Below are 279,245 nucleotides of genomic sequence, written 5' to 3'. Positions count from 1 at the left end.
AACCTAGGAATCCCTGGGAGAAGACCAGAACAAAACGTTGGATGGGAGGCTGATGGAAAATTCCAGAAGTGTCCAGACTTTTTCCACAGGAAAAGGCACCAGCCCTCGGAGAGTAAGGGACAGGTGCCATGTGTGGTAGGGAGCGCTTTGTCATGGGCAGTGCTCAGGAGAAGATGCTAGAGAACCGCAGAGGTGTTCTTTGCTGCAGCGGAGCCCATAAGCTGCACACTGCAAGCTTCAGACAGTGGCTGAAGTGCCTGAATCACACCAAAGGCCTGGATTCTGTCTCCTCTGCCTTCCAGGGTGTTGGCTTCCTCCTGAGTCTGGCCCCCCGGTGCTCATAGGATTTATGCCGGCGGCCAAGAGAGAAGAAGGGCTGAGTGCCCTCATGTCACCTGGCGCTGCCCCAAGAGCTTGGAGGCCCGGAGGCCCGGGGGCTGAGACCAGTACGGGACTCTGTGAGGATCACCTGTGAGACGGGACCCTGTCCCAAGACGTGAGGCTGGGTGGCTTCTCGGGTCCCTTCATCTGAAGGGTCCTGTGACCCTAAGTATGGATCACTCGCCTAGGAGCACTCACCTAGTGCCCAGTGGTCCAAGACACAAGTGAGACACCAGTCTGGCTGTATCCTGGATGCCCGCTTAGGCCAAGGCTTGCGTCTGGTAGCTGCTTCAAGGTGGACAGACTGGGAGGTAGCCTCACTGGCTCCTGGGGGCTCTGCTGGGTTGATTTCCATGTTCCCTGTGCTTCCCACGTTCGCAGCACACACTCGCCTTCTATGGGAGCTGAACTAGCTCCCTGCCAAGGTCCGGTTATCACTTGGATTGTTGCTCTTTCAATTTTCTTCTACTGCACTAGGGTCCTTTCAGGGAGCTGGGAGATGGGCTGTTTTCCTGGCATGGATGGTTCTATAACCCTGAGTGTTCACCGATGAGAGCAGTTCCAACGCTATGGAGAGCACTTATTCACCTGCGCTTATCACAGGTGATGACTGCAACTGTGAATCATTTCCAAGGAAGCAAGAGCTGGGGGAAGGCCACAGACGGGCCTCTTCACGGGCTTCTCGGTTTGTCCTCACATTTACTTTTGAAGTAATGGCTACCATGGAGGTGGACCGCACCTCTCCCCAGGCCTGTGGGCTCCTGGCTCTCTCCCCTGTATAGGGCAAGACCTGAGCACACTGCGATTCACAACCCTCACCCATCTCTTTGTTCTCTGTTCACCTAGGAAATTATGGACCCTCTCTCCTCGGAGGTGTTATAAAGTGGGGTGTGTGTATGTGTGTTCCTCAGAGGTGTTGTAAAGCCAAGTTTGTGTGTGTGTGTTCCTTGGAGGTGTTGCAAAGCTGTGCATGTGTGTGCACACTCCTCAGAGGTGTTGTAAAGCCGGGTGTGTATATGCGTGTGCACCCGTGTGTGAAGGAGCTCTGCTGGCAAGACCTGAGATCTGGGGGGGGGGGGGGTGTCCTGGGATCAGGCCACATCGTACTGGGGAGACTGGAGCCAGCCCCTCTGCTGGAGCAGGCCCCAGGGCGGATGGAGCTGCCGCAGTGGACTCACATGGTTCCTGCATCTGCAAATGGAGGCCGTATACATTTAAATGTGACGAGAAACCATCTGAAAAGCCACTATTTTGAATTGATTTATTTAAATTTTTACAGAAACCTGATTAGAGTTAAGTATGTAATTATAAGTCCAGTAACAATTCTACAAAAACGCACATACAATGCCAGAACTCCTTGAAAGTAATATCGTATTCTCATTTTGCATAAAACATGCATTAATATCAACTGCCACATGTTGGCCAAAATCAGTCTCTACAAGAAGAGACGGTCCAATACAGTCAATAAGAAAACTAGTTGTGAACAACAGGTTTAAAAAAAAAAGAGGTTTTCTGGTTAACGTGAGAGGAACAGTACCTTTCCTAAAACAAGCCCTTCAGCACTGGGGGTTTGCTTGTGCTGCACAGGGATGCTGAGACTTGGTCCTGACCTGTCATAAGAAGGAAGGAACTTTCTGGTGGTTAAATCATATGCCTGAGATGATAGAGCCTTTCAGGCCATAATGGTATACAACTAGTATCACCTTGCAGAGAGGGGTTCAAAAATCCTCAGGCTTGGAACAGAGAGCTCCCAAGCTGGGGGTGGCGGCCCTCTTGGAGATGCCCGGAGCTCTGGCCCTGGCCACTTCAGCCTTCCACAAGGCCAGCTCAGAGCACACACGCCTCTCCTGTGGCCGCAAGATCTTCCCGCTCCACACATCACTCTTCCTGGGGATCTGGAATAAGGAGGTCTGAGGCAGAAAAACATGAACTGTACTATTTCTTGAAGGCCTTTGCCTTCTGTAGGCCGAGTTCACCATACTGAGGGATCGGTGGGTACTTATGACTGCTGGACACACGAAAAATATTAATATACACTTGTGGCCCCAAAGCCTCAAATGCTTATAGTCACACACCTCAAAGTGTGTTGTCTACCATCAGGAAAGACCATGCTCCTCCAGAGGGAGAGAGCAGCTGAGGGCTCTTGTTTTTTGAAAGGTGTTTTCCACACAGACTGAGGGGCTTTAAAGACACTTCAAACCAACTGAAAGGACATCCCCTCAAATATGGGCTTTTGTACAATACCCCATGAGGTTCTTCAAAAGATCTCACACTTATTAGGGACTCAGCTGCGGACTGACATTAGGGACTATTCTTTACTTAAAGCTCATTATCTGCGCGGCCTGGGGCCTTGTCTGGGATCTCCTCCAGTCTGCCTCTCCCAAAACAGGGCACTCACTGGCCCAGCTCCTTACAAGTAGGCTAAGCCAGTATGTTTTTTCTTCAGCACAGATTTAAGGGGGAAATAATTTACTGGGCTTCTAGTAACATTTTCTTAACAGAACAATATCAAAATAGGTCTATTCTTAATATATGCTTATGAATATCCCTGATAATATAAAGAAACTCGGAGGACTTTGTAAACCACCAAGATTTCACAGGGTAGTACCCGGTCTATTTTCTAGGCAGCAGAGAGGGACTAGTCTTGATATAATGGCAGATTTTCTCCAGGAAGCCCTGTGAGCACTACAGTACTGAAATTCTAATATTCTAGTGTCAGTAGATTTGTGAATGACATTTCCACTTTAAATTTATTAGTAAAATTTGTAACAAAGGTAGGCTTCCTCAATCCTGCCATCAGCCAACCTTCTTGTCTGTGACACACATCTAGACCAAAAAGCTGCAGTCCTGGCTAACTCCGGAGGGTCAGCCTAGATGAAGCAAGCTCTGAGGTCCCTTCTAGGCCATGACCAAACCTCAGGAAACAGGGACAAGGGAGGGAAGCAGACCAGGCTTGAGGAAGCTTTGACCCAAGGCACCACGATCCGAGGGGTGAGGGGGCCTGTGGAGCTGACAGGAGGGCTTCTGCAACGCTCCTCAAAGCAAGTCCTGGAAGACAGAGGCTGTGGCAGAGTAGACACACTTGGGAGTTAAAAGAACAAATCATTAGGGGGGGTAAAAAAAGACAAGTTTACTTTTTCAAAACCAAATCAAACTTCTTGAAAGTTCTGAACAAATAACCCTGGCTAGACTGGGGTGGGGTAGGGGAGCTCAAGTCTGTGGAATGAGTTGCATTTAGCTGAGTCAGAAAGAAGAATGCTGGTTGTGAAATCAGCATAAACATTGTGGCTACTGTCGTTAAAAAGAGTGAAGGAAGCTCAAGGCTGGAGGAGGCGGCCTCTTTTATTCCTGGAACAGGAAGTGGGTCTTCCCCCGCCTGGATAGAAGGCGCCGCACTCCTCTCTAGCTGCAATAATACTGCATCCCGTCCACTCTTCTTCTCTTTTTTGACTGAAATTCTTCAAAGAACTGCTGGATGTCCTCTCTCTTAACCACCTGTGGATAGAAAGCAAAGATTAGGAAAGGCAGCCACATTACAGAACAGCTGTAACAGTCACAGTCAAGTCCAACAACATCGGTGATGAGGGTTATTTCAGTGCCTAGTTATCCTATCTCTGCTGCACAGACGCGCTCATCCAGGCTCAGACTGGCTGGGTCAGGGTCTCATAGTAGGCACACAGCACACTGGTGCCGAGTGTGGGGTCCACCACCACCTTTGGGTTCCTCATTGAAATGAGACAAAAGGGGGACTTCCATGTGGTCCAGTAGGTTAGGGATCTGTCTTGCAGTGCAGGGGATGTGGGTTCAATCCCTGGCCGAGGAACTAAGACTCCACATACTGTCCAGCACTAGGCCCGAACACCACAGCTAGAGAGCTTGTGCACAGCAAGGAAAGATCCTGCATAATGCAACTGAGATCCAATGCAGCCAAATACATAAATTTTTTTTTTAAAGGGAGAGATGAAAGCAGTACCCATCTAACAGGACCATTTGAAGAGCAGATGAGATGTAATGCCTGTGAAAGCCCTGCCTGGCAGAGTAGGCTCTCTATGAACACTGTCAGCTGAAAAGAGAAGTGACAGAACCAGCATGAACACTGAGGCCCCGAGGTCTCCTGAGGACACTGTGCTCCCTCGAGACACGGCTGTCCTGGGAATGTCCCTCAGTTCTGCACAAGCACCCCAGCAAACAAAGATGGCTTTTTTGACACTTGTGCTCTCTCCTCTATACTAAAGAAAAAAAAAAAAAAAGGAGGAGTCCAAAATTAAAGACATTTGCTATATAAACAGAAAAATAATTGGCAAAAACTATGGAAGCAGTACTTTCAAGTCAATGGAATATCCATGTTATACAATGAGAAATTTATCTTGAATTTTACTGGAAAAAGGATTAGAACATCACACAAAAGTGTTTATGATTATCAGCAAAATAGAACATTAAAACTAAGGAAATAAGGGGGAATATGGATTTAAAAAGTAAACCAGGATGACCCGGAAGGAGTTCCTGCTTACTCCAAGAGGGAGTTTGTGCCACAATTGACAGGTTTGTTGCTGTGGGTCTTGCTTTTTATTACTTATTTATTGACCAGGATCCTAGTTCCTCGACTGACCAGGGATGGACCAGGGATGGACCCGTGTCTCCTGCTTTCAGACCGCTGGACGCCAGGGAAGCCCTGATGAGATGTGTAATTACAAAGGCAGCACACTGTTACCAACATGATTTTTAATTTTGTAACATTCTTATTATCATGAGGAAATAAAGGTGGAGTATGGAGAGGGAAAGAGAAAAAGCAAGCACTGGAATGCAGGGACCAAGGAGGAGAAAGAGAAGGAAAAGAGAAGACAAATACTTGTGTGTAAAGTGAAAACTTCCTTCTCCTCTCCCCAGGAGTGAGAGTACAAACATCCCCAAGAGGCAAAGCCAACCTGAATAACTCACTGGGGTAAGATACTGACTAATCCTTGAAAGAAGTTCACATTTTGTCAGTATTCTCCCAGACTGGTAGCTGACGCCGGCCTCACAGGCACTGAGAATAAGCTGGAGGTCAACCAGCGGGAATGAGAAGCCCTCACAGACTCAGGATGGAGATGGCCAACACACACTGAGGTCACCGCGGCTCAGAGTGCTGAGCTGCTGGGCTTGGCAATGTCCACTTACAAACGCTAACAGGTAGGATGCTAGGGAGTTCCAACGTGAAGCCTCTGTCCCTCGCTTGGATCACAGATATTAAACACTGAAAGGCAAGGCAAGGAAACCATTTCTCTGGCAAGGATACAGTAGGAGGAGACTTAAGAGCCCACAAACTATAGACTGTGTCATTTTTAGTTTCCAGACCTCCTCAAATGGTCACAGCCAACAGAAACAGTAGAAATGTTAAAGAATATGTTAATCAAGTCACTAAGTTGTGTCCAACTCTTCTGCGACACCATGGACTGTGTACTGCCAGGCTCCTCTGTCCACGGGATTCTCCAGGCAAGAAAGAATACCAGAGTGGGTTGCCATTTCCTTCTCCAGAGGATCTTCCTGACCCAAGGATAGAACCTACATCTCCTATATTGGCAGGCCAGTTCTTTACTGCTGAGCCACTGGCGAAGCCCTAAAAATACTTGGGTCCAATAATAAAATCATTTTATTGGTTTGTCTCAGAAAATGTGTAGTTTCTAAATTTCTTTTTTAAGTCAGACACAAACATTAAATAAAGGGCAGGCCATTATTTGACAACATCTAGACCTTATTATGAAAAAGAAAAAAGAGGAAACAAACAAAAAATATACCATATTATGGACAAACACAACCAAAGCAGACAAGCTTTATGACAACTTAAGGTGTTTGTAAAGATCTAGTTAGTAATATTGAAAACAAACAATAAAGAATTTTTCTGTCTTTCAAATCATCACATAGGATTTAAAAATTACCTCAGACTCATTAAGAATGGCTCCAGTGATAACAAAGATCCGTATGTTGAAGACACGTGTGAATACTCTGGATAAAGTTGTTTCAAATGTGAAAAGCAAAAGACACCACACCTACTTTTTTCTTGTGTGTAATTTTAAGTGTGTGTGAAACAAAATCAATAATGAGCACAGCAACCACAGAAGGAGAAGCACAAGTGCACGCTCTGACACTGCTGACTGACACAGCTGGGAGACCTGGAACGGCCACTAACAGTGCAGAGCTTAAAACAGTTACACCCGTGGACGCTTGCAGTGCCGATGAGAGAAGGCGGAGGCCGCATTAAGCAGAGGACAGCCTCTGCAACAGAAATGAGAATAACTGACAGTTAAGAGCTGCTGGGAAACAAAAGGACATAAACAGTGACAACGAGGAACATTCTCTAAAAATGAGCAAACCATTTCAGAAGGTTCTTTACCCTCAGACTCCACAATTCATTCTGCCACAAGGCAGCAGTGCCAGCTATCCAGGCAGCTACAAGTCCTTCCCACAGTGATGAGAAAGCGCTCGGCCTGCAAAGACTTCTCCCAAGAAAGCAAGTCTCAGGGCATGTCCTAAGTGTCTGCCAGATCCAGGTCTGACTTCGTTAGTCTGTCTGGCGGTAGCAGAGCAGAACATTTACTGTCCAGAAGGACAGCTATAGGCCATGAAGAGAAAAGTTAAGTTTTATTTTGTATCTCCCTTTTGAAGACAGAAAAGTATTTTAGAAAAAAATTCCATCATAAACACATATGAGTAGTAAAGAGCTAGGAAGTATTTGAAAATTCATCTGGAGAACTATTTTACAAGATTAGACACTGTAGGGACTCCCCTACTGGTCCAGTGGTTAAGAATTCACCTTCCAATGCAGGGTATGTGGGTTTGATCCCTGGTCAAGGAACTAGATCCACATGCCCAGGTGGGCATCTAAACATGCCCAGGTGGGTGCTGAAACTAGACAAAAGTACAACTCAGACTGACAGAACCAAATCAATAAATAAATGAATTAAAAAAAAAAAAGATTACACATTATAGAGTTAGTGTCACTCTTCAAAGTTGTTAGGCTGTCCTAACCAGCAAGACAAATATTTTAGCCCCCAATTATCAAGTTGTTTTATTCTAAACTATAGAACCCCAAATCACAGAAAAGAGGTCTGGCTTAAATTTTTTTCCTGACTGGTCATTTTTGCTTCCTCCTCCAAGAAATCCTGCTGGATGATCAGGACTGGGAGAATCAGTACGGCCAATCCAATGGCCCCTCCTAAGCTACCACTGCTCTCTCAAGATCCTGGGTGACTATTCCATCCCTCATCTGGAGGCTTGGGCAGGACTCCTAACGTGGCTAGTCTGGTGGTGTTTCGCTACTATTCATCTCCCTTCCCTCTACCTGTACTACACTCTCAGTCAACTTTTTCATCAGAGAAAATGAAATATGGAAAATAGTATGAAGGCCCCTCAAAAACAGAAACAGAACCACCATATGATCCAGTTAATTACTTCTAGGTATATATCCAGGACAGTAAAGAATCTGCCTGCAATGCGGAAGACCTGGGTTTAATACCTGGGTTGGGAAGATGCCCTGGAGGAGGGCATGGCAACCCTCTCCGGTATTCTTGCCTGGAGAATCCCCAGGGACAGAGGAGCCTGGCCAGCTACAGTCCATGGGGTCTCAAAGAGTTGGACACGACTGAGCAACTCAGCACAGCACAGCACACAGGTATATATACAAAGAAAACAAAAACACTAATTCAAAAAGATACATGCACCCCAATGTTCAGAGCAGCATTACTTATAATAACCAAGATATGGAAGCAACTTAAGTGTCCATCAAGAGATGAACGGCTAAAAAAGATACTGTTTGTATATACACACAAACACACACACCAAGGGAATATAGCTAATATTTTATAATGATTTTAAAAGGAGTATAACCTATAAAAATATTGAATTATTATGCTGTACACTTGAAAGTAACATAAAACTGTAAATCAACTGCACTTCAAAAAAAAAAAAGAAACTTTATTCAAAACATACAGGGCTATGATTAAAATTCGTTAACTCTACTTACTGTGCCTTCATCAGCAAATCTCTTGAGATAGTCTTTAAGTTCAGTCTTCAAGTCATTGTATTCTAAATCAAAACAACAAAGCAAAGGACACAGACTTCAGACAATCCATTTGCATTTAGGAACAAAAGATTCCCTGACCATTAATATTTGAGTATTTTAATAGTTCATCTATTTTTTTTCAAGTGAAATCTGTATAGAAATTTGTTCTCAATTTCTCCCCAATTCCCTCACTTTGACATCTGGGAACCCTTTTTCATTAAATAAACCCGCGAGGAACAGATACTCCCACTCCCAAAAAGACTGTTGTTTAGTCACTATGGCTTATCCAACCCTTTGCAACCCCATGAACTACAGCATAGCAGGCTTCCCTGTCCTTCACTATCTTCTGAAGCTTGATCAAACTCATGTCCATTGAGTCAGTGATGCCATTCAACCATCTCATCCTCTGTTGCCCCCTCTCCTCTTGCCCTCAATCTTTCCCAGCATCAGGGTCTTTTCCAATGAGTTGGCTCTTTGCATCAGCTGGCCAAAGTACTGGAGCTTCAGCTTCAGCATCAGTCCTCCCAATGAATATTCAGGGTTGATTTCCTTTAGGATTGACTAGTTGATCTCCTCACAGTCCAAGGGATTCTCAAGTCTTCTCCAGCACGATGATTCGAAAGCATCAATTCTTTAGCACTCAGCCTGCTTTATGGTCTAACTCTCACATTCATACATGACTACTGGAAAAACCATAGCTTTGACTATATGGGCCTTTGTCAGCAAAGTAAAGTCTCCACTTTGAAATATGCTGTCTAGATCTGTCATAGCTTTTTTGCCAAGGAGCAAGCGTCTTTTAATTCTGTGGCCACAGACACTGTCTGCAGTGATTCTGGAGCCCAAGAAAATAAAATCTGTTGCTACAGCTGAGAATTTTTTAAAAGGTTTCCCATCTGTAATTCTAGTGCTAAAGTATCTTGGACTTGTCAAACATTAAGTTTTAAAATTCATCTCACTTAACAATTTGTATTATATACATGGAAACTTGAGGGTTATATCCCTCAAGTTATATACTCTATCCCCAAAAAGCTTTTAGTCTAATAACGGCAAAAGGAAATTAATCAAATAGTTACATGCGCAAGACAGAAATAACCATTGTCAAAAAAGGGGTACAAAAGTGGTGGCATCCGAGTAGAAACTGTCCAGGACAGAAATCACAAAAATAAGTTGGGCATGCTGGGGGAAAAAATGTAAAAGCCTACAATTAAGGGTTTGGGAATATTTTCCCCTCTAGTGGGTTTCCTGTGAACCACTGAAGCATCTCAACAACTGTCAAAAAGATGGCATGTAATGTTCAATGAAAATTGTTTCAATGAATGGAAAAAGAAATTGATTTCTTCTTATTCTATACTTACACATCTACCCTTAATCAAAACAGCATGTTATGGTTTCTCAAGCATGCAATTATTCTAGCATTTAACCCTGACTCAATGGAAATGGTAGCTAAATACTCAGCAATGTTACAATCAAGCAAGTATTAAGTGAGGGTGACTATACAATTCCAAATTTAAACCATTTTTAGTTGTTCTCCTTCTATATAATTTTTTAATGGTGAAGGAAACTTCATGAACTTTATGAATTTTCACAAACAATATTTACCACAAATAAGTTCCACTTGCTGGACTCTGTTCATGCTATTAAGGGTGTCCATTAGAGGGTCTCTCCTGTCAGTTGCCTGGTCAACCTTGCCTTTGTTTTCATAAGCCAGAACTGTGTCATACTCATCTGTCAGGAACAGGACATCTAGATCGCCATACATTTTCTTTAAAAAATAAAACCAGTTTCCCCATTAGAACTGTATGTCATTCTCAGAAAGTCGATCTCATGAGAATCACCAAAAATTTGTTTAAGTTTTCTAATATTCAGAAAAACCCCAGCCTTTCAGCAGAGTTGCTTGAAGGATTTATTCTTTCTGCCCAAATTTCTCTTAGAAATCTCCCAACTTCCAGTGGATACTGCATAATCTAAGAGATTTTTATTTAAAAACCAACTTACTGTAACTTTCAAGAAATTTGTGTTTCCAAGTAATTCTATGATATAGAAAAGCTATTTTCCACTGAAATGAAGATAAGTAAATAAGAAGTATTGCATCGTTCTTAATTGCTTCCATAAACATTCAGACTGCAAACACTAATTCATAAATTTGATTAACATTAAAAAAAAAAACTTACGTTCCCTATACTCTAATATCAATTTCATAAATAAACTTTCCAGGTGTTCTTATTTTAGGCATCTGTCCACAAAACACTTAATGTTGAACATGATCTGGTACTTACCATACAATCTTTGCAGGTACACAACTTGCTACGCCAGTTCAGGGGCCAATAGGTGGCAGTGTCTTTCTTTATAAACTGCTTAACTTTAAGCTCCTGAAGTCTGCAGCCAGACTGTGATTCTGTGTTGAGACGCTGATTCTGAAATGCTTTCTGAAATTAAGTTTTGAAGTGTGTATTTTAAACTATCATCGTTTTCAAAGTTTAGATTTTGTAAAAGGATTTCTTTTAGGCAAAAGGTACAACTGAAATCCAAAGCTACATAGCTTACAGAATTAATTTTGCTTAAGTTTTATTTTACAGCTCAGATTTCATTTTGTTACCTGGAGATCAGATTCAGAACTAGAACTGGTACACGGTTCGTTTGTCTGCTCTGCTTTAACTTCCTTCACAACAGCCTTTCCATGTTCTGGAACATCCTCTTCAAGGGCATTATCTTGATGAGCTCCATTTTCAGTTTTGATAACTTCTTGATCACCTACTCCATCAACATTCAGCACCAACCCATCATCTTCAGTAGTTACTTTGGTTACTGTAGGTTCAATGAAAACACACATACACACACATATCCACACCAGTGAGACAATGAAATCACTTAGTTTGATTAAAAAATACTTCAGAATCTGGAAAAGGAGAGAGTTAACCTTAATCTCTGGAATAATGAGAAAGGAAATAACACTTTTTTAGGTTGTGCCTGCCTATTCTAAAGTGTCAAATAACAGAAAATTTAAAAATATCCATCACTGGTGGGAAGGGTGGGTTCAAGAGGGAAGGGATATATGTGGCTCAGTGGTGGAGAATCTGCCAATGCACGAGATGCAGGAGATGCAGATTCAATCCCTGGGTCAGGAAGATGCCCTGGAGGAGGAACTGGCAACCCACTCCAATATTCTTGCCTGGAAAAGCCCATGAACAAAGCCTGGCAGGCTATAGTCTGTGGGGTCACGAAGAGTTGGACATGTCTGGGCAACTGAGTACGCATGCATGTGCAAGACATTGTAGAGCCTCTCAGAGCTGATTCACTTCACTGTACAGCAGAAATTAACACAACATTGTCAAGTAATTACACTCTAGTAAAAAACAAAATGTGAACCAAGAACAGAAAAAAAAAAAACCATCTGGAAAAAAGAGCTAAAAAAATATATCAATCACTACCTTAAACATTTTATATGTAAATGAGAAAGGAAAATACTATAGATGTTAAAGACCCAGGGACACCAAAGAAGCAAGAGGCAATAGGAAGAGATTTAGCTGCAAACACAGGAGAAGGGTAGTTTTGCAAAAACAACAGGTTTCTTTATGCAAGGAGGAAATTAGAAAGGACGCTTGCAGAGACAGAAATGACAGAGAGCAGAGAAATGACAAGGGAACTCACACTGGAGGATGGCTTTTCAGTTTATTAGGAAATGAGGCCATCTGCTGACAGGGAAGGAAATGAAGAAGGGGCAGAGGGGAAGGGTTAAGAAAATCCAGTGAATGAGAAAAAGATTCAGGTCCAGCCGAAAGTGAGACGTAATTGAAAAGGATATGAACAGGTTGATTTGTGCTGATGTATGGTAGAAACCAACACGGTAATTATAAAGTAATTATCCTTCAATTAAAAATAAATATATTTTTTTAAAAAACACACATACAAAGCATATGAACAGAAAGAGGACACACCAAGCATAAGAACTTGGAGACAAAACAAAAACATAGGATGCTGCTCGAGGTTTGTATGGTGAAGTGTTCGCTAAAGGTGAGAAGGGCAAGAAATTATGAGGCCAGAACAGATACTATGAATTACTACCATTTAAAAAATGAACACATATAACATTAAGAGTAAAATAAAGTATTTCAGTACTTTGGCCACCTCATGTGAAGAGTTGACTCACTGGAAAAGACTCTGATGCTGGCAGGGATTGGGGGCAGGAGGAGAAGGGGACAACCGAGGATGAGATGGCTGGATGGCATCACGACTCGATGGACCTGAGTCTGGGTGAACTCCGGGAGTTGGTGATGGACAGGGAGGCCTGGCGTGCTGCAATTCATGGGGTCGCAAAGAGTCGGACACGACTGAGCGACTGAACTGAACTGAAAATATTTCATACTTAAGAACATTCATTACTAATTAGTGGTTTGGGGTCAATTTCTTAAGTATAGTAAAAGCATTAGATGACAAACTGTCACCACCTCCTCCTCGACCAATAGCATGTTTTATATTTAAGAACAACTTGTTTGGGTTCTGTTATCTTCCAAAATCCCCTTAAAAACTGCTTTCTCCATTTTCTCCAGTTCTGGTCTCATCCATATTCTGCATCATGCCATTAAAGTACAAATTGGTTCTTGGCAGTCTCCCAATCTATCTATAAGCACCTTGTGGAGAAGGAACAGATCTTGTACTTTTTTCTACACCACAGAGTCTCTTAAAAATGGAACTCTGTCCAACGTTATGTGGCAGCCTGGATGGGAGGAGAGTTTGGGGAAGAATGGACACATGTATATGCATGGCTGAGTCCCTTTGCTGTTTACCTGAAACTATCACAGCATTGTTTGTTAGCCATTCCCCCCATAAAATAAAGTAAAAGTACACAGTGAAAAACATAGTAGCTAAAACTTAGATACTGAACAAATTGTACTGATTTGTATTGTGGCCCAGGTTGGAGGCATGCCAACTCCACAGAGACTCTTACCTGCCAGCTGTGCAGCATAAGCCCACAAGAAAGAACAGCGCTTCATACAAGCCTGGCACACCATCTCTTGGAAATCCCCACTCTCAGGAGGAATGGCGCCAAGATGCTGTGAACACAGAAAACCAAGTTATTTTCCTTGTGATCACCAAGTTGTCCAAAAAGTTCATTATTTTATAAAATATTGCAACAGTACATTGATCATATCTGTAGTATTTTTTAGAAGAGCAGTGATAATGTGAAATATAATTTAATTCCAAAAGACAAGATCTTTTTGGGACTTCCCTGGTGACCCAGTGGCTAAGACTCTGTGTTTCCAATGCCAAGGGCTTCAGTTCAGTCCCTGATTAGGAAACTAGATTCCATATGCCACAACTAAGATCAGACTCAGCCAAAAAAAAAAAAAAAAAAAAGACAAGATCTTTTCTTTTTTGTAAAGACAATGGGTTTAAAAGGTCAAAGCTCTCCTTACCCTTCCATGGAACCAGTCTTCACAGACTATACACTGGATCATCTCATCTGGAATCTAACATAGAAAAGCAATTTGTTTGTTAATGGTTACAGTGAATTCATGGGGTTCTCAAGACGAGAACACAGCCATTCCCTTCTCCAGGGAAGCCCGCTGTACTGAAGTCCATGGGGTTGCAAAGAGTCAGACATGACTTAGCGACTGAACTGACTGACAATGAACTCTGGAATTTCAAAGTAAATCTGGCACACATTAGAATCAGATATTAAATAATTCTCTACCAATTCTGTAAGGCCACTGCTGTTGCTGCTAAGTCACTTCAGTCGTGTCCAACTCTGTGCGACCCCACAGACAGCAGCCCACCAGGCTCCACCATCCCTGGGATTCTCCAGGCAAGAACACTGGAGTGGGTCACTAACCACATGCAAAAAGTCAAGGAGACAGGGAGAAACAGCAATTCAAAGGGTCAAAGAAGTTCTTTCCCCATGAACTGGGGTTATAAAAGGATTACACTGAGATAAGCACTTTGTGAGTAATTATCAAAACTTTCATATCAGTTACTTACTATCTGATTCCCACAAAACTTTATGAATAAGTAGTATATTTTCATTTCACACATAAACCCAGGGAGGTAATATGAATCGTAGCAAGTTGCACAGTGAATTACAGAATTTTGCCTTTGTCAAAAGAAAAGGAAACTAGAAATTAAAGCACACATTCACTCACTTATATGTGCACAGAAAAAGGTCTAAAAATATATACACCAAAAGTGTTAACAGTGGTTATGTCTGGGAGGTAAGAAGGTACAGGAATGAGGAAGAACAACAATTCTTTTAAAATTTTGCATACACCTCTAATTGAAGTTTTCAAGAGAATCCAGTTTGTGCACCCTATTTTCTTTCCCTGCAGGAATGCGAGAAGTTGAAGGTCATTTTCTGGAAATTATTCAGAGAAAAGGAGCAAACAGGCAAAGAGAGGGGAGAAGGAAAAAAGTTCTGGCCTTGATAAAGTCCTGTCCAGAATTTCTCATGATGTAAGAAAGAGAAAAATAGTTGGGCTCTGTACTACTTGTAGCTTCAGGTCAGAGTCATAAGAAGGGATAAATCTAGAATACTTTCACAATCCCCAAATCCCTGCTGAACAGCTAAAGGGCCAAATATGACAAGAGGCTGGGAAGTGAAGGCTGGAGATGACACAGTCCTGGTGCTGACCTCCAAATCTCTTACCTCATCTTCAGGATCAGGGTAAGGTCTCTTGCAAATGCAGTACAATCCAAAAAAGTTGTCATTGTACTTATTGCCAGAATTTATTTTTGCTTTGTCCTGAAAGATATTAATTTCAATATAAAACATGGCCTAACTTTATAATTTCATGCATCATGGAATTTATGCATTCAATAAATTTGTGCACTAAATATCTGTACCCCCTCCCTCCCCTGGAAGCTAGTCTTCAAAGTACAAAGGAAAAAATTTATTACTTTATAAGTAATACTTTCTCCAGGATACAAGGGAAAAATAAAATTTATTTTCTATACCTTCTTTGTACCAATCGGGGGAGAATGAATCATAAATATTAACTATCAACCTATGGAAGCTGACACTGGTCTAGAATTTCAAAATATTTCTTAATGCCCAGCTATGATAGTCAAAGCCCCCAAATTACTAGGAGCTGAAAAGTAGGCAAAGAAGTTATCTAAAAATAATCTTTGAAGGAGGGAAAGAGCATGACAACTTTAGCAATTAGGACTGAATACTGTAAAGTGACCTCCCTGGTGGCTCAGACGGTAAAGCATCTGCTTACAATGCGGGAGACCCAGGTTCAATCCCTGTGTGGGTAAGATCCTCTGGAGAAGGAAATGGCATCCCACTCCAGTATTCTTGCCTGGAAAATCCCATGGACGGAGAAGCCTACAGTCCATGGGGTCACAAAGAGTCGGATACGACTGAGCGACTTCACACACTGTAAAGTCCCTTATTTTCTGTTTCATTTTTGGTATTTCACTTAAGTTATTGTAGAAGATAGTCTTTATTATCCAAAAAGCAGTGAAAAACTTTTGCAAAAGCCCATGCTCATTATTGCCCAGTTTTATTTATTGTTTTAAAAGTCATACCCTTTTCTTTAAAAAGCCTTAGAGCATGAGCACAATCAACACAACTGAACCTGAATCACTTTAGAACACTACCCCCAAAACCTTTCATATTAATTACAATCTATAGGTAGGCTCTGAACAGGTTACTTAGCTTTCCAACAAATAAAAAACTGGGGTACAGTCTAACATTGATTTGCCCATTGGCAAAGAAGCATAGAACTTCCTTTTTGAAAATTCTTGGTTTTATCCCCTAGGACAAATACAAATCTTAGCTACTTTCTATGCATTTATCGTTTACTGTGGTTACTTACAGGAAACAATTTGCATTCCAAATTTTTAAACTTGCTGTTTCCACAATCACAACGAAAATTTCTGAAAGAAAGGAGGAAGAGCCAATTTTAATTTTTCTTCTAAGTCTAAAGACTACATTCATATCATAGCCTCTTCCCTTTCAATTAGCTTCTAGGATCTAAAAATTGGACTTGGTTGTTGTTCATGTATCCAATCCGCAATTTTCCCAAGCATATTACAATAAAAGATTTAATAATTCTATAAATTAACATGTGTGTGCTGTGTGCCCAGTCATGTCTGACTCTTTGTGATCCCACGGACCGTAGCCCACCAGGCTCCCCTGTCCATGGAATTCTCCAGATAAGAATACTGGAGTGGATTGCCATTTCCTTCTCCAAGAAATTAACATGCATAAAGACAAATATCTGTATCTCACACACACACATAAAACAGTGGAAGGATAGCAGGAGTAGTCTGAGTTTGCCTCATAATTATATTTTAAAAGGTCCCCTGGAAAAACTGTTCTTTCCGATTACATTATATAAAACAGTTGCATTAAATTTTACCAGGGCACAACTACTTTGAATGCAAAAACATGATTAAGAAAAAAAGTGCAACTGGAAAAGAATCTAAACATTTGAAAAGCATCCAGCATCAATCTCTGACCAGTTTACCTTTTCGTGTACAGCTCAAATAGTTTATGACTTCCATGACATTCGTAACTGCAAGCCAGGCAAATTCCTGCCGGTTCTTCTCCCTCTGGAGTGCAGGTACTGCAGGCATACAGTGCTTGTCTCTTTACTGAACCCTAAAGACAGCCCCAAAATGGAAAAAGACCGGAAACTGATGAAACACTGGCAGAGCAACCTAATGCCCACACTATGATCTGAGAAATAACTGAAATCAGATGATCTGGGGTCAAGATCTTCCTGTAAAAGCCACTGAGACTAATAAAAAAGCATATACAATAGAATACCAAAACACTGTTGCAGGTTTCATACACGTTTCATATAACTTTTTCTCAAAGTGATAGAAGTTAACATTTTTAGTCAGCTGTGAATAAACCGGTCTGCTTAACTATTTTAACACATGAAAATACAGGAGAATGTGTGTAAGCTTATGTAAGGAATAATCATACTTTAATTTTGGAAAATGCTTGTGATTCCACCAAAGAGAAAACCAGTGCATTAAATGAATCCCTTTGATTTTAAGATGTATGCTGACATATTTAGAGTTGAAGTGTCATGGTCTGAAATTTATTTTCAACTGGTTCAGGAAACAAAAACAAAGTATATTACAGTGAAGAAGTAAAAGATAAAACAAATGTGGTAAAATATTAAAAAGTGAATATATGTGAAGGTACACAGGTGTTCATAATATTATTTTTTCATTTTAACTGTAGACTTTAAACATTTCAAAATAAAAAGTCGAGAGAAAAGCAAATCCTGATAATGGCTGCCATCTTCTGAGAAGAAGGGAGTCCCAGGAAAGCTTCTGTGATGCTGGTAATGTTCTATTTCTTGATCTGTGTGGTATGTACCTGCAGGTGTTTTCAGTTTTGCTTTCCCAAGACTTATACATGGTTTCTGCACTTTTCCACATATTTTACAACAATACAAAAAAATTTTTTAAGGAAGTCTGTTTTAAAAATCTAACTACGTTTCAAAAATAACTTACAGGCTTTTTTAAAAAAGGCAAACAGAGAAAAAGTTGTTCCAGTGGCGACCAAAGGTTTTAAAATATCAGCCAACATTAAATACCTCTGAAGCCAGGTGTATTAAAAAAAAAAAAATCTAACCACTTTGCAGTGTAAACTCAACTGGTCATTGATAACAACTGGTATTGTGATCTCAAGCAACACCACGTAAAGACCCCATGTCTCTCTCCCCATCCTGCAATGTTCCACTCCACCTGCCTGGAAGATAACCTTCTTCCTATCAAGTACCATCTCTCATTAGTTTTCTTCTACCACCTTTCTCCATTTTTGAACCTAGAAACATAGAATGAGTCACCAAACACTACGTCACACCCCCTCCAGTCCTTGTTCCCACCATCTTCCGAATGCCATCTCTCCTCCCCTCCTTTCCTTTGCCAGTGCCACCAGCTGTTCGGGTTCCGGTCTATGCCCCTGGAGGGCCGACTGCAGAGAGACGTGGTACTTGCTTCCTCTCGCCAAAAAAAAAAACCAGCTAGCACCTGTCAAACTAAACTGCAGAGGAACCAGCTGTCCAGGAGTCCAGCCTACGCGGAGAGATTTTCAAACCCAGAGCTCTCTCCTTTAATTATTTGACTCTTCCGTTTAGTACCCAGCAAATACTCTGAGGATGGGAAAAGTATGGACAAAGATACTCAGGATGTGAAAGGTCACGGGGTTGGTTTGGTGAAAAGCGGCCGGGGCACAGAGAAGAGACGAGGAAGGAAGGAAAGAGCAGCTGCTCTGGGGCCAAAACCGTAGAAACGTCGGGGGCCTGACAGAGGAAAATCGAGAAAGGAGGGGCGTCCTGCTGGCCACAGGTTAGAAGGGGCTCAGAAGACTAAGTGTAAAAGGGCACCTGGGCCTGGGATGGGGAAGCCTACGACCAACAGCTGCGCTGGACCACCACAGGGGGCCGGCCGCGGCCGGCGGGAAGAGAGAGGGTAAGGCGGTGGGGAAAGGGAGGTTCAGCGGAGGCGAGGGCCGAGCCGCGCGCCCACCTGCGAGTAGGAGCACTTCTCCGAGTCACTGCCGCCCAGGACGGCGCAAGCCTCATTCTCCAGCTCCTCGTCCTCCTCCAGTACATCGACCAACGATACCACGGGCTCCAACTCCGACTGTCGCCCAGCTGGCTCCTCAGCTCCAGCCATCCTCAACTGTCACCAGGACCGCCGACCGGCCCCGGCGGAGGCGGGAAAAGCGTCCGCGAGGGGCGGGGCCGGAGGAGGCGGGGCCTCGGTGCCAGACACCAATCCCAAAGACAGGGAGCGAAGGAAGGGGGAGGAGCGACTTCCGACAAACGGAAGTCAGGCCTCTCCCTTCTCCGCGCCTGCGCCCGCGGCGGGCTGGTTTCCGTTTCCGGTGGCGACTCACTGTGGCGCGCTCCTGAAGCGTAGCGGTCGCTATGGAGCTGTTGGGCGAGTACGTCGGACTGGAAGGGCAGCGACAGCAGCTGCGGGTGCCTTGTGAGGCGCCGGGCGTCACCGACCCTTTCCAGAGCTTGTTGTCCGGTGTGGCTCAGATGAGGGAGCTGGTGACTGAGCTCTTCGGCTCTCAGGTACAGCCGGAAGCACAGGACCGGGGGACGGCGGCTCCCGACGAGGCCTTGGACGGTGAGCTTTGAGACGGTTCAGCGAGTGACAGGAGGGCGGGCAGGGGCGCCCGGAGAAATTTGGGCTGTACCTGGACTCGTTTAGCAGGACTGCTTTTGACGATTCTCTTTTCATTTATGTCACACAAAAAACGTACTGAACGCCTACGGCCCTGTGCCAGTCACTGGGCTGAACTCTGGAGAAAGAATGACGTGAATGCGACTCAGTTCCTGTTCTTGTGGAACTCTGTGGGAGGTTAGACAGACAAACATTCTTATTAAAGAGTAGAAGGAATGACCCTAGGCTTCTTTGTAACTATTGCAAACCTAGAGAACCCAAGAAGGCTTCAGAAAGAGCATGACTTCTAAGCTGGGCTTAGAAGGATGGAAAGGAATTTTCCCAGGCGTGAACTTACAAATATGTTTGGAAGACCGCCATCTATTACAGAATAGAAACAGGTTCTGAAGATTGGAATAGATTTCAGATGAACAAGGCTTCACTGTCAGGGACTCCTTTCATTTCCCAGTGTGGTAGGTGCAGTTTGAAAGCAGAAATGGAAATTTTAACTGTATTCTTAAGTCTTGTCTTGAATACCCTGAGCTGAAGAACCTAAGAACTAAATATTGGAATCAGGGCTTACTTCCCCTATTGTTGTTGTTGAGGTTCAGTCGCTCAGTTGTGTCCAACTCTGCAACTCCATGGACTGTAGCACACCAGGCTCCTCTGTCCTTCTCTGTCTCCCAGAGCTTGCTCAAATTCAGGTACATTTAAACTGCAGTGCCATCCAGCCATCTCATCCTTTGTCTCCCCCTTCTCCATCTGCCCTCAATCTTTCCTAGCATCAGTCTTTTCCAGTGAGTCAGCTCTTTGCCTCAGATGGCCAAATTATTGGAGCTTCAGCTTCAGCATCAGTCCACCCAATGAATATTCAGGGTTGATTTCCTTTAGGATTAACATTTCATCTCCTTGCCTTCCAAGGGACCCTCAAGAGTCTTCTCCAGTACCACAGTTCAAAAGCATCAATTCTTCAGCACTCAGCCTTCTTTATGGACCAACTCTCACATCTGTACATGACTACTGAAAAAACCATAGCTTTGACTATACAGACCTTTGTCGTCAGAGTGATGTCTCTGCTTTTAATACACTGTCTAGGTTTGTCATAGCTTTCCTTCCAAGGATCAAGTGTCTTTTAATTTCGTGGCTACAGTCACTGTCTGCAGTGATTTTGGAGCCCAAGAAAATAAAATCTGTCACTGCTTCCACTTTTTCCCCTTCTATTTGTCATGAAGTGATGGGACCGGGTGCCATCTTCTTTGTCTTTGAATGTTGAGTTTTAAGCCAGCTTCTTCACTCTCCTCTTTCAGCTTCATCAAGAGGTTCTTTAGTTGCTCTTCACTTTCTGCCATTAAGGTGGTATTATCTGTGTATCTGATGTTTTTGATACTTCTCCTGGCACTCTTGATTCCAGCTTGTGCTTCATCCAGCTTGGAATAAGCAGAGTGACAATATACAGCTTTGATGTACTCCTTTCCCAATTTTGAACAAGTTTGTTGTTTCCTGCCTGGTTCTAACTGTTGTTTCTTGACCTGCATACGGTTTGGGGATTGGAATAAAAACTGACCTTTTCCAGTCCTCTGGCCGCTGCTGAGTTTTCCAAATTTGCTGACATATCAAACAGCATCATCTTTTAAGATTCTAAATAGCTCAGCTGGAGTTCTATCACCTCCATTAGGTTTGTTCATAGTCCTAAGGTCCACTTGACTTCAGACTCCAGGATATCCAGCTCTAGGTGAGTGACCACACCATTGTGGTTATCCGTGTCATTAAGACTTCTTGTATAGTTCTTCTGTGTAGTCTTGCCACCTCTTAATTTCTTCTGCTTCTGTTAGGTCCTTACCATTTCTGTCCTTTTATCATGCCTGTCTTTGCATGAAATGTTCCCTTGGTGTCTCCAATTTTCTTGAAGAGATCTGTCTTTCCCATTCTATTATTTTCTGTTTCTTTGCATTGTTCATTAAGAAGGCCTTCTTATCTCTCCTTAATATTCTTTGGAACTCTGCATTCAGAAGGGTATATCTTTCTCTTTCTCCCTTGCTTTTCACCTCTCTTCTTTCCTCAGCTCTTTGTAAAGCCTCCTTGGACAACCAATTTACCTTCTTGCATTTCTTTTACTTTGGATTGGTTTTGGTCACTGCCTACTGCACAGTGTTACAAACCTCCATCCATAGTTCTTCAGGCACTCTGTCTGCAAATCTAATTCCCTGAATCTATTTGTCACCTCCACTGTATAATCATAAGGGATTTTATTTAGGTCATACTTGAATGGCCTAGTGATTTTCCCCTACTTTCTTCCATTTAAACATGAATTTTATAATAAGGAGTTCATGATATGAGCCACAGTCAGCTCCAGATCATGACTATGTGGAACTTCTCCATCTTAAGTTGCAAAGAACATAATCAGTCTGATTTCAGTATTGACCAGATAGTGATGTCCATGTGTAGAGGCGTCTCTTGGGTCATTGGAAAAAGGCGTTTGCTACGACCAGCGTGTTCTCTTGACAATACTCTTAACCTTTGCCCTGCTTCATTTTTGTACTCCAAGGCCAAACTTACCTGTTTCTCCAGGTATCTCTTGACTTCCTGCTTTTGCATTCCAGTCCCCTATGATGAAAAGGACATCATTTTTGGTATTAGTTCTAGAAGTTGTAGGTCTTCATACAACCAGTTAACTTTAGTTTCTTCAGCATCAGTGGTTGAGACATCGACTTGGATTACCGTGATGTTGACTGGTTTGCCTTGGAAACGAACCGAGATCATTCTTTCGTTTTTGAGATTGCACCCAAGTACTGTATTTCAGACTCTTTTGTTGACCATGAGGGCTACTTCATTTCTTTCCAAAGGATTCTTGACCACTGTAGTAGATACAATGGTTATCTGAATTAAATTCGCCCATTCCTGTCCATCTTAGTTCACTGATTCCTAAGATGTTGATGTTCACTCCTATCATTTCCTTCTTGACTGTGTCCAGTTTACCTTCCAAACATTCTTGGTTTCTATGCAATATTGTTCTTTACAACATCAGACTTTACTTTCACCACCAGACACATCCATGACTGAGCATCATTCCTGCTTTACCCCAGCTGCTTCATTTTTCTGGGGTTATTAGTAATTGCCCTCTGCTCTTCCCCAGTAGCATATTGGACACCTTCCAACCTGGGGGCTCATCTTCTAGCGTCATCTTTTTGCCTTTTCATGTTGTCCATGGGGTTCTCTAGGCAAGAATACTGGAGTGGATTGGCATTTCCTTCTCCAGTGGACCATGTTTTATCAGAATTCTTCACTATGACGCATCCATCTTGGGTGGCACTGCGCAGCATGGCTTGCAGCTTCATTGAATAACACAAGCCCCTTCACCATGACAAGGCTGTGATCATGAAGGTGTAACTCCTCTGTAGAGGAGCTTAAACTGTACTGTACTTTCCTTTTCTTTCCATCTTGTTTACATCTTGATAGTGCCAGATAATATGATAGAACCAACTCAGAATATTATGTGAATTTCAGACAGTAGATTGTTTCCATCAGCATGAAGTCCTGGTTCTTGGCTCCAAAAGATCCTCTCTAAACCGTTGAAAATACTATCATTGGAATAAGGACAGGTACAGATGGAGCCATTTAAAAAATGGCTTGCTGGAAAAATAACTTCTACTTTTTCTGCTAATAATGGGTCATTAATAGCTTCATATATAAGGACATGCTTTTGTATGTTTAATCAAGTCCCCAAGGAGTTTCAGTTTGAATTTTCTTTGTTGAAATGGTAGAGGGACTTCACTGGCGCTCCACTGATAAGACTATATGCTTCCACTGCGGGAAGCACAGGTTTGATCCCTGATTGGGGAACTAAGATCCCTCGTGCCCTGTGGTGCAGCCCAGAAAAAAAAAAATGATAGCAATTAAAATGATGAATTTCATCTTATATGAATCATATCAATTAACAAGTAAAAAAATTTTTAAATGTAAATATTACAAAAGTGATAGAATGCAATACTAAAATGACAAATGGTGATCATTTTTTCTGTATAGGAATACTGAGTCATGGTGTTATAAACCTGGTACTAACAGTGTTGTTGGTCAGTTATACTTCAGTTGAAAAAAAAAATCATCATAATGACCAAAAAAGACAATCCAGTTGCCAGGCGTGCGGAAAACTTGACCAAATAAGATACACAAATGGCCAGTAAGCACATGAAAAGATGCTGAACATCACTGGCTTTTAGAGAAAGGCAAATCAAAGCCACAATGACATAGCGTGTCATACCCACCAAGAAGGCTATAATTGTAAAGAACAGTAACATGTATTTTGACTAGGATGTGAAGAAATTGGAGCCCTCATACGTTGCTGGTGGAAACGTAAAATGGGGTGTCTTCTTTGGAAAACACTTCAGTAGTTCTCAGAAAAGTTAAGTGTAAAATTATCATTCGACCCAACAGTTCTAGTCCTAAAGTTCTACTCCAAGTTCTCCCAAGACAGCTGGAAACATGTTCCCATAAAAACAAATGCACATGTGTTCATAGCTGCATTATTGATAATAGCTAAAAAGTAGAAATAACACAAATATCCATCATCTTATGAGTGGATATGCAAAATGTGTATCCATATGGTAGAATATTCCTCAGCAACAAAAGGGAATGAAGTACTGTTAAATGCTATACAATGTAAATGAACTTTGAAAGCATAAGTGAAAGAAGGCAGACACAAAAGGCCATATATTTTGATTCATTTATATGAAATGTCCAGAACAGACAAAACTGAGGGGTAAGAAAATAGACTTTTGTTGTTGTTCAGTCGCTCAGTCATGTCCAACTCTTTGCGACTCCTTGGACCAAAGCACACCAGGCCTCCCTGTCCATCACCAACTCCTGGAGTTTTGTCAGACTCATGTCCATTGAGTCAATGATGCCATCCAACCATCTCATCCTCTGTTGTCCCCTTCTCCTCCTCCACTCGATCTTTCCCAGCATCAGGGTCTTTTCCAGTGAAGCAGCTCTTCACATCAGGTGGCCAGAGTATTGGAGCCTAGCATCAGTCCTTCCAGTGAATATTCAGGGTTGATTTCCTTTAGGATTGACTGGTTTCATATCCTTGCAGGCCAAGGGACTCTCAAGAGTCTTCTCCAACACCACAGTTGAAAAGCATCAATTCTTTGACACTCAGCCTTCTTTATAACTCTTATATCCATACATGACTACTGAAAAAACCATCGCTTTGACTATATAGACTTTTGTTGTCAAAGTGATGTCTCTGCTTTTTAATATGCTGTCTAGGTTTGTCATAGCTTTCCTTCCAAGGAACAAGCATCTTTTAATTTCATGGCTGAAGTCACCATCTGCAGTGATTTTGGAGCCCAAGAAATTAAAGTCTCACTTTCCATTGTTTCCTCATCTATTTGTCATGGAGTGATGGGACTGGATGCCATGATCTTCATTTTTTGAATGTTGAGTTTTAAGCCAGCTTTTTCACTCTCCTATTTCACTTTCATCAAGAGGCTCTTTAGTTCCTCTTCTCTTTCTGCTATAAGGGTGGTGTCATCTGCATATCTGAGGTCATTGATATTTCTCCTGGCAGTCTTGATTCCAGTTTATGCTTCATCCAGCCCAGCATTTCCCATGATACACTCTGCATATAAGTTAAATGAGGAAAGTAGATTAGTGGTCGCCACGGGCTAAGGGGAATGGGAAGTGAAAGTGAAAGTCACTCAGTTGTGTCTGACTCTTGGGGACCACATGGACTATACAGTCCATGGGATTCTCCAAGCCAGAATACTGGAGTGGGTACCCTTTCCCTTCTCCAGGGGATCTTCCCAACCCAGGGATCGAACCCAGGTCTCCCGCAATGCACGTGGATTCTTTACCAACAGAGCCACAAGGAAATCCCAGGAATACTGGAGTGGGTAGCCTAACCCTTCTTCAGCAGATCTTCCCGACCCAGGAAGGGGAAGTGACTGCTAATTGGTATGAGATTTCTTTCTTGGAAGATAAAATGTATTCTAGAGTTAGTGGTGATGGTTTTATAACCTAGTGACTATCTAAATCAATAATCTGTACACTTTGAAAATGAATTTTATGGTGTATGAATTATATCTCCCAAGAAAAATGATAGATGGGAAAGGTTTTAAGCATCATAATTCCTGCAGTCTTTTTAACTGTACATATTGCTGATTTGATATGTGCATTGTTTTATTAATCCCTGAAGTGAAATGGTCTAATTATCAACCATTTTAGCTATCTATATTTCTTTCAATGACTGAACATATTGTCATACAACAAATATTTGTTTTAAAAGGTGATGATGAAGATGATTCAGAAGATGAAAATAACACTGATAACAGAACTAATTCAGATGGACCATCTGCAAAACGGCAAAAACCATCTTAACTAGCTTTTATGAAATTTAAAAGACTGCTACCATATTTTATTGTACCACACACTGACATTTAAGGAACTTGTGCTCTAATTTGGAAAGCGTTTGTTTTTTGCCCTGGGACAGTTTTGTCAAAGAGGAAGCTTTTCTGTGTTCATCAAAGAAAGACATAAATGCATAGAAATGAATCCCTTTTCTTGGGTGAGAAGTCAGTTTCAGATCATGGAAATTAGACATTTAATAATGTGTGATATCCAGTAAGTTGGCAACTGAATTCTTACTTTATACTTTTTAAATACCCATTGGGTTAAATTGTGTGGTGTCCACATGTTTTAGCTTCTGCTTCTGTTATGAAAATACATGTCAAGGTTTATGGACAATAACATTTCAAGGAACTGACATGAGCAAGTGATGAAAATGAGGTGTTAAATTTAAAAATGGCAGGTGCTTCCTTGGTAGTCAAGTGGCTAAGACTCTGCATTCCCAATGCAGGGGGCCTAGGTTCCTTCCCTGGTCGGGGAACTAGATCCTGCACGCTGCAGCTAGAGTTTGCATGCCACAACTAAAGACCCAGCATGACGAAATGAAGACTGAAGATTCTGCACATGCCACAACTAAGACCTGGTGCGGCCAAATAAATTTATTAGTTAATTTAAATTTAAGAATGGCAATTCCATGTACGTAGAAGGAAAATGGGAATAGTGAGAAATATTGAAGGGAAGGAGAGCCCTTGAGAGAGACCCAAGAAAATCTTGAATCCACACCTGAACTCAATATACAGACTTCTGGAGATGATACCACTCAACAGATAGATGTTTTAACTTGTACCTTAAGAGAGTCAAATTGGGGTGTGCTTTTATGCTGGTGATATGCTGTTTATGTTAACACAGGTATAAGTCTTTAGGTAAGCAACCTGTGTTGACTGTAACTTAAGATATTTCATGTCATTCTGTAGTCAGACTTTGATTTTGCTTAACAAGGAACTATCAGATCCTTTAAATACATATATGTATATATTCCTAAAATGTGTATGTGTATGTATTCCTTTTCTGCTTGTCAGAGGGACTAAGATATTTTTCATTTACTATACATATAAATGTTTCCTGATTCATTTTGATGGCTAAACTACAGGGAATCAAATCAAGTAACAGGTAGCTATTGAAACACAGTCACAGAATTTTAGAGTTGGAAGTAATCTTATAGATTATATGATTTACTCAGAGATGAATTGAATCTTAGATATTTTCCTTGAGTTACAGAACTTACTGGCAGAGCTGGGTTATACACACAGCTTTTAAAAGATTACCATAGTACTTTCACAATTACACATTCTGAAATCTGTAGCTTACAAAGTACATGGTATTAAGGAAATTGAATTTACACACCTTTTTATATGTTTATAGTATTGTTTTAGTTGAAATATCAGGCTTCTACCAAGTACTCTTATGTAATTAAAACAATACCAACTAGAAGAAGTTATAAATGGTCAGAAATTACCTTGTTTGTTTAGGTTGTGATATGTCTCTGCTATTGGAACTTCAGGTCAGTTACTGATTTACAATAATCTTTTATCTTTATACATTCCTTAGAAAAACTTGGGACTTCCCTGGTGATCCAGTGGTTAAGACTCCAAGCTCCCAATGCATGGGGCCTGGTTTCAATCCCTGGTCAGGGAACTAGATCGCACACGCTGCAACTAAATATCCCGAGTGCTGCAACTAAGACCCGGCGCAGCCAAACTAAAAAAGAAAAAAAACCTTAACCTGTGAAATTACAATAGTTCATAGTTTTAAAGTAATACCTGAACTTTGCTTCTGAACATTTTATCTCCTTTGTTTAGTAAATATGTTTATAAAGAAGAAATACCAAGATATTCATGCTTGTGGTCTGTTGTTTGGAGGTCTGGGTTATAAGTCTGATGGATCTTTTTCTGATTCTAATACTGTCTTCATAAGTGAGCCACATGTATGACAAAAAAGGTTTTGAAGGTGTGAGGGACTAGTTTGAAGAACCAGTATAAGAGAAATGCCTTGCTGATTTTCTAATCTGCTGCCTTTAAAAGGTAATAACAATAGCCACAGACATACAGGACACAGTTAATGTCTGAAACAGCTTTAGTAAAAGTAAACAACTTTACTTTCATAAAAGAAAGTCAACCCCACAATCCTACCTAAAAATAAGCTTGATGCTAGGCTGAGATAATCTTTTAAAATATGAAACATGGGGTTCTAAATGTGAAATACATGGGCATATACAAATAGATGTGTGTTCTAAAAGTCAGTGCTTTTGTGTCACATTAAGAAATACTTCAATAAAGTTCTGTGACCAAGGACAAGAACTTTTACTCTTTTATAATAGGTTGCTGTTGCTTGGCTACAATATTAGTTAGGAAGTTTGAACAAACATTTCCTCCAGCAGAACTTTCTTGGCTTCTGGGATGTTAGGCCTCATACTATGTGTTTCTGTGGAGCCTAGCCCCCTGTATTGACTCCCTCATGTCATGAAGTGTACTTTATTAGAATTATTTCTTCAAGCTGCTCAATTTTTTAAAAACTTTGATTGAGAAGACTTGTATTTTTAAGAAAATAGAATTTATGTTTTCTTCCAAATGGGACAATCGGTTGGAGACATCTGCAGCTCTCAGTTTATTTTGTAGTACTTTTATCTAGATCCTATTTAGCCTGTTAAAGTTACACCTATTCCTCAATATAATTAATTCATTTTACAAACATAGTGTATCATTTTTTATGATGCACTAACATACTACAGTAAGTGATATGATAACGTATAAGATATGATAACATACTGCAGTAAGGCACATACACAAAACATCCTGAAAACATAGGCTTTTTAACTCACTTTCAACCACTATGTTGTGATAAAATGATTACAAGAAATTCCAGTTTGAACTTACCCTGGTGGGCAACGGAGCACCACCAAGTTAAAACTGTACTAGAGTTTGCAATTATGTAACTATGGTAGTTACAAATAAATTAACATGTTTGGGGAAATTATGATCATTTTGTGATTTCATCTTACATACTTAAGTATATAGTAAGATAAGCATGTAAAATTATTATAGAAATTGGAGGATATTTGTAAAATAACAAATGAGAAACAAGTTGGTTAGTTTTTGTGATAGAGTTGGGTTATTTTCTCACTACTTTGAACATAATTTCAAGTAGATTCAAGATTTTTAGTGTATAAAATAATATTAAAAAAAAAAACACACAAACTCACAAAAGTACTAAAAGAAAATGGACTGAGTTTTTTTTTAATAGTATCAGAATGAGTAAGGGTACCTAAGCAAGACTTTAAGAAATCCAAACACTGTGATAGAAAAGATTAATAAATATATTTATATGGTAATAAACATTTCTGAACAGTCTGTAAATGAGGTTAAAAGACAAAGGTAGGGTAAAGTATTTAGTGTTTTCAACAGAAATGACCAAGAACTAATATGCCTTTTATAGCTCTCATATGTACCAGTCAGAAAGACATAGAAATTTCACTTCAAATAAATGAAAATTAAAACCACAACGCAGTATCATTTTTTTGCCTTTCAGACCGAAAGGTCAAAAGTTTTGATGCAATATTGAGCTGAAAATGGTGTGAAATCTATAAGATGCTGGTGGTGAGAGTGTTAATTGGTATAAGCTCCTTATAAGTCAAGTTGACTCTGTCAGAATGTAAAGATGCATGCTCTTGGGCCCTATCAGCAATTTCACTGATAGAATTTATCCTGTGGGTAGTAGCATACATATACACAGGTATATTTACAAGATTATTGATTGCAGCATTATTCTTGGTAACAGGATTGGTGGTGGTGGTTTAGTCAGTAAGTCATGTCCATCTCTCGCAATGTCATGGACTGTAACCTGCCAGGCTCCTCTGTCCATGGGATTTTCCCAGACAAGAATACTGGAGTGGGTTGCCATTTTCTTCTCCAGAACAGCAGATTATAAACAATCTAAATGTTTATCAGCAGAAGACCCTAGTTAAACTAGAAGCATTTCAGTACAATAATTCTGTGCAGCCATTAAAAAAAGACCATGTGTTGTTAAGGATCCATCTCCAGGATATGATGCTAAATGAAAACTAGCAAGATAACAGACAGTGTGTAGAATGCTTCTAGTGGAGAGTACTGGCTAGATATACATACAGTATCTCTGGAAGGAGAGTCAGACTGCATCTGTGAAGAGAGAGTTGGGGTTGTGAGTGAGAGGGAGATTTTTCATTGTATCCTCTTGTTCTCTTTGCATTTTTTTTAAAGCATGTGCTGGGCTTCCTGGATGGCTCAGTGCTAAAGAATGTGCCTGCCAGTGCAGGAGACATGAGTTCGATCCCTGGTCCAGGAGGATCCCCCATACCTCGGAGCAATTAATCCCATGTGCCACAAGTATCGAACCTGTGCTCTAGAGCCCGAGAACCGCAACTACTGACGCCCATGCACCCTAGAGCCCCTGCTTTGCAAAAGAGAAGCCACTGCAGTGAGAAGCCTGAGCACCGCAACCAAAGAGGAGCCCCTGCTTGCGGCAACCAGAGAAAAGCGTGTGCAGCAGTGAAGACCCAGTGCAGCCAGATATTTTACAGAAAGAAAGCATGTGCTACATATTTTTCTACAAAAGCAGGGAAAAAATCACGCTTTTAAAAAAATCCAGTTTTTTATTATAATTTTTTTGGCTGTGCTGGATCTTCACTACCGCGTGGGGTTTCTGTAGTTGCAGTGATGGGGGAGGGAGTACTGTCTAGTGGTGGCACACAGGCTTCTCATTGTGGTGGTTTCTCTCGTTGCAGAGCGTGGGCTCTAGGCTAGGCGGGGTTCAGCAGTTTTGGCTCCCAGTCTTTGTTGCTTCATAGCATGTGGGCTCTTCCCAGATCAGGAATCAAACCTGTGTCTCCTGCATTGGCAGACAGATTCTTTACCACTGAGCCACCAGCGAAGCCCTCCATGTTTTTTTTTCTTTAATTGGAGGCTAATTACTTTACAACATTGTAATGATTTTTGCCATACGTTGACATGAATCAGCCATGGGTGTACATATGTCCCCCATCCTGAACCCCCCTCCCACTTCCCTTCCCATTCCATCCCTCAGGGTCATCCCAATACACCAGCCCTGAGTGCCCTGTCTCAGGCATCGAACCTAGACTGGAGATCTGTTTCACGTATGGTAATATACATGTTTCAATGCTATTCTCTCAAATCATCCCACCCTCGCCTTCTCCCACAGAGTCCAAAAGTCTGTTCTTTACATCTGTGTCTCTTGCTGTCTCGCATATAGGGTCATTGTTACCATCTTCCTAAAATCCATATATATGTGTTAATATACTGTATTGGTATTTTTCTTTCTGACTTCACTCTGTATAATAAACTCCAGTTTCATTAGAACTGATTCAAATGCATTCTTTTTAATAGCTGAGTAATATTCCATTGTGTTTATGTATCACAGCTTACTTATTCATTTCATCTGCTGATGGACATCTAGGTTGCTTCCATGTAAACAGTGCTGTGATGAACATTGGGGTACATGTGTCTCTTTCAATTCTGGTTTCCTTGGTGTGTATGCCAGACAGTGGGATTGCTGGGTCGTATGACCCCGTGCTTTTAAAATAAGGGCAGTTCAGCCATGTTAACAGTTAAAACATTGTCGTGTAAATAATTCAGGCCAGAAATTAAGCAATCCAAGCTTAAGAATGTCCACATTTCCCATCTGACTACTGTTATGTCAGAAGGGGAGTAGAATGCAGTTTCTAAAGAGGTTAGCAGAGCTGGGCTAAATATGAGATAGGGTAACTTTAATAAAAGAGGAAGTATTTCTAAAACTGATGGGCCTAGCTGTAACCCTCTATTGTTCAGTCGTGTCTGACTCTTTGCAACCCCATGGACTGTAGCACTCCAGGCCTCCCTGTCCCTCACCATCTCCTGGAGTTTGCCAGAGTTCATGTCCATTGCATTGGTGCATTTATACAGTCCATTACAACTATATAAAAAGCTGTAACCCTCTAGCGAGTGCATTATTCTCAAAGTATAAAAAGAATTTCCCAGCGTTACTGTAACTATTCCAGTTCTCAGGTGACCTTTGGGATCAGAATTGCTCTATTTAAAGACATGGCCCAGGAAACAGTGAATGCTAGACAGTAAGCCTCTATTTATATCTTTTAAAAAGTAGCAGCTCACATTGGAGCAGCACAAGGCTATTAGGTACAGTTTTAAATAGAAATTTACTTTCATGCCAAAATTCTGCTGGGAATAGAAGTAACTTCTCGAGGCACCATTACTAGTTTAAGTGAGTGCTTTAATTTAGGGCCAAGATATTGCCCCCTGATACCAGAGTTTAAATTTTGGCCTTGAAAAGAAATTATCCCCATGTGCTGAAACCTGAAAGAGCTTAATAACCACACTTACCTAGAACATGTGACACATTATGCTCTGCACTTTGTTTTGGTTTGGAAAGTGGTAGTCCCTCAGTAGTGTCCAACTCTTTGCGACACCGTAGATTGTAGCCTGCCAGGCTCCTCTGTCCATGGAATTCTCCAAGCAAGAATACTGGCATGGGAAGCCATTCCTTTCTCCAGGGGATCTTCCCGAGCCAGGGATCGAACCCCGGTCTCCTGCATTGCAGGCAGGTTCTTTACCATCTGAGCCACCAGGGAAACCCATGCACTCAATAACCTTAATCTTTTTTCTCTCCGGAGAGTGAAGTAGATTGTTTTGTAGCCTAGTGAGAGAGTTGTCGAGTGGCAGTAAAAATCATCCATGTAGTAATTACTAAGCACCTACTATGTGCCAGGCACTGTTCTGGGCATAGGCTACATGACATGAACAGACAAGTGCCTGCCCTTATGGAATTTAGATTCTGACAAAATGTGTAACATGTCATATGATGGGAAGTGCTCTGGAGAAAAGCGGGGGAGGCGGATGGTTGATTTTAAACAGAGTGGTCAGAGGCAGCCTCACTAAGCTGACAGTTGAACAGAGGTCTAAAGAACATGCTGGAGCTGGTCAGAGCTGAGCATTCAAGCAGAAAGTACACTGAGCCCAGAGGCCCTGAAACATGTATTTCTGGCTTGTTCTAGAATCAAGAAGACCAGTATGGGTGGCGTGGAGCAAGGGATGGAGGGGTAGTAGGAGATGAAGTCGGGGGCTACTTAGAACTTTGTGTGCCATGTTAAGGACTTTGACTTTTATTCTGAGAAGGGAAACTATAGAAGGATTTTTGAGAAGAGTAACATTTTTAAATGATCCCTCACCATGTGTTTAATAGTAGACTTCTAGGGGACTTGAGCAGATTTTGGTGGTTGGAGAGATCAGCAGCTTATCTTTCAATAGGTTAAATTGCAGGTGCCTGGTAAGATACCTTAGTAGGTATCAGGTAGGTGGTTAGCTATTCAAGACTGGAGCTCAGGAAAGAAATTTGGGTTTTAAAGCCATGAGCCTGGATGAGATGACAAGGGAGCAGAAAAGAACGTGGCGCCATCTCTTAGAAATTGAGTAGATGCCCTAAAAAGGAACCAGCAAAAGGCATAGGAAAAGCAGGTGAGGCAAAAAACTAATAGGAAATTATCTAGAATTGGGCTATTTAGCCACATGCGGCTGCTGAGTTAAAATGTAAAATTCAGTTCCTCAGTCACCCTGGCCGCATCTCAAGGGCTCGTTTCACGTGGCTTCTGGCTGTTGACAGGGACAGGACAGATAGAGGACGTTTTCATGATCACTAAAATTCTATTGAGCAGTACTGTTCCAGAAGCCAACAGAAGAAAATACTTCAAGGACAAGGGGGTGTGTCCAAAAGTAATTTGAGGGGGAGTTCCCTGGTGGTCCAGTGGTTAGGATTCCATGCTTTCAGTGCCAAGGGTGTAGGTTCAGTCTCTGGTTAGGGAACCAAGATTCCCCCAAGGAGTGGCAAGGCCAAAAAAAGGAATGTGAAGACTGAGACTTGATCGCTGGGTTTAGTTACATGTGAATGATGGGCACGCTGTTGACAAGAGAGCGACTTTGATAGTCAGAGACAGAAGCCTGACGGAAGTACATTCAGGATAGACTGGACAATAGGAGTCAGAAAATACAGACATCTCGTTCCCCACCGTGAGCTTGGGCTGGCAGCTGTCTGCAGTCTACCTGGCGTGGCCCTGTCTACACTGACATCCCTGCCACTGAGGGACCTGACATGCCCGTCCTGCTGCTCCCAGTGCTTAGTGCCCAGATCCATTCTAAACCACTACAGGAGCAGCTCAGGACTGGGGATGTTGCCACTGGGCTCACCTCCTGCTTCCTGTGTCCTCCTGCCTGGCGCTGGGCCTCGCCACACCTGTTTAACATGGTGAACAAACATACAGGTTTGATTATTTTCTGGGTGCTGTCACTTCAGAGCACTTTATCTGATGATTCCACTTCCCCAAAGAAAAGCTTTTTAATTATGAAAGCTTTGTTTGAAGTAGAATCAAATTCTAAGGGAATCACATTTTTCCCTTTAAAAGTAGTGTTTTGTTTTGTTTTTAATGACTGTATTTCTTTATTTTTGGCTGTGCAGGGTCTTCAGTTGCTGCATGGGCTTTTCTCTAGTTGCGGCAAACGGGCTACTCTCTAGTTGCAGTATGTGGGAGAGTTTACTAGAATTTGAAGTCTAAGAAAGTCTCCCTCCATAAAATAAGGAATTACTACTTTACAAGACAATAGCAAACTCACAAACCTTTCATTACATCATTTGTAAGACAAAAAGTGATGGAAATAATGTTCTTAAACGATTTCCAAACTTGCACTGCCTCAGGACAAATCAAATAAAGCAAGAAACTGTGCAATGACTTTTCTTAAATTATGTCCTTTATAAAGCAGCATAGTAGAATGATATAGCTGGAGATCTGAAGCCAGATATCCTGGGTTCAAATCCTGGCTCTTCCACTAGTGGTATGACCAACAGCAAGTTATTAATTCTGTGTGCCTCAGGCATCCTCGTTTTCCTCTTCTTTAAAGTGGTATTAGTACCAACACATAACTTGCATCATAGAACTCTCATGCAGCATGAATTGTATATCTCCGGAATCTGCCTACAGCCATGCATACTTTCAGTAAGTACTCAAAAGATGCAAGTGATTTGGTTACCTGTCCCTTGCAAAAACAGGTATTTCAAACTGTTACTTAATTTGAAGACTCAGTGTATCAGTGTCTTGTAGCAAAAAACATTTCAGTAACTAGACCTTTGGAAGTAGTAAAGGAGAGAAATGAGATTACTGGAGAAGAATCTGATTGTGCCTCTCCTGAGTTACAAGGACACCTGCTTTATCTTTCAAGTAAAAGCTTCCTATGGAATGCCCAGCCTTCCATTCTGGTCACACTTTACTTAAAGCTGCTTGAAGACTTTGATTTTCAGTAGCTCATACAAATTGAGAAAAACCTTTCTTCAGTTCTTTTCCATTTATTAGCATGGTTAGGCAGACAGTACCCAGTGCTGAAACATGTCATCTGTGAGAAGCCCTACAGCTCAGGGATTAGGAATAAAGGCATCAGATGCCGGGTTAGGCTCTGGCTTTGCTTCTTGGCTATGTGACCTTCAGCAAGTTACAGAACTTCAGCTCACTGTCCTTATCTGTAAAATCTGGATGATAATAACTTATCTCATAGGGCTGTTGGAGGACTACATGAGTTGACTCACATTAAAGCTCTTAAAATAGAGCCCAAGAGAAGCACCAAAAAATGTTATGATTCTTATTAAAAATCAGTGTAAAACATTTCTCTGGTATTGATGATGTAACTATAAAAATATATCTTGATCTCACCCAGAAAAAAAAGAAAAAAAAATCCTAAAATCTAGTTTTCCATTTTTCAGTTATTTGTATTGTTGCCAGACATGAGGTAGTGAGTACAGACGCAAAAGAGGCAGTACAGGGGTCACATCTTCATGCAGTTAACCTATTGCCTGAAGACTAGACTTTAGGCAGAAAAGAAAATCAGAGGGATGGTGACTTGAGAGCATCGCTTAGCACACATCTGACAGGGATTGGAATGTTTTCATTGAACACCTTGTTTCCATTTTCTGTGTGTTAGATTGCTCAGCTTTCAAACATTTAGTCTTTTCCCAAGTTGTTTTTTTTTTTTCAATTGCATTAATAATTCTAGCTAATAGCGCCCGCAGCATTACCAAAAGGAAGACATTTTGCTTCTCAAGACACCCATCGCCTCAATAACTTCATACCAATTTCTCACAAGCTGATAGCAAACGAGCATAGTGCCGTAGCTACAGTGGGATGAACTGGTGGTGTAGTTTGAAGAATTTTAAAGCAAGCCAAATAATTGTATAAAATTTAAATTTTATGACCATGTTTGGACCTTTTTGCATTAAGCACAATGGAAATGTTCATATTCATTTTTCCCCAAAGGAAAATTTCCTGAATTATCACTATGTTGCACAGTAAAATAAAAGTATGAGTCCAGGTACTTATTCAAGCTTCTAAGGAATGCAAACAACAGATAAAATTTTACTTCCAAAATCTGAAGTCATCCACATGATTTTGTACTGATTCTCAGTCTTTACCTAAAAAGTCATTATTCAGATAAAGTTAGCCCCCTAGCCACATTCTTTAAAAAGCTTCTGCCCCACCACAACTTCCTGAGATCTGTGAAGAAACTGCAGTCTTGTGATCAGGTTCCATATCATACTGGCAGTTTTGTACTTGTAAGGAAAAAATGATGTCAGATTTTATGTGTCAATCAGTTGTAGTCTGCTGATCTGATTAGAAGCCTTGACAAATGCTTGGTGGCGATTGCATATAACTGCCAAGCATATGGGGATAATACAGTAGCCCACCGTTTTGGGGTCAGCTCTTGTACAAGAGTAAAGGAATAAAAACATCTGTAAGTAAGGTATGAGAAAAACAATTGTCCAGAACCAAAAAGGCAGGGAGAGCAACCGAGTTTTCAAGGAGTGTGTCCACGAGGTTCCTTCAAGGGGCTCCTCTGGGTGCTGTTGAATGTGTTCCAAGGCCAGCCTGTTGTAAGTCTCATTGATTTCAAAAACGTAGTAAAATGCTGCTGCACTTGCTAATAGATAGAGTCCCACTCCGATCCATCCCATCCGCTGACGGAAATTCATCATTCTCCATGCTCTGTGCCTGCCAGTTAGAAACAAGTTAGGGTCTAGCAACGCTGTCATGGTAAGTATTCCAAATGTACTTAACTTTTTTCCCCCAATGAGCTCTAAAATACCCCATTTGAGGTTTTAAATAACTAAATTTACATCTATTAAGAAATGTAAACAACTTACAGGTCGTTTTATGTAATAGATATGATAAAGTTTAATTATATATTGAGCAGGCTTTTTATTGAAGCCCACATATAAATCACTATATCTGACTTAAACAGGTCCAGTACAACCCCCCTTAAACTATAATTAAATTCATTTCCTACGGAACATTTCACTGTTAACAGTTCAAATACTTCCTGATTTAACAGTATTGCTGCAGACATGAACGTTTGGTTCTTCAAGTTTAACCTATGTCGGAGCCCCCAAGTTAAGACAGTAACTCTTAACACTTACAGTGGTCCCGAAAATCTTCCTGTTCCCACGGCAAGCGTTAAAGAGTCACTCAGTTCTGAATAATCGGGTGGCTTTGGCATTTCAGAGAAAAAGCCACCATAAAAGAAATCCCCCGGGGTCACCGGCTGGGAGAATGGTGAGCACGGCCAGCCTGGAGCAAAGACTAAGTGTGATTAAGCACAGCGTGACTGCAGCCGGTCACGCGGCGGGCTGGCCCCCGTTGCTGCTGCCCGAGCCCCAGCCTGTGGCTGTGGCGGTCGGCCCAGCCGGGAGGCTTCCCCCGACACCTGGGCCTTCCCTGCAGCCGGCCCCGCCCCCTGTCGCGCAGCAGGCACCGCCGGCCGCGACGCGACCAGGGCTGCGCAGGCGGCGCCAGACCCGGGCCTCTCCGCCTTGCAGCACGGAGAGCCCAGTGCCGGGCAGCGGCCACCGGGCGAGGCTGCAGAGCTGGGCAGGTCCCGGGTCTCACCTCCTGTCCGGGTTGGCCCGCCTGCCCGCCGACCCGGATGCTGCCACACTCGGGGCTTCCGGCTCGGGCCGGAAGCGCGCATGCCCCGCCCCCGAAAGACCCGGCCCTCCCCCTGACGTCAGGCCGCGGCACCGCTTCCTCTAGAGCTCTCCAATCGGCTCCAGCTGTCTGGCTGGCTAAAGTTGAGGAGGTGCGGGTGGTGGCAAAGACCCTCTTCTGGTGGCCGGCCGTCCGAGCCTGGCCGCTTCAAGCCCTCCTCGAAGCTTCGCCCTGGTGCTTCTCTCGTGGCTCTGGTCCCCCAGCTGTTCCGCCCTGCGCGCCTCTGGTATCCCCCTTGGGTGTGCATCGAGTGGAGAAGAGGCCGCCCCTCGCGTTCCTCGGGCCTGGCGGTCCGGGAAGCGTCGCGAGCAGGCCCTGGTGCCTCGGCTACCGGCGATGGACTCACACAGACAGCTAGATCCGAGGCCCCGAGAGGCTCCGGTGACTGCTTGCCGCAGTGGGGCTGGCCGCAGGCGCGGGTGCGCGGGCCTTCTCCGGGCGCGAGTCTCGGGTCATTCATTGACATTTCAAACTGACCTGACTGCCTCGACCTCGCAGCCCGTCGGAAACTCGGACATTAACCAGACTTAACTCTAGTACCGCGGAGGAATACTGTGAATTGCGGTGGTGTCAATGGTGTGGGAAAAGTTGGAATTTAAATCTTGTTTGGGGCACCCTGGCGCTGAGGCTCTTAGGAGACTGGTGTAGGGGGATGGATGTGAACTCGCGGAAAGCGCCGTTGGTTGCCGGCATCGCCCAGACCTGTGATGTGGCAGCAATCTGCGAGCTGGTGTAGCCCCCTTAGGGGAGTACTGACTCCTCAGGAGGATGTCCCGGAGGGACGAGATCAGGAATGTAGCCTTAATAGGACTTACTGAGGAGACAAGTCATGCTCTGGTCCCTAAGGAGATACCCGGAGGTAGAGGTGCCTGTAGAGTGCTCATTAAGTCCCCTGACCCAGATAGTGAATTTTTAAGCAAAGCAAATGAACTCTTAGAGGGGGAGGGCGTGACATTGGGTAAGTTTACCAGAGCTCTTGCGTATGGAAACGACAGTTTGATCTAGACTAGGATGTGATTCTAGGACTACGGGCCCCTTTGTTGGCACAGGCAGTCCATAAGGCTCTTCAGCCTGCTCTGCAACACCTGAAATAGAAAAAACAAAGTTTTCTCAGGTAGTGATTCTCCAGAGCCAGAAGTGTTTGAATCCTGGCTGCTTCATACTACTCAAATGATGAGGATATGAAAGATGTAAGATGTCGAAAAAACAAGGCGATTGCTAGAGAGCTTCAGAGACCCAGCAGCCGGTATCATTTGACTCTTGCAGATAAACATTCCTTTTATCACAACTCCTATATGCCTGCAGGCTCTGGGAGTTGCAGGTCAAATACCTGACCACTTACCAGAAGGAGGGAGAAAATTGCTTAGGTACTAAGGCTGGAGCGTTTACTACAGAAACTGGTAGAGAGGAGACTTGGAGTGAGCCCGGAGTAGGTCCTTGCTGAAGCAGTCCACAGAACACCAGCGCAGGCAGGCTTCTTACAGTTACTGACCCTAATAAAGGATGAAGAGGCAGCTGAAGAGGAGGAGGAGGGTGCCCTCCTCCAGGCAGGACTTGAGGGACATTTCACCTGAATCTTGGGAAATCAGGAAGGGCTATCTGCAACTAGCAGAACCTGGAGGCAGAACAGTGTATGCTCAGTGATAGACATTAACCTATCTTGTCCTGCCAAGTTACTCATGTTTGTGCAGTTCTTAGTACAATCCTTTGTCATTTCTGTGCCCATGTAATGTCTCCTAAATGTCTCTCTAGTCATTGACTAGAAGGATGTAGTTCAGCACTGGTATTTATCTATTTATATTCACCCATGAATTTGTTTTTTAATCACTCACAGTGTACAGAAGTTTCATCACTATGCACGTGTGATACTCTGAGAGGACGTCCAGTCATGGCTCAGGTGCACACGCTGATCAGACCTCGTTCAGATGCCGGCTTGTGTGATAACAGGGGCCAGTGTAGCTGTCCCACGTGACGACGCGTCATAGGTAGTTTCTAAGTGTGCGTGTGTCTGTCAGTCGCTCAGTCACATCCGACTGCTTGCAACCCCATGGACTGTAGCCCACCAGGCTCCTCTGTCCATGGAATTCTCCAGGCAAGAACATTCCCTTCTTTCCGATCTAGGGATCGAACCCGGGTTTCCAGAGTTGCAGGCAGATTCTTTACGATCTGAGCCACCAACGAGGCCCAGTTAGGTATGTCTGGCCCTATATTAATCATGAAGATCATGAGCGGTGGTTTTTATTTTCTGTGTGAATAGGAATTTTATTGATTCTATGCCATCAAAACAAGAGGGAGAATTCAACGCTGCAGTTGGTAAGTTCGAAGCTGCCATCTCTAACCCCAGATTTCTCATGTGTGTCATCAAAGCATCCAGTTGTGAATGTCATATTAATAGGTTGCATTCAATTATAGTTGAATTCAGTTATAGATATGAATTTAGAAAATAAAGAAATGTGAATAAAATGACCTTTTAAACTATTTTGTTTATACCGAGTTTCCAAGAGCAATTTCACTTGAACAAAGTGTTTCAAAAGCATGAATCTGAAAGCCACTCAACTTGCACAGTCCTTTGGACACTTAGTCCCTTGGACACTTTCCTCCTGGTGCCCAGGGGTAGGGAGTAGTTTTCGAACTGAGAATGCTGGTGGGACCTTCTCCTGAGGCACAATGGAATGAAATGAGACTGCAAAAATGAGTGCAAGTAGCAGGTCCCAAGGTATCTATGTGTTGAATCTGGAGGGTGAAGGGAAAACAGGATCATTGCATACCTCTGGGTGGCAGACTAGACTAAATGGTCCATGTACTTCTTCACTTAATCCTTGTAAAAATCCTGCAAAATGGGGAAACAACTAGTTTCAGAATTCTGTCATCTGCCTTACTGCAAGACCTGCGTTGTTCCCACTGCCAAGAAAGAGAAGCAGTCCTAAGGGTGTCTGGACCCAGCCTCACAAGGGAAGTTGGGCAGATTGTTAACAACATTTAATAATTAGTATGTGCAGATGACACCACCTTTATGGCAGAAAGTGAAGAGGAACTAAAAAGCCTCTTGATGAAAGTGAAAGAGGAGAGCGAAAAAGTTGGCTTAAAGCTCAACATTCAGAAAACGAAGATCATGGCATCCGGTCCCATCACTTCATGGGAAATAGATGGGGAAACAGTGGAAACAGTGTCAGACTTTATTTTGGGGGCTCCAAAATCACTGCAGATGGTGATTGTAGCCGTGAAATTAAAAGACGCTTACTCCTTGGAAGAAAAGTTATGACCTACCTAGATAGCATATTCAAAAGCAGAGACATTACTTTGCCGACTAAGGTCCATCTAGTCAAGGCTATGGTTTTTCCTGTGGTCATGTATGGATGTGAGAGTTGGACTGTGAAGAAGACTGAGCGCCAAAGAATTGATGGTTTTGAACTGTGGTGTTGGAGAAGACTCTTGAGAGTCCCTTGGACTGCAAGGAGATCCAACCAGTCCATTCTGAAGATCAGCCCTGGGATTTCTTTGGAAGGAATGATGCTAAAGCTGAAACTCCAGTACTTTGGCCACCTCATGCAAAGAGTTGACTCATTGGAAAAGACTCTGATGCTGGGAGGGATTGGGGGCAGAAGGAGAAGGGGACGACCGAGGATGAGATGGCTGGATGGCATCACTGACTCATGGATGTGAGTCTGAGTGAACTCCGGGAGTTGGTGATGGACAGGGAGGCCTGGCGTGCTGCGATTCATGGGGTCGCAAAGAGTCGGACACGACTGAGTGACTGAACTGAACTGAACTGAACTGATGGACTACATCTTTCTTTTTTTAAAACAAACAAACTGAACAAACATATTTATTTGGCTGTGACTGGTCTTAGTTCAGCATGCAGGCAGCATGCAAAATCTCTGGTTGTGGCACTCAGGATCTTGTTTTTAGTTGTGGCATGTGGGATCTAGTTCCCTGACTAGGCGTTGAACCCAGGCCCTCAGCAGCGAGAGCACAGAGTCCAAACCGTTGACCACCAGGAAAGTCCCTAGACAACATCTTTCTTAAACACTACTGCCAACTGGATGCTGTAATGAGGAGTAAGAACCTGGAAAACCAGTGGGCAGCGGGGAGGGTGGACATGGGCTAGTGATTTGGTCTCAAAATAAGGAAGAATGAAAGTTGAAAATTGCTGAAAGATCATACTGAAAGTCTTTAATAAAAATACCCCCAAAGAACCAGTTTTGGGATATATACTTTTGGGTTTAGATACAAAGCCATGTTTCTGTTATGAATAAATATCATGTGTTCATTCTTCATAAATTCACATGTGTTCCCCCTACAGAAGGTTAAACACATATCAAACCATCTTGTTGTACTTCCTTAAATGTATGTAATTTTAACTTGTCAAGTACAAGTGTGTTTGTCACTTAGTTATGTCCAACTATTGTGACCCCATGGACTGTAGCCAGCCAGACTCCTTTGTCCATGGAATTCTCCAGTCAAAAACACTGAAGAGGGTAGCCATTCCCTTCTTCAAAATATCTTCCCAGTCCAGGTATCCAACCCGATTCTTTACTATCCGAGCCACCAAGGAAGCCCAAAAGTGAGGAAAAAGAAGCTAAACAGGAGATGACACATAGACTCTGGATAAAATCAGAGCTGTAACTCCGATCTTGTTTATATGCGTATAGTCATTTGTTCGCCACCTTAGGAAGTGGTATTAGCTGTGTTTTGCTGACAGACATTGTGAATGTGTGCACACATAGGTGTTAATAAATGTTGCACCCCTCCTGTATGTGAGGCATTGAGATGGAGGGGAGTGATTGTATAATTAAATTGAGGTTATAAGCCCAGCCGTGGAGATCTACCCAGTCAATAATAATAACTGACTTTGAACACTTGTGTGGACTAAGAACTGAACACCACTGAATGCATTTGGTCCTCCAGCAATACTGAAAGCAAAGCCTTTTGTTTTCCCAATTTACAGATGAAGGAGAGGCAAAGAGAAGTCAAGTAACTTGCCCAAGGTTTCCTAACTAATAAGTGGCAGTGTCAGGATTTATACTATTTCAAGTCCTTGATCTTAATCAACTGTGTGCTGCTTTGTTAAGTTTTGTGAAAAACATTTCATCACTTCCTCTCTTTTCTGGATGAGAGGATTGAGACTCAAAGATTCAGTGACCAGAGGATGGGGGAGGTACAAAGTCTGACTCCAGAGAGCTTTCCTTAAGGTGTTCTGACATAAACATTGCTGCTGCTGCTAAGTCGCTTCAGTCGTGTCCGACTCTGTGCGACCCCATAGACGGCAGCCCACCAGGCTCCCCCATCCCTGGGATTCTCCAGGCAAGAACACTGGAGTGGGTTGCCATTTCCTTCTCCAAGGCATGAAAGTGAAAAGTGAAAGCGAAGTCGCTCAGTTGTGTCCGACTCTTAGCGACCCCATGGACTGCAGCCCACCAGGACTATCTTGCTCGGTCAATGTTAGTATCAGGGATCAGTCACGTTGATGGCGTGTGTCTCTGATACGATGTAACGACAAGGGGGCTTCACGTCCTCAGAACCCATAATCCAGTCTAGTCTGAGCAAAATACTAGGTTAATTCACACTGAGGGATGTTCTACAAAAGACCTGACCAACACTCCTCAGAACTATCAACATCAGGAAAAACAAGAAAAGACTGGAAAACTGTCAAAGACCAGAGGAGAGTAAGGAGGCCTGGCAACTAAAGGTAGTGTGGTATTCTCGACAGGCGTTTGGAACAGACAGAGGATCTCAGTGGAAGAGTGAAATCTGAATATGCTCTAGAGTGTAGTGACTAGTAACATATCAAGGTTGGTTTCTTGGAGGTGACAAATTACCAGGGTAATGAAAGCCGTTAAAAGGAGAAACTACGTGCGTATACAGAGTCTCTGAACTGAGAAGGACAAATATTCTGATATTGCTTATATGCAGAATCTTAAAAAGATACAAGTGAACTTATTTACAAAACAGAAACAGACTCCAGACTTAGAGAACGAATATTATGGTTACCAGAGGGGAAGGGTGGCGGGGAGGGATAGTTCGGGAGTTTGGCTTTGACATAAACACACTGCTATATATAAAATGAATAGCCAACAAGAACCTACTGAATAACACAAGAGGAAAAAAATATCTATATCTAAAAGACATCAGCAGCTGTTCGGCTGCTCTAGAAATCAAAGAAACGTAAATAAAAATGATGAATGTCTAAATAAGAAACAAAAATTCTCTTTACTATCTTTGTAACTTTTCTGAAAGTATCAAACTATTTTGAAATAAGTTATTTGTTGAAATATATACATAGGTACTTACATATATACTCAAATAGATAACAGATGACCTGGGAATTAAGTCACTAGGGAGTGAGTAACTAGAGTGCGGGTCCTTCCCCAAAATGGTTATTCATCTACAAACCACCAGGTGGCGGTAAGGACTTAGGTTAGGCCTTGGCCAGACCAAAGGAGGGAATGGGATTATTTCTTAGGTAAGTGGCATCATGCCTGCCTCCTTCAAAGACTGGAAAATTTCTCAAGGCTTTATGTGGAAAAATATGCAAATGCTCAATCTGGAACTGTGACTTCCTCTCTAGGTCCATGACCCTTCTAGAAATATTTTTTTAAAAATTGAAGTATAATACTGGGGCTTCCCTGGTGGCTCAGCAGCAAAGAATCTGCCTGCAATGCAGGAGAGGCGAGTTCTATTCCTGGGTTGGGAAGATCCCCTGGAGAAGGAAATGGCAACCCACTCCAGTGCTCTTGCCTGGAGAATTCCATGGTCAGAGGAGCCTAATGGGCTCCAGTCCATGCAGTTGCAGAAAGAGATGGACAGGACTTAGCAACCAAGCAACAACAGCATAGTTGACTTACAATGTTAATTTCTGCTGTACAGCACAATGATCCAGTGATCTATACATATATACATTCTTTTTGTATATTCTTTTCCATATGGTTATCACAGAATTCTTTTCCTTTTGGCCACATCATTCGGCTTGTGGAATCACTCTTTGGAAGAAAAGCTATGATCAACTTAGCATATTAAAAAGCAGAGACATTGCTTTGCTGACAAAGGTCCGTCCAATCAAATCTATGTTTCTTCCAGTAGTCATGTATGGATGTGAGAGTTGTACTATGAAGAAAGCTGAGCGTCGAAGAATTGCTGCTTTTGAACTGTGGTGTTGGAGAAGACTCTTGAGAGTCCCTTGGACTGCAAGGAGATCCAACCACTTAGTCCTAAAGGAAATCAGTCCTGAATATTCATTGGAAGGACTGATGTTGAAGCTGAAACTCCAATCCTTTGGCCACCTGATGCAAAGAACGGACTCCTTGGAAAAGACCCTGATGCTGGGAAAGACTGGAGGCAGGAGGAGAAGGGGATAACAGAGGATTAGATGGTTGGATGGCAATACTGACTTGATGGACATGAGTTTGAGCAAGCTTCAGGAGGTAGTGAAGCACACAGGGAAGCCTGGTGTGCTACAGTCCATGGGGTCACAAAGAGTCAGACATGACTGAGTGGCTAAACTGACCAGGAACTGAACCTGGCCAGGGCCACCTTGGTGAAAGGGCCAAGTCTCCTGACCACTGGACCGCCAGGGAATTCTCTGTCACAGCTCACTGAATACAGTTCCCTGTGCCATACAGTAAGACCTTGTTGTTTATAGAATCTCCTATGTAGGCAAAGGGGCCCGGCCATGACAAATGGAACGATCCATCTGCACAAGTGAAAAACATCTTCAGTGGGACTTCCTGGTGGGGCAGTGGCTATGACTCTGAACTCCCAATGCAGGGAGCCCAGGTCAGGGAACTAGATCCCACAAGCTACAACTAAAGATACAGCATGCTACAAGGAAAATAAAAAATCCTGCATGCTGCAACTAAGAGCTGGCACAAGACAAATAAATAAATATTAAAAAAAGAAAAACATTCTTAACGATTCCTCTTCATTCCCAGTCAGAGCATTTCACAGATTGGAAAGTAGCTGGTTTCAGAGATCAATTTCTGAAAGTCTCTTAGAGAATGACACTTAGACCAGCAGTACTAATGTTTAGCTGTCATAGGCTCCCCACACACTTCCCTGCCTCTGCTACCTGCAAGCCGCACCCTGCTCTCAGAGGTCTTGGTTGTCTTATGTTCATGGTATGTGTTAGTTGCTCAGTTGTGTCTGACTCTTTGCAACCCCATGGACTGTGGCCTGCCAGCCTCCTCTGTCCATGGGAATTCTCCAGGCAAGAAGACTGGATTGGGTCGCTTGCCCTCCTCCAGGATACCTTCCTGACTCAGGGATCGAACCCATGTCTCCTGCGTTACAGGCAGATTCTTTACCTCTGAGCCACTGGGGAAGCCTAGTATGTTAAATAATTCAGTGTAAAATAGGGTAGTCAGGCTCTTAGTCACTGCCCAGAGAGGTGGTTTGGGAGTTGGAAGGCTGGGGTCTAAAATAGAATATTGCCAGTGAGCCAAGGGCAGCTCAGAGAAGGTGACTGGTTTGCTCAAGAACACACACTAGTTGGTGTCAGAGCCCAAACCTGAGCCCAAATCTGCACCTACTTCTCGTTTGTTCTATGGCCTGCAGTAAAAGCACTTAATTCCTCCTGAACTTCAGTTTACTTTCCTACAGAAGCTGTGATCCCTTGGTTTAGTTGCTAAATGGTATCTGACTCTTCCAACCCCATGGACCAAAGCCCACCAGGGTCCTCTATCCATGGGCTTTCCCTGGCAAGAATACTGGAGTGGGTTGCCATTTCCTTCTCCAGTTATATGATCCCTTATAACTCTAAAAAACTGTGTGACTCAAAAGACATTCTAATTATCTTTCTTTGAATATCCTTAATGTAAAAAGTAACTCTAAAGTCTTCATTTAGACTTAATTTAGACTTGAAATGCCTAATATTTGTCACTTAACCTATGTTCTCAAATATTATCAGGGTATCTTGATGAGTGTGCTAACTCGCTAACTAGATTCTATGTTTTCCCTGATATCAAGGTGCATTGTAGTCTCATATAGGCCCAACATGGTGTTTCGTACTTTGAAGGTTATAATTAATTTCTTAATTAATCATAGTGCTCTGATGTAATAATACATAATGATAAATTGTAATATATAATGATATATATAATGCTGTATAATAATTAATATGATGGCATATATAATATCATTTGTTAAACTCTTCCTATGTACCAGTCACAGGGCTTCCTTGGGGGCTCAGTAGTAAAGAATCCGATGGCCAATGCAGGAGACGCCGGTTCAATCCCTGGGTCAGGGAGATCTCCTGGAAAAGGAAATGGCAACCCACTCCAGAATTCTTGTCTGGGAAATCCCACGGACAGAGGAGCCTGGCGGGCTACATTGCATGGGGTCGCAGAGTCAGACGTGACTTACCAACTAACAGCAAGAGTAACATCAGTGTGTCAGGCTTTGTGCTAAATGCTTGACATTTGTTACCTCATTTAATTCTGACCACAACCGTTATTGGTATATTTCTATGCTTAATTTCAAAGAAGGAAGCAGACCTTTGGATAGGAAAAATGACTTGCCTGGAGTCAGACAACTGGAAGCTACCAAGATCTGTCTGTTCTAGAGCCAGGATCTTAACCCCTGTGCCAGAGGGCCTCAGAGCATCTTGGCTCTGAATGGAACTAGCACTACTTCAAGAGTGGATATGAGAACATGAATATAATTACTGGTAAAGCAGGTTCTGACCACATACCCTGAGGCCCTATCCATCACCACTCCCTGCTCCCTCCCTCTAAAATAAGTGGTAATAACGCAACCCAGCTTAGGCTGCAGCAGAGACAATAGTTAGCTACCAGCCAGCAACCATTAGCCCTTCCTCCTCTGTACCTAAATCCAAATTTGTTCTCCCACTTTACAGAACTGTGAACTTCAGGGGAAACCTAGCTTTTCCCTAGCCCCTGCAGGCAGCGGAGGTGGTAACCCTTGATTTAGTTTAAGATGATTCAGTCCTCTTTACCAAACTGCTCTTTTAAGGCATGGGCAAGTAATGCAATTCTATCCAGTGAAATTTGAGCTGCAGTTCTTACATCTTCATTTATGTAAGTGTGACTCTGGCCCCTGAGTACTTCAATTCAGATTCCAGCTTCACCATTTTCTAACTCGATGGGTTTGGGCAAGTTTACTAACGCTTTCCTGGACTTCAGGTTCTTCGACTGAAAATGGGAATAACTATGGCACTCACTGAGTCAGCGTCAAGACTCATAATGTTCCGTGCAGGGAACTGTACCTAATGCATAGTAAGGGCTCAGCAAGCAGCTATTGTATTTGTTCTCCTTTGTTGCACAACTAATTGCCCCCAGATTTAGAGGCTGAAAACGTTGACCGGTGGATGAAGAATCTGGCAGCGACTGGGAGGCTCTGGCTGCCTGGCAGAGGTGTTGGTCAGGGCTGTGGTCATAGCCTGGGAAATCTTCCAGGCTCACCCCTGCGGGCCTCATCACATAGCTGCCTGTGACACAGCAGCTGACGTCCACCATTTCCACAGAAGCAGGGGATTCAAAAGAGACAGCACCCAAGACGGAAGCCATAGTCTTTTTTTTATCTCCAAAGTGGCACCCTATCACTTCTGTCAAATTCTACTCATTAGAAGCAAGGTAGTAACTCTAGCCTATTTTCAAGGAGACGAGATGGCACAAAGGTGTGACTTCTAAGAGGTGAGACCACTGGGGGCCATTGCGGAGGCGATGACAGCTCCTGGTTGGTTTTTGTGCTTGTTTTAAAGAGTCTACACTTTTGTTACTTCTCCTTTGTACTTTCCCTTTAAATGATACAATTCCTCTATTAGATCCAGGTTTCAAAAAAAAAAAAAAGATCCTCCATGACAGTGCTTGTCTCCAATTTAACTCTTTCATGTATCAGAGTAATAAACAGATTTGTTCTTTGTCCCTTCTAAACGCTGCCATGGGTCCTCTTAGGTTTTACAACCAGCGTATGTTCAGCATTTTAGAGCTACAAGCATAATTGCCTCCTCAGTCTCTTTCTACTCCAAGCAGTAAATACCCAGCTGCTTCCCTGTCTCTGATTTCCTTCTGTTCTCACCTTCTTCCCTTTAGGGAGAAGCAATATCCTCCAGGGCCCCTAACACTCCCATCCTCCTGGGAGTGGAGAGGAGACTTTGCCCCGCCAGCTCTGGCTTCCCAGAAACTATTCTTTCAGTATGCAGCGAAAGCACTTTTCTTTTTTGTCACAAGCAACAGGTGGGATCTTGGTTCCTCAACCAGGGATGTAACCCACACCCCTTTGCAACGGAAGCTCAGAGTCTTAACCACTGGACCACCAGGAAAGTCTAAAAAAAGCTTTTAAAATGTGCATTCTTTTGTGGTTAGGGATAAATTGGTAGGTTGGGATTGACATATACACACTACCATATATAAAATAGATAACTAATAACAACCTACTGTATAGCACAGGGAACTCTACTCAGTACTGTGTGATGATGATTATGGGATAAGAATCTAAAAAGGAGTGGAGGACTTTCTTGGCCGCCCAGTGGTTAAGACTCCACGCTTCCGTTGGAGGAGGCACAGGTTGATCCCTGGTCAGGGAACTAAGATCAAGTAACATGCCCAGGGTTGTGGCCAAAAAAAAAAAAAAAGAGAGAGAGAGAGAGAGAAGTAATACTATTTTATAAAAAATAAAATAAAAAAAGAGGGGATCTGTGCATATGTATCGCTGATTCACTTTTTTGGACACCTGAAACTAACACAACATTGTAAATCAACTTTGCTCCAATAAAAGCTAATTTAAAAAATAGTAAAATGTGCATTCCTTTAATCTAATGTATTCTGTTTATAGAAATGTATCCTAAGATACTAAGAATGGCCACAAAGAATGGTTTTCCATTGCAATAATTTTTTTTTTTTTTTTACTGCAGTAGGTCTTAGTTGCAGCATGTGGGATCTAGTTCCCTGACCAGGGATCAAACCAGGGCCCCCTGCATTGGGAGCTCAGAGTCCTTAGCCCCTGGACCACCAGGGAAGCCCCCATTGCAATAATTTTTAATCATTGTGAATAAAATTGGAAACCAAATGCATCAATAAAAAGTGATGTGCATGTGTGCGAGCTCAGATGCTTCAGTCGTGTCTGATTCCTTGCAACCCCATGGACTGTAGCCTGCCAGGCTCCTCTGTCCACGGGGATTCTCCAGGCAAGAATACTGGAGTGGGTTGCCATGCCCTCCTCCAGGGGATCTTCCAGACCCAGGGATCGAACCCATGCCTCTTATGTCTCCTGCATTGGCAGGTGGGTTCTTTACTGTTTGCACCAAGTTGAGTACATTAAGCCATATGCCAAGGGCTATAGAATCTGCAGTGATTAAAACACAATTATACTGGGTGAAGCCATATGCAGTTGTTTTTGTAGTTCAAAACTGGTTAAATTTTGGTAATTCATATGGTTTAGCCAAATAGAAGAATATTTTTTGATATACAAATAGATTTACAGCCTACTGAGTGAAAAAAAGTTGAGTACCACAGTATTTATGGAACGATCTCATTTTTGTGTTGACAAACACACACAAATATATTTGTAAAGAAAAAATTCGGTAAAGCACACATCAAAATGTTAACAGTAGTTGTCTTTGGGTGGCAGAATTAATTATCCTTGTTCCAAAAATGAAGTTTCTGCTTTTTTCCAATCAATACTTCCTACTGGTGTAATGTTTACAGATTTGTAAATGAGTAAACTAGAACCTCAAAAAAGCATAAGATGCTAAACTCGAAGAGGCCAAACCCTACATTCTTATTTTTCATAGTAATAGGTAATGCATTAAGCACAGCAGAAGCTAAACAGCTTTTCCGCAAGGAGCGGATGTGCCAGGCTCAGTCGGCAGGAGCGGAGTGTTCCCGTGCAGGGATGGCCGAGCCTCGGATGCTCCAAGGACAGGCTTCTTCTCTAAGTGACTGCTCCCAGTTGGGGAAAGCAGAGAGACAGAAGAAGTGTGCATGTCCCCCAGGACTTCTGTACCGCGTTTGCTCTCTCTTCTTCCAGCCATAGCCCGGGTTTTGCTTGGGGATTCTCTCCGCCACAGCTTAGCCATAGCCTAGGGGTGGATGCGTGACCCAGGCTTGAGCTAACCAGCGAGTCACATTCTTGCAAGGTGAGCACGTGACCCAAGAGAAGCAGCGGAAAGATGAACTCCAGTTCCTCGGCGCCCTCTGCCGGCCTTTCTGTTGAATTTTTCTTTATTTTAAAAATTAAAAATTTAAATTGACATATAGTTGGTGGCGGGTCTTCCCTGGTAGCTCAGTTGGTAAAGAATTCGCCTGCAATGCAGGAGACCCCAGTTTGATTCCTGGGTTGAGCAGATCCCCTGGAGGAAAGCATGGCACGCCTGGAAAATCGCCATGGACAGAGGAACCTGGTGGACTACAGTCCATAGGGGCGCAAAGACGCGACTGAGCAACTAAGCACAGCACACAGCTGTCGGCTCAGTGGTCAAGAACTCGTTTGCCAACGCAAGTTCAATCCCTGGGTTGGGAAGATCCCCTGGAGAAGGGAATGAATGGCTACCCACTCCAGTATTCTTGCCTAGGAAATTGGAGCCTGGCGGGCTGCAGTCCATGCGGTTACAGAAGAATCGGACACTGAGCAAGTAAAACAACAACAGACAGTCAATTTACAATGCTGTGCCTGTTGAATTTTAAATTCAGTTATATCGCATTACTTTCTTCTCACTCACCCGTATTTTGTGATTTTTCCACTTTTATTCATTTTCTGTTCTTATTCCATGGTTGTATTACTTTTACTACCATGATCTATTCTAATTAATCATGTCAAAACTTAGTGGCTTGAAACAATAAAGATCACGTATTATCTTTCTCACTTTCCTTGGGTCAGGAACTCAGACAGGACTGAGCAAGTATGGCTTGTCTCTTTTACATGATGTCTGGGGCCGCAGCATCTGAAGTCTCATCACGCCCTTGTCTGGCCAATGACACTGAGGTCAGCTCAGGGACCCATGGGCAGGTGGTGGCTGGTATCTGCCAGAACACAGCATTTTGTCTGCCAGGCCTTTCCAGGTGCACTTCCTCGAAATGGGAATCAGAACCCCAGACAAGACCACATACAACCCTTGGTTGTTATGACTCTGAAGTCTCTCTATTTTTTTAAAATTATTTTTAAAAATATTTATTTTAATTGGAAGGTAATTACAATATTGTGATGGTTTTTGCCGTATATCAACATGAAGCCTCTGAATTTTCTTAAAGTACCCCCTCCGTTTTCTCCATGCCATGGCCTTGTTGAATCTCGAATGTTAGAAAGACACATAAGAAACACTTTTATATTCCCTAGACTATTTCAGCATGGCTTGTAGAGAGTCTAACAGGTGGCACTAGTCTTTGCTAGAAAGGCTGCAGATGTGACTCCAAGTCTAGTGGAGTTGCCTTAGGTCATCTCCAGATGTAGGACTGCAGCCTTTGACGTTTTTTTCCCGCAGCAACCCCTGTACTCTGAAATACAGACTTTTGATAGAGACATGTTTTCCTCCCAGACTTTTGAGTAACCCTATCCATGCAAAGTTATCTTTGGATCAAATAAGATCCAGGAGAAGGCAGGAACCCAAAATACTGAATTCTTTGCAGGGGCCATGGTGCCCAGGGGACGCCCTGCGACACTCCCTTAAGCTGACATGCAAAGCGCTTCTAAAGCAAAAAGGCTGCAGAATTCTCTGCTTGAATTATTGTTTCAGAATATTACTGAGGTAAGTATGATAAAAGGGGATTCACCTTTGGTGGGGAGCCTTGTACTTCCTTCCTATATGAGGATTTGCCCACTGCATTCCCTTAAAGCTCAATTAGTAAAGAATCCTCCTGCAATGCAGGAGACCCTGGTTTGATTCCTGGGTCAGGAAGATCCACTGGAGAAGGAATAGGCTACCCACTCCAGTATTCTTGGACTTCCCTTGTGGCTCAGTTGGTAAAGAATCCGCCTGCGACGCAGGAGACCTGAGTTCGATCCCTGGGTTGGGAAGATCCCTAGGTTGGGGTCCCTGGGTTGGGAAGATCCCCTGGAGAAGGGAAAGGCTACCCACTCCAGTATTCTGGCCTGGAGAATTCCATGGACTGTGTAGTCCATGGGGTCTCAAAGAGTCGGACACGACTGAGCAACTTTCACTTCACTTAGTTTCCTAGGACAGCTAGAACAATGTCCTAAAACAACAGAAACAGATTCTCTCACAGTCTGGAGGCGAAAAGTCAAAAGCAAGGAGTCTGTACTGCCAGCTCTCTGAAGGCTCCAGAGAAGGATCAGTTGCACGCCATTCGCTCTCTTTTTAAAAAAAAAAATAATTGCATTTATTTTTATTTTTGGTTGTGCTGGGTCTTTGGTGCTGTGCGGGCTTTCTCTGGTTTCGCAAAGTGAAGGCTGCTCTCTAGCTGTGGTGCGTGCGCTTCTCTTGCTGTGGAGCACAGGCTCAAGGGTGCGTGGGCTTCAGTAGTTGCTGTTCTCAGGCCGAGAGCACTGGCTCAGTAGGTGTGGCTTAGTTGGGCTTAGTTGCTCCACAGCTTGTGGGATCTTCCCAGACCAGGAATCAAACCCGTGTCTCCTGTGGATTCTTTACCACTGAGCCACCAGGGAAGCCCCATGCCTCTCTTTAGCTTCTGGTGGTGTCCAGCAATCTTCGGCGGTCCTTGCTTGTAGACACATCACCCAGTCTCCGCCTCTGTCATCACACGGCCTTCTCTCCATATATTCCTCAGTTTTCTTTTCTTATAAGAACGCCAGTCATTGGATTAGGGCCCACCCTAATCCAGTATGACCTTATTCTAACCAATTACATCTTCTTCTTGTTGTTCAGTCACTACGTCATGCCCAACTCTTTGCGACCCCATGGACTGCAGCATGCCAGGCTTCCCTGTCCTTCAGTATCTCCCTGAATTTGCTCAAACTCATGTCCATTGAGCTGATGATGCCTTCCAACCATCTCATCCTCTGTCGCCCCCTTTTCCTTTATATCTACAAAATCACTATTTCAAGTAAGATCACATTCTGTGGTTCCAGGTGAACAAGAATCCTTGGAAGACCTTATTCAGTCAGAGCCCTGACCCTGAGTCTGATTAGAATGCAAAAGAAATGGAACCCACCCACTTTTACAGAGTCTCAGAACACCTGATATGCACTTGTCCAGTCTTCCTGTCAGGCACACATGTGCCTGGGCAGGGCTTTGCCAGTGGACATCCCCACAGAGGATTTTGTATCTGGAGCTGGAGTTCTTTTGTAAAGAATCACAGGAAGAGAAATTCTTCTAGCTGGTCATGTGTATTTGTCAGCTTCTATAGGTAACAAATATTGGGCTTCCCAGGTGGCTCAGTGGTAAAGCATCCACCTGCCAATGCAGGAGATGCAGATTTGATCCCTGGGTCGGGAAGATCCCCTGGAGGAGGAAATGGCAGCCCACTCCAGTATTCTTGCCTGGGAAATTCCATGGACAGAGGAGCCTGGCGGGCTAGAGTCCATGGGATCAAAAAGAGTTGAACACGACTGAGCGAGTGAGCAAGCACAAAGGCACGGGTAACAAGTACCTGTGCTTAGTCCCTCAGAAGTGTCTGACCTTTTGTGACCCCGTGGACTGTAGCCCACCACCTCCTCTGTCCATGGGGAATCTCTAGGCAAGAATAACGGAGTAGGTTGCCATGCCCTCCTCCATGGGTAGGGGATCTTCCCAACCCAGGGATCGAACCCAGGTCTCCTGCATTGCAGGCAGATTCTTTGCTGTCTGAGCCACCAGGAAAGCCTCAACAAGTACCACCCCCACCCAGTTAATCTCAGTGGTTTCCAACAGCCCCAAACATGGGTTTCTCATTCATGGTTCTGTGGCTGGACTGTTGGTAGACTGTGCCTTGGCTGGTTTCTCCCGGGAGTCTACGGGCTGGGCTCCAAGATGTTTGCTGGGATCAGGAGTACTCCATGTTTTTCCAGAGCTTGGGCTGAAGGAACAGCAGCTCCCTAAAGTAAGCTCTTCTCTACAAGAAGGCAGCTCAGGAGCAGGGTAGACACACTGCTCAGAAGGGCACACAGTCAACTTTCCCAAATTCTATGCGTCAGTGCAGGTCGCACAACCAAGCCCCAAGTCAGCAGGGCAGGCAGGCATAGGGTGGAAGAGGGGTGAAGGAATTCTTCCTGGAAAAGAACAGAATTGGACTTCCCTGGCAGTACAGTGGATGAGAATCCACCTGCCAATGCAGGGGACATGGGTTCAGTTCCTGGTCTGGGAAGATTCCACGCGCTGCAGAGCAACTAAGCCTGTGTACCACAACTGCTGAGAGCTTCTCTGCTGGCTCAAACAGTAAAGAGTCTGCCTGCAATGCAGGAGACCGGGTTTCATCCCTGAGTAGGCAGGACCCCCTGGAGAAGGGAATGGCAACCCACTCCAGTATTTTTGCCTGGAGAATCCCATGGACAGAGGAGCCTGGCGGGCTACAGTCTGTGGGGTTGTAAAGAGTCGGACACGACCGAGCGACTAACACTTTGCTTTCACCACAACTACTGAGGCTGTGTGCTGCAGCTACGTAGCCTGCATGCTGAGCTTCTAAAATTCATGTGCCTGAAGGCTGTGCTCCATAACAATGAGAAGCCTGCGCACTGCAACCAAAGAGTAGCCCCCAGCTCTCTGCAACTAGAGACAGTCTGCATGAAGCAATGAAGACCCAGCACAACCAAGAAAAGAAAATAACAGAATCTACCACACCAGGGCAGCAACATGAGATGCTAGATGGCAGCAGTGTCCTTTCCGGTCTGGTTCTGGGCTGTGATCCTGCCAGCATTTCTGGACCAACTTCTAATTTTGGTTCTCAAGCCAGTTCTGTGAGCCTCTGGTCGGTTCCTCTTCACGTTCAATCAGTGGCGTCTGTGGCTTGTGGCTCAGGGTACTGGATGAACATCCAGTTAACTCCTCCCTGGCCTTAAACATGGCTTGGTGGTCACCAGCCTAGTGTTTCTCAGTCCCAAGCCCACTCATCTGCCCACTCTGGGGATGGAACTCTGAAAACCAAATTGCAGACCTTGCCAGCTGATTTTCTGCTGGGTCCAGCCCATCTAGAGAAAGGTTGGCAGGGAGGAAGAGAGGAGGGGTATCTTTCCTACTGCTTGAAGCCCTTGTCCGAGTTGTCTTGAAACTGCGGTTTGTCCCAGCCTCCAGATTTCTCCAACATCTCCGAGCCTGCTCCCTTGTGTCCTGTGCTGTGTTCCAGAAGTGGTGGGGCAGTGCCCCCTCCTGGGGGGTGTTTTCTGATGCAGTTTATTGGTGCTTGGATCATCTCTAATCATTGCTCCACGTTGCAAGCCTCCACTCAAGTTTGTCATGTCCCAACTAAGTACAGCCCTGGACCTTCTTCCAAGCCCTGCCTCTGGGTGGCCAGGCATGCCCTTGGGGCCTCCAGAGTCCAGGAGCATTTCAAGGAGGCATCAGCAGTGCGTAGTCATCAGGGACAGAACACAGTCCTGTGGCATTGCTGGGCGTTGTCCCTGCCGGGACCCTGATCGGTCCTGCGTGCAGACCACAGAGGCGTCTGTATCCAGAATCTCCCAGGAGAAGCTGGTGAGTTTCCAGCAAGGCCCCAGGGGATTCAACAGGGCTTCACATGCATCCCTTCCCACTTAATCCCTTTGCACAAAAGCCCTAGTCTTTCTCCCTTTCCTGATATAGCCTTGATGGGCCAATAAAACTGGACAGTAAATCATTATCCACTGAAAAACTAGTTTCCCTTGCCCTGGGGGCTGGAAGGACTCATTCTTCATCTACTACTGGAAAGGGAAGGGAAATATTCAGAAATATTTGCCCCGAGGGAATGTGCTTGGGGTAGGGGTGGGGGAGACTCCCTTCCTAGACTGTGTTGAATCCTTTCAAAGCAGGGAAGAAAAACAAAACTGTTAAATTTTCCTATTTAGAAAGTTCATATGCTGCCCCAGCTTTTAAACGAAAATAAACTTAAAAATACAAACAAAAAATCATGAACTTCAAATTAACATTAAATCAACGTGATGGATGATGCTTTACCAACACTAGATTACTGTGAGTCACTGGTGTGTGGTTTACTGGGAGAAAGCTGTTTTTTCAACTTGACTTTTTTTTTTGGATAATGGGCCATTATTTGAGTCACTGACATTTTCACTGTCGATTTTTTTTTTTTTGCTTTGAATAATAAACTCCTTTTTAACCACCTATCTATTATTTTAATGAGTCAATCGATTTAATTGTGCACTCTGCCAAATATAATCAGAAAATATTTTTTAAAGTATTTAACGAAATTCTTTTATTGTTTTTACTACATTTAACTGCTAATGCATATTGTTGCAAGTTGGGTGGGAAGAAGATGAGAGCTGCAAAGTCCATCATCTTGTAAGACCGCACAATTCTCTTGCCATCTTTGAACTCTGGTGAAGCATTTGTCTTCAATGATATAGCACACTGATTCATCTGCCATGAACATGACCTTAATCCAAATGGAAAAGCAGGTTTAATATGGTGAAGCAGCAGGTGGTTCTGGTGTGGCCATCTAGGCGATCTAAAAGTGAAAACAGAACATTCAAAACTTTTGGTAGAACTCATAAACCCCCAGGAATATGCCTGTGGACCCCAAGTTGAAAAGCACCACCCAGAATTCCATAGGGGAAAGAAAAGAGGGATTGCTCAGTGGCTGTGTGCATGAGCCTGGGAGATTCTCTCTGCTGACCAGCAGAAACAGGTTGGGAAGTGCCCAGTAGGTGGAATGATGTGGGGGTGAGTTTCCAGCCACACGTGCGGACACCTCTATACCTCTGAGGAGGAGGCAGCCTCCTCCAGAAAGCCCGCTGCAATCCTGGCCAGAGTAACGTTCCTTGTGGAAGTAAACAACATAAGATACACGATTGCCTTTCCACTGTCCTTCCTCGAAACTCGAGCTGTAAATTTCCCCAAGAAGGCTGAAATGAGTATGGTCTGAAAAAAAAAGAAGGAAAATAAACAGTAAATAATAAAGACTGCTTTGACTCTCCATGACCGATACTTTCCAGAATGACAGGCAAACACATATGTCAGATTTTCTGGTTCAGCTCCGGTTCGTTCTTCCTTCTATGAAGTGTCCTCCCAGGAATTCCCCGACGGTCCAGCGGTTATGATTCCGTGCATTCACTGCCAAGTTCCTCTGGTTGAGGAGCTAAGATCCCATAAGTCGTGCAGCCAAAAAAAAAATTGAAAAATACTTCTCCTTGATTAGAAAAGTCAGATTCATCATAAAAAATCTGGAAAACACAATAAAGTGGATAGGAATCAAACATTTCCGCAGCTCAGAGATAATCATCACCAACTTAAAAAATTTCTTTTTACTTGAAGTACAGTTGATTTACAACATTCGTTTCTGGTGTACAGTCAAGTGATTCAGTTATGCACATGTATATCTTCTTTTTTTGGATTCTTTTCCATTACAGTTTATTACAAGATATTGAATATATTTCCCTGTACTATACAGTAGATCCTGTTTATCTATTTTACATATAGTAGTTTGTATCTGCTAATCCCAAACTCCTAATTCATCCCTCCCCTGCCCTTTTCCCCTTTGGTAACTATAAGTTTGTTTTCTATGTCTGTGAGTCTGTTTCTGTTTATCAAATAAGTTCAGTTGTATAATTTTTAGAATTCACATACAAGAGTGATGTCATATGATATTTGCCTTTCTCTGTGTGACTTGCCTCAGGTCCATTCATGGTGCGATAAATGGTATTATTTCTTTTTTTTTTAATGGCTGAGTAATAGTCCGTTATAGGGCTTCCCAGGTGGCTCAGTGGTAAAGAATCCACCTGCCAAAGCAGGAGACACAGATCCGATCCCTGATTGGGAAGATCCCCTGGAGAAGGGAATGGCTACCCACTCCAGTATTCCTGTCTGGAGAATCTCATGGACAGAAGAGCCTGGCGGCTATAGTTCATGGGGTCACAAAGAGTCGGACACAACTGAGCATGCTTGCAGGCATGTATATATATATAATACATATCTCACATTTTCTTTTTATCTGTTCAGTTGTCAGTGGACATGTAGGTTGCTACCATTTCCATGTCTTGGCTATTGTAAATAGTACTGCAATGAACACCAGGGTGCGTGTATCTTTTAAAATTAAAGTGTTCTCCAGATATGGGCCCAGGAGTGGGATTGCTGGGTAATTTGGTAACTCGAATTTTAGTTTTCTGAGGAATCTCAATACTGTTTTCCACAGTGAAGGTGAAGTTGCTCAGTCGTGTCTGATTCTTTGCGACCCCGTGGACTGTGACCAACTAGGCTCCTCCGTCCATGGGATTCTCCAGGCAAGAATACTGGAGTGGATTGCCACTTCCTTCTCCAGGGGATCTTCCCGACTCAGGGATCGAACCCGGGTCTCCCGCACTGAAGGTAGACGCTTTAACCTCTGAGCCACCAGGGTGGGGTGTTTTCCACAGTGGCTGTACCCAATTACCTTCCCACCAACGTTATAAGAGGGTTCCCTTTTCTCCACACCCTCTCCAGCCTTTATCACTTATAGACTTTTTGATGATGGTCATTCTGACTGTTTGGAGGTGATACCACATTGCAGTTTTGATTTGCATTTCTCTAATAATTAGTGAATGTTGAGCATCTTTTCATGTGCCTGTTGGATGCCTTCTTCAGAGAAATGTCTACTTAAGTCTTCTGCCCATTTTCCCATTGGGTTGTTTGCTTTGTTGTTACCGAGCTGTTTGTATATTTTGGAAAGTAGGCCCTTGTCAGTCGCATCATTTGCAAATATTTTTTCCCCGTCTATAAGTTGTCTTTTCATTTTATTTATTGTTTCCTTTGTTGTGCAAAAGCTTGTGTGTTGAATTAGATTCCACTTGTCTATTTATTTCTTATTGACTTGGGAGACTGACCTAAGAGAACATTGCTACGACTTGTCTCAGAAAGTGTTTTGCCCATGTTTTCTTCTAGGAGTTTTATGGTATTATATTTAAGTCTTTAAGCCATTTTGAATTTTTGTGTGTGTATATGGTGTGAGGGAGTACTCTAACTTTACTGATTTATGTGTGGGATGTCCAGCTTTCCCAATACCGCTTGCTAATGTCACTGTCTCTCGTACATTGTATATCCTCGCCTCCTTTGTTGACGATTAATTGACCATCCATGTGCGGATACCACTAACTTTCCAAAGTATGTTCCTCCACTCCTTTGTGGTATGAATTTCCTTTCCTAGAATATAGTTATAAATCATACCATGAGTACCATTCGATAGAACGTCCTCCTACCCCCACCAAGCACTATTATGACATAAGCGTTTCTCCCATGATTCACTAGGAAAGCACTCACATTTGAAAATAGATTTTGGAGATTCTATCTTTGTCAGTTCATTACGTAAATGCCAAAAAATGTTTTCATTGAGAAATAATCATCATCGCACAAGAAGTTGAAAAACAGCACAGAGCGTCCCATGTACTCTTCACTAACTTTCTCTAAAGTTGATATCTTATGTAACTACCAGACGATATCAGGAAATATATTGACATTGGTACAAATCTACAGAACTTACTCAGATTTAACCAGTTTTTTTCACGTGCGTGTTATTACCTCAATTTTATTTGACAGAGAAAACCAAGACTCAGACTGGTTTAGCATCTTCCCGAGCTGCCCTGCTCCTGAAGCTGGCCTATAAACCTAGGTCTGTCTGACTGGAAGTCTGCATATTTCTCACTTATTCTGAGGAGTAGAGGGAGCATCATGAGACAGATAATTTTTAGCAGCTGAGGCACTGAAAACTTAAACGGCATCTCAGAATTGGTCTTAGTAACAAGGAGATCCAGGCTTGGTTCTACCACTAACTGTAAGATTTGGGGAAAACTAAATTTCTTAGGCTTCAGGGTTCTGGTCGTGAGCTGTTGTAAGATAGATACGATGCCCACAGAAGGACAAGTGTATCTCACACACACACAAACACACTCACACACACACAGTTATTTTAATCCCTAAACATCGTAGCCCTCCTAAAAATGTTCTGGATGGAAAAATTTTAATAGAAACTCCTGAGTCTGGAGTTAAGAGGTTTAAGTAAATTGATTATAGTACGGTTACATTTGATGTGAATTCGGATTGTGGAAATCTGAAATAATGGAAGAATATGAAGTAAAGCCTGATTCTATGTCCCATAGTAGAAATACAGAATCCCACCCAATTAAAATATTAGTATTAGCCAAGAATCCCTTCATTTCAAAACGGATGGGACTGGAGATTGTACACCATTCATGACTTGGCCACAGGGTGGCGCCACTTCAACGGGTAAGCAAACGCATGGTCTGGGTTACCAGCGTAGAGACCACCGCGGTGTGTGCGGGTGTAGTGTATTGGGACTTTGGGTTCAAGTGGTCTTAAAAGGGCTGAAGCTGAACAATACATTGATGTTGAAATCACTTTTGTGGAAAGGTTAGCTGAGATAGATTGCTATGAAGAAGGCCAGTCACTGTGTGTGTGCGTGCGTGCTAAATCGCTTCAGTCGTGTCCGACTCTCTGCGTCCCCAAGGACTCTAGCCGGCCAGGCTCCTCTGTCCATGGGATTCTCCAGGCAAGGATACTGGAGTGGGTAGCCGTTCCCTTCTCCGAGGGATCTTCCCGACCCAGAAACTGAACCCGCGTCTCTGTCTCCTGAATTGGCAGGGAGGTACCGCTAGCGCCACCTGGGAAGCCCCAGTTTATGGGCCAGCGTTCTGCACAATAATAGAAACGGTGCGGAGAGCAAAGGTCCAATGAGAGCACAAGGCTACAATGGTCGTAAAATTTGTTTTCTGAGAACCATGCCCCCAACTTTAGAATGACTTATGTGGGGAAATAATTCTTCGAGTGCTGAGTGTTAAGTGATGTGAGTCTTTAGCAACCCATCATTCTTAGGAAATGTGATAGATCAGATTCTAATACCTAAGTGTGGATCAGCTCAGCTAGAAGGGAAGTTGGAGCCTGTCCCAGAAAACCTAATTCCCTTCAAGATACAAGAGAAGAAGCAAGGAATTCCAGTGGTTGGGACCCTATGCTTCTACTGCAAGGGCCATGGGTTTGATTCCTGGTCAGGGAACTAAGATCTTGAAAGCCACAAAACCAGAAGAAAAACAAAAAGCCTAAAGACCACACGAGAAGAAACAGGTTTTCGCTCCATTTTGCGCTTATCCCCCTTCCCTCTGCCTGGTTCTGATTCCCACCCACCCATCCACCTCCATGACCGATCTTCTGTCAGTCTTTTCCTTACCTCAATAATGAGGAAACTGAGGCTCAGAGAGGTTAAGTAATTTCCTGAAGATCTCACAGCTGGCAATCAGTAGAGTTGGAATTGAACCTAAGTAAGCTGAGCACCAAGAATTGATGCTTTTGAACTGTGGTGTTGGAGAAGACTCTTGAGAGTCCCTTGAACTGCAACAAGATCCAACCAGTCCATTCTAAAGATCAGTTCTGGGTGTTCTTTGGAAGGAGTGATGCTAAAGCTGAAACTCCAGTACTTTGGCCACCTCATGTGAAGAGTTGACTCATTGGAAAAGACTCTGATGCTGGGAGGGATTGGGGGCAGGAGGAGAAGGGGACGACAGAGGATGAGATGGCTGGTTGGCATCACTGACTCGACGGACATGAGTCTGAATGAACTCCGGGAGTTGGTGATGGACAGGGAGGCCTGCCATGCTGCGATTCATAGGGTTGCAAAGAGTTGGACACGACTGAGCGACTGAACTGAACTGAACAGGTGATGCCAAAGCCTTTGTTCCTGTACCACATGGTGCCTCTACGCCGTGTTTGTGCGGTTACCTCCACCAGCAAAAATTCAGCAGGAATAAACAGGTTGTCTGTCTGTGACGGAGGTGGAGGGAAAGTATTTCTCAGTGAGATATCATTGCTCTTTCGTAATCTATTTCAATGTGCCACGCGTCCTTGGACGGAATGATTTTGACGACTGTTTAGGCGGAAGCGGTCACTCCTCTTCTCCAAACGTAATGCTACCATCTGTAGTTATCATAGCAATGGTATGTCTGTCAGCAAACCTCTAGGTCACTTGTGAGATTTTATTTTAGTGAAGTCAGCAGCCTTTTAGTTTCCTGGAGTCAAGGAGAGGTTGATGTAGGCGGGGCAGAAGGGGTAGAAGATTGTGACGCAGCAGCAAGGGCTGAAACTGCAAATGCTTCCCCACTCTTTGGGAAATTGTAATGTTATTTTTTTCCATCCATTCACCAAACACAGATGAGGAAAGAGAAAGCATGCGACCCTGGATAATTTACTCATTGCCTGATCACAAGCCAGCACATGCCTTATAAAAACAGCATCATTCTAAAACTGGGGTGGCTGTGTTCCTGATTGAACTGAAAGTAGAAATGCAATTGATTCTCGTAAGTATGATCATAGGGGGATGTACATAACACGTTTTTCTTCTCAAAATGCTTTTACATCTGTTATCTTAATTTATCTCTGCACAACATCCTTGCCTTGAACACACTTATTATAGCACTTATCACCCTGTAGTTAATGTTTAGTGTTTATGTCCATCTATCTTGCTGGTTTATGACCTTCTTCAGGGCACAGACCCTGCTGGATTTATGCATCTAAATAGCTTGAGCACTTGGCAAAGTATTAGTTAGGGCTTGTGCGTGCTCAGTCGCATCTGACTCTTTGTGACCCCATACACTGTAGCACGCCAGGCTCCTTTGTCCACGGAATTTTCCAGGCAAGAATACTGGAGTGAGTTGCCATTTCCTACTCCAGTGAATCTTCCCAACCCAGAGATCGAGAACCTGCATCTCCTGCATTGGCAGGCGCATTCTTTACCACTGAGCCATCTGGGAAGCCCTAGTTAGGGCTTGTTTCATTGCAAAAGATAGAAACACACTGGATGCAATTTAAGTTAAAGGGGGGCTTTGTTTCAAGGCGCCCCAGGGTAGGTGGACAAACACTGCTTGGCCTAACAGGAATCAGGCTCTCTGGCTATTCCTCATCTCTTGCCTCAGTAACACCTCCTCTTTGAAGAAGTACCTTTCACTCCTTCCTGGTTCCTTGGCTGAGAACCTGGCTGCCAGCATCTCCAGAGTGGTGGTGTAACTTGTCCAGTCCTGAACCAAGAGCCTTACCACCCTGTCCCAACCTCACCCGTCTCCAGAAGTCAAGACTCTCATTGGTCCAGCCTTGGCGACATATTCACTTCTAGCCCAATCAACCGCAGCCAGAGGGGTGTGGTCCAATCTAGGAAGGAGATGGTTGGCATGGTAAGGCGCTTGGTAGCGGCAGGAAGGAACAAGGCACAGTTTCCTGAAAAAAAAAAAAAAAAGTAACAGTCGGGGGCCTCATCTCGGTATACACCCGATGCTCTATACATGCTTACCGATCCGCCTGGCTCTAAACGTAGCGGAACGCTGGGCTTCTAGCTCCTCAAGCCTGCGGAGCTCTTTTTGGATGCCGGGCTTCCGGATGGCTCTTTCTCACCGCCATCCCCGTGGCCTCGCTAACTCCAGCTCCTGCTCTTTATCTAGATTCGGGTTCGCCGCTTCTTCATTAGATGGTCTTTCCTGACCCCGCCCAGAGTATCCTGCTCTTTCTTTAGAACACTCAACACCTTGCAGTGACTTGTTTAATTCCTGCCCTCCCCCCAACCCCCAAGATTGTAAGTCCCAGTGTTCCCAGAGGTCCCAATAGCTCCTGGCCCAATGGACAGCCCCGCAACTTGGAAGTGGGGGCAGCAGGGGCGTTCATGCCCTGTTGTTAAGCAAACCTCTGACCCATGGGAGGTGGGAGAAGTGAATACATTCTTGCCCTTTTACCTTCCATGGGCCATCCTGAGATGAAATGTGTGTAGCTTTTGAGAGGATGGCCCTGGAAGATTAAGTACCCTCACGTTGACAGTGTTTCCTCCTTACCCACCTCTCCTGTGAAGGGACAAGGATTTCCACTCTCTGGAATGTCACTCCCTTTTGAACTAGTAGCCAAAGCCTTCCCCTCAGGCTCTGCTTTCTGGGGAACTCAGGCTACATGGCTAGCTCTAGCTGGCATACATGCGAAAATTAAGTGTAGTGGCCTTTGGTTAGCACAGTGCTTAAACAAAGTTTCAGAAATCCCACCGGCTCCATCCCTAGGCCCTGCTTTTCTCCATTTTAGTTGTCGTTTTTTTTTCCTTTTGGCCACGCAGCACGGATCTTAGTCCCCCTACAAAGGGATGGATCCTGTGCCCCCTGCAGCGGGAGCTCAGTGTCCTAACCACTGGACTGCCAGGGAACTCCTTAGTTTTCTGCTTATTCAAGATTTCTCTGAATGGAGGCAAGGTTGCCGCCTGCAGCTCCTGCTCATTCTCATGCATAAGAGTGCTTCTCTTACCTCCTGGCTTCAGGCTGAGACCAGAGTTGACCCTCATGGTCTGGGATGGGCCCAGGTAGGGTCACGAGTTTTCCTCTGACCCAATCACTATGGTGGGTAAGGACCAAGATCTTTCTCTGGGTATCCTCTCCTTTTAAGTTTCCGGAGCAGGGATAACGTGGCAGAAGGGGCAAGATAAGTTCCGTAAAATACCGTATGGGCTGTGGCAGTGGAGAAGGGAGCACCACAGATGCGGATGGCAAGGAGTCTATGACCCACTCCCTCTCCCTCATCCAGTACACACCCAGGGGAGAAGGAGAAGAGATCTGAGTGATCAGGTCCCCAAGCAGTCAGGACGGGAGGCCAGAGCTGGGGTAGACAGGCTCACTTCTACAGCGGGCTCTCCCCAGGGCAGCCTCTGCTGTTGGGGCCCTTGAATATAGCTCAGGCCCCTGCCCCCAACCATAAGGTCCAAGCTGGCACTGGTGGTCTGTATTCTCCAAAGCAGCATCAGGGCCTGTCTGCCCTAAAACTCTCAGATTGGAGGCTTCCCAGGGACCCAGACATGCCTCCAACAAGGGCTGAGTTCACGCAGGGTTGTGGACCCCAGGTAGAAGCAGTCTGGAGGCTCCTCATTTACTACAAGCTTTCAGCCAGGTAAACCCTCCCCTTCCCCTTGGGGAGACACCATCCTAGAGAAGTCTCCTTCTAGAGGTCAGCCAGGACTTTCCAGACACCAGGCCAGAGGCTCCTTCTGGGCTGTCTGCTCAGTCATGGGGTCATCACCCTCCATCATGAGAGCCTTCTGGGCCTCAGTGCTGCATCTCTAGACACTGTTATTCCCACTGTGAATACAGTAGACACTGGGGCCCTGTGGAGTTGGTTCTCAGCCCCTGGTGCCTGCTGAGAAGTGTCAACACTCAGAGCGCTTACCACCCCAGGAACCGTCTAAGAACTTCATGATTATGGATTCATTTCACCCTTATGGGAAGACCCTGAGAACAATGTATATTGACCGTGACTGGAAACCAATTTGAAGAAAGAGATCAGCAAAAGACATTTTGGTGACCTTTAGGCCAATATGAACTGAGGGTTAGATGATGTAAAGAATTATTGTTACTTTTGTGAGATATGATAATAATGTTGTGATTTCTGTAGGAGAAAAAAGTCATTTTTTAGCATAACAAATCACTTAGAGGTAAAATTTGATGACGTCTATGCTTTACTTTAAAAATTCAATTAGATGACAATTAAGTGAAACAAATATGGCAAAATATTAAAGACTGTTAAATCTGGGATAGTGATTCAGTTCAGTTCAGTTCAGTTCAGTCGCTCAGTCGTGTCCAACTCTTTGCAACCCCGTGAATCGCAGCATGCCAGGCCTCCCTGTCCATCACCAGCTCCTGGAGTTCACTCAGACTCGCGTCCATCGAATCAGTGATGCCATCCAGCCATCTCATCCTCTGTCGTCCCCTTCTCCTCCTGCCCCCAATCCCTCCCAGCATCAGAGTCTTTTCCAATGAGTCAACTCTTCGCATGAGGTGGCCAAAGTACTGGAGTTTCAGCTTTAGCATCATTCCTTCCAAAGAAATCCCAGGGCTGATCTCCTTCAGAATGGACTGGTTGGATCTCCTTGCAGTCCAAGGGACTCTCAAGAGTCTTCTCCAACACCACAGTTCAAAAGCATCAATTCTTTGGCGCTCAGCCTTCTTCACAGTCCAACTCTCACAACCATACATGACCACAGGAAAAACCATAGCCTATAGTGGTATATGGGTGTTTATTATACTTATCTCTACTTTTCTGCACATTTGAACATTTTATAATAAAAAAAACTTGGTGGTACTTCCCTAATGGCCCAGTGGTTAAGAATCTGCCTTCCAATGCAGGGGATGTGGGTTGGATCCCTGGTCAGGGAACTAAGATCCCACATGCCGAAGGCGGGGCACGTGAATCAGCAAACCACAGTGAAAGATCCTGTTTGCTGCAACTAAAACCTGACGTAGACAAATAAATAAGTATTAAAACATTTTTTAAAATAGGAGGTAATTAGTAATCTCATTTTACAGATGAGAAAGCTGAGGCATGGAGAGGTCAGGTAGAGAGTGGCTGAGCTGGAATTAAGCCCCGCCTCACACACCGTGTTTCTCAACACAATGATGCATGCTCATGTTTGATAAATATTTGTTACAACAGTGGTCTTTAGGGTTTGGGCTGTTCCACCTCAGATGTGTTCCTGGAATGCATGTTCTACCTTGGGTCCCAGGTCACACATCCAGAGCTTTCCAAGTGGCCTCTGGATTGACTAGGCTCCTACCAAACTCCTAGCCTCCTAACAGTTTTCCACAGGGCAGCCAGAGGGACTTTTCTGAACTGTAGCCTGCTAGGCTCCTTTGTCCATGGAATTTTCCAGGCGAGAATACTGGAGTGGGTAGCTATTCCCTTCTCCATAGGATCTTCCCGACCTAGGGATTGAACCTAGGTCTCCTGCATTGCAGGTAGATTACTGTCTGAGCCACCAGGGAAGTCCCCCAATTTTTTGTTTTTTATTATGAAATGTTCAAATGTACAGAAAAGTAGAGATAAGAGTACAATGAGCACCTATATATCCATACTTCTCTGGATATACAATATCTATGTATCCATACTTCCATGGATATACGTACTTCTCTGGATATAGAATAATGCACACAATTTAAAATTCAAATAATGACAAGAAAAAAATTTGCAGAAAATACAGTAAAAAATGATTCTCCCTGGGAATTCCTTCATAGTCCAGTGGTTAGGACTCGGCACTTTTACTACAGGGAATCCCCAATCCCTGGTCGGGGAATTAATATCCCACAAGCCACACGGCACGGCCAAAAAAAAAGGTGATTCTCCCTGCCATTCAGCCACTGGGTTCCTGCATGGAGGCCTGCACTCTACCTAGTATCCTCTCAGAGCCGGTCTAAGTGTACAATAGAAGCAAATAGGAATGGTGGAGGAAAGGCAAGACCTTCTGCTCCATCCCCTACCCTACCTTCCTCTAACCAGGGGAGCTCTGTTTTATCTTCTTTATAGCTTGGCCTGTTCTATAAGATTTTATTTGAAGAAGGGGTTCCTAGTGCTAAAATAAGGTTGGAAGTCACTGGCTAAACTGACACAGCAGCCCTTCCCCTGCCTGGTCCTCCTTTACAGCCAGTGGGCCCCCTTCCCATCAACTCACATTCAGCCGCACTGAGGGACTCTCCCCCATTCATGCCCTGCGCTTTCTTCTCTACCGCTTTGCACATGGCATTGCCGGAATGACTTTGTCTCTGCTTGGTGAGTTCATCCTTTAAGATCCAGCTCAAATATCACCTCCTGCATTAGTCGTCTGTCACCTCAGTCCATGCTCGACTCTGTGCAACCCCATGGACTGTAGCCCTCCAGGCTCCTCTGTTCATGAGATTCTCCAGGCAAGAGTAGTGGAGTGGGTTGCCATGCCCTCCTCCAGGGCACCTTCCTGACCCAGGGATGGAACATGCCCCTCTTATGCCTCCTGCATTGGCAGGTGGAGTCTTTACCAACTGAGCCATGGGGGAAGTCCGGTCATCTATCACATTGTAACGAATCACCCTAAAACTTTGTAGCTTAAAACAATAAGTGTTTATTATCTCCCCTCCACTTGTGAGGGTCAGATCTGAGAGTGGCTTAGCTGGGTGATTCTGGCTCAGGGTCTCCCATGAGGTGGTAGTCAAGCTGTTGACAGGGCTGTGGTCTCCGCTGAGGGCCTGACTGCCTGCCACACTTGACTGGCTGTCGGCAGACAGCCATGGGTCCTGGGTCCTTTCCTCAGGGCTGCTCACGACCTGCCAGCCGGCTTCCTCTCGAGCGAGCGATCCAAGAGAGCAAGACAGAGGGGACCCAGCATGGAAGCCACGATCTTCCATAACCCGTGCTCAGAAGTTTCCTATCATCACCTCCACTTTATGCTATCAGTCTCACAGACCAACCCCAATGCCGTGTGGGAGGGAGCTACAGGGGGGTGTGGATATCAGGAAGCGAGGCTCACTGGGGGCTTCTCGGAGGCCGCCGGCCTCAGCTCTCCCATGTGGTCCTCGGGCGATTGGCACTTTGAATAGGCTTCTGTGAAGCTTGTGTTGTGGATGGTGGCACTAGTGGTAAAGAACCCGCCTGCTAATCCAGAACATGTGAGGGACGCGGGTTTGATCCCTGGCTCTAGAAGATCCCCTGGAGGAGGCCATGGCAACCCGCTCCACTATTTTTTGCCTGGAGAATCCTGTGGACAGAGAAGCCTGGAGGGCTCCAGTCCATGGGGTCACAAAGAGTTGGACACGACTGAGGTGACTTACCACGCACACACCAGTCTCACTCCCAGATGGCAAACTCTTGGGGGACAGTTACTAAACCGTATTTATCTTCCCCTTCCTTTTTAGGCCCACATATTCTCTAACATAGAGTACACATTCAAAAAATGTCAACTTAATCCTGAAGGCATGCATAGATGAATAAATGAATGACTTAGTAACTCTCTGGATGGTTAATTCAAAAGACTAGAGGGGATGGCATGAACATGTGATTAATTTCCCCCATTTTCTGCCACAAGATACCTAAGATGTTGGTTGCTTAGAGCTTGCTTTCTTTTCCTCTGGTTACTTCTCCTTCCCCAACACCTTATGGTTACAGCATCAGAGGGCTTGCTCAACATCTTGCTGTAACAATGGTTCGCCTCTCATAACAGCTGATTGGATCAGGGCCAAGCACCTGACCCAAGATGGGCCAATGGGCTCCAAGGAACTTGAAATGGGACTAAGAGAGGCCAAGCTTCAGTCTGGCTGCTTCCTTGCCAAAAGGGTCCTGGAAATCTGGAAACTGTTGGCAGTAGCAGTTCTTTGATCCGTGGACTGGGGAGCAGAGAAAGCCAGTCTGCCCCAATAGGAGAGTGAGAAGGACGAGAGAGGGGAAGGGTAGCCGAGTTTGCAAAAGCCCACAGTTCCTGCTTCCTGTCCAATCTGAACCTGGCTGCAGCTCCAGCTTGATCCCCATGAGACACACGTATAGATTTTAAAAATTTGTATATACTTTTAAAGGTTACTTTCTATTTGCAGGTATTATAAGATATTGACTGTAGTCCCTGTGTTACAAATACATCCTTAAGCCTATCTTACACCCAATACTCTCCCATCCCTAGATTGCTCTCCTCCACTTGTATTCTTATAATAAATGGGGCTCAAGCAATGGTGTGCTAGAGCTGGTTCACACTGGCTCCTGAAAGCTAATTGTACATCTTTCTCCATGGGAGCACCTGGGGAGCTTGGCATAGACCATAGCCACAATAGTCACACCATGGCAATCAGAAGATGCTACAAATAGAATTCTGCAGTAATAAAAACTGGTTATTAAATATTAACAAGCACATCACTGGGTTTAAGATAATTCCAGGGGGCTTCTGTAAGGTATAGCCCAAACAGTCTTTCTGACTAAAGCCTCTGCTGGACAAGCTCCGACTCAGGCTCTGTGGCCCAGTGCATCTCCAGTGCGAAGCCTCTTCTGGTGTTTGTGGCAAGCTGGTTCTCCGTGTGTTCCCAGAGCCTAGGAGACACTTTGAGACTATCCAGAACTCTGAGGGCTACGTGACACAGGCCAGGCATGAGACAGACACCCCACCTAGGCAATAATCGCCTATTGCCCTTGGAGTGAAGTCCAGGCTCCCCAGCAAGGCCGACTGTTCCTCTAAGCCGTGGCCCTTGCCCTCCTCGCATTTCATTCCTGCCCACTCCATCCCCACCCCTTCACCGCGCCCTGGCCTCCTCAGCTTTCTCAACCTCTAGCATAGAGTCTCTTGGAAAAGGAAATGGCAATCCACTCCAGTGTTCCTGCCTGGAGAATCCCAGGGACAGGGGAGCCTGGTGGGCTGTCTTCTCTGGGGTCGCACAGAGTCGGACACGACTAAAGCGACTCAGCAGCAGCAGCAGCAGCAGTAGCAGCGTAGAGTCTCTATCCTATGAGCTGTCAGCCAGCTGGAGAATATGATAAAGATCACAGACCTTCGCTTTGAAGGAAGCATGCATACAGACACAAAGATTTGCCTATAATTTCAGGGCTTCATGGACCAAACAGCTTCTTTCCCTTTTAAAAAATTTTATGTGGTTGTTTATTTAATTTTGGCTGTGCTGGGTCTTCGTTGCTGCACAGATTTTTTTCTGCTTTTGGACAGTGGTGTTCAGGCTTCTCTTGTTGCAGAACACAGACTCTAAGGTGCAAAGCTTCAGTAGTTGCAGCCCTTAAACTCTAGAGCGCAGGCTCCGTAGTTGTGGCGCACGGGCTTACGTGCTCCGTGCAATGTGGGGTCATCCCAGATCCAAGGATCTAACCCATGTCTCCTGCACTGGCAGGCAGATTCTTTACCACTGAGCCCCGAGGAAAGCCCCTTTCCTCTGAAGCCTTTCCTCACTCCTACACCCCACGTGCTCCAACTTATCCCAAACATAGCTCTATGTTAGCACCTTCAGCGCTCTTAAACTAACATTTATGTTTTAAAAAAATATTTACTTCTTTGCCTGTGCTGTGTCTTATCTGTGGCACACAGGATCTTTATCTTTATTGCAGTATGAGAACTCTTACTTGTGGCTTGTGGGATCTAGTTCCCTGGGCAGGGATCGAACCCCAGCCCCCCTCATCAGAAGTACCGAGTCTTAACCACTGGGCCAACCACCAGGGAAGTCCCACTTATATTTAACTTGGAGTCTGGTGCTTCACTGGCTGCTCCTCGGGGAAGCATCTGTCCCCGTCTTATTTAGAGTACATGAGTGACCGGGGGATGCCTGAGGTGTGCCCTGACACCGAGTTCTAATCATGAGATCAGGGTGTCGCTACGGACACAGCCCCCTGCCTAAGCACAATCGTGTGTCCTTTGAGGCTGGTGTCAAAACTGCTAAAGGGAGAAGATGCCAACAAGAGTCAGGCCAAGGCACCCGTGGAGGGTGGAAACCAGGTGTCTCTGTGGCTGGTGTATTCCCAGCAACCAGGGCTCTGGGGGCATGCCTTGGGCAAAGGAAGGGCACCTCAAGTGTGGTCCCACGGGGAGAGCCTGAACTCTGGGCCTCAGAGATCCGCGTTCAGATTCTAGCTCTGTCGCTCATGGCTTTTGGCCATGAGCAGGTCACTTTGTCTCTCTGAGCCTGTTTTCTCACCTGTCAAACCCTATTTGACTGAGTCACTGCTGAGATAAAAAGAGATGGTCTGTAGGTTGTGCCTGGGACACAGGAGTTGGTCAATAAAAGTTAGTGTCCTCCTTTCCTGTGTTTCTGTCACGTTGGTCATATGTAGTAGAAATCAACTCTTAACTAAAGCCAAACGAGGAATTTATTTGTAATTGTGGCAGAGACTGCTTCAGTTCAGTTCAGTTCAGGTCAGTCGCTCAGTCGTGTCCGACTCTTTGCGACCCCATGAATCGCAGCACGCCAGGCCTCCCTGTCCATCACCAACTCCTGGAGTTCACTCAGACTCATGTCCATCGAGTCCGTGATGCCATCCAACCGTCTCATCCTCTATTGTCCCCTTCTCCTCCTGCCCCCGATCCCTCCCAGCATCAGAGTCTTTTCCAGTGAGTCAACTCTTCGCATGAGGTGGCCAAAGTACTGGAGCTTCAGCTTTAGCATCATTCCTTCCAAAGAAATCCCAGGGCTGATCTCCTTCAGAATGGACTGGTTGGATCTCCTTGCAGTCCAGGAGACTGCTTACTGTTCCCCAATTTCTATTACCCCTTTCTCACATGGTGAAGTAATTTTTAGCTAGGAACATAGTTGCTTGGCTGAATACTGCATTTTCTCCCCCAACCTCCCTTGCAGATTGGCGTGACAAGGTGACAGTACTCTCTAGAGAATGCGATGTGACCGGAAGTAATTTGTACAATTTCTAGGTCATGTCCTTAAAGGGAAGACACATGCTCACCTCTTTCCTCATTTCTTCTGTCCTTCAGGGATGTGCTGGCAGGAGGCGGAGCAGCCATACTGACCTACGAGGTAGCAGCTGAGTGTTGAGGATGCAGAGAAAAAAGACAGAAAGAGCCTGGGTTGCTAATGAGTTATTGGAGAGAGGCAACGCGCCAGCTCAGACTTTTAAGGGCAAGAGAATTAAACTGTTATTTGTTCAGCCATCGTCAATCTTTGGATTTTGTTATAGCAGCCAAACCTATACTCTATCTAATACTCAGTGCTTTAGACTGTATATCCCTAAAATTTGTATGTTAAATGCTAACTCCAATATGGTAGCATTTGAAGGGGGGTGGCCTTTGGGAGGTGATTGGGTCATGAGGACAGAGCTTTCATGAATGGGATTAGCGTCCTTATAAAACAGACCTCAGAGAGCTCCCTGGCCCCTTCCATCATGTGAGAACACAGTGAGAAGACAGAAAGTAGTTTCTTGCTAGAGACAGAATTGGCCAGAAACTTGATCTTGGACTTCCCAACCTCCAAAACTGTGAGACAGAAACGTCTGTTGTTTGCAGGACACTCACGCTATGGTAATTTTGTCTTAGCAGCCAAATGGACTAAGATACTCAGTAAACCATAAGGAACTCATGGTATCCAAAAAAGAGCCGGACAAATGTTTACCTGGTTTTGACTTTAACTATTGTCAGTTTGACGGTTGTCTTTGTGACAGTTGTCTTTGCGACTACTCAGTTGACTCTTGTGTTACTTTGATACACACACATCGTTTTGTTTGTTTTTAGTATATCCTAACATTTGGCACAAGATAGTCCAGGCTCTTCTTGTAATTTCCATGCCTTAGCCTTGGACTTCTTCATTTGAACAATGAGTTTCAGTGGTTTAGTGCAGAATGGTGATTAGAAACCATGACCTGGGTGTTCTGTACGCTTATTGATACCAAGCTGACACTGCTTCTTGGCTTTCTGGCAGACCAAACTAGGCAATATACAGGTATATGAGTGTGTGTAGGCATGTATAGGTTAATACACACATCTAATGCCAACTCTTCCATCTATACATCCTTTTAAAAACCATGAATTTATACCAGCATTTCTAAATCCAATTCAACACTCAGCATTTAGTCTTTCCTTCTTTTATTTTCTTTTTAAATATGGAGTGCTTCCTGAACTGCCATATCATCCTCGCATAGGGGCCATGCTAATTTTCTCTCTATTGTCGCAATTTCAGTGTGTGTGCTGCTGAAGTGAGCACGCCCTCTTTTCCAATAGGACATTACTCTCGTCTCTGGTGGTAAGCAGCTGGATCCCATTATCTTCACTCTGTTTCCGTGTTTGCTTGCTCCCCTGTTGGTACCAATTCCTTGACCACTAGAACTCCCCGGCCCTGCTATGTTCTCAGCTTGGCCGAGGGAAATGGGGATAGACCAGATGCACATCTAAAAATATTATCAATCCCTTTGCTTTCCTCCCCCCACCCCCCTCCCCATCAAATAGCCTCCTTGTAACAATTTGGGCTCCGTTTAGCTTGCTTATAGGTACTTATTTCCCAGGTGGCACTAGTGGTAAAGAACCTACCTAACTAACGCAGGAGACATAAGATACTCGGATTCGATCCCTGGAGGAAGACCCCCTGGAGGAGGAAATGGCAACCCACTCCAGCATTCTTGCCTGGGGAATCCCATGGACAGGGGAGTCTGGCAAGCTATAGTCCATGGGGTCACAAAGAGTCTGACACAGCTGAAATAGTTTAGCTCACACACACACACACACACACACACACACACGCACACACATAGGTACAGAAGAAAGTAATCTCTAGGCCACAGGGAAGCTGAGATTGGATTTGCCTTCTGCATGAAGAAAGAAGGTGCTCATCAAAAGGATTGGACTGCAGGACGCCTTTGAAGGAGGACACTGGAAGCACAAAGCCTGGAAGCTTCTCTAGCCTGAGTCCTACTGGGCAGACGGGCGCTCAGGTAGCTGCTCTTCTAGAGCATCCAGCTATCCTCGAGTACCATCACCACCACGCAAACAGCATCCCTGCCAGTATCACGCTGGCAGCTTTGTGTGTGTTATTTCTTTTCAGTCCTCACAGTAATATTAGGGGGAGGCACCATAATGGTCCGTATTTTACAGATGAGGATAAGTCTTGGAAAAGCGAGGGAACCTGCCCAAGGTCACGTGACAAGCATCAGGGTCATTACTTGAGCCCTTGAAGTCCAGCTCCGCCAGCGCCACTGTCCTGCCCTGAGCCCTTGACCTCGCGCTTCAGTCTTCTCTTGACCTCCGCCTGTCGTTCTGACGCTGCCCATGCTCTGGCTAGTTCTAGCTTTGTCCAGGAAATTGAGTCCTGGGTGCACAAAAGCTGTCAGTGCCAAGCTTTTAAAAAAATACCACTGTGTGATATTTAACAAGTGCTTCCCCAAATATGTAACATACATGTGTGTGTGCTAAGCTGCTTTCATTGTGTCTCTTTGTGACCCCATGGACTGTAGCCTGCCAGGCCCCTCTGTCCATGGGGCTCTCCAGGCAAGAATACAGGAGTGGGTTGCCATGCCCACCTCCAAGGATCTTCCTGCATCAGTAGGTGGTTCTTTACCACTAGCACCACCTGGGAAGCCCGATGTAACCTGCCTGTGTAAGTCATAAAACAGTAATAAAAGAATCCCCATGCCCCAAACCTACTGCCAACTTAAACATACACTAACAAATGCTTTTTAATTAGGCTTAATCTTTTATATTTTTAGAGAGCCTTTGTGTTTTCAAAATGCAAAAGCTTTTTCAATTTAATCTCCTCACTGCAAAGCTGCATATCCCCTGTGGATTAGCCGGCTCCCTCCCTCTGTCATCTTTTCTCTGAGGGGTGAGTCCTTGGCTGCTGTGTGTTTTTCAATCACATTTCAGACAACAAGTCCTATAGGTCTTGTCCAACTTTACTTTCGGATACATCACAAATCTGGCCACCTCTAGCCTCCTTCCCTAATCCAAGCCACCGGCAAGGCTGAATCCTGGCAGTAGCCTCTTAGCTACTGTCTGTCAGGTAACCACAGTGAGCTTTAAAAAGAAAAAAGGAATCAGATTATGTCTCTTTCCTGCTTGGTCCCTGCCCCTGGGACATGTTTGCCTGCCGACTCAATCCTGAGTCCTTGCACTGACGTAGAGATAGGGTCAGAGCCACGGTCTTTGCCAAGGCTCACAAGGCTTACTTCCATGGGTTCCCCTTCACCCCCCGCCCCCAACTCTGATATCTGCACACATGACCCCCTGTTCCTTCTGTCTGGAATGCTTTTCCCCAGGTATGAGCATGGCTCCTTCCTTCCTCCTATAGGGCCGCTGCTCACTGGCATCTTTGCTTCCTTTGATCACTTTTTATTTTTGGCCGAACGGCATGGGGGATCTTAGTTCCCCGACCAGGGATTGAACCTGCACCCCCTGCACTGGAAGGGCAGAGTCTTAACCACTGGACCGCCAAGAAGCACCGCCTTTTATCACATTTTATAAGCATAAGATAAATTCACAGAAAATAAAACCTACCTAAGCACATACTTAAAAAAAAAATTAATAGGATGTACTATAACATAAAGGGGAAATTAAAGAAAATGAATGTTTAATCATTTAATATGTATTTTAACAAGTAGATCTTCTGGCAGCTCTCTGCACTTATACCTAGAGTTCTTATAAACGTGACAACCACAAAGATGCAATGTGTTGACTCAAATCCCACAGAGATGTGATTTCTTAAAACAGTGAACAATTCTTGGTGGAGTCCCAAGCAAGGCCAAAATGTAACCTTCTCTCTGTGTATTAGATACATAGTTCTTGAATTCCTGAAGATGCAGTGAGTGATAAATCTGTGTACAAAATACTTTCTGCTTATTTATAAAACCATTTTAGGTTCTAGGCTCATATAATTATAAGCAGAGTTTTCGGCTACATAGATGTCTCCTGGGACATTCCAGGGTTGCACAAAGGAAGCTGGTTTTCAATCTCTCATTCTTACATTTGTCTTGTGCACTGCAGGATGTCTGGCATGCCTTCTTGTTCTTCAGTTGCTAAGTCGTGTCTGACTCTGTGAACCCACTGACTGCAGCACTCCAGGCTTCCCTGTCTGTCACCAACTCCCAGAGTTTGCTCAGATTCACATCCATTGAGTCAGCGATGCCATCCAACCATCTCATCCTCTGTCCACCCCCGGCTCCTGTCCTCAATCTTTCCCTGCATCATGGTCTTTTCCAAGGAGTCCGTTCTTCACATCAGGTGGCCAAAGTATTGGAGCTTCAGCTTCAGCATCAGTCCTTCCAATGAATATTCAGGGTTGATTTCCTTTAGAACTCAGTGGTTTGATCTCCTTGCTATTGAAGGGATTCTCAAGCGTCTTCTCCAACATCACAGCTTGAAAGTATCAATTCTTTGGCACTCAGCCTTCTTTATGGTCCAACTCTCACATCCGTACATGACCACTGGAAAAACCATAGCTTTTACTATATAGAACTTTGTGGGCAAACTGATGTCTCTGCTTTCTAATACACTGTCTAGGTTTGTCATGCCTTTCCTTCCAAGGATCAAGTGTCTTAATTTTATGGCTGCAGTCACCGTCACCATGATTTTGGAGTCTAAGCAAAGAAAATATGTCGTTGCTTCCACTTTTCCTCCATTTGCCATGAAGTGATGGGACTGGATGTTATGACCTTAGTTTTTTTAATATTAATTTTATGTATTTATTTCTATTTTTGGATGTTCTGGGTCTTTGTTGCCAGGAGGGCTTCTCTCTAGTTGTGGCGAGTGGGGCGGCTACTTTCTAGCTGCGGTGCCTGGGCTTCTCACTGTGGCGGCTTCTCCTGTTGCAGAGCATGGGCTCTGTAGAGTGTGCGGCTGCAGTAGCTGCGGATTTCAGCTCTAGAGCACAGGCTCAGTAGTTGTGGTTCACGGGCTTTGTTGCTCTGAGACCTGTGGGATCTTCCTGGGTCAGGGATTGAACCTGTGTCTCCTGCATTGGCTGGTGAATTCTTTACTGCTGAGCCACCAGGGAAGCCCGATCTGATTTTTTTTTTTTTTAATGTTGAGTTTCAAGCCAACTTTTTCCACTCTCCTCGTTCACCCTCATCAAGAGGCTCTTCAGTTCCTCTTCACTTTCTGCCATTAGAGTGGTATCATCTGCATATCTGAGGTTGTTGATATTTCTCCCGGCAATCTTGATTCCAGCTTGTGCTTCATCCAGCTGGCATTTCACATGATGTACTCTGCATGTAAGTTAAGTAAGCAGGGTGACAATAGACAGCCTTGACATACTCCCTTCCCAATCTGAACCAGTCCATTATTCCATGTCCGGTTCTAACTGTTGCTTCTTGACCTGCATGCAGGTTTCTCAGGAGACAGGTAAGGTGGTCTGGTAGTCCCATCTCTTTAAGGATTTTCCAGTTTGTTATGATCCACACAGTCAAATGTTTTAGTGTAGTCAATGAGGCAGAAGTACACGTTTTTCTGGAACTCCCTGGCTCTCTGCGTGATCCAGTGAATTTTGGTGCGCCTGCACTGGCCAGCTAAACACCTGGTGTGCAAGCTGCCCGCTCCCCCGTTACTGTGACTGGCAGAAAAAGCCAGGGAAATTGTCAAAATGTCCACTAGGTGGCGCTATAATCCAGGGTGAGACCCATAGGTGGGCCCCCGCCCCCCGCCCCACCATTTTGATCTTTCCTCTCCTCAAGCACCACCCCCTTATCTTGAACTGTGGTCTCTGTTTTTGGTCTGTGTCTGAGGCTAGGGTAGGAGCTGCGGGAGGGCAGGGCTTGTGTTTTTCGACGCTGCATCCCCAATGCCCAGAGCAGCGGCTGGCACGTGGAGGGCACTCAGGGAGGGAGTGGGTACATGAGCGCTGCCCCAGACCACTCTAATTTCCATCTCTGGAATTCGACATTAAAGTGGGTGCACAATCGGCTCCGGAGAGAGGCTGGGCAAGCTGTCACACATCCACCAAGCGCAAGGCCTGGGTTTTGAAAAGCAGGCGCTCTCTGTCCACACGCAGAACTGCCAGGCTGTGCTGGTCACTCACTGAGCTGTGTCCGACTCTTTGCGACCTCATGGACTGCAGCGCCAGGCTCCCCTGTCCTTCACCATCTCCCGGAGCTTGCTCAGCTTCACGTCCATTGAATCAGTGATGTTATCTAACCATCTCATCTTCTGCTGCCCGCTTCTCCTCTTGCCCTCCTCCGGCTGTGTACCCCTCCTGATACACTCTGGGCAGGGCTGCGTGTGTGACAGCAGAAAGGAGTCTCGCTTAGGAGCCAGAGATCCAGGTTCAAGCTGTTGTTTGGCCACCCACTTGCTGTGTGACATTGAGCAGGCCACTTGGCCTCAGCCCCTTTATCTATCAAAGGAAGTGGTGGAACCAGTCAAAAAAGCTAATTTGATGCCAGGCCAGGTAAACAGACATATTATTGTCTGCCTCAAGGCAAGAGATTTCGACTCTGCCTTGAGGCAGCCAGGAGGACCCAGGTGGGCCCGGGAGAGCCTGGAGCAAATTCTAAGAACATCCAGCCAGGGTGTGATGACCATCCGCTCCTCTCCGAAGGGCAGTCAGAGCCCAGAGTCCTGTTGGGTGTCCCAGGGGTGCCTGGTACTCCTCACCAAGGGTCGGGAACTGGAGGGGAGGCTGATGTCCACACTGCAGTACTCAGGAGAGAGGGACTCCTCATAGTGACCTCTGTCTTAGGTTAAAGATGAAAACTTCTACAGAGGGAGTCAGAGGGAGTCTGAGGCTGGGTACTAAAGACAGAAGGGCTTTCTGGAAGTTGGGGTGTGGATGTAACATGAAAGACTCTTTGTGATCCCATGGACTATATAGGATTCATGGACTATACAGAATTCTCCAGGCCAGAATACTGGAGTGGGTAGCCTTTCCCTTCTCCAGGGGATCTTCCCAACCCAGGAATCGAACCAGGGTCTCCTGCATTGCAGGCAGATTCTTTACCAACTGAACTCTCAGGGAAGCCCAGATGGAACTTGGGCACTGTGAATGAGCAGAAGTCAGCAGGAAAGGGGTCCAGAGAGCTTCTGGCAGATTTTTAGAGTATTTTCATACCAACATGTTGGAGAGACGGTCCCTGACTTGTCTTTAAGCTTGGACACCCCCCTCCCGTGGCCCCTGACTGTCTGCTCTTAAGGCAAAACTGCTCCTGTCTCTTCTTTTCTCTTGCCACCGGGCCTTGAAAATCCACGAGAGGCTTTCCTCAAGGACAACGTGGAAGAAGCTGCTCTGATCTAGCCCATCAGCCCTTCTGGGGCCAGGCCTGCCTGGATATTTCTGGCTCTCCCAAAAGAAAACAAGCTCTTGCCCAATAATATAAGCAGGCAAAAATCTTTACCCAACAAAACAAACAAACCCAGTTCCTCTAGGCCATGCCCAGCCTTCCTAATATGGCATCTGGGATAGGACCCTTGGCATCTGATCAACATGGATAGTCCCACTCCCAGGAGAAAAAAAAAGGAACTATCCCCAGGTGCCAGATAAAAAGCCACATTCACACTGGGTTGGCTTCCAGGGTTGGATGGGCTCTTCACGGGTAGGGTTCAACATACCTGGATGAGATACAGGGGGCTGAGTTAAATTTGAATCTCAGCTACAGACACTTTTTTAGAAGTATGGACTGCCCTGGTGGTACAGATGATGAGGATTCACCTGCCAGCGCAGGGGACACAGGTTTGATCCGTGGTCTGGGAAGATCCCACATGCTGCAGAGCTGTTTAGCCCGTGTACCACGCCTACTGAGCCCAGCTCGGCAGCTACTAAAGCCTGCAAGCCTAGAGCCTGTGTTCCGCAACAAGAGAAGCCATCACAATGAGAAGCCGTCACGCCACCATGAAGAGTAGCCCCTGTCCGCCCCACCCAGAGAAAGCCCACACGCAGCAATGAAGACCCAGAGCCACCGAGAGTAAAATAATAATAATAAATAAAGTATAAGTACATCTCACAGGCCATTTGGGACATACTTATACCAAACACTTATCCATTGTTTGTCAGAGATTCAAATTTAATTGGCTTCCAGCATTTTTATTTGCTGGATCCGGCAACATTTTGGGGCTGCATGTAAATACAGTGAAGAAGAAAACTGGGGTCTGACTGGTGTCTTAAAAAACAAACAAAACACCAAAAACATTTTGTATTGGGTTATAGCCAATTAACAATGTCGCAATCGTTTCAGGTAAACAGCAACGGGACTCAGCCACACATAACACACGCTCAGCCGTGTCTGACTCTTTGCTACCCCATGGGCTATACAGTCCATGGAATTCTCCAGGCCAGAACACTGGAGCCTTTCCCTTCTTCAGGGGATCTTCCCAACCCAGGGATCAAATCCAGGTCTCCCACATTGCAGGCAGATTCTTTACCAGCTGAGCCACAAGGGAAGCCCATACATGTATCCATTCTCCCTCAAACTCTCTCCCATCCAGGCTGGCACACAACATTGAGCAGAGTTCATACAATAGGTTTTTGTTGGTTATCCATTTAAAATGTAACAGTGTGTCCATGATCTTCCCAAAGTCCTTAACTATCTCTTCCTGCCAGCAACCATGAGTTTGTAAGTCTGAGTCTCTTTCTGTTCTGTAAATAAGTTCATTTGTAATGGAAGAAGCCCCTGTCAAAGAAGGACTTCCTGCAGGTAACTGAGAGTTAGTACCTGATGTCATTTACATATGAAAACTCAGCCTCTTTGCACTAAAAATAGCTTTCACCATTTTAAAACCTACCCTGGAAGTTTGAAGTCAGTGTCAGCCTTTGGGAAATATGTTTGACTTTTATTACAGAAGGAGTTTGAACCCGTCATTGCCCTCTGAGGAGTCATTTCCAAGGACGAAATCATAAGTAAGCTGTAGGGACCCAGCACTATCTATAATAATTGTAACATGTTCATAGCAGTGCTGTACATAAGAGAATTGCCAAATCCTCCCAGAAAGATTGAAAACCAGAGAATAACTCAGGTCCAATACCCGGGGACCAGTTATGTGAGTTTCTTTGCGCCTAATTCTAGACAATTAGGCAGTCCTCAAAACCAATGCTTATTAAAGCTGTTACAACACAGAGGGTGCTTAAAATTTGATGGTGAGAGGGGCCAAAACAGAACACGAAGTTAAAATAAAATCTTGTTACTTGTCGAGAGAAAAGACACTGGAAGGAAATAATGCTAATTTATTAGGATTGTTTTATAGGATTTATAGGATTGCTAATTTGTTAGTGATTGTCAGGTAATTTTTTCTTCCATAGTTTCTTTTTCCTAAATGCCCTTTAAAGAGTGTATTCATTTTATCTCATTAAAAAAGACCCTGATGCTGGGGAAGGCAGGAGGAGAAGGGGATGACAGAGGATGAGATGGTTGAATGGCATCACCGACTCAGTGGACCTAAATTTGAGCAAGCTCCGGGAGATGGTGAAGGACAGGGAAGCCTGGCGTGCTGTAGTCCACGGGGTCACAAAGAGTTGGACAAGACTGAGCGGCTGAACAGCAACAACAGTTCATTTTATCATTAAAACAAAACAAAACTGAAAAGTCTTCCAGGATCCTCCCTGTCTTCCCAGATAGACAGGAAGAATCCAGAATCTACCCAAGGTCATCTCACAAAGGTCTGTGCTGTGATTCTCTTGTCTTTCCTCCCTACCTTCCAGTGAATCAGGAGTACTTAAGAAATGCCTCTCGGGCACAGCCTTGCAAACAGAGTAGTTGGAATATTGAGCTGAGAACACCTAAAGCCTGCCCTTGAGGGGCTTAACAGCCACACTGTTATGCAGCATCTGCTAATTAACCCCTAGAGTCGCCTCCTCCAGAATGCCTGCCAGGATACCCTCTTCCTATACTCTCTCAGGGCTTTACGTCCTCACCTGATTGCCCAGGTGAAGATCATGAGCTTCTTAAGGTCAAAGGCTGTGTCTCTTTCTGCTGACTCCCTGCTGCTGCTGCTGCTGCTGCTGCTAAGTCGCTTCAGTCGTGTCCCACTCTGTGTGACCCCATAGACGGCAGCCCACCAGGCTCCCCTGTAATTGGCCTCAAGATAGGTGTGAGTAGGGCTTCCCAGGTGGCGCTAGTGGTAAAGAACCTGCCTCAGATGTGAGTTCAATCCCTGGGCCAGGAAGATCCCCTGGAGGAGGGCATGGCAATCCACTCCAGTATTTTTGCCTGGAGAATCCCTTGGACAGAGGAGTCTGGTTGGTTACGGTCCACAGAGTCGCAAAGAGCTGGACACAACTGAAGCAACTTAGCAGCAGCATATGTGTGCTAAATGAATGTTTCCTGTATCCTACAAATGCACGGAGATGACTTGGAGCGTGCTTCACCCTTTTTGGTTTGTCATTTTTATTTTCTTAGCTGCTTGCCTCTTCCAGGCCTGGTCTAGCCTCCAGTTGCTACCTATCCAAATATGAGAAAGGTTAAGACTTCCTTTTGTTGTAAATGTTTTTATGGCCTCACACATCTGAACACTCAGTGCCTTTTCATTCATTTGCTTGAATGGATCCACCAGAAATCTCAGACAATTAGTTTATTGTTATATGACTCTATAAAAACAACTTTATACATGCTCAAATTTAGCGATTTTGGGGATAAAAACAGTGCTTGTTTAAGTATAAAAAAGAAAAGTGGAGAATTTATAAACTGTGTAACTGTTTAGAGCAGGGGTCAGCAAACCTTTTCTGGAAAAGGCCAGATGTAAACATTTTTGGCTTTGCTGGCCATGCGGTCTCTGTCACAATCACTCAACTCCATTGTTGCAAGAAGGCAGGCACGGACAAGACAGAGAAGAGTGGGTGTGCCGAGAAACCTTGGTGTGTGCGCGCTGAGATCTGAATTCTGTGTCATTTTCACATGTCATGAGTTCTTCTTTGGATTTCTCCCTCCCCTGCCCCCTACCAAACATTTAAAAATGAAAGAACCATTCTCAGCTCATGGGCTGTACAAAGACCAGTGGCGGGTTTACTGCATGGGCCTTGAGTTCAGCTCCAGCCTCATCAGTCACTTACGCTTATCTTTTTTTTTTTTTTCCTCTCCTTAAGTTATTTGTTTTTAATTGAAGGATAATTACAATATTGTATTGGTTTCTGCCATACATCAACATGGATCAGTCATAGGTATACATATGTTTCTTCCCTCTCACCTTCCACCCTGACCTTTAAAAAAAAATATTTTATTTGGTTGCATCTGGTCTTCACTGTGGCATGCAAACTCTTAGTTGAGGCATGTGGGATGTAGTTCCCTGATCAGGGATTGAACCTGGGCCCCCTGTACTGGGAGCTCAGAGTCTTAACCAGTGGACCACCAGGGAAGTCCCTACACTGACCTCAGGGCAATTTCTTAAACTTTCCACTGCTCACCTTCCTTGGGTGTAAAATGGGAGAAAATAAATGTGAACCTAGCCTAGGGCTGTGATGAGGATGGACTGTGATTCCGCCTGCGCACTGTAGGAGCCTATAAGCACATGCTTGGTAGCTATTGTTCTTTTAAACTGTGAAGAATACCTGATTTAAACTGTTAACTGTACCTGATTATAAAGAATGATGATAATATTGTGATTCATGTCTGTCCTGTATTTTGATATAGTGCTAAGTCCCCACATGCATCCAAATATTTGGAAGAAGACCCTTTCTCTGTCTCTCTCTCTTTCTCTCCCTGCCTCTCAGGAAGACTCTTATTTCTAGCGTTTCTTTATGTTGGTCTTAGAGGCAGATGATTTTAAAAGTATATTCTTCATTTCAGGACTTCCCTGGTGGTCCAGTGGTTAAGAATCCGCCTTGCAATGCAGAGGATGTAGGTTTGATCCCTTGTCAGGGAACTAAGGTCCCGTGTGCCGTGGGGCAGCTAAGCCCATGAGCCCCAGAACCACAACTCGAGAACCCATGCACCACAAAAGATCCTGCATGATGAAACGAAGATCCTACGTGCAGCAACTAAGATCGATGCAGCCAAGCACATACATCAATTAATACTTAAAAAATAAAAGTATACTCTCCGTGTCATCGCATAGTATCACCCACGTTAGGTGCCACTCATTTATCTTTTGGTCTCACTCTCTCTCCATGTTCCTCTCTCCCTCATCAAGAATTCTGATCCATTGGTCTGGGGTGGGGAACAGACAGAGGTATTTGTTTTTTAAAGCTCCTCAGTGATTCTAAGTGCAGTCAGGGACCCACTGGTCTGCCTTTTATTACAGTTTCTAATGTCTTGCTCCTCTCAGTGGCCTGGGGGCCAGCATCAGGGGCTAGACCTGCAGGGTCTCAGGCACCACCCTGGGCCCCCTGAACCAGAACACACACTTGAACAAGATTCCAGGGGATCGTCGGCTCAGTTACTAATAAGTTAAGAAGCACACAGCTCTTGTGTCGTGCGTGTATGCCTCCCTTTAAGTAACGGATGTATACTTGGAAGTGGTGTCTAAGGCTCGATGCTGTAGACGGATTTGTGTTCTAGATCCGAGGTGGGGCTGGGAAAACGTCAACTGCTGAGGCACATGGGTTTTGTGCTTGTTTATTTTTTTCCTTTTTAAATCTTGGTTTCTCGTAAAGCGAGGTCCCTTTGTCGTCCTCTGTCTGGCAGAGTGCAGGGGGCGGGACTGTGCCAGGAAAAGCAATTTAGGACCCAAGAGGCCACCAGGGGCCTCTTTCCCCATGACCCCAGAGGGTGGACGTCACCGGGGCTCATGGGGCTGTCAGGGGTGGGCTGTGGGTGGCATTTCTTAATATAGTTAGTCAATAGCTGTGTTTTCTAAGTGCCACAGAGGACTAAAAGAATGTCACTTAAATGTCTGGCGTGGAGGTTACTGATGACTTTGAGAGGGACATTTCCCAGGCCTTAGAAGGAGAACAGATGTCACAGAAGGGGCCGTCATGGAGACAGATCCCTGTGCTCAGGCCTGGTCACTGCTTTTTCACCACTTTGGCTCTGGGCATGAGTATAATGGTGTGAGCAGAGAGCTGGCATCACCCAAGGAGACTTTGACCTTGCAGTCCTTGGAACTTGGCCTTTCTCCTGTCAAAGGAAGAGCTGAACGCTGCTGGCTTTCTTCTCTTTCCTCGGTTTATTGGCCTGTACAAAGGGCACGTTGCTGCAGCCAGCCGTGTTGCAAAACTCGATAGTATAGCCTTGTTTTTCTGGGCATTTCCTTCCTTCTTTCCACCTGAGGTCTTGAGAAGAGGCTTCCTGTCCTAGACCTCCCTGCCTCTTCCCAGGGAAACAGGGAATGGGGGGAGAGCACAGCAGGAGGCGGCAGGTCGCACGCTGCCCTTACCCTGTGACCTTCGGCTAAGCATTTTGCCCATCCGAGTCCTCATTCAATATGAAAATGGGAAGAACACATCCCTTTTTGTAGGTGGCTATAGAAGTCTGTAAAGCAATGTATTGAAGAGTTTCTTTGGGGACTTCCCTGGTGGCTAAGAATCTGCCTTGCAGTGCAGGGGATGAGGGTTTGACCCCTGGTTAGGGAACTAAGATCCTACATGCCACGGAGCAACTACTGAGCTGGCAAGCCACAGCTTGCCGGGCTCTGCAATGAAAGATCCCACATGCCGCAAGGAACTAAGACTTGTTGCAGCCAAATAAATATATAATTTTTTTGAAACTTCTTTGAAAACCAGGTTCATGGTTTCAGTAGCTGTGCGTAGTCCAAATGATCATCTCTTGGATTGAATCATCTCTCTCCAACAAGACCTGCGATGTCAGCTTAAATCTCTTCCATGCCACTTTTCTTTTTCTGGGAATGACAGCTGACTTTAGAGTCTGATCAGTTCTGCAGTCTTCAAGGAAATCAGCTCAGGCAAGATTACTTACTGGTGTTAAAACTATTAGGAAGTCTATCAGCAAGGGAATGGACAGCACAACTGTGGCATATTCATCTGCTGAAACAAGACAATCATGGGGAAAAACCCTGATGCCCATAACAATGTGCGTGCATCTCACAGACAATGCTGAGTGAAAGAGCTCATACTATAAGGTGCTGATTATACGAAATACATCAAGATTGCCAGGAGAAATATCAATAACCTCGGACATGAGATATGCAGATGACACCACCCTTAGGGCAGAAAGTGAAGAAGAACTAAAGAGCCTCTTGATGAAAGTGAAAGAGGAGAGTGAAAAAGTTGGCTTAAAGCTCAACATTCAGAAAACTAAGATCATGGCATCTGGTCCCATCGCTTCATGGCAAATAGATGGGGAAACAGTGGAAACAGTGGCTGACTTTATTTTTCTGGACTCCAAAATCACTGCAGATGGTGATTGCAGCCATGAAATTAAAAGACACTTACTCCTTGGAAGGAAAGTTATGATCAACCTAGATGGCATATTAAAAAGCAGAGATATTACTTTGCAACAAAGGTCCATCTAGTCAATGCTATGGTTTTTCCAGTGGTCATGTATGGATGCAAGAGTTGGATAAAGAAAGCTGAGTGCAGAAGAATTGATGCTTTTGAGCTGTGATGTTGGTGAAGACTCTTGAGTGTCCCTTGGACAGCAAGGAGATCCAACCAGTCCATTCTAAAGGAGATCAGTCCTGGGTGTTCATTGGAAGGACTGATGTTGAAGCTGAAACTCCAATCCTTTGGCCACCTCATGCGAAGAGCTGAGTCATTGGAAAAGACCCTGATGCTGGGAAAGATTGAGGGCAGGAGGAGAAGGGGACGACAGAGGATGAGATGGTTGGATGGCATCACCGACTCAGTGGACATGGGTTTGGGTGGACTCTGGGAGTTGGTGAGGGACATGGAGGCCTGGCGTGCTGTGGTTCATGGGGTCGCAAAGAGTCGGACATGGCCGAGTGACTGAACTGATACGAAGTACAGAAGGGGCAAAACTTACCTGTATGAAGAAAGTCAGAAGGGTTTTCCTTTGCTTGGGGGCTATTATCTGAGAGGGGCGTGAATGGGAGCCTGCTGGGGAACTAGGAACATCCTCAGTCTTCCTTTGAGTTGTGATTATGTGAGTGGAAACATACATCAATGTCTTGGCACAGCAGGAACTTCATGCATTTTCTGATAAACATAACACTCTCTATTATGTAATTTAGTTGAAAGCTTTTAACAAGTCTTATCAAGACTTTAGATCTAACTTCTGGTTTCTGAGAAATGTAAGGACGGATGGACGAGCTAAATGGTACCTCGAGGAAGCAACTGGACAATTCCAGAAGGCTGGCCCTTCTGCAGGACAATCAGTGCAGTATCTTTCTCGAGGGTAGTTAGTTGAGGTCAGAAGAGCTCAAGAAACATCACGACCAATGGCCTTGGTCTGGATCCTGGTTTGGACAAACCAGTTGTAAAGGAAACTTTCAGAGGCGCATGCTGTGTGCTGGGTTTAGTTGTTCAGTCGTGTCTGACTCTTTGCCATCTCATGGATTGTAGCCCGTCAGTTTCCTCTGTCCGTGGGGATTCTCCAGGCAAGAATATTGGAGTGGGTTGCCATGACCTCCTCCAGGGGGTCTTCCCAACCCAGGGATTGAACCCAGGTCTCCTGGATTGCAAGTGGATTCTTTACCGTCTGAGCCACCTAGGAAGCCTGCTTTAGAGTATACAATTAATTAAAATATCAATATCTGTTGAAATTTTTTCTAAAAGAAAAATCTGTTAATTTTTTGATAGAGATTACAGTTTACCTTCTATGGAAATTGTAACAATTCAGCTCATACGCATAGAGGCACATCAGAGGCTCAGTCATGTCCAACTCTTTGTGACCTCATGAACATGCCAGGCCTCCCTGTCCATCACCAGCTCCCGGAGTCCACCCAAACCCATGTCCACTGAGTCAGCGATGCCATCCAACCATCTCATCCTCTGTCGTCCCCTTCTCCTCCTGCCCTCAATCTTTCCCAGCATCAGGGTCTTTTCCAATGACTCAGCTCTTCGCATCAAGTGGCCAAAGGATTGGAGTTTCAGCTTCAACATCAGTCCTTCCAATGAACACCCAGGACTGATCTCCTTTAGAATGGACTGGTTGGATCTCCTTGCAGTCCAAGGGACACTCAAGAGTCTTCTCCAACACCACAGTTCAAAAACATCAATTCTTTGGTGCTCAGCTTTCTTTATAGTCCAACTCTCACATCCATACATGACTACTGGAAAAACCATAGCCTTATGGCACCCCACTCCAGTACTCTTGCCTGGAAAATCCCATGGACGGAGGAGCCTGGTAGGCTGTAGTCCATGGGGTCGCTAAGAGTCAAACACGACTGAGCGACGTCACTTTCACTTTTCACTTTCATGCATTGGAGAAGGAAATGGCAACCCACTCCAGTCTTCTTGCCTGGAGAATCCCAGGGACGGGGAGCCTGGTGGGCTGCCGTCTATGGGGTTGCACAGAGTCGGACACGACTGAAGCGACTTAGTAGTGACTAGATGGACCTTTGTTGGCAAAGTAATGTCTCTGCTTCTTAATATGCTGTCTAGATGGATCAAGTTTTTTGATGTCCTTAAGGAATTTTTTTTCCTGGTTTTGTTTTTCATGTTTTAAAGTATGATAATGCTAATTTGGTTCTATTGGAAAATGTTATTTTCAAAAGATTTTTGTTTTGTTCAGTCACTTAGTCATGTGACTCTTTACCACCCCCATGGGACTGTAGCACACCAGGCTTCCCTGTCCTTCCCTATATCCTGGAGTTTGCTCCAACTCATGTTCATTGAGTCGTTGATGCCATCCAAGCATCTTATCCTATGTACTCCCCTGCCCTCAATCTTTCCCAGGATCAGAACTTTTCCAATGAGCAGGATGTTTACATCAGGTGGCCAAAGTATTGGGGCTTCAGCTTCAGTCCTTCCAATGAATATTCAGGGTTGATTTCCTTTAGGATGGACTGGTTTGATTTCGTTGCTGTCCAGGGGACTCTTAAGAATCTTCTCCAGCACCATAGTTCGAAAGATGTTTACTGGCAAAAAATTAGGATTCATTTTCAGGTTGGTTAAGGCAAGTCAACCCATAGGACTGCCTTGGAAATTTCCCTTTCTGTAAATAAACATTTCAACAAGGAAATGGACATTTACTGGACTTCTGTTTATGCCAGCACTTTATGCATTTTCTCATTTCATAATAGCCATGTGTTTTTCCTTTTTATAATTAGGTTTAGTGGAAAAGTAATATAAATTTTTAAAAAAGCAACATAAATTTGATGAAAAATATTTTAATCACTTAACAAATAGGCAATGAAACATGATTCCCCTCCCTGCAGGAAACTCTTCTTCCCAGTTCCTCTTCCAAAAGGCAGCAACTATTATTGGTTTCTTGTGTATCTTTTCAGAATTCACACAAGTATTTCTATGAATTGTGGTTCCTATATCAGTGGTGTATTATACCTGGGTGCTTTGACTCAATACATCTGAGACTCTTACATATTTGCTTTTATGAAGGCCACCGATGGTCTCCCTGTGGTCAGATCCAAGGCCACCTGTCAGCCCTCCCTTACCCCACGACTTCCAGGGCTGGTACTCTCCTGGGTTTCCTCCTACCTCCTCAGCTCTTTTGCTGGCTCCTTCACGCCTCCCTGACCTCCGAATGTCATACTACTGGCTGCATCCTTGAACTTTTCCCTGCCTACACTCACACCCTGGATGATCTCATCCGGGCTTGGTATCACCCCTATACTGACAACTCCCGATTTTATATCTCTAGCCCAAGTCATGCCCTGAACCCCAGGTTTCTTATCAGATTGCCTGCTTGAATCACCATCAGATGTTTGACCAATGACTCAAATGGAAACTGTCCAAAATGGAACTCCTGACTTAAGCCCCTACCTCGTCACCTCCTGCCATCTTCCCCATTTCAACTCCATTTTTTTTCCAGTTATTCAGACCCCAAACCTCAGACATCCATGAGCTCTTTCTTGCTCTCAAATCTCATATCCCACCCAAGAGAAAATCCCATTGACTCTTCCTTCAAGCAATATCTGACCAATTCTCACCATCTTCGCTGCTACCTGGGTCTGAGCCACCATCAGTCATTACCTAGATTATTGCAATAGCACCCTAACTGGTCCTTCTGTCCTGTAGCCTTGCTCCCCTGCCCAGTCTCTCCTCCATACAGCAGCAGAATAGTCCTGGTTAAGCAAATGAGGTCCTGTATTCCTCTGAGGAATGCTGTCTCTCTTACAGTGAAAGGTGACGTCTTTGCAGTGGTCCGGGAGCCCTATGTGATCTCTTGGTGGACTTGCCACCTGTTCCTCCTGGCTGCTGCTTCTGCTCCAGCCTGCCTCGCCTCCTGACTGCCCCTTGTCAACACCTTGTCTTAGACTATTTGCCGTTCCTCTGCTTGCGAGCTCTTACCTCAGATATTTGCATGGATTTACTTGCTCACCTTTGTCACCTTTTTGCTAAATGTGACCTTCCAGTGGGATTTACTGACTAGTGGCTTAAGATGGTGATCTGCCATTTCCCATCTTTCTTGTATGCTTTATTATTAATTTTTTGTAGCATGCATCACTTACTAACATAGTAGGTCATTTATAAGAATATAAGCTCCACAAGGACAGGCGGGAGTCAGGGGGAGGCATCCATCTGCCTCCCACTTTTGCCCTGTTTTCATCATTGCAGTATCCCTAATGCCTAGCATAGTTCCCCACACATAGTAGATGCTTGATGAATATTTACTGATTGAATGATGGGACAGATATCATTCTATTTGATTGCTTAAATGGCCCCAGGAGTCCACTATATGGATGATGTAATGACAGCACAGTGGTGGCTAATACTCACAAGGCATGTCTGATAAGGTCCTTTATGAATTCAGACTCATTTATACTTCTCACCAACCTTGTGAGCTAGGTTTGATAATCACTTCCACTTAATAGATGATGAAACTGAGGTTTAGACAGTTTTATCGTCTATTCCCCCAGTCCCACATGATGGGATAATACGTGATGATGCCCTTCTGGCTGTCTTGAATAGCACATTTAATTTCTGTGCCAGACTGTTGCAGAATGGGTTTACTTAACCAGTTTCCTACAAATGGACACCATCTTTTGGTTCTCAGAGAGGCAAGCAAAGCTCAGAGAGGTTAAGAAGCTTGCACAAGGTCATACAGCTAGAATTTAAGTCCATCAGTTGAATCCTGGGTTGGAACTCTCAATCACTACACTGTCTCACCTCCCAAAGTCACCTTCTCCCTGAGGAAAAGGATTGGGGTTAGGAGGGCAGTCCTACAGCATATTCAATAGCAAAGATATCACTTTGAAGACAAAAGTCTGTATAGCCAAAGTTATGTTTTTTCTAGGAGTCATGAAGGCTGGGCGCTAAAGAGTTGATGCTTTCGAACTGTGGTGCTGGAGAAGACTCTTGAGAGTCCCTTGGACAGCAAGGAGCTCCAACCAGTTAATTCTAAAGGAAATCGACCCTGAATATTCATTGGAAGGACTGAAGCTGAAACTCCAATACTTTGGCCACCTGATGTGAAGAGCTGACTCATTGGAGGAGACCCTGATGCTGGGAAAGATTGAGGGCGAGAGGAGAAGGGAGCAACAGAGGATAAGATGGTTGGATGGCATCACTAGTTGGAGCAAACTCAGGGAGATAGTGAAGGACAGGGGAGCCTGGCGTGCTGCCATCCATGCGGTCTCAAAGAGTCGGACATAATGGAACAACTGAACAGCAACAAGGGCGTTGGCCAGCTTCTGCCTCTTGGCAGTCTTCTCCCCAAGGCAGTCTCCTGCAGTTCCTCTCCCAGCTCTGAAATCCTCTCCCTGATGGCCCTAGGCCATGAACACACATTTAATCTCTCTTATTGGCTCGTCTGCCTCCCAAAGGGAACGTAGATGATTCTAGGCCTCCATTCTGGAGTGGGAGGGACACTTCAGAGAGGTCAGGGACCATCTGGAGGGCCTTACCTGATGTTCATTTAGTCACTTTTATTGAGCACATCTGCGTAGGGCACTGCTGGAGGCACTTTGGCTTCCTTTAGAATCCAGAAAGCACCAGCCAGTATTATCTACTGCTGGGTTACGGGAACAATGGTGAGCAGAGAAAAACACAGTCCCTGCCCTCAAGGGGCTCACATTAGTCAAGCACTCCACTCAAAGGGCTGAGAAGGTGATGGCACCCCACTCCAGTACTCTTGCCTGGAAAATCCCATGGACGGGGGAGCCTGGTAGGCTGCAATCCATGGGGTCACTCGGAGTTGTACACAACTGAGCAACTTCACTTTCACTTTTCACTTTCATGCATTGGAGAAGGAAATGGCAACCTACTCCACTGTTTTGCCTGGAGAATCCCAGGGACGGCGGAGCCTGGTGGGCAGCCGTCTACGGGGTCGCACAGAGTCGGACATGACTGAAGCGACTTAGCAGCAGCAGCAGCAGCCACTCAAAGGGGCAGCTGGATGGCTGAGATGCTAGGAAGGGACACCTGGGCTGAAAGCTGCTGGGTGAGTTAATAAGCAAAGAGAGGGAAGAACACTGCAGGAAAAACGACTGCATGACTAAAGGCTCCAGGGACTGCAGGGACCACAAGAGGCCAGGGTGGGAGGGGAAGGGTGAGAGGAAGGTGGTGGGAGATGAGGGTGGGAGGTCTTGACCATCTCAAGGAGTTTTGATTTTATCCCAAGCACAGTGGGAAGTCAGCTGGATGGGGTAGGGGGAGGGCAGTTAGGAGCCTGATTGGACTGATCAAATCTGCCTTGCAGTCTGAAGTCTCTCCTGGCTGAAGTGCAGCAAACAGACTGGCCGAACTGAGGGGACAGATACGTGGGCAAGGGTTTGGGGGAAGGGTTGACGGGCTCCATGGCACTGAAAGAAAGGAGCAAGGAGTGAATCTGAGGAATATTTGGTCTGAGGTCTTGCCCCTCCCTTGGGTCAGCCATACTCAAAGTCTGGTTGATTGAGCAGGGGTGGGGACAGCAGAAAGGCCCACTGCCTTGGTCAAGGCGGGACAGCTCTGAAGGATGGTTCCAACCCTAGAGCTCCCTGAGGGATGACCAAGATCTTAAAACAGAGGTATAAATGCATAATTTCCCATTCTTGTGGAGAGGAGGTTTGAGGCCAGGATCTGCCCAGGGTTCCAGAGACGTCTTACCAACGCATGGGAGGATCTTGATTTTCCCTGGGCAGGGGGCCTGGCCCTCCAAACACATTCCTCTCCTCTCACATCCCTCTCATCTCAAGAATGGTGGTGGGTCATGGGCGTGAGGGAACTCTTGACCTTGGAATGCTGGTTCAGGCTTTTCCACTTATCTGCTTTGTGACCTTGGCCAAATCCCTTTCCTTCTCTGGGTCCACTGCTTCATTGATAAGACAGGAAGTTGGAGTAATCAGTGACTCAGACTTTGAGGGTTTGTTGAAAGCTATGGTCATGATGCATGTGATTTCTGGCAGCTTCAGGGGTTCCTGAAGTGCTGGGGTGGGGCAAGGAGGGGACTTAATTGGACCTCAAGTTAAGAATCCTTACATATACACACTACTATATATAAAACAATCAAAAAGGACCTACTGTATAACACAGAGAATTCTCCTCAATATTCTGTAATAACCTATCTGGGGAAAGAATCTAAAAAAAAAAAGGTATATTGATAGTATAACCGAATCACTTTGCTGTACACCTGAAACTAACACAAACCTGTAAATCAATTATACTCTAATATAAAATAAAAATTAAATTAAAAAAAGAATCCTTGCTCATATGAAGCAGCCGAAGAGCCACAGATCAAAGGGTCAAGGTGTGGTACAGACCCACATACACAAACATTGCTCAGTCACAAGGAAGAATCCTACCATTTATGACAACACAGGTGAAGAGTTGACTCTGGCTTAGAGGGTAAAGCATCTTCCTGCAATGCAGGAGACCCGGGTTAGACCCCTGGGTCGGGAAGATCCCCTGGCGAAGGAAATGGCAACCCACTCCAGTATTCTTGCCTGGAAAATCCCATGGACGGAGGAGCCTGGTAGGCTACAGTCCATGGGGCTGCAAAGGGTTGGACACGACTGAGCGACTTCACTTTAACTTTAAGGGTTATTATGTAAGTGAAATAAGTCAGAGAAAGGCAAATACCATGTGATTTTACTTATATGCTGAATCTAAAACACAAATGAACAAAACTAGAAACAGACTCAGAGATAGAACAAACTGTGGTTGTGGGGTGGGGGTGAGGGGCAGGAATGGGCAAAATAGGTGAGGGAGATTAAGAGGGACAAACTTCTAGCTATAAAATAAATAAGTAACAGGGCTGTAATGAACAGCACAGGGAATATAGTAATAATACAGCTGATAATATTGTAATCACTTTGTGCGGTGACAGATGGTAACTAGAGTTATTGTGGTGATCATTCCATAAGGCATTGAGTCATTATGTTGTACACCTGAAGCTAATATAATACCGCAAGTCAATTATACTTCAATTAAAAAAAAACAAGCGTTCTTGATGAGACAGTAACAAGCTCCATTTCTGATGACCTGCTGGAAGGACCAGTCTAATACCCTGTCCTGATCCTCCCCACAATCTTTTAAGGCAAGCATTACATTTTCAACCCGGAGATCAGAGGCAAAACTTAAGTGACTTGTCCAAGCTGGGAGGAACTGAACTAGGACCCCCCCCCCAAGCCAGGTCTTTCCGAAGCCAGAGACTGTTCTTCCCAATATAGTGAGCAGCATTGTCCCTTCTGTCCCCACTCTGCGCAGACCCTCTCATAACACCACACGCTCTAGGCCTCAGAGCCGCTGCTCTTCTGAGGTGCTTTCAGGAGGCAGGGCTTACCTCCTAAGGTAACAGGGAGGACCTGAGGCCCAGAGAGGCTAAGTGGCCTGCAAGGTCACCCAGCCAGGGTGTAAGGGGAGGGGAGATGGGTGAAGGGTGGAGCTAGCTGAGAGTGGAGACAGAAGACCTCTGTGCTTCCTCCTGGAATCTGGTGTGGACAAGCTTCACCTAGTTGCAGCTGGGAAGGCCTGCAGGAAGAGGGATGGGGAAGCTGTAATTAGGGGAAGAAGGCAGGCCCTTAGGCTCCAGTCTGGTCACCCCTAACAACTTGGTTCTTCCAGTTCTCCCTGCCTCTATTCAAGCCACCCCCAATTCTCAGGCCTGTCAACCTCATCCTTATTTTCCAAGGTCAGCTTAAATGTCTTCCCTGAAAATTGGAGACCCTTTCCACTCCACCCCACCGTATTCATTTTTCCTGCGGTGGCCTCCACTTTGCCCAAACTCTTTGAAGGTAGGATGCTCCCCTAGGGCCCTACAGGGGAACCAAGGGTGCTAGCCACCCTGATGCTTGAGCTGCTAGTTTCTCCCCTCCTTGCTTCTCCATTGGAGGGAACCCAGAGTGTGTCTAGTGGTTAACCTCCTTAAGCCTGAGAAGGCCCCTGGGTGTTTATGTCCCCAACCCCAGGGGCCCCCATCCTGGGCCTGGGTCTGTCTCCTCCGGGGAAGACAGATGATCTCATCGAGTGTCTGCATCTGCCGCGCCAACCCCCGCCAGCCCCCCGCTTTTCTCGCGCCCTCTGCTGCAGTTGGGGCTGAATACTGCTCAGGGTACTGAGATGCTTTTGATGAATGAAATTCAAGTGGCTCGATCACTCCGAAAGGACAGGCAGAGAGTGCCCACACCGCGACTCCTCTCGTCCCTTTAAAAAGTAAAAGCACTTGGCAAGGATCGCCCTAAATCCAGCCCTGCTTCCCTCCATCCCCCAATCTTCACCGCTGAGCCTTTCACACAAACACGCACCAAAGAACCAGACCCGGGGGGAAAGGCGCGGCGCCTTTAAGAGGCGGCGGGCAGTGCTGCCCCCTGGCGGCCGACGCGCTCGCGCTTCCTCCGCCCCGGCGGGGTCCAGCGGGCCGGCTGGCCGGGTCAGCGCGGCGGTGGCGACGGCGGCGTGCCGCGCGCCGGGGCGAGGACCGGGACAAGGAGGAAGTGGCGGCGGCGGCGGCGGGTGAGGACGGCGGGGGGCGCGGGCGGCCGCGTGCGCCCTGCCGGGGTCCGAGCGCGTCGGGAAGCGCACGCGCTCGGCTCGGATCGGCCGAACGCGCCGCCGGGGGCTCGGACGGGAGGGCCCCCCGCGATCGTGAGCCAGAGGGAGGGTCGGGAGGAGGGACTTGGGGGCGGCGCGCAGCCCGAGCGCGGGGGCCGATCGTCGGTGGCCGCCGCTGGAGGGCGTGCGGCTCGGCTCCGAGCGCCGGGAGGGCGGCGCCGGCGAGGGAGGGCCTGCCTCCTCTCCTCCCCGGCCCGGCCCGGCGCTCGCGAACTTGCGCGCCCGGGGCCCCGCAGGCGGCGGGGGCGTGGGCGGCGGCGGCGCGGGCGGCCCCCGGCACGGTGGCAGCCAGTGGAATGCCGCGCTGAGCGCCGCTCCCTCCGCCCGGGCGCCCGCCCCGCCCCGGCCCGCCCCTCCCGGCAGGACTGCGCGCTCGGAGCTCCGTTCCGCGTCCCCGCCGCCGGGAGGAGGTGCCCGCACGCTCGCGGCGCGCGCCGGGCCGCCAGACTCGGCCTGTGGGCGATTTCCTCCGGACCCGAGCTCCCCGCCCGAAGAGGAAGATGCAGACCTTTCTGAAAGGGAAGAGAGTTGGCTACTGGCTGAGCGAGAAGAAAATAAAGAAGCTGAATTTCCAGGCCTTCGCCGAGCTGTGCAGGTAAGGAGGGACGGGGCTCCGGCCCCCCTACCCCCCGGGGACCCCCGGCCTGAGCCCCAGGTTCAGCCTCGGGGGGCGGGGGGCTGTTTCCGGAGGTTAGAGCGAAACGGGAAGAAACGGTGCGTGGGGACCCTGAGTCCGAGTAGCCAGGTGGCTGTGGTGGCCGCTGGCTGTGTTCGAGGGAAGCGGTGGGCAGTACGAGCGGTGTGGCATGGACCAGGGCTCTCAGGTGCACAGGGACCCCGGGTGGGGAGACCCCTGGCTCCCCCGGGCGTGATGGGAGCGCTGCTGAAGGTGGCAGAGGGACCAGGGAAATGGGGGGAATCCGCGCTGTCTGCCTGTGGCTGTAGGTTACTTTTGGACTGGAGTGGCCCTCTTCCTTCGTCCCCCTTCTCTTCGTGGAGGAGGGCACCCATGTTTGTGTGTTTGCGGACCACCTACTAGGTGCCCCGCCGGCGCAGCTCTCTTTGCAAGAGTCTGTCATTGCATGTCACTGGATTAAGCCTCTTTGAAGCGAGTAGCAATACTTGGCGTGTAGGTGATTTGCTGTCTCATTAGAGCCTCGCACCAGCCTTGAGAATTGGTTGGGTTGGTGATTCTGGGCCACGTGTCTGAGAGGGGGGAATCCATCCGCAGAGACGTCGGGTACCTGACCCGGGGTCCCACAGCCAGGGAGTGGCTGGTGCAGAATGTAAACGCTTGTGTAGAATGGCCTTCTTCCCTCGAGGTCCCCACCCCCCACCCCATGCAGTTCCTTAGTGGTGGAGACTCCAGGTGTTTTAATAAGATGGGATCACATTCTTAGTCCATTTCAGATGCATCCAGTCTTGGGTCGGCTTTGCCTCACCTTGTTCTCCTATGGTGGCTTTGCCTCTGAGAAGCCCGTAGTTAAATCCGGTTCTCAGTGAAAGCCTAAGAGAATCTGGCTTCCCAAGCCTTTTGCAAACCCCAGGTGGAAAACCTTTTGTTATGCCGTGTCTCCACTTGGCAGATTTGATTCTCAAAAATGGGCCCCCCTTGCATTTTTGTCCCTTTTGGGTCACCAAACATAATGATGAATTGAACAATTGAGTTTCCTTATCTCCTGGCATACGGAGTGAGTGGCTGGTCTGAGCTGGCCTGTGCAGGCTGGCACAGCACCTCTGTGCCCCTCTCATGCCTGTCCCCAGGGCCTGCTGCTCTTTGGCCTGTTCCAGCCCTGCAGGCGCTCTGCTCCCCGCAGCCAGAGGGGCACACCTTGTCTAAAACAGCTCCTGGTTGCGCATCCCTCGGTCTGGGTATGGAGTTGGCTGCCTTCTCTCCTGCTGGCTTCCCTGGGAGAAAGCACGCTTTTCATTTTCAGGAGGGCATGCCAAATGACCGGGGAATTCACAAGGAAACGGGGAGGAACTTGCAGCCAGAGCCTTGGAAGTGTGAGGACTTTGCAGCATTAGAAAGGGGCGCTTGAACACACACATGTGGACGATGTGCCCTAGACACTGAAGACATGTGCAGAAACCCCTTTGATGTGTTCTTGAAACCTGGTTTGGTGGTAGGTGCCCGAGCTCCCCCTGCAGTCATCTGAGACTTGGGAAATCCCCACTGATACCTTGCACCCTTTTTCCTGAGGTCTTTCTCTATTTGTGTCGTCCTGTGCCTGCAGCTGAAGCACGAGGCTTGTCATCTGGTTGGTATGTTTTGCTTGGTAATTAGGAGACTCTCGCAACACAGTTCCAACCGAGACTGAGACTCGTGGCTGGGTCCTCAGGCTGGACTTGCAGACTGCCTTTCCCTCCCCAGAGACCCTCCTGCCCTTAAACACTGGGGGGTTCAGGGCAAGCTGTGATGTCAGCCGTTCTGGGGAAGCTCCAGCATGGAGTGTTCATTTCTCTGAAAGAGTGATTGCGTTCAAAGTCTAGTTGCCTTCTTCTGGCCAAAATATTGACTTCAAAGAGAGGAAGGGAAATATCTGGGTCATTCGAGAACCTCAGGAAACCCACTTTGTGTTTTCATCAGGGGAGCTTTAGCTATTTTGTCGCTTAAGCTTAGGAAGGAATAGAAAACACCGAAAAGAATTTTTCTGTTTCTTCTCTCCTTTATTATGGATACTTTCAGGGTGGCGCCCCCTGGTGGCCACGTTTCTGTACTGGGTGCAAAGTACTCCCACCTAGAGTGGCCAGAGTCCTTTGCCCGCTGGTGGGTGTGATGTGAATGCTGGTGCAGTTTCAGTGGCCCAGAGGGGCTGTGGATGGACATTGTCACATGGGGTTCCCATTTGGATGGGTGATGAATCAACCTCGAGTTCCATAGTGAAAAAGTCCAGAGATGTTTGAAAATGGCTTGAGGCCCTGCTGCGAATGTTTGGGGCAGTATCAGCGCTGGAGAGGATGACTTGAACGCAGCGGGATGAGCTGTTTAGCCAAATGTCAGGCCTTGTAAAAAAAAAAAATCTTAGGACCGGAAGGGAGATCTTGTCTGCCCAGCCCCTTTGTTTCACAGGCACTAGATGGGCAGGCTCCATACTTCTGTTCCTTTTGTTCAGCTGCTAGAATGGGTGGACCCCCTCATCATCGTCACGGGAGTGCTGCCGTTTTGTCTCGGAGATTCTTCCTTGCGGTCCTCAGCTGTGGCCTCAGCAAGCGTCCTGTCTGCTCTCCAAGGAGCATCGCCCCCTGCAGGTGTTTGTGGACCGTGGACCGTTGGAGCAGGTTCCACCAGGACACCTTAGCAGGGGGGAGGGCCGCCCCTTCACAGCCTGGTCCTGCCTTGTTGGTTAATAAGTTCTTTGCCCACATTAGGCCAGGGCTCTCGGAGGCTCCAGAAGGAGGGAGCTGAGAGTTTCCTGTTAACAGCAAGTTGGCCTCTAGGGTAGCCCACACCTTCAGGGCCTACATTCCTTTATTTTAATTTCTTTTAATTTTAAAAATTCTAACTTTTTGACTGCGCAGCAAGACATGTGGGATGTCAGTTGCCAGACCGGGGATCGAACCTGCGCCCCCTGCAGTGGAAGCACTGTGTCTTAAGGAACATCCCTCTGGCTCCTTGACAGATGGGCCTTGACTTGGCTTGTTTCTTGCGGGATTGTTCGTTCCCGACTTTTGCCTGTGAGTCTCCCCCTCTCCACAGGGATGGCTCTGCTTGTGTCCCCTCGGCCTCCCACCTGCCGGCCCCTTCCCCTCACCCTGGAGCAGCCTCAAGGCTTCCTCGCACGCAGAAGCGACTTCAGAGGGGAAGCCGAGAAGTAAAGCTGTTAGTTGAAAATGTCGGGTGATTTTTTTTTTTTTTAAATGCTCTCGGTTCTCCACGGTGGCCCTTGCGGACGTGCTGGCTGACCTGGTTCGCTGTGTCCACGTTTTCTGTGTCAGCCCTGCAGCGCCTCGTCTCACCGTTCCTCTTTCCTGCAGCTGAACCTGTGGTACAGGCTGTGGTGGAAAGACACACAACGTCGCGAAGCATTTTGGTGTAAAATGTGTCCTCTGTCCATCTTTACCGTCACGTCAGCTGACCCGAACGCTTTCCTTCCTGGAACCTCATCTCACATCATCCTCCCAGCAGCCCAGGGTGGCAGAATGGGGAAACTGAGGCTCAGGCCATATGAAGGACCTGGATTCAAAGTGAAGGGCTTCCCTGAGCCCGGACCCCAGGCCTTTACACCTGAGGATGTGGCTGCCTTGTTTATTAATAAGTTCTTTGCCCAGGTTAGGCCGGGGGTTCTGGGAGGCTGCAGGAGGAGGGAGCTGGGAGTTTGCTGTTGACAAAAACCTGGCCTCTCGGGTGGCCCAAACCCTCAGGGCCTATATACCTTTATTTTTAATTTTTTTAATGTTTAAAATTTTTTGATTTCTGGCCATGCCACGAGGCATGTGGGATGTTAGTTCCCTAACCAGGGATCAAACCTACGCCCCCTGTGGTGGAAGCGCTGTGTCTTATCCATTGGACTGCCAGGGAAGTCCTCATTCCTTTCTTTAAATGAAGGACTCTAGGTTCGTTCTTTTTGCTGGGAGGATTTAGTGTGGTTCTGTACTGGGATTCTTTGGGGAGATTCATAGTGGGGAGGAAGGAGAATCGTTTCCAGGGTTAAGTGATGCTGGTCTGTGAGTGGGTTTTTTTTTTTCTCCCGTTTCTCTTAATGATTGGATCTGGCACCACTTTGAGGGCATGGGGGTGGGGGGAGGTACTGACTTAAGTATCCTTTGCAGCTGCACACTGGGACTGTCCATACTTAGCCTTTCAAATAAACACGTTCCACCAGCCTGCTGCGGGGGCGAAGTGGGCTTCCTGTGGGAGAAGATGGACCGCCAGGACCGCTGCTGTCTGTTGATGAGCCTGCCCGGGTGCCAGGCCTGCCTCGACAGCGGGCCACCCATGTGACCTGGGCTCGTGCCTCGGTGTCCTCATTTGTAAAGTGAGGCCGATGACAGTATTCGCTCAGGGTTTCTGGGGGACCCGGACTGTGCCTGGAACTCTGTGGGTGGTGGTTGCTGCTGTTACTTTTTAGTTGGTCCTTGGGGAGTGGGTGAGTGAGTGGGCATCTGCCCGCAAATGTCTGTCTATTCCTGGATCTTGGGCATTTGCAGATTGAGTGTTCCTGGTTGGGGCAGTTTTAGAGCAACCCTGAAGTCTGGGAGGGAGGCTGACTGCTCATCCTGCCTGGGTGTGGGTCTGGGGCAAGGCTGGGGGTGCGGGGTGGGGGAGCCTACCCTGCCTGCTGCCCTGCCAGCATCTCCCTACACACCCAGCCCTTGGGGATCTTACAGCCCCTTGGAAGACAGGGCTTCTGTCTTCACCTGTTTTATGGATGCGGAGCCTGAAGAAATTATGTTAACGCAAGGTGATACTTTTGTTTTTTCAAGTTTGGAGATTCAAGAGGAGTTTGTACTGGGTTTCCTGAAAATGCCAAGAGTCTCCATGCCAATCATGCTACTGTTATTATTAGCTCACATTTATTGTTTTATCTTTTTGAATATTTAATACATGCCTATGTTACAACCTAGAGGACTCAAAATACATAGTGAAAAGGACTCAAAATACACAATGAAGTGTCAGTCCATTTCCTTCTTGTTCTTGAGTTCCGGTCACTCAGGGACACGTGCTGTCGGCAGTCTCTCTCTCTCGAGGTGTTTTTTTTAACTTAAAAAAAAAATTGAATGATTTTTGAAATTCTGTGGTACTTTACAGTTTTCCAGAGTTTCACACATGTGATTTTGTATGTGTGTGACAGTCGCTAGGTCATGTCTGACTCTTGCGACCCTATGGACTGTAGCCAGCCAGGCTCCTCTGTCCATGGGGTTCTCCAGGCAAGAATACTGGAGTGGGTTGCCATGCCCTCCTCCAGGGGATCTTCCCGACCCAGGGCTAGAACCTGGGTCTTCTGCATTGCAGGCAGATTCTTTACCATCTGAGCCATCAGGGAAGCCCCACATGATCTTGTTTAATAATATAATAACCTTTTAAAAAAATCCCCTATTCCTATGTTGCCCTCCGCCCCCCCTCAACCCCAAGGGTTTTGTGCAAAACACAGGGCCTGCATGTATGGATCTCGCCCACACGTACTGTTCTGCTCTTGGCTCCTTTCATGAATCGCTGCGTCTTAGAGAAACTGCCCGGCACTGCTTCTCTGGGGACACTTCTGTATCGCTTACCTCCTTTCTTTAGGGCTGTGGGTTCCAGGTGTTAAAACAATGGACCCTATTTCTTGCCCTGTGCTTGGCGTCTGCTGGTGTAGATGGTAGGCAGGCGTGCTCCACCCCCTGGCCTAGGTGCTCATTGTCAGATAAGTGAGGGGGTACAGGCGTTTGACTCTTTCGGGGCAGGTTTGAAACCACTCACCAGGACAGGGTGCTGCTCACCAGTGAGAGCAAGCGGAAGGGCCTGTCACCCACTCCCTCCCCGGCACAGTGTGTGGACATTTTTGATCTCAGCCACACGCATGGGTGAGAAATGATACTGTTGGTTTGCGTTTCTCTTATGACGGGAGGACTGAGTTCCTATCAGCAGGGGTGGCCGTGCTTGCTCGGGCAGAGCTCTGCTCACTTGTGCATCAGGCTGGGGCCTCCCTCCCAACCCCTGGGCCCTCCTGCCTCCACTCCATGGGTTATTTCTCCTGGAGGTTTAGCAGGCTTGGGGCATTCAGCAAGAGTTGGCTGTTAAAGAGGGTTTGTTCCTCGTTGTGTTTTGAGTTCAGTTGGTAAGCCGGCTTTTAGTGGGAATATTCTGGTACCTTTTTTAGAAAGCCAGATTCATTTAGAAAGCACGTGGTCATCCAGGAGCTGAGCACCTACTCCTTGCCTGGCAGAGCCACTGTGTGGGTCTCAAACACCATCCCTCTGGGTGCGGGAATCCGGTCCACACGGCCGTTCCTGCTCTGCTGGCCGGCCTGGGTGTGTGTGGCCTTGCTGGGAGGGGAGCCCAGGCAGGGTGGGGCGGCTGGTCCCAGGTCCCACTGTGGGATGTGGGGGTGGGGGGCGGGGGTCGTCTCACTCCTAGACCAGAGCCCTCTCCCCACCGCCTGCTTTCAAACAACGCTTCCTCCAGGGCTGTGAATGAGGCCATTCCCACTGGGCTGTTTGAATTTCCCCTGCTGCTTTGTCTTGCCGGCTCCCAGCAGCCCTGAGAAGGCAGCTGCCCCTGAGGCCCAGGGCCTCTCCCTCCAGCAGGGCCCACCCATTGTGGTGGTGGGGCAGAGGATCGTGACAGCCCCTGGGGGTGCCTTGCACCTCCACCGCCCATCCTGAGGGCTCTGGGGTGGATCTGACGCTGGCTGTGGGGGTTTGAGAACCACTCCCGTGAAGGACCCTCCCACCCCACAACTCCTGCCCCTTCCCTCCCAGGCCCATGAGTGTGGGGTGCCCACCCTGTTAACCGGCCTTGGAGGTCCCTGCTGGCAGAACCCGCTGGGTCCACTCTGCACAGCCACCAGCTGTCCCGGGGGAGCAGTGGGACACACAGGCCAAAGTCCTCCCAAGGACAGCTTCTGAGAGATGCTTGGTTTTCTTTTCCCTTCACTTAGGATCTCCAACCCTTAGTGCCTCCTGACTGGCCTCATTATTTCTCTCCGCTCCTTGTCCCTCTCCTCCTTTGGCAGGTGGATTCCATAAAGGTCGAGACTTGGGCAGTTCTGTTCCCTGGTGAAGCCCCCCAATGCTTGCTTGTACCAGTGCGCACAGTAGGGGCTCAGAGAGGGCGTCTGTTAGTGGATGAGGGAACCAACCGGTGGGTTTTGAACCCTTTTCCAGGCCGCTGTGACTCAGCCAGAGTTGCTTGTGACTCTGGAGTGCCCTGGGCCAGGAAGGAAACCCCAGGGTGAAGGTGGTGGGTCCCAGGTCAAGTCATCGGCTTTATTCCTTCATTTTTTTTTTTCGTTTAATTTATCTTTTAATTGGAGAGTAATTGCTTTACAGAATTTTGTTTTCTGTCAAACCTCAAATGAATCAGTCATAGGTATACATATATCTCCTCCCTTTTGAACCTCCCTCCCATCTCCCGCCCCATCCCACCCCTCTAGGTTGATACAGAACTCCTGTTTGAGTTTCCTGAGCCATACAGCAAATTCCCGTTGGCTATCTATTTTACGTATGGTACTCCTTCATTAAAAAAAAAAAAAGTTTTATTTATTTACTTGGCTGTGCTGGGTCTTCTTTGCGGCATGGGCTTTCCTCTAGTTGTAGCGAGTGGGGTCTCCCCTCTATTTACGGGGTGCAGGAGGCCTCTTATTGCGTGGCGTCTCCTGTTGTGGAGTGTGGGCTCTAGGCCGCGAGGGCTTCAATACTTGCCGCCCGCGGGCTCAGGAGTTCAGGCTTTAGAGCACAGGCTCAATAATTGTGGTGCACGGGCTTAGCTGTTTTGCGGCATGTGAGATCTTCCTGGATCAGGGACCAAATCCGTCTCTTGCATTGGCAGGTGGATTCTTTACCACTGAGCCACCAGGCACACCTTATTCCCTCATTCTTTCATTCACTCAGCAAGTCCTGAGCCTCCACCCTGGCCCGCCCTGTGCTAGTGCTGGTCCCTGCCCTCCTGTGCCTAGAGGCTTGGTAAGGAGATGAAGGGAAACCAGTGCAGACACATTTGAAGTGCTGCAGGGTGGAGCTAGAGCCAGGAAGCCTGCAGATGGGGGAGCCGCGGCAGGAGCAGCTGCAGCCACTTCAGCCCTGTGTGGCTAGAGAAGGCCTCTCTGAGGAGGTGACGTTTAGTAAGAGCGAGTGCCCACTCCTCTGGGAGGTAAAGAGCTACAGGGCGGGTGGGGTCTGCTGCCTGGAGGTCACTTGCCTGGCCTGCCTCTGCTGTGGCCCTGGGTGCCCTGAGGACCAAGGGCAGCCATCTAGGTAAGGGCAGGTCGGTGGTGGTCAGAGGAGGCAGCAGTGTTTCCTCCAGTGGCCTTGTTCCCTGACAGTGTCAAAAGGGACCAGGTGGGTGGCCCTGGGACCTTCCTCCACCTGAGGCTGTGCTCTGGGGGCTGGACAGGAGCACAGATGCTCCCCTCTGGCCTGGTTCAGTCCAGCCTTTGTGTTTGGGAATGAGCTCTTCTGGGCCTTGAGGGTGGGCTGGGGTGAGGGATCATGGGGAACCCTTGGGGGTAGGCCCTAGGCCAGCCGAGCTTTCCTGAGGATCAGCTTAGGCCTTGGGTCCCCAGGGAGCAGGGGAAAGGATGCTTGTTCTCTTTCACACTCATTTACCTTCCTCTAGGGGTTTCCCTGATGGCTCAAGGGGTAAAGAATCTCCCTGCAGTGCAGGAGATGTAAGAGACATGGGTTCGATTCCAGAGTCAGGAAGATCCCCTGGAGGAGGGCATGGCAACTCACTCCAGTATTCCTGCCTGGAGAATTCCATGGACAGAGAAGCCCAGGGGGCTGCAGTCCATAGGGTCACATGGAGTCGGACGCAGAACTGAGGGACTGATCACAGCATCTTCCTCCAGGCCAGTGTTTGCTGACCTTGCCCAACAGAAGAAGCACTTGGGGCACCAGTGAAGAGCATATCCTTGAGTCCACCCGTCCCCTGCTTAAAAGCCTCCAGGGAAAGGGCCTGGGAGCCTTCTCTTAACAAGTGCCCTGACGATTCTTCTGGGAAGCAGACACTGTCACTTCCCGAAGGGTGTTACTAGGCCTCACCCCAGAGCCATCAGGCATGTTTGGCGCTGAGTTAAACAGGCTAGAGCAGCCTCTTTACTGTGGGGCTTCTCTGGGAAAGGGGCCTACAAGAGGGCGTCTGGGATGTAAAGGTTCTTGGGCTGGTTTGTCCTTAGAACGGCTGTGTGGGACTCATGTTCCCTGGAGCCCACCTGGGTAGCTCTGGTGTGGCACCTGCCATTCACTGCCTTGTCTGATCCTCATCATGTGGGAGGAGGAACGGGGTGGTGGCACCAGGCTGCCTGCCAGCGACCCTACCTGCTGATTGCTACCTTGTGGGCAGTGTTCTCTCCCCCCGATGCTGGGAAAGATTGAGGGCAGGAGGAGAAGGGGACCACAGGGGATGAGATGGTTGGATGGCATCATCGACTCAATGGACATGAGTTTGAGCAAGCTCCGGGAGTTGGTGATGGACAGGGAAGCCTGGCGAGCTGCAGTGCATGGGATCACAAAGAGTTGGACACGACTGAGCAACTGAACAGCAACAGCTCTCCCCTTTTAAAAATGTCTTGCCTCCGGCGCCTGTTTTGCACTGAAATTCCTTAGAGGCGGATCCCGGGGCTGGGGAGGAGCTGCTATGGTCTTTGCTCAGGAGACATTCCTGGGGACTCGCTCCTCCAGGTGCGTGCAGATTATCAGGCAGGGGGCCGGGAGCAGAGGTGGGTTGTGGGGTGGCGCAGCCCCTGGTCTGCAGAGCCCCTTGCTCTGCAGTGTTGTCTGCAAACCCACTGGCTCCTCATCAGCCTGCTCGGGTCTTGGAGCCTGAGACATGAAACCAGAACTGGGGGCTCATCCAGGATGCCCCGATGCTGCAGAAGGGCTGTGTTCAATGCCTCCTGCTCCCTCCAGTGACTCACACCCAATTTCCGAGCAGAGGTGAAGCCTGCCACAGGCCGGGCACTGTTGAAGATGGGGAATCTCCTCTCCAAGACGGGTAGTGTGTCTCCATACGCTGGATGAGAACACGGGGGCATGGGGAGAGGCGAGATGACTTGCCCGATCACCCGGCTGTGAGTGGCAGGGCTGGGACTCAGCCTCGGGGCCCACTGACTCCTGAAACCATGCTGTTTCCACCCTGCCAGTTGGCATTCATCTCATCCGGGTACCACTGGCTTGAAACCCAGTTTCAGAAGAAAATTGAGGCGTTCTTTTCTGAGCATCCTCTGAGTGTAATGGTTGGGCCCTAGGCGTGGCGGGTGGTGAGATGACTGTACAGTCAGAGCAACAAGACTTGCCCAGTTGGCTGTGGATGACTGGCGAGTCATTCCACCTCCCTGAGCCTCTGTGCTTCCCTCTGTAAAGGGGGGCATTAGTACACCGACCTCCAGGGCTACTGAGCATGGCGTGCTTCATACGTGCTGGGACGCGCCCTCCCCACTGGCCCCCCTACCCAACCAGGCCAGGGTCTGGGGCCTCTGACACGTGTCTGGCCAGAGCCCCCAGCCCAGGGCAGACAAGGTAGCCCTCTGCCCGCTCCTCCCTCCTTTTCTGATGTGGGGGTCCTCCAGCACCTGTGACCAGAACACAGCCTCTCAGCTGTCTGCTTCCTGGGAGGGGCTGGGAGTGGTAGGTGGGTGCTGAGTGGAGGCCGCCATGGGAGTTTTGCTTTCATTTCTACCTCAAACCCTTATCTATCCAACAGTCGAGGGCCGGGGTGTGGAAAACCCTGGGGCCCCTCCCTGGGGCACCCGTCCCAGTGTAGGTTGCTGGGTGTCCCCTTCCCAGAGGGTGAGTCTGGGTTGCCCTGGGTGTCTTCTCTTTGCAGAGCACCCCATTCATTCCTTTGTGCAGTCACACGGTATGTATTTATTGAGTGCCTGTTGAATGCTGGACACTCTTGGGCGCTAGGATCCATGCAGCAGTGAGCTTCCCAGGGCAGCCTGGGGCTGCGGAAGGCTCTTCCTTTCTGTGCACTGGGCTGGGTCTGAGGGAGGGAAGTGTGTGGGAGGGAGGGGCGTGCAGGTTGTGTGGGGCTCTCCTCCGTTCTCCCAGAGGGGATCGGGGACCCTTGGAGAGAACGGGGGCATGTTGGCACATGTCGGGGTATTTGTGAGTCCCCAGAGGCTGTTGGGTTGGCTCTGATCCTCCCGGGGCCCTGGGCATCTTTCTGAGGACCATTCAGTGCTGTGGGCCTCTTGGGTTCTCTCTGGATGGAGTTTCCTCTTTGCACTGCAGCCCGGGTTACGAAGGCCCAGAAAGATGCAGAGTGAGCCTTGAGTTTTAGACCCAGTAGATGGGGCAGCTTGGATTTGAACCTTGCCTTGCTGACACTAAAGCATATTTTCTTTAAGATTTTATCCTAAAAGTCCTAGCACTCAAGCCCGTTTCGAGGGCTTCTTGAACAGAAAAAGAATGCTGGCCATTTCATCAGAGATCTTTTCCTGCCTCCGCGTAGGCAGGTCTGGGCAGGGACACCAGGATCCTATCAGGAAAGAGTTCTGCTTCTTTCGAAATCAGCCCGCAAGCCCCCCACCCTCACCTTGACCTGCACGCAGGCATGTTGCGGCCTGTGCTCACGAGATTGTGGGTGCTCAGACCTTTGCTGCCTGACCCTCTGGGCATCAGAGCCCCTGCTGGTGAGAAATGTACTTATTTTTCTTATTTCTTTGGAGGTGCTGCTGTGGCTGCCCTGGTGGGGAGGGGACAGTGGGCTCCTTTGCGTGAGGCTGTGGACATCATGGCATTGTTTCCAGTGTTATGAGAATAGCTAAACCCTCAGAATAACAGTAGCTCCGTATCCTGGAGCTCCAGTCACCAACCTGATCCTGTACTTTAAGGCTGTCATTCCACATGTGGAAACAATCTCAGAGAGTAACTGACCTTCCCAGCATTTTATAGCTGATCCCTCCTAGGGGTGTGAGGTGAACAGTACTTCCTGTGAATCCAGAGCCCAGACTCTTGACCATTAGAGTTTATTTTCTTTGTAAGTACAGGCAGAGGATGAGATGATGGCTTTCCTTTTGTCTGAGTTCTTTTCTAATGACCTGTCCTTAGCACCCCTCAGTTTTTAACTTTTCTCCTTTTCATTTTCAGTTTCATTTGGATGCATGGCTTGCTGGGAATCAGGAAATTTAGGTGTCGGCTCGGGTGATGTTCATTCAGGCTGGGCCTCAACTGAAACACCTTTCAGCAGCACTGTCATCTGTCTGTGGATGTTGAGTTTGGGTCTCCCAGTATGTGATGTGCTCTGTCCAGACAGTGTCACTCAGATTCCCAGGATCCCCCCATTCCTGCCTCTCAAACTCCTTCCTTGAAATGCTTTGAGCCCATGTGGATGAGGCCCCATGGCCTTGTTATTTTCATTTCTCAGATTTGCTCAAACTCATGTCCATTGAGTCAATGATGCCATCCAACCAGCTCATCCTCTGTCACCCCCTTCTCCTCCTGCCCTCAATCTTTCCCAGCATCAGAGTCTTTTCCAATGAGTTGGCTCTTTGCATCAGGTGGCCAAAGTATTGGAGCTTCAGCTTCAGCATCAATCCTTCCAATGAGTATTCAGGATTGATTTTCTTTAGGATTGACTGGTTTGATCTCCTTGCTGTCCAAGGGACTCTGCAGAGTCTTCTCCAACACCACAGTTTGAAAGCATCAGTTCTTAGGTGCTCAGCCTTCTTTATGGTCCACCTCTCACATCCATTGCTTATGATGTTGACTTTGGCTTAGAGGGTAAAGCATCTGCCTGCAATGCAGGAGACCCAGGTTCAACCCCTGGGTCGGGAAGATCCCCTGGAGAAGGAAATGGTAACCCACTCCAGTATTCTTGCCTGGAAAATCCCATGGATGGAGGAGCCTGGTAGGCTACAGTCCATGGGGTCGCAAAGGGTCGGACACGACTGAGCGACTTCACTTCCCACATCCGTACATGACTACTGGAAAAACCATAGCTTTGACTAGACGGACCTTTGTCAGCAAATTGACTTATGCTTCTGTTTAAGTTGCCATGCGTGTCCCTTTCTGGGGTCGCCTTGGGGAACCTTGGTGCTCTTTTTTCACTGAAGCTCAAGAGTTTCAGAAGCACCTTGGAAAGATCCCCAAAGCCCTGGAAGGCTCTTGGGAACATTCTTGTTGGAGCCAATCCTTGGCTTCAGAAGTGGGAAATGCTTGTGAAGGAGCTTCAAGAACAGGCAGAGGTCCTGTCTCTGTGACTTTGGGCCAAACCACTTAATCTCTCGGAGCCTTTCATTTCTATACCCGAAATGGGAATTTTAGTACCAGCTTGCAGCGGAATAACAGATTGGGTGAGCTGAGGCAGCTTGAGTCCTTTTTAGCAAGCCTGGCCCCTGGTGGGCAAATGGTAAATACTGTTATTTGTGTTAGAGTCAGCCATTGAAAGTTGATGGACCTTATGTTTGAGCTTATGTGTGAGCGGCCCTCATATCTGGGAAGAAGATGGGCAAGCCGAGTTCCAGAAGCCTCTTAGGTGGGGCCGTGCTAGATTGCTTATGATGTCCCAGGGACAGTGTGTGTCTTGGTCAGTGATGGGATGTGAATGTTGACACAAATTTTTACTGCCTGGGTGGCCCCTCCCTGGTTTCATAAAGGAAATCAACCCTGACTATTCATTGGAAGAACTGATGCTGAAGCTGAAGCGCCAACACTTTGGCCACCTGATGCGAAGAGCTGACTCGTTGGAAAAGACCCTGATGCTGGGAAAGATTGAGGGCAGGAGGAGAAGGGGGTGACAGAGGATGAGCTGGTTGGATGGCATCATTGACTCAAGGGACATGAGTTTGAGCAAACTCTGGAAGATAGTGGAGGACAGGTTAGCCTGGTGTGCTGCAGTCCATGGGGTCGAAAAGAGTTGGACATGGCTTAGTGATTTAACAAACAACAGTTGGGCCTTGATTTCCTCCTTGATAGGAGTCAGCCTGATGCTTGTGCATAGGAGGGGCTCAGCACACAAGCTTCTCCTTTCTTGTTTGGGCCAGAGACCATCCCTGACAGAAGCAGGGAGGGCTGCTTTTCGCTCCCTGAGCTGTAGTCAGGCCGTCTGTGTCGCCCGGTGATGGAGAGAAACGCCTCCCTTGCTGCTGAGATGCAGTGGTTCACCATCGTAGAGTAGCAGTCTCCCCGCCCCTCGGAGCCAGAAGGGGCCCTTGCAGGTGAGGATTTGCAGCTCAGAGCGCCAGGCCATGCAGGTTCGAGCACACAGGGGGTCAGCCCAGCTGCTGGGCCCTTCACGAACTGGCTTCCTTTGGCCCCCAGGGAAGTGCAGATCCAATGCGAGGCCAGAGTATGTTCTGTTCTGTTCTGGGTCTTAGTTGGCGGATCTCTCCTTGACCAGGATGAATTCCTTTGTCCACAGGTCCAGGTAGTTGGTGTCCCCCTGCCGCCATCCCGGTGGTCTTTCCTCCAACCTTGCCAGGAATGCCAAAGGGGCGAGCTGTTTGAGATGCTCCACTGGGAAGGGTAGGGGGGTGGCCAGGTGGGACACAGATGGTTCTGAGGGGAGGGGGAAGGATGGGGACTCCCCTGGGGGTGAGCCTGGAGGACTGGCCAGGTGCCTGCACGTCTGTCTGCATTGGTGGAGGACACCACAGGGCACTCTTCTTTCTCCATCAGCCGACGGACGTGGAGAGTTATTGGGGTGAATTAATGATCTGAGCAGAAAAGCAACTCTCTGACTGATTCCTACGAGTCGCAGCAGTGTCTGGGTTTCAGTAAAAACCTCAGGGCCGACCAGGTTCAGTCATAAAGCGGCTCCTGTAAGTGTTAGCACCGTGCAGAGGTGGCCTCAGGTCCAGGTGGATCCGGGGGCTCTCATGGCGTCCTGCAGGACCTGGTCTCTCTCCTCCCCAGTCTCCCTCGTGTGGCTTCATTCTGAGGCCCAAGTGATGCAAGATGAGTCCTCACAGCTGACCTTTATTCTGAGTGCCGAGGTCCTCTGTGGTATCACCTTTGATCTACATTACACCCCTTGGGGGTGTGGGCTTGGAGTGCCCCTGTTGCCTAATAGAAGGAGTGGAGGCCCCGAGGGGTTAAGGAACTAGCTCAGGGTCACAGCTAGTGGGTGGTGGGGCTGGGGTGCGAACCTGGGCTGGGGGCTTGGGGGCCTCCCCTCCACCTCAGAAGGGTCAGCCTGGGGCACACCCTCATCCCTCAACCAGTTGTGGGGGCCGGGGATTGCCCGGTTCCTGACCCCATGGTTGGCATGTGGGCAGGGTGGACCCCACATAGGAAGCTGGGTACTTCCTTGAAGACAGCGGGCTGGCCACTGGGCAACCAGTGGAGGTGGAGGTGCTCCCTGGTTCTGGGCTCCAGGGCGGCTGGTGGGAGGGTAGGGGCTTTCTGCCTGCCCGAGAGTTTGCACTCAGACTCCAGGGTCAGGGCGCTGTTCCCAAGAGCGGGGTGACAAGTATCCCTGCAAGTGGGCCCCTGGCTTCCGCTTTCCCTTCATATAAACCTGAGCTTGATTTATCTCCACGGTCGGTTGGACCCAGGCAGATTCTGAGGGCCCTGGGCCCAGGGTCACACTGGGTCGTCCTGGAGGAAGGGCTTATGTAACCCTTCCTTGAGGGATGGAGTTCAGGGTGTGGGGCAGAGCTGCCTGGAGTCCAGGGCGAGGGCTGGTGTCTTCCCTGTTCCAACCGTCCCCATCGGGAGGAACTGTGGGGTTTTGACACCGAGTATTTGGGGTGAAACAGTCTTGTGTTATGTAAACATGTTGTCACCCTCTTGCCGCTTGGCCCTGTCCCACACTCACCGGGGAGCATTGAGCTGTCTTTCACCCGGGGAGCCTGCAGGACTTCGCCCCTGTGAATTAGTGGGTGGGTGGGGGGTCAGTCCTCCTGCTGAGGGGCGCGTCAGTGCAGGACAGGGCCCCCTGCCGGGCCCATCACGTCCCAGCAGGCCTGGCGGGAGGAGTTCCACTGGGAAGGAGAGGGGTTGACTGGTGACTGGTTGGTGGTCCCACACCCAGGCCCTTCAGTCCCGAGGGCCCCCAGTGAAGGGGCTGGGCCAGAGACTGGGAGAAGGCTCAGGTTCTGGGGGAGGGGATCTGGTGAGGGTCTGGTTTTGGTTCCACATGGTTCCTTTCTGGAAGGACCCTTGAAAAACCAGCAGCCACCCTGCTCAGAGCCCTTGTCCTACCCCCAGGCCCTCTTCTTGGCTGTTGCGAATTCTCGTGGGCCGGTGGTTCTTTCTCGGGGCGTAGCCTTTGGTGGCGGGTAGATAGTGGCGATGCGGGTGGGAACGCAGGGGAAAGAGGGCTGTCCTGGGCCCTCCCCTTTGCCCTGGCCACTGTGGGCTGCAGGCCTGGCCTGACTTTTGTCAGCAGGGCTTTCCGAGACTGTGCAAGGAGGGAGCGGGGTCAGGAAGCTCAGATCTCATTCATTTTCACTGTGAGCTGTTTGGCCTTCACCAGAGTCCCCTTCTGCGGGCCCCAGCTCAGAGGCCCTGGCGAGCGAATTTTTGACCCGAAGCGTCCAGTTTAGCTGGCGGGACTACCAGCCCGAGCTGACAGCTCGGCAGGTTTGTTACATGAGGCAGCGAGGAGGGGTCATTTCAGTTTATCAGCTGATAAAAACAGCACTTGAAAACAAGCTAAGCTCAAGAAGGTCGGTCGTCTGCATGAAATTCCGCAGTCTCTCTTGGGCAGGTTCGCATCTGATTTGTGAATACCACTAAAACACTCTTATTACGAAGGAATAACAAACCTGATCAAAATTTAAACCACATCAGGGAGCGTGCCGTGGAAAGCCAGTCTCCCTTAGGTCTCACCCCAGGCCCTCGAGGCAGCCATGTTGCCTTGTTCTCGCCTGTCCTCTGAGACGTGTGTTGTGTCTATACAAGCCTATGTTTATGCGTGCACACACACACACACGCACAGCCCTCTTTTTTGTTTCTGAAACAGAGATGATCCATTATCCATGCTTTCCTACGCTCAATGTGACTGGAGGGGGGAGGGGAGGAGAGCGATGATAGAGCTGAAGGATCGTCAGCAGTAGGAGACGGAGGGCAAGCCGCAGCTTCACTCACACCTGACGCTGATGGAACACGCTTGCATCTTAGAAGATCTGCCACTTGAAAGTTCATATGTAGGGGACTTATTGTACCCTCACGTTGGGGGTTAGGGCTTTGACATGAATTTTGTTGGGAACACAAGCACTGAGCCAGTAGCACCCCTCCTGGCAGGGGTTGTACAGGGGCACATCCACCTGTGCATGTATGTGGCCCTTAGTGCAGATGCTACTGGGGAAGGATGCTGACAGGTGTGCTGCGCCAAGCCCGCCAGCTGGCTTCTGAGCCCAGTCCCAGTGCCCCGGGCATGACTGACCTGGGCAGGTGATGACCTCCCTTTCCTCACCTGTAAAATGGGTGAGCATCTAATTGGGCAGTTTAGGGGATCAGAGGCAGTGACAGCTGAATTGATGGAGGTGGTCTTTGACACATAATGGGGGGTCTGATTATAAATAATCTCTTCTCCAAATAATTTTTTTTTCGGCTGGTAGATAAATAGCTGGAAATCATCTTTGACTTCAAAATTGGTCAAAGAAAAGGATGTCTGGTGTGGTTCCTTAAACTGGGAAGGACCTCTCTTGGATGATAAACTCCCGGCCCAGCACTCTTGCTGGGGGCACGTTGAGAGCAGGTGAGGGTCCTGTCGACGGCCTGGCCGAGTCTGGGTTTCCTCCTGTGTCTTTCTGCAGAGCCCTCCCATGTGCTTCTGGGAAGAGCCCCCCACCAGCCAGCCCCTCACTCATGCTGAGCCCCAGCTGAAGGAAATGAAAGCATGTCATCTTTTTTCTTGGAATTTTTGGTCCTCTGTAAAGACCGTGTAACATCATGAAAGCAAAATTTGAAGAGACAGATCATTCCTCTACTCCAAACCCAACCACCTCTAGTTCCTTTTTGTATCTAAAGTTGCAGAGTTTAAGACACTATATGGGTAGCATTTTGCTTTTTGCTTTCTGCAGGCAGCCTTATAGCTAAACAAATTCCATGTTGCTACAGTCTTTAGAGTGATCTTTAACAAAATTTTGTGAACTTTTATTATGACCATTTCCAACATGTGTAAAAGAATAATAAAATGACCCCCCCATACCAAGTATTAACCATAAGTTATGACTTCTCTTGTTTTATGTATTATTATTTAGGAGAAAAATCTCAGACGTATTTCTTATGTAAATAATTCAGTATGATCTTTAAAAGCTAAGGACTTACATAATCCATATGATTATATATTTATAGTTTCGTTTTCCTTTTCGTACATCAAATATCTTAAAAGATGATGAAAGTGTCAGCTCACCACCATCCACTCTACCCCACCCGTGCTGGAAAAAAAGATAGGGACTTAGAACATAATCCCGGTGATGCTATCACACCTGAAAGTAAAGTACGATAGAGGATGATCCTTTTTCATTGCTTCGTGATAGCTCTGTTGGGCGTCTATGCTGTGATATATTGAGCTGTAATCTTATGATTGACTATTTAGATTATTTCCAGTTTTCTTGCTGATGTAGATAATGCTGCGATGGATATCATTGTGAATATAATTGCCTTCCTACTTCGTATGTGTAGTTAAGATTTTTATCAATTCCATTACGTGTAAGAGTCTTATCAGTTATCATTGAATAACAGACCGTCCCCAGAGTAACCACTGTGAGCTCACTGTGCGGTGGGGTGGCGGTTTGGGCCAGGCTTCCCTTGTGTGTCTGCGGTCAGCAGCCGGTCAGTCAGGATCTCTGCTCCTGGAGCTTGACCGCTGGTCAGCCAGGGCGGTGGGGGTGACCTGGCCACGTGTGTCTGATCCCCTAGCAGGCTGCCTGGGTACGCTCTGGTGGGCAGGGGTCCAGGGCAGTGGGCGCATCTGAGGCCCCGGAGGCATGGTCTCTCTACCGTGGTCTGTTGACCAAAACAAGGCTCAAGGCCCACCCAGGTTCAAGGGGTGAGAAAGTGAACTTCATTTCACAGAAACAGGTTTACGTGACAGCCTCAAATAAAAAAAAAAAAAAAAAAAGAGGTGAAGTTCTCTCTTTTTTAAATTTTTTTTATTTGAGGCTGTCACGTAAACCTGTTTCTGTGAAATGGTTGCTTCTTAACTTTTGTTGGAGGTTGTGCAGACCTTTGAGGTCCTGATGAAAGTTGTAGAGCCACTGTGCGCTAATGTACATCCACCAAAATTCAGAGAAGGCCACAGGTTCTCCGAAGCAGAGGTCCTATGGATCCCAGGTGAGAGCTCCTTGGTCCACACCTGTGGCCTGGGTGTTCAGGAGAGACGGCATGTGAGCATCCTTTAGAACATGGTTTCTACAAGCTAATCCTCCAGGGAGCAATTCCGGGGTCACATGAATTTGGGGAGCAGTGAATTCCTGGAGATTTAAAATACACAAGAGTGTATGAAACATCCTAAGATGTCTTGCCAGAAAGAAACCTTTTGTCTTCGTTTGACTTAATTGCACTCGACATCAGAGAAGACATTTTAGGAGACACAACGTGGTCCAGTATCCACTCTGTGACTTATTAGCTGTGTGATCTTTGACAGAGAGCTTCATGGTGTGTGTGACCCTTGGTTTTCCAATCTGTGAAATGGGGACAGTGATATGAATGCCACTCCATTGGCCTGGTCAGGGCAGCAGAATCCTTGCAAAGGATGTAGATACCGGGAGGGGTCATGGACTGGGAACCTTTGTGCAGATGAGGGTATGATCTGGCCTTAGTGTCAACCAGGCAGGCCGTGGACCCTTGTTTAGGACCCAGGAGGTCCAAGCTGCGCTGTGCTAGGCGGGGTGAGGGGTGGCAGCTAGCTTGGGGGCCCTCAGGGTGCTCAGTCTGGAGTAGACTCTCTGAGGAATGAAAGTCTATCCTTCATTCACCCTTTATGAGTGCCCACTTTATGCCCAGCTCAAGCCAGGCATTCTGAGGCCTGGTCCTCTGGGAACACAACGTTCGTATAAGGAGGGGAGGCTGGTGTGACTTGCTGACCTGGGGAGCCCTGCAGGCAGGACTGCAGGGTGTGGGTTGGGGGCGTCTGGGCCCCTTTCGGAGACCTGGCCTCCCACCTGATGAGCTTCTTGTCTCAGCTGGAAGAAAACAAGGTTTGAACCTTGTTCAAAACAAGGTTCTTGAACGTTCCACCTGGGAGCACTCTCGGGATGTCCCAAGGGGAAATTGGAGTGAATCAGGCTGAGGCTCTTGCCACCCCACCCCGCCCCTGCACTGCTGGGGTCGGTCACTTCCGGAGTGCTTCCAGGCCACTTGCCTATTGTTGGCCTGCTTCTGTGTATCTTCACCAGGACAGCTCCTGTGGTCCCCCCGCCCCACCCCCAAGTCAAGAGTGTGTTCGCAAACATGCCGGGCCTCGTGGGAGACCACAAGTGTGCGAATCTGTCTGTGGCCAGGGTGGACAGGACCCCGTCCTTTGAGCTCTGGTCTATGAGGGGAGGTCTGTGTGGGTAACAGACATATCAACCAGTGAGTTAAAGGGGTCAGTCCGGGGGTGAACAGGAAACGAAGTGAGAGCAGTGATGTGAAGGGGTGCGGGGACTGTCCCCAGAGAGGTCAGAGAGGGCCTTTCTAAAAGAGAGATGACTCCTATGACGTGACTGATCAGAGACGAGTTATAATAGCTGCAGAGAGGCCGGAGCATCTCAGGCCGGGGGAGAATCAAGTACAAAGGCCCTGGGATGCCTCAGGGCAATGGGGAGGAGGGCTGGCCAGAGCTAGGTTTGTGAACGATAGGGAGGGAGGCGGGGGCCACATTCTTCAGGGCTGCCCAGGCCATGCATGGGGTGCAGTTTGACTTTTGTTTATGTGAGAGGGAAGGCACCCATCAAATCACCCCACAAAATAGTCCTTGAACCCCTTTAAAAGCTTCGGCAAGTGTTCCGAGCTCCAGGCCAAGGTGTTGAGGTTGTCTGTGCACGTCAACTTGAGGATGTTAAATGTCAGCTGCAAAGCATCGCTTGCAGGGGCCCTGGGGCTGTGCTCCGTCCTCAAGTGGGTGATGGCCTGCGTGTGTAACTGTGTCCTGGAGCAGGCTGTAGTTCTGGCTGGTTGGTCACAGGGACCCGTCTGTGTGGTTGGGGGCAGCCTGGGCTCCTCTCCCTCCAACTGAATAACAAAATATCCAGAGTCGGCTTTGGGAAGGAGGGACTTCGATTTCAAGCTGCTTCTCGCCCTGTCCAGCTCTGTGATTTGGGGCAAGTTGTTGAGCTTCTCTGAGCCTCAGTTTCTACATCTGTTGGATAAACAGAGCACTTTTTAACCTTCAAGACTGGTGTATCAGTTGAAGTAATGGGTATAAAGCCCCATCGTTCATGGCCGGGCACATTTATTTATTTATAAATATCAGCAATACCCCATCACAGGTCCTTAACAAATGGGAGGTGGATGGTGTTATTATTGTGGGGGTGGGGTTAACAGGTGGTGCTGTGGGTCTGGGTCAGAGCCCATACTCAGAGCTGGGAGCACCGGAGCTCAGTTGGGTGGGGGAGATGGGAACGTTGAAGGGTTAGACTAGTCACGTTCAAGTTTGGAATGGTGGTGGTGGTGGGGAACAGCTTTCTCCATCTTGGAAGACCCGGAAGGCTTGACCCTGCAGATGACCTTTGAGGGTCGGGGCAAGCTCAGTGGACAGATGAATGAGCTGGCATGTGGGAGGGTGTGATGCTGTAAGATCAAGGGTTCTCACACAGGGGCTCTGGACGTGTTGGGCTGGGGACAGAGAGGGCTGCAGGGAGCCCCTGGAAGCTGGGCTGAGCATCTGGAGAGCGCTGAGATGGGGTATGGGGAGGGAGCACCCTCATTCTCCTCTCTCTGAGTGGCAGGTATGTATGGCAGTATAGGTGTACAAGTTGGAACCTGGCGGTGCCCCCTTACACGCGGAGCCTGGCTGCCCCTCTGGGAGGTCACTGCACATCTCTGAGCTTCACTCGGGGTTGGTGAGAGCGCCCCTCTTGCAGGGCCAGCGGGGGGATGAGAGGTTCGTGAATGGTACTTAGCACACGGCAGGCTCTTGATGATGAAACGTGGCTTTTAAACGGAGTCCTTGAAGCCGAGCCTGTCTGACAGCCTCTTGTTGGTTTAGGGGAGGGGTGGTGTGCGGGGTGGAGGGACATCCCTCTCAGCCTCCTGAGCTGTGGGCACAGAGCTGATACAGCTCTGCTCCTTGTTTCCTTTCTTCCTTGTTCTCAAGCGGCTACAGGGCAGCTCCCTTCCTCTGTCTGCCTCAGTCCCTTGCCTAGCAGCCCCCCACCCCCCACCCCCACCCCACCAGCCAGTGGAGAGAGAAGGGACCACCCCCCCAGGCCCTCAGTCCTGAAACAAGGAGGCCCTCGCCAAGGTTAAGTGGCCTCTGCTCTAATGTGAGAGCTGGTGACCCCCAGAGCCACCCCTGGAGGGATGGAGGAAGGTCGTGGATGCTGGAGGGGGCGTCCTAGGAACCCAGTGCAGTCCAGTCTGTCTGGACCTTGGAATTTGGGGTGGGCTTGAGTTCAGACCAAGTGGCTCAGGACCCGGTGAGCCCCGCTGTGGCGGTTTGGGCTTGTCCTGAGGACTGTGAGAGCCGTAGTAGGCGTGTGAGCTGGGCAGGTAGAGGCCAGCTCGCCTGGAGGACATGCAGGGAAGTATCTTTTTTTTTTTTTTTTTTAATCTTCAGAGAATATAAATGTACTGAAACAGCCAGTATAGTCACAATTCAAATCAAGAGGCAAGCGAAAAGGTCTGGTCCTAGCCGTGCCCTTTCAGCCCTATCTTTTCTCTTGGAATTGTTACTAGTTTTTGTTTCCAGGATATTTCAGCAAATGCAAGCAAACACGTATGCATACCTATATCCATATTTACATTTGTGTACTTGAACTGTAAGGAGATCAAACCAGTCAATCCTAAAGGAAATCAACCCTGAGTATTCATCGGAAGGACTGATGCTGAAGCTGAAGCTCCAATATGTTGGCCACCTGATGTGAAGAGCCGACTATGAAAAGACCCCGGGAGAGATTGAGGGCAAAAGGAGAAGAGGGTGGCAGAGGATAAGATGGTTGGATGGCATCACCGACTCAGTGGACATGAGCTTGAGCAAACTCTGGGAGATAGTGAAGGACAGGGAAGCCTGGTGTGCTGTAGTCCATGGGGATGCAAAGAGTTGGACACGACTTAGCAACTGAAATTTGCTGTACATATTTATTTATTTGAAAGTCTTATTGTTTTGACCCAACCCATGTCTAGGCAGATCCAAATCCTTGTTCTCAGATTTCTGTAGCTCAGGGTTCCTCGGCCTTGGCATGGTTGTCATTTCAGGCTGGATCCTTCTGCTAGGGGCTTCCCTTCTGATCCCCTTCTGTTAGGGGCTGTCCAGTGCATCATGGGAGGTAGCGGTGTTCTTGGCCTCCACCCACTGGGTGCCACCCCCTTCCCCCTTGTGACAACCAAGGATGTTTCCAGGCATGGGCACATGTCCCCAGGGGCAAAATCGCTTCCAGTGAGAAGCACTGCTCGGCTGGCTTTGTGGCCCCCCAGCCACCAGGGGTGGGTCTGGCCTGCCCTGGTGGCCCCTCTGGGGGCTCCCTGTCCTCACACACACACAGTCGAGGCCCACGTGGCAGTGTGCTTGTGGGCACTTCACGTGGCTGGTTCTCTGGCCTGGGGGCCATGGCTCTCCTGTTCCCTTGATGGAGACCCTGAACCTGTCCTTTTATGCTTCTGAAGACCTCGATTTTCTCATCTTTGAAATGGGGCTGACACAGCCTTTTCCTTCCTTGGGTGCCGGTGCAGACTGGGGAGGCCAGAGTGTGATGCCCCTGCCCCCCTGCGCCAGGCTCATCCTGGGTGAGACCTCCATGTGACCTCAAGTCCCTCTCAGTTCCGGGCCTAGGTTCTCATGTATAAAATGGGAGGACCATCAGAGGCAGAGGGCCCAGGGCTAGAAGGCACCGCCTGAGGGGAGAGGGGAATAGTGGGGGTCAGCTTCGGTTGGAGCCTGCAGTGTTTTAAAACCCTGAGTCCCCGAGAGGGTCATGGGCTGAGGATGGGGAGGGCCGGGCTGCAGGCTGAGGCCACAGTGCACACAGGCCTGGCAACTATGCCAGGAGGGGCACACCGAGAAGCTCGGAGTGGCCACTTCTCCACCATAGCCTCCCAAGCCCAGCTAAGCCCCCAGGGGGCAAGAGTGTGGAGTTCGGACCCAGGCCAGCTGGGTTTGCATCCCTGCTCCTCTCCCACTAGCCGAATGGCTCGTGGGGCCTTTCTGAGGTCAGGGTCCACGTCTTTAGAGCCAGCAGTGCTGTTCTGAGGCTTCATGGGAGGCGGATATCCAGGCGGATATGCCTGGTCATCATTCAGTCCCCAGCACGCTATGGGTTACACTCCATCATCATGCCCGATTTACAGGTGGGGAAACTGAGGCACAGAGTACAGCTCCTGGCTGTAGGAGGCGTGCAAAGACTGAAGCCGTCCAGGTTATTATGAACTGGCTCTTCCTGGGATTTGAGTCTGAACATCAAAGATGAAAGACAGAGAAAGATGAAAGGAAAAGATGTGCCTCTGGCTTTCTTGGGAAAGGCCCTGAGCCAGCTGCGGAGGGGAGCCAGGCTAGTTCTGGGCTGGGTTTCCTGGGCTGGTGCTTCCCCTGGGCAGCTGCAGGCCCTTCTCGGGGAGCTGCCTGGCCCTGGTGCCCTGGTTGGCTTCGTTATTTTTTGCCTGCAGGGGCCTGCATGATCTGTGCCGGCGATAAAACATTCCTCGGTTGATGCTGTAATCACACTGCAAGGGACACTTGAAATTGCGTTCGCATTTGGGAAGCTAATTTTAAAGAGCGTTTTTCCTTCATAATTATATGCAATCAGCCAGCCAGTGTTGATGGGGGTTCTCTTTTTCCCTCAGCCAAGAGACCATCTGCGTTTCTCTTCCTGCCCTGCCTTCTATCATGCAGCCGCCTGCCTCCCTGGGAGGGGGACCCCCAGCCCTTGGCTGCCTGGAGACCCAAGTGAAACCTTTCTTTGGTGACTGATGGAAGAGAAGTGGAGGGTGCTGTGGGCTCTGGGTTGGGTAGCTGGATGGGTGGGAGTGTTTGCTTCCAAGAGTGAGGCCCAGGTTGTTGGAGAAGGTGAGAGAATATGATGCTTTGGTTTGGGTGTTGTAGGAGCCAGAATTCTTGTGGGTGCAAATGACAGGAAAACCCAGTTGCGACGAGCTTAAGCAAAGTGAAAATTTCTTGGACCAGGTGAACAAATGGCACAGAAACAGGCCCTCCAGGCCCCAGACGTGCCTCCCGCCCATCTCGCTCCTCACCGATGATCAGCCTCCATGATGTCTGCTGAGTTCTTTAGCTGCTCTAAATTCCTTCCTACCTCAGGACCTTTGCATATGCTATTCCTGCTGCCTCACAGGCTTCCTACCCACCACGTCTGGCTGCTCCTCGGTGTTTTGACCTCCGCATAGTCCCCCCTTCTCTGTCAGTCCCTCGAGCCTTCCTTTCAGAACGCGTCACACCTCGTTGTACTTAATTCTGTGGTTTGCTTGTTCAGCCACTCCTCTGTGCTGGAGCGCCTTGAAGACAGGAGCCATTTCTGTTGTCCTCACTGTGATGTGTCCACCATACTAGGGGCTCAAGAAACAGGCATGAAATAAACGAATGAGGAAAAGGCCACCTTGGATGGAAAGGGGGGTTCTTGAGAAAGCAAGCCATTGGGAGGAATTTAGTTTAAGAAAAATCTTGGCTAAGAAAAGGCTTCGTCTCCCTACCTCCTGCAGCTTAGACCCATTCTTCTCCATCCTGAGTTCTTACCCTGCAAATTAAGGTCATCCCTGGAGAATTGTCCAGCAGGTTAACATCCTGAGTCAGGGAAGTGGGCCGCGCCCCCCCCCCCCCCCCCAGCTCAAGCCACCCTGCCAGGGTTGGCACAGGGTGGGTTGTTAGCATGGACTTTAGTTCCAGGGGCACCCAGGTCAGGAGAAGACACTGTTTCCTGGCCCTTGCAGTCGGGGTTTGACTCCTCAGCACCTCTGCTGCCTTCCTCGTGGGCTGCCCTCGGAGAGGGGCCGTGTGAGGCAAGAGGCTTCGGCTGCTGTGGATGGTGGGCAAGGGGTGGGGTGTTCACACGAGGAGGCTGACAGCGAGGGCAGGTTGGGGGGAGGGCACGGAGCCAGCTGTGCTAGGAGCAGATGGGGTGGGTGAGGAGTGGGCACCTGCTGCAGAGGTCTTGAATGCTGGGGGGCAGGGATGAGTCACAGCCTAGATGTAGAGGGTCACAGGCCAGACCCCTGGGGACGGGCAGGGTCGGTGGGTCCGCGGCGGCCCTCAGGACCCAGGCCTGTGTCTGGGGTGGGGAGGCTACCCTTTGCTGACCCAGGAGCCTTCTTCCCCTATGGCTGGATGGGCTTCCTCTTTTCAGAGTTTCTCACTTCTGCCCGGGGCCCAGCTCCCCTTAGCCTCAGATTGGCCACTGCCGTGACATTCTGCGTGGGGCTGACTGAGGGATTTCTTGGGCTATTTGGGGCCTGTTGCTATGGCTGCCAGCTGCAGGGCCTGGCTGGGTGGGAGACCAGGCAGGAAGGAGGTGTGATGCATGCCTGCCGTCTGGGAGGAGGCTCTGGGGCTTCAGCTTTTGGTGCTGGGGTCCGCTAAGGCCCCAGGCTTGTCTTCTCCTCCCTGGGAGGCCCAGAGGACCAATTGCTTCTTTTCACTGGGGGTTAGAAATGCTTAAAGATGGGGAAGACCTCCTGAGATGTTAGCCTGTCCCCTCCCGCATGTACCCGTCTCCCTTCCGTGGCTCTGGCATCCAGCCTCGGCTTGAATCCCTCCCACCCCTGGGCAGTCACCACCTACCTACCTGCCTGGACAGCTTTCCTTGGGAGGCTGGCCGCCCCTTCAGCAGCTGAGCCTAAACCGGCTCCCTCCTGCTCGGGAAGCGTGGCTTTGAGCTGACCTTGTGGTCAGAAGGAGGCGTCAGCCCCTTGGAGAGGGGAATGCAGGCCTCCCCTTGCTCCTGGGGCCTCGGGAGACCCAGGCATGTCCAGTCCCCACTGCGCAGAGGTCTCAGGATGCCTGCAGCTACCCAGGAAGCCCCTTCTGGGCTGTTGACCCGCGGGCCTCTCAGGGGAGATGGCACCCCCTCCTCCAGCCTCTTGGGGGTCAGGGGTCTGAGGAGGGAGTATACCCCAGACTTGGGGCAGTGGCTGGGTGGTGGTGGGGGGCACAGGTGAGAGGCAGGTCCGTCCAGAACAATTCCTCCCCCTGGAAATCCCAGAAGCTTCACCCCCGACAGACCTGGCTGGACTCCACCCTCACAGGTCACTGGACGGGTATGGTCTTTGCTGACAGACCAGGCTTGAGATTGTGGTTCCGCTGTGGCTGATTTCTTATGGGTCTTTGGATGAGTTCCTTTTCTTTTTTCTTTTTAACACATAATGTATTTTTTTTTCATCTCTATAGTTGACAAATAAAATTGTAATATATTTTTTAAAAGGCGATATGACCTGAAAAAAAAACAAAAAACAAAACCCAGAGTAGAAATTGTGATGTATCTGAAGTCTCTGGTGTGGTGACTCGGCGTGTGTGCACACTGGAAGGATGGACCAGGCCTGCCCCTCACCTGTTTATTCGCTCCTCCTCTTCCTTTGCTGGGTGAGAGCAGCTAAGTTCTGCTCCGGGAGGTTTCAGTCATATAGTGGTTGTCAACTGCCATCACCGCATTATTCATTAGATCCTCAGTCTGTTTTCTTTGAACGGACACTTTGTCTCTTTACCAACCTCGCCCATTTGCCTCATCCTGCCAGCTCCTGGCAACCATTATTCTATTCTCTGTTTCTTTGAGTTTGATTCCCGCCTCCCCGCCCCCCCCCCCGCCCCCTGCCCCCCTTCCCCTGGCAAGATTCCACTTAGAAGTGATACTCTGCACTATTTGTCTCTCTGTCTGACTTTTTTCACCTAGCATGATGTTTTGGGTGAGTTTCTTGACCTTTTTCAATGTCCGCACTTGCAGAAACAGGACGGTCACAGCCCCTCGTGCAGCTTTGAAAGTTCTGCTCAGTGGCCGTCATTGGGCGTCTCTTAGGCACCTCCTGGCCCCCACCTCTTCCCCTGCCTCTCCCCCAACTCTCCCCCTTTTCCCCTGAGTGGGGAGTGAGGGGCTCAGGAATTACTCGTGTTGCCAGTCCTTTGTTTGGGTTGTATCCAACCCCTTGGAGCCTTCCCTGAAATTTGAGGGTCTCAGAGGCCCCAGATGAAGCCCCTACCTGTTTCTAGAGTTGGGTGCTCAGGGCATCTGAAGGGGCCAAGGAGCAGGGCCTGGTACCCCCGGGGCCTGTAAATAGGTGCTGGGGAGGCCCCTGCTGGCCCCAGTGTGCCTAGGTGCTAGGCTCCAGTTCCAGCTTCTGTCTGCCGAGTCTTTTCTCGGCAGCTTGAAGCTGTGGCCTTCAGTGGAGCCAGGTGGCCTCAGCGTTGGGGGTAGGAAAGCCTCGGTGATTTGAGCACTTCTCTTAGGCCTAGAGGTGGACCCCAAGGTCAGGAATGTCATCCCTTCCCCCAGTTTATACAGCTAAGACTTCCAGGCCTGGGGCTTGAGGTCTCTGACACCCAGGGCCTGGGCCTTCTTCTCATCAGGAACCCCTGTATCGATATTTGGTTATACCCAGTGCCCCCTTTAGAGTCCCATGGGCAGTGTAGGGGCTTAGCTCGTTTCCCCCTTGGTGACTGTCGAGGCCCCCAGTGAACCTCTGGACAAATGTCAGTTTGCCACAGCCCACACATGGACACTTTGAGGGGGTGTCTGGGATGCAGGGGATGGCAGAGCTGCAAGAGCCTTGATGTTGGGATAATGTCCGGACAGAATAATGTCCGGCTACCCTCAGGTGTCCTCAGAACCTGTGAATATGGTCCCTTATGTTGCAGAGGGACTTTGAGGTGGGAGAGAATCCTGGATTACCTGGGAGGGCCCGGTGTAATCTCATGGGTCCTTATAAGAGGAGGGTCAGAGGGAGATGTGACAGTGGAAACAGAGATCGGAATGATGTGGCCACAAGCCAAGGAATGCAGACAGCCTCTAGAACTGGAAACCGCAAAGGCGTGATTTCTCCCCAAGCTTCAGGAAGGAACATGGCTCAGCTGCTGACCCATTTTAGACGCCTGATCTCCAGAGCTGCAAGCGAACACACTTGGGTTGTTCTCAGCTCTACTTTGTTGTAATTTGTTACAACAGTCATGGGAAATGAGTGCAGTGTTCCAATGCACTGCCTTTTCCGGAACCTCCTGCTGGGAGGGACTGGGTCAAGGTCAGAGCCAGGCTTTGGCTCCCTACCCTTAGTCACAGACCCATGGGTCAGGTTGATATTTGACCCCCAGGGCCTGCTTTCCCACTCCCCATCCTGCAAGTAGATAGGGGTTGGGAAAATATTTGATTCAGGTGCTGTGGTTTAAGTTTTCAGGGATTGGGGGTGGGGCCAACCTCACCGTTGCTTTGATGTGATAGCAGCCTTGTGCTTGAGGCAGAGGGGCCCAGGGAACCCCAGTGTCCAGAGGCCCTGGGGTTGCCCTAGCTGGTGTTGGTGCTTTGCAGCCGCCCTCCTGGCTGCGCCTGGAGCTCAGCTCAAGCGGCAGTCTTCAGAAACCTTCCCCTGTCACTGCCATCTCCCAGAGGCTTGCTCTGTTCAAGGGCCCTGTGGCTCCCAGCATCTCTAGGCAGGGCTTGTGGCTTGCGGGGAGGGGGGGCCCCTCTGTTCCCAGGCCAGCCCAGAGCTGGGTGGAGAAGGTCAGCAAATGTTTAATGACAGGGAACTCTGCGCCCCTGTGCTTGGAGGCTCAGGACAGCACAGGGCACAGATACCTCCCCGTCCTCCCCCCCCCCCCCAACCCTCCCCCCACCTCCAGCCACAGAAGGTGGCTCAAAGAACCCTTCTCTTGGTCTTGGATTCCAGCCCTCAGGCCTGGAGGGAGCTTTCAGTGGTAAGGGAATACTAGCAGCAGGGGTAGATGGAGATACTTAATCTGCTGTGGAATGCAGCTTTTAAAAGAGTGTCGGCATCCCAGAAGCAGGTCTGGCTCAAGCTTGTGCAGTTATTTTGAGCGTGTGTGGTACCTTGAGGAGAGTTGCTGAAAACAATCCAGACCTTGGGCAGGCTTCTCCCTCCCAAAGTGAGTCCAAAGGACAGAAATATGACGCAGGGATTCTTGCCTCCCTTCCTGCTGAAGCTTACCTTGATCACTGGGCTGATGTTAAAATGACTTTGCATTCTTGGAAATAAGAAACTGCTCAGCAGAGAACCGACTGAGTCATTATTAGCCCCACGGCAAGTGACTGCCGGCCCAGAGCTGGGGGTGGCGGAAGGCGCTGGAACCAACCCTTCCTGATGCCCCTGTGGGTCTCCTGTTCCTGGTAACACCCTCCTGCCTGCAATTTAGGGCCCCTCCCTGATTATGAGAAGGAAAAATTATAGCACCTGCGTGCAAGGGGGTAGTCAAAGATCTGAAAAGAATTTCAAGTAGAGGATTTTTACACTGAAAAGTGAAGGTGTGTCAAGCGCCATTAAGGGAATTTCAACATTTGTTTTCAGATGAAAAGTCAGGGCTGTTCCCAATCTGAAGCAAAGATGGTTTGGAGGCAGCGGGGCACATTCTTGGGTTGTCTCCGCCCCTGCCTCAACTTCCTGACCCTGCAAATTGAGGAGTGGGCGATTAGAGCGTCTTGGCTCCATACTGTCATGTGTCTCTGTAGCTAAGCCCTTTGGGCCCGGGCCGTTCTGCTTTCTTCCTGGAGGTGAGGGAAAGTGAGTCACTAACCCTGCCTCTCGCCCATCTCCTGGGTTCACGAGGAAAAGCCACTTCTGGGGACCCCGTGGGCTTGTTCTAGGTCTGAAGGAGCATGCTGACTCATTCATGCCTCTGCGAGGACCCTCTGGCCTGCCTGCCTCCTCCAGGTGGGGCACCTCGTATTGGGGAAGGGCTTCAGTTACCAGAGTAGGTGACTGTCCAGTCTTGAGAACGGTTTTACACTCCCCCTTACCACTCCCCGCCCCCCCACCCCCACTGCCCCCCAAGTAAAAAGACGAATGCTAGCTTTCAGTTTATCTGATTCTTTCTTGGAGCTGTCCAAACAATTCCAGTGTTTGTCCTGGCTGTAAAATTCTCTTCGTATGTTGCCTTTGTATTGGGCCATTTCAGTTTCTGGCGCTGCTAAGAGAAGGGAAATCCAAATTATGAAACCATCGGTGAGTGAACCAGGCTGCAGCCGCGGAAGCAGACAGGCAGGGGTGCTCAGGGATGGAGTGGAGCCTGGTACCCTCATTCGGGAAGTACTTGCCAGCGCCTGCCGGGCGTGTCGGGGAGGGGTCAGTGGTGGGCAGGAGCGGCTGGAATAAAGCACAGACTCAGATTTCAGGGGCTCATGGCCCCAGACTGAGCACAGAGTGGCCTTAAGTGTCCATGGCCTTGTGGCCAAAAGGCCATCGTTTCTGCCCAGGGAAGGGGCCAGGAACAGCCTCTCAGCATATATGATGTTTGAGCTGCCCCTGATGGACGAGCAGGAGTTTGCCTAAGGATGGGAGTTTCACAGTGGGACCAGCTTGTGCAGACTCAGAGTTAGGTCAGGCCTGGGTGTTTTTACAGCACAGGGTCTCTCTTGGGAGAGTTTGATGAAAGGAGGGGCTTGCGCTACTCTCCCAACCCTTGTGTATGGTACCTCCAAATGCCTGTGCTAGGGATCTGGGGTGCAGATAGAGGATACAAGCCCTATTTCCTCAAGGAGCGTTTGTCTGTCGGGATAGGCCTGGTTAGGCTGCAGTAACAAGCCTCCGGAGAGGTTGGTGACAGCAGGTTTATTTATAACTCATTCAGAGTCCACTCTGGGCCCCGGTGACTCTCCAGGGCTGGGGGCCTCCCTGGGGTGTGGCCTCCCTGGGGGCGCTCAGCGCTGGTCCTCTGCCTCTCGGCATCTCTCATATTCTCAGCACCATGGCCAGATGGTTCTTCGTTTCAGGGGCTGTTCTGTACATTGTAGGGCCTCTGCCTTCTACATGCCAGGCACACTTGCACCAGGTGTGACAATCAAAAATGCCTTCAGGTGTTGCTAAATGTCCCCTGGAGGGCAAAATTGCCCTGGTTGAGAACTACTCCTAAGCTGAAAGTCTTCTTAATAAAAAGTCTTAAAAAAAAGTGTTTTTTTCCCCCCTGGTTCCCAGACTCTCTTCACAGCCACCCAGCCAGGTTTCTCTCCAAGAGTGCATCTGGGATGGCTTTGGGGGCCATCTGTGCCTCCATGCTCCCACAGTTTCTGAGCAATAGAAGGATAGGCTGGAGAGCCAACCACCAGCCATCAAATGGTTCTATTTGGGAGTGACATGGGTCACTTCGGTGCACATTTCCTTGGCCAGAGCAAGCCATGTAGCTATGCCTAGCCTGGTGAGTGTGTGTGTGTGTCCAAGGGAGGGAGTGCCCAGGAGAACTGTCGTACTGGTGGACACCATTAATATCCACCTTACTAGCTGTTAGCCTAGTAGGGGTCAGCGGCCCAGAGCCAGGCAGCCTCCATGTCAGTGCACCATGCTGGGGCGTGGGGGCTCCGAGGAGGGTGGGAGCCCAGGAGGGACCCTCAGGAGCTGACCTGGGTCGTGGGTTAGGTGGTGATGCTGGCGTGGCATTTGGGGCCGTGGGACCAGAGTGTGCCTCCACGCGCAGGTGAGAGAGGAGGCCCGGCCGCCCATTGGGGGAGCCCCGAGTCCTCAGGAGACATTTCGAGGACCCTGCCTTCTGCTGGCCAGGGAGAGATGGGGGTGTGGGGGGGTTTGCCTGCTGGCCTCGTAGTGCTAAAGGGCGTGTTATTCGGGGATCCTGAAATCTGGATAATTACCGAGCTGGCTGGGGTGCGAGTGATGCCTGGCTTTGCACTTACATAATTACACACTTCCCATCTCCAAGTGGTTTTTAGCTCTTTCTCCATGCCCACTGGGGGTGGTGGGGGAAGCCCCTGTTTCCGGGTTGATCCCCTCTGCTGTGAGATCGCTGCCGGGCGGCCTGGCCAGCCTCCCTCCGCAGCGGGGTTCTCCAGCCTCTGCCATGCCTGGGGGGTAGGCCGGTGGCTGTGGCCGCGCCTGTTGTGAGAAAGTGTTTTTTGATGAACCTGAGGGCTCCCCTGTTAGGCAAACTTCGCTCTTCTTCGGCCGCTGCTCTGTTCTCTCGGAGCTTCTGAAATTCTCCTAGCTATCACAGGACTTTTCTTTCCTTGTTGGGCAGAGGACACCTCTGATGGGGTGTCATCCCCTCTCCCTTGCTGATTTTTCTCCCTTGCTTGTGCTTCTCTTGCCTGCAGCCCTGGGTCTTATACCTGCCCTGGAAACGTCTGGAAGGATTTGAAATTCCCCAAGAGTATGCTCTCCTTGGATGTCTGGGAACGTAGGTCCCTTTTGCAAAGCAGATTCTCCCTTCATTGGATAGCCAGCTTTTGGGAAAGCAAGTTTATGAGTGGTGAGGTAGGCCTCTGTCCAAAACTTAATCCAGTGTTTACCAAGGAAATGACAGTTTTAGAGCTGGGATTTTCTTGAGGTACAGGTTTTAGGTAAAATTCTTTTACTATTTTTTATTGTTACTTTTTCCTATAAGTTTAGAAGTACTCATAGTATCTATGCTCCTTGTCGAAAACTTAGAAACTACCAGAAAATAAAAAGAAGCACACATCACTTTACCGCTGTGTGTGTGCACGCTAAGTCACTTCGGTCGTGTCTGACTTTTTGCGACCCTATGGACAGTAGTCCACCAGACTTCTCTGTCTGTGGGATTCTCGAAACAAGAATACTGGAGTGGGTTGCCATCCCCTCCTCCAGGGGATCTTTCCCACCCAGGGATCGCACCCGTGTTTCTTACATTTCCTGCTTTGGCAGGCTGGTTCTTTATAGCTAGCACCACCTTAACGTTGCAGTTCCCTCCATATCTGTTTCTCAGATACCCAAGTGGTTAAGTGGGCTTAGACGTCCAGTTAACTGGATGCTCTGATGCCTGGCAGGCCCTGGAGAGGGTGACACGGCAGCTCCCCTTTGAGCAGCACTGGGAAGCTTTTCTAGATAAATCCTGAGCTCCTCTATTCCGCTTCATCAACTGGTTGATTGACCCGTGTCTACATCAGGCATCTTTATGCCAGACCTTGGAATGCTGGCAACTGTTTTGTTTTTTCATTGAAAACGTGCTGTTCTCTAGTTTGGGGGCAAGCCTTAGAGGCGCATGGCACAAAACTCAAGCAGCATGAGGCTGCACAGTGAGAAGGAGGTCTCCTTCCCCTCACCTCTCAGACACCTTTGTGCTTGCTCTTGACCAGAGGCCGGGCCGCAGCTGTTTTCTGGTTGTTCTTTCAGATTCATTCTGCATGGACACAAGCATGCCAGGATGTTGTTCTGAACCCAAGTAACCATGTGCGGCCCACAGGGTTTGCATCTTGCTTTCTGATAGCAGTATCTTGGAGAGAATGCAGGCCTTCCAGGGCCCGGAGCACTTCCTCGTTCTTTTAAACTGCTGCGTGGTACTCCTTTGACCGCTTGCTATTTGATAGCGGCCCCTCTTAGGGGGTTTAGCTGCTGTGAGCTTTTGCTCTCTCGGGCCAGTGTGGCAGTTAACATTTGCAGCCCCAAATGCTTTGCTTGTCCAAGAGTGTCTGTGGGGTGAGGCCATGGGGTTTTCAGGAGAAGCAGTTTCCTCAGTTGGCGGCAGGCTTGCTTTGTCTTCCCTTCTCTAACTCCTGTCTCCCTCCCTCCTGCCCCGCCTCCTCCCACTTCTCCTTTGGTGTCACAATTTAATTTCTGAACTTTCTGGTTAGGACCAGATTTCAGGAGCCTGCTGCTTGGGAAACAGGGCTATTGATACCTTTGTGCTGCAGAAATTCCAGGTGCAGAAGCCTGACCCGGCAGGCTTAGACCTTGTTCTCCCGAGTGTGAGGCGTGCCACCACTGTAGGGACGTGGTTTTCCGCTCGCCTCCTTAGGCCCCCCTGTTACGCTGAGGCCCTGGGGCATGGAGACGAGACTTGCCCCCCTTGGTGCCTCTGAACCAGCTGTGCCGTGACCACACGGTGTGGGGAGACCGGCTGTTCTCCGGAGGCTGCTGGGTCTCAGCTTGCCGGTCAGAGTAATGGGCGATCGCTGTGGAAGGCGCTGAGAGTGCTCAGTGGGCCTTCCCTCCTCACACCGTGAGCGTGTCTGGTGTACGTGTGGCTGGGTGCATGTGGAAAGGGGAGCCGAGCCCCCTCTTTCTGCCAGAAGCGCCGTTTATCCTGTTTCTAACACTTTAAGCTGCAGAGAAACTGCGTCGGCTCCTGGGAGCTCGGCCCCGCTTGAGGCTTTCAGTCTGTCCTCAAGACCACTTTTTTTGTTGTGGTTTGTTTCTTTTATGTGTTCCATCCGTTTTCAAAATTGGAGTCCTGTTTGTTTCTTAGGGCGGGGGAGGAGGGTGGGCACCTTCTGGGCTGTGTGATGTGGACAGATTGGAAGTGACCGTAGCAGCTGGCTTCCTAAGGACGTGAGAGCCGCGTGCCGGGGTAATCTGGATGTGGAGAGAATCCCCTCAGAGGGAGAAGCCAGGCCGGGCCGGTGCCTGGAGAAACCCCGTCCACCTGGTGCAGGTTATGTGCACAGGAGCCCGTCTCCTCCAGGCTGTCCGTCTGTCTGTCTGGAGTCTCATCACCTGAGGCTTCTTTCTCCCTCAGCTGTTGGAGGTTTCCGTCCAGGCTGGGGGCAGGGGCTGAGCCAGGCGAGGAGACTCAGAGCCTAACCTGGCCAGTCACAGTCACGTGGCAAGTGACGGTGGCAAGTTACTGTTCCCGGTGCTTCCGGGAGGCCAGGACTGTCGGGGATGGAGGCGGGGATGCTGGGACTCAGAAAGGAACGGTGCAGGTTGCGAGCTGATGCCTGGAGGCGGCGCAGGTTCCGCGTGACACCATCCGACCCCCTCCCGTGGTCCCTGCTGCCGTGTCCAGCCCGACCCCTCATGAAATCAGGGAGACAGATGAGCTTCGGCTGCAGTTCCTTCCAGGACTGCAGAGCAGCTGGCAGTGGGGACCCTGAAAGCATCGGCCACTGTGGTTTTCAGCTGGGGTTGCTCGGGGCCCCGGGCCCCTGGAGGTGCTGTGGGTGGAGGGGTGGGCGGCAGGCGTGTCCCGCCGTGTGACTCGGTCACGCCTCTGCTGCATCTTACCATCTCACGTGGGGGCCTCCTCGTGCACTGCTGCTTGGTGCCTGGTGCTTGGAAGATGCTGGGCAATGCTTGTGGGAGCCGTTAAATGACAGATGCCAGGATTGGCAGGTGTCCCCTCCGCTGTGCTGTGTGAGGTGATGGGTCTGCTCACCGTGGCCCAGAGGTTTCCCCAGGGCTTTGTGCCTCCCTCAGGCAGTGAGCCCCTTGGTGACCCGAGCCATGGCTGTTTCATTTGCGTTATCCCCTGCAGGCCAGGCTGGGCACAGGAACCGACCTCATGTGCTAAAGTTCAGGGGGCATCTGGATGCTGGGCAGGTGCAGTTAGTGAACTTGACCCCAACCCTGCTCCAAGGAGGCAGTGTGGGCAAGGGAACCGCAGATCCTGACCTTACCTGGTCACAGCCTTCTCTGAGCATCACGGGGGTGTGCGGTGGTGGGGAGAGGGGCCCAGCCTCTCTTCTCAGGAAAGTGCACACAGGCCTGGCTGTTGTGGTGTCTGAGGTCCATGTGGGCTCCTCCCCCCCAGGTGACAACCCATTGCTGCTCCATAACCACAGACTGGGAGGGAAGGGTGCCCCAAGTTCACCCTGCATGCACGGGCGGGGAGAGGGCATTGCGAGTCAGGGAAGGCTTCCCGGGACGGTATCTGTCGGAACCGAGCCCGAAGGGCTGGGATGGAGAGTGAGGCCTGAGGCTTAGAGTAGCCAGCCGATCCTGTGTGCCCCGAACTGCTTGCAGTAAGGAATGTGGGTGGGCGAGTGAGCAGGGAGCCTTTGTGTGCTTCTGTGGGGATCTGGACCCCAACCCTGGCTCTGTGGGGTGGGGTGAGTCAGGGCACGCAGTCCTGGATTGTGAGGGAGACGTCAGGGGCAGGGCGACAAGGTCCAGGCCTGGGAGGATCCTGGTGAGGGCCGTGGTGGTTGAACCAGGGTCAGAGGGTGGGCGGGGTGTCAGGGGGCTGAGATGGCCAGTGGAGGATTAGCAGCCGGGCAGGACTGGAGGGCCTGGGAGCCGGGTCCTTGTGGGAGGGTGGGTGGGCTGGAGTGGGATGGGCTGAGGCAGACCTGGGGCTGCCCAGGTGGGAGTGGGGTTGGGTGGTTGGCTTAAGGCCATCGGTGGGCGGAGGGTCTTCTTCTGGTGGTTCAGGCTGGAGCTGTGCCCACGAGGCCCAGGCTCCGGGATTGGAGTGGGGGACGGCTGGCTGTGGGCCAGATGGGCAGACGCCAGCCAGCCTCCTCTGGGCACCCAGCCCTCTCTCTCAGCCAGAAGGTGGCTCCGAGGACTGGCTGGGGGCTCATAAGTGTCCCCCTTGAGAGCGAGGTCATCCCGGGAGGTGTGGCCGCCGCCCTGCCTCCAGCTGGCTGTGGTGGAGGTGCTGGAAGGGTACTTACTCCCTGCCGGAGTAACCTGTGTTTTCTTTGATTTTCTCCACAGGAAGCGAGGCATAGAAGTCGTGCAGGTGAGTACAGACCGTGCCCTCGCCGCTGTGCAGGTGGAAGGGCCTGCAGCACTTGCCTTTCCTGCTCTTGGAGGAGTCTGGGCGCTTGGCCTCTCTCCACCTGCTCTTGTTTTAACTTCTCTTTCTGTGGAATCAACATGATTGCTGCCCAGGGTGGACAGGAGTTGGGGCTGGCTGTTTGGAGGGGTTGAGGAATTGTCGGTGGGGGAGCAGTGGGACCCTGGGTTGGGGTGGGCAGCGTGAGGGGGCATAGCCCCACGTCCCGGTCCTGGGTGCTGTTGTGGCCTGTCTGTGCCATCCTCAGGGGAACCCCAGCCCCTGGGTGTCTGCCTCAGCTGTTAGCCCTCTGGGGATGAGCCTTCTCCTACCTGGACCATCCTTGTATCATGACCCAAGAGGTGTCATCTCCATAGACCTTTCTTCTCCCTGCCCCAGGGTGCATCCCCTCCCCCTTGTCAGTCCTCCTCTGCTCTCAGTGGCCGCATCTGATCTTCGAGATGTTCCCCTGGCCCCTGGGGCATGGACTGAGCCAGTAGGGGCTCCTGACCCCCCGTGTCGCCTCACTCTGGGTTGGACTTGGGTCACGAGCTCACTGGGGCGTCCCTGATGGCTCTGCGGTGAAGAACCTGCCTACAATGCAGGATTCGCAGGACATGCTGGTTTGATTCTTGGGTCAGGAAGATCTTCTGGAGGAGGAAATGGCAACCCACTGCAGTATTCTTGCCTGGAGAACCCCATGGACAGAGGAGCCTGGCGGGCTACAATCCCTGGCATTGCAAAGAGTTGGACATGACAGCACACACACATACACACACGTGAGATGAGCTCATTAGCTGAAGAAGGAACGATGGTTGGAGAGAGAAGCTCTCCTGGGGTGTGGAGCTTGCCCGGTGGGCCCCAAATGGATGACAAGCTCGGACAGCAGCAGTGATGCCAGGAGGCTGGGTCTGTCTGAGAGTGGGGAGGGGTAGGGACATGCCAGGGGTGCCTGCTGGCCAGCTCCGTTTGTCCTGACAGTTATGACTCATGGGGGGATGAGAAGGGGGCCATTTCTCTCTGAGGGGACATGAAGATGCCCTCAGACCCTTCATGAGGGGCAGGCTGTGATGTTTGCACCAGAGGTTCTGCCTGGCACCTAACAGGTACTTGGTGAGTCCTGAGGTATCCTGGTTGGGCTTCCTGTCCCTGCCCAGGGTGAGTCTGCCTGTGTGTGCAGCTTGGCTGGTGGCCCTTCTTCCACCTGGGGCTGCAGAGAGGGGAGCCCAGACTAGGGCTTCATCAGGGCTGATGGGAGCCTGCACACCCACTAGAATATCTGAGGAAGGCTTTTATACAGGCTGCTGAGAAGTTCTCAGAATCCGCCTTGTTAACTTCAGCCCCCATCCCCCTCCCCACACCTGGCAGATTCAGGGGGTGGTGCCCTCAAGCCGCTCTGCCCCTGGGACCCACAGGGTGTGGGTGGTGGGTGGGGTGGGGCTGGGCACCTCTGTCTGGCCGCTGTGGTGGCCGGCTGCTGAATTCTTCCTTCTGGCCTCCCTCTTCATAGCTTGTGGGTTGAACTTGTCACCCCAAGGCTGAGGTTTGTTTTGGAAGAGGAGGTAGTTTCTGAAAGCTTCTCAGCAGCTGTGTGTTTTTCATCCTGCCTCATCTTGGCTCTGCTGTTCCATGATCTGCGCCGAACGCTTCTGTGGACCTCAGTTTCTCCATCTATCGAAAGGGAGAGGTCCAAAGCATACTCAAAAGTAATGCTTTCAGTGCCATTTTTGATTGATTAGTAGTGTCTGCTGGAGGATTTTAAAGCCTGTGAATGGCTGAGGACAGGGGTGGATCGGTAATGCCTGCCTGGGGTCTAGCAGCGGGCAGAGCAGGTGCAGCTGTATTCATGTCCCTCTGGAGCCTGGTGTCTCCTGCTCCAGGACACTTTGGCTTAATTTCTTCTCTTAGTCATCTTTGATGGTTTCCTTGGAAGCCCCCGATCCTTTGTAGATGCTGTGTACTCACCACCAAAGCCTAGACCCGTAGTTGAAGCTATAGCTGGAGGTCACTGTGAAGGGCCAGGTACTTCCTGGAGGTTAGCTACAGCCTCCATCAGGGTCCACTCGGAAATTTCTCTCGGGAGCCGTTTTTAGAGGCAATGAATTCATGTGCTCATGAACAGTCGCTGCTTAAAAGGTGAAGAAGTAGGCTCTGTCCCCAGTCCCTGATCCCTGTTCATACCAGATCCCAGACTATAACCCAGTGTGATGCCACCTCTCCCATGGGAAGGGACAGGAGGGGGCAGGCGGAGGGAGCCCCTGGAGCTTCATGATGTGAGAGCCAACCCAGGGGTCAGTGTGTTTGCGTTGCATGGCTTCCCGGGAAGACCAAGACCTTTAATCCACTTAGTCTCTGGGTGGAACGGGAAACTGGAGCCATTGTTTTAGAATGTACCAGGCAGAAGAAGAGTTGTGAAATCTTTCTTGATGGGTCTGCTGTTCATTTGGGCGATGACTTGGGGGGAGGAAGTGGCGGCTGGGGACCAGCATGAAGGCAGGCTGGACGCTTTCCACGCCAGCATCTAAAAATAAAACCTACCACGACGCCTCTCTGTTCACCTCCTCCTGGCATCCCTGCATGTTTGGAGAACTTGAAATTTCAGGATACAGAGTAAAATCTCTTTGAAGAAATTGGAAACCAAGCCACTTGTTTTTTTTTTTTTTTTTTTTCCAAAATCAGCCAAGCCTCTGTGCAGCAGACCCCAGGCTGGTGGGCCCCTGGATGCTGGCGATGGGCGTTTGCCAGTCACTGGGTGGCAGTGATTGAAGAGGAAGGAGCAGAGTGAGCATGCCACAGCTGCCACTCAGTATTTCCTGCGTCAAGTGCTCTGAAGGGCATGGTCCCACTTTGTGCAGCCACTCAGTGATGTGAATGGTGTTTTCATGTCCATTTTAGAGATTAGGAAACTGAGGCTCAGAATTTTCCCCTCAAGGAACTGGATTGGTTAAGTTTGTGGAGTTGAATTTGAGTGCGGTTGATTTGTCTGTAAAGCCCATGGTTTTTCTGGACTTTCTGCAGGTCTCTCCTGCATGTCTATAGATTGCTCTGCTTACTACATGCTTTCATACCTGTTGTTACCTGGGCTTTGGCTCCTGTTAATATTTTTTTTTAAAAAAGTATGTTGGGACCTAGGTTCAGGAACCAAGACTGTAAAATGAGACCTGCAGTGTGTCCTGGTCACAAGAGTTGTTCTTCCTGCTGTTGAACAACAGTAGTAACACTGTGAGTGCTAACATTTATTGGGCACCACTGTCTACCAGGCAGTGATGCCATTTGCTAGAAGGAAGCATTTGTGTGTGACCTCTCCAAGGCAGGGGTGGGAACACACTGATGAAAGTTAGCTTTGCAGACCCTCAGCCTTCTCATCTGTTTGTTCCCACAGCTGACCTCATGGCTTTTGGTTCTTCCACATTCCAGCCAGCACTTTGTATCCTTTGTCTTTTCAATTTTAGACATTTTAGTACTTGTATTTCGGTATGACCTTGTGGTTTCCATTTTCATCTCCCTGAAAATTAATGACGCTCAATACTTCTTCATGTCCTTCTTGTCCATCCATGTATATCTTCTGTGAAGTGTCTATTCAAATCTTTTGCCCACTTGAAAGTTGGGTTTTTTTAAAAAATTAAATTTTAGGAACTTTCTGTATTCTAGGTACAAGTCCTTAGATGCAGAAAAAACGTTTGACAAAGTCCGGCGTCTATTCAGCATAAAATCCTAAGCAGTCTAGTGGAAGGAAACTTCCCTAGTCTGATAAAGGGCACTGTGCAAAAATTCTACAGCTCATATCATATGTAATGGTGAAAAAATAAACTTTTTTCCCTGGCTCGGGAATGGTGAAAAAACATCCCCCCCGCCTGCCCCCCCGGGTTGGGAAGAGCCCCTGGAGAAGGAAATGGCATTCTTGCCTGGAGAATGCCATGGACAGAGGAGCCTGGCAGGGTATAGTCCGTGGGATCACAGAGTCGGACACGACTGAGTGGCTGATGCTTTCACTCCTTATATCCAATATTATATTGCAGGTCCTAACTAGTGCAGCAAGGACAAGAAGAGAAACAAATGGCATCCAGATTGGAAAAAAAAAATTGAGTTTTGATAATAAATTACTGTAATTCTTGCCATATAATTCTGAAGGAATTCAGAGAATTTGCTATGGTAAATCTCTTTCCATCTATTTATTTGACTAGGTGTTTTCAGCACTATAAAATTTGAAAAATGGAGATAGAATTGATAATAAACTCTGCTTTATTCTGGCAGTAGGTAATAGTCATCTGTGGGTTTGTGAAATAATTTAAAAGCATTACCATTCATCTCTTCTAAGATTTATTTCTAATAAAGTTTAATTTTTATGATTATTACCTATATAGATTTATATTTCTGCTGTATTGATCAATTATGTGCTAATAGTAGTTGTAATAATAATTCAGTCCAGAAGAAAAATTTTGACACTTAGAGCTTTATGGTTACATGAAATTTAAAAATTGACATTTATATACATTTTTCTTTTTTGTCTCATAGTATGTTAGACTAATCAGTGAAAAAGGCCTTCAAACATGAAATACACTGAAAGTAGAAATGTCTCAGGGATGTGGATTGGAAATTGGAGTTTGAGGAGGCAGAAGGAGCCTTGCTATCTTTCCAAGTGTTTAAGAAGCGTCCAATTCTGTAATTTTAAGATGGATGATGGTGGATCTTGAATTGCTATGGTATTTAGAATTCCACTGGGTCCATTTGAAAGAGACATAGTAACAGTTTTATTTTGAAATGTTAATATTTACAATATGTTGGAAATTACATCCTCTACAAGTATTTAAACTTATGATGAGAAATTTAGATGTCAGCTTGAAAATGTACAAATAGATACAGAGTTTTAAACATTTATTTTGGGGGGTTTGGATTGAAGGCCCATGCTTTAGAGTGTTACCCCGTTTGCTTCCCAGAATCAGGCCCTGAGGTGGACACAGCCCCAGAGAGCAGGGTCAGCAGCCCGGCTCTCAGGCCATCAGCAGCCCTGCCCTACTTGGACCCTGGGGTCCGGGCCTCCGCTGAGACTCAGAAAGGCCTTGGCAGTGGGCTCGTCTGCAGGGTAACTGGCCTCCCCTGACTGGGTCTGTTAGGCCAAGAGATGCTTGATAATAATGATCGCCTGCTGTTACCTGCTCAGGAAGCCTGAGAAGCCCCAGGTGAGCCCGAGTCCAGCAGGGCTGGGAGGGCTGGGAGTCCCGTCCTGTAATCAGTGCTGGGACTCGGCTAGAGCACGGTGGGGAGAATGGGTCAAGAGGCCGGCCACCCCGTGTCCTCAGGGGGTGCCTGTCGTGATGGTGATGGTTGCAGGTCCCTATTTGTCTCAGTTTCCCCCTCTGTACTGTTGTAATGAGGGTGCTGGATATACAGACCCTGTTGACTTCTCCATTTCAGGTGTTGACAGGTGGCCTCACTGAGCCAATGAGCGTGAAGTGAAGTGAAGTGAAAGTTGCTCAGTCGTGTCCGACTCTTTGCGACCCCTTGGACTACACAGTCCATGGAATTCTCCAGGCCAGAATACTGGAGTGGGTAGCCTTTCCCTTCTCCAGGGGATCTTCCCAGCCCAGGGATTGAACCCAGGTCTCCTGCATTGCCGGCGAATTCTTTACCAGCTGAGACACAGGGGAAGCCCCAGTGAGCGTGAGGGTCCCTCATAGCCGGCAAATGCTGGATGGGAAGACTGCCCCTCTCCCCCACCCCTTGCAATAGGATTCAGCAAACCTTTCCCTGCTGGGTCCCAGGCTGTAGGTGCTGAGGACTCGCATAGGCCCAGGCCACATCTCTTCAGCTCTCTGAAGCCTACCGTTGGCATTCAGATCCAAAGAGGGTAGGGATCGTGGGCATGGATTGTGGGCACAGGCATGGAGGAGGGTCCTTACCCTACTTTTGTAAATCAGGAAGGCTTCCTGGAGGAAGGCAGGGTGAGCCTGGCTAGTGGCGATGAGCCTCATCCACCTGACAGAGCCTGGCTGAGAGGTAGGGTTAAGCTCACAGCCCCTTCTGCTCCCAAAACTTCTAGGTGTTGAGTGACCTAGGGCTGAGCACAGCACATTATCACGGCCTTTCAACTCAGTGAGCCTTTGTCGGGAGAAAACATGCCGCGACACTTGAGTCATCTGTGGCCTAGGGCTAAAACGTCAGCCTTGCAAGACGCCCTTCCAGGGAACATTTTTCACTCTGACCTGATCCACGGGGAAGGCTTGGGAGGGAAGCTGTTGAGTTTTCCGTCCCTGGACCCCATCTCCCTTTTCAAGGGCAACCTTGAATTTAGTGGAAGAAGTTCCGGTGGGAATGTCGTGCCTATGTGCTCCCACCCGCCTTCAGCCTCAGCATCCTCAGGAAAATGTATTTTGCATCCCACCGTCTGCCCCGCCAGGTTCCGAGCGCTGTCTTTCACCAGTTATTTTCAAAGTGCAGGGGGGAGCAGGAGATGGGTGTTAGCAGGAGAGGGGTTGGAGTCTTATTTTAAAATGCAAATGAGCAGGCTGTAAGTGTGAGAAGTACAGTTGCTGATTGTAGATTCATGGTCCTCCTTCCAAATTCCTTGAGAATTCAGACATTACGAAACCCCCCGTCTCTGGAGCAGCCGTTCTTTCTCAAGCAGGTTGAGGAAGTAAATATGTTTTCCCAGCTTGCAGGAGTGAAGGGCGGGCGGCAGGTTCTTCCTGGAGGTTTCTCCAGAGTTGTTGCTGCCTGAGATGTTGGAGCTCTTTGTGTGTTCCTTTCCCTTTTTCTGCACAAACCATTCAGGGCAGGAGGTTGGGCGGCAGAAGAAGCAGCAGAAAGGAAAGACTAAGAGAGATCGATGCCAAGATCAGGCCAGGTGCCCAGGGCACATGGAGGACTGGGCGCTGGGCATCTGAAGTTGAAGGGGTACCATGACAGTGGCCCCAAGCTCACGGGCAAGCCTGGAAGGTGGGAGGACTTGTCTGTGCCTTCGTGGGGGCCTGCGAGGACACGGGGCAGGGGGCTGTGGGCATGGAAAGAGGGGAGTGGGCAGGGGCTGGGGGAGGCCTTATAGGGAAGTTGAGGCTTCTGGATACAGGATAAACCAGGCGCAGGTGTGGGTGGGGAGGTGAGATATTTGAATGTCATTCTGGGCAGGGAGCACAACCTGTACAAGGAGCCTGGGGCTGAGAGAGGGGCTTGTTTGTCTGGCGGTGGAGTGGTTTGAAAGCACCGAGGCCTTGGCCACAAAGGAGATGGCAAGCAGTTAAGTCAGAGAGGGGTGGTAGGGCCAGAGGAAGGCCAGGTGAGCTGTTCATGGGCCGCTGGGTCAGGGAGCATCAGAGGGCTTCTCCATGGGAGAGTGATGGGGGAGGGTCCCTCTGGGAGGACATATGATGGAGGGGGGCAATTAGACATGGCCAGACTGGAGCAGAAGAGCTGGGTCTTCTGGTCAGAGGCTGGGGCCAGGCCTTATCGGGGGTGCTGGGGTCCGGCCAGAACGGACGCAGTAGTGGATGGCAGGGGAGACAGATGGCAGGGTGTGGTGCCTGGGTGGGTGTGTGTGGGGGGTGCCGGAGAGTGAGGGGTCAGTCCTTAGACTGGGGGGTGGGGGTGTGGGCCGTGCAGGAGGCGGAGCCGTGGGGAGGGGTTGCTGGTTCAGACAGTTGTGCTCAATGAAGGCGGCTCAGGTCAGCAGCGCCTCTCCCACGGAGAGCTGGGAGGGGTCACATGGCTGGGAGAGTGGTGAGCTTGCCTCCAAGGATTAGACTTGTGGAATTCTCCATTCAGCTTAAAAAAAAAAAAAAAAAAAGTATGTTATTTAGTTAATAGTTTCACATGATTTATGATTCACATGATGTAAAAATTGTTTTAAAAAGCATGGAGTTAAAGGTGTCCAGTGATTAATCCCTAGCTGGGTTCCCTTCGCCACCCACACTCTCTCCAGGGTGGCCCAGCTGGCTGACCTTGGCACCTCCTGGTTTTATTTCCTGGTAATTGGGGCCCAGGTAGGGTTGGACACCTGTGAACATCCTTACTTCCAGCTGCTCCCTCTCCTGGACTCTCTGGAGCCCCTGTAAGTGGCGTGGGGAATATCGGTTGCCTTGGTGTTTCTTGGAGTCCTGACATCCCGGGAGAGCCCAGGGCACCCAGCTGGCCAGCTCCTCATGGGCAGGGACTTCCTGAAGGCCACCTGAGTGTGACCTCGACCTCTGACAGCAGACCCCAGCACCTCTGGGGAGAGTGGCCATAGGGCTGGGAAGTTGGTTCTGCATAGCCATGTTTTCACATGGCTGTTTGGGTCCATTGTTGGGATATATATGGTGCTGGAGAGGACTCTTGAGAGTCCCTTGGACAGCAAGGAGATCAAACCAGTCAGTCCTAAAGGAAATCAACCCTGAATATTCATTGGAAGGACTGATGCTGAAGCTGAAGCTCCAGTACTCTGACCACCTGATGCGAAGAGCCAACTCATTGGAAAAGACCCTGATGCTGGGAAAGATTGAAGGTGGGAGAAGGGGATGACAGAGGATGAGACGGTTGGATGGCATCACTGACTCAATGGACATGAGTTTGAGTAAACTTCGGGAGTTGGTGAGGGACAGGGAGGCCTGGCTTGCTACAATCCATGGGGTTGCAAAGAGTTGTACATGACCTAGCAACTGAACAGACTGCAATTGTTCTTGGCTGAGCACAACCTTCCGTGGAGCCAAGAGGTCTGGGTCTGAGTTGCCATTAGTCTGTTCTCTGACTGTGTGTGATCTCAATTTCCTTATCTTTGGAATGGGATGACCCTTAGCACACAGGACCTAAGATGCCTAATAGAAGCTCAAGGATTATGGGCTTATTTTCCCTCATCCTTGAGGGAATGATGTGGTCTATGTGTGTGTGTGGTAGGGATATGGCTACAGGTGAAGCTGTGCTGCTTAGAAAAATATGTTGTCTTGTGCAAAAGGGTGGGATTTTTGTCCCCTCACCTAAGTTAACACTTTTGGGTTTTTAAGTTTTGTGGATTTTTAACTTAATTCCTTTTTAAAAGATAGATTTTGTTGTTAAAAATGTGAGACACAGATATTTGTATCATTTTCAAGACACTGAAAATTATTTTTATTCTCATTTTACTTAACATACATTTAATGAACGAAGTTAGACACATTTATCTGTAAGCATGATTATCAAAAGTGTTTTTTTTTTAAATATATAATCATGATACACGGGCCTGGGGAAGCATGTGTTGGGGTCTGAGCGTGTCAGATGTTTTTAGTAGCCATGAAACAGAGACCACATTTTGGAGGGCCGCGTGGGAAAATGTTCACAAGTCGATGTAAGTGCTGTCAACGTCTGCTGAATGGTTTCAGTTTTGCCAGTTTTATTTTTATTCTTGAGCTTTTCAGGCTTGCTGTTACAAATAGAAACCATCTCCAACATCAGAGCAGTCCTGTGTGGCTTCAGAGGGCTGTGAACCTCAGTTCTGGGGTGTTCTTTCCTGGCCTTTGACTCTCTGAGTCAACTTGCGTAAGTCCTTTAAATAGAAAGCACTCCAGTCAGGGAAGCTGGGCTCTGGGGGAGCCAGCCCCTCCACACTGCTCCACAAGTCAGGGCCCCGTTGGCTGGCTTTCTGATTTCTCTGGCCACTTTGGGGATGTAACAAGCACATAAAAGCAAAGAGACCCAAGGAGCAACATGGGGAAATAGGAAGGGGTTAAAAGGGTTAGAGAGAGCCAGAAGCTAAGATTCCGCTTTGAAAGTAGCTACCTGTATCTAGGTTGTTCTGGAGTGAAGTTGTCTATAGAGTGTTACTCAAAAGTGTGATCCACCAGCCATCGGCCATCGCCCGGGACTGGGTTAGAATGCCAGCCTGGAGCTGCTGAACCCGAATCAGCACCCCTCATTGAGCGGAATGCACATTATAGTTGCAGAAGCTCCAGTGCAAACAAGTGGCGCCCGTTTGAGTTGGGGAGGAGGCGCCTGCTGGGGCTGAGACTCTGTGAGATGGTGAGTTGACGTGAAGGTCCCAGGCGCACAACTGGCTCTGGGAGGAGTGGAGACGGGCGTTGTCTTCTGCTCAGTATCACAGACCACAGAGCATCCTTGCGTCTAAGAAGCTGGCATCTCCCTCTCCAGCCCCCTCCCCAATCTCATGCTTCCGTTTATGGGGTTAGACCCGTCCCCTGCTCCCCAGCAGACCTCCTTTCCCCAAGCTGGAGCTGCCTGTGGACCTGTCTTCCTGGGCCAGACCCTGCGTCTCTGAGAAGCGCAGCACCAGGCCCTATGTGTGCTCTGGGTTTGCTGCACTGAGCTGAGAACTTGCTATTAGGGAAGCTCACGTGACCTAGCAGAGTAGGGAGGGGAGTATAGGGCATCTCTGTGGACCTGTCGCTCAGCTTGGTGTCCATGACCTCCTGGCCAGTATCACTTCCTGGAGACCTTGTTCCCACTGGATGGTCTGAAGCCAGGCTCATCATTCTGTCAACTCATCCGTGAATGTGTCTCTGCAAAGTAAGGACCAGCCCTTATTCTTAACCTCTGGGCGGGCCATTCAGGGGTGGGTTGGGGTGCTGCCAGGTGATGGGTCTGGTCCCTGTACTGTGGCGGCTCCCTGGCCTCTGGGAGGCAAGTGGGGGCAGCGCTATCTTCCTCTGACCTCTGGGCCGAGGTTGACTGTTAGAAATCTGAGACGTGGGTTTTCCCTGGTGGTCCAGTGGTTAAGATTTTGCCTTCTAATGCAGGGGGTGCGGGTTCAGTCCCTGGTTGGGGAGCTTAGATTCCACATGCCTCGTGGCCCCCCAGAAAACAAAACAAAACAGAAGCAGTATTTTAACATGTTCAATAAAGACTTTAAAAATGGTCCATATTAAAAAAAAAATCTTAAAGTCTGGGATGTGTATGAATTGATTGGGTCCCAGGAATTGTTCAAATTGGTGCCTCCCTAGGAGTGTTCATTATAAGGGAGTGAGAAAGTGAAAAGAAAGTGAAAGTCGCTCAGTCGTGTCCAACTCTTTGCAACCTTATGGGGACTATAGCCCACCAGACTCCTCTGTCTGTGGAATTTCCCAGGCAAGAATACTGGAGTGGATTGCCATTTCCTTCTCCAGAGCATTTTCCCAAACCAGGGATTGAACCCACGTCTCCTGCATTGCAGGCGGATTCTTTACTGTCTGAGCCACCAGGGTGGGGGAGTTGTTCAAAGCAATGTGGACACAGCGTCACTGTGTTCCGGGAAGTTCTCTCAGCGCTTACGTTAACTAATTTAATCCCTACAACAATCCAGAGAAGGACTGTTATTAGCGCTATTATTAGCTTTATTTGATGGATAAACTTTATTTTTTTTGGTGTTCTGATTTTGGCTGTGCCGTGTAGCTTGCAGGATCTTAGTTGCATGACCAGGGATTGAACCTAGGCCGTGGCAGTGAAAGCGCAGAATCCTAACCACCGGACCACAAGGAAATTCCCAGCGGATCAACTTTTATTCTCCATACTTTACAGCTGAGGAAACCGAGTCCAGGAGAGCTCGCCCTGGCCTCGCAGCTGGCATGAGGCAGAGCTGAGCCCAGCTTACTGGCGCCCTGGTCCCTTTCTTAACCTCCACACCCCACTGCTGGTTGTGGATCTTTTCTGAAACCAGTGCCTCCTTGCAGCTCCTTTGCCCTGGTGTCTTGCTCTCTTCTGCTCTGATGTGTCTGATGCCCACATGCTCTTTCTCAAACAAGTCACATCTCGTCACAGTGTGGCTGCAGTGCCCAGGCTGCAGGGGAAGACCCTTCCTTGGAGGGGTCCATGGAGCCCTTGGCAGTTGGTTCCTACTCCAGGATTCCAAACTGGGCCGCAACCCTCAGGTCCATCCCAGCGCACCCTGTGCAGACCCTTAGCCTGCTCCTCTGTGTACCCTGTCCCGGCAGCCTGCCTTACCCCTCCTCCTGTTCAGTCTCTTGTAGACAGTCTTTCCTCTGTGTGACCAAGCTCACAGCTACTAGGTCCTCAAAGCCTTCATGGACCACCCTACCAGGCCTAGAGAGTCTCTCCCTCATCTCTGCCCACCTCTTCCCTGTGGTCCCAACCTCGTAGGCACAGAAGCTCCCATTTCATGGCGTAATTACATATCTGGCAGCTTTTCCTTTTCTCCAGAGGCTCCTTAATGCCGTGGACCATGTCTTCTGGGGGCTGTGCCAGCCTGGCACGCAGTCTGGCTTGCAGACACTACTTATCAAGGAATCTTTGGAAGCCAGTGGAAAATAATTCAGTAACATAGAAATATGTGAAATAGAAAAATTCCCTATCGTCTTATTCTCCAGAAACAAGCACTGCTAACTATTCCATTTTTTTCCCCTCCCTCCATATGCCTATACTAACTTGTTCGGTCTTCAAGTCGTGTCTGACTCTCTGCGACCCCGTGGACAGCAGCGTACCAGGCCTCCCCGTCCCCTATTATCTCCTGGAGTTTGCCCCCCACCTCCTTTTTTGCTCTTTTTGTTCTCTAACGCCTAATTAAAAGTCTTCTAATGCATTTGAAATTGGGATGTGAACATTTAATGTGCCTTTGAGTGGAGGAGGTAGTGTAATAACATATTTGTACACTGTGGAGGGCTCTTCACCTGGGCTTGATAGTGTGTGAAGGCTGAGGCCAGGTGAGAGGGCTTGGTTGTTGTTTTTTCTCTCTTTTTCCAGTAAGGCTGCTGTATTACGTGGCACCACTTTGAAAAGTCAGAAAGTATACGTAAGCCAGAGAATTCGCCCTTACACTCATGAAGCGCTAGTTTTTACTGGTTTGCCATTTTAACTATTCCCCAGAAAGAGAAAGCTGGGCTTCTCTCATTGCTTCCGTAGCCTGGGGGTGTTCCTGCCGTTTAGTGTTCTGTCCGCATCACACAGCTTAGTAAGACCGGATTAAGTCAAGGCTGAGGAATGGAGGAGGATCCATGTTGACGGTCAAGCCCACTGCTGTGAGGGTACACCGGGGCGGTTCTGAGGTTCCTGGTAGTGAGAGCAGGCAAGGAAATGAGATTGGCTGCCAAGGAGGAGGGGTCTCTGAGTCCCTGGGAGGGGAGTAGAAAGCCGTGCAGAGGACTGACCCTTCCTTCCTAAAATGTTGCAGAGCCTTGTCAGTGTCTCAAATAGGAAATTTTTCTCTTGCCCTGGACAGAAAGGGGAATTAAAGAGAAGCAGAAGTTTGGTGTCCTAAGTACATCCTCCATGAGTCCCTGGTGCAGGGTCATTGTCCTTTTTTGGGGGGCTCTCCTGGACCCCACTTCCCCACTCCCTCTGCCTGGCCAGTGCCCATTCTCCAGCACCCTGTCCACCTGCAGCTTCATTCTGGACCCATCAGGATTGGCATTCAGCTGCCAGTAGCAGGTTGAAAATAACAGTGGCTTAAAATATATTTATTTCAATCTTTTTGGCACCAGGGACCGGTTTCGTGGAAGACAATTTTTCCACAGACTGGGGGGGGGGGGCGCGGATGGTTCGGGGGTGATTCAAGCACATTCTATTTATTGTGCACTCTTTTACTAATCTGATGCTGCCACTCATCTGTCAGGAAGTACTGGTCCATGGCCCAGAGGTTGGGGACCCCGGGCTAAAATGGAATATTGGATACTATCCTATGGAAAAATCCTAACAAACTCTTTTGGCCAACTCAGTACCATGTTTATTTCTCTCTGTGTCAAAGAAGCTGGATGTAGGGACCTGGGGCTGGTGTGGGGGCTCCATAACGTTGCCCGGATCCCTGTTCCCTTTGTGCCACACCGTCCTCTGCTCTGACTTTTAGGCTCCAGATCACCTCCTTGCTGAAAACGGCTGCTGGGGCTTCTGCCTTTTCATTTACATTCCAGGCTGTAGGAAAGTGGTCAGGGAGTAGGGCATGCCGCCTCGTACCTCAGTCTGTTTCCCCTCGGTGACCTCCCCAGAAGTCCTGCGTTACACTGCTGCCTATATCGCCTGGGTCAGGAGTGTTCTAACAGGCACTCGATCCTGGCGGCCTTTTTGCTGGGCACGCTGTCACCTCGCATGAACTCGGAGAGGAGAGTGGGCCTGGATGTTGGGCTGCAGCTGGCTCTGCCAGCTTGCTCAGGCTCTGGAATTAGTTACCCTCAAACTGGACAAGTTACCCTCAAAGAGACATTGACCAAAAGGCAATACAGTAAGTCCCCTACATACGAATGAGTTCCATTCCGAGAGAGTCCAATACAGTTAACCTAGGTACCCAACTAACAGAATCGGCTATATAGTACCGTACTGGAGCAGGCTGATAATTCTTTTTGCACAAATAATACATAAAAAAACAAAAGCAAAGAAAACACTGTTAATCTTACAGTACACTAGTATAGTACAACAGCTGGCATACAGGGGCTGGCATCGAGTGAGCAGGCAAGAGGAGGTACTGGCAGGAGGAGGGAGAGGAGGTGGGAGACGGTGGAGGTGAAGGGTCATCAGCAATAGGAGCTGAGGGCCAGCTGCTGATTCACCCACGTCTGACATTGATGGAACGCATGCTCGTATCTCTGAAAGTTCGCAACTTGAAGGTTCATACGTAGGGGGCTTACTGTAGTACTGGAACCAGCCTCAGGGAGTTGTTGTAAGACTGAGCTAGTGCCGCCAGAGAACAGCACAGAGCCTGGTACACAGCCGTCCTCGGAAGCAGCTGTTCGTTATTATTTACTAGAACTGTCATCCTCGTCGTCCTTGGGGCCCATGGAAATTAATACGAGTCTGAATGTTGTGAAGGTGAGCGACTGGATTGGTAGATGAGCCAGAATAGAAGGATCTCTCTTGTTTGATTTGTTATCACAAGTAAAGAAAGAGACAGAAGCCAGAAATATCTACAGTGTAAGTTCCATTTGTCTGGTTTGCTTAGAGCAGGGCTGACGGGGATGTTTTTCCTGCTGGGGTCCTGTGGGGTCTCTGCTCGGGGTGCTGTCCTGGACACGGCAGCCCAAGGTGTCTTCTTGGTGCTGGGATGGGGTGTCCTCTGAGCTTGGAGCTGAGTTTGCCCTGGCTGGGAGCAGGCTGACTTACTTCCTCTCTCTAGATCTCCTTGCATTCAGCCATCGTCGGGTGAAGGCATCACCTCTGACCCCTGACCCACCCCCCCAACCCCACCAGCTTCCCCAATCCTGCGTGCTAGCTTCCCACTGGCTGGGGGAAGCCCCAGGAGGCACGTACACTGATGAGATTTCATGGCTGTCCCAAAGTTTGTCAACCCAGAGCTGCAGCTTGGCTCCCTTTCAGCCACCCCAACCTCGAGAAGGCCCCTGGGAACCCTGTGGTCCCTGCGCCTCTTTCCCAAGGTCTCTGATGGTCCTGTATGAGTGACAGGCAGGGGCCGCCCTTCCAGGGACCCAGTGGGTCTGGCTTTCCTATCCCCTTCCCCGCAGGCTGGTTTTCCAGACCGACGAGCTGCCTGAGTCTTGCTCTCTTTGAACGTTCTCAAGTGCCCTCAGAGCATACCCTATAAGGAGATTCCAGCTCACGCTGTGGCCCGGGAACTTGGCGTGGAGCGGGGCTCACTCACCACTTCCATGGAAGCCCCTTGGGAAGCGCTCAGCGGTCCAGTGGGAGTGGGAGGCTGGTGGCGTGGCCTTCATCAGGTGTCCCGGGGGGATCATTTAGGGCCACCAGCCTGGGCACTTGGGCAGCGATCAACCAGGGAGATTGCTCTGGAGCTCTGAGATGGTCATAGAATGATTCCCACAGTGCCCCGATGTCTCTGCGCTGGGCCTCTCTGAACCAGCCCGGGCTGCCGCAGCGATAGTCTGGGCCTTGCCTGCGTTCCCACTTGCCTGGCAAGAGCACCGAGGTTTAAGCGGGCGGCGGGTCTTTACCCTATGCTGCCCAGAGGGTGGGCCGCAGAGCTGGGACTGGATTCTAGGGAGCGCAGTGGCAAAGCCAGCACCTGCTCTGTTCCCCCTTGCCTCCCCTTGGACTGAGAACTCAGTGACGGGCCCCACCCCCTACTCCGACCAGCTCCTCCCCTCTGTAGCTGTGCAGCCCTAGGCAAGTGGCAAAACCTCTCTGAGGCTCAGCTGCCAGATGATGAATGTGATGAGACCAGAGTAGGTAGGAAGGCCTTGCTGCAGGAGAGCCGTGAGCACCCTGAGGCCAGGTCGGGCACTGGTAAGGACCTTCCCACAGCTCACCAGTTTTCTTGCTCCTGAGATTACTTGAGGGGTCTTTTGAAGCCCATCCCTTTGTCCGATGGGGCAGAAATTGGCCTGGACTCGGAGGCTCTCCCATTCCCGGGGGGTGGGTCTGCTGGGTCCCTGAGTGGGTAGGGTGTGGATTTCCTGGCATGGAAGTGGCCCTTGGCTCACTGCGTGCTCCCTGCCCCGGGCAGTATTTTTGCTGCAGGCCCTGCCAAGTGGAAATACGTTATTTACAGTGTTTTGACAGGAGCTCCAGAAGGCTGGATGAGAAAGGATGCCTCTGGGACTGAGCTAATGGCCTGGGAGTGTGGCCTGAGGGGAAGGCAGCCTGGCGCAAGAGGAGGGGGAGATGCGTGATGGGGGTGAGGGCACCCATTCCTTGAACTTGATAAATATGAGGTCCAGCCCTCCTCTAAGCCCAGGGCTTAATAAGATTATGTTTGAGTGAATATCCCAGGCTGCCCGTTCCCGGCCCCCACTGCAGTAAGGACAGGGGTGTCCCCAGGCCACCTCTGGGGCTCTGCTTTCTTCCTTTGCTGTCTGAAGTCTCAGTGCTATCATTTGTCTGATGAGGACGAGGACCCCTGATAGGGAGAAGATGAAACACGCTGAGGTGTGATGAGGCCATGCCGGTCTGTCCACAGCCCAGTCCAGGAACTTTCTATAACTAAGCCCTTCTGGACCTGTTTGCTGCCTCAAAAAACACGAGTCTGCCGTGGGACCTGGGCCACCTGCCAGGGCAGCACCTCCATCCCACGTGACTCTCTGATCCTCTAGAAGTGGCTTGAAAATGTCTTTCAAAACGGTCCAGGGCAAAAAAAAGAAAAATGGTCCAGAAGAGCCTCCTTTGTGGCTGGTAGAAGCAAAATGTATTTACCCGTGGCCCAGAGATAACCGGCAGGCACCTTCCTGAACATCCTTTGAGTTTTTTTTTCTCCCCGTGTAGAAATGGAATGTGTTTATACACTTTAAACAAAATTGTTTTCTGTTGACGTTTCCCCTTTTGTTAAACATTCTGCTTAGGCTTGCTTTCTTGATGGCTGCATAATATTCTGTCTGTCAGCGAAGTTTCTGAATTCTCCTGGTGGATGCTGGCCATGGTTCTGGTTTGTCACTATTGTAAATAGTGCTGTGGTGAACATCTGGTTCTGATATTGTTGGGGCAAGTCGGTGATTATTTCTTTGGGCTATATGAAAAAATAAATCTTATTTGTTGTTTTTTTACAGCTTATGGAAAGTAGTGTGTATGCCTGGGGGAGGAAAAAAAAGCCAAACATCCTCGGGAAGTATAGAAAGGGACTGTGTTTGGAGTGTGTCCTTCTGGATTTTTGGTTGCACTTAGGTTCTGCTTCTCTCTCATGCATCTCCTCTCTCCCCTCCTTTCATTTCTCACCCATCCATGCCTGGAGCAACCCCCCACCCCTGCCCTCCGCAGCTGGAGGTTGGGGTAGGACTGCAGCCCTGCTCACAGGCAGTTTGCCCTGTGCATGTTCCTGATCTGGGGAAACACACAGAGAGCGGGGCCCAGTGCAGAGGCGTTGGCCTCTGGGTGGGTGCCCTCCAGCACCGCCGGCTGCAGGCGGCTTCCCTGGGCCTGTCCGTCTACACCAGGGTCCTCCCGCCACCTCCGCCGCCCCTCTTGCTCGCAGGCGCTCTGCTCCTCTTTGAGTGTGCTTGCAGTTCTCTATCCAAGGGGAGGTTCAGACCACTTCTGAGAGCAGAGCTCCTGTCTCCCTAACCTCACCCCGCTCAGAGGCGGCGAGGATCCTGGTCAAGGGCACAGCCTTATCCTCGCATGTGCTGGTGGCCCCTTTAGCCGCAAGGCTGTGTGTGAGATATTTGGCCTCTGACTCCAGACTCCTCATGTGGAATGGGGTTTTCATGGTGCCTACCTCGGAGGTCGAGAAGATTCATTGAGCTGGAATCAGGGCATCTGCTGCACAGCCCGGCACTGAGTCTGTGTTTAGAAATCTGTGGCTGGTGGCCGTGTGTCAGGATTCACCCCTGTCCTTTGGTGGCCAGCGTGTTTTTGGGGAACTGAGGACTGGAAAGTTAGTTCCTGAACAAGAATATCAAACACCCACATGCATGTCAGGTTCACTTCAGGGTGGGCGAGTTGAGTGCAGCCCTGAGGCAAACCCTGCAGTGCTTCCCTGGTGGAAGGGGTCCAGCCTGGACTTTTCCGGTGTGGATATGGGTCAGTGTCCTAGGGAATCCTGGCTATGTGACTTTGAACCAGTTCCTTCTCGTCGCTGAGCCTGGGTCCCTGTCCTTCTTGGGCATTTACACTTTTATCTTGGTAGTTCTGTGACGTGGGATCGATTTACCCTTCTCCCCATTTTGCAGATGAGGAAACTGGAGGCTCAGTTATGTCACTTGCTTAAGGACATATCTAAGGTCACAGAGCTCGCAAGTATCACCCACTGGGGTCTCTGAACCCAGATCGACCTGAACTTTATGGGCCTGGGTTGCTCTAACCACACTCCCCACCCTCCCCAGTGCCCACTGGACCTCCCTGGTTTCCCTTTAAAAACCTATTGTGCCTTTCTTGAATTTTCCAAGGGTGCTACGAACCCAGCCCCAGTGTCTTGCAAGGGTTTTTGCAGCAAAGCAGTCCCCCTACTCCTGAGCTTGGTCCACCGTGCCCCATGCTGCTGCTCGCCGATTCTAGCCTGTCACCCCTTCCTGCTGAGAAGGCCCGCGCCTGCCCACCCTGCGTGGTGGTTCTGAGCTCATCTCTCCCACCCACGTTTGTTCCTGTTGTTCTAATCCTATAATGTTCGGTGACTTGGAGAGTCTGACCAGGTGGCACCCACGGGCATCCTCGCCTCGGGTGATGCCTGAAGTCAGGGTGGCTGGCACCAGAGGCCCCAGGCCTGGGCAGCGGGGACCCTGGGCCCATTCCCCTCAGGAGGCTGGGCTGGCTTAAGTTCCTCCTCTATGGAATGGGCTGCTGGCCCTGATGGGATCTCACTCTCCCTTCTGTGAATCTCTGACTCTTCAGAAAGCAGGGGGTAGAAAACCTCGCAGTCATCCTCTCCATTTCTGTCTCCTCACTTCTCAGCCTTTCATCTGGAAGTCAGCCTGCCGAGGTTGCCGCGCCTGCCTTGCAGAGGCGGAGAGCTGAGCCCTCCTGGGTGGTGCACGAGTGTGTGAATGAGAATGTGTTGATCTGTTTGAAGCAGGCCCCTTTGATGCTCTTTAAATAGGGCAGCTTTCTCAAGAATTCAGCCAGCTCCCCACATCAGGCCTCACTTGGGTGCAGCTGCTGTTGTGTGTAGCAAATGCACTTGCGGCTGCTTCTGTGTGCGCAGTGGTCTGGAGTCAGCCGCCCCAGGTTCCCAGCCTCTCTGACTGTGACCAGCTGGGTGACCTTTGGGCAAGTCACTGTGCTTCAGGCTTTGTGCCGACAGCAAGGCTCATCATCGTGATGGTGTCGGTCAGACTCACCCCTTTGGGAGGATCAGGTGCTATATAAACTGTAAAGCACCCTGTGAGGTGAGCGGACGTGCGGATGCACTTTTTCCAACAGCATCCAGCTTCGGAGGCTCAGGAAGCACTCCTGGCAAAGCCCAATTTTCAGCCTCGTGGCATCATGCTCAAAAAATGCTCGCACATGGTTTATTCAACTTTAAGAGGGGGCACATTCTGAAATGGGTTGTTTATTGTCCAACTTGAATTTTTAATTTCTCATAAACTCCCCACAAATTGCTGTAGTATGTCTATATTTATTGAATCTGTCAGAGTTGTTTATGGCTCTGAGGCCTGGGCTCCCGTGTTTGTGGGCCGTTGCCCTGACGACACCAGGGTCTGAAGCTCCGGAGGGGAGGCCCTGCCCCCAAGGTGGCGTGGAAGGTTCTGGAAGGGTGGGCGGTGTGAGGTGGAGCCATGGTTGCTGCACTTGGGTCAGGCGAGGTGGTCAAGATTGCGGGTTCCATGCCAACTTTACCTGCCCACCGCTGGCCGCCCCTTCCCCTGGGGGTGTGCTTCTCCAGCCTCTTAGCTGTGCCCCCTGGTCCTTGCTGCTCCGAGTGGGTCTGGGGACGGGCAGCGCCTGCCCTGGCGGGGCACCTGAGGGGAACAAATGCACACGCTCCCCAGACCTGCTGGGTTGCCGTCTACAGGGCAGCAAGACAGCAGGGGCCCCCTCACCTGTGCCCACCACAGTGTCATTGCATGACCTCCTTGGGGCACCCCCGGGGTTCCAGTCCTTAGGACAGAGCCCAGAGGCCTTAGCTTGGCAGTTCTTTGCCTCTACCACCACCCTAGCCTGAGATCTTTCCAACTCTATCTCCCCCACTCCCCTGTGCCCTGCTGCATCTCTCCCCCCGTACCCACCCCAGCACCCCTGTCCCTGGCTCTGCACACACCCATCTCCACTTGCCATGCCTACCCAGCCTTCTCTCTCTGGGGAATTACAGGCATCTTGGAACTGACAGCTCCTGAGACATCGCCTCCTTGAAGCTCTCTCTGCTTTCCCCAGACTGGGTCATGTCCAGCTTCTCCGGACCCGTTGTGATCCAAAGGGCAGAGCTGCCCCAGCCCCAAGGGCTGCTTGACCTGCTTGCCCGGCTCTCTCCCCTCATTCTGGGTGCTCTGACTGCGCCTTCTCCTGGGGGCTGGGCCTGCAGCCAGCACTCAGGAATGCCCTGCAGTCAGCCGCCTTCACGCGGCCGAGATGTGAGGCTGGACTTCTCCCAGGAGCCTGGGTGCTCTGTCCTGAGGAAGGGCCGTGGCATATCTTGAGTTTCTGAGGGCTCTTGGCCTTTAGTTGAGGCCTGATTGACATCTGGGGCTGAGGCCTGGGTGAGAACAGAAGGGTTCCTGCAGGAGGAAAGACAGAGGGACAGCTGACAGATGTCCCGACGCCCACGTGCAGATGGGGACTCAGGGGATGGCCTGTGTGCGTTCATTTGAGGATCTGCTCTCATTGAGTATCACTCAGCAGTGAACAGTCCCTGCCCTCTTGGAGCGTCCACGTCCAGAAGGCTGAGAGACTGGAAACAGATAAAACGTATGAAGTGCGTGAGATGGTGCAGAGCGACAGGGAGAGAGAGAAAGCAGGGTCAGGTGCTGGGGGTTGGTGTAGGATTTTGGAGCATGGCTTGCTTAAAGCTAAGCATGTGCCTGCCCTTTGACTCCCCCAGTTCCAGCCCAGATATCTCCCCAAGAGGAAGGACCACTGTGCCCATCAAAGGACAGGCATAGGCTGTTCAAAGCAGCAGCAGTCATAACAGCCTCAAAGTGGAAGCAGCCTCAGTGTCCACGCACTGGAGAGTGGGCATCACAGTCACGTGGTGGAATCCTGTGCAGTGATGACAAGGAACCAAAGGCCACCACGTGCAGAACACGGGGGTCCCACGGATGTGCAGCTCAGACCTGGTAGAGCACTGCTGGTAAATTCCTGAACCGGCAATACTCCTGGGGGTGGGAGGGGAGGGGTGGTAGGCAGACTAGTGACCTCTGGGGACAGGGACCGGTTGGGGACCTAACGGGGCTGCTGGGATCTTGCAAATGTTCTCTTCTCAGCCTTGACCTTGGTCATCCTTCTGTGAATATTCACCAGGCTGCTCGCTGTGATAACGCTTTTTTCCTTATCATATATTATACTTCAGTAAAAGGCTTATAAAAGCTTATAAAACATAAAAGGCAAAAAACAAATGATGGGAGACAGAGGCTGTGCTGTTTTCTGTAACATGCACCCTTGGGTTCTCTCTAGAACGTTGGTGAAGGAGCAGGGACATGGGTGTCCCTGTGGGGGTTCCCTTGGGAGAAGGGGCTCCTCTCACCACAGTCATTGTCTCCCAAAGTCCACAGTTCACACTGGGGTCCTCTCTTGATGTGGCGCATTCAGTGGGTTTTGACAAAGGTATAGTGACATACGGGGTTCCCAGGTGGCTCAGTGGGAAAGAGTCCTCCGGCCAGTGCAGGATATACAGAAGACTTGGGTTTGATCCCTGGGTTGGGAAGATCCCCTGGAGTAGGGAATGGCAACCCCACTCCAGTATTTTTGCCTGGGAGATATCATGGACAGAGGAGCCTGGCGGGCTACGGGCCATGGGGTCACAGCAAGAGCCGGACACGAGTGAAGCGACTAAACAGCAGTATCAACACAGTGGCGCGTATCCACCCTTACGGTGTTGCCAGAGTATCAGATGCTATATGCTGTCACGTCGCTTCACTGCCCTAAGAACGTCCTTTCTAGAACGTTGGTGAAGGAGCAGGGACGTGGGCGTCCCGCCGGGGTTCCCTTGGGAGAAGGGGCTCCTCTCACCACAGGTATTTATTTTAAAGTATTTAAGGAAAAAAAAAAAAATTCACACGGATACTGATGAGGCAGCGTTAACTAAATCAAGATCTCGGGCTGGGTCCTATATGTTTGTGGTTCAGTTGCTCAGTTGTGTCCGACTCTTCGCAGCCCCGTGAACTGCAGCACGCCAGGCTTCCCTGTTCTTCAGTGTCCCCTGGAGGTGATTCTGAAAGGCAGCCAGGTTGAGGCTTGAGGCTGGCTGTGATTCTCAAACTTGAATGTGGCCAGAATCCCCAAGAGAGTGTCTTCCACATACAGCTGGCCACATTCCAGAGTCTCTGAACCAGCAAGTCTGAGGGGCTGAGAATTTGCGTCTCTGATAAGCTTCCTGGTGATGCTGATGCTGCTGGTCTGAGGATCCCCATCTGGGAACCGCTGGTTTTAAGCAGTGGTGGCAAAGGATGTGATGAGGCCTCAGAAGCTCCGAGTCCTTTGGGGGCGTCTGTGCCCAAGGCCCTTTCCTAGACTGTGTGTCTGCTGCCAGAGTGGGAGACTCTGGGCATTTGCTCTGTGCCTGAGCTCACTTGCTCCTGCCATCAGCCCCGTGGAGATCCTGGGTTTGGGAGGAACGTGGTGATGCAGGCAGGCATTATGTTGAGTGCGGGGTGGGCCAGGGGAAGGGGTGGGTTGCTCGGTTACTTCTAGCTCTCTGGACTACTCTCAGGCAAGCCCTGGGGGTTTCTTTTTGTACTTCCACCAGGATAGATGGGACCCCCACCCAGAGTAAGGATACCCCAGATCAAGCCTCCCTGGGTGGGGGTATCAGCCAGTATCTGACACCAAGGCATAGACTTTGTACAGAGTCCAGGATCCCAGGATCCTGGTGGGAGAAGCAACCTGCCATAAATCTGCTTGGCATCTGTAATAAAAGACCTTCAGGAGAAACTCAGTCTGCTCTGCTTGGCCTTCTAGAAGCCCAGCAATAAAATCAATGTAAATATAACTAACATTTGGGAGTGGTTTATAAAGCACTTGAAAAAAATCCCTCATGTAAACCCCAAGTCAGTCTTACAAGCCGTGGAGGTGATTAATTATGCTGTCAGATGTGGAGACTTCAGACTCACAGAGCTGCTAACTGGCAGAGCTGGGGCCTGAACCCGTGGTGCTTTCTGCTCTCTCAGCCCTCCCCCACCTCCATATGAACCCCCAGGCATAGAGGAAGGCTCCTGCCCAGCAAGCTCCAGTGACCGAAAGGGTAAACTGAAGATACTAGTGGTCTCAGGAGAGGAGTGCACTAGAATTTCTCGTAACAGGCTTATTCCTGACAGTCCTCACTCAAAAAGTATAGAAACCACCACCCCACATGTGCGACAATGGCAGACACTGGCAGGTTACTCAGCTCTCAGATGGAAAGCTCTCAGATGGAAATTTTCCATTTCCCACGCTGAGGAATTCTGAGGCCCAGGGTGGTTTCTAAACTCGTTGGATTAGGGCTGGCAAGCAGGGATACAGCCCAGCAGTTTGAGTAGAACCCTCAAGAACCTCAAAGGAGCACCTACTTTTTTGAGGGTGGCGTTTCTGACCCCCATACTCAACAGGCTCCCTGTAGTCCTAGATGCAACTCTTATCTGTTTTTTATTTGAGGGGGCTTTTCTTTCAAGCAAGACATCGCAGGTCAGGGAAGGTTTGAAAACCACGGGTACAGGGAGCAGGGTGGGGGAGTTTGGAGGTTAGGGTGCAGCAGAGCCAGGGCGCTGGAACCGGTAGCCCTCTCCCCCAGGCCTCAGGCTTTCAGGTACTGTGTGTGCAGAGTGCTGTTGAGCGGTGAGGTGGAGCGGCACGGCCAGGACAGTGAGGCCCGGGGCATGGAGTCTGGCCGTTGTTGGCTTGATCCATCCATCCAGCATTCATTCATCTGTGTCCTGGGCCAGCGGGCACTGTGCCGGGCACTGGGATGTAGTTGACAGTTCTCGGGGAGCTTCCTGTCAGTGGGAAGACAGAACCTGGCTTTGGGAGACCCTGAATCTCTTTCAGCACCTCTCAGCACCATTGTCCAAGAGCCGAGCGTTTTAATCTCCTGTGCAGGTACTTTCGCAGGTCTCATGTCTGCTGACAGGTCACCATCACTTAACTTCATCCAAGACCATGGTGACACCACCTACTGGACGCTGCTGGTCATGGTGGCTCTGCAGCAGGGTCTGCTGTGGAGTCTGTCCCCACCTAACCCCATCTTCCAAGAATTACACTTGCCAAACCTCTCCAGGACTTTGATTTGCCATCTTTCTGAATGGGAGAGGGAATAAAAGGTGGAAGTGTTATCCATACGAGGAGGGGCATGGGAGCCAAGTAGGACCTCGCAGTATGAATGGAGTGAAAGCTTTCAGAGACCAGCTGCAGGAGATATCCCCCGGAGACCCCGACTCCTGGTGTCAGCCTTTGGTTCTCCTGTGGTGGACCTGGCTGCAGGGGCCACTTGGGAATCTTGGAGAACCGTCTGGAACGAGTGGTGCTCATGAGCGCAGGGCTCCGTGTGCAGGACAGGGACCTGGTGGATAACAGGGCAAGCTGCCGTGGAAGGACGTGCCATCCCACTGCACAGACATGGCCCAGATAGAGGGGGCCATATCCTGCGTGCTCGAGGCTTTTGGAAGACAAGGCGTTTATAAACGGCAGTTCAGTTTTGATTTTACATGCTGGCAGCAAAGATGGGAAACCTAGCATAACCACTGGGCTTTCTTTAAAATGTGCTTTGTGGGGGCCCCCAGTGCAGCCCAGCCCTCCTCGTATAAACTTGCATAAACTTGCAGATCAGCCAGAGCAGTTTGCTTCTATTTAAGGCAGTGAGAGGCTCTCCTCCAGTTCGGCTGTCTCCCTGGCTTCTGCTTTGCCCCAGGAAGGCTGGTCCTCACATGCTCCTTTGCACCCGGGGGAAGCTGAGTGGGGATGCACTTGTCTGCCCCCACCCCGAGCAGGCCTAGAATGTCTGGGGAGTATCTCTGTTTGGAGGCACATTTGTTGTATCTCGACTCCCCACCGTCCCTTCCAAACTTGCTTCCTCTCCTGTTTTCTTGGATTGTCACGAAGGCGCTGCCTCCTGTCTCCCACCCAGGCAGCCAGCCCAGGTCCCTCTGTCCCTCCATGTCCTACAGCTCGGCAGTTTCAGGCCCTGTTGATTTCTCCCTTTGCGTGTTTTCTCGCCCATCCCCACCTCCATCCTTCACTCGCGGGTCCCCTGTCGCCCCTCAGCCAGCACTGCCGCCCCTCTGACGGGCATCCCTGCCGCTTGGCCAAGCCCTTACCTGTGGAGTCATCACTCATCAAGCCCTGCCTGTGTCACACCCCTGGTCTCCTCGTCTTCGGGTGAAAGTCTAGCCCTCAAGAACCGCTTACCACGCTCTTCCCAGTGTTGCCTCTGCCACTCCCCAAGTCACACGTAGCAGACCCTTAACAGCCCCATCTCTGTGCCTGCACACACCTGTTGTGGCCTACCTCGGCACACCTGTTTACATCCTTCAGATGTAAGTCAGGTGTGACTTCTGTGCACCGCTCCCCCCCGTTTACTTCTGGGGATGGCTGCTGGCCTGGCCCAGAATCCCTGGTCTCTCTCTGGACCCTTAGCCGTCTAAGGTTGACCAACACCACCCCCCGCCCCGCCACCACCATACCCCTGAGGTCCTCAAGGAGACTCATCTTAGTACTTAGTGAAGAACTTGGCATGTGTGGGCATGGGGAGAGGCTTGATGAATGATTCTATTTGTTGATTTTACCCTAAGGTCACTTGGAAGCCACAGAAGTGGTTTCTTAGGACTTGTGAGGGGTCTGTGGACTCCATTTTTCTTTAGCATCTGGCAAGTTGCCTTCTTGGCACATTTTCACTCTCTGGCTTCCATGCAGGTGGCGTTGGTGATTAACCTAGGTCTGTCATGACAACATAGTTCCCTTTGCCCAAGACTTGCATCCCAAGCTTCTCTTGCAGCTAGAGGCACCCACGTCTTGCAGTTTTAACCAGTAAGATGTAAGGGGGGGGAAGTATTTTCTGTCTTACAAAATGGTAGCTGTTTGACCTTTGTTTCCCTTCTCCTGCCTCCCAGATTTTCTCTGGGAACAGGATACCTAGAGCTGTGGCAGCAAATTTGTGACCATGAGGTAAAAGGCATGAGGACAGATATGTCTGTCATAAGAAGCATGGCGGAATAAAAACCTGAAAAGAGCTTGGGTTCTTGCTGACGTCAAACTGTTGAAACCCTCTAGAGACCCACCTTCCTCTAAATTTTCTGTCTTTAGGATTCAAGCCATTTTAGTCAACATTTCTTAAAATCAAACGTACCTTCACTGTTTATTCTGAACTTGGCTGAACTGTATTTTGTTACCTAAGATCAAGTGCACCTTTGGGATAAGGAATGGCCATTGTTGAAACAAAACTTTGAGGGCTGAAGGCATGTGCCAAGGAGAAGGATACCAGTGCTGTTAGTGTTGAAAATTTGGATGCCTTGGGGGTTGACTGTTGGGACTTGTGTACATTTGGACATATGTTAAAAAAACAAACAAATTGTCCTCTGTGTATGATAAAACTTAAAGGCTCTTTAGGTTGTTAAGCAACAGATTTTCAACTTGAAAAGAGACTTAAGAAAATGTGAATGAATATTGGGTTGGCCAAAAATTTTGAGTTTTCTCATTACATCTTACAAAAAAACCTGAACAAACTTTTTGACCAACCCAGAGTTTATTAGCATTGGATGTCTCAAAAGATCCAGGTATGAGGGGGGTTAGGCCATCAAGGACTCAAATTTACGTCATCAGAAGTATTTCTTCACTTTTCAGGTTCTTTGTGTAGGTTCTTTCAAGACAGACTTTGTCAAGACGTGTGAGAAAGATTGCCAGCAACTCCATCCCATAAGCTCAACAACCTCATAGGAAGCAAGTATGACTTTCCTTTTGCCCTGAGTTCTGGCAGAGCTCCCAGGCCTGGCTGCTGTTTGCTGATTCTGATTAGTTGGACTTGAGTTACGTACCTATTATGTTCCTTACCTGGGGCTACCATAACAGATTAAAACAGAAATGTATTCTCAGTTCTGGAGACGAGGAGTTGGGAATCCCAACTGTCGGCAGGGCCATCCCTCTGGCCCCTCCTTGCCTCTTGTAGTGGCTAGGAGATCCCTGGCTGATGGCAGGATCCCTCCAATCTCTGCCTCCATCTCCATGTGCCCCTCCTGCCCCTGGGGGCCTGCGCCTTCGTATGGCATATTTCCTCCTCGTAGAAGAATGCCATCATGTCGGATTGGGGCCCACCCTAATGAGCTCATCTCAACCTGATGATGTCTGTAAAGACCCTGTAACAAATGAGGCCGCAGTCACAATATGGGGATTAGGACTCAGCCTGTTTTTTTAGGGGGCACAGTTCAACCTGTCACACCTGTTCTTGAATCAGACACTTGGGTCTGGATGAAGTGATGCTGTAAATTGGCCAGGCCTGAGTCCCATGCCCATCCTGACAGTGAGTTGGGGTCAATCCCCCGGAATTAGGTGGCATCAAAGTGGGAGAGAGAGGTTCTCCTGGGACTATGTGGAGGGTGGCTCACCAGCCGCCTGCTTCTTCTGAGGACCCAGACTTTTTCCTCCGTGTTTTCTTGCCCATTTCAGTACCTGTCTCTGCCCTTCCGTTTTCTGGCCTCAGGGAGGGGGTGGTTAGTTCAGTTGCGGGGAGGTTGGAGAGAGGAGGCAGAGGCGCCGTGCAGAGGCCACAGTGATCTCTCTACTCGCCATTCACCCTGGACCGAGGCTCACAGTGGACATCTCACGGCATCGGGTGGCTGGATACTGGGCGCTCTACACTGCTTGCCTGTCCATGCTTTGAGCTTTTTTCCTTGACAGGAGTTACTGACGTGGGGACCTGCCAGCAGTTGGACTTTGATGGCAATGAACCATCCGATTGCTGCTTTCATTTGCTTGAGGGTTTGTCAGCTCCCTTGAGAGGCCGAGTCATGGGGCAGAAGGTGGTTGGGATGTTCCGTCCACAGAGAAATGGAAAAGTACCGAACCTCTGACTCTGCCCCTTGCTTTCCGGGTGACCACTCACTTAGAGCTCCTTTGTTTTGTGCTCTTTCCCCCGCTCCCCCCCAGCCTGTCAGGCTTGTCCCTCCCAACCTGGCCCTTCCCCAAAGGTCCCAGAGCTGCAGAGCACCCAGGAGCCTCTGGGCACTAAATCGCGTCCAGCCGTTTCACCACTTCCTGTACGCTGGGCTTATCTGTTTTATGACAGGGACATGGTTCATGGTTTCCTTTTATCGAGGGCACCCAGTGGAGGACGCGTGGGGGAGGAAATTTTAGCCAGGAGGACCCAGCTCGGGTCCCGGTGCCCCCGCCCTGGGGCCCTGGGTTAGCATGATTCCTCCTCCACCAAATAGGAAAGGAATGAGCCGTGGTTTTGCTCGAAGATTGTGGCTTTCCTGTGAGCGACTTCCTGTGAGCAAGCCTATGCGTGTCTGGGACCCTGAGCAGAGCTCACAGAGAGGCGTTAGGTTGAGCTTATGGTCAGCCTGGGAGATGAGATCAAGACGACCTGAGAGTTAGGACCGTGAGTTGTGTTCAGACCAGACACAGGCAGAAAAGAGCCTGGTGGGGAGTGAGGGTCAGAGAGACTGTGTGTGCAGGCTGGGGCTTGGGGCTGGGTTCAAGGACCAGGAGGGGGTCCCGTCTAGCCAGAGTTGGGAGCTGCTGTGGGAGGCAGTGAGGGGGAAGTGTGGACAGGAAGCTGAAGGCAGTGTGGCTCTTTGTTTAGGGACCCTAGGGAGCTGTGGAAGGTTTTTGAATGGGCGAGGGGACCCTGGCAGTTCAGGCCCAAGGTGGACCGGGTTACCCCCAGCCTAGAGACTGGACTCAGAGTTTAGTTCCACAACAGTAAACAGTCTGAATTAGAGAGTTTAATGAACTGTAGTGAAAATATAATTTAATTTTAATTACGGGCTCTTGTTAATCAGTTCCCGGATTCGCCTGTAACCAGGGTCCCTAATTGGCCCTTAAGTGCTGTCATATGTTTCGAGAAGAGGCCCTGTCTCCCTTCCTCTGACCTTTCCCCCGCTCATGGTGACTGGTTGAAGAGCCTTGGCCAACAGGCAGCACAGCTTCTTCAAGCCTTGAGGTCTCTAGCAGTGTTCTTTGGGGTCATTAGAGGAGCTGAATTCAGAGGCTGCACTGAAATCTGCCCCCCCCCCCCCCCCCCCAACACACATACCCTGTTTCTTGGCTGGCCCAGGCCCGTAAGGAGCTGTGGGAGGTGGATGCTGGCTGCAAGGACAGAGGAGCCTGAGGGTTTGCCCAGAGATGTGCCAGGCCTCTCCTCTTACTTCTGAAAGGCGAGGCTTAGAGATTTGATCTGATCTTGAAACACCGTGCGTGCCGAGGCGAGGACCCAGTGCCTGGTGAATCATCGTCATCAGACCTGGGACTTCAGCTGCACTGTCATCTGGGGCTGAAAGGCCAGGTGGCCAGAGCTGTGAACTCAGGGTTCTTTATAGGACAACTTGCAGAGATGGGAGCCTTAACTGTGCCTTCCCCCACCTGCTGGCCTCCATAGCTGGACCAGTTCCAGCCCCAGAGCTCTAGAGCCTGCCCTGGCCATGGTCCTCAGGGCTGGACCCAGCTGGCACAGTGTGAATCTTCTTTCTTCCTCTTTTTTAAAAAAATACTTATTTAATTCTTGGCCATGCTGGGTCTTTGCTGCTCTGCAGGCTTTCTCGAGTTGTTGCAGTTGGGGGCTCCTCTCTGGTTGCCGTGTGCGGGCGTCTCGTTGCCGAGCACGGGCTCTAGGGTGCCCAGGTATCAGTGGTTGCAGCGTGCACACTTTAGAGCGCAGACTCCATAATTGTGGCGCATAGGCTTAGTGTCCCATGGCTCGTGGGATCTTCCCGAACCAGGGATTAAACCTGTGTCCCCAGCATTGCAAGGTGGATTCTTAGCCACTGAGCCACCAGGGAAGCCCAACCCGCCCCCCGCCCCCGCTTCCTTCTCAACCAGCCTGTGTGCCCCGGGCAGTCCTTCCAAATGGTGTGAGACCACACCCCTCTTCTCACTCCACAGTGCTGCCTCCCCCAACCCCTGCTTTTCTTCTTCCAGAATCTGTGACACACCCACCATGGAGTGGGGGGATGGGCGGCATCGATTCCCTGTCACATGTGTTGAACCCTAGGCCCTGGGTGGCAGCTTTCAGTCCTTTACCTGGAGGCCCCGTGGATCACCCACACCCTGGAGTTTCCACCTGCTGCCAGCTTTATGCCGCAGCTCGGCAGGTGGAAGGGGGAAGGTGGTTAATTAGCCCTGGCCCAGGCTTCAGGCTAAGTGTCATCGGGAGTAATTAACTGCCGGGCCTTTGTCCTCTCTGTGGCCTCTCTGCCTCCGTGTCTCTGCAGAGGGGGGTGGGCTGGTGGACTTGGCCTGCAAGCAATACACTTTGCCCACACAGGAATTTTTACGTTCTTCTCTTGGAATTTGTTGCCAGGATCTAAACCACTTGCCCAGCAGACCCCACGGCTCCCTATTGCCCCACGTGGCCACCTGGTTGGCTGTTTACGTGTCCTCTGTGGGGCATTTCGTCTGTGCTCCTCAATTTGGCCCCAGGCCTGTCTCCACGGAAACTGCCCTGTGGCCTCTGGCTCTGACCTTCTTGGGCGATGGGGCCAAAGAGGGGAGAGGCAGCAGGCTGGTCGTCCACAAGACGGATTCCAGAATGATGGAAGCAGAGGGCCCTGGGGGAGGGGAGAAGGTTCTCCGTGGGCTCAGCACTCAGGGTGGGGATGGTGTCTGTGCGCTGGGCTCTTAGTCACTGACTGTCTCAGGGGCAGAGTTGAGACCACAGGGCTGTAGGCAGGTGTGCGTGGGCTCTCGGGGGTGGGGGCTGTGCAGGGGATGCCCTGGGCCACTCCCTGCAGGATCCTAGGCCGGTGCCAGGCCTGCCCCGCCAGGTCAAGAAGAGATTGTGGTTTGCACCTGGCCCCCTGAGTCTTGATACGCTCCAGAAAGAGGCACCTGATTATAGCACCCCTGGCCTTAGGGCTTAAAGATCTTGGACATCCAGTTTGGTTTTAATCAGGGTACAGATAAGAAGTGGCCTCTCCCAGCCTGGGGTGCATGTTCCCCACTGGTGTGTCTTGTACTTTGCTCTTCCAAGTGGGTAGGGCTGGGTGGGTGGGGCTGCTGGCTAGGACCCAGGATGGCTTTTCCCCTGCTTGACAGGGCTGTGGGCAATTGCCTGGTGGTAGCAGCCCCAAAAGGAAGAATGGTCAGTGGGTTGAGCCCATGCATGTGTTCAGTGTTTCCTGCAGTGACCCCAGGGAGCACATGGGCTTTTGTGACCTCTACCCCGACTTGTGTTGTGCTTTCCTGCTGACCCTCCTTCCTTCCGAAGTCCACCTGGCCTGGGGACTTACCTGGTGGTCCAGTGGCTGAGACTGTGCTAGGGGGACCTAGGTTCAATCCCTGGTCAGGAAACTAGATCCCACATGCCGCAACTAAGATTCCACATGCTGTAGCTAAGACCTCAGGCTGTCAGTTCAGTCGCTGAGTATGTCCAACTTTTTGCGACCCCATGGACTGCAGCACACCAGGCCTCCCTGTCCATCACCAACTCCCGGAGTTTATTCAAACTCATGTCCATTGAGTCGGTGATGCCGTCCAACCATCTCATCCTCTGTTGTCCTGCCTTCAATCTTTCCCAGCAACAAAGTCTTTTCCAAGGAGGTAGTTCTTTGCACCCGGTGGCCAAAGTATTGGAGTTTCAGCTTCAGCATCAGTCCTTCCAATGAATATTCAGGACTGATTTCCTTTAGGATGGACTGGTTGGATCTCCATCATTTAGGATGGACTGGAGATCTCCTTCTCCAACACCACAGTTCAAAAGCGTCAATTCTTGGGTGCTCAGCTTTCTTTATAGTCCAACTCTCACATCCATACAAGGTGCAGTCAAATAAATGAATGTTAAGATAAATAAAATTAAGTCAGTTTAACCCCCAAAGTTCAAATCATTTCCTGGACCTATGGGAAATGCGCTGGGCATTTCTTGGGCAGCCTGCCTTGGAGGGGAGGTGCTTCCCAGCATGGTTGGAGCAGGGGACACCAGTATCTGCTCTCACCCCATCCAGAGAGTGTTCAGCTCGGGGTCTGGGGAGCTGGGTGGAGAGGTGGTGGGTCTGCAGAGCAGGGCCCCCTCCAGAGAACTTGCTGAGGGCAGAGGAGGAGGTTCTGGAAGAGAAGTGAAAATGCCCCCTTTCCTTTTACCCCCAGCTTTGTGGATGGCAGTGGGGCAGCCCGTCCAGTGATATTGAGGCCACACACCAGCCTGGGCACTGCCGACCTTTTGTTTGGTGGTGCCCCCCGCCCCACCCCCGCAGGAGCTGCACGTGAGAAGATGCCGTAGCCCGCTGATGGGGTTGGACACAGATCAGTGGTAGCCCAGGGAACTTACTATAGAGCTTGGGGCACATCTTCTGGGGCTCAGTTCAGAGAAGAGTTGAGCAAGAAATAGGTCACAGGTACCAGGCATCATAGTTGCCAAACTTCTTATTTTCTGGCAGGACCAAGAAATGAGGCTTTCCACTAATTCCATTTCTTAGGTAGTTGCTTGGAGCTTTGTCTTCCTTTTGTCTTCCAAAAAGTGGTTTTGCAGGTTTAACCATCTATTCCACCCCTCTTTTCCTTTTAGAAAGAGAGTATATGGGATGCCGTTTAATCCTTTTTCTTATGTTTGTTGTTGTGTTGTTGTTTAGTCACTAAGTTCTGTCTGACTCTTTGCTACCCTATGGACTGTAGACTGCCGGGCTCCTCTGTTCATGGAATTTTCCATGGAGTGGGTGGCTGTTTCCTTCTCCAGGGGATCTTCCCGATCCAGGGATCATTATTGTACAATTAGAAACAACCAGATGTTCAGTGATATGGAGTTGGTGAAGTAAATGATGCTTTATTGGTTTTTAAATGACAGTGACTTAGAAGAACAGGTAATGCCATCGGAAAGCGTTCATTACAGCATGCTTTATTAAAAAGTAGTATCCGAACCTGCTTATGTAGTATGATCCCAGCTTTGGGAAAATAGATCTAAGAATTGGAGGGATGTATACCAAAATAGAATCAGTTACCTCTGAAATCAAGGACAAATTTTCTGATGTGAATAAGTAACTTGGAACTTAAACATCTCTTACAACGAGCAGATATTAATTTGATCAGGAAGTTGCGTTACTTTACAGCCACACCTGGTAACTTTCTAGCCTGTCTGCTTTTTTTCCGTCTTCATGGTGGAACACTCTAGAATCTGAGCTTTTGGCAGGCAGAGGCTCCGCATCCCATTTGAGCTTCATGGGGTGCCAAGTGGCATTACTGTCTTGAACTTTCAGACCACACCCTTCTGGAAGATGTCCGTGTATGTGTGTGTGTGTGGCCTCGGCACCTGTAGTTGCTGTTCTTGAGTCCCAGACCTGGCTCCCTTGCGTGAAGGGACCGAGCCCACAGGTGGCTGCAAAGTTCAGGGGCGTGTGTGTGTGTGTGTGTGTGTGTCTCCATTCTGGGGCTAGACAGAAGCCTGAGGTGGGCTTTCACCTGCAGCTGCCATTTCGTTCCAACATTGAGACCCGGCCTTTATATTTCTTGAAATATCTTAAAGAATCCTCACTAAATTTTAAATTTTTAAGTCAGTATGAGTTTGACCCCCAGCTGTGTCTGAAATAAAGGCAGGCGCCCCCTCCCCGCCCACGCAGGCAGGGGGGTCTGACCTCTGGGGTAAAGAAGCGCTCTGCGTTTGTTTCCCTGTCATTCTTGCCCCGCTGACCGTGCAGGGGACATAGAGGTGGCGTTGTCTTGGGACCAGGGGCTTGGCATGGAGGTGTGCTGAGGTTGGGGAAGGCTTTACGGCCCCCAGGGATTGGGACTGACTCAGCGGGACTCTGTCCCAGAGTAGGGAGCTACCCGGGAGCCAGGACCCGACCTCAGGGCCAGCCTTGTCCAAGAACAGCCCTGACAAGTGGGGTCACTGCCCGAGAAAAGGAGCGTGGTTGGGTGGAGGAGGGTGGGGAGAGCGTCGAGTCATCACTAGCCCAAGGATTTTCCCACTCCCCAGCCATCCCCACTGTGGTCTGGGCCTCACCCCTGGCAGGTACAGCCTTGTTTTCCCTTTGTGGTCGCCTTGCTCCAGTAGCTGCCCATCTCTCCCAGCTCCCCTGGCTCTACTCCGGGGAGATTTTTCTTAGCATGTCCCTGTTCTGAGAGCTGTCCTCCCCCTGCCCCTTGGTGCTGAGATGAGTGGGAGAGAAGGCAGCTCGTGGTTTTGGTCGTGATCCCGGACCAGAGAGAATAGGTTCAGTGTTCTCAGGCGTTGGGTCTGAACATGGGGTGTTGGTGGGGGAGGGGGTAGTACAGAGCTGGACAGGGAGTCCTCCACCACACAGTTAGGGCTGAACTCCAGGGGTCACACCACTCCCTCTCCAGGTGGTGGGGGCTCAGCAACCTGTGGGGGAGGAGGGGGCCAGTGGTGAACGGAACAAGTTTGGAGGGTCAGATGGGCCTTGCGATGCCCCCCCACCCCGCCCCCGCCCCGCTGAGCATCATCTCCAAGGAAATTGTGTTTATTAATTGTTGGCAATGTCAGAAGAGCATGTAATCAGCTGCTTAAAGAAGAACCTGAGCTCCATTTCTGTTCTCTCTGTGCCTTTGAGTTTATTTTAAACCTCAGTGAGCCCTTTGCAGGTTTTCTCACTGTGGCCTTGACCACGTGCCCTTTGACCCAGCAGTCCTCCGCACCCCGCCTGCGTCCTGGGGCGGGGCTCCCAGCAGGATGGAGACAGTGTCTGTCTTGTGACCCATCGGCTCCCTGCGGCCCACCAGGTTGCTGACGGTGAGCTCTTTGGGGAGGGGGCAGATCTCACTGATTTCGTGATTGAGGCTTGGGGAAGGGGTGGCCTCGGTGAACACCCCCTGCCACCTGTCTCCATTCTCTCTTAGGAGGCTTCTCGGGACCCAGAGAACCATGAACTGGTCATCAGATGCTCAGGTCAAGGCTGGGAAGGGACAGACACCTGGCACCAAAGGCCTGTCCCCCCCAGATTTTGTCTGGGACACCCAGGCCCACGGTTCAACGCCAAGGGCCCCAGACTCGTAGGGACCCCTGGCTGGGCCACGCTCTGGATCCTGGCATTCAGGTCCCAGACTGACCTGAGTGAATTCTGGCTCTGTTGTCTTCTAGTATCAAGGAGGGCGAGACGGGTGTGGTGGGGTGCTGGGGGCGCCAGTTACCACTCAACCAGCGATTACCGCTGTCCTGGGTGGCCTCGGTGGTGCCTACTAGACTACTGCTTCCCACTTCTGGTGGCAAGGTCAGCTGTGCCGGTTTCTGCTTCATCCCCTTTGCTGACGGCCCTGCTCTGCAAACCCTGTGTCCAAGGCAGCAGCGCCTAAGCCAGCTGCTGACCTCCCATTCCTCCTGGACTCAAGATGCAGGCTTTCCGTAGCCCTGTGCTCTGCGCTGCTGGTTTGGGACTCCTTGGTACACGTGTGCAGGTGTGCACCCCCAGGTCTGCCTTCACGGCTCAGCTCACCAGCCACCTCCTCCGAGTGGACTTCCTGAGCGCCCCCTTGAACAACCGCATCTTCCTTGGCGTCCCTGCCACACTCTTGGTCAGTCTGGAAGAGCTGCTGTTCTCGTCCTCCTCACGGCCCCCTGGCGACCACGTCTGCCCCCGAGCGCCCTCCCCACTGCCCTGGCGTGGGCTCCAAGGCACACACGCCAAGTGCCCGGTTCCTGTGTGTTGATTGAATGATGGTGAAGTGGCCTGAGCAGGTCCCAGGAATCAGTGAGTGGATGAGACAGGGGGTGATGCTCAGAGGCGAGCAGGGCATTGTCCTGGGAGACCTAAGGCCCAGGGGAGACGGGCGTGTGCCCTCCCCAGACTGTCCTGAAGGCCGCGGGCCCTCAGAGAACCAGCCCCTCAGCACTGCCTGGGCTGGGGTGGGGAGGGAAAGGCCGGCGGAGGAGCTGCTGGGCCTGAGGGGTGAGGGGTTTGCAGGAGGGCGGGGATGTCCAGGCAGAAGGGTGAGGGCCCCGCGGTGAGGGCCCACCTTGCCTGTGTCGGAGCCGTTTAGCCGCCTCTGCTGCAGGTGTGACTTGTCCTCTATCCTGGGTAAGCCCACTCCTAACGGCTGTCGCCTCACTTTCTGACTTGACCTTGCTGAGTGGGTCAGCGTGCATCCATTCAAGCAGAACGGACATTCGCCAAGTCCCCCCACCTCACTCAGGTGACCGGGACACACCCGCTTTCTGAGGGGGAAGCGGAGTAGACAGATCCTCCCCACCCAGGACAGTCAGAGCTGTGGCAGAGCCTACCTTTCCAGAGTCCATTCCTGGTGGAAGGTTCTGGAAATGCACACAAATAAATGAGCGGAGGCACAGCCAGGCAGATGGACCAGAGTCACCTTCTGAGGACGCTTGTCGGCTCCCCAGGGAAGGAGTTTTCTGGGTCAGGATCGAGGAACTCAGGAGTCTCCTTGCCTTCTAGGACATCCCCGCCTGTGGGTATTCCAGAGTCTCCCCCTCCTGCAGCGAGGGAGGGGTGGTTGCCATAGGAACCGCTGGATCTCCCTCCTGCATCAGCCAGCCTCTGGGGCAGGATGCTGAGGGAAGGCACTGTGACCAGGTGTTGGATCAGAGGCTTGGGGGGATCCATGGGCAGAATATTAGATCATTTTGGGGGGCTCACACCTTGTTTGGGGGGCTGAGATCCTGACGTCAGAGCCCACTCTTTCCTCCCCACTTCTGGCTTTGGAGAAAGTCTGGGGCCGGCAGCCCCTACCCCGTTGCTTGCCGGGATCTGTCCTTTGTGCACATTCCCACCCCATCCTCAATCCCTGGCCGCTAGGTCATGGCATAGTCCTGCTTCCTCCCTCCCTGCTCCATCACGGTCCTAGTTCCACACCATTGTCTTTACCCCCATGCTGCCCAGGAGCCCTCCTGTGCCCTGGTCTTAGCCTGCTACACACACACACACACACACACACACACACAGTGCCCTGGTCTTACCCTGTTCTACACAGACACACACACACACACACACACACACTCTCCCTCACATTAAAAACCCTCCTTGGCTCATGAGTCCTTTGAACTGCAAGGAGATCAAACCAGTCAATCCTAAAGAAAATCATTGGAATACTGCTGGAATACTGCTCATTGGAAGGGCTGATGCTAAAGCTGAAGCTTCAGTACTTTGGCCACGTGATGAGAAAAGCCGACTCATTGGAAAAGACCCTGATATTGGGAAAGATTGAAGGCAGGAGGAGAAGGGGATGACAGAGGATGAGATGTTTGGATGACATCACTGACTCAATGGACATGAGTTTGAGCAAACTCTGGGAGATAGTGAAGGACAGGGAAGCCTGGTGTGCTGCAGTCCATGGGGTCGCCGAGTCAGATATGACTTAGCAACTGAACAACTGGCTCCTGAGGCCCCTGGGGATCTGTGTGACCTCTTTCCAGCTTCTCCTCTGTCCCCAGGCTGTCTGACCTTGGCCCCTCACACACACTGGCCCAGTGTCCCCTGCTCAGGATGGCTTCTGATGTGGCCTCTGCCCTGACAAAGCTCACTCTCTTTCGGGTTACACCTCCCCACCCCCACCTCTCCTGATCTGATCCCTTGCACAGCCCTGCACTCCTGCCCTGTCTACCCCTGTGGTCACTGGGTCCTAATTCCTGGTCCATTTTCTCTCTGCTCTTGGCTTTGGTCCTTGTGCCAGGACCCAGAAGGGACCAGGCCCAGAGGAGATGCTGGGGGATGTTTGATGGGCACAGTGGCCTCTGTGTGCTTGTGTGCATGCTCACTCATGTCAGACTCTTTGTGACCCCGTGTAGCCTGCAGACTCCTCTCTCCATGGGTTTCCCAGGGAAGAACAGTGGAAGAAGAGTGGGTTACCATTTCCTCCTCCAGGGGATCTTCCCAACTTAGGGATCAAACCCACGTCTCCTGCGTTGCCAGGTGGGTTCTTTACCTCTGTGACACCTGGGAAGCCCAGGCTTCTCTGTGGAACATTTATAAAGGCTCCTGCTAAGATGAGAAAAAGGAACTGTGCTTTAGGTTTGGCAACCCCGTGAGTAGATACGAGGCTGTTCCTCCCAGTTCCCCTGAGGTGCAGCTGTGCTAACACAGTCTGAGCTCGATGTCACCTCCTCTGGGGCCTTCCTGAACCTGGTTGCTACACCCCCAAGTTTCATGTGGGGGACCCTTGGGTTCCCCCCTCGCCTCTAGAACCGCAGGAATCCTGGAGTCCACTTAGTCATCAACCTCTGAGCAGAAGTTGTGATAGTATGTTTGCATTTGCTGATTTAATCTGTAAACCCCGGGGGGAAAAACCCACTGGGGATTTCATTCCTCCACCCCACCTCAGAGAGCAGCACCTTTCCATGCTGGCGGGCGTTCCCATCTCCCCGCTTTCGCGCTGAGTCCCTGGGTGTCTCTGTGTCGAGCGCCTCTGAGTGGCTGGTACCACAGTGAGATGGAACCACCAGGCCCTTTGTGGAAGGCCCGGGTCCAGACCCTCCCCTGCACAGGAGGGCTGGCTTCGCAGGCTGCGTGAGCCGCCCTGTCACCCACCGCTGTCACTCGTTGACCTGAGCTTAAAAGCAGTGCTCAGAGCCATGGAGTAACTGCATTGCAGTCTCCCCATCAAGGTCACCACGTGCCCCTCGGGACACTGCTCATCACAGGTGCATCAAGCTGCCCCTCACGTGGCCCTTGGGGACTTCTTTCCATTGCACAGAGGGGCTGGGTGGATGTGTTGGTTAGGATGTCCCATGGTGGTTTGATCAAGTTTCTACATTTCTGTGGCCTGCCGTTATTCTCAGAGCTCTCCAAGCCAGTTCAGGAAGGGTTCCAGCGCCAGCGTCTCCCTTTGTCCCTCACCAGTGCACATGAGTATTTTGTGTATGTATGTATGTAGTTGCGCCTGGTCTTCGTTGCCACATGTGGGGTCTAGTTCCCTGACCAGGGATCGAACCCTGGGCTCTTGGGAGTGCAGTGTCTTAGCCACCAGACTAGCAGGGAAGTCACCACATAAGCATTTAAAAATACCTGAGCCCTGCACCAAAGACTCCAGTTTGACTTGACACAACCCAGCTCCTTTTCAAGCAATTTGGAATACTGAACTTTTCTTTTAAATGGGATGTGTTTAATTTTTTTAAAAAAACTCCTTCATTAACATTATATCAAATACCGGTTTAGAAACTGCCTCAAGGGATAGGAATGCTCTCTGGGCTGGAAATAAATGACTGTAGAAAGGGAACTGCTTCAGGGCTTGAAAAATAATCTTTGCAGGCTTTGCAGAAGTTTGACTCAAAGTTTTCCTTCCTTATTGTTAAGAAGGATGCACAAAGAAGATGTATTTTTGGCCTGGAGAATTCTTAGCCACTTGTGACATGGCTTCCAGTTGTCATTCCGGGAGGAAAGTGGAGATAAAAGCAACATTGAGATGTGTTTTCCATTGTCAGCAGGGAAAAAACCCTCCAGGGCCAGGAGCCAGGGCTGTGCAGGGAAGGAGGAAGCCTGGCTTGGGGATCCCAGCTGGGATGGGCAGCCAGTCTCATCCCACCAGCTCTAGATGCCCACGTGGGGGTCTCATATTAAAGACGGGGCCCTGGAGCTTCCCTGGTGGCCAGTGGTTAAGACTTCGCCTTCCAATGCAGGAGGTGTGGGTTACATACCTCCTGGCCAAAAAACCAGAACTGAAAACAGAAGCAGCATTGTAACAAATTCAATAAAGACTTAAAAAATAGTCCACATTAAAAAAACCTACAAAAATCTTTAAAATGATACAAGTGAACTTATTTACAAAACAGAAAGAAACTCACAGAATGAACTCATGGTTGCTGGCGGGGGCGGGGAAGGATGGGAGGAAGGGATAGTCAGGGAGTTTGGAGTGGATGTACACACTGCTACGTTTAAAATGGATAACCAACAAGGTCCTATTGTATAGCACGTGAACTTTGCTTACTGTTATGCAGCAGCCTGGATGGGAGGGGAGTTTGGGGGACAATGGATACATGCATATATACAGCTGAGTCCCTTTGCTGATCACCTGAAACTCTCACAACACTGTTTGTTAATGGGCCATACCTCAATACAAAGTAAAAAGTTAAAAAAAAAAAAAACACTTAATAAAGACAGGGCCCCCAGGTTACACACAAGGAGAGTGACGGCCTATGTCACCTGGCCAGTCAGCGCCAGGCTCCTGACCTGCCCTCTTCAGAGCATCCTGGTTTTGGAAGTTCTTTCTTAAGCCAGCTATTCGGTGAGGCCACAGAAATGACAACAGGGCATATTAAGTGCTTACAACATGTATGAGGCGGGACACTGACACCTCATACGTGTTAACGTCCAGAGTGGTATCTTCAGAGAGATCTGAGACCTGACTCCCTGCCCAGCACCCTCCAGGGGCTTCCCCTCCCCCAGGGGACATCTTCCCAATTCCTTCCCGCCTTTGGAGGCTCTGCACAACCTGCCCCACGTCCTTGTCACCCTTCCCCGGGACCCGCTGAATGCAGCCTGTGCTGGGGGCCCCACCTGGCTTTCCCCATTCCTTCTCCTTGGTCGGGTCCCAGCTCAGATGGTATATCCTCAGGCCTCTCATGAGTTCCCTTGGCTGCCGAAATGAATTCAGGACGGTGCGGCTTACACAACAAACGTATTGTCGCCCAGCTCTGGAGGCCGGAAGTCGAGACCAGAGTGTCAGCGGGGTTGGTTCCTTCTGAGGCTGTGAGCAAGGGTCTGCCCCAGGCCCCTCTCCTCGCTTCCGTGTGGCTGGTGATCTTCGGCGTCCTATGCTGGTAGGTGCAGCACCCTGATCTCCGCCTTCATCTTCACGTGACAGTCTCCTCGTGTGTCAGCACCCAGATTTCTCCTTTTTAAAATGATGCCAGTCATGTGGGGTTAGGGGCCCACCTTACTCCTGTATGATGTCCACTTAGCGAATTACATCTGCAATGACCCCATTCCCAAATAAGGTCACATTCTACGGTACTGAGGGTTAGGACTTCCATGTGACCTATTTGCGAAAGTGAAAGTCGCTCAGTCATGTCCGATCTTTGCGACCCCATGGACTATACAGTCCATGAAATTCTCCAGGCCAGAATACTGGAGTGGGAAGCCTTTCCCTTCTCCAGGGGATCTTCCAAACCCGAGGACCGAACCCAGGTCTCCTGCATTGCAGGCAGATTCTTCACCAGCTGAGCCACAAGGGGAGCCCTGTAACCTATTTGGAGGGACAAAATTCAACTCATAATGGGCTTTCTCTGCTGAGTGCCCCCTGCCTCCGCATCATGCTCTCTACACTGATTTTATTCATGTTGCGATGCTCTATTTGTTTATTGTCTGTCTTCCCCCATTAGAATATGAGGTCTTGAGACAGGGACCTTGGCCATCTTGTCCACTGTTGTCTCTTCAGCGCTTGAGCAAAGCCAGGCACAGAGCATCCACTCACAGGAACTGCTGAGTGAGTGGATGAGTGCCCGGCTGGATGCAGGGGTGGGTGGGTGAGAGGAGGAGTGGAGTGAGTGGCTGAAAACAGCCTACAAAGCAGGTACTCTTGTCATCCCTACTCCCCACCCCCGCATGCTGAGATATCGAGAAAACAAGCCCAGAATAAAGAACAGTCTTTTGTGTCGGGTTCGTAAAGCAGTGGTGGTTTCTCTTCTATTTAAATCTTAAAAGAGCAGAAGAACAGATCGGTGTTAGTACCTTCTAAATGTGTTGAGGGTTTGTCAGATGAGACACACTTCAGCCCATTTGCTTTTGCACTTCCTGCAGTCCTGTCCTGCTCCCTGCAGACGCTCACCCTTGTGGCCTCTGGGGTGCCGTGCTCTCACACCTGCTTAACCTCATTGGCCACGCTTTGGGTATCGACTTCAAGTTTACCATCTAGAAGGGAAGCTGGGGTCCAGGTCAGTTCACGCTTGATCTAAAATTCTCAGTAGGAAGTGCAGGGAGGAAGCTGAGAGCCAACTTGTGTATAGGGTGGGTGGGGAACGGTCTGGAAGAGGGGTGGTGGCATTTGAATTCAGCTGGCTGGAAGCTCAGGTGGAGCGGCTCGCTTCGTCTCAGCCCAGGCTTTAGCTTTGGGAAGGTCAAGGGAAGTAAACGGGAGCCTCTGTGGGGGGACTGTTGTCCCTGCGCCTCTTTTCCTCATTTACCCTCTTGGATTGTTGAGGGTCAGTGTCTGGTGACTAGCTTTCCCGTGGTGGTAGCGTTAACCCACCTGCCAGTACAGGAGACACAAGAGACACAGCTTCGATTCCTGGGAAGATCCCCTGGAGAAGGGCATGGCTACCCACTCCAGTATTCTTGCCTGGAGAATCCCATGGACAGAGGAGCCTGGTGGGCTAGAGTCCAGGGGGTTGCAAAGAGTCGGACACGACTGAAGTGTCCTAGCAGGCACATGTCTGATGACTCTAATACTATATTCTCCTTGGCTGTAGACAGACACCCTGAGGCAGGGGCCCTCTGGATGCTCACGGGCTGCTGGGGGGGAGGGGCGTGCAGGACTCAAGCCTGGGAAGCCATTGCGGGTGGCTGAGGGGCGGTTCCTCCTCTGCGCTCCTGTGTTGTGGGTGGAGACTGGCCTCTCGAGAGCCCCCCTGCTAGCCTGGCTGAGAACACAGCTGCGGTAAGACCTCGGGCCTCCTGGGCTCCCTGTGGAGGCCGGGCTTCCCCTCTGGAGGGTACATGTCCTAGCACTATGAACTGCGTCACCCTGCTTGTCCCCTGGGCTTGTGACCTTGTCTGCTCTGCGGCCCCAAGGCACCCTTGACTTTTTCACCCTCCCCGGCAGGGTGTCTGCAGCGTGTTCCTGAGGCCACTTGGGACTTTTCAGCAGGGACTTTGATTGGGGCTTCCAGTGAGCCATGTGGAACACTGCCTCCCTGAATCCAATGTAGGCATAATACGCTTGGGGCCCTTGGGGGTCCCAGCCCCTGCCATGGGGGACAGATGCTAAAAACAGAACGAAGGTGGTGGCTGTGGGGAAAGGAGCACGTAAGTTTGGGGTCAGAAATCCCTTGGGCCTGCCCCCCACCGGTGGTGCCCTTGGGCAGCTCACCTTGCCCCCCACTGTCTCCATTTTCTCCCTGCAGATTGGGGATGACATTGACTTGGAGGGGTGGATGTGTAAGTGCTCAAAAAACCTCGTGTGAATGGGTGGGTAGGTGGACGGGTGGATGGTCTGAGTCTTTAGCCTCCAGGAGGAATTTCTGCACAGGCTAGCTGGGCTCTGGAACAGAAGGCAGTCCCCGACCTCAGTGAGGGTGCACTGGCTGAGAACTCTTTCTGCAACTAACCAGGTGGGTAAGCGTCCTGCCTGGGACCCAGGAAAGAGCAACCTGAGCCTGAAGCGCAGTTACCTATTGGTGTCAGAGGAAGAGGGTCCAGCCAGACCTGAGACCGATGGGGGTCTGTAGGCTCCGAGAGCGGAGAAGACTCTAGGAAGGGAGGGCTGACACTGCTCTTTGGGACCATGACTGCCCGAGGGCCGCTGGTGGGCCTGGCATGGGGCCAAGGCTGTACTAATACCCTCGTCAAGTCCTGGAGGCAGTGACTTTTCTGGCTCTCTGAACCAAAGTTGACTTGCAAATTCCCAGAACTTTGGAGCTGCACACAAGGGACTTTCATCTTCGGGCTGTTGACTCGAGTGCACCCCTCATGTTCTGGGAGAGAAAGGTTATCCACGCTCTGCCTTAACCAGATGATGGTTTATTATGTTCATTATTGGAAACCAACTACTGAGAATTTGGGGCATTGGGTCAGGGAGTTCTGGGGCAGAGGCTGCGGGGGCGACCCGTACCATGCTTGGCCTAGCCTGTGGTTTTTGGGGATCAGCCCCATGTGATGTTTAGCTCCTGACCCCTCTGAGGGCCACTTGGCACTCCTTCGGGAGGGAGAGTCACTCTTGCCAGGGAAGGACTGCTTGCCCGTCAAGTTTTGGATCCAGTCCCACCAAGAAGCGCAAGACCGGGGCAGCATCCTCCAAGGCCAGGCGCCTTGTTGCAGCCTGTCCCCAAGGCACCAGCTCAGACTTGACTTTCAGGAGAGCGCTGCTCCTGCCTGCTGGGGCCTTTCAGTGTTGGAGATGGCAGTTCTGTTCCATCTTCAGACCTTGGAGAGTCCAGAGAATAAATTGGATCTTCTGCCCACTTGCTTTTCATTGGGGCCATTGAGTCAGGACCTTAGTTGAGACAAAAAACTCTTCATCTAGTGACTTCCAGCTGAAAACACGCCATCGACATGGTGTGAACTGAGGGAGAAAAGGAACAGAAGGAAAGCCCCAGGTGCCCGGGACACCCTTTGGCTTAGCGGGCAGTTGACTTTGGCAGGAGAGAGTGCAGGTTCCCATGCAGCTATGACGGGATGACCCTGGACAGGCTACTTAACCTGTCTTGTGACCTGGTGTCCTCACGTGCACCTGCTGTGGTCACTGCTTGTTAGCTGGTACATGAACCAAAGTCAGAACTCTGTGTTACTTACTGTTATTAACAGGGACGGTCCATTTTAATGTGGCAGCAGATGTGCTGAGAGACCTAATAGGAGCCAGGACAAGTGACCTAGCTCTGCGAAATGCAGATTCTGGTGTGTCTGGTTAACAGTGCCTGTGTGCTGCATGCTAAGTTGCTTCCGTCGTGTCTGACTCTCTGCGACCCCATGGACTGCAGCCTGCCAGGCTCCTCTGTCCATGGGATTCTCCAGGCAAGAATACTGGAGTGGGTTGCCATGCCCTCCTCCAGGAGATCTTCTCAACCCAGGGATCGAACCCAGGTCTTCCACATTGCAGGCAGAGTTTTTACCACTTGAGCCACCAGGGAAGCAAGCGCCTTGTTAACAGAACTCAGGGGAGATTTCACTGGGCAGTAATAATATAAAGAGTAAGAATAGAGAAACAATAGCTGAGCTTTTTGAGTGCACAGTTGTAGGAAAAACACACCTCCTGGGATTCACCTTTATTCTCACACTTCTGCACACTCGCCATGTCTGATAGCAGTTGGCTGGGGGCTTTTCCCATACCACATAAACCCGCAACACCAGGCTGGGAGTCCTACAGTGTAACACAGTTCTGACACTGACCACCTGGAGATGAACATCAGCTCTACAGGTTAAGGACTCCCCATCCCTGCCCCATCAGACGCCAGTTGCAAGTTTAGATTCATATCTGTGCACATGAGCCATCAGCGGTAAATCACAGGTTCCCACAATCCCCTCCTCTAGTTTGATTAATTTGATGCATTGGCTTCTGGAACTTGGGAAAACAGTTTACTTAGTATTTACCAGCTCATTATAAAGGACTATGGGAAAGGGTACAGTTGAACATCCAGGTGTATCGGGCAAGAGATGTTGGGAAGGGCTTCTGCACCCTCCGGGCGACCCACTCTCCCAGCTCCTCCTTGTGCTCACCAGCCAGGACGCTCCCTGAACCTGTCCTCATGGGATTTCCTATGAAGGCTTCACCACAAAGGCATGGTCTGTCACTGACTCATTTTCCAGCACCCTCCCCACTCAAGGATAGGGAGTGGGGCTGCAAGTTCCAAGCTTCTAATCATGCCTTGATCTTGCTGGTGACCCACCCCAATCCAGCTCACCAAGCACTGTCTCGTTCAAATAAAAGACATCCCCGTCACCCAGGAAGATCCCATTTGAGGACAAGCCTGTATGGTCACCCTACTTCGGACCCCGCATTTTCAGGCTAGCAGCCATGGTCTGGCATGAGTGCACGGCTCCAGCACCCCCCGCTCTGTGTCAGGCTCTGTCCTGAGTAATTACACACATTAACTCAGTTCTCACAGAAGCCTGAGGTGGGGACCAGTGAGAAAGACACAGAGGCTAAATAACATGCCAGGCCTCACAGCTTCACAGCCACTCCTAGAGGACCCGGCCACCGAGCATGGTTGTGGAAAAGTAACCACACCTGCCTGATGTCCTCACTGGCTTCACTTGCAGCCTTTGCAGTAGAGAGGGCCATTGCAACCTGTCTGGCTGTTCAGAAAAGCGTAGGTTTTTCTCAGCAGCCCAGGTCTCTGCTAGCATACCTTGCGTGTTGCAGCCAGAGAGGATGAGTGGCCCCCATCGTGGGGTGGGGGATGGGAGCCAGTTTTTCTGAGTCCCCAGCCTTCCCGATGCACATGCTTCTTTCACATCTAGCTGGTTGTTGATCACTTCAGGGAAGTGCATGTGGGAGTTTGGGAGCAAAGGGATAGCTGGAAGTATAGCCCAGAGAACCCCCCAGAAAGCTGGAACCCTCTGCCTCTCATCTCATCTTGGCATCCCCCCACCCCCGCCCTCCCCCCATCCATGATCTCTCCTGTGGGGACTGCCTTCGTGTAGGCTCACAGACAACCCCAAACTCTTAGTGGCTTAATGCACTCAAGATTTGCTCATTGTTTATACCACAGCCGAATCCCGGTCCCCTAGGCATTGGAATCTTCTACAGGCTCCTCCGCTTCCAGCCCACAGATGAAGCATGAGAAGGGGAGGCGGTGATGGGCCACCCCCTGCAAGGGGCTAGTCAGCGGTCAGTGCTGTGGGAGAAGCTCTTTCTGCAGAGGCGGTAGCTTAGGGCACCTGAGGCATTTGGAACTGATAGATAAAGGAGAGGGTTTAATGCAGATGGCACATCCTGCATCTTTGCAGCTGCCGCTCTACTTGGATTAAACCTTCCTTCCTCTGCCCATCTCTGGAGGTCCCATTCTTCCCTCTCCCTTCCGTGGCTTGGTCTGGACACCTCCTCCTCCGGGAGGCCGTTTCAACCCCCTTTGCAGGAAAGAGTCACCCTGCTCCGTGGCAGGTCCCTTCTGGGTCTGCGTTGCTCACTCTGTTCTTTGAAGCTGCCAGTGTGCTTAGCAGACATCTGCTGAGCTCTTAGGCTTCCTGGGTGGCACACTGGTAAAGAATCCACCTGCCAGCATAGGAGACCCGGGTTCAATCCCTGGGTCAGGAAGGTCCTCTGGAGGAGGAAATGGCAACCCACTCCATTATTCTTGCCTGGAAAATCCCATGGACAGAGGAGCCTGGCAGGCTACAGTCCATGCCGTCTCAAAGACTTGGATGTAACTTTAGTGACTGAACGACAGCAACAGCCTAGTTCTTGCCTGGGGCCTGGTTCCAGGTCCTGGGGAGGACAGGCTGCAGCCCTGGTCGTTGGGGAATCTCAGGATCTTGTGGAAGAGACAGAAGGTTAAAGAAACGACTTCATGCCTGGAAGTTACGGTGCTATCTTGGAGGGATGTGCATAGCATTTCAGGGGCACCGGTGAGAAGAAGCAGCCACTAATGCTTCCTGTTTGGGAAACGAGGAGTTCAGAAGTCTGGAAAAGGATCAAACTTCTATCCTGGGACTTGGGAGACTAGTAAGAGCTCATGTGTAGACAAGAGGCTACAGGCTGTGTGGGTGGGCACTCCAGGCAGAGGACTCAGTGTGGCAGGGGAGCACGGCCCCGTGCAGGTCTGGGGCAGCTGGGGCTGTGTCCAGGGTGAACAGTCCCCCTGAGGCCCTGCAATGAGAGGGCAGGGGGTGTGTGTGCTTGGTGCACAGGAGGGGCCTGGAAGATACTTGTCAAGTTAGCGAGGGATCAAGCTGAAGCGGGAAGCTGTCTAGAGGGCTTAGGTGCCACATCTATAAACGGAATGTTCTAACTCACAGACCAGTCCTGGAAGGCGTAGTCCTGACATCCTCATTTTATGAAAGGGGAAACCGAGGCACAAGGCAGCTGAGCCAGGAGGGGCCTCCAGGTGCCCACTGTCACATCCTGTCCTCCTTAGCCAGCTGGTGGGTGGGAGGCAAGCACCCAGCTCCCCTTGGATCACGACGGGGTTGCTTGTTCCCAAGGTCAGAGGTGGCTGTTGGGCCTCTGGGGTCTGCGGGCCTCTGTCGCATCTCCTCCTGGGCCTCGCTCCACCCTCGTCTGCCTCATTGCCTTCATCACCGAGGAAACAGTGGGCCCTTGTTTTCTCCGAATCCCGAGCACTCAGGGTGGCGTGACTTGGAAACGTGGTGCCTGCAGCCACCGCAGGGGGGCCCTTCATCCAGACACCCTGTGACTGGCTGAGGGGGCCCAGTCGGACCCTCTCTGAGGAGGAGGACAGGTCCCCTGGGAGAGTTTCCTTTTCTGTGAGCAGACTGTGGTCAGAAAAACCGAAAGACACACTTGAAGTGAGTTCACTTCCGCCCTGGCCCCCAGTCCCGCCCCATCTGGGAAAGGAAGCTTCTGAGGTGCCTCCCCCCACCCCCTGACCCTGCTGGTCCCAGAATCCCATTCTCTGCAGCACCCATCCCCCACCCAAGGGCCCCTCTTCTGGGACCCCCTCCCTCTGTGAGGGGTCCCCTCCTTTGTGGCACCCGCAGCCCCCTCTGAGGGTCCCCTCCTCTGCAGGGTCCTAGATTTTCTCCCACGTGTGCCCGGGGCCTGCTGACCGACAGCAGTTTTGGCTCCCCTGGGATCTGAGGGTGCAGCCCCAGATAACCTTCCCCCTTCCCAGCCAGTGGGGAGGGACCGCTGGCTCCTTGGGATAGACCCCCTCAGGGCTTCCGCGGCTCCTCTGGTCCTCTGAGGAAGGCTGGTACAGGAGGGCCTTTTGAAGCCACGGACAGCTCTGCTCAGGCCCCAGTGAGGATGGGGAGCGGGGACTAGCCAGGCCTGATGTGTGTCCAGAGCCGCGGCTCTTGTGAAAGGGTTTCACTGGCACAAAAACGCTTGGAAAATACACAAAGGACAGTGGCCAGCTTCCAAAACTCAACTGTTTACCTTCAGCAGAGTGGCCGGGAGCGCAGGGAGCTTATTTTGCAAACAGCCCACAGTTGTCAGGTCTACAGACCTTGGGTGATGCAGGGCGAGCTCGAGCCCGGGGCCTTTCCTGCCCACCTCCTTCCCCAGAGGCACGCGGACCCCAGAGTCCTTCAGTGGCTGGCTTCTGTCCCTTCTTGCTGCACAGGAAACATTCTCTCTGGGATGGGGTTTCTGAGGCCTGAGGCGCCCTGCCCAGCCTGCCACGTGACCCAGGCTCTTCCGCCCGTAGCCGTTTCGGTCTGAAAATGTTGGCCTCTTGCTTCGGTGCCTGTCACAGTGGAGCCGCTGGTTACAGGGCAGATGGGCACCTCTGAGAATGAGCTGTTCCTTGCCTGTGTTCCCACTTGCCACTGGCTGCTCTGCTTTCCTTCCAATCCTGTGTTTTGTCTTTTTATTTTGTCTTCTTGGGAAGTGGCATTGGATGGAAATTAATAATGAATGTATCGACAGAACCGGAAAGATTCTTGGCGTTTCCTGTTTTTATCGAAGGGGAAACTGAGGCCCTGGGATGCTGCTAGGCTTTGGCACAGGCCCCAAGACATGGGCAGCTTGGCTGCAGGCTAAGCTTATCTGTGTTGCTTTTTGTCCAGGTCCCAGTGGATCATTTCCCAACCATGAGGCCTTACCCAGCCATTTTTTCTCCTCGGCTCTTGGGGTCCTGGTCTGTGAAGGTGTAGCTGTCACCTCTAGCTCCTGGCCCTCCTGTGAGGACAAGTACCACATCTCTTCCCCTTCTAGGAGTCTTGGAAGATGGGCAGCTGCTCAGCTGGTCTGATTTTTGCTATTCTGTTTTGTACACAGGCTAGAACATCGAGGGATCAGTGTTCTTCAGTATTTTCCTTTTGTGAAGTCCATGAAATTTTTTTTTTTTTAGTAGGGAAAATCCCTTAACATCTTTCCTGGCAGACAATAAAAAAGAGGAGTTAAGGCTATCAGCAGGAAAGGCCTGGTGCATTCTGAAGATTTAATGGAAAAAGAGTTTGAATCAGGAGCATGACATGGCATGGGAGGGGTCAAAGGAGCTGGCAGGAGGTGGTGAGGTGCCCCCAAAGTGGTGGGGTGTCACCACCCCAGGCCCAAGGGGATGAGGGGAGGGAAGAGCCTAGAGACAGTGGTGGTCTTGGGAGAGGGGCAGCCTTGCTCAAGGGAGATGTTGGGGCCGTGAGGATGGTGGGGACAAGCACCCAGACTCCTGTCCCATCCTCTCTCCCATCTACTGCTGGTGCCTCTAAAAGGCCAGACGTGGCCAGCTGCCAGAGGGCAAGGCACCCAGGCGGTCGTGGCTCTGGGGCACAGCGCGGGCACGGGCCTCGGGCTGGGGGCTGGGTGGCCGGCCCAGCTTCAGTTCTGGCTCTGCTTTCTCCCTGTGAAATCCTTGGCAGGTTCCAGAAGTCTGTGTTTTCCACTGTCATGTGTGGAATTGCCTCTCACTGTGTGGCTGGAAAATAAAAAGAAACAAATGGACATATGTTTTTAGCACCGAGCCTCCCTAGAGCTGTCATCACGATCTCCTCCCTAATGACTTTGAAACAAACAGCCTGGAATCCTGGAGGGAGCCCCACTGGGGGAGTGGGACGGAGGGCAGGGGTGGGGCTGGTGGCCTTCCCTGGCCTCCGCTGAGGCCACTCGAGGGGTCAGCCAGGTGATCGGCTGGCGCTGCCGCCTCCAAGAGCACAGGCCCTGCAGGTGGTGGCGGCCGCGTGCCAGGCGGTAGACATCTGGCGGCCAGGAAGCGTGGTGTCAGAAGGCCCCGGCTGTTGGTAGGTGCTCCCGTCTTGGGGGTCTGGGATGCCGGCTGTCAGCCAGCAGCCCTGGCTCCCCCGGGACCCAATCTTCTAAAACCCATGCTCTTGAAAAAATAAACACGTTCCCCCAGTGGAGCAGGGCAAGCCGGGGACTTGGGGACTCCAGGTGGCCCTGCATCCCTCGCTTTGTTGTCAAAGGCCAGCCCTGATCTCAGTGTGAAGTGCCAGCGGCCAGCCTCGCAGAGTGGCGGCTCTTAGATTTACACAGATCACAGCTTTGCCGAGACCGTGGATAGTTTCATGGGGAGAGTGTCTGCTTGGATCTCAGTTCTGGTCTGGCCTTGTGACTTCAGTCATTGAACTTGACCTTGCCGGACCCTGGTGTCCCCACCTGAGAGGCCCTGAGTGGTGGGGCAGCTGTAGGGTGGCCAGTAAGCGCTCTCACAGTGACTCTCGCTCGATCCGTAGGTCCTTCGTCACCCCGACTCCACCTGTGTGTCTTTTGTGTCCTGGGCAGCCTGGCACTCGGGGCCAGAAGCACAAACACGGGGCCTGCCCTGGAGGAGTTCCAGGGCCTCAGCGGGTCCTGTCCCATCCTGTCCCGCAAGTGCTGGCCCTCCTCGCGCTCCGTGCCCTGGGGACGTGCAGAGGGGATGGGATGGACGAGGCAGCGGGCTCATGGGCTCAAGTTCTTTCTCTCTCTGTGTCTCCCTCTCGCAGCTGAACCTGAGCCGGCCGATCGAGGAGCAGGGCCCTCTGGACGTCATCATCCACAAGCTGACTGATGTCATCCTTGAAGCCGATCAGAACGACAGCCAGGCCCTGGAGCTGGTGCGCAGGTTCCAGGTGCGTGGGGGAGGGGGTCAGGGCGGTGGGGGGGGGGGGGGGGGCTGGGAACAGCTCTGTGCCTGTCTGAAGCCATGGAGCTGTCCTGCTGGGTTACCCGTAGACACGGCTCTGCCGCTGCCAAGACGTGGGCCTGTGGTCGGGCCCTTCCCTCCCGGGGTCTCTGTTTTTGGAGGTGAGATGGGCCCGCTTGTAGCCGCCCCCATCCGCCGTCTACCCTTAGAGATATGATTTACTGATCAGGGTGCTGCCCAGTCCAATCAGGCCCTTGCCTCCTCCATGCACACCTGGCCACAGCTGCAGGTGCTGTGTTGGCATAGAGGTGGGAACCCTCTTACCACCCTTAAAGAAAAGGTCTCTCCGAGGGTGTTTGAGCTGCAACAGCCACCCTTGGGCCCATGAGTCCTGCCCCGGTGGAGAACCCCCTCTGCGTGCTCATGGCTTTGAACCTGTAGGCGCGTCTCTGAGCTCCGACCAAGTCTCCCTGGCTCTTCGCTCCTCCCTTCCCCCTGTTCCCCATTGTCCTGGGCCCTGACCCCACAGTGACCTACTCGCCGCCTTGAGCGCAGCTGCCGTCGCCCTCACAGACTTGCCCTGTGTTTTCTCTGTTGTGGACAAGAGCATGATTCATTCCTCAGGAAAGCGGCTTGGGGTCATGAAAAACAAGGTCATGTTATCAGTGAAAAATGCACTTGAGATCCAGGGCCTTCCCAGTGGGAAGGATGCTCAAACCAGCACTTTTCAGAGCGTGATGACTGGAGGGGTGACATCCTGTCCTTCCTTATCAGGACAAAGGGGAATCTCACCGCCGCACAGCAGCCCTCCTGCTGACAGCATTTTCTTTTGCCCTTGTGTCCCGGGTTGGTGACCTCAGCCACCCTCGCTCCCGCCTGGACCGACTGTGTCAGGCTCCCGGGAGCCCCAGGGGCCCATGTGTGGCCCCGCTGGTGTCCCCTTCCCTCCTGCACGCACCTGCAGAGGTGTGCTGTAAAGTGGCACCCTGCAGTGACTTTGGCCAGCAGCCTGACATGATCCACTCCCCCCGCCTCTCCCAAAGGGCTGGGGGCCGTGGAGAAAGGTGTTTGGGCTCCTCCGAAGCCTCAGTTTTTGTATTTGCACGGTGGTGTCGGTACTGTGTTGGGAGGAGTGAACAACACCATGCCCATGAAAGTGCTTCGCACAGTGCTCGGGGCCAAGTGAGTGCTTGGTTGGAAGGTCAAGGCCAGTGTGAGCATATGACCTTCAGCCTTTGTCTCCTCTTCTGTGAAATGGGGTTGCTGCTAGTTCCTATTTCTTAGGATGCTATGAGAAGGTTGCTGTGAGCAGAAAGTGTCTGAGTACATAGACGGGTCTGATGTTTGCTGAGTTCTTCCGGCAGCTCCACCACTGTCATTACTTTCTTAGGTAAAGGACCGCAGCCCCCAGCTCAGCCCATTGCCCTGGGGGGTTATAGAACGACCAACCCTGGGGGACCTCCCATCCCCTGCTCCCCACAAGCAGACACACAGCCCACAGCCCAGGGCAGGTGGTGGTGAACAGTAAAGGGGAACTGGGTGCCCTGAGTTCCCGTTCTGGTGTGAAGAAGGTGAGCGAGCACATCGTGGGGGACGTGGGGACATGCCGCTTCAAGGGTTTCAGCCAACAGCTGCATGTCCCGGGGCGGGTCTCAGCTGGTCTCGGGAGTCTGTCTCACCCAGGGCACACAGAACAGCTGCCCTCAGATGCCTGGGGTGACCTCAGGATAACCTTCCAGCCTGGGTATCTCTGGGATAAGTTTTCACTGCCATCTGTGCTTGAGCATGAAGCGGATATCTGATAAGGCCGGGCCGTTTCCTCTTTTGTGAAGAGAACAGTCCTTTGGGGAGAAGGATGACAGGCCATGCTTCGTCCAGGCCCAGAGAGGAGAGGAGATGGGCAGGGGCTGGTGGAGAGGAGGGCTGAGGGGTGCCAGGTGAGGCCACTCAGCATCATGGGGCCCAGTGCTGTCGGCACTGCCCTGGTCATCCCACCCTGCACGAGATATGAGGTTCAAGTTCAGAGCCAGGCCGTAGACTGACAGACTTGACCTTGACCATGCCGTTGTTTTCAGACACCTGTTTTAATGCTTATTCTTGAGACATGATGAGGAGGCATGGGGGGAGGGGCCCAGGGCCAGTAGAGGCAGAGGAATGTTCAGACTTCAGCAGCCGGGAAGCAGGGCCCTGGGGCTGGGGTTTGCAACCCTGGCCTTTCTGCATTTTGTCATAAGAAAACAGAGAAAGGTGATATGGCTCAGAAGGGGCGAAGCTCAAAGGGCCTCCTCCAAAGGCACAGCTCAGGTCCCTGGGGAAGTGGCCTGGGGCTGCATAGGTCAAGATAGATACGTTTCTGAGATGTTTTTGGACAACTCTAGAGCATTCTGCTTGTGGGATGCTCCTACTAAGCCTCCAGGGCCCAGGGATTGAAAGGAATTCTCAGAGCTGAGAGGTTATGCTTTTTTTTTTTTTTTGGCTGCCCTTGAGGACAGGTTGGGGACTGGGGGTCTGGGGTTTATACAGATCACAGAAGCTGGTTGCCATAGAAACCAGCTCCCAAGCTGCTGCCTGCCTCCTCACCATCCCCCTCCTTTAAAAAAAAATACTGGCCTCAAGAGGGCTTGGCTTGGAGAATCATGGGGATGATTCAGTTGTTTTTCTGTGCCAAGGTTCTCCTGGAGCCAGCAGCCTGGTGCCGCCGAGGCCCTGCCCCGAGATTCAGTTATCAGTGAACCGACCTGGGCAGAGGGCCCTCGGGGGCCGCGTCCACATGGACGAGTGGGGTTAGGGTGGTGTGAAGGTCCTGGTCCCAGCGCTCAGGGGTCTCCTGGCATCCAGAGCGGCTGCCTCAGGGGAGCAGCGAGAACCGACTCACCTCGGCATCCAGGGCCGGCTGTCAGCTGTCGCCTGGGGCATGGTTCTGCTGCCCTCCTGGAATGGATGAAGCATTATGGCGAGCGATCATCTTCCTCAGGGCAGGTGACTCCGGCCAGGTAGAGCTACCTGGGGTTTTCCCTGAACGAGCTTGCGGGGAAGAGGTTTGAGTTTGAACTGTCACCTTTTCTACTCACTAGCTGGGAGGACGTTAAGTCCTTCTAATGGCCCCCAGACCCCCAGCGTGGACTCAAGGACTGCTTTCTCCACAGCGGCACGCTACTACTTGCTGAGCCCATCCACCCTCCAACCCTGCCCTCCCGCCTGGAGGAGAGGTCTGGGCAAGCCAGGAACTGCCTTTGTAGCCCCCCGAGTGATGAGCTAGGAGACACCCCGACCTGGTCCCTGAAAGCCCTAGCTAGAAGCTATCTCACTGCAGTGATGATAATAAAGACTGTAGGCTCTGTCGTGGCCCGTGGGGGCTGCAGTCTGGCCACGGCCTCCCTTCCCCCTCCCCAGCTTCATCTTGTCCCACCTGTCCCTTCCTTGCTCAAGCTCTGAGCTCTTTTCCACCTCAGTGCCTCTGCACAGGCTGTTCCCTGGGGTGGAATTCGTCCCCACCCCCAGGATCAGGTGCCCTTTCCTGGAGTAAGTCTCTCCGATTAGCCGACTGCAGGCACATTCCCTGAGGCCCTCAAAACTTTGCACTTTTCCGTCCATCTATTTGGAGGTTTGTAATTCTTTATGGGTTGTTCTGGCCAGTTTCTCCATTTGGGGATCTGCTTCAAGCTCCCCTGGTCTCCCCTTTGCTGCACTCAGCCACGTGTCTGTGAAATTGAAGAGCATCGTGGGTGTGGGCCGCACAGGGCACCCTGGCGGGTCCCTGGAGGGAGAAAGCGGCTCCAGGGGGGCAGCTGGGAGCAGGCCCGAGGAGGGAGGGGGCTTGGGCCGGCTCACCAGGCTCTGTTGGCTGCATGTGGGCGTGCCCTCGGACCTGCACGGTGGCAGAGAAGAGTGGAGAAGAGTGCGCAGCGTTTCACACCAGGCTGCAGGACTTAGACTGTCCTGCAGACTGGGAGGGGAGTGATAAGATCAGATTTAAGTGGAAAGAGAAGCCCTGCTTGGGAGGGGAAACTGCCAGCGCAGGATGAGCTCGGGGCAGTAGGGACCCTGCAGTCGTTGGAACCTGGCGGTTTTCTGAGACGGAGAGGGCATGCCATCCGAGGCTTAGCAGTGCCCCCTCCTCACCCTGGGGCCCCACCGTCCTTGGCATGCCTTGCTCAGCCATGACTGGCCAGCCTCTGAGCAGCCTAGGCCAGCGCAGCCCGCATGCTCCCAGTCCTGGACAGCCACCAGCTTCTGTCTCTGTCTCAGTTTTCACCCGTCCAGCCCCCTCCCTCCTCATGCCCGCTCCCAGCTGACCCCCAGGGCCTCTTTCTCCCTCCAGAGGTCCCTGCACTCACCCACACCTCCGATGCTCTCTTTCCCTGTTCTGGACTTTGATATTCATGGAATCATATAAGACACCATCTTTGGGAGCTTCCTGGTGGCCCAGTGGTTAGGACTACGCATTTTTCACTGCCTAGAACACCTCAGAGAGGCTCGTCCTGGCTGTTAGTCTCTACCGCAAAGTGACAGGTGCCCGGGACTCTTGACAGTTCAGTGGACACTCGGATCCTCCAGGCCCGTGAGGGCCTGCTGGGATCAGAGGAGTAAGAGCCGCCTGTAGGCCCAGGAGCCGAACACGGCGAGCAACAATACCCGGGGGCCTTTTCTTTGAAAAAATAAGAAAGGCGCTGAAACATGTTAACAGGCATGATGCCCTCAAGACGGGTGCCAGTCGTGAGCGTGTGGAAGCGTTCACCATCCTTATTGTTAGCACCTGGTGTGTGAGAGCAGGTGTAAGGCCGTCTGCCCAGGTGGAGCCTTTAGAGACCCCTGAGTCACATAGGCTTATTATTATTGCTATTACTATTCCTTTTAAAATTTTTATATAATTTATTTCTTTTAAAGGTATTTTTTAAATGCATCTTTTAAGGTTTTTTTTTTTTTTTTAATGCGGCCCCTTCTTAAAGTCTGTATTGAATTTGTTACAATACTGCTTCTGTTTTACGTTTTGGTGCTTTGGCCGAGAGGCATGTGGTATCTTAGCTCCCCAACCAGGGATCAAACCCGCAACCCCTGCATTGGAAGGCGAAGTCTTAACCACTGGACTGCCAGGGACATCCCTGTTATCATTATTATTATTCCACGGCAGTAGTACTGCTCTAGCAGCCTTATCTGTGACTGTCGGTCCCAGCCAGCTTGAGAGCTCTTAACTGTAATTGGAGTCAATGAGACCGTGATTATGAAAGTGTCCCCAAATGGAAGCTGAGCTCTGTGACAGCAGAGCGAAAGAGTGGACTGATTGTAGCCTTCGAGGCAGGGCCAGGTGGGCTTCAGGGGGACTCTGGGTACTGTGCTAGGCTCCACTCTTTACCAGCTGACCCACCGGGGCCTCGGTTGCCCCCTGGCCGCACCGGGAAGATGCCAGAACGGCAGCAGAATACGTGACCTGAGAACAGGGGTGCAAGCCGAAAGGCTGTTGCTGTGAACAGCGGCGATCACCTCTAAGACCCCAGCTCCGTTCTCCTCTGGCCCCTGTGGCTCTGAAATGATTCACAGCTGTGTTGACTCCAAGCCTGTCACCCTCAGACGTGCACCGAGCCGCCGCCAGCACGGGGCTGTGTACTGTGTGTGGTGGGCACCCACTGGAAGTAGCAGAAGCAGCAGATTTTACTGTTGGCGGCCTTCTAGTCTGATGAAGAAGACAGCATCTGAACCGATCAAAGGTTAAGTGAGTTTCTGTCCATTTTGGGGGCAGGACCTGGTGACCTGTGGACCTTCAGGAGGGGGCTCAGAATAGGAACCCTGAGCACCAGTGAAGGGTTTAGGCAGTCACCATGGAGCCACGGAAGAGGCCACAGTTTCTTGAGCACATCCCCAAGGGGCCCTCTCGCCTGTGGGCATTGCACATCTCATATCTTGTTTGGTACTTACATCAATCCATAGAAAAATGGAATTACTTCCCCATTTTTCATGTGACAAAGCTGAGGCCCATTAAAACACTTGCTTGCAGTCACTGAGAAAGAAGGTAGCTTATGTTCTTTTCAGAGATGCCTCAGAGGGGCCTTGGCTGTCCACTGACAGACCCCTGGGGGCTGAGGGCCAGTGATGCCCGGTCACTGTCTGGCTGTGCCAGACTCTGACCCTGCTGGTGCCACCCAATGATGAAATAAATGTTGGCTGGATGGAGGCCAGGGAGGCAGAGCCGGGTGGATCTGGTAGCCCTGACCCCAGGACAGGATTCCTGGGGTGGCTGTGAGGTCAGCCTCCCCGTGACATCTATCCCAGGTCAAGAGGCCCCTCTTCCCATGGCGGAGGTGGCCACACAGTCTGGCCATTGTGCACCCAGGCCAGGCTGCCAGGCTGCGGCTGTGAATCGCTCTTTCTGCCCCGGGGAGCGTGGTGCCCTTTGGGGCCGTTAACTGTCTGCAGCGCCTTTCTCTGCGGAGAGGGAGGCCGGCCCTCTAGGAAGACGCTCAACTTTATGACCCTGTTACCTGCCCAGAGCAGAGCTGGACTTTGTACAGCAGGGGAAGGGACACCGCCCCAGGGCCTGAGCTCACTCCGGGAGCTGGCCGCCTTCCCTCTCTGTGTGTAGACAGTTTTTCACAGCACAGGGTTGGCGGTGTGCTGGCTTTTAGGTTTGCTAGTAGTATATTTTCCCCAAATGGTAAGGAAAACTTGTGTACAAGTTTTGTGATGTGTACAAGCGTGTACACGTTTTGTGTTTGTGTACACGTGATGTGATGTACACATCATTTCAGGGTTCCTTAGCTTGGCCCTGTGGATGTGACGGGCTCCTGAGTTTTGGGTTTTGGAAATCGAGACCTCCAACTAAGAGGTTTGTAGTCTGGTGGGTTCGTCATTTCAGGAACAGCTAGGGCAGGAAGGCCTCTTCCATGCTCCTCCTGGCCTGGTAGGGGCCATGACCTGCTGACTCGCTTCTGTGCAACCCGTGTGGTCTGTGTGCCCACGATTAAGGCCTGTGTGGTTTCTTTCAGCTTCATGTAATAAATCACAAAGCCTCTCACCAGCCAAGAGTAAAGCTGCTGTGGTGGCCACATGCTGGGGCTGCTGACCTCTGTCCTCTGGGGACAGACAGAGTGGGGCAGGAGGACCTTCCCATGCTGGCTCGGGTCCAGGTCCCTGCCTCAGGCCTCGCACACCCGCTGGCTTCCAGTCCCTGTCCTGGCCTGTATCTCTGTCTCTCCATTGATCCGTGAGAGCATTTGTCAAATAACCATAATGTCATTTATTCCACAAGCCTCAATTAAGCACTTACTGTGTGTCAAGAATCTTAAAAGACATCACAGATACAAAAAATAAGACAGATCAGGTGGACACAACCCCTATCCGCACAGATTTGTATTTGGTGTGTGTGTGTGGGGAGCTTCCCAGGTGCCACTACTGGTAAAGAACCCCCCTGCCAATGCAGGAGACATAAGAGACGTGGGCTTGATCCCTGGATTAGAAGATTCCCTGAAGAAGGGCATGGCATTCCAGTATTCTTGCTTGGAGAATCCCATGGACAGAGGAGCTTGGTGGGCTATAGTCTATGACTGAAGCGACTTAGCTCACACGCACACGTGTGTGTGTGTTTATTGCTATAGGTGAGGCAAGGGTTCATACTAACAGAACATAAGCAAATGGAGGAAAAGTAATATAGTCTCCAGTCATGATTAAGTTCTGTGCTGTGTGTGTGTTCAGTTGCTCGGTCCTGTCTGGCTCTTTGTGACCCTGTGGACCGTAGCCTGCCGGGCTTCTCTGTCCATGGGATTCTCCAGGCAAGAGTACTGGAGTGGGTTGCCATGCCCTCCTCCAGCGAACCTTCCTGACCCAGGGATCGAACCTGTGTCTCTTGCATCTCCTGCGTTGGCAGGTGGATTCTTTACCACTGTGCCACCTGGGGAAGCCTGTGGCAAGTTCTCGGAAGAAGAAAAATCAAGGCCTGTCATAACCTGGAGATTCTTCCCGCCTCTCTGAGGAGGTAACACTTGAGCCGGGGCCTAGAAGCCTGGTAAGCAGGGAGAGGTTGTGGAGCAGGCCTAGGGGCTGTGTCGCAGGACGGCACGGAGGCCTGTGGGCCTGGAATAAGCTGATGCAGCCCAGCACAGCGGCGGGCGAGAGTGTGCAGCCCAGGCCTGCGATGGCCACTGCTCAGGAGAGGGCGGAGATGTGCAGCGGAAGTGAGACAGTGGTCTGCAGCACCCGGGGGCACTGCCAGGGTCACGGCTGGCAGCCACAGCCGTCTCTGTTCTCCTGCATCCAGGGGCTGGGAAGGCAGCTGAGTGCAGGGGTGAGGGGCCTCCCTGGCCTGAGTGGCCCCGGGTCCCAGAGTTCAGTGGCACCCTGCAAACTCTGCTGTGATTCCAGGCAACCCCTGTCTCCCCACTGACAGTGGCACGGGCATCCCAAGTCCTGGCTGTAACCTGGCACACCCAGCAGAGCAGGCCAGGGATCCCGCAGGCCTCGGCGAGCCAAGAGTCCGACTCTGGCTGGAGGCCGCAGTCTTGGGTGGGGTGGGCAGAGCTGGCCTGTGGCCTGGTTCCTGGGATGCAGCCCGAGGGCTGGGTCTGCTCCAGCGGCTCACCTGAACAGGTGGGTGGAGAAGGCGTTCAGGGTTAGGACAGGTGCTTCGGGAGTAAGGGGGCCGCTGCTAAGCTGGGGTGACACTGAGCTCCTGGGACCAGGCGGTCCCTCTCTGGTGCTCACTGTGCTCAGCTGTGATGCCGCTGGGACCCCCTCCAGTCCCACCAGTGGCCGCTGAGCGGAAATGCCAGCCTGTCCTGGTTGAGAGTCAGCCCCTGAAGAGGTGCCTTCTCCCGGCCGCACCCAGCCCTGCACATCCCCCACTGGTCCCAAAGCTGGTGTGTGGCTGCAGTCTCTGCTTGCTCGAGGGCCTGAGCAGTGCCCTGGCACTGTGACAGGGCATGTGGCGTTGGTCAGGTGCACAGCCCACCTTGCCAGCCTCCCGCAGACGGGAGGTAGAGGACGCCTACAGATTTGGTGCTGAGGTCCAGGGGCAGAAAGAGGGGTATTGTTCTAGTCCGGAGCCTGGGAAGGAGGGGAGAGGGTGTTTGTTGTCTCAGATGGTAAAGTGTTCCGTTTCCTTCCCGCCCTCTCTTCCTCAGCGTTCAGGGGTTATCCGTTGGTGGGATCACTTTTCTTCATGGACTTTCCATCAGTTTTATGAACAGCAGTGTCCCCACCATGGGGACCACAGTTTTCTCTCTGATGGCTAAGTGAGGCGCGTGACGCTGCTGACCGTCTGGGAAGATGACCGGGGGGGTGGATGGTTGTGGGTGGCATCCGGCTTTGGGATGGGATGGGATGAGGGCCTGTGATCTGGAGGCCACTGGTGGGCACTTGGCACACCCAAGATGTTCAGGCCCATCTCGCCCCATCAGGCAGTCTTCCTCTAACCCCCCACCTGCCTCCCCTCTCCCCATCTAGAAGGGATTTCTCTCAGCTCTGTCCGTGGCACGGGTCACGTACAGTTCAGCCTGGACTCCTCCAGTGTCTTGCCCTTTCTGAAACCCTTGTTCTGGGGCTCGTTCCCCAGGAGGGACAGGTGGGGGTTATGGCTGGCGTTCTGTTGCCAGGAAGCCTCCTGAACACTCCAGTGTTTCTCCCACCTTCTCCCCCTGGGATGGTGAGTGCTACCAGTCTGTCCATGCACAGTGGCTCTGGTGGGTTCCTTAGGTGTGGCTTTCCCTGTGTCCTCTCTGTCTGGCTCTCCACCATCTGATGTAGCTAGCATGTGCAGCAAATTTAAGGAGTTTTTTCCTCCCCCTGCTACCCAGCCATCCAGTCCCCGTCTGGCGGCTGTGGGGCAGCAACCCAGAGCCTTTTTGGGGAGTTCTGTGTTCAGGAGCAAAGGTGGTCATCCCATCCCCTCACAAAGCCACTGTTCTGTGTGGTCTGTTTTGGAAATGATTCTATAGCAGTCCTTCCTTCAGGCTGCCGTATTCTTTTTAATGGCTGCATGGTATTCCACCGAATAGCCTTAAATTCTTTTCTTAACGCATCCTCTACTGCTGGACACTTAGAACGTTTCCCATCATGTTTTGGAAATGCTGCAGAGTAAATATCCTCGAACATACATCTTTGCGTGCCCATGTGGGGAATTATATGGGGAAAATACCTAGAAATAGAAATGCTGAGTTTATGTCTTCTTAATTTTGGCCATTGCCCAATGTCTCTCCATAGAAGTTGTGCCAGCAGCATTCCCACCAAGCAAGTCCTGGCCCCTGTTCCACCCCTTTGGGAGGTGTTTCTAATCAGTTTCATTTGGCACCAAGTCAGAGAGAATCCAAGCGTGCCGGGACCTAGTACTCACCTCCTCATCCTGTTGTTTTTTTCCTGCCGGGCACTCAGGGTCCTGGGAAGGGCAGTGTGTGAGCCAGGCTCACTCAGCCTGCCTGGGCCTTGAACCTGCTCACCTTGCTCCTGTCTAGTGCTCGTGTACACCCGGCCTTTCTCCTCCGTACTCCCTGTGTGGGAAGGGCTTGGCCACCTGGCCTGAGCTCCCAGGTTTAAATAACAGGTCTGAAGAGCAAAATAGGCCGAGGGGTAAATTGCACCGCGTTTTCCTTTCAGTACCTCTGCCAGATCAGACACGATATTGTGCCAAAGGTCAGGCAGCATCTCAGTTCTTCCTGCCCAGCAAAGCCTGGCGCACGTGCCCCCAAGGCCAGTGCTTCGCCTGACGTGCTGCCCAGGACGCGTCCCTTCCAAGCTTAGCCGCTTAGCCTTGCACACCGCTGGACGGGTCACCGCCAAGCTCAGGGCTGGCTCGTCACTCCCGGGCCCAGAACCTGTTGCTTTAGGATCAAGTCCAAACCCCGTGGCTGGTCCGTCTCCAGCTGTCTCTCCCTGCTGTCTTCACGTAACCTCCCCTTTGAGAGCTTTGTCCACCCAACCACGTGGGCGGCCTCACCCCATGCCTCTGTTTTTGCTGTCTCCTCTGCTTGGAATGTCTTTTCGTGTGTCCCATGCCTGTGACCCACGGTGTCACCAGCTTCCAGAAACCCTCTCTCCTCCCCTCTTCCCCTCTCCCCTATAGCCGGATTACTCCCCCTACCCACACTCCCACATGGGAGCACTGCCCTACTTTATCATCACCAGTCACCCCACATCTCTGTCCACTTATGAGCCCCCAGTGAGAGGGGGTGGGGTGTGGCTGCTCTGTGGCTGAAGACACCACACACACACCACATACCCACACATACCCACACACCCCACACCCCCCCACACACACACCCCCGACACACACACACACCACACACACCCCCCACACACCCCCCCCCACACACACACCACACCCCCACACCACACCCCCCCACACACAGCCCACACCCCCACACACACAACCCCCCACACACACCCTACACACACCCCACACCCCACACACACACCACACCCCCGTACACAGCCCACACACACACACCACACACACCCCCCACACACACACCACACACCACACACACACACCCCCAACACACCCCCACACACACCACACACACACACACACACACCACACACCCCCACACACAGCCCACACCCCCCCCACACAACCCCCACACACACCCTACACATACCACACACACACCCCTCACACCACACACCACATACACTACACCACACACACACCCCACACACACACACCACACCCCCCCACACACAGCCCACACACACCCCACACACACACCCCACACACACACACTGCACACACCACACACACACCACACACACACACCACCCTCACACCACACACCACGTAACCACACCACACACACACACCACACACACCCACACCCTGCACACACCACACAGACACCACACACACATACACCACACACACCCATACCACACACACCACACACAGACACCACACACACCCACACACATACCACACACACACACCACACACCCCACACACAGCCCACACACACACACACACAACCCCCACACACACCCTACACACACCCCACACACACCCCTCACACCACACACCACATACACTACACCACACACACACCCCACACACACACAGCCCCCACACACCCCCCCACACACAGCCCCCACACACACATTGCACACACCACACACACACACTACCCTCACAGCACACACCACGTAAACCACACCACACACACACCACACACACACACCACATACCACACACACAAACCACACACACACACAGCCCACACACACCCCACACACACCCCCCCCCCCACACACCCCCCACACACCCCCCACACCACACATACACCACACACACACACCATATACACACCCCCCACACACACCCCCCCACACAGCCCACACACACACACAGCCCACACACACCACATCACACACACACACACACACACACACACATACCCAACACACCACACACACACACCTCCCCCCTTGCCCAACACACACGGGCTGTCACTCTCCCTGGTCTTGTGCTCTCTGGGAGGCCTTAGGCTGGGCGCTCAGACACTCGAGAGCTCTCTGGAATACAAACGAGGTTTCACTAAGACCGAGGCGCCTGCTGGTGGGAAGCCCTGCTCTCCCCGGAAGCCATTCGGGAAGAGTTAGAGAAGCAGCAGTGGGCGCAGGGTGCCATCTAGATGCCCGGCTAGCTTGCGGGGGGAGTGGAGAGGCATCTGGTGATGGCACAGAACAGTCTCGGGGTGCGCGTGGGCTCAGCTAAGCTAGCGGGTGGGCATCTGTCCCCCACCTGGAGCCGTCGTCTGGCGCTCGTGTGCCGTCCCTCTGGCTTTCTTCCCTCTGCTCTGTCCCACCGCCCCGGCAAGGTTGTCCTATACGGTCACCGTGCTGTGCACAGCTCAAGGGCAGCAGGCCCGGGGCCCCTGTGTACCAGTCTGGCTCCATTCAGTACCTGAAGAGCTGTCTTCTTTGTTTATCACATCGTGGAACCAACAAATCCTAGAACTTAAGAGTCAGAACGGATGTTTTAAATGTTATTCTGACTCTTTGGTTTCTAGATGAGAAAACTGAGGTCCAAATAGCTTATGACCTTCAGAAGCATATGTAAAATTAATGGTGATTCTAGGACCTGAACCCAAATTTCTAGACTCTGCCTGTACCTTAACTTTCACAGTGTCTCAGAGTCCTGGTGCTGAGATCAGGACTGTCCCAGTGCTGTGGCTGGCCTGATGGGAGTGCTCTGCCAGTGATTGGAAGGGACAAACCTTGGCCGACTGTCAGGGACAGTCGCACAGGTTGGGCACTGCACGCACAGTAGATTGAAAATGACACTGCGTGACTGGACTTGGTAGTCCATTGTATATTCTGGTATACATATATTCTGGTTTATTCTGGATGCTGCCACAACCTTCTCTTGGCTCCTGGGAGCCCACTCTCAAGGCTTAGCTGCAGGAGTCAGACCCAGCCTTGTTCCAGATCCCACTGCCTCTTTAGACCCTCAGCATATGATTGTTGAGCAGCTTCTCATGCTAGGGTTTAGCTAGGGCCATGGCTGCCTGGCACGTTGTGTGACATCACAGCACTGGGGCCTAGTGTGGATTCTTCAGGAGCTATGTTTGATACGTGGTTTTCTGTAAGCTCTAATGAACAGGAAGGTATTCGGAGTGGTGTCAGAAGGCTTTGCCTGGGGGGACCTCAGGTCCTGGCCTCGGCTGATGACAGGTGTCAGTGGTTTGCCCAGAGGATTGGTTGGTGGTTCTCCCAGAAAGCTCTGCTCAGCCCGGCTCATGATCTCATCGTCACCTGGAGCCACCCTCCCAGGGACAGGTCTCACTCTCTGCAGAAGCGCGTGTGTGCCTCTGAAGGGGGCGTTGCTGCTGACGCCGCTGTAGTCTTAGACCTTCCTCTGGGGGCCCATTCCCTCAGCCCTGCAGCGCCCATAGCCACCTGCCTGTGCACCCAGAGCGAGTCCTTCCCTCGGTGCCACGCAGCTCCTCCTCACAGAGGCCGCGGTGGACTCTGGCGTCCGGCTGTGTCATTTGCCTGCTCTCCCAGGAAGGGTCTGTCTTCAGTTGTGTCAGTTTGTCTGGACCCAGGGTTGGGGACAGATGCAGACTGCCCGGGTCCCTGGGGGCCATTGGAAGCAGGGCGAGCCGGGGTGCAGTCCCCGGGGTGGTAGGAGGAGCAGGTGAGCCCACAGCCTTTCCTCTTTTTTTTTAGCGTTTCCCTGAGCTGACCCCACGTGCAGGTGCCCGGCCTCACGGCGGAACCACCAGGCTAAAGGCCTCAGCTTGGCTTGGCAGAACATGAGAAAGGCTTATTACTTTTTTCCTTTAAACATAAATTTTAAAAGAAAGTTTTCAGATCTGAGAAAATGTAATTTGTTTTTTGCAAGTCACAGAATTAGTTCCTGACACCAAGAGTCGAAGACCCTGGGGCCCTCGATTCCCAGTATAGTTTTCTTTCCACTAAACCATCATGACTTGATACTTAAGGAAAGGTTCTGCCTCACCTCCTGGTTATCTGTGGGCCCATGTTAAGAGTACCCAGTCTTTTCTGTTTTATGTAAATAAATAAATAATGGAAAATTCTAAAAAAAATTCTAAAAAAATTAATGAACCTGAGTGACTCGGGCTTGCAGCTAGAACTGAGATGCTTCTTTTTGTTTACCCAGCCTTGTTTCACTGACTGGGAGAGCTCTAGAGCCAAAGAGCATGGATTCAGATCCTAGCTTGGCTACTTCCTAGCTGGGAGAGCCTGGGCAAAGTACTGAGGGTCTCTGAGCCTCAGTTTCTCTGTCTGTCCAATGGGGCTGCTCATAGGACCTACTGCATAGGGTTGTTGTGACGAATAAAAGGTCAGTTCCTGCAAGGTGTAGTACATTGCCCTGCACTTGCCGAGTGTTTAGGAAAAGTTAGCCGCTATCACGATTACTGTTGTAACTGTCAGTAATAGTAACACATCCTAGCATCCTGCCAGGACCCCCATCATGATATCAAGACCAGAGGAACCAGAAGCTTCCTGGCTTTCACCCACCACTTGGTGTGGAAGGAGCCCGCTAAACGGCCAGGCTTTGTGGCATCAGCTCAACCATCTGGGCTCGGGTCATGCTCTCAGGAAGAGCCAGAAGGAGTGAGATTATGCTGAGTAAGCCCAAGGTCACCTCCGTTCCCGTAAAAACCCCCACAAGTAATTTTTAACAGCCACAAGGAAGTAATTTCAGTTCTTCCTCAGTGTTCGTTTGGTGGCTGTTAACCGAAACGCAGACCTTGACTCCTGGGATACTGGGAGTCTGCCTAGAGAGTGTGTTCTGTGCGTGGCATGTTGAGTCTCTCTGATGCCGATGCTTATCTGCTTCTGGAACCACGTGATGATCCGGATTCTGAAATCCCCCTGGGGTCAGCACAGAACGTTATTGTCCCTCTCAAGGGGTCACCGCCACTATCGGTTGATAGCTGCCAGGGCCATGGTGGGTCCCATTTTCCCTTTTTGATCCACTTCACGTGGGAAGTGGAGTCCTAGACAGGGTGAGCACCAGGCGGGCCACAGTGCAGAGCAAGAACTGCAGCCAGAGCCTTGCTATTGAGTCCAATGCTTGCTTCCCAGCTCACCCATGCCCCCTTAGGAACTGAAGTATATCACACATAGAGAAAAGTGTATATGTTGTGAGCACTTTGATGACTTTTTGCCCCAGAGATAGGCCGTGTACCTAGCACCCCATCAAGCAGAAGAGCAGTGCCACTCCCCTGAGCCTGGTCCAGCCTAGCCCTGCCCGGCTCTGCCCTCTCTGTCCTCAGCCTTGGGCAGTGAGCTCCCTTCCTACTCACGGTGCAGAGCTCCTGTCCTCCCACGTGACATCCTCTTCCCAGGGTGGGGGACAGGGCCACTGGAGGGAAGGAGGCTGATTACCAAACCAAGAGATGGACTTTCTCCAGCCAACTGGGTGCTGTCAAATCCCTTGTTTCAGGAATGGCTTCCAACCTGGTTCCACCTCCCACCCCCGCTCCCGAGCCGGCCACTTTTCCTGGCCAGCAGGAATTTTTCTGAAATTCTCCTAAAAAGCTCCTCTGTCTCTCCCTCCAGGCTGCAGGTTAACGTGCAGAGTGCTTAGTGAGGGAGCGGGCACTTAACTCACCCAGCTCTGCACGTCCTCCCCTGTTAGCATCCACGTGCTGTCCTCTGTCCAGCCTCCGTGGAGGTTGAGAGCACCCCGAGGACAGGGCCTCCGGCTTCTCCCGCTGTGGGGCTTGCCTCAGTGTCTGCTGGATGTGACTGCCCAGGAAATCATCTTTCAAACAGCCAGCCACCTGGAGACCCAGTAGGAGACTGCTCGTTCGTGGGAGGTCTGGGCAACTCCCAGCCTCTCCATGCCCCTCCCCCTCGCTGGCCCCAGGCTTTGGTCTGTCTGCTGTTCTAGAACTGCCCAACTCAGCTGTGCACAGATGAGGACCGAGGCTTACGGAAGCCCAGCCTCGCAAGTGGGGAAGGCAGGATTGTACTGAGTCTGGCAGCTTCAGCTCTCTTAACATGTGTAACCTCTTCCCAGCAGTGACCTTTGCTTGACAGAGAAGGAAGCTGAGGCCCAGAGAAGAGCCGGGATGCCCAACTTGCTGTGCGGTGGCCCTTCCTGTATCCCAGCTCCCCCAACCCTCAGAGGCGTAGATTTCCACCTGTCCATCATGTTTTGTGGGTTTTTTTGCCTGTACTTTTCGTATCATATCTCGGAAACCATTGTCTGATCCAAAGTCTCAAAGATTTACACAGATGTGTTCTTCAAAGAGATTTATAGTTTTAGCTCTTACCTCATACGATTTTTTATGTAAAGAAATGATACTTGTGAACCGCTTTATCCAGTGGCCTGCATGTAGCCAGTCCTGGGCAAAGAGGAGTTGCTAGCATTTCGAATTATGATCAATTATTTTATTGATTATCATCTTTACCCTGTCATCTCTCATTGTGTTTCCCATCTGGGTGGCTGCCTCCCTCTCCTTCCTGAAAGTTTGTGTTGCTGTTTGAACTCATTTCTGGCACAGTTAGGGGGATGGGGAGTTGGAGGATTTCATTACTTCCCCCACTCCCCCCATGTCCCCCCAAATGTTTTTTTTTCCTTTTTTTCAAGTTGATTTATTTTTAATTGGAGGATAATTGCTTTACAGTATTATGGTGGTTTCTGCCATACCTCAACATGAATCAGCCACGTGTACACATGTCCCCTCCCCCTTGAGCCTCCCTCCCACCTCCCTACCCACCCCTAAACATTCTGTTTTGGAAAATTTAAAAATGCTTGAGAGGCTGTGGCAGTGTCCTCCCCCGTCCATCCCTGGCTTCATCGGTGGGCCAGCGGCTTGTGGGCACTCCGCTCTCACCTGTGTCTCTCCTGCTTCCCTCCCCTCCCCCCTGCACCTGGTCATTGAGAAGCAAATCCCAGACATCGTGTTTAATCTGTAAATTGTTTTAGTGCACATCTCTAAAATATGAGTCACCACTTTTATTTTCTTTTTTCACTGAGCTAGAGTTTATTTTCAGTGTGTTGATTTCTGCTCTACAGCACAATGTAGAGCATATGTGTAGATGTTCAGTTCAGTTCAGTTCAGTTCAGTCGCTCAGTCGTGTCCGACTCTTTGCGACCCCATGAATCACAGCACGCCAGGCCTCCCTGTCCATCACCAACTCCCGGAGCTCACTCAGACTCACGTCCATCTAGTCGGTGATGCCATCCAGCCATCTCATCCTCCGTCGTCCCCTTCTCCTCCTGCCCCCAAACCCTCCCAGCATCAGAGTCTTTTCCAATGAGTCATCTCTTCGCATGAGGTGGCCAAAGTACTGGAGCTTCAGCTTTAGCATCATTCCTTCCAAAGAAATCCCAGGGTTGATCTCCTTCAGAATGGACTGGTTGGATCTCCTTGCAGTCCAAGGGACTCTCAAGAGTCTTCTCCAACACCACAGTTCAAAAGCCTCAATTCTTCGGTGCTCAGCCTTCTTCACAGTCCAACTCTCACATCCATACATGATGTTAAACATATATATATATATATATATATATATATTCTTTTTAAATATTTTTTTCCATTATGGCTTATCACAGGATATTGAATATAGTTCCCTGTGCCCCTGCTGCTAAGTCGCTTCAGTCGTATCTGATTCTTTGCATCCCCATGGACTCTAACCCGCCAGGCTCCTCTGTCCATGGGATTCTCCAGGCAGGAATACTGGAGTGAGTTGCCATTCCCTTCTGCAGGGGACCTTCCTGATCCAGGGATTGAACCTGGGTCTCCTGCATTGCAGGCAGATTCTTTATCATCTGAGCCTCCAGGGAAGCCCCAGTTCCCTGTGCTGCCACTCTCTAAAGAGACCTGTGTCATTTGGGAGAAGTGGCCCAGAGACCTGTTACCTCCTGCCCATCCTGGGGGCGGGTACTGGGCGCCTCGCCTGCTGCCCTGTGAGGAGCAGGCAGCTGGGCTCCGTCAGGACCCGAGCTGCCCGTGGAGGGTGGCTGCCGTGGGTGGGGGATTGTGTCGTGTCCCGAGTGTCCATGGGGCCAGCCTGGGCAGCCCAGTTGCTCACCCCCAAGTGCAGAGCTGACCTGGCCCCTCAGTCTGCAGGACGGGGCAGGGCACAGCAGTCCCAGAGGCCTCCAATCAGGTTGGGCTCTAAGAGTCCCTATGCCTCAGAGTCATAAGCATCCTTTTTGTTTTATATCTACCAACTCTTTTTTTTGTTGTTTTTTTGAATTTTTATTTATTTTGGTTGCACCATGTAGCTTGCAGGGTCTCAGTTCTCCCACCAGGGACTGAACCTTGGCCACGGCAGTGAAAGCACCGTGTCCTAACAATTAGACCCCGGGGAACTCCCCGTATCCTTTTCATATCTGTCATCTCCTTGTTGTCCACGCAGTTTCCTGAGAGAGGTTTTATTCAGAATGTACATTTACCCACAGGAAACGGAACATCAGAGATGTAATTCCAGGTTCTTCTTCACGGACATAGAGTGGCAGAGGCGGGATTTGAACTCAGGATTCCCACCTGCATTTTGTCTTCAGAGAAGAGCAAATCCTCGTGTTGCACTTCTGCTCCTTTCCAGGCTGTATATGCGGAGGAAACAGGAGCTCATCTCAGTCCTCTCATGCGGCTCAGATTCTCTGCGGGGAAAGCTCGACCCCAGCCTGCCTCCTCCCCAGCCCAGCAGAGGGCCAGGTGCCCCTCTCAGCTTCACAGCTCCTTGGGCCTTGGGGGGCTTCTGGCTGGTCTGCGCCCCTTTGTCGGTATTATCTAAACCTCCTCCTGGCCCTGCTGACCCCAGGCTGTGTATTTCTGCGTTTCTTTTGCCTTGGCTTCTCAAAGCCAGGCTCCCCCTAGTTAATTTCCAGAATCCCTTTCTAGGTGTTCGAGACAGGCCTTCTAACAGAAATGTGTTTACCATTTGCCATGGAGATGGTTTGGGCCTTTATTCCTCCAAGTGGTGATAAAATGATACTGAGCGCTCACCCTTCCAGCAGTTTGTTTGGTAATTCTAAGAGACTTGTGAAAAATGCATGAGGCCCGTGATACAATAGATAAGCTGAAAGCCTTGGAAGAAAATCCGCTTGTGGATAGTGGAGTGATTGGAGAAAACTCCTTCTTTGTCCTGAAAGAGATCGTGTTCAGGAATAATTCTTCTGTTAATCCTGACGCTTTCATCCCGGGTCCAAAGCTTGCCGGCGCCTGCTTGTCAGATCTTTCCCACTTCGGTTTCTTGCAGCGTCTTTGGCTTCGGTTCTCGTCTTAATGAGCCCGAGTTCTCTCTATAGAGGCCACTGCCCTAAATGAACAAAAGTGGGACCAGAACAAGCCTTGTGTTATCTGGCAACTGTGCGGACAAGTCTTCTTGGTACTGCAGTGGGGACATTTGAGGGGAGAGGGATCATGGTTTACTGGACCTTGGTGGTTGGGGGAGAAGTGGGCCAGACTGGCGGGAGCAACGTCTCCGATGCTGCCTCCCCTTTGAAGGAAGGCAGAGAGCCTGTGTGTCCCTGCTGTTACCTGTAGTGTCTCTACAGGTAACAGATATGACTGCCCGTCTTGTTGCAGAACAGCCTCACGTGTGGCCTTGAAGCATGCCGCATAAACACTGCTCCTGGGCTTCTGCAGCTTAGACTCGCAAGTCACAGATGAGGAAATCTAGACGAGAGATGCCAAGTGGCTCGTCCAGGGTGACGGTGGGAGATGGCAGAAACCGGGGGCCGGGGTTTCTCAGTCCCTTACTCTTCCGTCTGTGCCAGGCTGCTCCCTGCAGGTTTGGGGATGGGGAGGTGGGCAGTGGTGGTGGGGGCATCATGAACTTTTAGTTCATAACTCAGAACATGAATACGTCAGCCAGATCGAGTAGGGGAAACCCTCGAAGGCTGTCATTTGTCCATTGTTGTTTGCAGGACAGGATGCTGCTGTGGGTGATGCGAAGTTTGTTGAGTGGATAACCTTTTCTTTTTCTTTAATCCTTAGTGTAGAGTTTAATCTGCTTTAATTGAATCATAAAGTTTGTGTGTATGCCTGTTAAGTCGCTTCAGTCATGTCTGACTCTTTGTGACCCTAGGGAACGTAGCCCTCCAGGCTCCTCTGTCCATGGGATTCTCCAGACAAGAACACTGGAGTGGGTTGCCATGCCCTCCTCTAGGGGATCTTCCCGGCCCAGGGATTGAACCAGCGTCTCGTATGTCTCCTTGCGTCGGCAGGCAGGTTCTCTACTGCTAGCGCCTCCTGGGAAGCCCTGATCATAAAGTTCACCATAATCTAATTCCAAGTAATCTCTCAAAGTTTACTTATGTTATTCTCTTAGATTTACCCATCAAACTGTATTTTTTTAAAAAATATTTCAGCATTTCATTTTTATTTATTTTCAGAATTAAATTGTATTGGAGTCTATGTAGTTGCTTTACTTGAGTGGATGACCTTAAGGACACTGGTCTGATTGCTATCATGTATGTCAGTCTTGGTGTCTCCCGAGTGACAGGCTCTGGTGTCAGTATAGGCCTAGTTCTGAGGGACACACTCTGGGGAAGGAAACGTGCCGACAGGGAGAGTTGTCTCTGGGGATCCGGCAGCAGAGAGGTACTGGCGCACGGGTGAGGCCGCGGCCGTAGGAGAGAGAATGGCCCCTTGGCCTGAGGACAGCCCTGGATAGACCTTCCTGAAGGACACCTCTGAGCTCGTCCCCCTGTTCCCTCTGGGTCCAGACGTGGGCTCTGCCTTTCCAGTGCTGGCCCGTCTGTGTGAGCCAGGCAGCGGGCCAGGCTCTCAGAAAGAAGAGGCATGAAGCCAGCTTCTCTTCTGCAGTTGGGTCTGCAGATGCATGCTGGAGAGGACCTTCCCAGGGCAAGAGTGTATAGGCCCTGTGGACCTCACAGGTGTGAGGATGGAAAGACGGCCTCCTCAGATGTGTGTACTGGCCACCCCTCGGGAGCAGAGACATTAAAAAAAAAAAAAAATGCAAAGACACCAATGAGCCCATCACCAGATACTCTGGCACACCAGGCGGGAGCAGGTTGCAGAGAGGGAGATATGAATCTCTGGCTTTTGTGTTGAGAGCTCTTAAAAATGATGCCTAGGCACCAAAATAGGTTCACTGGGAAAAAATAAAGAATAATCCCAATGCGCACTCTTTGCTGATAAGGTTTGCTAGAAAAGAAGCATTATGGCTTTTCCCCTGGCCCCTGCTGACCTCACAGAGGGAGCTTGTGGAGTTGGAGGGGAGGGTGAATTAAGCTGGTATGTTTATTCCCTGGGGATCCCACAACAAAGTACCACAGACCGAGCGGCCTAAAACAACAGAAGGTTATTCTCTCAGGTAAGGAGGCTGGAAGTCTGAAGTCAAGGTGTCTGTGGGGTTGGTTCCTTCTGAAGGGCCTGAGGGCGAGGGTCGTGGTGGCTGTGGCCATCCTTGCCTTGCCGCTGACCTCACTCATGGTCTCCGTCTTCACACAGCCCCCTCCCTCTGTGTCTTTGTGTCCCCACTTTCCTTGACTTGAAGATACCAGTCGATGGATGAGGGTCCATCTGAATCCAACATGACCTCACGTTAACTTGATTCCCTTGTGGCTCAGCTGGTAAAGAAGCCGCCTACAATGCAGGAGACCTGGGTTCGATGCCTGGTTTGGGAAGATCCCCTGGAGAAGGGAAAGGCTACCCACTCCAGTATTCTGGTCTGAGAATTCCATGGGCTGTATAGTCCATGGGGTCTCAGAGTCGGACGTGACTGAGCGACTTTCACTTTCACTAACTTGATTCCATCTCCGAAGACATTCTCTCCAGACACGGTCACGTTCACAGGGAGCAGGGGTTAGGACTTGAACAGATCTGGGGGTGGGCGTGCATAGTTCAACCCACAGTAACAACAGCTGGTGAATGGCCTTCCTTACACCCAGCCTCCTCTCTGAGCCCATCTCCTGTTATGCCAGTGTCCCCCACTTTTGTCTTTAGCATCATAGTTTTAGAGCCAGAGGGATGGTCTCTTCTACTTTGTCTGCCTGACAAGCTGCTCTCCCCCACTGACTTGGGGCTCCTCAAGTCATAGAGGTGCCCCATGGCAGGGCCATGATCCCTGTGTTTTTTTTTTTTTTTTCCTGGAAACATCTTCCTGTGTCTTTTGTTGAATTCCTGTTACAGATAACGGTTTCTTGTTCCTCATGTGCCTTAATGTTATTTCCCCGAGAAGACTGTAAAGACTAATAAAGACTGTAGAGACTAATCTTATCACAGTTCTGCTTGCCTGTCAATGGTCTACTGTGAAGCTAGTGGGTACTAATAAGCACTTGTTGAAGTGGGCGCCCGAGGGTGAGGTGGCTGGCCCATGTCATGTGTCTCATCACCTTCTCACAGACCTACAGAATCCTGGCATCCTACTCCCCCGGCCCTGCCTCAGAAGCCTTATCAGGGCAGGGTCCTGGCCACTCTCAATGAGCGTAACCCACCCTGGGAGCAGGTCTGGTTTCCCAGCTGATCAGAACCCAGTGGTTCTCCTTTTCTCAGCTCTGGTTTCTCAGTTTGGGCTCTGTTTTGAGCTTGGCTCCATCAGGCCTGTCTCCTTCAGATCTTAGATGACTGCTCCCAGTTGCCCAGTCTCCCAGCTTCCTCTTGTCCTCCAGGAGGGAGCGTGTTCCAGCATTCCCAACAAGAGTGCTGAGCCTACCTCTGATTGGACGGACTCTCGTCACATGTCCTCTCCTGAGACAGCAGCCGCAGGAGGGAGAAAGCGCTGATTGGTCTAATCAAAGTCATGTGATCCCAGTGGGGCTAAGTGGATGGAGCCTGTGTCCTGAGACCAGGTGATGCCTCAGCCAGAAGTCAGGCCTGGTGGGAGGACGGAGAACAGAGGGATAGATGCGGGAGGGCACACGGGATGAAATCCTGCTTATCACCCGTTTCAGCATCAGTCTCCCTTCTCTAACCAGAAAAAGTGTGTTTTCCTTCCAGGAATACATTGATGCGCACCCGGAGACCATTGTCCTGGACCCTCTTCCCGCCATCAGGACCCTGCTTGACCGGTCCAAATCCTATGAGCTCATCCGGAAGATCGAGGCCTACATGAAAGGTACGTACTCGAGTGGCTTGGCCCTGATGGCAGTCGGCCCACCTCGTGGACATAAGGTGGTCCTTGTATGGGTGAGAGATGGGGTCTGGTTGTTTTAAGCACTTTGACACAGGAAGCAGTTGTACATTCTGGGGAGGGCCTTTCCTTTTTCCTCCTTCCTCTGACTGGCAGAGTTAGGTAGTGAAAGCCCCAGGGTGCTTTTTGGGAGAGTAGCTCCAGCCACTTCAAGACAGATTTGTTTTGTTGTCTTAAACCCATGTGTGTGATGAAATATCCAGATAACACAGTGGTTAGAGAGCAGAAGCGTGTGAACAGCTCAGCGGCAGACAGGCAAGGGGAGTTATGTAACCGGGCAAGAGAGACAAACAGAGAAATTAGAGGCCTTTAATCAAACGCGTGGAGATATGTCATGTGGCGGCTGGACCTCTCGGGGGTACGTGTTGTTCTCGCAGGCCGGAACCTCCCTCTTAGCTGCAAGAGTGTCTCCTGCCAGCTGCCGGCTCCTGCCCCAGAGGACTCACGCTCCCCGCGTCCCCGGGCAGGGCAGCGCCAGAAATGTCAGACCGCTTTCCCAAGGTGTCTGTTTATGTGAGAAAGGCGTTTCAGAAAGATTCACACTCAGTAAGCTCTTAATTCTCCGCCTGGTCCGCACAGTCCCTGCATAGAGTTCTTAAAAAAAAAAAAAAAAAATTCTTTTTTTTAAGTGCTTTTCCTGGGCCCTGGGGCTGGGTGAGGATTCATCTCTGAGGAGGGGGAGGCAGCCCCCGCTCCTGCTATCTAGGTTCCGTGTGTGCGGCCTCAAGGGGCTGCCTTGAACCCTGACCAGGGTGGTGACTTGCTCCGAGGTGTGTGTTGTTCCTGTGATGCTGGGTGCCTTGGCTCACAGGACCAGCGTGGCAGATAGGAGCAGCGTCTTTTGGGTATGTCCTGAGTGCCCAGCACTGGGCTTAGCCTTCCTCTTACCTTCTCCCTGCTGGTGCTCATCAGGGTGGGCTGGGTCATCCTCCCTGGGTGGCAGAGGAGGTCCTGAGAGGTTCGCTGATGTACCAGCATCACACAGCCTGGAAACCTCCCAGTCAGAATCTAGCCAGGCCTCTCCCCCTCAGGCTTCCCGGCTCCTAACACCTAAGCTTGACTTCCGTGTCTGTAGTCAGAGGGCCCTGGATCTACTAAGCCCCTGGCATGGGTGCAGTCGTGGACCCTGGCCAGGGGAATCAATGCCCGCTTGGTTCTCTGCTCTGTGCAGGAGCTAGATGCTGGACCTGGGCATCCTGGAAGAGGTCTTAAGGCCCCTTGCTCTGGGTGGCTGGCCTTTGCCAGGAAGCACAGGGCATGGGCATGAGCTTGGGCAAACGCCGGGAGATGGTGAGGGACAGGGCGACCTGGCGTTGCTGCAGTCCGTGGGGTCGTGAAGAGTCGGACATGGCTGGGCAACTGAACAACACAGAGCGTGGACGTGACTTCCTAGAAGGCCCCAAAGCAGTCAGACTTCTTCAGCACACTAGCATCCTTCCATCCTTGGGTCTGGAGTGATCAGTGACCGTGTCAATTTCTGTTCTCTTTGCGTTCTTTCCCTGGGTCCAACCAGTACTACTAGAGGAGAAGGAAGATCCATAGTGATGTCTTGGCCAAACAATGCTGGAAAGGAAATCTGCCTCTTCCTAGGAAGAGTGTACATTGGATGCCAACTATTTGTGAAGGGACAGGAGATGACCGTAAAAGATGAGAAGGCCCAGTTAATGGGCAGAGTTGCAGGTCAGCAGAGGCAACACATCCATTAGAAGAGTGATGCTTTCTGATGGGATTAGGGAGGGTACCGCTGAGAGGGCTTTTTTAGAGCAAAATGCTCAGACTTTGAGGAGGGGACAGACTAAGGTTGGTTACAAATCTTGCTGCCTTGTGGTCTTGGCCAAGTCACTTGCCCTGACCTTGCCTGTTTTCTGTAAGATGGATAAAAAGTAGTTTATCCACAGGGCCCAAGGTTGGAGTACCTGGGATGATGTCTGAAGTGCTCTTAGCTTGGGCCTTAGCCCATGGGGTCACCCAGCAGTAGGGTCCACTCTTCCTGCTCCTGTTACACTGGAAAGGGCTGAGCTGACTGGATTGGCTCTTAAGAGTCTGTCTCTGTTTTTATGAGCAGAGAAACAGGGCTGGGGGTCAAAGTGAGCCTGGATCTAGTGTGTGAGCACGTGAGTTTGGGCGTGAGACTGCAGGGCGCACAGGAGGCAGGTCTAACTCTCGGGAGGGCGAGCATTGAGGGGGTGACAGCCTGGGCCTCCCAGACAGGGCAGAGGTGTGAGCAGAGCAGGGGAGGAGCTGAAGTGGGTACTTGTGTCAACTTGTGGACCACCGGCCAGGGGTCGGGGGACTTGGAACACCTCGGGCAGTGGGGGACCCCATTCATGAGCAGCCTTTGAAGGTATGTGAGCTGGTGAGTGAGATGAGGATGCATGTTAGACAGGCAGTGCAGACATGGCCTAGGGATGGATCTTGATGACCATCACCTGTATCCTGTTGTGGAGGGTGACCCCCACAGGTGTGAGGGGTGGGTGACTGGCTCCCAGTGGGGACACAGGACAGACCCCACTCAGGTCAAACACAAGAGAGGTCAGCGCGGGGGTGTCCCGCTAGAGGGCCCAGCAAGAACTTGTTGACCCAAGTCTCAAGACCGGCTTGGTCCTGGGCCAGCAGGAATTGTGTGGGTGGGCCGTGACCGCTGCACCCGAGGTTTTCCTTATCGTGCGCGCCAAGCCCCGGGCTGGTGTTCTTCCAGGAGGGTAGGCAGCGGCTGGGGCTTCCTGGAGCCTTTTCCTGCCCACCCGGGGCGGTTCACTGCTGGCTCCCACGTCCCGTTCTCCAAGGCGAGGCTGCGTCTGTGAGATGCAGAGCACCTTCTCTGGGAAGTGCATCCCCGGCCGCCCCCACCCTGCTCCCACTATTCTTGGAGGCCCTGCAGCAAAGGGCTGTAATTACCTTCTAAGTTCCTCAATTGCAGCTGTCCAAGTGACACCGCTTTTGTGTTGGGAGAAGGGGCTTGGCAGAGGCTCCTGGGAGTTGTCACTACCCCCCTGTGCCAAGGTGGCTCTCCCTGTCCTCAGAGAGCCCGGATGGCGGCACAGAAGACAGGGCGGTATGGAGGAGGCGCTGCAGGGAGGGACCAAGGTCCCCTGCTCTGCAGTGGGGGTGGCCCAGTGGGCTGACACACGTGGGCAGGGTCCCCTGGGGAGAGCGGACAGAGCCCTGGACTGAGGCGGCCATCCCTCTCCATGCAGAGCATCAGCTGTGGGGAGCTCCCAGCCTCACCTGTCTGAGGACCTCGGCATGGTTCACACCATCTCAGTTCCATGCTCCCAGAGTTCATTTCTAATTCAGAGCTTGCCAGGGGAGGCCGGCTCCTTCGGCCTCTGACCTGTCTGTCCCAAACCCACAGACAGTTGCTGCCACAGTAGAGACCTGGGGGAGGGTGGATTAAATGAGAGGGGCTTCGTTTCTCTCTCATGTAAAAGCCCAAGTTTCCCCAGCCCCTTTGTTCTTCTGGTGTGGCCCCTCCTGGTCCAGGGTGGTGCTGAAACTCTACCAGCCACACCCACAATCTAGACATTAGGATAGAGAGGGACTAAGAAAGAGGAAGCAAAGGGAAACAGCTCTGGGTATCTTTGAAGGGAAAGTTCCGGAAGCTATGGTGATGCTCTGTTCATATCTCAGTGGCCAGAACTGAGTTACCTACTGAGGTGCAAAGGAACTGGGAACTGTGGTCTTTATTCTGGGCAACCATGTGCCCAGCTAACATTACAGCATGAGGTCGGTAGGCTTACAGAGGGACCCACCCCAGAGTTCTTGGGGTTTCCCACATGGATGATGCCTTCTGGGTGCGGCTGCACCCACACCCTTTACCAGAGGCACAGATGGCCTTGAACTTGGATCCAGTTCAAGCCAAGGACAGGAGCTTCCTGGAGGTTGAACATTGCCTGCTGCAGGCCTGAGGGGAGGTGGGGAGGCTGAGTCACCAGCCAGGATTGCTAGACTCGCATCTGCAGGCGTTGTCTCTCACGGGCACCTGCTTTGCTGCCCAGGGCTGGGGTTTTGAGGCGGAAGTCCAGAGCCCAAGGCCTGGCCCTACCGCCCCAGGCCACACAATCCCAGGCAAGGCTCTCGCCGGCTCCTAAACTGGCTGGAGCGATGGCTGAGAAAGCTGGGCTGTGACTGATGAGGTGGGTGTGTGTCCTTGGCCCCGGGGGCAGCAGGCGGTGGAAGGTCTCAGACCACCTAGTGGAGGGCGCAGAGGCCCTTCCGAGATGGCTGTGGGTACAAGGCAGCTCCCCTGGCATCTCCCACATACGCATACTCTGGGGGGTGACAGATGGCCATCGGATGAAGGGCCTCCCCGGGGAAGGGGGTGCCCTCTGCAGATCGAGCGTCTCTGCTTGTGGGTTTTGTGGGAATTTAATCAGGACTCATCTTGGAGGCCATTTAGGGGCTAGGTTAAATTGGAATAATCTAGACACCAAGCAAAGAGAAAATAACTTGCTGAAGAGCCTAGAAAAATGATCCCTGCAGAGCAGCTGCCTCGGGTGGGTGTGTGTGGTCAAGCCGGGGGGCTCTCACTCAGGGTTGGAGGCTGGCTGTCCACCCTTGGGGAGCTGCACAGGGCTGTTGGTGGGAGAGGAGACAGCGAGAGAGGCCTTGGAGTCGAGGCCCAGGCCCCGGGTCTGCCTGAAACCCCTGTGTTGTGTGGCTTGCAGGTCCCTATTCCTCTGGGGCCACTTTGTCAGCGCTCAGGTAGCTGAGCCTGACAGCACTGGGTGCATGCCAGGCACTGTATTAGCTAATTTAATCCTCACGATGACCCCTGTGAGAAAGACACTGCGGTTACCCCCCAGAGCAGTGAGGTTACTGGTGTCCCTTGAGTCTAATTGGCTAAGGCCACAGAGCTGCTGCGTGCAGGGCTGGAATCTGAACCCACGGCCTTGAGGTATCGTCTTGGCCAGTGGTTCCTGAATCCGGCTCCTGGCCCCTCCATGGACTGCCTCTCTTCACCTTTACTTGGGTTGAGGACTCTCTGGCCCCGCTCCCGGGCGCCCCCTGGTGTCCAGGTGATGGCATTGTCCAGACGGGGTCCCTGCTTCGGTCATGGAGTCTCTGCCTCCTACAGTTTATTGAGGAAACAAAAGTCCTGTCCTTTTTGAGGTTAGTGACACATGGTAGTGGAAAAAAACAGGGTTTGGCACTGACAAGCCTGGGCTCAAATCTCAGCCCTCCCCGTGTGGCCTGGGCAGTCACCGGGCCTTTCTGAGTCGTCTGCTCATCTGTGATGCGGGGGTTGCCTTCCCTTCAAGTAGGGGTGGTGGTGGCAGCGGGGGGCATGAGGAAGGCCTGGCCCTCCCTGCCCGCTGCAGGGGGTGCGGCCCAGAGCTGGCGCCCAGGTGCTCTCCCCTCCTCTCCTTGGTCCCACAGGGCGCCCGGGGCTTGGGTGGGAGGCACGTGGCAGAGCTGGTGGTTAGTAGGAGGGCCTGGAGTCTTGGAGGACGAAGAGGAGAGCGGTGCAGCCCCTGAGGACCGTTGCTTCCGAGTCAGGATCAGCCCTGCTTTTGTGCAGGAGGCTGGAGTTTTGGATGAACCCGCCAGGAAAATGCTTCACACAACACCTCGCGAGTGGGCTTGTGAGGAGCTGACCCCTGAGACAGCTACCTGCCCTGCCCTCCAAGTGTCGGCCTGCCCACCCGGCAGGACTGGGGTCTGGTGCCAGGGAACCTCCAGCTCAGTCCAGGGCTCTTTCTGGGGGAGCCACACCTCCAGTGTTTAGCCCTTTCCACCTCGTGGGTTATGGGTCCCCTTCCTTGTTTCTGTTGTGCTTCTGAGAAGAGGCCTGCCCCACGCAGCACACCCCAGGAATTGCTGGACTGGAAGGCCGCTCTCCCCCAGGCCTGCACAGTAACTAGCCCTGAGTCCCCTTTGTCAGCAGGCAGGGCCCTGGTTGTCGGTGACTCTCACACCTGTTGATCCCCCTCCTTTCTTCTCAGAGGCCGCCCATCTTAAATATGGAATCCATCCTTCCAGGCCCTTCTCATACATGTGCAAATACATGTGTGCTTTGAAAAGAAAAAAAAAGAAACAGCATCCTATGTGTTCTCGTATAATTTGCTTTTTCTCCACTGAATATATGTCTTGGCTTCTTTCCATGTCAGCCCACAAAAATGAAGAGAAGTAGATCTGATCTGCCCTTTTTGATGGCAACATCATATTTCAGCATGTGAATAGGAAAAAAAAATCATAGTTTATTCAATTATATTTGGATTTTTTCTTCTAACCGACTGAGCTGCAGTCAACGCAGGTCTCTGCAGAGTTCTGTAAAATTAATCCCTAGAAGTGGAATTTCCCAAAGTCTACTGTAAACATCTCTCACCTTGTGGATATTGCTGGATTGTTCTTCAAAACGTTTGAACAAATTTTTCGCCCCATTGTACACGGCTGCTGGAGAAATGATAGCTGTCTGACTTTCATTTACATTTTTTCTGTTATTGACAAGATTGCACATTGCTTCATGGGTCTGTTCGCCCTTTGCATTTCTTCCAGGTATGAATATTTTCACGTTAAATTGCCCATTTTTCTGTTGGGTTGGTGGTCTTTTTCTTATTCATTGGTTAGAGCCACTTTTGGGATTAAGGATATTGTCTCATTTTTTAATATTTTTTTTATGTGGACCATATATAAAGTCTTTATTGAATTTGTCACAATGTTGCTTCTGTGTTATGTTACGGTTTTTTGGCCAGGAGGTATGTGAGATCTTAACTCCCCAACCAAGGATCGAACCCGCACCTCCTGCATTGGAAGGTGAAGCCTTAACTAGTGGACCACTGGGGAAGTCCCATGTGTCATTGTTTTAAAATATGGACTGTTTCGTTGCTGGCAGCTTCATCTTTGCACTGGGCCAAGCTAACGTTTTCTGTTCTGCTTTTAGAATGTGTATGGCCAGAGAGAGCACTTCAAATATTTTTTTAAATGGTTTGAAAATGAAAAAGGCTGCTGCGTTTTGGGAGTCAGAGCTGAGTGGGGCAGCAAGCCTTTGGGTCCGGAAGGGGCCATAAATCAGTGCAAACAGCTGCCACAGAGTTAATCCGCGTTTCCAGCAGCCGTTTCCATAAGCTGGAACGGGACTCAGGAATGTCCCTGTCTCCGCCAGCCCGTGTCTGGCTTCCTCGATCCTGGCCTCAAGCATACCCGGGGCAAGTATCACTGTGTCCCCTCAAGATGAAACAGGTCATTAGCTGAGTCAGACAGGAGGGAGACTGCTTGTCCAACTGACCAGGACCATATCAGACAGGGTCTGTCAGACCTGTGGCCTTTGATCCCGTCTATCTGTGCCCAGAAGCCACCGCCTCCAATAATTTCAAGCTGGTTCCCCACAGCAAGCCTGTAGCTGGCGAGCCAAGGATCAGGCTGTTAGCAGGGAGGTGGCAGCCACAGCTGGGCCTAAGGGAGGCCCTTCAGAAGCCTCCAGGGAGCAGGGTAGGGACTGTAGCCACTATTGAAATGCCCCCACCCACTACCTAGTGTCTCCAAATAGCACCATGAAGGTCCCTCTTTGCAAACTCTTAGTGACCAAGCCTATGTGTTTCCTATTGCTGCATGACAGGTCACTGCAAGCTGAGTGACTTTCAGTAGCTTCACCCCGGCCTGCCCCCAGCCTGCACTTGCTATCTCACAGTTTGGTAGGTGAGAATTCTACCTGGCATGGTTGGTCTCTGGTCTCAGGAAGTCACAGATGGGAATCAAGGTGTCAGCAGGGCTGAGTTCTCATCCAAACACCCTGAGGAAGAACCTGCGCCCGGGCTTGTGCTTCTTGGCTGTGAGCACCCAGTTCCTTGCGGCTGCAGGACTGAGGTGCAGTGTCCCTGCCGGCTGTCATCAGGGGGCACTCTCTGAGAGAATACAGGCCCCCACGATCCTTCTCATGGTCCCCTCCACCTTCACACGGCCTTGGTGTGTCCAGCCATCCTGGTGCCTCAGGCAGCCCCAGGCGGGGCCCCCGCACAGCAGTCCTGCTGGGCCCCCTCTCATCCCCTAGCCCCCTGTCCTGTGTAAGTAGCAGGGAGACAGTGTGAGCCTGTCTACACCTGGGACATGCCGCTTCTCTCTGCCTCCCCTCAGAGGGCTCTGGGTAGGGGCACCGTCGGAGCTGGTTCTGGGCCCTGAGGCCCCAGGGTCACTGCCTGGTCTGCGTGACCAGGGACCCGAGTGGACAGAGCCCAGGCCCTTCCTCACACGCACTGTCCTCATGTGACCTTCCAAGGTGTCAGACCCTTCTTCCCCTCAGACATGCCAGGTGAACTGGACAGTGAGCAGTGCCCATGCGTGCCTGGGGAAGGCTCTCCCCAGGCTGCCTCGGGACCCAGCTCCCTTGCAGGGCTGGCCGTGAGCCTTGCTCACCCTCCAGCTCTGTCTGAGCCCCTCGGGGCCTGAGCAGTGGACAGGGCCTCTCTCCTCCCTTTTACCAGAGGGGGTAACCGCAAGCGGCATCTGAGATAGCCCTCGCTCCAGAGGGACCCTCAACCCCATTGTGGGTTCAGAAGGGATGCCCAGGCTGGACCTCAGTGCCCAAGGAGGAACAGACCCAACGCAGACTCACAGCAGTCAAGCCTTACGTGGCGCTTCTCCCTGCACGGCCACTCACGGTGACTCAGCTGGTCCTCACATCTTCACCGGCAGCCTGGGGAGTAGGTACCAGTGTTATTCACCACCCCATTCTTGGAGATATGGAAACAGAGGCACAAATAGGTGGCTAGCCCAGGGAGAGATTAGACCTAGGATCGGGACCCAGGCACCCTGCCCACCACTGTGTATATCCATGACCTGCGAGGGGCTCTGTGGATGAGGGTGGGCCTCTCCTGGGATCCAGCCCAAAGCCCTGGCAGATTTCCATGTGGTTCTTATGAGTCAGGCTCCCCAGTCCCCGCATCCCCAGGGCACGTGGCTGGAACTTTACTGTCTTAAAACGTATTTCAGTCTCATCTCACCTGGGGCTATGGATGGGTCTGAAGAGGTGTGATGATGTCACCATCGTCCAGGTATTTCCAGCCTTTTGAAGCCTGACACAAATCCCCACACAGATCCTGGCCCCTGCGCCTCCAGGGGCCCTCGGGCTACAGGCAGAGCTGAGTCACCTTCGGTAAAGGGAATGCAGAGTGAACTGGAGTAGGTGCTAGGGGTCGTGCTGGGTCAGAGCAGGGAATAGTTCCTGAGTGTCGCTGGAGGGAATCAGCAGAGATTGGTTTAGTCGGGGGTGGGAGGGGGGTCATGGGGGTCATCCCAGGAAGCACGCCTCCTGAAGAGAGCAAGGTGAGGATGGAGCCCCGCCTGGGGAGGCATGTGGGGTGCAGTGACTGGACACTGGAGCCCTTCCTGGCCAGGCCAGTGGCCGGGACATTATAAGTGGACAGCGGGAGCAGGAGAATCAAGGTCAGGACAGGCAGTGCCCTCTTGATGCCCAGGCCTGGCTCCCTATCAGAGATCTCACTTCTGTCTCCTCTCGTCTGTGGGCCTGTCATCCCTGCCCTTCCTGACCGCCTCCTCCTGGCCCAGGCCTGTGGTACTTTCCCACCTCCCACCTGACTGTCCTGAATTACTGGGTGGCTGCCATCGCCACAGGCCCCAAAGACCATCAGTTGTCTTCAGAGCTGCTGTCAGGCTGAAACTTGGTTCTCCCAGAATGTACAGAGAGCGTCTTTCCCCATCTAGGGTTCAAGAGCACGGGGCTCCTGCCCTCTAACAGCATAACGGCACGGGGAAAGTGACTTTGGACAGTCTGGCACTGGATGAGTCATGAAGACTGGAATCCGCAGGTTGGCAGGCCAGGCCCAGCCCGCAAGTCCGGTGGCCACAGTCACCAGGGCTGTGCCAGGCTGACAGCGCCACACGGCGGCCAGTTGAGGAGTTACAGGCCACTGCCGCCTTTCTTACCCTGTGCTGGTCAGTTGTGCCCCTCTGTGGTCCCCTTCTCCTTTCGTTTCCAGGCTCAGCTCACTTTTATTCCATCTTCAGTTCATCTCACACATGTGCACTTGTCAGAGAGTTTTTTCTGACGGCTGCCTCCTCTGAGCAGCACTGGGCTAGAGGTCAGGCCAGGTCCCAACCCCAAGCAATATACCATCTGGTTGCAGAGTCAGAACCCAAACATGTGGGCATTTAGTAGGGTACCAGAGATGAGCAACTGAGCAAGGTAGCGATGCAGGAGAGAGATGATGGTGGAACAGGCGGGACTGTGGATAGAAGATGCTGGGGCGTCTGTTGGGAGGTATCATTGTGATGAGACAGCTTGTTCTCAAGGGGTTGGGCAATGCTGGCTGGGTAGGTTGTTGCCAACTGGTGAGGAAGAGAGGAGTCCCAGGGGTTGTGCCGGGGGATGACAGGGAGACCACTCTGCTTGGCGTCGGGGTTTGGCTGGAAGTGAACTTGGTTCTGCCTTCTGAGAGGAGGCGGGAAGTGTAATTGCCGGGGCCACTTCATCGGAGCACCATGGACTGGATGGCTTAAATTAGAGAAGTTAATTTTCTCACAGTTCTGGAGGCTGGAGTCCAAGACCAAGGTGCTGGCAGGGCTGGTTTCCTCCGAGGCCTCTCTCCTTGACTCATAGTCTTCCATCTGCGTCCTGTCTCCTCTTCTCAAGGACACTAGTCACCTGTGTGACCTCATCTTCACTTAATCACCTCTTGGAAGGTACTGTCTGCAAATAAGAGGCATGTCCTGAGATCCTGTGAGTCAGGCCTTCAGCATGTGAATTTAGGGGGACACAGTGCTGCCCATGGGCTTCCCAGGTGACTCAGTGGGAAAGAATCTGAGTGCAACACAGGAAATGCGAGTTTGATCCCTGGGTCAGGAAGATCCCCTGGGGGAGGGCATGGCAACCCACTCTAGTATTCTTGCCTGGAGAATCCCATGGACAGAGGAGCCTGGGGGCTACAGTCCCTGGGGTCGCAAGGAGTCAGGCAGACTGAAGTGACTGGGCACGCACACATGCAGTGCAGCCTGTAATACAGGTTTCCGAGACCTGGAAAGGCTTCAAACCTTCACTCACATCTGACTTGGTTGATTGTTGAGCCAAGGGCTGCCTCAGTATATAGGTGGGAACTTTAAGAAGACAATCCAGGATCCAGCCGCTGTGCGCAGCGCAGGCTCGGTGGCGGGCTCGGTTGGTGAGGTGAGCAGAACACCAGGACTCTGGCGGTGTGTGGTTAGAGCAGCCACAGTGGAGATGGTTCAGGGGTGAGAGTGTCAAGAAGGGGGTCCCTTGGTTAACAAACCCCAGCAGCTAGGAAGAAACCCTGGCGCTGGGCCACTGATTTTTTTCTGTCTGTCCCAGGGGATCATCCAACCTTGATCCTGGGATGGGTTGTGTTGGGCGATACAGCTGAGGCCGATACTGCTACCCAGACCCTTGGGGTGGGACTGCTCCTCCCAGAGGAAACTGTATTAAGGAACTATTTCATCATTAAAATATCTGTTGTTGTTTAGTTACTAAGTCATGTCCGACTCCTGCAACCCCATGAACTGTAGCCCACCAGGCTCCTCTGTCCATGAGATTTCCTAGGCGAGAATACTGGAGTGGGTTGCCATTTTCTTCTCCAGGGCTTCTTCCCAACCCAGGGATCAAACCCACATCTTCTGCATTGAAAGCATATTCTTTACCACTGAGTCACCAGTAGATACTATTGCTCTTGTCCTCTTTTCAGTGAGGAAGCTGAGGCAGGAGTAGAGTTACTTGGCTGGGGTCACGTGGCTGATACGAGTTAGAGCCAAGATTCAAACCCCAGGCACACAGGGGCCTGGTGAGCCCACTGGGGGGTGGGAGGAAGGGCTCCTACCAGGTGCGGGGAAGGTGATGCTTAGAGGAGGGAGGTGGCCTGACCCAAGGCTGGGAGGACAAGCCAGAGCTTCTGATGCCAAGAGGGGCTAGCTTGCAGGGCTGAGGGCCTGGTGTGTGCAGAGGCTTCAGGGCCTGTGAAATCAGTGTGTTAGGCTTCGTTAGCTGCCCCTCGGCATGTGGAATCTTCCAAGACCAGGGATCGAACCGGTGTCCCCTGCATTGGCAGGCAGATTCTCAACAGCTGGACCGCCAGGGAAGTGCAGGAGTTGGCTTCTTTAGTGGGTACAGACTCCACAGTGCTTTTTCCTCTTCCTTGCAACTCCAGCAAGTAGACAGGAGTGATTAATCATGACCGTCAGTTTACTACTGATCAGGAACCCAAAACCCGAAAGGTTGGGTCTTGCCCAGGCTCAGGGGAGAGCTGCTGGAACTTGCATGCAGGTCTCTGGGTTTTTGCTCCCTGGGTAATGCACGGGCCTTGCCCAGGGCTCCCCTCAACTAGCCTGGTACTCTGTGCCTCGCTCCCTCTGCCACGGGGCCTGCAGGCCCCAGAGTGACGTGTGTGGGGGATGGGATCACTCACTATGTCACCGGTCACCCTCCCTCATGAAAGTTCTGCCCAAGTTCCTGAAAGCAGGGCTCCGCAGGGCTGGAAAAGCATGGTCAAGACCCCTCATAGCTGGTTCCCCAGGAAACTCACCCGTGGTCCCTCTGCGGAGCAGCATGGCTCTGTGGCAAGAGCCACAGAAATGCTGATTCCAGGGGGCCCCGGACCCCCAGCTCCTGGGCACATGGCTGCTGAAAATGATTTATCACAAGCCCCAAGCCTTATCATGCATGAGAGATGTTTAGCCCTGTCTACGGTGGAGGAAAATTAGCACAAACATAAACGTCTGACCTGAGGGGAAACGTTGGCAGTTGGGTTACCAGGAAATGCAGAATCATGGGAAAATAGTGGCAGCAGCGTTCAGTGGAAAACAATTAAAAAGGAAAGTCCAGTCACGGTTACAGCAAAGCCGATAAACAAGGTGCTTCTGCAGGGGAAAGTCCTCCAGAGAAGCCGGTGGCCAGGCTGAGCGGGGTCAGCTGTGAGGGCTGTTGTGTTTTCAGACGGAACAAACTGGGGGCGGGCGGGGGCGGGGCGGGCCTCGGGGGGAGCGGGGTGTGGGGGCCCGGCAGTGGCCAGAGGGCCGGATGCCGGCAGCCTGGCCCAGAACGTGGGTCGGCGGCGCCCAGGCACGCTGACCACGGACTCTGCATCCTACCAGATGTAGAGATGTGTCCAAGATACCTGAGGAGCCGGCCTTGTGTACAGGGTGCCGTCGAGGGTCAGTCCGTTCACTCAGCAAGCCCCTGTTGAGTGCCTACTGTGTGCCTGCAGTGTTCTAGGTGCTGGGCCCACGGGGGTGAAAAAACGCACCGGTCCCTGCCCTCATGGAACCAGCATTCTAGAGAGGGAGACAGAGCCCTCGAATGTAGTGACTGCTCCCGACACGTGCCAGGCAGGTCCTCCCTGCTGCCCAGGACCACGCAGCCAGCTCCGGGCCCCGCGAGCTCTTTCCCTGGCCTGTCTTAGGCTCCTCTCGCCTCAGCACGGCCCTCACTCGTGGGCGTCGTTCTCTGGGGTCCCACCCTTCTCGGAAACGTCAGAGGATTCCAGCCTTTGTGTGTCCCGGGGACCGTCCCTGCCCCTAGGTTTTGTTTCTCTCGAGTATCATCTGGAAGAAATGGACTGAGGCAGAGTCCTGTCACAGCTGTGCCCGGGCCCTGTCAGAGCCCCGCCAAGGCTTCCTTCACAGCCTGGTGTCGGCACCATGCTGGACGCAGCCAGGAAGCCATGGAGTGGGAGACCCGGCACTGTCATCCCCAGAAACTGGACGTGGGTCGCAAGCCACCATTTAGAACCTGCCTGCTCTCCCGTGGGCCGCCCAGCTGGCCTCGATCAGTGTAGTAAGAGAAATCACCACTGCTGTTATGCTCCAGGCCTCCCAACAACCCTGTGGGGCGGGGGGGGCCTTGTTCCCATTTTACAGATGAGAAGAGCAAGGCCCAGCATCGTTCAGTCATTCGCCAAAAGTTGCAGCTAGTTTACCCCAAGCTCAAAGCCAGGCTGCAGAGCTGCATCTTCAAAGTGCCGTCTCCGCCTCCCCCGGCGGTCCCCTTGTGGCTCCTGTTCGCCACTGCCTTCGCTCCTCTTGCTGGCTCTGTAGCGTCTGCCCCCAGTGGCCTGGGAGAGTGGCCACCTGGTGCAGTGGGCAAGGCCGGGGTGTGCCTCGGACATCTGGGCCCTCACCCTGGGCCTGCCCATAACTTGTGCGTGACCTTGAACTCTTCTCTTCCCCTTTCTGGACGTGATGGGACTTGCCATCTCCCAGGACCTCTGACTTCACATTCTCTGATGAGGGTGGCGGACAGGGAAGAGGGGGGTGTTTCAGGTTCCCAGGGGCTGCTGCTTCAGCTGTTAACTGAATACAACCCACCACCTAACTAAAAAAGGCTTCCTTTCCAACTCCCATCCAGAAATACGATGACAGATAAATAAGTAGCCTTTTTTGGGGAACCAGAAATAGCTTCCTGGGCTCCCAGTGCTGACTGATAGGAAGAGTCTTTATGCTATTTGGGGGAGAAGAGCTGCTGGCACTGTTGGGATTTTCCTGGGGAGTCAGGGGACAGCTGCAGAGACTGCTGCTGTCACCAACCCTCACATGGGACAGGGCCAATGTGTCCCGTGCCACCAAGACGCTGGCTCAACTGCTGCAGGGTTTGGCCCCTTCCTCAGCCCTCCCACTCAGGTGACATCTGAGTCCACAGGCTACACAGATGTCACCATCCTCCTTTCCAAGGCTGGGTCAGTGTGTGCACCCGGGGAACACCGTGTCCTCAAGCAGGGCCTTTGCAGCGGCCATTCTGTCTGCCGGGAGTACGCGTGCCCCAGATGCCCAGCCTGCCTGCTCGTCATGCCGTGTCTGGGCTCCGCAAGGCACTTCCTGGGCACACCCCACCTCCACAGACAGCCCCTCATGATCCCCAGGTCACCCGCCAGCCCTGTCGGGCTGTCCATTCTACTCCTCCGTCTGGCTGTGGCCTGGTCCCTGCACCTGGAGCGTGGGCTCCACGAAGCAGCACGCCTCGTGTTCCTGGAGCTGGATCTTGGGCTTCTAGAACAAGACACATTTTTGTTGTTGTCGTTGGTGACTGGTGGTTGAGGACCAAAATAGGAACAGTTGTAGCTCCTAATTTACTGCAATCTCACAGGTGTCACAGGATGATTTTAGCTATAAGCCACCAGAAATTGGGTCAAGCTACAGTCATCATGGTCTACAGTCTGTGAGTCAAGTTGGGACAAGCCCTGGGCGTGGAGCAGCTGGCAGCCCAGCAAGGGACATGGGTCCCTTCCAGCCTCTGCCCTGTGGGGCTCAGGACTGCCTTCCCTCAAGCCTGACCCATCGGAGGGTGACCAAGCTTGAACTGTGGGCCTTTCAGGCAGCGTGACCTGGATGGTCTCCAGTCCTGGGCCCACCCTGGAGAGGGCGTGGGGTCAGCAGCTGGTCACGCCTGCTGCTCAGGGTGTGGTCAGCCAGCTTCAAGTTAGGATAAGGGAAGAAGAATGTGGCGCCGTGCATGGGCCCCCCTTTCTTGAGGCACTCAGTCCTTTGTCATCTCTGCTGGGCCCTGCTACCACCTCTGACACCAGAGCCTGAGATTCTGGAAAGGTGCGAGTGTCTGGTCTAATGCTCACTGCGGCCCGTTCATTAGGAATGTCTCGTCTCTGTATTTCATCTGGACCCCAAACATCTCTGGGGGAACGCTGCCCTCGTCCTCCTCTGATTCACCCGGGACTCAGCGGGGTCGGTGGTGGGGGACGGGACTCTGCAGGTTTGCTGGAAAACTGAAGGAGACGCTATACCTAAAGCATTTCTTTAGCCCAGTTTCTTGAACAGGTCAAGTGTTCGCACCTGATGGATCTCAGCTGGTGCCGCTGGGGTGTTTTCCTTTTTTTTTTTTTTTTCCAATTGGTATAATTACATACCATAAAATCCACCTTTTTTAAGTGTAGATACAGTTCAGTAGTTTTGAATATATTCAGAAAGTTGTGCAACCATCACAACTATCTAATCCCAGAGCATTTTCATCACTCCAAAAAGAAATGGACCCGCCTGCAGTCACTCCCCATTCCACCTGCCCCCCAGGCCTTGGCAGCCGCCCGTCTCCTTTCCGTCTCAACGGAGCTGCCTGTTCGGGACGTTTCAGATAAATGAAGTCATGTATTCTGTGGCTTTTCTAACTGGCTTCCTTCAACTCAGCATGATGTTTTCAGGGTTCATCTATGTTGTAGCATGCATGAGAACTTCATTCCTTTTTATGCCTGAATAATATTCCATTGTGTGGCTATATCGCCTTGTGTTTACCAGCTCATCAGTTGATGGACACTTGGGTTGCTGCCACTTTCTGGCTGTTATGAATAACACTGCTGTGAATATTCCCAGACAGGCTTTTGTGTGGACATGTGTTTCCGTCCTCTTGGAAACAGCTAGGTGTGGACTGCTGGTACTATGTTTAACTGTGTGGAGAACCGCCAGAGTGTTTCTCAGAGCAGCTGGGCCATCTCACGTCCCCACCAGCAAGTGGCAGGACACTTGTTACTGTCTGTCTTATTTGGTTGTAGCCAGCCTCGCACGTGTGGTTTTAATCTCCATTTCTCTGATGCCTCATGGTGTAGAGCATTCCTCCCTGTATTTGCTGGCCTTTTGTGTGTCTTTATTTTGAGAACTGTCCATTTGGGGCCCTTGGCCCATTTTTAACTTGGGTCACTGGTCTTCTTTATTGTTTGGTTGTTAACAGTTTTTCATGTATTTTGGATACTAGACTCTTGGCAGATACATGATTTCCAAATATTTTCCTCCGTTCTTTGAGTTGTTTTCTTGATAGTGTCCTTCAAAGCACAGAAGTTTTAAATTTTGACAATGTCAAATGTGTCTATTTTTCACTTTGGTTGCTTGTGCTTCTGGTGTCTAAGAAACCACGTCTAATCCAAGGTCATAAAGACCTACACCTGTGTGTTCTTCCAAGTGTTGTATAGTTTTAGCTGAAATGTTTTTGCTGCGTCTATTGATAGGATTGTGTGAGTTTTGTCCTTTTATTCTGTTAATAGGAGCAGGCACTTTTCTGCTAGGGAGGCCGTGGTCAGTAGCCTGAACTTGGGATCCAGCTGCCCAGGGATGAGCCCCCCAACCACACCCCTTACTCACTGTGTGACTCTGGACAGGGAACTTCACCTCTCTGTGCCTCATTTCCCATATCTTTAAAATGGGAGTGACAGCACCTCCTTATGGGGCTCTCATGAAGGTAAATGATTGTTTTGCAGACTACGTGGAACAGTTTTGGCATGTTAACAAGTGGGGTTTCTTGACTGTTGGCCGTTAGCCGTGACATTAGGTGGAAAGCTTTGATGACCTGGGGTGGGGAGGGCATTGAAGGCGAATCTATAATAAAAGCCTAGACAGCGTACTAAAAAGCAGAGACATCACTTTGCCGACAAAGGTCCGTATAGTCAAAGCTATAGTTTTTCCAGTGGTCATGTATGGATGTGAGAGTTGGACCATAAAGGAGGCTGAGCGCCGAAGAATTGATGCTTTTGAACTGTGGTGCTGGAGAAGACCCTTGAGAGTCCCTTGGACGGTAAGGAGATCCAACCAGTCCATCCTAAAGGAAGTCAGCCCTGACTGTTCATTGGAAGGACTGATGCTGAAGCTTCAATTCTTTGGCCACCTGACGCAATGAGTCAGTTCATTGGAAAAGATCCTGATGCTGGGAAAGATGGAGGGCAAGAGAAGAAGAGGGCGAGAGAGGATGAGATGGTTAGGTGGCATCCCTGACTCAAGGGACATGAGTTTGAGCAAGCTCCGGGAGATGGTGATGGACAGGAAAACCTGGCGTGCTGTAGTCCATGGGGTTGCAAAGAGTTATACATGACTTAGTGACTAAACAACAAATGATAAAGGATTCACCTGCTCCAAAAAATCTGGAAGCTCTTAACAGGACGCCGTCTGTTTGCCTCCAGGGATCTCTGAGCCTTCCCGTGGGAGGGCTGGGGCCAGGATGGGTCCCCTGCCAGACCAGCTGGGTGCTGCCGCAAGCCCGTCTGCTGCCACACCCTTCAGTTTGTTCGGCCTGGAGTCTCACACCCCGTTAGGGCCTGGCTAGAGGGTATACAGCAGGGAGCCTTTGCACAGATCACCGCCTCCCTCCCTGCCTGCCAGCCCCTCACCAGTGTTTCCACCCCGGCTCTGACTCTGGGCAGGGGGTGCAGAAACAGGGCCCCATTTAGATAATGGCTTAGAGCTAAGAGCCAGGACACCCCACCCACTCCCTCCCTCGATGCTCTGATTTTCCTGGCTTCTCTCTTCCTGACCTGCCGTGTGAGCCCAGCTCCTTGTCCTACCCTGGATGTGACTGTCCAGTGACCTTAGGCAAGGACTGCCTCTGTTTCAGCCTCTGTGAGGAATATGAGTGCTCCAAGCAGAGGGCCCACCTTGCCGTCCACCAGGCCTCCTCCCTTCCCTGGGTCCCCGAGAAACTCTGCCCACCCCAGAATCTGCAGTCACTCTGTGCCTGTTTGGACTTTGGACTTTGCTGGTGGGGGGCGAGGAGGGAAATGAAAGCACGTTTAATATACCCTGTGTAATTCTTGGCACTTGCTTTTTATGAGATATGTGAAGCTGGATCGTACCTTGGTTTTAATGTTTTAATGTACTGACCTGCTAGCCAGCCAAGTAGCTAGAAGCTGTTGGAGACAAGCTGCTTTGTTGTTTGGTTTCCAAGTTTGTGGGTGTGTGTGTGTGGGGTCACCCCCCATCTCACTAATGCTCAGCCTTTCCCGGCCCCTGTGCCCAGAAATACAGGGTGGTCTTACCTCCTGAGGAGCCGGTGCCCTGACTGGGGACGGAGGTAGACAGAGTAGTAATAATAAGCCAGTGGTGCGATTTAGCAATCCGCAGAGATTCAGAATGCATTTTGTTTCCCCACGGATGGTTTTTTCTACCTTCACTTGGTGCCCCTGGCTCCAGGATCGTCCTGACAGAGCACACCCATCTTCCAGAGGTTATCAGAAAACTGAACATGCCAGGAACCCACCGGGTGGGTGTGCAGAGAAGGCGGGCAGCCCCCTGAGACTGAGGACTTAGGAAAGCAGAGGCAGGGGATCTGGGTGGGGGCTGGGCGGGGCTGGAGTCTGGCAGCCAGGGGAGGTCGGGAGTGTGTGCTTGTCCGTGGCCCATCCATGTGACGGCGGTGGCAGAAGCCCCTCTGTTAGGCACGAGAGGCTCTAGGAGAGGGGTCCCTGTGTGACAGCGAGCCCCTCTTCAATCCCTACCCAGCCTCAGCATCTCTTCCGCCCCTGGCCCTCCCGTCCCCATAGGATTATTTGCAGACTGCAGATGTGATGTATGCAAAGCCTTCAGCGGTGCGGGCTTTAGGCTAAGAGCTGAAGGGCTGGCGTCATCCTCCGATGATCATTAAGCCAGTACTGTGTATGGAGGGGCGTCTTCACTGCCCCCGGAAAGTGTTCATAGTTGATGGAGTGCAAATTCGAGTCACAAAACAGCATCCCGTTGTCAAGCGCTGTGTGTGTGCGTGCTCACAAGCCCAAGTGCGGACTGAGGAGGTAGAGTTGAGTCAGTCTGGTTTTCACTTTTCTTTGATCTTTAGGCTTTGCTGTTATCACGCGTCGGTCCCGTCCTTATGGGAATGCTGTTGACAGTAGTTAATGACTGTGCCCTCGTTCCTGGGGCACGTGTGCGCGTGTGTGTCTGCACGCCCACGGGTGACTTCGGGGTGTGGGCTGCTGGATGGGGTGGGCAGGGGTGTTGAGGGGCCCCACGGAGCAGACAGTGCTGACGCGGGCTTCTCCTCCGTCCCCAGACGACAGGATCTGCTCGCCGCCCTTCATGGAGCTCACGAGCCTGTGCGGGGATGACACCATGCGACTCCTGGAGGAGAACGGCCTGGCCTTCCCATTCAGTGAGCACCTGAACTCCTGGGGGTGGAGGGAGGCCTCGGCCGCCTGGGGAGGGCACAGCCCCGGTCCCTGGGTGGTAAGGGCCTGGCCTGATGGTGACCATCTAGAGCCCCTGAGGGCAGATGCTGGCCCTGGTGGAGTCAGCCTGTCTCCTCAGCTCCCCACGAGCCCCCTCCCTACCCCAGGGGCTGCAGGAGGTTTTGAGAGTTTCTCTCTGTATCTGCCAGGCTGGGCTTTGTAGGTGAGTAACCTTGCTAACTCCTGTTTTTCTCTCCCCCACCCACAGTTTGCAAAACCAGAGTGGCTCATGGCACCAACTCTCACGAGGTGAGTGGAGGAGTTGACGACTTGATAGCCCCGTCCCCCTCCAGCCCCCTGGCTCCCCTGCCCCTGCCTCCCCGCTCCACCCCGCTCCTTTCAGCTCACAGTGTCTCTCTGGGAGCCTGACAGCCCTGCTGCTAGATCCCACCACACCAGCTGGTGGCTCGGTACCCTGTCTCCACCTGCACCTTGGGCCTCTCCTGCTCCAAGTCTGGGATGGGCGTGCCTGCCCTCTTTGAGCCCATGCGAGCCACACCACCATCTGACCTTCCTCTGGCCCATCAGTGTCGGTCACTTCCTGCTCTGGGCCGGGCACAGGCCTGCCCGCCCCCCAACCCCAAAAAAGATCCCGTCACTGCCCCTAAGTCTGCAGGTCCTGCTGAATCGGGGAAGGGGGTGGGAGGAGGAAGGGGCTCTCGACCTGCTGTGCATGTGATCCCCCCACCCTCACGTTCATTCTTGTACTCACCCAGTGGCCATTCACCTTGGGTGCTGAGGGAAAGATGCCTGAGATGAGAGTCCTGCCCCAGCGGGGAAGACAGGGTCCCAGAGGCAGAGAGTGCCAGCGGGTATGGTGTGGGAGGCCGGGCGGAGGAGGCCTTCTCGGGGCAAGTGGAGCCGGTGGCCAAGCAGGGGCTCGGCTGAGTCTGTCACCGTCTTGGGGAATCACGTCTGGGACGTTGCCTCCAGGGGCACAGCCCAGCCTGGGGACCCCTTTGTGAGGCGCGTGGGCGGTAGTTGTTTGACCCTCCTGGAAGACCCTGTGGGAGAGCCTGTCCTGGGCAGCCCCACTATCAGAAATGCTCCCCCATGACCTTATGACGAAACGTGGACAAACCCAGCAGCGGCGTGTAGATTTAGGTCGTGTCTTTGTCCCTGGCGTGTATCTGTGGGGAAACGACTCTAAACAGAATATGTGTCCGAGTGGTGTGGTATATGCTGTGACGAAGCCGAGGGGTCCCTTTGCTTGTGGGCAGGAAGGTGGGGGCAGGAAATCCCTGCCTGCGGCCGAGGTCGGCTGTCTCCTGAGGTCTGGAGCCCTCGTGGAGCCTCCCCGTCTGGGCCTGCCTGGGCTCCGTGCCTGGGACTTGCTCCTGGGCCAGACCCAGGGGTGGGGGGACAGGAAGGCTTCAGAGCAGCCAGACCATGGCCCTGGAACCCACAGTCCCCTCGCCAGCACCGGACCCCCAGCCTTCCGCCTGACCCATCACACCACTGGACAATCCCTCTGTTGGTCAGTGCCTTGGGGTTGTTCAGGACAGAAGGGCAACTGCAGTCATTAGTGTGAGTAGACCATTCAAATGCAGAGCAGGTCAGCCTGCTGGGAGGGAACTGCTTCTGCTGTTGACACAACAGCTTTAGAGTCACTCCTACCTGGGACCGGGTCTGGCTGTGTGCACTGCCAGCTATGTGACTTTGGGCAGATGACCCAGTCTCTCTGAGTTTCTGTCCTGCACTTGTAACTGGGGATGTGATGGCTGATGTGAAGGGTAAGGGAGTTGCCAGTACTGCTGTGCTGCCCTGGGCTCTGGGCCAGGCAATATTTGATGCGTTGTAGTTAGCAGCAGCAGCGGCTTCCCAGGTAGCTCAGTAGTAAAGAATCTGCCTGCCATGCAGGAGACAGCAGCTCGATCCCTGCTTAGGGAAGATCTCCTGGAGGAGGAAATGGCAGCCCACTCCAGTATTCTTGCCTGAAAAATCCCATGGGCAGAGGAGCCTGGCAGGCTACAGTCCAAGAGTCACACATGACTGAAGTGACTGAAGCGGTGTAGCCAGTTTCCCTGCAGCCTGCTAGGTCTTTGCAGAAGGGGCAGGGGTCTGCTTCCTTCAGGAGAGTCTTGACTCCATCGGGTCAGCTTGACTTAAGGTGTTTCACCCCTCAGTTCAGCTTTCCGGGTCTGGCTCGTAGATGTACACATGTGCCATGGCCCCTTCTCCCCTTTCCCCATCCCTGGGGCTCCCCAGCCCACTGTGTGCTCTTTCTGGGAGGAGGGGGTTCCTCTGCTGGGTGGGCGTCAAGAACAGAGCTCCAAGATTGGGGTCTGGAGTGCTGCAGGTTCCTGGGAGGCTGGCAGCATCTGAGGACTGCCCCCTCTGGTGGGGCGCCCTCCGTGGCATGAGCCCAGAGGGGGCCAGGCTCCATCCCACCTCAGGGGTGCTTGGGGATGTTGAGTGCAGTGAGGACGGAGGACACCTCTGTGCACATGGTTAGCTTTACACTGGAAAGGGGGCTTTCCGATTGGGGTCCTCACCCGGACCCCAGCCTGCTGAGCCCTGCTTCTGATTGCTCAGTCCCTAGCTCAGTCAACCAAAATCAGGACGTTTTGTTTTGAGTTTATGTTCATGATTTGATTTATTGTTTTGGTGTAAGCGCTTGAGTTTGTTCCACAGTGAAATATTCCTTAAAAAAAAATATTGAGCCCAAAGCTCAGAGGACCCCCAAAGCTACCCCGTGGTGGCTCCTGATGCTATTTTACAGGGGATAAAAATGGAGCTTAAACGGCTTGCGCAGCAAGTGCCAGGTGCGGGACTTGAGCTCATATCTGGCTCTCCACTCTCATCGGCAGGCTAGGGAGCTATTCACTGTGGTGCGCACGTGCGCGCGCATACACACGCACACACTTGTTTCACTATGGTATATACACACACATTTGTTTCCCCATGTGGCCTGGATCTCTACCCCTGCCCCACCCAGCTGGGCACCAGGCATGTTGGGGTGGTGCTCTGTGACAGTTTGTTGAGAGGCGACAGCTAGTGTGGGCAGCCAGCTGTTCAGGCCTGTTATCCCCTCCCTGGGCAGTAGCCCTGGGCAGCTGGTGGCTCCTTGCTGTGGCCCCGAGGCCTGGATGAAACATTCATCATGGCCCCAGCACTGGCTGCTGGCTGTGGTGGGCCCTGGGCAGACCCAGCCTCAGCCCAACACAGGGAGGTTTTGTCCAATCGCCCCTCCCCTCCCCCACCCACCTTGACCTCTGTCCCCTGCCAGATCCTTCTGTTGGAGGCCTTTGTTCCAAGAGGAGTCAGGACCCAAGAGTGGAATGTTCCCATTCCTTAAGAGCTCGTGTGTAACGTGTCTGGGGCTGGGGGCTGCTGGACTCCATCCCTTTCTGGGCTCTGTCACTTGCCAGCAGCCTCTAAGTGCCTCAGGGCCTCAGTTTCCTCATCTGTAAAAGGGGCATGATGTCCGTGCCCACCTCGGGGCAGGATGTGAGGATGATACCAGGTGACTCAGGTAAAGTGATCATACCAGGGCCAGGCATGTCATGAGTTCTCAAGAGGCAGCTGTTGTCATTGTACAGGCTTTGAACCCAAGGCCTCCCAACCCCTGATCCCTTGTCCTCCGCTTCTTGCCCGCACCTCCTCGGTGGCCCACCTCCCACCGCCAAAGTCTTTGTAGAGGGATCTCTACAAAGAGGTCCTAAGGGGTGAGTAGTACACAGCCCAGGGGGACCCGTTCCATGGATACAGTGTGAGTAGTGGGATTGTGCAGTGCACAGCCAGCTCAACTGTACATGGCAGGCCTGACAGTGCAGGATTTCCAAACCCCCCACAGCAGGAGTGGATGGATGCCCAGGTGTTCTGCTCGAGGCCCACCCCACTCACTCTGGGTTGAGACTCTTCCTGGGGAGGCCTCGTGCACCGGGCTGGGATGGCCCTTGGAGGTGATGCTTTGGACAGTGATAAGGCCGAGGAGGCGGTAGACTCTGACCAAGCCCTTGGCCCCCTGTCTCCCCAGATGGCCATCGTGTTCAACCAGGAGGGCCTGAGCGCCATCCAGCCGCCCTGCGTGGTCCAGAATTTCATCAACCACAATGCTGTCCTGTACAAGGTATTTGTGGTTGGTGAGTCCTACACCGTGGTCCAGAGGCCCTCACTGAAGAACTTCTCCGCGGGCACGTCAGGTAAGTGGGCCTCACACTGTCCGGGATGCCTGTGCTCAGGGGCGCGGCTGGGACACGGCACCGGCCTCCTGTCCTTCGGCACTGACCCTGGTCGCCCTGGGTTATGTCTGGAGGGAGGAGAGGTGATCTGAAGGTTGGCAGAGTTGTGTCCAGTAGGTGAAGAGTTGTTGGAGCATGAGTGGGAAACCCGTGTCCCAACCAGGTCCGTCGAAGGGGCTCTGTGCACCTCAGCTACCATAAGCTCGGGGAAGAACTTGAGAGCTTTCTGTACCCAGGCCGCTTCCCAGGGCCCCTCATGATAAGGAGGCTCACCAAACACACGCTGGACTGGGTGACGGGCTCTTCAGGGCAGCCGGGAAGGGAGGGGGCCCGGTGTTTTGAGGGCCAGAGCACTGGCTGCTTTACCGTGTCTCCTTTTTCCAGCTGGGAAACACTGAGTCACCTGCTGCCTCTGCAGCCGCTGAGGTGGACGCGAGCTCTGTTAGGAGTTATGCTGGGGGCACGGGACTTGCCAGCTGTGGGCCCCGGGCGGGTCAGGAGTGGACATGGGTGGGGACCATATTGGTGAGCATATTCTGGACCAGTGAATGATGGCCCCAAGTGTCCCTCAGCTGTCACACAGTGGTGGCATTTGCAGGGAGCTGCCCCATCTGAGGGTGTCCTCTCAGGAGGCCAAGGGGCTCCAGGCCCTCAGCTTTTCTTCAGCTGCTCACCAGCTCCGGGTGATCCTTGGCTATCGCAAAAACTGACACTTAAGGATTTGGTGGTATTGGGGCCGCTCAAAAGACTGCTCTAGTGGTTCTGGAGGCTTCCTCAAGGCCAGTTCCAGGAACCTTTGGAACAGGGGCAGCGTCTCTGGAATAAGCCTGGTGATCTCCTGGACGGAGGACATGGGTCACCCCTGGTTTGCTCTCAGTCACTGTGCGCTTCTCTCTGCACGGAAAACCCGCCGTCAGCAGACGCGGTCCCGGGCTGCTGAGCAGACAGACGTGTCCGTCTGAAATCCCTCCGCCCGGGACTGCCTGTCACCGTCCGCTCTTCGTGGCTGCAAGCCACCCCTCTTGGATCAAGTCCAGCTGTTCCCGTCCCCTCTCAGCCATTCTTCCCGTTAACACAGCCCAGAGAGCAGACGCTTCGGAAACGTGTGTCTCTCTCCCCTGACCTTCTGAGTGCAGGCGGCTCTCGTGCTGGGCGGGGCTTTTAGGGCGTCCACATACCAGTCCCTGCTCCCACGCACTGGGGTGATGGAATGATTGGGGGTGGGGGACCAGTGTCGGGAAGGGTCTTTCTGTATGTGACTGTATATTAGCAAGAAACATTGTTAGCAGTTGTGGGCAGGATAAGGCCAATATTTTTTAATCCTCTTTATATTATTTCCTGGTTTTTGAGAATATGTTTAAATCTACAGCAAATGTATTAAGGGAAGAATAAGTTTACCTTATGCAATTGTTTCCCTTTTTTCTTATTTTACCCTAAATCACTCCATCTCTTAAAGAAACATACCACCTGGTTTCCTTCCTTTCCATGCAACAGTTGTCCCCCCCTTTCCCCTGGTTGCTAAGGGCTGGCTAGTTTCCGTCTGGGAACCACCAGTGGCAGGGCGTGAGCTCTGAGTGCTGTCTCAGAACGAGGGCTCCACATCTGTGTCTTCTCGTGGCCATTCTGGGCTGCCAGTTTACCGTAATACGCAGGCTGCGTGCTCAGTCGTATGTGACTCTTTGCAACCCTAGGGACTGTAGCCAGGCTTCTCCATCCACGAGATTTCCCAGGCAAGAATACTGTAGTGGGTTGCCAGGGGATCTTCCCGACCCAGGGATCGAACCTGCATCTCCTGTGACTTCTGCATTGCAGGCTGGTTCTTTACCGCTGAGCCCCTGGGAAAGCCCAAATGCGTTGACCGGGACTGAGCAGATCAGTGGAGAAACACAGGGCTAGCGGAGGAGTGTTTACTATGCTCAGGGAAGCTGAGTGGCTTTCTGTGTGTCCATCCCTCCATCCCCAAAGCTGATTCCGTGGCCACCATCTTCAGGGCATCAGGCCATCCAGCTGGTCTGGGTTTTGTCCTTTTCACACGTGTGTTCTCTTAACAGATGAAAAGCACAATGTACCAGTGGCCCTTAAAGCTGGACCAGCTGAGCAGGGGGCTTTGGGCCTCTGGCTGTTTCCAGCCCTCTCCCATCTCTCTGGTCCCTGCTGTCCTGCATGGCAGGCCCTCCAGGCTCCCCGTCCGCGCAGGGAGGTGGGGGCTCCTAGAGTGGGGTTCTTTTGACCTGCAGTCATTATGAGGATACCACCTCTCCCTCCACAGCTGTGTTCTTTTGGTTTTCAGGTGTCCTTTCGGTTTGCATCTGTTAGCACCTCTGAAGTCAGGTCAGACAGCCAACATCTCGCAGTTGCCTTGGCTGGAACCAAAGTGACGTTTTTACCGAGAGAGTTGAGGCTGGCCTGTGCCAACCCCTGGTCATGTTTCTCTGTGCCGCCTCCCCCCGCCCCCGTCCCCCTCCCCCCAGTACAGTGGGAGAAATATTTCCGTTTCTTTTCCCCTTCAGACACAGCGCCTTTGTTGCCTCCACTTCCTGGGCCTTTTTTCCCCTGGGGGTATGTACATAAAGGAAGGATACCGATGACCACATAGGGCAGGGGTCACCAGGCTTTTTTGCTGGAAAAGTCCAGAAGAAGTATTTCTAGCTGCGTCATCAGTCATGTTGCCTAAGAGCCCCTGTAGACAACACGTAAGTGAATGGGCGGGGCTGCGTTCCAATAAACCTCTGTTTACAGTCGCAGATGGCGGGGCCAGATCTGGTGATCTTTCATCATCGAGAACCCTGCAGGTGTAGCAGAGGCTGTATTTCCTTGAACCTGCCTCGTTCCCAGCCCTGTGCAGGAGTGAGGATCCAGCAGGGGACTGGATAGTCAGCCAGGTGTCCCACTTAGATTCTAGTGGGAGAAACTGCCCAGGGAAGAAGTCGTGAAAGGATGAACTGTGCACAGATGAGGGGCCCCGGAGGAAGCGGGGGGTCCTGGGACACCGCTGGATGAGGGGACCACTCGAGCAGGGCAGCCGGGGCTGGAGGTCTGGGAGGAGGTGTGGACCACTGTCTGTGGCGCCGTGACATGCTGCCCGCCCCCTCCCCCAAGGAGACATGTGAAGATGAAGCAAATTAAGCTAAGAAGGTGTGGCCGCAGTTCACAGCTGCACTAGAGTCGCGGGGATATTTGGGGGCTAGATGTGTGCCCTACTCTTCCTCTCTTGAACCTGTTTTCCTCATCTGTAAATTGGGCACAAAGACACCCATATTCCACTTATTGTCTCCCCTCTCCTGTGGACATTCGTGGTGGTTCTTCGCTGGGCTCTATGTGTCGCGGGACTAGCCCAGGAACAGAGAAGGGACGAGCTCCCCACGTCCAGGGTACTCCTGTGATCAAGGTGCAAAGGCCCAGCCAGGTTTATCAGCAGGGGATCTTGAAGCTGCCCGAGAAGCTGGCGCCATGGGATGCTCCAATCCTGCCTGACCTGTCTCGGCTTCCACAATCTTCCTGGATCACCAAATGGCTGGAAGCTGCTCCCTCTCCACCTGGGCTGCTCAAGCTGCACGTGGGGAGGGTTCTGAGCGAAGGGCAGCTCCCATCACCCTGCTGAACAGTCCTCTGGCTGGAGCCCCCAGTTCAGAGTTAGCCAGGAGGAGAAACAAGTTCCCTTTGAAATGGTCCACTTCGGATCTTGCCCCAAGAAGCTGCCGGGTGACATGGTCTGTCCAGTTCAATCGGCGCTGGGTACACCCCTCTGAGCACCCAGTTCTTTCCCTTTCTTGCATAGCTAAGCATCCACGTTGTTCTCTGTGGCTTCCAAGCCTCCCTGAACTGGCTGTGTCCACTTGCTCTGGGTGGCCCTTCTCTCCCCAGGCCTACTCTGCCACTCTGGCCATTGCCCTTGGGTCCCACCTGGTGGGTGGGAGGCGCCCTGAGCTCAGCGGGGCCAGGCTGGGCTACAGGCTGAGAAGGTGGGCAGTGCCTGCAGAGTCTGGAAGGCCCATCCCAGCTGCTTAAGCCCTGCTCTGACCTCTGGCCCATGGGGCTTGCTACCCCCGAAGGCTCAATCTTCTTGTTTGTCGGCGCTCAAGAGTAGAGGTCAGTGTGGCTGCTTGGCGCAAGTCCTGCAGGGTGTTTATTTTCCCCAGGCTCCTCCCCAGGACCGTCTCTCGTGCCCCCCGTCTGGACTGGCTCTGGTCGGAGCGGTAGGAGGACTGTCGGGCACACCGGGGCGGCAAGGGGCCTGCGTGCCCCGCTAGCGGGAAAGATGCCAGGTACATCTCAGCGCCTGCCTGCTTGGCCTCCGCCTGAATCACTTCCTCATGCATGATTGTTGCGGCGCTGTAACCCTGGAGCTGGCGGTGGGGGCGTTGCAGCCAGAGCAGGTGCCCCCGCAGTTCAGCCCCCGGCACTCAGCGGCGCCCAGCGGGGCCGTTCCTGTCCTGGGTCTCAGGGCTGAGCAGTGTGTCCTGGGGGAACGGGAGCCGCAACGCCTCACCCGGAAGGACCAAAGCAGAGGCTGCTGGGGCCACGTGGGGGCTTGTGGCCCGTGTCCTTCTCGGGGTGAGGTGGGGTGGGGTCCTAGTGTGATGATGGTCTTTACCAGGGCTCTCAGCCCTGAGGCTCCTGGTTTTGTGATCCGTGCATTTGCACACTTCCACGTGCTAGAGAGCATGTTTCTGACCAACTGGTGTGCCTCTACTCTGCAGGGCATGAATGAACAACCCTACTGCTCATCACTTTAATAGTCCTGGGATTGAGATGATTACTCTGCCTCTCCATGGGACTGAGGGGGCCCCGGGGGCAGTGGGAGCTGGGAGAGATGTGCAGGAAGATGTGGAGGGTACTTCAGGTGGCTGTGCCTGTTTCCAAAGCCAGGCAGAAATTATTCTCTATGCTCTCTTGGATGGATCCTACCAAAGCCCAAGTTCTGATTTCCTATTTTTTTCCCCTAAATAACTGGGAAACAGCAGAACCCTTTGTGTTTTAAACATTCACATGCCCTGTGGCAGCCTAAACATGCCTGAAAAGGCATTCCATGGGCAGAACCAGGAGGGGTTGGGGATGCTGGATTAAGTGGCATCAGTCGACCTCTTTTCTCTGGGCCTTTGATGTTCGCATATGCAGCATTTCCCCTTTCTCACTCAGCCCCCCTTTCTGGTGCTACGTCTATAAGATGCGCCGGACACTCTGGGGAAGGGGCCTAGGTATTGGGGAAAACCAGGTATGATATTGTAAGATGAGAGTGGAGGGGAGGTGGGCTCATCAAGCCATTCGTTGTTATATGGGAAGAAAAATTGAAACAGGAGCCCTGACTCGGCGCGTGTAGTCCCATGGTGTCCTGTCTCTTCGGGGTGGGAGGGGGCCCAGGTGGCTGCTGCTGGACCCTGAGCCCTAAGGCACCACGGCCTGTGGCTGGGGTGGTGCTGCCCCCTGGTGTCAGATGCTGGAATTGCTGTCTCTGCCTCGAGCTTCTAACTCTGGCTCCTTCCCGTCTTTGCGTTTCAGACCGAGAGTCCATCTTCTTCAACAGCCACAACGTGTCGAAGCCAGAGTCCTCATCGGTCCTGACCGCGGTATGTCCCTCCCGCTGAGCCTGGGGGTGGGGTGACGTTGGCTCTCCAGCGGGGCAGGGTGGCAGGACCTTCCCCGCCAGGCCGGGGACCCCCGGGGGCTCCAGAGACCCCCTCTTCCTTGCTTGCTTTGCGCCTCCGTGGCAGCAGCCGTCACAGCCGTGCCCGCTCACCCCTCACTCAGGCGGACGGTTGTCTAACTTCTCCCATGTGAGGAAGCCCCCCAGTTGTGAGGAATTTGAAGACCTGCTTTCTAAGCTGCCTTGTCCTGATTTACTCAAAAAAAAAAAAAAAAAGGAGGCAAGAGACAGCAGCGCGTCAGTTTCCCTTTTTTCTTTCCTTGTCTGTATGAGTCCAGTAGGCGCTTGCTGAGCTCCTGCTGTGTACTGCTGCAGCTGCCGGGGTGGCTCACGGTGGGGAGTGGGCTCTGGGCTGCCGTTCTGTCAATGGTGCTGGGCATCAGGCTCCATCCTCTGGCCTGAAACAGCCTTGCAGGGGTGGACAGATGTCCCTGCTTTCCTGAGGGGAGAGCTACGCTCAGCCAGGTTAGATAACTTGTCTAAACCCACAGGGCTCCTCATGCAAGGACACAGATGAGAGCTGACCCCAGATTAGTCTGATTTCAAAGCTGGGTCTTGCAGGAATTCAGGGTTTCTTACCTCCCTGACACTTGAGAAATCAACACTGCGCCATGCCCTGCTGTTCTTCCATGTCCCCAGAGCCGGTGGCCTCTGCCGCCACTGCCTCTGAACCGAGCCCTCCGCCTGGTCTCCAGCTCCCGTATGCCACAGCCCTCCCGGCCGTTCTGGAAGGGTTCGCCCGTGTCTCCTCTGCAGCGGACCCCTGCCTCTGGGCCTCATTCCCCTCTGTTCCATGCTAGGGCCTGTGCTTGCCCATGACCCACTGTCCCCCGACCCAGGCCACCGGTCCCATTTCTCGTTTGTTCCTGGTTCCTTTGAGGAGCCAGCCGTGTACCGAAGGTTCAACGGAGCACAGGCACGGCAGGGACCTGGAGTGGGCACCACCCTCCCTCGGGATGTTGATAGACGTAACCCGGGAATAAGCCCTGTGGTCAGGGACGCTTAGAGAACAACCAGATTCTAAAGAGAACCCCTCGGCGCCTGGCGTGCATATTCTAAGACTGAGATAGGTATTCTGTGCAAAAGAATGTCCTGGTCTCATGAAAGCTCAGAAACCTCAGGGTTCCTCCCTGCAAGGCTCCCAGACCTTATTTAGCCAGTGACTCTTGGAGGGGGTCAGCATTCCACAGCCTTACGGAGAATCTGTCCCTGCCGCCCCCCCCCCCCCCCCCCCAGCACAGTGTGGCCCTCGTCACCACTGGGTTGTTAACAGAGGCCAGAGGGTTACCGTGAGGGCTGGAAGCAAAGTTGTCTTCCTGGTTTATCACCCGCCTGTGACTCAGCCCGTGTCTCCATCTGCTACGTGGGAAAGGTCAGCCTGGAGACCTTTCGCAAGGCCTTCTCTCCACCTTCCAGCCCTGCTGTCATCTCTCCCTTCCCCTCAGCTCGTGACTGCTGTGTGGGGGTCCTCCAGGGCTGGTAACACATAAACGAGGAAAGGGAAACGCAGTCGGCCATCCCCTTTCCATTCGGGATGGTGGGCCCTCCTGCACAGACACGTGCGTTCCCAGGTACGGGTGTCCAGATGAGCCTTTAGCATCCTCCCGCCCCGTGGGGTCCCTCCAGTCCCCTTTGTGGCCTCATGCAGGTGCAGGGAGCCCTGCCTCCCTCCCGGGCCAGAAGCCCCCAAGGGTGGACGCCGCTCCCACCTGCCTGGCAGGCCCCCACACCAGTGCGGGCTCCTAGTTGAGAGCAACACTGAATGAGACAGCCTGGAGTCAGAAGCTCCACAGCCTTCCAGCTGTGGCGAGTCGAGTCGTCTTTCTGAGCCTGTTTCCCCAACATGCCCCTAGAATGGTCCTGGGACTCAGGGAGTCCCTGGATGAAAGCACCCCACACCATGTCAGGCTCAGTCAGTGTCGCTGACGGGGGTCCCCAGAGGTTCACCTCAGCACCTCCGTCGCCTCCTCGTCGCAGACAGGCAGAGGGCTGCAAAAGGATGTCTGAGGTCCCTTCGCTGAGCTGAGAACGCGCTTTTATAAACAGCCGGTCATGTGGCTTTTGTGACGGAGCAGCGGCCACGGGTCCCCTTGCTGCCGGGCCTGTGCCGCGGGCCTGACTCAGGAGCTTTGTGGATCCTCACCACAGTCCCTCAGCAGCAGTGTTTTTAGTATTCTGTTTACCGAGGTGAGAAAGCAGGACCTGGCAGGGACCATTACAGCTCAGAGCATGTGGCGGAGACTGGGCAGTGCCAGGCATCCCCAGGACCAGTGGCTGAGCTGCTGAGCCTGCACCACTGAACACAAGTGGGAGGCACGCACGGGGCGACCTCAGCAGGTGCCAAGCGGGCAAGTGCTGTCACAGCTAGGCTGATGCTGCCCCCTAGAACGTGGCTCCCCAGGGTGGGACGCCGAGGCAGCAGGGCCATGGGCAGGGGAACCTGCAGAGCTGGGACAGACGGCTCTCATGGTAGAGAATCATGGTGCCCAGGGGTGGGCTCCCTGCTCTGTGCATGTCTGGAAGCTCCCCATCGGCCACTCGGCTTCCTGTGCCAGGGGTGAGGGCCACGTGTCCTGTGGGTGCTGTCCAGGCTCTGTCCCAGCCTGGCTGACCCAGCCTCACTTCTTTTTTTTTAAATCCAGGTGAAAGTCATATAACATACAATTGTTTGTGGGTTTTTTAAAATATTTATTTACTTGGCTGCACCAGATCTTCACTGCAGCATGTGGGATCTAGTTCCCTGACAAGGGATCGAACCTGGGCCCCCTGAAATTGGGAGCATGGAGTCTTAACCACTGGACTGCCAGGAAGTTTCTCTCTGGTTAGTTATTTTAGTGTGGACAGTTCAATGGTAGTAAGCACATTCACAGCGTTGTACAACCACCACCTTTTGTCTAGTTCCAGAGACGATTTTCCTTTCAGGCATTTTCATCACCCGAAAGAGAATCCCATACCCACTGAGCCTCCCTCCTCACCCGCCCCCCCCTCCTCCTGGCCCCTGACAACCACTAATCTGCTTTTCGTCTCTATGGATTTACCTCTTCTGGACTTTTCCTTTTAAGGGAATCATACAGAAGGTGACCTATTGCATCTGGCTTTTTTCACCTGGCCTAATATTTTCAAGGTTCCTCCACATTGTAGGAAAGGGTGGCAGAATAGTCTGGGTAACCCATTCTGTTTATCCAGTCATCTGTTGATGGACATTCGGGTTGTTGCTGCCTTTTGCCTGTTGTGAATAATGCAGCTGTGAACACTGGCGTACAAGTTATGCACCTAGGGTGGAACTGCTGGGCCGTGTGATAATTCTCCATTTAACTTTTTGACCCAGCTTCTTTTTTTTATTTCTGGTGGATCAGCCCCTGTGCTTCCCCTTTGACCCCATCCCAGCAGCCTTAGGACGCTGGTATCTACTGAGTACCATGTATGAGCCCTATTCTGGCTGACCTAGGGCTGACACGCTGCCATCTGTGCCTTAAATGCAGGTGAGGCAGCTCCTGCAGCCAGACCTGTGCTGTCCCCACCGCTTAGACGACCTTGTGACTCCTCCCAGCTGTCTGGGGTGGAGGCCTCGATGGCCCTGATTGGCAGATGGGCAGACTGAGGTGCAGAGAGGCCAAGCACTTCTCTCTAAGACCACAGAGCTAGGAAGTCACAGTCCGGATTCAAATCCAGAGCCATCTACCTCAGTCCTTCCCAGGGTGATGTGCTGCTTCCTTCCAGGGGCCAAGCTTGAGCCCATGAAGACTTGCCTGTCCCAGGCCAGCTGTGATTAGAGCAGAACGTGAGCAGTGTCACGGTGGGGTCCCGGGGCCAGCCCCCCAGCTCTGCGTCGCCAAAGGCTGAGCTCAGACCCAGGAGCTGGGCAGGAGTGGCCGAGTAGACTCTGGAGAAGCTTGCTGAGCATGGGGAGTTAGGGTGGAAACACCAAGGTTAGCAACTTGTCTGGAAGGGGAGAACAACGAGTCCCACCCAGGAGCCCTGTGTCCAAACCTCTCCCCACCCAGTACCAGCTAGTAAATGAAGGCTGGTCCATGGAACCCACCGCCTCACAGCCTTGAGGTTCTGCCAACAATGGGCCAGTGCAGTGATGCTAACAAAAGCTCCCCCCACTGCCCACATCCTCCCCGACTTTTCCAGCCACTCCCAGCTCTCTTCCACGGATGGTTGCCTCGCACCTTTGCTTCCACTGTGCTCTCACCTGGGTCCCTTGGCCCAGCCACTGCAGTCTTCCCTTCTTCAAGGTGCAGCTCTTAGGTGTCCTGAACCACAGAGTCTTCCTGGGGTCATAGCAGACTCTCCCTCTCCTTCCTTCCTGCTAAGAGCCTTGTCTTTTACAGGCTCAATACCTGTGTACTAAGTCACTTCAGTTGTGTCTGACTCTCTGCAACCCCATGGACCGTAGCCCACCAGGCTCCTCTGTTCCTGGGGATTCTCCAGGCAAGAATACTGGAGTTGGTTGCCATGCCCTCCTCCAGGGGATCTTCCCAACCCAGGGATCGAACACGTGTCTCTCATGTCTCCTACACTGGCAGGCGGGTTCTTTACCACTAGTGCCACCTGAGAAGCTCATGGCTTTTACAGGCTAAATCCCTGGGTCCAAATGCAGCCCTAAGCTGTGTGGCCGTGAATCAACCTTGACCCTGAGCGTCAGCTCCTCTCTGTAAAATGCTGGTAATGATGCCCGTCTCCCCGGTGGGCATGAGGACTAGGGGTCACAGATGCCATTCCTGCCCCAGTGCCTGCCCAGCCAGTGGCAGGACTTGGAAATGGCCATCCTTGGGCTGACTCTAGTGGGTCTGTCCTGCCTCTTGCCTGGAAATAAGACCCAGCCTCGTGGCACCGCAGCGGGGGTCTCTATGGGCTAGTGTCGCGTCTCCCTGCCCGAGGTCTGACTCCTGGCTGTGTGTGTGGTGTGTATGTGTTGGCAGCTGGACAAGATCGAGGGCGTGTTCGAGCGGCCGAGTGACGAGGTCATCCGGGAGCTGTCGCGGGCCCTGCGGCAGGCGCTGGGCGTGTCTCTCTTCGGGATCGACATCATCATCAACAACCAGACGGGGCAGCATGCCGTCATCGACATCAACGCCTTCCCTGGTGAGCGGCGCGGCCGGGGCTGCCCTCCCTCGCCTGGAGACTGGCGGGTGGGTGGCAGGGCAGGGTAGCCGGCCTGACCGACCCCATCCCTCACTGTCTGGGGCCTGGGGTCGGAGCAGCGCCCGCTAAGCCTTCGCCCACCTGCCAGTGGATTTACAGCGCCCACAGTGGGCCCGCTCCTCAACGCGTGTCCTTTACCCTGCTTCTCCCGACCCAAAGAGTTGGACACGACTGAGCGACTGAACTCTCCTGACCCTGGGCCATCAGCAGTAGCCTTTCTTGGCCAAATCTCAGCTGACCTCTTGGGCCCTTGTAGATTTACTTAAAGAGCTGGGAGGATTCTGGAGGGACTACAAAGCCCAGTTTCCACGAAGGAAGGGAGGGAGAAATTGTCCCAGGTCACACTGCAGGGTGGTGGCAAGGCCTTGCTCCTTCCCCGCCCTGAGCCACCGTGTGGGGGACACACTCAGATCCGGCCAGCTGGGGGGCCTGCTGCATGCTGTCTGCTGCAGCCTTGAGGCGGGAAGCACATGCCAGGCCGTCTGGGCCTGCTGGCATGACCAGGCTCTGCCCAGCACCCCTCAGATCCCCACTCAGTGATGGCTCCATAGGAGTCATCACAGAGACCCCTCAGCGGGACCATTAGCCACAGTGATGACTGTGGGGCGGGGGGCGGTCCTGGGCTGGGCTCCTTCACAGACATGTGCTGAGGCTGGGCGACTCCCTATCCTCACAGCAGGTCAGGGACAGAGTGACACTTGGCAGCCCCAGCCCGGAGCAGCCTATGCAGTTACTTCTCAGCGGTCGTCCCTGTCTCGAGGCCTCGGCTCTCACCTTTGTCAAGCGCCCGCCCTGGAGGTAGGGCAGCAGCCCTGCTCAGTGGACTGTTAAGAAGGCAGGAAGCCATTCCTGAGTGTGAGAGCCTGGCTTGCCGGAGGGGACTGCTCCCCTGGGGTTTGCAGGGGCCAGGATCCCCCATGTGTGGGGTGCGCTCACGGGCCACCAGACTGGGTGCTTGACATGTGTCCCCTGCATGGAGGGCATGCAGGCCGGGCCCAGCCAGCACCGCCGTTCACAGCCAGGGAAGCCCGGGCTCAGGGCAGGCCCCTGGCTCCCTCAGCCATGCGGTTTATCTGAGGCCCCCTGCATGTCCCAGCTGCTGCAGACACTGGGTGGCGTGCGCACGGCGGCTGGGGTCCTGCCTTCAGAGGACAGGGGCTCCTCTGGGAAGCAAGCGTGGGGGCAGGGCTGGCAGGGAGAGAGGGAGCCACGCAAGGGCCTGCAGAGGGGCCCTGTGGCCCGAGGTTTCCTGTTCAGCAGAGAGGTCAGAGGTCAGAGGGCAGCCCAGCACATGGCCATTCACTCCGAGCAAGATGGGGCGGCCATCTGAGGGCTGTTTGTGAATATTGGGATCCTGTGGGACAGTGGCCTGTTTTTCTGTAGTCACCCTAGGTGCAGCCTGGATGGAGAGGTAGGTTTTTGATGAATGCAGGTGAGAATGAGAGAACACAAGGGAACTGCGGCTGCGTCAGGGGAACAATTATAACAAATCGGAGGATCTAAACCAGGGAGGAGATGGAGGGGATGAAGGCAAAAAGGTCGCCAGGTTAATGGACTCGAGGGGCAGGGCGGGGCAGCACCACGCTGTTGGGATGGAGGTTCTAGAAGGAGGGACAGAGAAGAACTCACAAACCACTGAGCTGTGGGTCTGTGCTGAGTCCTGAGTCTGCCCACCCCACCAGGGTCTGTGCAACTCGGGCCAGGCCTCCCAGGTGTTCAGAGGAGGGACAGTGACAGTGAACCGGTATGGACAGGAAGCCATGAGCAAGCACCCCCCACCCCGCCCTGCACGGCAGGCCAGGCCTGAGTGACAAGGCTGAGCCCCCCAGAGACTATGGAAGGGCGCCTGGCCCACGTGGAGGAAGGCTCCGGGGAGGGCGTGCAGCCCAGGGCCCCAGGGCAGGCGGTGTCCAGGAGACAGCTGCCTGGGGCCCGGCTCTCTCCCTGCTCGATTTATGAGCCTGGGTCTGGGGTGCCCACTGGTCCTGGTTTGTTCACCCTGTGCCTCAGACTGTGGGTGTCCTACAGTGCCCCTGCCAGCCAGCCTGCAGGTTGGACAGTCGTGTCCGCCTTTGGTGCCCAGCCTGCCTGGGGACCTTTGTCCCCAGCACCTCATCTCATCCTCACAGCCACACAACGTGCAGGGGACTGTTAGGATCTCCATTTACTGATGTGAATGGAGCCAGGAGGTTGGACGACACGTCCTAGGTCATGTCCCAGTAGCAGGGCTGGATCTGGGGGCCTGACCTGAGGCTTCGTGCTTTTCTGCTTGAGTTGTGGGTTCAAATCCTGGCTCTGCCCCCTGACGAGACGAGCCTCCTGCCCAGGCAGCCTCAGTGTTCGCTCGTGCGCAGTGGGAAGAACACTCCCCTCCTCGCAGGGGAGATGATGTGTGCACAGCACTCAGCCCCACGGAGCTCTTCATGCCCCAGCCCACCCTCCCCAGGCTGCATGGGGCCATGGGCCAGGCCTCGTCTGGGGACGGCAGAGCCGTTGCTGAGGGAACAGCTGATGTTCCCTGGCGGCCCATCAGCGGGTCTCAGCTCTCCTCCCTGCTTGCCTCCTGACCCTGGAAACCCAGCAGCATGTCTGCTGATGGCCCCCGAGGGGCTACAGGCTGCCCTGCTATTCACCCCCACCCCAGGGCCGAGGATGCCCCCAGCGCTAGGGTGGGGGCCCCCCCCATCACGCGTGTTCAAGGCACAGCTGGCACCAAAGGGCCTGCAGATCCAGTGCTGAGTGTTTCTATTGCTCTTGTTCAGTCGCTCAGTCGTGTCCGACTCTTTGCGACCCCATGGATTGTAGCACACCAGGCTTCCCTGTCCATCACTAACTCCTGGAGCTTGCTCAAACTCACATCCATCAAGCTAGTGATGCCATCCAACCACCTCATCCTCTGTCACCCCCTTCTCCTCCTGCCTTCAGTCTTTCCCAGCATCAGGGTCTTTTCCAGTGAGTTGGCTCTTCGCATCAGGTGGCAAAGTACTGGAGCTTCAGCTTCAGCATCAGTCCGTCCAATGAATATCCCTATCTGTAGGATGGGGCCAACCCTCGGGCCCCACTCCCTGGAACATACCCTTCCAAGGATGCCACGAGGAAGGATTGTGAAGCACGTGGCCAGGGGCAGCACTTAGCCTGGATGGACCCCAGCCGTGGATGCTGTCACCCCATTCGCCCTCCAGTGGACACGTATCCACCTGCTGATGGCTCTTGGGTGTTCAGGGCTGGTCACTTAACTCTGTGCCTCCACTTCCTCATCTGTAAAATGGGGACAGAGGGTTGTGATGATTAAGTGAGAACACGTTGAGCAGGGCAAGTATGGTGCATGCCAGCTATCTTGCCCACTCTTGTTTTTACTCTGGGCACCTCCGCTTGTCCCTCTCAGCCTCGGGCTCCCTCAAAACCACAGCATTGTTTGCTGAACACATAAGAGCATGGGCAATGAGGCAGCCCCATCCGACCGGCCCCTGGGCAGCCATTGCTGTATGCGATAGTGCATGTCTGAACCCCCCACTGCTTGTACCAACATCCGTGAAGCCCATCCCGGAGGCCGTGTGAGGGAGGGGTCAGTGCCTCTCAGCACCGGGCCTGGTGTCAGTGACGGGCTCACATCCAGAGGGTGGTCCCTGCGGCCCCTCCCGATGCAGGCACACCGTCCCATTTGAGGACATACTTCCTGTCCCGATCATTGTTCTTGCAGCTGTGTGCCTGGTTCGCATCCCTGCGAATTGATTTGAGCAGGCATGGTGTGGGGCACCCACCCCTCATTGAATTTCTTTTGAAGCCGTTTTCAAAAGTCGGCAAAATCCTCGCCCTAGATCTGAAACGTGCTTGGTGGGAGGCTCCGAGGACTGTTTGCTGACAATCACAATTGAGTCTGTGATGGGAAATGCAGGCCCCTGGCAGTTTCTGTTCAGGAGACCCAGGCCCGCTTGTGAGGGAAGCGGTGTCCATTCGATGGCCTTGTCCGGGCTGCCCAGTCTCTGTCCCTCGGCTTCGCGGGTCAGGACGCAGCACTGGGGGCCTCCTTGCAGGTGCTTGGGGGAGGGGAGGTGGAAGGGGCTCAGTTCCAGGAGCAGCTGCTGTTGATCAGGTCTCACTCATGTTCCAGCCCCTTCTGGCCCTGCCCACAGGAGCCCCCAAACCCGAATCCTCAGTTTACACACGAGGAAGCTGGGGCCAGGCCACGTGGAGACAAGAGGCGTTTATGATTCAGACCTGGAGGAGTGGGCCTTTGGTCCTGCCCCTGCAGCCACCCCACATCCCCACTCAAGGGCATCAAACCACATGTGCTCCATCACTCAGTCGTGTCTGACTCTTTTGCGACCCTGTGGACTGTAGCCCACCAGGCTCCTCTGCCCATGGGATTTCCCAGGCAACAGTACCGGAATGGGTTGCCATTTCCTTCTCCAGGGGATCTTCCCAACCCAGGGGTCGAACTCACATGTCTTCTTTTCCTGCTTTGGCACTCGGATTCTTGACCATGTGCGGCATCTGGGAAGCCCACCAGACCACGCAGGGAGGGTAATCAAATGAGACCCTGAAGCTGTGCCGAGAGGGACAGGGTGCAGGGTGCTTTCTCATCAGCCTCCTCTCTATAGATGCTCATACCCCGGGGGTGCAGCCAGAATTCAAGGATTGGCCCTTGGGGCCACACACACTTGGGGTCTGGGCTGTGTGTGCTCCACCAGCTCCCCCCAACCCCACCCCGGGTCCCAGGAGCCCCTGAGCGCACCTCCCACCCCCACCCACCTGGCTAAGCCTGCCGTCTATCTCTCCCATCCGCAGGCTACGAGGGTGTGAGCGAGTTCTTCACCGACCTCCTGAACCACATCGCCAGCGTGCTGCAGGGCCAGAGCGCGGGCGCGGCGGGCACGGGGGACGTGGCCCCGCTAAGGCACAGCAGGCTCCTGGCGGAGCAGGCGGGCGGCCTGGCGGCCGAGAGGACGTGCAGCGCCAGCCCCGGCTGCTGCAGCAGCATGATGGGCCAGGAGCCGCCCTGGACGCCCGAGGCCGAAGTGGGTGGTGTGGGCGCCGGCAGCACCGCCAAGCTGCCGCACCAGAGACTCGGCTGTACCGCCGGCGTGTCGCCCAGCTTCCAGCAGCACTGCGTGGCCTCGCTGGCCACTAAGGCCTCCTCCCAGTAGCCTCGGAGCCCGGGACCCAGAGAGACGGCGCAGGCCGCAGAGTGCGGCCGCTGGGCAAGCAGCTCCTGACGACGGTGACGCTACTACTAAGGATTCCCAACCATCTGATTCTTCTCCTTCTACTTCTTTTTTTCTTAATTTTTAACCTGATTTTCTGATGTCATGATCTAAATGAGGGGTGGGGGTGGGGATGGAAAGGAACCCCAAGTGGTCCAGCCTCGCGGCAAAGGGACGATCCCTCCTGGTTCCTGCTGTGCAGATGTCTTCACCGAGTTTACACACGCTGTGTTTTCAACACTAGGTCTGAATGTGAGGTGGGGCGTGCGTGTGTGTGGTTGTGTGTGTGTATGTGTGTGTGAGTGCCTGGGTACGCCCACATCTGTCTTTCTCAATGGCTGCTGTGGGCCGGGCCTCGGGGACCCTGGAGCAGGCCGTCCCGGGTCAGGTCATTGGTGGCTGAGCAGAGAGAGTAAACGGTTCCCTGTCTCTTCCCTCCCGGCCCAGCCCGTTTCTCTTACTGATGGCCTCAAGCTCCATCAGGCGTGCAGCCACCCCTCCCAAATGCGTGACCCCAAGGAAGCCAGAGGCCTCAGTTTCCCTTTCCTTAGGGAAGTCCATGCAGCAGGTCTGTGATCCACCTGCTGCCGCTCGTGAAAGGCAGGGAGGAGGATGCTTCTCCGGGAAGGCCACAGCCCCAGGCTGGCTGCCTCTTTCCACGTCCCGCTCCCCGGAGTCCACTGGGCCTGTCAACACATGTCCTGTGCCGCCATGCAAAGGGTCCGCCCTTCCCTGACCAGGGGCCGCCGCTCCCCGGACCTGGGAGGAGGCTGCCCGGCCGAGAGCCTCTGGGCTGATCCTGCCTGTGCCAAGGATTTGTGCTGTGACTTTGGGCAAATCATTCCGAGAGTCGCTGGGCACTCACGACCGAGAAGTCAAGGGCAGGCTCGGCGCCGTACCCCTGCAGCGCAGCCTGTCCCTCTGTGAAGCCCACCCAGATGAGCCTCCCCTTGGCATCCAGGCGACTGGGGGGCCCTCTTCCCAGGCCAGACGAGGCTGCCGGTTGCTCCATACCTGCGCAGAAGGCCTGATCCACACCCCTCCCGTGTTCACTGCCCACCCCAAGCACTGAGCCAGCCAGGTGCGAGCAGGCTGCAGCCCCAGAGGTGAGAAAACATTACCTGCTTCTCCCGTCTGAGTCCCCCAGCCCCTGATGGCAGCAGACCAACCGACCACCGGCTAATCAGTCCAGTCCCTCAGTCCAGGCGGCCCAAGGGGACCAGTGAGGGGCCTGGTCAGCCCTCTGTCAGTGGGACCACTGGTGGAAAACAGCAGACCCCCTGAAGCATGAGCGTGTGTCTTCAGATATCAGGCACTCAGAGGGAGGGGAACAGGCCTCTGGGCCATCCTGCGAGGCCCAGAGAGGGTGCCACGAAAGAAGCTGCTGAGCCTGGCGTTCGGAGGCATTTTCAGGCCTGGTCAGCGGGGACGTGGGGGTCACCTGCCTCTAGGAGAGGAAGGGCTGGGGTGAGGGGTGCTGCCCTCAGAACTGGCCGGCTTGTCCTAGAAACCAAGGGCCCGCCGACAACCGTGTTTACACGACTTGAGTGTTGAACCCCGATTATAATGTCTGTGCGTCGCCTTTCCTCGTCTGGCCCCCGAGCTCCAGGGGAAGCAGGAAAGCGTGGCCGGCCTCTTGCACTGCTTTGTCTCCAAAATAAACTACTGAAATCAAACTGCATTTCACACGTGTTTACAAAACGTTGCTGAAAGTTTCTGTCCTCCTGCCGTCTTTTAATAAAACAACTTTACCTTTTGGAATAAAATTCCAGTCCCGATCGCCTTAGGACAGGTCAGGAGTGCAGGGTGACCCCCTGTGCCTGGTGGGGCCCCTGGTCATGTCATGTCCAGATTAACTGATGCCTCCCCCACAGGGTCTCACATGTTAGCGTCCAGGGCCCAGATACTGAGGAACTTTCCCAGTGACGTGGCGCTTTCCACCAGCCTCGATGCGGGTGGCCAGCAGGGTGACTACCGCCTTTCCCAGGAGTGGAAACCAAGGATGGGGGTCGGCTTCATAAAGGCCCAGGAGCCGCACAGCAGTGGAGAAGGGACCGGTCCACTCGAGAGCGTGTGCGGGCCTCTCCCCAGCTGGCGAACCCCGTCCAACAAAGAGTAGCTGACTCTGCAAGGGTGAAGGAATCTGCATCAGGGAGCAGAGAATAGGAGAGGGGCTGTGGGCCGCTGACTCTGCAGGGGTGAAGGGATCTGCATCAGGGAGCAGAGACTAGGAGAGGGGCTGTGGGCCGCTGACTCTGCAGGGGTGAAGGAATCTGCATCAGGGAGCAGAGACTAGGAGAGGGGCTGTGGGCCGCTGACTCTGCAGGGGTGAAGGGATCTGCATCAGGGAGCAGAGACTAGGAGAGGGGCTGTGGGCCGCTGACTCTGCAGGGGTGAAGGGATCTGCATCAGGGAGCAGAGACTAGGAGAGGGGCTGTGGGCCGCTGACTCTGCAGGGGTGAAGGGATCTGCATCAGGGAGCAGAGACTAGGAGAGGGGCTGTGGGCCGCTGACTCTGCAGGGGTGAAGGGATCTGCATCAGGGAGCAGAGACTAGGAGAGGGGCTGTGGGCCGCTGACTCTGCAGGGGTGAAGGGATCTGCATCAGGGAGCAGAGACTAGGAGAGGGGCTGTGGGCCGCTGACTCTGCAGGGGTGAAGGGATCTGCATCAGGGAGCAGAGACTAGGAGAGGGGCTGTGGGCCGCTGACTCTGCAGGGGTGAAGGGATCTGCATCAGGGAGCAGAGACTAGGAGAGGAGCTGTGGGCCGCTGACTCTGCAGGGGTGAAGGGATCTGCATCAGTGAGCAGAGACAAGGAGAGGGGCTGTGGGCCGCAATGAGGCCTCACCAAGCGACCCCCCCCACTCAGTGTCACCAGATGCACACTGACTGGGTCCCAGGACACACGCCATGAAGCTGGCCTCCCCCAAGCCTCAGTGTCCCTGGCCTTGGGGCTTCCTGTCAGGGGAAGACAAACCCCTCGAGAATGCTCTCTGCCTTTGCAGCCTCTCCTTCGCCATGGCTTGTGCTGCCACCTCTGATCAGTCTCAGAGCCTTCAAGCGCCGTGGGGAGGGACTGCTCTGATGAGCGCACACACCTGCTGGTAAACCAGGGGTGGTGGGACTCTCCTTCCCAGCTTGTTTGCTAGTCGATGGGCTTGCTGGGGCCTTGGCCCTGTGGCATCTCTCTGGGTGTGGTCCATAGCCGGGGTTGCTGAAGGCCCTCTTGACTCAAAGGGCTTCGGGAGCAAGTGCAGGACCACGTTTTGCCTGAGGCCTCGGGTAGGTTCAGAGGGTCGCTTGCAAGGTCTCTACCCTGGGCAGCCTGGAGCAGTGGCCACAGGCCGAGTTCTACTAGCAGGTTATAGTGTAATGTGGTTTGACGCGCTCAAGCCCCAACTGAGTGGGGGTGCTGGATGTCTGTCCGTCTTCCCCAAGAGAGCCTGGGGGCAGGAGTTGCCATTGGCATGAAGGTGTCTGAGTTTGCGGAAGGAGGCGGGGTAGCGGGGGTGAATAGGGTTGGGCGAGAGGTCCCGCAGTATCACTTGCAGGAGGCGGACACAGCTGGAGTTCCCGAGGAGTTTGTTGTTCAGTCGCTCATTCGTGTCCAACTCTTTGCAATCCCATGGACTGCAGCACGCCAGGCCTCCCTGTTCTTCACCATCTCCCGGAGCTTGCTCAAACTCTCATGTCCATCAAATCAGTGATGCCATCCAACCATCTCATCCTCTGTCGTCCCTTTCTCCTGCTTTCAATCTTTCCCAGCACCAGGGTCTTTTCCAAGGAGTTAGTTCTTCGCATCAGGTGGCCAAAGTATTGGAGCTTTAGCTTCAGCATCAGTCCTTCCAGTGAATATTCAGGACTGATCTCCTTTAGAACTGACTGGTTTTATCTTGCAGTCCAAGGGACTCTCAAGAGTCTTCTCCAACACCACAGTTCAAAAGCATCAGTCCTTCAGTGCTCAGCCTTCTTTATGTTCCAACTCTCACATCCATATGTAACTACTGGAAAAACCATAGCTTTGACTATACAGACCTCTGTTGGCAAAGTAATGTCTCTGCTTTTTAATATGCTGTCTAGGTTTGTCTCCCAAGGAGTTATGTGGGGGCATTGTTTAAGTTAATCTCATCAGTGAGGGAGAAAACAACCTTGAGAAAGGATTCTTTTCTATCCAGAGGACTGCCAAATACGGTTTATGGCAGATTGAAGGATCCTGGCAGGAAGCTGTAGTTTTCAAGCCAGCTGGGAAGAGCAGCTGTTGTCTGCCAGGTGGCCCCTCTGAGACCAAGGGAGACTGTATGTATTGTCCTTGTTGGGGGGCCTGGGCCTTGGCTCAGGGAATCACACTATCCACAGAGAACCCACTGAATGGCTCCTCTGGTGTCCCTGGGGTTTGCATCTGCCCTCTCTTCTCCTGCTAGAAACTGACCCTTCACCCGGTGGGACCCCCGATAGCTCCTCTCCCTTCCTGGGCCATGGCTCAAGGGCCCCCATGCTCCAGAGACCCTGAGCAGAGTGTCCTGAAGGAACACACCCCCTGCACATGGCTTACCACGAGACAGAGGAGTGCATCCAGCCTTGAAGGTTCTGGGCTTCTGCCTCCTCAGGGAGCTTGTCCACGCCCTTGGGGAGCCTGGCCACGCCCTGTGCTGCAGGCATAGTCCTACCCAGGCCAGAGCCTGAGTCTAAGATGCTGCAACAGAGGCCTCCAGAAAGGTGGTTCTCCCATCAGTCATACCTTCTGCAACACAGGCTTGGTGCCCCGCCTCGGAATGGCCCTCCCCCGACACACAGTTCACTGGAGAGCTGCCTGTTGGCATGGAAGCACCAGGCCCTCTTCCTTCCGGTTTCCACCACCAGGTCCCACCCAGGCCACCTGGGGCCTTTTCCGGAAATGGTCGCAATTTCGCTCTACATCCAGTTGTCCACAATCTGGTGACTTGGAAGGCACTGTCTCCTTCCCACAGCCGAACCCACCTAGGCTTCCGGTGTGGATCCCAGTTCTCTGCAGCAGGCTTTCTTTGGGAAAGCTTCTCCCAAGACACTGGCAGCTCCAATTTCAGTGGTAACACCTGTGCTTTCTGACAAACGCTACTTGTTTTGATCCCGTTCATGAGCCATGCTTGTCAGAACCCCAAGCTGGCTTGTACTTCATTTGTGTACATATGTATGTATATAACGTTTATATGAATCTATACATACTGTCTATAAAATCATCGCTTCTGTAAAAACCAAGAACCACTGGCTCTTTTGATTCGGCTGCATGTTTGCCCCATGTGATGATGGCACAGGTGGCCCGTCTTCAGGAAGGGGTATTTCAGGGACGAGGTGTCCCGTGTTCTATTTGTTAACTGTTCCTGGAGGTGGATGTTGTGACCGTTGACTAGTGGAATACATTTAGTGTCGTGTTTGTCATTTCGATAACTGTCAGAGTTGTGGGGGGATTTATAAACCTGTCTCATTGAAATGTGAATAAACACCTCATGGTACCAGCTCGTTGGAGAGTCCCTCTGTGCTTCACGGATGGGTGTCAACAGCAGTGGGCCCGCTCACCAGGTTAGGAGAGGCCCAGACTTGCCAAGACCCCCTCAAACGACTTGTGTCATCACTGCAATGGTTTTTTGGTCCAGGCTCTCTAGACCCCTCGAATCCTTGCCATGATCTGGTGAGAAGCTAAAAAGTATTATCCCAATTTTGTAGATGAGGAAACTGAGGCTGCAAGAGCACCAGAAATGCTCATCCAAGCTCTCTAGCTAGGCTGGGGATTCCAACTGCAGTCTGATGTCAAAACCCACGTTCTGCAGGCAGTGGATTTCTTGAAGTCAGGGCTTGTCCAGGTCATTTCTGTGTGCCCAGGCCTGCCAGGCTCAAGGCAGCGGCTCACAAGTGTTTGATGAATGACTGAACAATTGGCCCTGATATTCAGCTAGTCCACTCCGGTCCAGCAGAATAGCCTGTCTGTTCTGATTCATAATTCTACAGCCCCGTGTTTACATGTCTGGGGCATCACTCTTGCTGAGACTTTGATGACTCAACTCATCCTCTGAGCCTGTTTCCTTGTTCTCCAAGCTGAGACCAAGACTACAGCGCTATAGTGAACTGTTAAGTTCAAGAACTTCAAATGCCCCAGAGCCCTGTGCATGTTCAGGTCAGAGGAGATGACAGATTTGTGCCGAGAGGGGGCCTGCAGCTCAGAGGCCTGAGTCAGGAAGTCCAGAGCTGGCTGGGCCTGTGGCCTTGCTGGCGGGTACTAACCTGGGACTGTCAGGATCTATCCAGCACAGAGCAGAGGCTGTTTCCCAAACCAGCCCCGTCCCTGCCTGGCCTGGCTCACGTGTGGCTGGGGAGATGGGGGAAGTGTTATTTAATCCCATACGCACTTTGGGGCAGGTGTCAGCACCCCTACTTCACAGATGAGGAAATTGATGTCCCAAGCAGCAGTGTCTCTTGCTCCCCAATCACCGGGCTGGAAAGTGGCCCAGAGTCACCCCAGGGGGACTGAACCTCCCCTTGTCCTTCTGCCTGAATCCATCCATCCCACCCTACTTCGAGTCAAGATGGGGCAAGTTCAGAGAAACAGGAAAGAGCCCAGAGCAGATTTATTTCCCTTAGATAAATGTCATACACAATATAGTCAGGAGTCCTCAGCTTTCACCTAAAGGTCAGTACTTATTGCAGTTAGGCCCAGTGGTTCTAGGAAACTTTGAGAAGGCTGCCTGTGTTCAGAGACAGGATAATCGTTGAAAGGCAAGGGGTCTGCCCTGCAGCGGGACGCACTGGGGCAGGGGTCAGGAGCAGGAGGAAAAGAGCATGGGGGCAATGGGGTGGGCTGGGCTTGGGCAGGCTGGGGGCAGCCTCCCTCCCGGAAGCAGTGCCCAGGGCCGTCTGGCCAGGACCTGCAGGGGGGACAACAGAGCCGGGACCACGGGGTTTCTTGGGGCCCTGGCTACTGGGGCCAGTTGTCGCCTCAGCCCCGCCGCAGCTCCTCCAGCTGGTTGGACACCTTCTCCAGCTCCGCCTCGATGGCCGACAAGCTCTCCAGCTCCTGGTCCTAGGAGAGAACCCCCAGAGTCACCCGGGCGCTGGAGTGTGGAGTGCACAGTCAGCCTGGTGGCTCCTGGCCCAGCTGTGTGACCTTGGATGTGTGGCTTTGCCTCTCTGAGCCTCATCTATTTCATGGGGACAGTGAAGCTGCCCTGCTGCACCGCTCTGAGAAGCTGGCCTGCAGGAGTGTGTGCCCTGACCCCATACTTTCCCTGGTGGACTCTTATTCAGGCCCACCTCCTCCTCAACGGCTCTGGCAGGCATGTGGGAAACCAAGCCTCTGGTGCCTTTCAGAGCTGCTTCAAGTCCCCCAACCCCAGGCTAAGGCTGTGACAGTGGCTTCCAGGGTGAGGCCATGCCTGGGTGTCCTGTCTGCTGCAGGCCTCCCTACCTGAGGGGCAGGGTAGGGATGTGAGCACTGCCTGGACGGGGCCTCCATCCTCTGTCCCCGTCACTGGGTCCCCAAGCTCTGGCTACCAGGGTGGTCCAGGGCAGCCGGGGACTCTCTGGGACTGACGCCCACAGGAGCATGCCCTCAGAGTCACCGCAGGAGTCAGCCAGACCCCAGCTTTGACCGAGAGGGGTGGTTTTCCAGGAGTCCCTGCCTGAGGCCCAGTGAGAAGAGACAGATAATGGTTGCCAATGAAATGGGGGCCCTAGTGGCTCCCATCTTGGAGTAACCCACCAGGCAGGAGTTCTATGATTCTGGGGTCATTTTTTCTAAGACCTTTGGGCTGAGTTGGAGGGCCCTGCCCTGTCCAGTCCTCAGGACTCGGGTCCCTATTTCTCCTGCCTGTGGTCCAAGGGCCCCTCTGCCCATGGAGAAGGGAAGCCAGTCAGTCCCTCAGGGCCCCTGGCTCTCCCCAGCTTCTGTGGGTGGGGAAGGCAGTGATGAAAGGTACCAGCCTTGGGGAGGGCTGGGAGGCAAGCAGCTGCTTCCCAAAGCCCTGTCCCCTCAGCCCCTGGGGACACAGGCAGATGAACTCTCAGCGCCAGCTGCCAAGGAGTCATCTTCTCCCTCAGACTGCTGAGACCCAGTCTCAGGCCCAGAGAATGGGTTGGGGACCTGAGGAAAGGGCCGTATTGTCTTCTGGGTGGGCAGAGAAGAGCACTGGGGCCAGGGCTTTGGATACGTCCCAGCCCCCATAAGGCCCTGATGCTCCTCTGAGAACTAAAGCCTGAACCATGGACCACCCCCACAAGGCCTCCCCCAGCTCCAAGGTGGTGTTGCCAGCCTGCCCCAAAGTCCCATCCCATACCCTCCCATGGTAACATGTCTCCACACCCCTCTGAGTTTCCCAAGTAGCCTGGGCACGGCTAGGGTTTCAAAGCTCGCGTGCGTTCTGATCATGATAATGAGGTGGGCAGAGAGGACTTCTTACCCCCATTTCACAAATGAGGGAACCGATGAGGCTCAGAGAAGGGGAGCGACCTGCCCAAGGTCACCCAGCTAGGAGGAGGTAGACCCCGGGTCTTCTGGCACACGCCCATGCCTCCCCCGCCAGCCACCACCAGACCCTCCCCACTTTGCCACTGGGGTGGGAAGCAGGGACTGAACCTGGGAAGAGGGTGTGGTTGGACTGCCTGGAGGTCAGGAGGACACAGCTGGACCAATGGTAGGGCCTCCCCAGACACCACCTGTCCCTTAATGCCCCCTCCTGTTCTGCCCTCCCAGCTCGCAAGGCCAGTGGTGCCCCGAGCCTGGATTCCCCCAGGCAGCAAGTGGCCCTCCCAGGTCAGCCCCCGCCAGGTCCTTTAGTTTCCAGACTCTCTCTATTTAAAACTCCAAGCAACATCCATCCATTCTTGTCCCACTTCCAAACCTGCAGAGGCTCCCTACGCCTTTCGGACAAAGGTCCCTCCCAGGGCCTCTGGGATCTGCTTTACTCGCCAGCTCTTCAGCTTCTGTGTGCTGATCTGAATGTTTTTGTCTCCTGTCTGCCTGTCTGCCAGCTTTCCTGGGTGCCCCCTCCCCGACACGCCTTTTCTCCTTGGCCTTCCCAGTCTCCTGAGCGCCCCCTGTCCAGGCGCCTCTCCAGTCCCGACTCCAAGGGGACAGTGTCTCCTCGGTGATGTAGGGCAGCACGTCTGGGTGCAGCTGCCCCACAGCAGGGCCCAGGGCTGGCTCCCACCCCATACCAACCTCTGGCCTGCGGTTGGCACTGCCCTCCTCCTCCTTCTTCTCCTCTGGGTAGCCGCGCACCTGGAGGGGCAGGCCGGCCTCCACGCTGTCCTCCCGGGAGTTTGGCCTCCAGCCTCGCCGCAGCTGCAGCCCGGGGCCCCTGAAGCCGTAGCCCCGGGCCTGGAAGGAGAGCCTCATGGAGCGGTCAGGGTCCTCCTCTTCTTCCTCCCCCTCCAGCCGCTTCTCGGCCGTCAGCTCCTTGGCCAGCTGGTCCATCTTGCTCCATCGCTTGGCGTCCTCCCACTCCTTGGAGAGCTGCTCCTCCTGCTCGGGCTCCCCGCTCTTCCCACCTCGGAAGAGGACTTGGGCCCCTGCCATCTCCTCTTCCTCCTGCCGGGAGTGTGCCCACTCCCCCTTCCCCTCACGGGACTTGGCCTCCTCAGCCCCCATCTTCCTGGCTCCATCCACGGCCAGAGCCTCGGGCCAACCTGGAGCAGCTGGTAGACAAGAGCGGGAGAATAAGGGAGTGGCTGCCACCTTTCTGGGTCCCTGCCGCTCCCTTAGGTCTCTCTGTGGCCACTGTTGCGACCATAGACCCCGTACACCAGATCCAGCTCAGCCTCTCACAACAGACACCCCTTGGAGGGATAGGCCACCTCGACACCATGCTTTACAAGACCCTCTAAAGCTCCAAGTCATCTCTTCCTTTAGCCCTCTCATCCCAGGAGACCCAACCCAGGGATGGCCCAGCTGGGGAGGAAGGAAAGACCCTGATCAGCCCCTCAAGAGGAGCCAGGACCTTTTCCTAAGCCCTGGTTGAAGCTAGCAGTGTCCCCAGACCAGCCTGTTCCCTCCCATCATGCTGCCCCTCAGTTCCCAAATCCCACCCACTCACCCTGCAAAGCCCCTCTCCCCTCCTGGGGGTGGAGAGGGGCTATGTGGACTAGTGGGAGGTGCAGGGTTTTGGAACCAGACAAACCTGGGGATGGAATCTCTGCGTGTACTACAAATCAGCTGTGTGACCACGGGCAGATTACTTAACCTCTCTGAGCCTTGGTTTCCCATCTGGCAGATGGGAATAATACCTACCTTTCAGGGTTGTTGAGAAGGCAGAATGAGATTATGGATCAGGGCACCTCCCTCCACCCATCCCCCTCTCCCCAACGCATCCGCTGAAGTCTCAGACATCATACACAGTCTCACCCCTCTGCGTCTCCTTGTTGCCGAGGCTTGGGGGTGGTTTAAATGCTGCGGTGGTGGGGCTTTCTTCCTCCGGGACGGCCTTCTCTCCAGCCTCGGCCTCCTCCCCCTTCTCCTCCTCCTCTTCTCTCTCTGTCTGCCTCCCTTGCTCTGCGCTCAGGCCCTTCTCCCTGCCGGCTGGACCTTGGGAGGGGCCCTCGCTGTCCTCCTTGGCCTGTGGGCCTGGGTGTTTCGGGCTGGGGAGGCTGGCTAGGGGGTGGGCATTGGAGGGGGCCTCCTCCTCCTCCTCCCCAGGGGCCTGCTTGTCCTCCTCAACCTTGAACCCCGGCCCAAGCTCTGGGGAGGCCTGAGGCCTGTCTCCGTCCGAGTCTTCATCACTCTTCTCCACCTCTTTAGAATCGTCTCTTTTTTCTGCAGCATCCTTGGAGGACACCTCTTCCATCCCCTCTACAGAAACAACAGAGCAAAGTCAGGCCCTGAGGACCAGGCTGCACATCGGATCTCCCCGGGGCCCAATTTCAGATCTTAGTCACTGTATCCCTAGGCTTCCAGCAACCCCAACCCAAGACACACATGAGAGAATTAGGGTTGCCCTCTCCACGTATGGGTTTGACCTCAGCACAACGGGACTGTGTTTCTTTCTTTGTAATTCTACTTCTCGAAGGAGGATGTGATGACCCCTTGAAAATGACCCCAGAAGATAGAGCCCTGAATTTAAAATTAAGATAGCAGTTGAACTGCGGTCTGATCTTGGGCAAGTTAACCTCTCTGTGTAATGGGCACCATGATTGTGACTTCCTTTTCCCTTCTGCAAGCATTCTATCTTGAGCGTCCTGTGAAAGTATTCTATTCCTTAGTATTTGTCAGCTTTCATTTAAAGGTATTTACTTGTACCTGCTTTTAAGACAGCTTTTCATCTAGTAAAAATCCCTCCCATTGCTAGAAATGATTACTGTCAAACAAGTCACTACCAAGTACATTCCACCATTTGACTCCAGGACTCCAGGTGGAAGTCCTCCCATGCCCACTTTACAGAAACTCAAACCAATCCTTAGAAAGGTAGGGTGACTTGTCTGTGCTCACAGATGGCAGAGCTGAGCCTTGAACCCAAACCTCCGAATGCCAAGTACAGGGTGCCCTTTGCACTGACATGTGGCTGTCTCCCCAACGCTACACTATTCCCCCTCCTACAGCCCATGGCAGACAACCAGAGTCAGCCAGACACTCGTTTCCGTGGAACCAAAATGTGTGAGTCCCTGCCGAGCCTCAAGCAGCCACTAGGGTGACAGCCCTGGCCCATGTGAGGGCACATTGGCAGGTTTCCCCTCCCAGCCCCAACGGATGACCGCTGAGGTCCCTGCTTCTAGGAACTGGCCCTGTTCACTCACCTTCCACGTGCAAAGAGCAGGGCTGTGAGGATAAGTGTGTGACTGTTTCTAGACAGAAAGGTGAGTTTAACAGAGCATCCCTCTGACCTAAGCCATGATCCCTGTGACCCCTAAAAGCTCTCTGTTCTCAAGAAGGATGATCCAGGACTTTCCTGGTGGTCCAGTGGTTAAGAAACTGCCTACCAGTGCAGGGAACAGGGGTTCAATCCCTGGTCCAAGACGATCCCACATGCTGTGATGCAACTAAGTCCACGCACTAAAACTACTGCACATGGCAACTTGAGAGAGGCCGCCACTGACCCCACCTGGAGAAAGCCCACACGCAGCAACAAAGACCAGACGCGGGCAAAAAAAAAAAAAAAAAAAAAGATCCAGATTCAGCTAGTATTTTAAACCTACTCCTCTGGGATCTTGCTGCCCCTAGGCTATGCCAGGGCACCACTAAATTCCCCAGAGGACAGGCACTGGGGGCAGGGGCCCTGCCTCAGTGGCCACTGGGAAGAGTTGAAGCTGCCCACCTGCCAGGCCTCCTGCCCGAGAGTGCCAGCACCTGGGGTGGGCAGATGGGACCCATCAAGGGCTGCGGAGTGAGACGTTCCATCTCCAGTTATGCCTTGGAAAGGTACTTCAACCTCCCTGGGTCTCAGTTTCCCCATTCGGAAAGAGAAGGCAATAACAGCTTCCTTACAGGACCCAAAGGAGGGGCTTCTGACTGCTCGGGAGCCTCGGTCTATTGTAACTTCTGTTCTCTTCATTCTCCCGCCCCTGGTCTCTGGCCAGACGGGTTGGCACTGACCTTTCGGCTCGGCCTGGTCGTCTGGCTTCTCGAGCCCCTCTGAGGGTCCATCCTCATAACTGCTGCGCTGCTTCTGCTGCTGCGTCCGCTCCCTGGCTCCTGGATAAGAAGACGAGAACAGCGTCCCATTTGGTCTGAGCCCCGCACGGCTGGCTGTGAGAATGGAGGCCTCTGTTTCCTCATTCGTAAAACTGGGCACGTCCTGTTCTGGGCCTGCCCAGTGAGAGAATGAGGGGGCAGGAGCTGGTGGGGGTGGTGGGGAAGGCTGGCTGCCCTCTCCCAGCTAGGGCCCATCACACGACCCCACCACCTCTCCGCTTCTCACCTGCGAGGTAAGAACACGCCCTGCCTGCTGCCTCACAGAGTAGTGAAGACTCAGAGTCGAGGGCTCCAGGGGCAGGAGCAGGGAGTGGGGGACCCTTAGGACCTGGCTGGTAGCTAGGTCAGTGGTCCCCAACCTTTTCGGCACCAAGGATTGATTTCGTGGAAGACAATGTTTCCATAGATCGGGTCGACGGGAGGATGGTTTGGGGATGATTCAAGCTCAGTAGGGTTCGAGCTTTAAGGAGGATCAAATGCCGCCACTGATCTGACAGGAGGTGGAGCTCGGACGGTAACATGAGCGATGGGGAGCAGCTGTAAATACAGGTGAAGCTTCACTCGCTCACCCGCTGCTCACTTCCTGCTGTGCAGCCCAGAGATTAGGGACCTCTGGGCTAAAGAACCCTGTAGCAGGAGGTAACAGTGACTGCTTGTCCCCTAGTGGCGGCTCTTGATTCAGGCAACACCTGCCCTCATGGACCCCCATAAGCCCAGGCAGAACACCTGTCTGCATCAACCCAGGCTGCGCTGCCTCCTCTGACTGTCTCCACCCACCTCTGGTTCTTGACGGTGGCCCTGGCCAGGCCAACTCTGCAGCCAGTGCTGGTTTCCCTATGATGGGAATTTCTGGGGTGGCCAGAGGTGCCTGACATAGTGGCTGTGGACCAGGGATTATGCCCAGATCTGGCCCCTGGCCGAGCAAGCTTCACACCTCCTGGTTAATCCTTTGCCCTGTGACCTTGGGTGACCTGGGCAATCCAAGACTTGGGTGCTCATCCATAAAACAGGGTAGCTGCATCGTAAATGCTAGGACAGAGGTGTGCAGAAGGCATTATGAGGATGCAGAAGAGGGAGTGGGTGGATAGGTAGATGGGTGGATGGATGGACAGACATGTAGATCTATGTCATCCTCTTTTAACAGAGAACAACAATGTACCTGTATACTGGACACCGTTTATACTGAATACACACACGTGTGTGTATATGTGTAAACAGATGTTTTGGGACACATCTTCCTATCATAGTCTTCATTGACATTACATTTAATTATTTAAATATAATGTCATTCAATAATTAATTTAAAAATTACCATATTGTATCCTAGCAACCACATGCAGTGGATATCTCCTCCAGGACAAGTGAGGGAGAGGAACAACAGTGTGCTAACTTGGGGAGGGCCTCAGGGAGCCTTCCAGCTGTGATTATTTTCACTCACCTCTTCCCCCAAATTGCTTTCCATTCGTACATGTGGCCCAGTCTGCCCCAGAGGCCTCAGAATAGGGGCCTTCTCTGTGCCTGTGCAGCCTTGTGCCCCAGCCCACCCCATCCAAGCCAAGCCCTGAAGATGAGCCTTTACTTCCTTTGCTGGGAGATACGAGACTCCTGCTCGAGGGCCCATTCTCAGAGAGAGGCACAAGGGTGCCCATGCCCCCACCCCCACATAAACAGCCAAGTAAACCCCCAAGTAAACAGGAGGTGCAGGGTCAGGACCCATTTCTTCCAATTTTCCAGGAGGCCTTCTATGCCTCACAGGAACCCAGGAAGGAGCCTGAGGCTGGGCAGAGTAGCTAACTCCATGGGATGACATCAGCCTAACCCTCCACTCCCAGTATCCTATCTGGGCTCTGCTTGAATATCCTCAGTGATAAGGAGCTCACTACCTCACAAAAATCACTCCATTCCCAAGAGCATCAGTGGATTTTTGTTAACCTCTTGGAGAAAGACACACCTCACTCTGAGAGCACACTGGAAGTCTTGGCTGTGTTTTGGGGCAAGCAAGATCCTGCTTCTCCCATCTCCCCTTTGAGCGGAAGCTCACAAGGGGAAAGGGGCCCCTCCTCTCTCCTGGAGACCAATTTCTTTCCCATTAAACAGAATAGAAGTCCTCTCTGTAACCTAGTCTTGAAAGTGCCCCCTCTAACATGGCTGAACTCCAGAGACTACAGGTTTTTAGAAGAGCTGCATCTGGTCTTGGGATGTCCTTAACTTATTGTGTGATCTTGGTCAGGTTACTCAACCTCTCTGGGCCTTGATCTCTGTAAGTGCATGAATGATAGACTGGGCCAAGTGGCACAGAGGACCCAACCTTACCACCCTATAACGAAAAGGTGGTAAGTGAGGATCAGAAACAAGACCTTGCTCAACCTTCCATCATGATTTTTCTGACTCTCAGTTACTGGAATTCACCCAGATTCATGTGCAGTGGTTGGAAAATACCTTGGAGAGCGAGGTCTTGGAGCTCTTTCAGCAAATTCTGATGTCGCAGGATTGAGAGGATCCGTTCATCTGCAATGAAGGGGAGTCGTTACGGGTGGTTTCCAGAAGACAGCCGAGAAAGAGATTGCCATCAATATTTTCAGCTGAGCACAAGGAACTTATTCTGGAAACTCAAAACCCTGGTGGTAGCAGCAAGATTGGGTCTGGAGATAACACTTCTGAAACGACTTCCTTTCCAAGTTTGCTATTGTATCAGGAAGGTCAGCCACTGTCCCTGCACCTAGACTTCTGCCAAAAGATGGCATCTCCTGCAGTGATACAGGAGTGTCTCTAAACACAACCTGTTTTCCCATCTCCATGCCTTTGCTTGAGCTGTCTACTTCACCTGGAGTACCCTCTTTTTCATTTTTCTACCTATTGGTTTCCCACTTTTCTCTTAAATCCCAACCCTAATGCTAATGTTGGATCCAGGCAACACTGACTGCCTCCTTGCAAAAGCTTTTCCCTTCTCATGCTCATCCACCCCCAGTATTCCTTTATTCATCACACAGGGGCACCTACCAGGTGCCAGTGGTTGTCCTCAACACTAGGGATTTAGCACACAAAATCTTCACCCACAGGGAGCTCACATTCTGGGGGCTTGCTGTTCCCAGCCCTGGTTTCATTCTTCCCAGAATTCTAGTGAACTGTGTTCATATCACTCCCCTCTGCTAGACTGTAAGCTCCAGGCACACAGGGCTGTTCGCGCTTCATCTCTCAGTACCACTCAGAGCTCAGCACAGACCTGGCTGAGGTGGGCACTTGGTCAGTGACTACTGAATTGTTGATTTCCATCAAAAGCCACACACCCATGTCCTTGCCTCCCAGCCCAGCAGGCAGCAGCCCCTCATCCCGAGCTTGGCCCATACCTCCTCGGAGCGTCTCAAAACACTCCTTGCTGACCGGCATGGGGCTGGGCTTGGAGAGTGTGTCAGAGATGACCTCGACGATACACTTCATCACCTGGGAACAGAATGGGGCCAGTTGGGGCTGGTTTGGGTGTGGGGCTCAGCCCCTGGAAGTTCCAAGGCAAATTTCTAAGGAGGACATGAGGATGCTCACTTTTGTTTTCAGGACTCCATGGATGCCTAGCTCAGGGGCACAGCTGTGCTTCCTAAGCTGGACAATAATAGCAGTAATACTAAAAATCCACATACAGTGCTTACCAGGTGCCAGGCACGCCAACCACTTGGCCAGCAGGAGCCCCTCTAAGGTGGGGGTGGGTACCCCGCACCCTCTCACCCCAAGTGTTTCTCTACAGATGGGGAAGCTGCTCCTGGGCATTAGAGATGTAGTCCCACAAAAGTACTTCAGTCTTGCAGATGCCCCAAAGGTCAGCTATTGCCAGGAAGCCTTTCTGGACCACCCAGAGGAGAACAAAATGCCTTTCCTGGCTCTTTCCTACTGGAAACAAGACTTGGAAAACTGTCTCTAAATATCTACGGGGTTGTCCCAGGCAGGGAGTGACAGCCTCACAGCCTGGCTCCATAGTCACCGGCTGAATTCCCTGGCTGAATGTGGGCATACATCTACTACATTTGGGTGCCCATCCCAAGCCTACAGCAGCCATTTCTCTGAAAATCGTGTCCAGGGCCCAGCAAGGTGCTGTGGATAATCAGACATCTGATAAATGGATGATATCTGAAGATGGTGCCAACTGTAGGGTGACATCCTAGCTGTGTGATCTTGGGCAAGTGACTTGACCTCTCTGAGCCTCAATTTCCTCCTCTATAAAATGTGAGTGAGAAGATCTGACTCCCCTCCCAGGGTGATGGGGCACAGATGGGAAAATACTCTGTAACGCATGGAGTGCCACACACAGTCAGGGATGGATTCGCAATTTCCAGCCTGCTTCAGCTGCCTAGAGCTGGGCAGAGGAGCAGGAAGTGTCAGACAAGCATCAGGCAACACAGTGAGGAGTGAGGGGGTGGAAGGCTATGTCTATGGGATGCCAAGGCAACCCGTTCAAGGATCCAGGATAGCAAACTGGCAGACAGGCTCTACGGTAGTCATGGCATCCTAGATAGAACACACGGGTCTTCACCAGCTGCTCTGGTGTCTCTGACCTAGGCTGCTGCAAACAATATGATGGCCAAAGTGTCTCCCATAAAGAGCCTGGCAAGGAACGGCTTAAAGCCTGCCCCCTTCCTGCAACCACAAACCTTGCACTGGGAATATCAGATAACCACAAGTCCATGAGGACAGATTCTGGGAGAGACGAATTGGGTATGGGTCCCAAGAATGATGGGGAGGTCAGGAAAGGAAGCTCTAGGCTAGGAATAAAAATGCTTATTTACTGAGGACCAACTATGTGTCAGCAATTCGCAGGAGTCCTATTCCTTACCAGGGCTTCCCTGGTGGCTCAGCTGGTAAAGAACCTGCCTGCAATGCAGGAGACCTGGGTTCGATCCCTAGGTTCGGAAGATCCCCTGGAGAAGGGAAAGGCTACCCACTCCAGTATTCTGGCCTGGAGAATTCCGTGGACTGTATAGTCCATGGGGTCGCAAAGAGTCAGACACAACTGAGTGACTTTTCTTCTTTTCATTCCTTACAACTTCCCTCAAAGGAAATGTCATTATAGCAAGAAAAGGGAAAGCTCAGATAATTCAAGGGATTTGTCTCAAGATGACACAGCTACAATGAGTGGCAGCGGATTTTTCAATTTAGGTCTGTCTGTAACTAGTGAATAGGAAATTTTAAATGAGCACATTGAGGTTGAAATCTCTTTGATGCTTTGGGTTTCAACTATAGCCTCTCTAAAGAAAATAGTTCCTAAAAAGGCAGGGAGTAGAATTTCTCTAATTCACAACTGAAGATATCTGTGAACATCAGAAGCTGGAAAAACAGCCCCAACTCAGACTTGAATCAATTTTGGGTATATGCCCAACACAGTGTCTCTTGCTAGCTACAGAAGCCCCCATCAATGTCTTCCAAGTCCTTTCCTGGGTGACCTCCACCAGAAGCCCCAGCTGGCCTGGGTGCTGGAGCCATGATCAAGAATGTTTTCGTTGTGGACCTTTGAGAGAGCCAAGGCTTTAGCAACTGTGGGATGGGGTAGGTGTATTGCTGGCAGAGCCTTGGGGAAGAGCAAAGGGGGAGGCCAGAGCCAGGCAGATGAAGACTGTTCTCGCAGGACAGTGGACAACCACAACCTCAGAGCAGTCACCCCCACCAGCCTGTGGTGGGCCTACAAGATGTGGAGTGTTCAAGACAGTGGGCCTGGCTCCTGGGCCCAGTGGGTAGGACACAGGTCCCACCAGGTTGCACACCCAACTCACAGGAGGCCAGGGACGGCCCCGCAGCAGGCAAGCAGGAAAATCTAGCAGACTTTGATATCTTCTTTTGCAAGCTGTCCCCAGGCTCAGCAGCCGCAGTGCTGGCTCCTGGATTGATGCCAGACTCCTGCAGCTGCCCAAGAACTGGCTGCGAGGGGTCCACTGGGGTCTTCTGCCCCCCCATCCTGGGGCATCCCCATCCCCCTTCTTACCTCAGTGTCCCCTTTATTCATGGGGCTGTTCACAGGCAGGGCAATGACTAGGAAGAAAAAGAGAGCGGGGGTCACTCTTCTGCTCTGAAGGGAGAACCCAGTCCTTCCAGACTGGGTTCATCAGGGGCCTGTTCACCCCAACGCTCCTCCCTAAGACCATCCCTACTCAAATGAGATGCGGAGCTGATTTTATTTCCCTTCCCAACTGCTACCCTCATGGGGGTGGCTCCCACAGGCTGCACTGAGAGCCTTAACCCTTCCCTTTGTGAAAGCTATGCTCTGGAGGGGCTGTGGGGGCAGAAGCCAAGAGCTATGAAAACAGGCCAGTGGCTGGGTGGGACTGAAGTAGGGTAAAGGTGACGCAGAGAGACCCCAGAGGTGATGGAAAAGAGGGTGAGGTGAGCGGAAGAGATGGAGGAGGAGGACTGGGAGGGGTAGAAGTCAAGGGCAGACAGACGGTGGGGAGCAGGAGGAAGAAGGGAGAGAAAGGGGAGCCAACAGCGGTCCTCCCATCTCCCCAGATGACCTTGGCCAGCCACAGCGCAGAGCCGGCGCTGGCCCCAAAGCAGCCCAGACGTGGGGTGGGGGCGATAGGGAGCCCTGTCCCGCGGGGTCGAGAGTCGGAGTCAGAGTCAGGTCTGCGGGTTCTGCGCCGAGGCCACTCTGCGGGGTCAGGTGGGAGGCGGGGCGCTGTCCGTGGCGCTGAAAACTCGCCGCGCCGGAGGGAAGGCATGAAGGGGCACGCGGCGCGGCGCGGTGCCTGGACCTCAGGGCCGTCAGGGGCGTCCAGGACCCTCTCCCCCAAGGGCCCGCGCTCGCTCACCTTGCCCCGCGCAGAGCAGAAGCGCCAGGACCGCGGCGGAGCGCATGGCGAAGCCGGGGCGCCGAGCAGCTGGCGGTCTAGGGCCGGCCACGGCGCGCGCTCGGGCGAGGGCCGGCTGGACTGCTCGCTCCGGGCGGGCTGCGGCGACACCGGCGCGGGGATGGGGTTTGGTGGTGCAACGTCTCCGTGTGCGTCTGTCTGTCGACCCGCCCTCCGCACTGGGCTCGGGCACTGCAGCACTGGGGCATGCTCGCGCCCCGCTTATATACCCTGACCCCGGAAATGACGTCATCGGATCCGCCCCTACCCCTTTCCCCATCTCTCCGGGGGTCTAGCAGCAGCTCGCCCCGCCCCCCCCAACCTCCACCCCCACCCCCTCACCCCTGTCCCCGTTGCGGGTGGCCCCCATTGCACACAGTTCTTGGGTGAGGCACCCAGGCGGACACGTGACTTCAGGAGGTGGCACAGGAGATTCAGCTGATAGTCCAACTCTCGACGGCTCCACCGACCTGCTGTGTGTCCGTGGGCAAGTCAGTTCAAGTCTCTGGACCTCCTGTTCCTCCAAAGTGCGCTGAGGTCCCCACCAATTCTAACACGTCACTCCTTGCTTCTGAGGGCCTTTGGAGGGGGGCTCCCTTTCTCCATCTCACTGGCTGGAGGCGTGCTCACCATTCTGGGCTCCCTCAAAAATCTAGGAGGTCCCCTAGAGGTCCCTGACCCCTTGTCTGAATTAGATCTCTCTCTGGCAACCCAGTTTGTACTTTCACAGTTTCTAGTTGTATATGTATTTATTTATTTGAATAGTGTTTAGTCTTCATTGCTTTCAAAGTCCTGAGCAGGACCCTTGACACAGAGTAAATCCACTTAATTGGTAACTGTTGAAGGCACTGATTAAAAGTTCATCCCAGGAACAAGTGAAGCCTGGACTCTGGCCGTTGGTGGACAGCACTCATGGAGGGTGCAAGGGCGGAGAAGGGAACAGTTCTTGACACCAAAACAAAATAGGAGCCCTTGTAACTTCTACTCAGGAGACCCAGTGCAACCTCCTAGGGTCACCTTCTTGGGGCTGGTTACCCATTTGTGTGTTTGAGAACAGCTCTTATCTTCTCTTGTGTGTATGTCTGTGTGCCTGCTCAGTTGTGCCCGACTTTTTGTAACCCCATGGACTGTAGCCCACCAGGTTCCTCTTCCATGGGATTCTTCAGGCAAGAATACTGGAGTGGGTTGCCATGCCCTCCTCCAGGGGATCTTCCCGACCCAGGGATTGAACCCGAGTCTCCTGTATCTCCTGCATTGCAGGCAGATGCTTTACCACTGAGCCACCGCGGAAGCTGCTACCTTTTCTTGAGTGTTCTCAAAACCCGGATGCTTTGTGTGTAAGGCTAGTTTCCTGGTTTAGTTCTCTCTGCCCTGGGGCCCTTATGTTCTTGCCGCAAATATTGCTCTCAACCTGAGGGCCACACTGAGAGCCCTTTGCCACCTGTCCCTCCCCACCCCCCACCCCCCCGCCAATATAGAGAAGCTGGTATCTGGCCTTCAGTGTGACATCATTTAAGAGCCCCTTCTTCTTCCTGTAACCCTCCCCTTCCATCTGCTGCTGCTACTTCCCACCACTTGCCCCACGCCTATGCCCACTCCCACCCCAAAGGAGAACCTGGCAGAAACCAGAAGAAACTGAAATGATCCTGTTCATGCATTTAGTCATCCATTTAACTACTACTTGTTAGTCACCTACTACATGCTTAGAGCCTGGTGAGCTACAGTCCCTGGGGTTGCAAAGACTCTGTGCACAAACACATAGACTAGCACACACATGCTTAGAACACCTTAGAGAAGACTGAGCGACTTCACTTTCACTTTTCACTTTCATGCATTGGAGAAGGAAATGGCAACCCATTCCAGTGTTCTTGCCTGGAGACTCCAATGGCCGGAGGAGCCTGGGGGGCTGCAGTCCATGGGGTCTCGCAGAGTCGGACACAACTGAATCGACTTAGCAGCAGCAGCAGCAGCTGTTGTAGGTATGCAAAGTGTGTCAGGTGGGAACAAATGCTATGGACAAAAATGAAGCAGGGAAGTGGGGACTGTGAGCTGAGGGAGGAGTTAGCTTATATTTTAAATAAGGTGGATCTAAGGAGGCCTCACCAAAGAAGTGACATTTCAGCAAAGCCCTGAAGTTGGTGGGGGAAGGGTTTCCTGTTCTGGGGCAGAGGGCTCCAGGTAGAAGGACCGCAGGTCCAAATGCCCAGAGGGAGGAATCGGAGGGAGACAGAGGGCAAATGGCCTGGAAACCAGAGCTGACCAGTAATGTGGAGTCTGTCTCAAAAACTTGGAAATGCACACAAATACAGAACATCACCGGTGCTCCCACGACCCAGGCAGTATTGATCATTTTAAAGTATATGTTCTCTACACTAAATAAGTAAGTGTTAGTCACTCAGTTGTGTCCACCTCTTTGCGATCCCATGGACTGTAGCCTGCAAGGCTCCTCTGTCTATGGAATTCTCCGGGCAAGAATACTGGAGTGGGTTGCCATTCCCTTCTCAGGGTTCTATACACTACTGTGTATAAAGTAGATAACTACTGTGTATAAAATACATAACAAATAAGAACCTACTGTGTAGCACAGGGACTTCTACTCAGTGCTCTGTGGTGACCTAAATGGGAGGGAAACCTAAAAAAAGAGGGGATATGTGCATATGTACAACTGATTCAATTTGTTGTGCAACAGAAACTAATGCAACATTGTAAAGCAACTATACTCCAATACGAATAAATTTAACAAACTTTTGATCTATGACTGCTGATGGGAATGTAAATTGGTGCAGCCACTCTGGAGAGTTCCTCAAAAAACTAAAACATAGAGTTGCCATATGATCCAGCAACCCAGCCCCTAGGCATATACCCAGGCAAAATTATATAATTTGAAAAGATACATACCTCCCTGTGTTCATAGCACCACTATTTAAAATAGCCGAGACATGGAAATAAATGTCCACTGACAGATGAATGGATAAAGAAGATGTGATATGTTTACATAATGGAAAGTTACTCAGCCATTGAAAATAATAATGCCAAAAATAAACAAAGTGTATGTTCTATAGTCTCTGTTTAGTCTGTTCCATTGGTGAAGGGCAATTCCCAGTGGAAAACGTCGGCTGAACACTCTGAAAGCCTAAGGACCTCAGGCCCTTCAGATATAGGTCATCCTGAACGTGGTGCAGAGGTTTGCGGCATGCAACCTTGTGCAGGAACCTCTGTAGCGTCTGCAATTCTTTTGTTTCATTTTATGTAATAGAGCTTCTTGGTCAAAGAAAATGGACATTTTAGGATACTTGATGTGCATTGCCCAAAAGCCATGAAGAAAGTTGAACCACTCTCCAAAAAGTGGGTTTTTCTCTTGGGAAGTTTCAGAGCCCCTGCCATCTTCCTCAGAGCACTAGTTCTCCCAGAGCCTATTTGCCTCCCTGAAGCTGAGCATAACCAACCTGCAAAAATGTCCCAAACTAGGCTTTACAAGTGACGATGCCAGTAATTAGCATTTGCACCATTCTTTATAAGCTCTTCAAAACGTTCCATCATTGAGCCCTTACAGTACCCCTAAGCCTAAATTAGAGCAGGACTTTTTTATTCTTCTTTGCAGACATGCAAACTGACCCAGGATATTAGCATGAGCTTCCAGGGTGCTATACGGCCAGTGAATGATAAAGTTGGACCTAGAGCTTGTTTCGCTCAAATGTCCATGTTTGCCCGCACCACCACCATCTCTCATGATTCCTCACATGCTGTTACCACTCCCTGGAATGCCTCCCATTACCATCCCACTCCCTCCCCTATAGCCTGGCAAATGCTTCCATCCTTTTTAGGACCTGAAGTAATTGCTCCCTCCTCTCTGCCTCCACAACACTTGTGTGAGCGTTTATCACAGAAGGCTGGCATTTTTTTTTTTTTTTTTTGTCTCTCGATCCTTCTATCTAATTACATGTTGAATTCCTTGGGGTTTGGTCTGCATACTGCTCATCTTGTGATTTCAGTTTCCGGCACAGTGCTGGGCACATGGTCAACACAATGGGTAATTGAAAGAAGACAAAAATTCACATCCGTTGACCCCATGTTTGTCTTTGGGCTGGTCGGTTAAGTGAGGAGAAGCGACTGGAAGGAAAAACCCTAAAATACTATGAAATAAGATGGGGTCTTATTTATCCCTCCCACAACAGCCCCGAAGTGAACAGTTAGGATTTGCGGGGTGGCTCTGTTATCCTCAACATACATTTTGATATCAAGACAGCTGTTCCAGTTGCCATTATTTCTCTGCCATCTCAAAGCAGGCAAAGGGTGGATGGAGGCCAAGCAGCTTCTTTGTAAGGTTCTGATGCAGACCCTGCCTGTATCACTTCTCACAATCTTTTGGCTAGGACTTTGGCACATGGAGACACCTAGTTTTCAGGGAGACTTGGCAGCCACAGGTTCTGATTACTAAAGGAAGCTGGGATACTGGAGGACAATTTGCATTCTCTACCAACAAACCCATGGGGGTGATGCCAACACCTCACCATTGCTGAAAATTTAGAACCAGGCACTGTTCTAAGAGTTTTACACAGCAGCCCTACAGATGGAGTTTTAACAACAGAATGGAGCCCAGGGATGGGAGAGCCTGGTGGGAGGCCATCTATGGGGTCGCACAGAGTCAGACACAACTGAAGTGACTTAGCAGCAGCAGCAGGAGGAACCCAAATACCCTAAGGCATTCCTCATGAATTAGTGTCTCTTGCATACATCTAGAATGATATGAATTATGCACTTCCATTGGGAGGATTGAGAAAATAACCACTCAAATAATTTCTGGGCTGTGGTTCTTAGGAGGAACCCTGTAGGGTGCTGGTGATGGGTCCCTTTTAAGGAGCCAGGCACTGGGTTTGATGCTCGTCTTTGTTTGGGTTTCCCCAAAAGCAGACCCTAAGACCACAATCTGAGAATGCATTATTTGGAAATGATTTCATCAATAAGGGAGAAGGAAAGTGAGACAAGGAAAAGAAAAAAAAAAAAAAACACAAAGACAATGAAATCGGTATTGATAAGCAAGTTACCGCTGAGTGCAGTAGAGACTCAGTCTAGCTGGGACTTCTTGAGAAACTGTGTAGGGCATACCCCAGGATTTTTCCACTGGGGTGAGGATGTTGGGATATTACCTGTTGATTCCTTTCCCTCACCGAGGGCCTCTCCTGGAGATGCTGACTTCCTATTTGCTCTAAGAAAGGCCCAGGCAAACCACCACTGCCAAAGAATACCTTCAGGCAGAGAAACACTGGAAGCTGTTGGCATGTATGGGAATTGTCTACAGGTAGCCTCCAAAGTGGCTCAGAGGTGGGACACTGACATCTGCTATAGGGTTTTATGCATGTCATTTTATTTCATGTTTGCAATAAACCTGTGGCTAAGATATCAACATCTCTGCTTCTCATATGCAGAAGCTGAAGCTCAGAGAGATAGAGGAACTCTTCCAAGGTCACACAGCTAGGAAATGGTAGAGTGTGGGGACCAGCCATCTGTCTTGTGCCACCCACCCTCCCTTTGCCATGCCTTATGCCCTTCAGCAGCCTTATATTTAACTGGTCTTCAGCAACCCCCACCCCAAAGTACTTCCTCCAGGCTTTCTAAGGCTTCTCAGGTTTGAGAGAGGCGATTGATGTTTTTCCAGTGGATGAAGCGTGGAGAAAGGCTCTTTTTTATTGCTCCAAGTCTATACATGCAGTCTCCATAAAAAGCAGGTCATGGCTTTATATCTAAATCTTCGAACAAGTTCTCTAGCCAGCAATCTGATTTCTAATCAGATCAGTGCTCCTGAGCGCCTCTTGTCTTGATTTTCTGGAACTGCTTCTGGTTAAAGCAAATATCTCTCATCGGATGCCCATGGTCAAGTCTTCGTCTTTTCCCCTAGACAAATCTTCTCTCTGTGAATCACTCCTGCTGAAATGCAAAGACCTGGGACAGAAAGCCAAGATGTGGTTAACTCTCCATCAGTTATGCAGTAAGAGGGAATCAGAGAGGAGGGGGATCTGCTCTGAAGGTGGGCTTAGCAGCCCATCTTAGGCTCATGTTGGAGCACCAGGGAACCAGTATTTCTCAATCTACCCACTGCTCGTGGCTTCCCATGACAGTTTCCCAGATTTGCTGCCAAATTTTGATCCATGCACAGAATGTGTTATGATTATAGCTAAGTATATATACTGCCTTGGTTTTGTATGTTAGATGAAGCAGTGAGCTGAGTGGGTGGTGGGAGCTGTAATATAGCTCACTGATAGCAAGAGGCAGGGGGCAAAGCAAAGTCAGGAACTCTTTACCTTGTGAGCATATGGCGAGCACTGTGGATTAGACTGTTCAATTTCCATACCAACCCTCTCGGCTAGGGGTTGGGGGGTAGAGGTAGGAAAACTAAAAACTACATTTCCCAGATCCCCTTGCAGCTAAGGACCTGGATGTGACCTGTTCAGTTGTTAAGTCACGTCTGACTGGTTGCAACCCCATGGAGCACACCAGGCTCCTCTGCACTATCTCCTGGAGGTTGCTCAAACTCATATCCATTGAGTCGGTGATGCTATCTAACCATCTTATCCTCTGCCATTCCCTTCTCCTTTTGCCTTCAGTCTTTCCCAGCATCAGGGTCTTCTCCAATGAGCCAGTCCTTCACATCAGGTGGCCAAAGTACTAGAGCTTCAGCTTCAGCATCAGTCCTTCCAATGAATATTCAGGGTTGATTTCCTTTAGGATTGCCTAGTTTAATCTCTTTGCTGGCCAAGAGACTCTCAAAAGTCTTCTCCAGCACACAATTTGAAAGCATCAGTTCTTTGGCATTCAGTCTTCTTTATGGTCTGACATTCATACATGACCATAGCTTTGACTATATGGACTTTTGTTGGCAAAGTGATGTCTCTGCTTTTAATACACTGCCTAGGCTTGTCATAGCTTTTCTTCCAATCATCAAGCATCTTTTAATTTCATGACTGTGGTCACTACAGTGATTTTGGAGTCCAAGAAAATAAAATCTGTCACCACTTACATTTTCCCCCCTACTATTTGCAGTGAAGTGATGGGATTGGATGTCATGATCTTAGTTTCTTGAATGTTGAGTTTTAAGCCAACTTTTTTACTCTCCTCCTTCACCCTCATCAAGCGGCCCTTTAGTTCCTCTTTGCTTTCTGCCGTTAGAATGGTATCATCTGCCTATCTGAGGCTGTTGGTATTTCTCCCAGCAATCTTGATTCCGGCTTGGGATTCATCTAGCCCAGAATTTTGCATGATGTACTCTGCATATAAGCTAAATAAGCAGGGTGACAGTATACAGCCTTGTTGTACTCCTTTTCCAATTTGGAACCAGTCAGTTCTTCCATGTCTGGTTCTAACTGTTGCTTCTTGACCTGGGTGTAGACTTGTCAGGAGACAGGTAAAGTGGTCTGGTACTCCGATCTCTTTAGGAATTTTCCACAGTTTGTTGTGATCCACACAGTCAAAGGTTTTAGTGTAGTCAACGAATCAGAAACAGATGCTTTTCTCGAACTCCCTTCCTTTCTCCGCGATCCGTGAATGATGGCAGTTTGATTTCTGGTTCCTCTGCCTTTTATAAACCCATCTTGTACATCTGGAAATTCTCGGTTCAAGTACTGCTGAAGCCTAGCTTGAAGGATTTTGAGGATTACCTTGTGCATGTGAAATGAACATGATTGTACGATAGTTTGAGCATTCTTTGGCATTGCTCTTCTTCGGGATTGGAATGAAAACTGACCTTTTCCAGTCCTGTGGCCACTGCTGAGTTTTCTAAATTTGCCGGCATATTGACTGTAGCACTTTCACAGCATCATCTCTTAGGATTTTAAATAACTCAGCTGGAATTCTATCACCTCAGCCAGCTTTATTTGTAGTAATGCTTCCTAAAGTCCACTTGACTTCACACTCCAGGATGTTTGGCTCTAGGTAAGTGACCACCATGGTTATCTGGGTCACTAAGACCTTTTTTGTATAGTTCTTCTGTGTATTCTTGCCACCTCTTCCTAATCTCTTCTGCTTCTGTTAGGTCCTTACTGTTTCTGTCCTTTACTGTGCTCATCCTTGCATGAAATGTTCCCTTGATTGCTCCAATTTTCTTGACGATATCTCTAGTGTTTCTCATTCTATATAAAGTAGATAAATAGCAAGGAACTACTGTATAGCACTAGGAGTTATAGTCAATATCTTATAATAGCTTATAATGGAAAATAATCTAAAAATAAACAGATATAGATTGATGAATAGTTGAATCACTTTGCTGTACACCTGAACTAACCCAGCATTGTAAATCAACTATGCTTCAATTTTTTTAAATAGTTACAAAACAATAAAATGTAAATAAGCACATTGTACAGTAGATTAGAAAGTAGTGATGCTGGGGAAAATGAAGAAGCAGAGCAGAGGAAGGGGCTTAGGAAAAGCTGGGTGGGAGGGTAGGCCCCATTGAGATGGTAACTTGATTGAGGACTTCAAGGGAGAGAGGCTTGTGGATATCTGGGAGAACATTCTAGGCAGAATGAATAGCCAGTGCAAAGGCCCTGGGGCAGGAGTACACCTGGTAGGTTTGAGGCAGATCAAAGAGGCCAAGGCGGCTGGAAGGAAGTGACTGAGGCAGAGAGTAGCTGAGGATGAGAAAGAGTGTTGAGCCAGTTCATGCAGGGCCTAGGGAACCTTGGTGAGGATTTTGACTTTTACTTGGGGGAAAGTGGGAGTCCCTGGGAGAAGATGTGCAGCAGAAGGTGGGAGTCGCCCAGAGGCTACCAGGCATTGTGCTGATGTGCCTGCCAAGCCTCACAGGCTCCTGGCAGCCCTAACCCTCCGCTTCATCCCAAGGTGCCTACAGAGATGCTTCTGAACCAGGCATCAGGG

The 279,245-nt window shown here is 51.2% G+C and overlaps 5 protein-coding genes, 2 long non-coding RNA genes and 1 other non-coding gene across 14 annotated transcripts; 2 read left to right on the top strand and 6 right to left on the bottom strand.

The window, feature by feature from the left end:
- Positions 1-1,628: 1,628 nt before the first annotated feature.
- On the bottom strand, positions 1,629-19,109 carry UBR7 (ubiquitin protein ligase E3 component n-recognin 7). Its single transcript, XM_027957341.2, has 11 exons — positions 18,905-19,109; positions 16,885-17,018; positions 16,231-16,291; positions 15,057-15,152; positions 13,834-13,887; positions 13,365-13,470; positions 11,016-11,224; positions 10,696-10,845; positions 10,019-10,181; positions 8,381-8,442; positions 1,629-3,876 (listed from the first exon to the last, which is right to left on the bottom strand). Exons 1-11 carry the CDS (start codon positions 19,052-19,054, stop codon positions 3,784-3,786), a joined length of 1,278 nt encoding a protein of 425 aa, XP_027813142.1. The 5' UTR covers positions 19,055-19,109; the 3' UTR covers positions 1,629-3,783.
- A 142-nt stretch (positions 19,110-19,251) lies between these two features.
- Positions 19,252-29,453, top strand: GON7 (GON7 subunit of KEOPS complex). Its single transcript, XM_004017962.6, has 2 exons — positions 19,252-19,516; positions 25,836-29,453. The coding sequence occupies exons 1-2, from the start codon at positions 19,309-19,311 to the stop codon at positions 25,925-25,927; spliced, it is 300 nt and encodes a 99-aa protein (XP_004018011.1). The 5' UTR covers positions 19,252-19,308; the 3' UTR covers positions 25,928-29,453.
- A 6,745-nt stretch (positions 29,454-36,198) lies between these two features.
- Positions 36,199-37,964, bottom strand: LYSET (lysosomal enzyme trafficking factor). Of its 2 annotated transcripts, none has more exons than XM_012098952.4 (2): positions 37,445-37,964; positions 36,199-37,019 (listed from the first exon to the last, which is right to left on the bottom strand). In XM_012098952.4, exons 1-2 carry the CDS (start codon positions 37,522-37,524, stop codon positions 36,608-36,610), a joined length of 492 nt encoding a protein of 163 aa, XP_011954342.1. In that variant the 5' UTR covers positions 37,525-37,964; the 3' UTR covers positions 36,199-36,607. The 2 variants fall into 2 exon arrangements, with proteins under 2 accessions (XP_011954342.1, XP_027813141.1); XM_027957340.2 differs by having other exon boundaries at positions 37,914-37,964.
- A 19,271-nt stretch (positions 37,965-57,235) lies between these two features.
- Positions 57,236-62,917, bottom strand: LOC121817116 (uncharacterized). 2 transcript variants are annotated; one of them, XR_006056881.2, is made up of 3 exons: positions 62,213-62,917; positions 57,760-58,223; positions 57,236-57,508 (listed from the first exon to the last, which is right to left on the bottom strand). It is a non-coding gene; the product is annotated as an uncharacterized LOC121817116 (long non-coding RNA). The 2 variants fall into 2 exon arrangements; XR_006056880.2 differs by having other exon boundaries at positions 57,236-57,499.
- Positions 62,918-74,367: 11,450 nt separating this feature from the next.
- On the bottom strand, positions 74,368-74,474 carry LOC114109290 (U6 spliceosomal RNA). The gene has a single exon (XR_003585963.2). It is a non-coding gene; the product is annotated as a U6 spliceosomal RNA (small nuclear RNA).
- A 23,090-nt stretch (positions 74,475-97,564) lies between these two features.
- Positions 97,565-252,582, top strand: ITPK1 (inositol-tetrakisphosphate 1-kinase). 4 transcript variants are annotated; one of them, XM_027957337.2, is made up of 10 exons: positions 97,565-97,776; positions 135,417-135,441; positions 187,137-187,262; positions 210,646-210,763; positions 230,544-230,642; positions 230,927-230,967; positions 234,698-234,863; positions 240,402-240,469; positions 245,475-245,637; positions 250,486-252,582. In XM_027957337.2, exons 1-10 carry the CDS (start codon positions 97,682-97,684, stop codon positions 250,842-250,844), a joined length of 1,260 nt encoding a protein of 419 aa, XP_027813138.1. In that variant the 5' UTR covers positions 97,565-97,681; the 3' UTR covers positions 250,845-252,582. The 4 variants fall into 4 exon arrangements, with proteins under 4 accessions (XP_027813138.1, XP_027813140.1, XP_042091326.1 ...); XM_027957339.2 differs by lacking the exon at positions 135,417-135,441; XM_042235392.1 differs by lacking the exons at positions 97,565-97,776; positions 135,417-135,441 and adding an exon at positions 176,656-176,677.
- Positions 179,579-186,375, bottom strand: LOC105603222 (uncharacterized). The gene is made up of 2 exons (XR_001022265.5): positions 184,630-186,375; positions 179,579-184,004 (listed from the first exon to the last, which is right to left on the bottom strand). It is a non-coding gene; the product is annotated as an uncharacterized LOC105603222 (long non-coding RNA).
- A 4,886-nt stretch (positions 252,583-257,468) lies between the features above and the next one.
- Positions 257,469-270,576, bottom strand: CHGA (chromogranin A). 2 transcript variants are annotated; one of them, XM_004017959.6, is made up of 8 exons: positions 270,339-270,576; positions 269,516-269,562; positions 266,898-266,991; positions 265,990-266,058; positions 263,452-263,550; positions 261,271-261,714; positions 260,089-260,564; positions 257,469-257,952 (listed from the first exon to the last, which is right to left on the bottom strand). In XM_004017959.6, exons 1-8 carry the CDS (start codon positions 270,382-270,384, stop codon positions 257,869-257,871), a joined length of 1,359 nt encoding a protein of 452 aa, XP_004018008.3. In that variant the 5' UTR covers positions 270,385-270,576; the 3' UTR covers positions 257,469-257,868. The 2 variants fall into 2 exon arrangements, with proteins under 2 accessions (XP_004018008.3, XP_027813137.1); XM_027957336.3 differs by having other exon boundaries at positions 260,149-260,564.
- Positions 270,577-279,245: the final 8,669 nt, after the last annotated feature.

This window comes from Ovis aries, chromosome 18 (assembly GCF_016772045.2).
Source record: "Ovis aries strain OAR_USU_Benz2616 breed Rambouillet chromosome 18, ARS-UI_Ramb_v3.0, whole genome shotgun sequence".
Taxonomy (NCBI): Eukaryota; Metazoa; Chordata; class Mammalia; order Artiodactyla; family Bovidae; genus Ovis; species Ovis aries.
This window is presented reverse-complemented; position numbering and strand designations above follow the sequence as displayed.

Coding starts and splice junctions, on each gene's coding strand:
- UBR7 (XM_027957341.2), bottom strand. CDS start 19,054: ATGGCTGGAGCTGAGGAGCCAGCTGGGCGACAGTCGGAGTTGGAGCCC. Junction 13,471..13,833: donor AAGACTGGTTCCATGGAAGG/GTAAGGAGAGCT, acceptor CTGTGTTCACAG/CATCTTGGCGCCATTCCTCC. Junction 10,182..10,695: donor GTACCTGCAAAGATTGTATG/GTAAGTACCAGA, acceptor TATTTTTTAAAG/AAAATGTATGGCGATCTAGA.
- GON7 (XM_004017962.6), top strand. CDS start 19,309: ATGGAGCTGTTGGGCGAGTACGTCGGACTGGAAGGGCAGCGACAGCAG. Junction 19,517..25,835: donor TCCCGACGAGGCCTTGGACG/GTGAGCTTTGAG, acceptor TTGTTTTAAAAG/GTGATGATGAAGATGATTCA.
- LYSET (XM_012098952.4), bottom strand. CDS start 37,524: ATGCCAAAGCCACCCGATTATTCAGAACTGAGTGACTCTTTAACGCTT. Junction 37,020..37,444: donor GGAAGATTTTCGGGACCACT/GTAAGTGTTAAG, acceptor TCTAACTGGCAG/GCACAGAGCATGGAGAATGA.
- ITPK1 (XM_027957337.2), top strand. CDS start 97,682: ATGCAGACCTTTCTGAAAGGGAAGAGAGTTGGCTACTGGCTGAGCGAG. Junction 230,968..234,697: donor ATGGCACCAACTCTCACGAG/GTGAGTGGAGGA, acceptor CTGTCTCCCCAG/ATGGCCATCGTGTTCAACCA. Junction 234,864..240,401: donor CTTCTCCGCGGGCACGTCAG/GTAAGTGGGCCT, acceptor TTTGCGTTTCAG/ACCGAGAGTCCATCTTCTTC.
- CHGA (XM_004017959.6), bottom strand. CDS start 270,384: ATGCGCTCCGCCGCGGTCCTGGCGCTTCTGCTCTGCGCGGGGCAAG. Junction 269,563..270,338: donor TCTGCTCTGCGCGGGGCAAG/GTGAGCGAGCGC, acceptor TTTTCTTCCTAG/TCATTGCCCTGCCTGTGAAC. Junction 266,992..269,515: donor TGAATAAAGGGGACACTGAG/GTAAGAAGGGGG, acceptor TTCTGTTCCCAG/GTGATGAAGTGTATCGTCGA.